At 44.7% G+C, this 288358-nt stretch overlaps 1 protein-coding gene across 1 annotated transcript; it reads right to left on the reverse strand.

Annotated features, from left to right (window-relative positions):
- Positions 1–58612: 58612 nt before the first annotated feature.
- LMAN1 (lectin, mannose binding 1) lies at positions 58613–239584 on the reverse strand. Its single transcript, XM_082275150.1, is given in 15 exon segments — positions 58613–58842; positions 93854–93941; positions 130314–130480; positions 190732–190879; positions 204764–204841; positions 205477–205663; positions 206287–206290; positions 206292–206423; positions 208502–208560; positions 210827–210950; positions 211046–211145; positions 212850–212911; positions 218760–218867; positions 223068–223222; positions 239345–239584. Coding segments are annotated over 15 exon segments (1842 nt in total). The 5' UTR covers positions 239547–239584; the 3' UTR covers positions 58613–58614.
- Positions 239585–288358: the final 48774 nt, after the last annotated feature.

The following is a 288358-nucleotide window of genomic DNA, read 5'->3' on the forward strand; positions in this document are numbered from 1 at the left end:
TATTATATACATATATTATATATATATATATATATATACACACAGCGCCTTGCAAAAGTATTCGGCCCCCTTGAACTTTTCGACCTTTTGCCACATTTCAGGCTTCAAACATAAAGATATAAAACTCTAATTTTTTGTGAAGAATCAACAACAAGTGGGACACAATCATGAAGTGGAACAAAATTTATTAGATATTTCAAACTTTTTTAACAAATAAAAAACTGAAAATTGGGCGTGCAAAATTATTCATCCCCTTTACTTTCAGTGCAGCAAACTCTCTCCAGTTCAGTGAGGATTTCTGAATGATCCAATGTTGACCTAAATGACTAATGATGATAAATAGAATCCACCTGTGTGTAATCAAGTCTCCGTATAAATGCACCTGCACTTTGATAGTCTCAGAGGTCCGTTTAAAGTGCAGAGAGCATCATGAAGAACAAAGAACACACCAGGCAGGTCCGAGATACTGTTGTGGAGAAGTTTAAAGCCGGATTTGGATACAAAATGATTTCCCAAGCTTTAAACATCCCAAGGAGCACTGTGCAAGCGATAATATTGAAATGGAAGGAATATCAGACCACTGCAAATCTATGAAGACCTGGCCGTCCCTCTAAACTTTCAGCTCATACAAGGAGAAGACTGATCAGTAGTGTTGAGCGAACACGGACTGTATTATTCATGTTCGTACCGAATAATTGGATTTTTGTCACCTGAACACGGACCCCGAAAACTTTACTGTATGTTCGGGTTTAAAATCCGTGTTCGGTCATTTTATTTCCGGGTTTGTATGTAATGGCGCGCTTTTAATGGCGGGCTTTCAACAGCCAATCAACAAGCGTTTAACTGGTGTGCCTTAAGCCATCCCAGCCATGCCTACTAATGTATTAGAAGCTGTGATTGGCCATCTGAAGCATGTGACCCAGGTCTTATAAGCTGGACACAGCGCGCTGCGCGTCATTCTGCTGTAGTGTAGGGACAGAGCACACATCATACGTGCTGGCTGCTGATTAGGAACAGACAGTGAAAAATTATATTGTGTCCGAAAAGAATTCAGGGTCAGGTCGGAGTGCAGGCAGGGCGAGTTATTAGGGCATTTTAGGGCGAAGCTGGAGAATAGGCAGGGTCAGTGTTCTACATCGATTTTGCTGTGTGGGGGGTTTGCAGTGCCAGTGACCGATCTTATCGATCATTTTAGGGCGAGGCTGGAGAATAGCCAGGGTCAGTGTTCTACATCGATTTTGCTGTGTGTGGGGTGGTGCTGTGAACACAATCTTTTTGCCTGCTGAGGAGGAGGGAGAAAAGAATATTTTTTATCAGTCAGTTGTGTGCAGCGTTTTTCCTTCAGTGCTGCTGACTGTGATAATACACTGCTGTGTTCACATGTGCTATTATTGAGTGATTTTAAAATTTATACACTTTTTTCTATTCCACTATTTAATATACACCCTTTTGGGTTAAAGAAATTAAATTGCGGCATAGTCTGTACTAATATACTTAAAAATTACAAACTTAACTTTTTCTTTTTTTTTTCCCTTCATAGCCTGCAGCAGAGCTGACTGATATAAGACACTGCTGTGTTCACATGTGCTATTGAAAAATCACCAATTTTATATCATATTATCTATTCCGCTATTCAATCTACACCCTTTGGGGTAAAAAGAATTAAATTGCGGGATAGTCTGTATCGGTACGTGTGAGATACACCTTTCCAATTTTTGGGGCGCATCTCATACCGCCGAGGATTGCAGGGTGCTTCAGTTTGCCTCCTGCCTGTTCCGAACTCCTCCTACTCCTCATCCTGCCTTTGGGGTACAAAAAATAGTAATCGGGGCCTAGTCTGGGTCTGTACGTGTGAGATACATACACCTTTTGATATCATATTTTCTATTCCGTTATTCAATCTACACCCTTGGGGTAAAAATAATTAAATTGCGGGATAGTCTGTATCGGTACGTGTGAGATACACCTTTCCAATTTTTGGGGCGCATCTCATACCGCCGAGGATTGCAGGGTGCTTCAGTTTGCCTCCTGCCTGTTCCGAACTCCTCCTACTCCTCATCCTGCCTTTGGGGTACAAAAAATAGTAATCGGGGCCTAGTCTGGGTCTGTACGTGTGAGATACATACACCTTTTGATATCATATTTTCTATTCCGCTATTCAATCTACACCCTTGGGGTAAAAGAATTAAATTGCGGGATAGTCTGTATCAGTACGTGTGAGATACACCTTTCCAATTTTTGGGGCGCATCTCATACCGCCGAGGATTGCAGGGTGCTTCAGTTTGTCTCCTTACCGTTTCAAACTCCTCCTACTCCTCATCCTGCCTTTGGGGTACAAAAAATAGTAATCGGGGCCTAGTCTGGGTCTGTACGTGTGAGATACATACACCTTTTGATATCATATTTTCTATTCCGCTATTCAATCTACACCCTTGGGGTAAAAACAATTAAATTGCGGGATGGTCTGTATCGGTACGTGTGAGATACACCTTTACAATTTTTGGGGCGCATCTCATACCGCCGAGGATTGCAGGGTGCTTCAGTTTGCCTCCTGCCTGTTCCGAACTCCTCCTACTCCTCATCCTGCCTTTGGGGTACAAAAAATAGTAATCGGGGCCTAGTCTGGGTCTGTACGTGTGAGATACATACACCTTTTGATATCATATTTTCTATTCCGCTATTCAATCTACACCCTTGGGGTAAAAATAATTAAATTGCGGGATAGTCTGTATCGGTACGTGTGAGATTCACCTTTCCAATTTTTGGGGCGCATCTCATACCGCCGAGGATTGCAGGGTGCTTCAGTTATTCTCCTTACCGTTTCGAACTCCTCCTACTCCTCATCCTGCCTTTGGGGTACAAAAAATAGTAATCGGGGCCTAGTCTGGGTCTGTACGTGTGAGATACATACACCTTTTGATATCATATTTTCTATTCCTCTATTCAATCTACACCCTTGAGGTAAAAATAATTAAATTGCGGGATAGTCTGTATCGGTACGTGTGAGATACACCTTTCCAATTTTTGGGGCGCATCTCATACCGCAGAGGATTGCAGGGTGCTTCAGTTTGCCTCCTGCCTGTTTCGAACTCCTCCTACTCATCATCCTGCCTTTGGGGTACAAAAAATAGTAATCAGGGCCTAGTCTGGGTCTGTACGTGTGAGATAGATACACCTTTTGATATCATATTTTCTATTCCGCTATTCAATCTACACCCTTGGGGTAAAAACAATTAAATTGCGGGATAGTCTGTATCGGTACGTGTGAGATACACCTTCCAAATTTTTGGGGCGCATCTTCCACTGCTGAGGATTGCAGGGTGCTTCAGTTTGCCTCCTGTTCGGACCTCCTCCTACTCCTCATCCTCATCCTGCCTTTAGGGTACAAAAAATTGTAATCGGGGCCTAGTCTGTGTTTGTACGTGTGAGATACACCGTTTTGTAAAATTTTTTCTATTCCGCTATTCAATATACACCCTGTTTGAGTGTAAAAAATTAAATTACGGCATAGTCTGTATCGGTACATGTGAAATACACCTTTTTAAATTTGTTTGGCGCATCTCCTTCCACCGCCAAGGATTGCAGGGCGCTTCAGTTTGCCTCCTGTTCCGAACTCCTCCTACTCCTCTTCCTCATCCTCCCTTTAGGGTACAAAAAAATGTAATCGGGGCCTAGTCTGTGTTTGTACGTGTGAGATACACCGTTTTATATCCTTTTTTATATTCCGCTATTCAATATACACCCTTTTGGGGTGAAAAAAATTAAATTTGCGTCATACTTTGCATATTTGACTGTGAGATACACCCGTTGTATTTGTATACTGTTTTTCTATTCCGCTATTTAATAAACACCCTTTTGGGGTAAAACAAAATTAAATTGCGGCATAGTTTGCATATTTGACTGTGAGATACACCCGTGCGATACTGTTGTTGTTTTGTTCCGCTATTCAATAAACACCTTTCTAGGGCAAGATGATAAATTACAGAAATATGAGGAGACCGTCAAATAGGGGCCGTGGCCTGGGTCGTGGTGCTGCTGGTAGAGCTCCTGTTGCAAGGAGAGGACGTGGTCGATCTGTGCCAGCTACACGCATAAGTGAAACACCTTCCTCAAGTGTGAGTAGGCGACAGAACCTGCAGCAGTATTTGGTAGGGCATTATGCGCCTCTAGAAGTGATGAGGCCAGAACAAGTAGAGGCGATAGTAGATTGGTTTGCTGCTGACAGTGCCTCCAGTTCCTTCACATTGTCTCCCACCCAGTCTACTGCAGAAAGGTCAGAGTTGGCACCTGCAGCCAATGTCCAACCGTCTTTCACCTCACCCCCTTGCAAATCAGGCAAGCAGTCTGAGCCCCAAGTCATGCAGCAGTCTCTTCTTCTTTTTGATGACTCTGTCATCAGGGTTTCCCAGGGCCATCCACCTAGCCCTGCCCCAGAAGTTGAAGAGATTGAGTGCAGCGATGCCCAACCACTTATTTCTCAAGATGAGTACATGGAAGGACCATCGCAGCATGTCTCCGATGATGACGAAACGCAGGTGCCAACTGCTGCGGCACTCAGAATTGTGGAGACCGTCAAGGAGGGCAGGGGTGAAGACTGGGTGGAAGATGATGTGAAGGACGATGAGGTCCTCGACCCCACATGGAATGAAGGTCATGCAGGTGACCTGAGTAGTTTGGAGGAAGAGGCGGTGGTCTCACAGAGCCACCAGCACAGCAGAAGAGGGAGCAGGGTGCAGAAGCGGAGCGGCCGTGCCCTAGACACTACGCCTGCTACTGCCCAACGCAGCAAGGGAACGAGCACACCAAAGCCAGCTCAAAGGAGTTCTCTAGCGTGGAAGTTCTTCAGAAAATGTGCTGATGACAGGACATGAGTGGTTTGCACCCTGTGCAATCAGAGCCTGAAGTGAGGCATAAACCTTCTCAACCTGAGCACAACCTGCATGATCAGGCATCTAAGTCCAAAGCACGAGCTGCAGTGGAGTAGACACCTTCAAAACCAAGAAAGGTCTCTGGCTCCTCCTGCTTCCTCTTCTGCTGCAGTCTCGGCCTCTCCATCCACCTCTGTAGTGATACCGGCACCTGCCACCCTGCAAACAGACGATCTATCAGCAACACCACCACCTGGGTCACCAACCATCTCCACAATGTCCCGTGGAAGCGTTCAGCTTTCCATCTCCCAAACACTTGAGAGGAAGAGGAAGTACCCCCCTACCCACCCGCGATCCCTGGCCCTGAATGCCAGCATTTCAAAATTCTTGGCCTTTGAAATGCTGTCATTCCGTCTGGTGGAGACGCACAGTTTTAAAAGCCTTATGTCGGTGGCTGTCCCACAGTACGTCGTGCCCAGCCGCCACTACTTTTCCAGGCAAGCCATCCCTTCCCTGCACAACCAAGTGGGGGAAAAAATCAGGTGTGCACTGCGCAACGCCATCTGTGCCAAGGTCCACCTAACTACCGATACGTGGACCAGTAAGCACGGTCAGGGGCGTTATATCTCCCTAATGGCACACTGGGTAAATGCAGTGGCGGATGGGCCTGAGGCGGATAGCAATTTGGCGCATGTCCTTCCACCACCGAGGATTGCAGGGCGCTTCAGTTTGCCTCCTGTTCCTAACTCCTCCTACTCCTCTTCCTCATCCTCCCTTTAGGGTACAAAAAATTGTAATCGGGGCCTAGTCTGTGTTTGTATGTGTGAGATACACCGTTTTATATCCTTTTTTATATTCCGCTATTCAATATACACCCTTTTGGGGTGAAAAAAATTAAATTTGCGTCATACTTTGCATATTTGACTGTGAGATACACCCGTTGTATTTGTATACTGTTTTTCTATTCCGCTATTTAATAAACACCCTTTTGGGGTAAAAAAAATTAAATTGCGGCATAGTTTGCATATTTGACTGTGAGATACACCCGTGCGATACTGTTGTTGTTTTGTTCCGCTATTCAATAAACACCTTTCTAGGGCAAGATCATACTGTAAATTACAGAAATATGAGGAGACCGTCAAATAGGGGCCGTGGCCTGGGTCGTGGTGCTGCTGGTAGAGCTCCTGTTGCAAGGAGAGGACGTGGTCGATCTGTGCCAGCTACACGCATAAGTGAAACACCTTCCTCAAGTGTGAGTAGGGGACAGAACCTGCAGCAGTCTTTGGTAGGGCATTATGCGCCTCTAGAAGTCATGAGGCCAGAACAAGTAGAGGCGATAGTAGATTGGTTTGCTGCTGACAGTGCCTCCAGTTCCTTCACATTGTCTCCCACCCAGTCTACTGCAGAAAGGTCAGAGTTGGCACCTGCAGCCAATGTCCAACCGTCTTTCACCTCACCCCCTTGCAAATCAGGCAAGCAGTCTGAGCCCCAAGTCATGCAGCAGTCTCTTCTTCTTTTTGATGACTCTGTCATCAGGGTTTCCCAGGGCCATCCACCTAGCCCTGCACCAGAAGTAGAAGAGATTGAGTGCAGCGATGCCCAACCACTTATTTCTCAAGATGAGTACATGGAAGGACCATCGCAGCACGTCTCCGATGATGACGAAACGCAGGTGCCAACTGCTGCGGCACTCAGAATTGTGGAGACCGTCAAGGAGGGCAGGGGTGAAGACTGGGTGGAAGATGATGTGAAGGACGATGAGGTCCTCGACCCCACATGGAATGAAGGTCATGCAGGTGACCTGAGTAGTTTGGAGGAAGAGGCGGTGGTCTCACAGAGCCACCAGCACAGCAGAAGAGGGAGCAGGGTGCAGAAGCGGAGCGGCCGTGCCCTAGACACTACGCCTGCTACTGCCCAACGCAGCAAGGGAACGAGCACACCAAAGCCAGCCCAAAGGAGTTCTCTAGCGTGGAAGTTCTTCAGAAAATGTGCTGATGACAGGACATGAGTGGTTTGCACCCTGTGCAATCAGAGCCTGAAGTGAGGCATAAACCTTCTCAACCTGAGCACAACCTGCATGATCAGGCATCTAAGTCCAAAGCACGAGCTGCAGTGGAGTAGACACCTTCAAAACCAAGAAAGGTCTCTGGCTCCTCCTGCTTCCTCTTCTGCTGCAGTCTCGGCCTCTCCATCCACCTCTGTAGTGATACCGGCACCTGCCACCCTGCAAACAGACGATCTATCAGCAACACCACCACCTGGGTCACCAACCATCTCCACAATGTCCCGTGGAAGCGTTCAGCTTTCCATCTCCCAAACACTTGAGAGGAAGAGGAAGTACCCCCCTACCCACCCGCGATCCCTGGCCCTGAATGCCAGCATTTCAAAATTCTTGGCCTTTGAAATGCTGTCATTCCGTCTGGTGGAGACGCACAGTTTTAAAAGCCTTATGTCGGTGGCTGTCCCACAGTACGTCGTGCCCAGCCGCCACTACTTTTCCAGGCAAGCCATCCCTTCCCTGCACAACCAAGTGGGGGAAAAAATCAGGTGTGCACTGCGCAACGCCATCTGTGCCAAGGTCCACCTAACTACCGATACGTGGACCAGTAAGCACGGTCAGGGGCGTTATATCTCCCTAATGGCACACTGGGTAAATGCAGTGGCGGATGGGCCTGAGGCGGATAGCAATTTGGCGCATGTCCTTCCACCACCGAGGATTGCAGGGCGCTTCAGTTTGCCTCCTGTTCCTAACTCCTCCTACTCCTCTTCCTCATCCTCCCTTTAGGGTACAAAAAATTGTAATCGGGGCCTAGTCTATGTTTGTATGTGTGAGATACACCGTTTTATATCCTTTTTTATATTCCGCTATTCAATATACACCTTTTTGGGGTGAAAAAAATTAAATTTGCGTCATACTTTGCATATTTGACTGTGAGATACACCTGTTGTATTTGTATACTGTTTTTCTATTCCGCTATTTAATAAACACCCTTTTGGGGTAAAAAAAATTAAATTGCGGCATAGTTTGCATATTTGACTGTGAGATACACCCGTGCGATACTGTTGTTGTTTTGTTCCGCTATTCAATAAACACCTTTCTAGGGCAAGATCATACTGTAAATTACAGAAATATGAGGAGACCGTCAAATAGGGGCCGTGGCCTGGGTCGTGGTGCTGCTGGTAGAGCTCCTGTTGCAAGGAGAGGACGTGGTCGATCTGTGCCAGCTACACGCATAAGTGAAACACCTTCCTCAAGTGTGAGTAGGGGACAGAACCTGCAGCAGTATTTGGTAGGGCATTATGCGCCTCTAGAAGTGATGAGGCCAGAACAAGTAGAGGCGATAGTAGATTGGTTTGCTGCTGACAGTGCCTCCAGTTCCCTCACATTGTCTCCCACCCAGTCTACTGCAGAAAGGTCAGAGTTGGCACCTGCAGCCAATGTCCAACCGTCTTTCACCTCACCCCCTTGCAAATCAGGCAAGCAGTCTGAGCCCCAAGTCATGCAGCAGTCTCTTCTTCTTTTTGATGACTCTGTCATCAGGGTTTCCCAGGGCCATCCACCTAGCCCTGCACCAGAAGTGGAAGAGATTGAGTGCAGCGATGCCCAACCACTTATTTCTCAAGATGAGTACATGGAAGGACCATCGCAGCACGTCTCCGATGATGACGAAACGCAGGTGCCAACTGCTGCGGCACTCAGAATTGTGGAGACCGTCAAGGAGGGCAGGGGTGAAGACTGGGTGGAAGATGATGTGGAGGACGATGAGGTCCTCAATTCCACATGGAATTAAGGTCATGCAGGTGACCTGAGTAGTTTGGAGGAAGAGGCGGTGGTCTCACAGAGCCACCAGCACAGCAGAAGAGGGAGCAGGGTGCAGAAGCGGAGCGGCCATGCCCTAGACACTACGCCTGCTACTGCTCAACGCAGCAAGGGAACGAGCGCACCAAAGCCAGCTCAAAGGAGTTCTCTAGCGTGGAAGTTCTTCAGAAAATGTGCTGATGACAGGACACGAGTGGTTTGCACCCTGTGCAATCAGAGCCTGAAGCGAGGCATAAACCTTCTCAACCTGAGCACAATCTGCATGATCAGGCATCTAAGTGCAAAGCACGAGCTGCAGTGGAGTAGACACCTTCAAAACCAAGAAAGGTCTCTGGCTCCTCCTGCTTCCTCTTCTGCTGCAGTCTCGGCCTCTCCATCCACCTCTGTAGTGATACCGGCACCTGCCACCCCGCAAAAAGACGATCTGTCAGCAACACCACCACCTGGGTCACCAACCATCTCCACAATGTCCCGTGGAAGCGTTCAGCTTTCCATCTCCCAAACACTTCAGAGGAAGAGGAAGTACTCCCCTACCCACCCGCGATCCCTGGCCCTGAATGCCAGCATTTCAAAATTCTTGGACCAGTAAGCACGGTCAGGGGCGTTATATCTCCCTAATGGCACACTGGGTAAATGCAGTGGCGGATGGGCCTGAGGCGGATAGCAATTTGGCGCATGTCCTTCCACCACCGAGGATTGCAGGGCGCTTCAGTTTGCCTCCTGTTCCTAACTCCTCCTACTCTGCTTCCTCATCCTCTACCACCTCCTCATCCGGTCAGCGTAACACCTTCACCACCAACTTCAGCACAGGCAGGGGTAAACGACAGCAGGCAGTATTAAAACTTGCCTGTTTGGGGGAAAAACCACACACCGCGCAGGAGTTGTGGAGGAGCATGGAACAGCAGACAAATGAGTGGTTGCTGCCAGCGAGCCTCAAGCCTGACCTGGTGGTGTGCGATAACGGGCGAAATCTCATAGCAGCTCTAAGCATAGCCGGTTTGACGCACATCCCTTGCCTGGCGCATGTGCTGAATTTGGTGGTGCAGAGGTTCCTTAAAATTTACCCCGATATGTCAGAGCTGTTCAGAAAGTGCGGGCCGTCTGTTCGCACTTTCGGTGTTCTCACCCTGCTGCTGCTCGCCTGTCAGCGCTGCAGCGTAACTTCGGCCTTCCCGCTCACCGCCTCATATGTGACGTGTTCACAAGGTGGAACTCCACCTTGCACATGCTGGAAAGACTGTGCGAGCAGCAGCAGGCCATAGTTGAGTTTCAGCTGCAGCACGCACACGTGAGTCCCTCTGCGGAACAGCACCACTTCACCAACAATAACTGGGCCCCCATGCGAGACCTGTGTGCCTTGTTGCGCTGTTTTGAGTACTCCACCAACATGGCCAGTGCCGATGACGCCGTTGTCAGCTTAACTATCCCACTTCTATGCCTCCTTCAAAAAAACGATTCAGGCAATGATGGAAGAGGATGTGGCACAGGATGAGGAGGAGGATGAAGAGGTAACATTTCCAAGGCTTTCAGGGCAGTCATTCGCAAGTGGCTCCGAGGGTGGGTTCCTGCAACCACAAACGCCAGGGACACAATTGTCCAGCAGAGGCACAGTTCTGGAGGATGAGGAAGATGAGGAGGAGGAGATGGAGGAGGAGATGGAACCATGTTCACAGCAGGGTGGCACCCAGGCCAGCTCATGGCCATCACTGGTGCGTGGCTGGGGGGATACAGAGGACACAGACGATACACCTCCCACAGAGGACAGCCTTTCGTTGCCTCTGGGCAGCCTGGCACACATGAGCGATTACATGCTGCAGTGTCTCCACAATGACCGCCGAGTTGCCCACATTCTAACTTGTGCTGATTACTGGGTGGCCACACTGCTGGATCCCCGTTACAAGGACAACGTACCATCCTTAATTCACTCACTGGAGCGCGATCGCAAGATGCGCGAGTACAAGCGCACGCTGGTAGACGCGATGCTGCTGGCATTCCCACCTGACAGAGGGGCCACAGTGGAAGCACAAGGCCAAGGCAGAGGAGGAGGAGGAGGAAGAGGTCGCCAACGCAACCGCCAGCACCTCAGAAGGCAGGGTTAGCATGGCCGAAATGTGGAAAAGCTTTGTCAGCACGCCACAACAAACAGCAGCACCAGCAGCTCATATGGAAGGTCTTAGCAGGAGGCAGCATTTCACCAACATGGTGGAGCAGTATGTGTGCACACGCCTACATGTAGTGAATAACGGGTCTGCCCCCTTCAACTTCTGGGTCTCCAAATTGGGCACATGGCCTGAGCTTTCCCTTTACGCCTTGGAGGTGCTGGCGTGCCCTGCAGCCAGTGTATTATCTGAACGTGTATTTAGCACGGCTGGGGGCGTTATCACAGACAAGCGCAGCCGCCTGTCCAGAGACAATGTGGACAAGCTCACGTTCATTAAAATGAACCAGCATGGATCCCACAGGACTTTTCCGTACCTTGTGCAGAATAGAGATGGATACCGACCTTACCCAGCCATTGTTCTATTTTTGATCTTTCTCACTCTTTTGGGGGTGTACCCTCATTTAAAATGACTGAAAAAAAGCAGTGTTGGCTACCTCGTCCTCCTCCACCACCGCTTCCACCTACACCGCCCATAGGTGTGCGCAGCCTATTGCATTAGGGTGTGCACCCCAAAGTTTAAATACACATGCATGTGTTTGCCTACATGTATATGGCCCCGGTACATTACTCTCCCTGCTAGCAAAGTGAAATAGAAGTGTGTGGCACTTCTCTTATGGCAGAGCAGGTCCGAGGGAGATCTTTCCCATCTCCTCACTGGCAAACAGAGCGATAATGCTAATGTGCCCTAGGTGATTAGGGTGTGCCCAGGCACACCCGGCACACCCTGTGCGCACGCCTATGACACCGCCACATCCACCACCACCTCAACCTCCCTCCTACTCCATATGGGCCTCGTCCTTCACAGATGAAGAACATTGTTTTATTTTTCTGTTTTTTTTTGTTGTTTTAAGTTATTTCCCTATCCACATTTGTTTGCAGAGCACTTGCCATGCTCTTAACTACGTTTTGCTGCCATTTGGAGCACTCTAGCCCTTTTCATTGGTGTTTTAGAGCCATTTTAGTGCCTGAAAGTTCGGGTCCCCATTGACTTCAATGGGGTTCGGTGTCTGGGTAAAGTTCGGAAAAAGTCTGGGACACGGACCCGGACTTTTTTTTCAAGCTCGGCCGAACCCGCCGAACACGGACATCCAGGTGTCCGCTCAACTCTACTGATCAGAGATGCAGCCAAGAGGCCCATGATCACTCTGGATGAACTGCAGAGATCTACAGACGTTGTCTCTTTCATGGAAGACCTTGTATTTTCCAACATGACAATGCCAGACCACATACTGCATCAATTACAACATCATGGCTGCGTAGAAGAAGGATCCGGGTACTGAAATGGCCAGCCTGCAGTCCAGATCTTTCACCCATAGAAACATTTGGCGCATCATAAAGAGGAAGATGCGACAAAGAAGACCTAAGACAGTTGAGCAACTAGAAGCCTGTATTAGACAAGAATGGGACAACATTCCTATTCCTAAACTTGAGCAACTTGTCTCCTCAGTCTCCAGACGTTTGCAGACTGTTATAAAAAGAAGAGGGGACGCCACACAGTGGTAAACATGGCCTTGTCCCAACTTTTTTGGGATGTGTTGATGCCATGAAATTTAAAATCAACTTATTTTTCCCTTAAAATGATACATTTTCTCAGTTTAAACATTTGATATGTCATCTATGCTGTATTCTGAATAAAATATTGAAATTTGAAACTTCCACATCATTGCATTCTGTTTTTATTCACAATTTGTACAGTGTCCCAACTTTTTTGGAATCGGGTTTGTATATATATATATATATATATATATATATATATATATATACATATATATATATATATATATATATATATATATATATATATATATATATATATATATATATATATATATGTGTGTACATAAAAAGTACAGTAAAACTGCAGGAAAGGGCACTGGGGGACAAACTAATGTGAATTTATTTTATTTTGTAATGTATCAGTGTGTTTGGTGTGTTCCCATGCCAGCAGCATATATGTTCACAGGCATAGGTGGACGTGGTCAGTTCTCAGGCAGGGCATCATTTCCTCTGTTTAGTTATGTTGCCCGTGCTATCCAGCCACAGCATGCAGAAAAGGTGGTGGACTGGCTTACTAAATCATTCTCATCCTTTTCACCCTCCATTACCCAAGGAGAGACTAGTGCGCAGATCACTGCAGCTGCCAGAGTGGCTAAATCTGCCTCCTTGTCCACAGCTATTCCTGCCATAGCCCCAGCATCAGGCATGGAGGAATCAGCTGAGTTATTTGAACACAACATCAGCCACTTGCCCCTTGACGATGCACAGTCATTACTTGATTCAGATGTTGGTTCTGAGGTTGAGGAAGGTAGGAACATGACCCTACAGAGAGGGGAGAACACTGGTACACAAACTGGCAGTCATGTTTCCCCCGCTGCAGAGTATTGCCAAGTTGTCTCCAGTGGTAATGAGGATGATGATGAGGTCACTGACGCGACTTGGGTGCCAGATAGAGCAGAGGAGGAAAGTGAGGGTGAGGCACAACCCCAACAAGGCAGCCATCATGGAAGAGTAGAGAGCAGCCACCCTATTCAATCACACTGGGGAGCTGTTATCTTCTGGCAACCTTCCCACAGCTCAGTTGTCTGGGGCTTTTTTACCACATGTGTGCAACCGATCGCACTGTTGCAATTTGCAAACTTTGTCTCAAGCACATCAAGCTTGGAAAAAACACCAACCATTTGGGTACCACATGCTTGACAAGGCATTTAACCTCCCACCACTCAGCCCGTTAGCAAGAGCACCTGAAAGCCACACAAAAGGTATGCAATTCTGTTTCCTTCCTATCACCTCAGTCTACCCCTACTATACCTCATGACCTCTCAGCAGCCTCCACTGACTTCATCTGCCAGTAGCACACCACCAGCGGTAGACTATAGCCGGCAATTTTCTATGCCTCATCTATTACAGTAAAAAAATTAAAGTACAGTCACTGCCACCCACATGTAAGCCTGTCAAATCTGTTGGCTTTACAACTTCAGCCTTTCCGTTTGGTGGATTATGCCCCCTTCTGTGAATTTGCAGAATGTGCTGTACCACAATGGCAGGTTCCCAGTCAGTATTTCTTTGAAAAGGCCATTCCAGCTCTTTATCATCATGTGGCAATGATGTGGCACCGTTGGGCAAGACAGTAAGCCTCAAAAACCATGTTACTGCCGACACGTGGTCCAGCAAGCATGCTCAGGGACACTATATTTCGTTCACAGCACACTGTGTAACTCTGCTTGCATTTTGGAAGGATGCAGGACAGGTCTCAGTGCTGCAGCTTGTTGTGCCGCCATGTCTCCATACAGCTAGTGGTGATAATGTGAGATTTTTCAGCTCCACACCCTCCTCGTCCTCCATGCCCTTCTCTGTGGAATCGTCCTATGAACTACAAGTACCCCCTAATCATTCAAATGGCTATTCAATGAGTCAGGCTAAAAGGTGCCATGAAGTGCTTTAGTTGGTGTGTCTAGGGGACAGGAACCACACCAGAGCAGAGATTCTTGCAGCTCTGCAGGGGCAGGCCCAGAGGTGGTTCATGCCACGCCAGCTGGAGCCAGGAATGGTGGTGTGCGATAATGGCACAAACCTGTCACCCTTAGACAGGTAAAGTTGACACATGTGCCATGCCTGGCACTTGTCCTAAGTTTGGTGGTGCAGCATTTCCTAAATAGGTTCCCAGGGTTGGAAGATCTGCTAAAGCAGGCCAGAAGAGTCTGTAGCCATTTCAGGTGGTCATGCACAGCCTGTGCTCAGTTGGCTGAAATTCAGCAGGAATTCCACCTGCCTTTAAACCACCTGCTTTGTGACATGCCCACATGCAGCAGAGGGCCATCAACGAGTACCTGTGTGAGTATAGCACAACGACAGCCTCAGGCCTTCTCAGTTTTTTTTCCCCACGCTAATTAGCTGCTGATAAAGAATGCATGCACTGTACTGTCACCATTTAAGGAGGCCACAAGGATGGTGAGCCGTGAAAATGCATAGATCAGTGACACAATCCCTGTTGTGTTCCTGCTGGAGCAGACTCTGCGTGGCATTATTGACAAGGCACTCGAGGCAGAGCAGCTGGAAGAAGATGATGACTTCCTTTCCTCTCAAGGCCCACTTTATGCAGACACCATTCTTCCTACACCACAGAACACACAAGAGGAGAGGGAGGAGAAGGAGGATTCTGGCAGTTTTGGAGGCATTAAAGCAGAGGAAGACATACGTCAAGCATCAACAGATGGTTTTCCATCCCCAGAACCCTTGGGAGTAGTACAGGCAGGAGGCAGTTTCATATACTGTATACGCCTCAGTGACCGAGGAGTCTGCTTCTAATGCATTCGCATCCCTCATGCTTCAAAGCCTGCAAAAGGACCCAAGAATAGGTGATATCAAGCAGAACTCATTCCGCCCCCACAGAGGGTGCAGAAGATGAAATCTCTTGAGGACACTTTAAAGAGGAGTTTATCTAATGCTTTTCCTGACTCTGGTAGGTTACAATGTCACGGAAAACGTAGTTTTCAGGCTTCTGTTGGTCAAGAGAGCAGCAGTGGAGAAGTGATGCATTTCACAATTTTTGTAGTGTTTTTATTGTCTGCATCATATGATAGATGATTATCTAAGGGTAAAACAGAGAAGGAGAGCTTTCCAGTTCACGATCCACTGGGTTACTGGGTCATGAAAATATACCACTGCCCAGTTTGCAATTGAGCTGCTGGGCTGCCCTGCATCCAGCGTGCTTTCCGAGTGGGCATTCAGTGCTACTGGAGGTTTTGTTACTGATAATAGAATGTGTCTTTCCACAAACTCCATGGACCAGCTTACATTTATCAAAATGAATCAGTGCTGGATTACCAGCAGCTATGAAGCTTCTGATGCTGATGTCACTGATTAAATGTTTTTGGGATGTGGAATATACTTCTAGGCTGCCCAGTGCTGTGGGTGTTGATTTCATCTGGAAGTGGTGTAGCTTTCATGGGCACAATTAACACCCAAAGACCAATTTTTCTGCACCTGTTTGACAGGTACATTTCATTTCAATTTTTGACAGCAAGGCAATTTTTGCTTTCATCAAAAGTACCTCTATAGAGTTACGGTGTGAAGGCACCTTCGACACCCAAAGACAAATTTTTCCGCACCTGTTTCTTCTATCCAAAGTCTACGGAAGAGACACTAAAATGTTTCCAAAAAAATCTCTAATCTTGTTCCCAGTGCACTACATTCTGGCCATTTTATACAGACTGACTTCCCAAGCCGTTGTTTACAAAATAAAGAAAGCTTGCAGGGAAAATGTAATTTTTTTGGCTTTAAAAATGCAATAATATCTGAAGCTTCTATACACAGTACAGATTTGCCACTTTACAGGTAGAATAAGGGGACCCCCCCCCCCGGCACTATATAGAAAGGAATTTTTCATTTTTATTGTTATTTCTCATTTTGATGATTTAACTTTAAGCATCAGTAACTCACTGCCCATTCAAAAATTACGTTTTTTACAAACTTTTTTTTTTCATTGATACATGTCCCCCAGGGCAGTACCCGAACCCCCCTAACCATTGTATGCCCAGTTACTTGCATATAAGCCTTTATAAGACTTTTAATTTTTCCAGTTCAGGTCCCATAGACTTCAATGGGGTTCGTTATTCGCTTCTGACCCTTCGCATTGTTTAAAAGTTCTGGTGTGAACCGAACAGGTGGTCATTCAGCCCATCCCTAACTGTGAGTCACTGACCAAAGCAAATATGGGACAAGTGTCAAAACTCCTAGACTGCATACTTACTTTGGGCCAGTAAATAGGAACACATATTTGATCAGTGAAACAGACAGGCAACCTAACCTGGTATTTAAAGATGGTGGGTAGAGATAAACAAGATTGAAAGTTTGCATCTCCCCAAATGTTCAACAAAAATCAGAACATTTCTGTAAAACAATGCCCTTTTGGGAAACAGCATTGGAGGCAAACAGATATGTGAAATTGGCATTACTTATAGGGATATTTAAGGATCCATATGCTAAAAATGGCCCATGAGGGTTACACAAGCTCCTTCCAACATTTGTAGACGTGTTCTTGTGCCAAAAAGGCCACTTAATAACCTCATTATTGTATATTTTTTATTTCACAGAAATAAGAGAAAAAAGTGAGAAAAAAATTGGTTGAACTAGATGGATTTGTGTCTTTTTTCAACCAGACTAACTATGTAACTATGTAGTACACCTAAGTAACAAACATATTCACATATCAATATAAAAAAAAACACAAGTAAAAAAATTAAATGCAAAAATGAAATAAATTGTAACCTAAATACACCCAAATCACATACAGCCAATGAAAATCTATAAATTAAAAAAAAAAAGAGAGAAAAAGATGAAGTGGAGGTACTTCTGGGGTTCTCCTGATGCTGAATCTACCTGATCCTGTCTGCTGATCCTCTATGTTTGTCGGTTCTGGTGCTACAGTTGTGTGAATTCGTTGTTTTTATCTTTTGTTTTACCTTTTTTGTGTGTTTGTGTTGAAATTTACCCTTACTTCCAGTTTCCAACACTTTCAGCAAGCTTTTGACTGCAAAAATAACCGTATGGATTGAGACAACCTACCACCAACAGAAAAAATGGAAGCAAATTTGACCTGTTTGGTTACTTGTGCAATTAAAAGCTAGATGAAAGTGGTTGAATTTGCCACAAGTATGAAAGATGAGGCTTCTGTCCTTCAGTGGGAGCTTTTATTGTCTATCTTATAGAAGGAGTGCAAGATCTTCAGTCACTGTGATTATTACTGCAGAGGTGTGCTCTGCCATCAAACTAGCACTGTTCCTGGGTGTCAACCAATAGTCAAACAAGGGCTACCTTTGGTACTAAACGAAAGCTTTTACCGTGACCAAAGTTGTCCTGGAAGATTCTCTTTAATTTTAAAGAGTTGGTCAAACCGAAACTCATATTTTACATTTTGGCAGATGCAGTAGAGAACAACCACCTGATGGTTTTCTCAAAATCTTGGACTGTATTGTTATAATATTTGTGCTGGACTTTCTTGGTCTGTCGTGGCTTTTATGAGAGTGTTGCACTTTCTTCTGTTTTTTCTTTTATTTTTTTCTTTTATGACCACAACACAAGATGATTGAACACACAAAGAGGGAACCCCCCAAGACTCCCCGAAGGACTGGAAAATAATCAAGAATTATAGCAAAGGCTGACTCTGCCCACCAAACTCAATCCATAGATTATATATTTTTGGGTGGACTGACCATTTAAGATCAGAGAACCTTCTAAAGTTAAAGGTCTGTGCAAAAAAATATCACACCACTCTTTTTTTTTTCTTGCATCCATCATCTTTTTGGCTGTTCAAAAAGAAAATTTTGACCTCAGCTTTCCCTTTGCCTGTACAAAACCTCTCCCACATCTATAGGAAGAGGATATAACCTTGAACTGACATGTTTTTGGGCTGTTCGCTCAACATTCTATGGATGTATTCAAAATTTGTGTCATATAATGCACAGAAGAATTTTAATCATTGATCTTTTGTGCATTTCTGTGTCCAAGTTGACAAAAGGAAACTCACCAGGTTTACTGAGTTTCAGGGTCACAGCACAGAAAACAAGCCTCAGAATGAAAATAGCACATATATTTCAACTGACAATTATCATCTATTTTTCCATGTTTCAGAAGATATATATTTAAGGTTTTTTTTACAGAGTGCTGCTTATTGAATTTCCTTGTTGCCCAAAGTATATGAGGCTGCATAAATGGTTTTTGATTATTGTATCGTTTTATTACACTTTTCTGGGTATTAAAAGCAAGTTTATCATTAAACAATGCAGTGACAGCACATACAACATATTTTATGAAATGTCATAATAGATGTCCCTCTCTAAAGCCCACGTTTCTAAGAAAAAGGAATAGCTTTCTCATTGTTGAAGTAAACTTCTATAAATGTATGTAATATCTTAAGAAAAAAAAAAAAAATAAAACTTCTATAAATTTATTTATATTATCTTTGGAAAAAAAATGTTTTTCTTTTAACAAGCTTCACAAATATATTTCAGTCAATTCTGTGGTTTCAATGCGTTTAAATTGTTGTTGAAGTTAAGTAAAAATATGATTCTATTTCTCTCTATTTAGTTCACAGATTGACTTAAAAAAGCTTTGATTGTTGTTTGATTGTAGCTATTTAATTAGACATATGATGAAGATATATTTGCTGTTATAGAAAATGCTGTTTTAGAAAAAAATGTCCTATTTGGACTGCTAGCTATGGTATTTACTGCTGATTACAGAGCACTGTGCTAATTTGTGAGATATTGGTGAATAGGGATAATCTCCTTTTTTTTTTTTCCATTTCAACTGAATAAGCGCACTTGAGTGGGTCCATCCTGCTGAGAATCATTCATAAATTCAGGATTCTCATCAGATTGGAAACATCTAAATTAGTGATCGACCGATATCGGTTTTTCATTGCTGATACCGATACTTTGGTCATCACATATCAGTATCAGCCGATATTGGCCGATATTTTTTATGTTTTTTATTTATTTATTTATTTTTTTGACAGTTACTCTTGAGGAGGGATCTGGGGGTCTAAAAGACCTCAAACCCCTCTTCTGCACTTAAAAGCATTTTAAAACACCAAGTTTGGCTGTGTTGAATGCTGTAATTTTTTTGAATTTAGCGCCGAGTACCCGAAAGTGATGTCATTACATCACTTCCGGGTTTTTACATGGAGACCCGATCAGAGCCGAATGCGGCTTTGATCGGGTCTTCTCTTCAGCAGCCGTGCAGGCTGGATGTTCCCTCCTGCTCCTTGTAATGACAGCTGAGCGGCTTCTCAGCCGCATTGGTTGTCAATACAACACAGCCGACCATCAGCTATGGACGACGGTACCGGGATGATGCCTCTAGCTGCAGTCATCACTTCGGTACCAGGGGCGTACAGTGGGGTTGGCCAGAACTGCGCCCGCCAACCCCACTGTATGCCCCTGTCTCTCCCCCTGTCACCCCCTCTCTCTCTCCCTGTCACCCCCCTCTCTCTCCCCCTGTCACCCCCCTCTATCTCCCCCTGTCAACCTCTCTCTCTCCCTGTCACCCCCTCTCTCTCTCCCTGTCACCCCCCTCTCTCCCTGTCACCCCTCTCTCTCCCTGCCCCCCCTCTCTCTCCCTGTCCCCCCTCTCTCTCCCTGGCCCCCTCTCTCTCTGTGCCACCTCCTCTCTCTCTGTGCCACCCCACTCTCTCTCCCTGTCACCCCCTCTCTCCCTGTCACCCCCTTCTCTCTCCCTGTCACCCCCTCTCTCTCTGTGCCATCCCCCTCTCTCTCTGTCACCCCTCTCTCTCTCTGTGCCACCCCCTCTCTCCCTGTCACCCCTCTCTCTCCCTTTCACCCCCCTCTCTCTCCATGTCACCCCCTTTCTCTCTGTCACCCCCCTCTCTCTCACTCCCTGTCACTCCCTCTCTCTCTCTCCCTGTCATTCCCTCTCTCTCTCCCTGTCACCCCCCTCTCTCTCTCCCCATTACCCCCATCTCTCTCTCCCTGTCACCCCCCCTCTTTCTCTCCCTGTCACCCCTCTCTTTCTCCCTGTCACCCCCTCTCTCTCCCTCTCCCTGTCACCCTCTCTCTCTCCCTCTCCCTGTCACCCTCTCTCTCTCTCCCAATCACCCCCCCCTCTCTCTCCCTGTCACCCCCTCTCTCTCTCCCAGTCACCCCCCTCTCTCTCTCCCTGTCACCCCCTCTCTCTCTCTCCCTGTCAACCCCCTCTCTTTCGTCCTGTCACCCCCTCTCTTTCTCCCTGTCACCCCCCCTCTCTCCCTCTCTCTATCTCTCTCCCTGTCACCCTCTCTCTCTCCCTGTCACCCCTCTCTATCTCTCTCCCTATCACCCCCTCTCTTTCTCCCTGTCAACCCCTCTCTCTCTCCCTGTCACCCTCTCTCTCTCTCTCCCTCCCTGTCACCCCCCTCTCTCTCTCCCTGTCATCCACCTCTCTCTCTCCCTGTCACCCCCCCCTCTCTCTCTCTCTCCCCCTGTCACCCCCCCCTCTCTCTCCCTGCCCCCCCTCTCTCTCCCCATCACCCCCTCTCTCTTTCCCTGTCACCCCCTCTCTCTCTCCCAGTCACCCCCCTCTCTCTCTCCCTGTCACCCCCTCTCTCTCTCTCTCCCTGTCAACCCCCTCTCTTTCGTCCTGTCACCCCCTCTCTTTCTCCCTGTCACCCCCCCTCTCTCCCTCTCTCTCTCTCTCTCTCTCTCTCTCTCCCTGTCACCCTCTCTCTCTCCCTGTCACCCCCCTCTATCTCTCTCCCTATCACCCCCTCTCTTTCTCCCTGTCAACCCCTCTCTCTCTCCCTGTCACCCTCTCTCTCTCTCTCCCTCCCTGTCACCCCCCTCTCTCTCTCTCTGTCATCCACCTCTCTCTCTCCCTGTCACCCCCCCCTCTCTCTCTCTCTCCCCCTGTTACCCCCCTCTCTCTCTCTCCCTGCCCCCCCTCTCTCTCCCCATCACCCCCTCTCTCTTTCCCTGTCACCCCCCTCTCTCTCTCCTTGTCACCACCCCTCTCTCTCCCTGTTTCAGAGAAACCTTCAGCTGCAGACTGGTCATCACATGACACGCACCACATGACTTCCTGGCTGCCTATAAAAGCTGAGCAAGTGCTCAGAGGAATTGCTGGTTTGTTTTTCAGCCTCCTGTACCTGAGTTTCTGTTTCCTGTGTGATCATTTACCTGCTCTGACCCCGATTGACCCTGACCTACTCTGCTCTTCTCCTGGACCCGACCTTGGCTTGTTTTACGGACTTTGCTCTTGCTTACCTGTGTTTGACCTTCTGCCTGTGACCCGGATTCACCTTCAGTCTCCTGTGCCTTGACCTTCTGCTTGTGACCCAGTCTTGCCTCCTATGTCCAGTGCCTTGACCCTCAGCTTGTGACCTGGATTGTCTGCTTACTGGTGTTTGACCCTCAGCCTGCTCCGGACTTTCTACCTACTTCTTCTGCTGGATCCTGATCAGTCTCTGCTCCAGTTCTACAGGACCTCCACGCAAGCTCTACCCTGCCTGCTGGTAGCTTCTGCCTCTTTGTGCCATCCACCCTCTGTATCACCTCCAGAGGGGCGGAGTGCGCTTAGTCGCAACGGTGAACCGCTCTCGGCATCTCGGCCTCGGTGAGTACCTCTATTCTGATAGTACAAACCAGCCATGTCAGAGGCCAACAGAGCGCGTTCTCCTCTTGAGATCCTGTGCCAGCAGGTCACAACTCTCATTGATGTGGTCCAGAAACTGCAGGAAGGCTATGCTCAGATTGACGGTCGTCTACAGCAAATTTCAGGGTCACCTGCATCAACAATCGCAGCCCCTGCGCCCACCAGCGGAGCCTCCTCTTCTCAAGCTGCATCAAACCCCACAGTGATCATGGTTACCCCTGAGCCCAGGGTTCCCACGCCAGAGCATTTTTCAGGCGATCGCAAAAATTTCCGGGCCTTCAAAAATGCCTGCTCCTTGTACTTAGCCCTTCAGCCCAGGACTTTTTCGTCCAAAGTAGTTAAGGTGGGATTTGTCATCTCCCTGTTGACCCAAGAGCCGCAGGCCTGGGCCCACAGCCTGATGGAACAGAGGAGCTCTCTTCTGAATTCTTTGGACCTTTTCTTTGAAAGTATGTCTCAACTATATGATGACCCTCAACGCACTGCTACTGCAGAAGCCGTGCTACACTCCCTGTCTCAAGGAAAGAGACCGGTGGAGGACTACACTGCTGAATTTCGAAAATGGTCAGATGACACAGGGTGGAACGAACCCGCTCTTAAATACCAGTACCGCCAGGGGCTGTCAGAAGCTTTGAAAGATGAGTTGGCCAGGATTGAAACCCCTGCCACTTTGGAGGATTTAATCCAATCCGCTACCAAGCTAGACAGGGGTATGCACGAGCGGCGCACTGAGCGCTTCCAGGGTCCCCGACCTAGCTGGATGCTCCCTAAACCTTCTCCCATTCACTCATCCTTTCCAGTGACTCCTGTCACCTCTGCTCCAGAGGCTGAGCCCATGCAGCTTGGATTGGTCCGTGCTCCTCTGACCCCTGAAGAGAAGCAACGACGGCGACAGGCCAATCTCTCTCTGTACTGTGGGGGGAACTGGACATTTTCTGCGTAGCTACCCCGTGAGACCCAGTAAATCACGCTCGCAGTTTTTCATGAACTTTCAAAACCCTGGTTTATCCCAGACTTATAAAATAATATAAACCCCGCTCCCTAAAAGATATATAAAAAAGAAAAAAATATATGTGATGCAGCTGCTGTTACACTAAGTGAAACTTAGACAATATGTATGAACCCAATTTTAACACAGCGCTAACATAAAAACAAATAATAAATGAAGTGTCTTAAACACTAAAATGAGAAGTGTGCACAATGTGAAAACATCATTAAACCACATAAATTTCAAAAACAATTAAAATAGTTATGTGATAAAAGTCCAATATATAAAATTGATCAATAAAGTGCAAGGTGCTCCAGTGCAGAAAAAATATTGAAGGTGCTCCAGGTGACTGTGACCCCTCCAGGTACCCCACTCACCAGAACAAAGGGTCAAGAAAGCCTGTAACCACTGGGATATGACAATGCACCAGGACTTCTCCTATATGATGCCAAGTTGTTCAGGATGATTCTTTGTCAAAGGTGGTCCAAGATTCCTCCATAGACCCAGTGCCAAAGACAAGAGACCATTGATGGTGAAGTACGTTTTGTTATACCTGAAGGGTTTCACATGTACTGTCACTTTAAGGCTGGCTCCACCCAGGAGTGATGACAAGGGTCAAGGGGCAGAGTGGCCATCTTTAGACACATGTAGAGATGTATTGATATGCAGAGCTGTCCTGTAATGCTGTACAGTGAGTCCTGAATAAACAACCGTTGTTCCAGACCAGAGTCCTGTGTCTCTCACAACACGGAGAATATAACACGTTTTAAATAAATTTATTGATGAAATCAAAAAAACATACTCACAAACATAGAAGCAAAAACTGGCAGTGAAATCTCAACAGGCAGCCGCGAACGCCGCTGCTGGCGTGCGTTCCACGGCCGATCCAGGAAAACTGGATTTCCTGGATCGGCCGTGGAACGCACGCCAGCAGCAACGTTCGGGGCTGCCTGTTGAGATTTCACTGCCAGTTTTTGCTACAATGTTTGTGAGTATGTTTTTTTTATTTCATCAATAAATGTATTTAAAACGTACTTCACCATCTATGGTCTCTTGTCTTTGGCGCTGGGCCTATGGAGGAATCTTGGACCACCTTTGACAAAGAATCATCCTGAACAACTTGGCATGATATAGGAGAAGTCCTGGTGCATTGTCATATCCCAGTGGTTACAGGCTTCCTTGACCCTTTGTTCTGGTGAGTGGGGTTCCTGGAGGGGTCACAGTCACCTGGAGCACCTTCAATATTTTTTCTGCACTGGAGCACCTTGCACTTTATTGATCAATTTTATATATTGGACTTTTATCACATAACTATTTTAATTGTTTTTGAAATTTATATGGTTTAATGATGTTTTCACATTGTGCACAGTTCTCAGTTCTCATTTTAGTGTTTAAGACACTTCATTTATTATTTGTTTTTATGTTAGCGCTGTGTTAAAATTGGGTTCATACATATCCCAGACTTATGTCACCCTCTCTGTCTCCTTACAGCTAATGGAAAAGGAAGTTCATCTACCAACAATTATTGATTCCGGAGCCTGTAGTTGTTTTCTAGACACTTCACTGGCCCAAAAACTACACATTCCACTGCAAACCAAAGAACAAGGCCTCCAAGTCTACCTGGCTGATGGGTCTCTCCCTCGCTCTGGATTTGTCACACAACAGACAAGGCCCATCCTTGTCACCACAGACTCCGGCCACCAGGAGCTTCTAAGCTTTGACATCATCTTCTCCCCCATGTTCCTCATCATTTTGGGGCTCCCCTGGCTACAGGCACATGAACCTGACATCAATTGGAACAAAAAGAAAGTCTCCTTCTCCTCTCCCTACTGTTCCCAGCATTCCTCCAGCTCCAGCCGCCTGTTTAACCGTAGCACCTACACCTGACAATCTCCAGCACGTCCCTCCGGTATATCTTGAATTCAGAGATGTCTTCGATAAACAAAAAGCTGATTGCCTACCACCTCATCGGTCTTATGACTGCCCCATTGAATGGCTACCTGGTTCTGAAATACCCTTTGGACGCATCTTTCCACTGTCAGAGACTGAACTAGCGGCTCTTAAGACTTATATTGATGAGAACTTGGATAAGGGTTTAATTCGTCCATCCTCTTCACCGGCCGGAGCAGGCATCTTCTTTGTGGAAAAGAAAGATGGTTCCCTAAGACCATGCATAGACTATAGAGAACTGAACAAAATAACAATAAAAAATCGCTATCCTCTTCCACTTATCCCAGAGTTGTTTCAGCGTTTCCGGTCTGCCTGAATTTTCTCCAAGTTGGATCTGCGAGGTGCCTATAACCTCATCCGAATCAGGCCTGGAGATGAATGGAAGACTGCCTTCAGGTCAAGGTTTGGACATTATGAATATTTGGTAATGCCCTTTGGGTTGTGTAATGCCCCGGCCACATTTCAGCACCTGGTAAACTACATTTTTCGAGAATATCTGGACAATTTCCTAGTTGTTTACCTGGACAACATTCTTATTTTTTCTGCCACCATTGAGCTACACCGGCTTCATGTAAAGACAGTCCTTGCAATTCTCAGGAGACACAAATTGTACCTGAAAGCAGAGAAATGCGAATTCGAAAAATCTGTTGTGCAATTCATAGGCTTTATCATTTCTACCAACGGGGTCGCAATGGATCCACAGAAGGTCAAGGCAATTCAGGAGTGGCCGGCTCCAGTAGACAAGAAGGGGGTACAGCGGTTTATTGGATTCGCTAATTTTTACCGGAGGTTTATCGTTGGCTTCTCATCCATTGTTGCACCCATCACCCAACTAACCCGCCAACACAGTTGTTTTCAGTGGTCCCAAGATGCCCAGGAAGCTTTTACCAAACTCAAAGCCCTGTTCACCTCTGCACCAATCCTACAGCATCCGTATCCAGCCCTGCCATTTGTGTTGGAGGTAGACGCCTCGGAAACTGCCACTGGAGCCATCCTCTCCCAGTGACAGGGCCCCAAGGCTCTTCTCCATCCCATAGCTTTCGCATCTCGGAAACTAAGTTCCCCGGAAAGGAATTATGATGTGGGAGACCGGGAGCTGTTGGCCATCAAGTTCGCTCTGGAGGAGTGGAGATATCTGTTGGAGGGTGCTTCCCATTCCATCATGATCTTCACCGATCATAAAAACCTAGAATACCTCAGGACAGCCAAACGCTTAAGACCCTGGCAAGCCCAGTGGGCCCTCTTCTTTTCTAGGTTCAACTTTCATATTTCTTATAGACCTGGCCTCAAGAATGGGAAAGCAGACGCACTCTCCCGGATGTTTCCTGAATCTCCCCAGTCAACGGAACCTAGCACCATCTTTTCTCCACAAAACTTCCTTCTGCTCACACACACTGATCTTATGACCACCATCAAGTTGGCATCCAGCCATTGTACTGACCCGGAAATATCCTCTTTGGAGAAACGAGATGACTTGCTCTGGTCCCAAGGAAGAATTTTTGTCCCACCGGAGGCTAGACCCATGACGTTAAAGTTGCTTCATGACCATAAACTGGCTGGTCACTTTGGGACTCAAAAAACTTTAGAATTGGTTGCCCGTTCTTTTTGGTGGCCTGGGTGGAGGCAGGACTGTAAAAAGTATGTTCTCTCTTGTATTTCTTTCCAGCGCAGCAAAGTGGCTAACACCAAATCTTGGGGATTACTTAGACCTTTACCCATTCCAGAACTCCCATGGGCTGAAGTTTCTAAGGACTTCATTGTTGATCTTCCTCCCTCGGAAGGTTTCACCTCCATTCTGGTTGTTGTCGACCGCCTTGCCCATGGTGGGGATCCCCTCTGCTTTGGAGACAGCTAACATTTTTATCAAAGAAATAATAAGGCCACATGGAGTACCCGACAGTGTTGTTTCTGACAGAGGGGTTCAATTCACCTCCAAATTTTGGAAAGAACTCTGTAAAGCACTACAAATAAAGGTCTGTCTCTCCTCCTGCGTATTACCCTCAAAGCAACGGCCAGACAGAGAGAACGAACCAAACTCTGGAGCAGTATCTCCGCTGTTTCTCTTCTGGCTCCCAGGATGACTGGTCCTCTCTACTACCCTACGTGGAGTTCGCGTATAATTCAGTTCATTTAGCCACCAACCAAATGCCCTTCTGGTCTAACTTTGGTTTCACACTTCTTTCCTTCTGAACGCTACCCCTGAATTATCTGTTCCTGCTGTCCAAGATCGAATAGCCTCTATCCAACAGAACTTTCAAAGGATTTAGGAAACAATGCAAAAGGCCCAGGATGACTATAAGAAGTACACCAACAGGAAAAGGAAGGAGAACCCGGTTTTCAAGGTCGGTGAGGAAGTTTGGTTATCTTCAGCTAACCTCAGATTACCTTTTCCCTCACGGAAGTTGGGCCCAAAGTTCATAGGGCTGTTCAAAATCAAGAGGATGGTTAACCCTGTGGCCTTTAAATTGGCCTTACCCAGCTCTTACAGGATTCATTCTGTTTTTTATGCATCCTTACTAAAACCAGTGATTCCTAGCCCCTTCCCGGAAAGAGAGGAGCAGCCTCCTCCACCGGTCCAGGTAAATGGAGAAAATGAATTTGAGGTTGAAGCCATACTGAACTGCAGGAAGAGGGGTAGACTTCTCCAACACCTAATCAAGTGGAAGGGGTACCCACCTGAAAACAACTCTTGGGAACCCTCAAGAAACATACACGCCCCTCGCTTGATCCGAGCTTTTCATGTGGACCACCTGGAGTTGATGTCCAGTTTGGGCGTCCAGAGGCCGCCCCTCAAGGGGGGGGGGTCACTGTCAGAGAAACCTTCAGCTGCAGACTGGTCGTCACATGACACGCACCACATGACTTCCACATGACTTCCTGGCTGCCTGTAAAAGCTGAGCAAGTGCTCAGAGGAATTGCTGGTTTGTCTTTCAGCTTCCTGTACCTGAGTTCCTGTTTTCTGTGTGATCATTTTCCTGCTGTGACCCGGATTGACCCTGACCTACTCTGCTCTTCTCCTGGACTTTGCTCTTGCTTACCTGTGTTTGACCTTCTGCCTGTGACCCGGATTCACCTTCAGTCTCCTGTGCCTTGACCTTCTGCTTGTGACCCAGTCTTGCCTCCTATCTCCAGTGCCTTGACCCTCAGCTTGTGACCTGGATTGTCTGCTTACTGGTGTTTGACCCTCAGCCTGCTCCAGACTTTCTACCTACTTCTTCTGCTGGATCCTGATCAGTCTCTGCTCCAGTTCTACAGGACCTCAACGCAAGCTCTACCCTGCCTGCTGGTAGCTTGTGCCTCTTTGTGCCATCCACCCTCTGTATCACCTCCAGAGGGGCGGAGTGCGATTAGTCGCAACGGCGAACCGCTCTCGGCATCTCGGCCTCGCTGAGTACCTCTATTCTGATACCCTGTCATCCCCCTCTCTCTCCCCCTCCCCCCTCTCTCTCTCCCCCCTCTCTCTCTGTCATCCCTTCTCTCTCTCTCTCTGTCACCCCATCTCTCTCTCTCTGTCAACCCATCTCTCTGTCTCTCCCAATCACCCCATATCTCTGTCTCTCCCTGTCACCCCCCCCCATCTCTCTCCCTGTCATCTCCCCTCTCTCTCTCCCTGTCACCCCCTCTCTCTCTCCCTGTCACACCCCCCCTCTCTCTCTCTCCCTGTCACCCCCCTCTCTCTCTCCCTGTCACCCCCCCTATCTCTCTCCCTGTCACCCCCTCTCTCTCTCTCCCTGTCACCCCCTCCTCTCTCTCTCTCTCATCCCTCTCTCTCTCCCTCCCCTCTCTCTCCCCCTCTCTCTCACCCATCTCTCTGTGTCACCCCTTCTCTCTCTCTGTCACCCCCTCTCTCTCCCTGTCACCCCCTCTCTCTCTCTCTCCCTGTCACCCCCCTTTCTCTCCCTGTCACCCCCTCTCTCTCTCTCCCTGTCATCCCCCTCTCTCTCTCCCTGTCACCCCCCCTCTGTCTCCCTGTCACCCCACCTCTCTCTCTCCCTGTCACCCCCTCTCTCTCCCTGTCACCCCCCATCTCTCTCCCTGTCATCTCCCCTCTCTCTCTCCCTGTCACCCCCTCTCTCTCTCCCTGTCACACCCCGTCTCTCTCTCTCCCTGTAACCCCCCTCTCTCTCCCTGTCACCCCCCATCTCTCTCCCTGTCACCCCCTCTCTCTCTCTCTCCCTGTCACCCCCTCCTCTCTCTCTCTCTCATCCCTCTCTCTCTCCCTCCCCCTCTCTCTCACCCATCTCTCTGTGTCACCCCTTCTCTCTCTCTATCTGTCACCCCTTCTCTCTCTCTGTCACCCCATCTCTCTCTCTCTGTCACCCCATCTCTTTCTCTCTGTCACCCCATCTCTCTGTCTCTCCCAGTCACCCCATCTCTCTGTCTCTCTCTGTCACCCTATCTCTCTGTCTCTCCCAGTCACCCTATCTCTCCGTCTCTCCCTGTCACCCCCTCTCTTTCTCCCTGTCACCCCCTCTCTCTCTCCCTGTCACCCCCTCTCTCTCTCCCTGTCACCCCCCTCTCTCTATCCCTGTCACCCCCTCTCTCTCTCCCTGTCCCCCCTCTCTCTCTCACCCTGTCACCCCCCCTCTCTCTCCTTGTCACCCCCCTCTCTCTCTCTCCCGGTCATCCCTCTCTCTCTTTCTCTCTGTCACCCCGCCTCTCTCTATCTCTCTCCCCCTGTCATCCCCTCTCTCTCTCCCCCTCTCTCTGTCATTTCCCCCCTCTCTCTGTCACCCCATCTCTCTCTCTGTCACCCCATCTCTCTCTCTCTCTGTCACCCCATCTCTCTGTCTCTCCCAGTCACCCCATCTCTCTGTCTCTCTCTGTAACCCCATCTCTCTGTCTCTCACTGTCACCCCATCTCTCTGTCTCTCCCTTTCACCCCCCCTCTCCCTGTCACCCCCTCTCTCTCTACCTCTCTCTCTACCTGTCACCCCCCCTCTCTCTCTCTGTCACCCCCTCTCTCTCTCCCTGTCACCCCCCCTCTCTCCCTGTCATCCCCCCTCTCTCTCTTTCCCTGTCACCCACTCTCTCTCTCCCTGTCACCCCTCTCTCTCTCCCTGTCACCCCTCTCTCTCTCGCTCTCTCTCTCTCCCTGTCACCCCCTCTCTCTTCCTGTCACCCCCTCTCTCTTCCTCCCTGTTACCCCCTCTCTCTCTCCCTGTCATCCCTCTCTCTCTGGTACCCCGCCTCTCTCTCCCCCTGTCATCCCCTCTCTCTCTCTCTCTCTCTCCCCTTTCTCTCTCTGTCACCCCCCTCTCTCTGTCACTCCCTCTCTCTCTTTCCCCCATCTCTCTTTCTGTCACCCCATCTCTCTCTCTGTCACCCCATCTCTCTGTCAAACCCTCCCCCTTTGTCTCTCTTTGTCAAACGCTCTCTCTTTCTTGGGGGGGCGCCGATACAGCTCCTCGCCAAGGGCGCTGGAGACCCTAGTTACGCCTCTGTTCGGTACAAGCACTTTCCTGAAATATCGGCAACCTCAGGGGTCAATTCCGATATATCGGGGAAAGTGCAGATCGGCCACCAATATATCGGCTATGCTGATAATCGGTCGATCCCTAATCTAAATTATCAACATGCAAATTTAACCACTTAAGCCCCGGAAAATTTTACCCCCTTTCTGACCAGGGCCTATTTTGCAATTCGGCACTGCGTGACTTTAACGGACAATTGCGCGGTCGTGCGACGCTGTACCTAAACAAATTTGACGTCCTTTTTTTTCCCACAAACAGAGCTTTCTTTTGGTGGTATTAGATCACCTGTGCGATTTTCTTGATAATGCGCTATAAACAAAAAAAGAGCGTCAATTTTTCAAAAATAACAATATTTTTCAAATTTTTTTATATGAAATCCCCCCCCCAAAAAAATTTAAAAATCAACATTTTTTAACATTTTAGGCCAATTTGTTTTATGCTACACATGTTTGGTAAAAAAAACTGCAAAAAGCATATTTTGACTGGTTTGCGCAAAAGTTATTGCGTTTACTAACTAAGGGAAAGATTTTTGTCATTTTTGTTGTTTTTTTTATTAACGAGTAATGGCGGCAATTTGCAATTTTTTTTGCGGGACTGCGACATTGCGGCGGACAGATCGGACCCTTGACTGACATTTTTGACACTTTTGGGGTTACCAATGACATTACTACAGTAATCAGTGCTATACATATGCACTGTTACTGTAAAAATGACACTGGCAGTGAAGGGGTTAACTTTTTTTTGAGAGGGAGGGGTTAAGTGTGTCCCTAGGGGCGTGCTTCTAACTGTGATTGGATGTGGCTTGAGGTGTAAGAACAGAGATCAACAGTCCTACATAGCAGAATCGTATGATCTCAATTCTTACACAGGGGAGAATGACAGGCGGCTCTGTTTACATTAGCCGCCTGCCTTTCTCCCGGTGTAACAGACAATCGCAACACGCGGGGGGGGGTCTGTGAGCGAGCGGGAGCGGGAGCGCGCCTCCGGCGGTGCACGCTCGCTCCCTAGAGCCTCACAGGCTAGCGACATAGACCTACGTCGCTTTGCCTGTGAGGGGCTGACTGCCGACGTAAATCGCCGTTAGGCAGTCGGCAAGTGGTTAAAGGTAAATCGAAAGTCTGCAATTTGTAGAAAATCCCCCAAATCATAGAATCTGTCAAATTTGAAAATCAGTTTGACAAACAGAATGATAGATAGATAGATAGATAGATAGATAGATAGATAGATAGATAGATAGATAGATAGATAGATAGATAGATAGATAGATAGATAGATAGATAGATAGATAGATAGATAGATAGATAGATAGATAGATAGATAGATAGATAGATAGATAGATAGATAGATAGATAGATAGATAGATAGATAGATAGATAGACAGACAGGTAGATCCATTTTTTAATCATCTCTGATAGTCATGGGGTGACACTATCATCAGGCACCTAGGGCGCAGACCCCATATCTCCTGCCAGGTGCCCTAGGTGCCAAGGCTAAAACACTATTTTCTTTGGGTTTTCCACAACCTGAAAATCTCAGATATCATGGCTGAGAGGCAGAGCCAAAACAGAAGGCTCTCCTAGGCTCCTCTATGGCTTTGATGTGTGAATGGGAAAGTGAATGAGATGGGGGTTCCTCCCACACTGTATCTGAGGTCTGGTAAGTTTAAAGAGAATTTCTGTTGAAAGAGAAAGGGGGAAGCTCTTTGCTGGGGGGCGGGGGGGGGGGGCTGCTAAAAGGAAAGAGAATTTACTTCAGGGTGGGTTTTTGCTTAAGCATTGCTTAAGAAAAGGAGGGTTTGTTTTTGTGGAGGTTTTGTATTTTGTATTTTTGTTGGGGGGGGGGGGTTGCTTGAAGGATAGGGGGTTCCTTGGGGTAGATCTTTGCTGGGATACATTTGTACTTGGCAGTGAGGAGAGATTTATGCTGGGTGGGTGAGGTTCTTCTGAGGGGGGTGGCTTGAGTAATGGAGGGGTTTTCTCTGTGATAGGGGTTTCCTGTAAATTATAAAAGTGGTTCTACAGCCTGAAGGCTTCTACATTCAGCCCCCTCCTTATACTTGCTTGAGCCCGATCTCGTTCCAATAATGTGCATTAGAGCATAAGACACAGTATTGACTCCTGCTGCTGTCAATCACAGTCAGTGAGAAGGGAGCGGGAGGCAGGTCGAGCCGCTCTCTGTATGTCTTATGGATACACAGAGCTGGTACGGGAGCGAGCATGCACAAGCGGCATGCTATGGGGGCACTCAGCAAGGGAGAGGAGCCAGGAACGCCTATAGGGGACCCAAGAAGAGGAGGATCATGGCTGCTCTGTGCAAAAACCAATACACAGAGTAGGTAAGTATAACATATTTGTAAATTTAAAAAAAGAAAAAACTAACTTTTACAATCACTTTTAAGGAGGGTGATTTTTGCTTTTAAGTGGGGATTTTTACTGGGAAGGTTTGCTTTAGGGAGTGGGTTGATATCACGAGCGGTGTTCCTCTAGCTGGGGTTTCTTCCTTTAGTGTCTGTTTACTTATCCTGATCCCTAAGGAAGTGAAAATCAGGGCCATTTGAAGGAATTTGGGGGCCCCAAGCAAAATGGGCATGGCGGCCCCCCCCCCCCCCCCCCGCACACACGCAAAGCCTACAGGAACCACAGCATAGCCATACAGTTTAAGTTCACCCACACTTTATATAAATAAAAAATGAGTACAGTGCAAATACTGCTTGAAAAAATATTTGAAATTTGAACATTTTCAACAATTGAACATTTGCAAAAAACACCACTGTACCATAAAATCAAATATACATTAAAAAGTGCACAATAACAAAATCTAACATACTTACACACACACACACACACACACACACACACACACACACACACACACACTCACATTAACATTTTTCAGTTCTCACAAACATGTGCAAATTATCTAAAACTGTTGTTTGCGAGCCTTGTTTTCTGCAAAGGCAATCACAATGTCCTTCATGTCCAAAGACTGACGAACATCACGCTCAATTGACATAAGTGCCAGTCCTGTGAGCCTTTCTTGGCCCATGGTTGCCCATTTCTCTTCTGGCTTCCTGAAGCATATGTCCGCTTCATGACTGATAATACCAGATTACAGTTGTGTAATATTTCTTCCCAGTCCCCATCTTCCACATCCCCCACATCCTTGTCCAGAGACTCCAGACTCCATCTAGATTTAATTTTCAAGAACGTAGAGAATAATTTCTCAGAGTCCACTTCTAAACTCGTGTCTAAGGTGGGACAGACTGATAAGTGGGGGAGAGACTGTCCATGTTGCTAAATTCTGGCAAATGCAATGTTATGCGACAATGCTAGAAGGACTGACAGATTTGGGGCAGGGAAAGCAGTAATTGAGGTGGGCACTGATAGTAATGGAGGGCTATGAAGGAGGGCAGTAGAAGGCAAGGCAGACTGGTATCCACTAAGATCTCTGATCATCTTATACAGCTTTATATTTTTCATTAAACTTAAGTGACCCCTATACAACAAGTTGCCAGATATTATCGCCCCTCCTGTTCCCCCACCATGTGCTCTAGATGATACCAGGGGGACTTTTTTCTTATGCTATGGGACTATCCAGCTGTCTGTTAACAGGTAGGTATTGTTCCCAATTGGTCCAATTTTTGCACGAAAAAATGGAGTGACAGACTGTCAGTGTGATCATACCTGTCGCTGGCCTGGTTCGGTCCACCACGTGTGTGAGGAGGATGTCATGACTTGTGGTGTGTCTCTCTCTGGCACAGTTTGCGGGCCTGGTGGGGTGGCGCCACTCCCACACGCGCTTTAGGCCACCTAGGCTGGGGCGGGGCTGGTGCGCACTGCGCAGATGCGCACCACCCCCGCGCACTCTCCCCCTAGCGAGCCGTCGCCGCGTGACGTCATGCCGCTCTTCCGCTGTGTGCCTGTCCGCCAGCCTGTCACAGGCCGCCTGTGTGTTGTGAGGCCAGCCTGTGTGTGTGAGGCGCGGCGTTTGTGTTTTGGGTTTTTGGGTTAATGTCAGTCTGTTTCTTGGGTCTTGGGGCCCCAGGCCAGCTCGGGGCCCCAAGCAATTGTTTGTTTTGCCTGCCTTGACGCGATGGGCCTGGTGAAAATACTCCTTTGTATTTTTTTTTATGCTGACTGTTTTACTGATTATGTGAGCATTATGGTTTTTTTTAGCCATCAATATATCAAATGGAGAGCACTTGATGTGGTCTTATTGTTTTGAGGGATATACAGCATATAAATGGCAATTTAACTGATCTTACTATTGTTAATGGATGGGAGTTTTAGCTGCATTCCTTACTACTATTGAGGGTGGAAGTGTGGAGCAATGTTTCTCTCAATATTATTCGGCGCATTCTTGACCTCAATAATCTGGAGGTCAATTCCAAGGTGAGCAGAATTACATACACTATTGTGGAGGTGGTGGATTATTATTATCATAAAATATACAAAGGTGCAGCACTAAAAACTGACAGAAAGTCCTTGACAGGAAATGCAACAGAGAGAGTCCAAAATAGAAAATCTTGTGAGAGATTCTCCACGGACAGATTTACAAACACTGACTCTTACCATCCAGAGTGGACCACTACATTCAGTAGTCGAATGGGCTTGTTACAGAATTCAATCGATTGAACAGCAGCACTCTTCTACTTTTTAGCAAATTACACTTCATATGGCCCTCAGTGGATATAATGTTCCATCCAGAGTGGACCACTACATACATAGGTCGAGTGCACTTGTTACAGAATCCAATCATTTAAACAGGAACACTCTCCCACCCTTAAAGTGATTGTAAAGTCTAGTTTTTCTTTTTTTTAAAAATAACAAACATGTTATACGTACTTACCTCCTCTGTGCAGTTGGTTTTGCACAGGGCAGCTCGGATCCTCCTCTTCTCGGGTCCCTCGTTGCTGCTCCTGGCTGGCTCCTCCCTATCGAGTGCTCCCACAGCATGCAGCTTGGTATGGGGACACCTGAGCCGAGCTGCAGCTCAGTGTGTCCATTCAGGCCCTGCCTCCCTCTCTCCTGATTGGCTCGCTGACTTTGATTGACAACCGCGGGAGCCAATGGGGCCGTGGCTGTATGCCAGCCAATCAGGAGGGAGAATCCCAGGATGGCCGAGGGAGTCGTGGACATCAGGGGAAAGAAATGGGGCACAGGTAAGTATTAGGGGAGCTGGGGGGGCTGCTACACACAGAAGGATTTTTATCTTAATGCATAGATTGCATTAATACATTATAAATACCTATAGTGTCTAGGGGGAGTCCTCCCGGTAGACAATAAATCAACCAAAGGACACCGCCAAACGGGTTCCAGCCCTTGGGGAGACACAGAAATTAGGAACACAAATATGGTCATGCAAAATCAGCATAAATGTGACAAAATGCATCAGTAGAAATTGTAAAAGTAAAAATTTAAATAAAAACTTAAAAGCAGACATAACAACAGAACCCATTACCAACCTGCCTGGCCCAAAACACAACTATTGAGAGCTTTGGCATAAACAGTAACTCACCCTAGCTCCACCGCACTGTGGGAAGATAAAGAGCTAAGTGTTGGTGCTCAGGCTGAACATCCAAACCAAATGTTATGTGAATAAAGCCGGCACACGAAAAGTCTTCTTCCAAGTAAAATACTTTATTCCAACATGGATAGGGGTGACAACATGACAAATGCTCATAGCTATGAGGAAGGCGTAAAGCCGAAACGCGTCAGCATTTGTCATGTTGTCACCGCTATCCATGTTGGAATAAATTATTTTACTTGGAAGAAGACTTTTCGTGTGCCGGCTTTATTCATATAACAATATTGAGAGCTTTAACCCTAAACCAAAAACAATATATTGGGAGAACATGAAGTAGTCAGTTAGATCGGATGTAAGCATCTAATGCCAATAGAAGTGCAAAGAAAAAAAAACCTAGTGGAAACAACAGTGTCCCGTATCCAGACAATGAATATAGTGTCCGAATTGAGAGTCAAAACAGTAACAAAGGTGTAACCACACACTATCAGGGTCCAACCATGGACACTCTGTAGGGAACAGCAGAGTCCACAGAAGTAATAAGGACATTGTGAGGCAGCCCTCAAAAATGGTAAAAGGTGTCAGACAGAATGAAGTCCTGTAGAGTGTCAAAAGAAATCATGACAGATGACTAATTTAGTGTAGCTAACTGTAGGTTCAAGGGGGGATGGGTCTATCGGAGTGTTGTGGAGACATTTGGCCCAAGGTGTCCACCCAGTGCATGATATCTTTAGGATCTGTAAAGAAATGGGTTTTACCCTGGGGGACAACCCACAGCCTAGCTAGATAGAGCATACTATAGATAATGTGTTTATCTCAGAACCGTCGTTTCACTGAGAGGAAGCCAGCATGTTTTTCTTTAGTGTGGCAGCTGAGAAATCTGGAAAGATGGTGATGAAATTACCATTATACAACAGCCGCCCTCACTCTCTGGCCACGCGCAGGACTGTTTCCTTATCCGGAAAGTGCAGCAGCTTGATCAGGATTGGTAGAGGAGGTGCACCTGAAGGCAGTGGGCACAATGGCACCCTGTGGGCACGTTCATTGGCAAACATGGGTGAGACAGTGGCAGTCCCAAAAGTATCAGTGAGACATATTTCCATAAAGGTTTCTAGATGTTTTTCCTTCTGAGCCCTCAGGAAAGCCCAGCAGCCTCAAATTTTAACACCGCAGGCGATCCTCTAGGTCCTAGATACGATAGATAGATAGATAGATAGATAGATAGATAGATAGATAGATAGATAGATAGATAGATAGATAGATAGATAGATAGATAGATAGATAGATAGATAGATAGATAGATAGATAGATAGATAGATAGATAGATAGATAGATAGATAGATAGATAGATAAGAAGATGAATGAGTAGACAGATGGCCATGCCAATAAATAGATGAATAGGATGGTAGGCATAGACTGGATAGATTGAACAATAGATAGATAGATAGATAGATAGATAGATAGATAGATAGATAGATAGATAGATAGATAGATAGATAGATAGATAGATAGATAGATAGATAGATAGATAGATAGATAGATAGATAGATAGATAGATAGATATAAAATTAAACTAGATGATAGGAGGAAGGAATCCTCATAGGAAACCTAAATCTTAGACCCCGTGTCTGGTACCACATCCTTGAAGAGTTATATACAAAAAAAGGAAACCTAACTAGAAAATTGAGGACTTTAACGGTACCACATTTTTATAAGAAAGTCAAAATTTTATTTTACAAATGTTAAGACATATATACCTTTAGAAAAGACAACAATATTACATGTAAACATTGCAAGTACATAGGATTATAATATCTCATTACTCATCATCCCTGCCATACTTAGGCGATGGAATGCTTGCTGTAACTCCAACGCATTTCACTGGTTCATGCCGCTTCATCAGGAAAACAACGACAGTCAAGCTCTACAATGATAGAAGATACATTATTCAGGGTAACAACATAGTGAAACAGCATCCAGTATAGGTTTGTCCTCCTTTGTGGAGAGCAAAAATGTTACATACCTATATTTTGCAGGTATATCATTTATGAGCATAATAATAGACACAACCACCAATTGCAATCTTCTGGAAAAGATAGGTCAGCTCCTCTAAAATTAGTCCACTAATGGTCCAACATAGAGGAGAGGAAACCAGGCTTTTTATCAGGACTAATGTTGTATCCTATTTGGAAGTGCTAGAAATGAAAGGGAAAAGAGCATGGTGGTAGTAATATAAGTGAACAAAAATAGCCACATATTTTTTTTTTTTTAATTAAAAATATAGCACCCTACAGGTAGGTGCTAGGTAAATGTATAGTAGGCCTTGTCTGCCTAACAGCAGGGCGGTGATTTATTTAGTTAGGGTGTCAGGGCTTCCAGATGTTCCTGCTGAGGGGAGAAGTATCCCCATTGGCTCCTGTGAGAGGCTTCTCATAGGTCAGTTATTTAACTTTTTTTTGTCTGAGAATAGATCTATGTTTGCTCCAAGCATTGTAAATCCACCTGTTGACTAACTCGCTACCTCTGCTGGATCTCTATTCCAAGCATTAACTACTGTTTTAGTAAAATAATACAGATAGATAGATAGATAGATAGATAGATAGATAGATAGATAGATAGATAGATAGATAGATAGATAGATAGATAGATAGATAGATAGATAGATAGATAGATAGATAGATAGATAGATAGATAGATAGATAGATAGATAGATAGATAGATAGATAGATAGATAGATAGATAGATAGATAGATAGATAGATAGATAGATAGATAGACAATATAAATAACATAAACATAACTTCCCTTCTGATCAACTTAGACTTGATTTCGATTAAATTTGATCAAACTAATTGATCGTTCAAGGCGGAAAATTATTGATAGTTTTGTATCCATTGGCAGCACAAAGATAATTTTTTAATGAATACGATTGTATTTTAATTGATTAGATCAGAGATGACATGTTGGACGCTGTCAGGCAATGAATGCCTTACAATCATAAGTCAGGACTGGAAATCCACTTCTCCGTTTGCAATATATCAATCGCATGGGTTTATCAATTGTAGATACAACTATTCCAATCAGAAGGGACTGATCGGAAAAGAAATGTATGGCCCCCTTCGTCATATTTTACTGTTAGGACACCCGTGCTCTCCAGGTGATAGGACAGTAGGTTATATATGCACAGATGATGCTCCCATGAACAGTCTATAGGCCCCCATGTCATTGTCTTTTGCCTGGAGGCGCTCAGACTTGGAGCATTGTAAAGATTAATTGCAAATTTCCTCATTCTTAACCCTGCTTTGGCCCGTGTCAATGGTCAGTCATTAGGGCGGACGAATTACAATTGTTACATACGAATACTGTACGTAGTTTTAGTCATTAGACGCATCACTTAATTTGAAAGGGATTAATGGGGTTTAGTTGTTAATCACTGGGAGCTAATCCCCCAGACACCTATTAAACAAGCTCTACCTCTTCACCATTGTTACTAGGCAACACCTGTAGAACAGGTCTGCTGAGCGCGCTGTGATTATCGGACGTATGCAAATGTCATGTGACCCACTACAGCCTGTGAACAGGGAACCAGCACACCCTCCCTGTGTTCTCTGACAGTCCCTGTGGCTTCTACACCACCTGCTGGGATGCTTAGAAAGTCCTTTGCAAAGACTAAAAAGTCACTGTAAGCAAACATAGAATATGTTTATATACTCCCTAATTAGTAAATAAAAATGTATCTAAAGCCACAACTTTGTTTTTTTCTTTTTAGTTTTGGATAAGTTTCGAAAGCTGGTCATAGATAGCCAAGATTCAAATCATGCATGAGCTGGCTGATTGTACCCAAGTTGATTTATTGATCAACTTGGGTACAACCAGCATGCCAGATCTTTGCATACGATTATTACCAGCGGCTATAGCCACTATAATCACTGTGTTCTCCTGGCAGGGACGGCTCCCTGCGCTCCCTCGTTGAGAGCACAAAATAGCTCCATGGGAGGGATTCCCCCCTCAGCACTGACTGTGTTGATGGGGGAATCAAATGATTTTCTTTCCTGCAGTCCATGTTGCAGGATAGAAAATCACATCATCTATGGCTAGCTTTAAGCTGAACTGGGCATTTTTATCCTCTCTACTTGTCCTGGTGACCACTGTCCCCGTGATTTAAAGCAAGGGAAAATCCAACATTTTGACCTTTTACTGGAACAGAAATAGAAGAAAAATCTTCCAACTATCTAACCTTAAGTTCATACCTATGCATTTTTTAGTGCGTTTTGCAGTTTGCAGAAATGCACTACAGTCTATTTGACATGTTTTCCTATGGTAAACGTTCACGTCACAGCTGAATGTAAAAAAAGAATTGCTGGCAAAAAAAAAAAATATGTAAAAAAATGGCGTGGGGTCCCCCCAAAATCCATACCAGGCCCTTAGCCGAGCATGCAGCCAAGCAGGTCAGTAAAGGGAGGGGACAAGCACCCCCCCTTCCTGAACCACATGCCCTTAACATTGGGGGGTGCTTTGAGGCAGAGGGGGCTCTGCTGTCGGTTGATGATGTCACAGGGGGGCGGTGCCACCAAGTAAATTCGCCGGGTGGCCCTGCCCCATAGCTATTCATGAAATGTCACATGGCAAAGCAGGCAGACTGCAGGAGCATGTGTTGCGAGCGGAATTTCTTTTTTTTTCCAGATTATGATAAGCCCCCCCACCATAACCAAAGCCCAGGGTTGTGGGGAAGAGGCCCTTGTCCCCATCAACATGGGGACAAGGTGCTTTGGGGTGGGATGGGGGAAGGGCAGAGCACCCGCCCATGTTGACGGCATGTTACCTGGTATGGTTCGGGGGGAGGGGGACGTTCGCTCCTCCCCTTCCTTTCCTGACCTGCCTGGGCTGCATGCTCAGATAAGGGTCTGGTATGGATTTTTGTGGGGACCCCACACCAATTTCTTTATGATTTTTTTATTTGCTGGAAATTCTTTTTTTTTTTTACATTCAGCTGACAGCTGATGACTCATCTGTTGTTAAGGAAGCGGCAGCCGACTCCTGAGCAGCCAGCTATACACAGTGTGTTAAAGTGAAAAAAAAAATGCATTTAACAACGCAACACTTGCATTAATGGTGAGGATCCATTGAAGTCTGCTACACGCAAAACGCAATCTGCTGCGGGAAAAAAATCTCCGACCCTTTCCAAAAAATGCACCGTCTCAAAAACGCTAGATGGGCATGTGTACCATAGGAAACCAAGTTAAATGGACTGTAGAGCATTTCTGCAAACTGCAAAACACACTAAAAAGCGCTTAGGTATGAACGTAGGGTTAGAGAAGATTTCCTTCACTTTGGAGAAATGTATTTCTACTTCCTTGAAGATCTACTAAAATCCAGCAGGAAAAATGGAAAACCCCTCGTATCGGGCACAGCGGTTGTTCAGACCCGGGAACACAGGGCAGAGGTCTCACCAGGACATAAGCATTCAGGCCTCATTGACATGTACACCCCTCATATTTATGTAAATTTTTTATTATATAATTTCATGTGACAACACTGAAGGAATTACACTTTGCTACAATGTAAAGTAGTGAGTGTACAGCTTGTACAACAGTGTAAATTAGCTGTCCCCTCAAAATAATTCAACACACAGCCATTAATGTCTAAACTCCTGGCAACAAAAGTGAGTACACCCCTAAGTGAAAATGTTCAAATTTGGGCCCAGAGTGTCAATATTTTGTGGGGCCGCCATTATTTTCCAGCACTGCCTTAACCCTCTTGAGCATGGAGTTCACCAAAGCTTCACAGGTTGCCACTGCACAATCCACTCCTCCATAACGACATCATGGAGCTGGTGGATGTTAGAGACCTTGTGCTCCTCCACCTTTTGTTTGAGGATGCCCCACAGATGCTCAATAGGGTTTAGGTCTGGAAACTTGCTTGGCCAGCCCATTCCCTTTTACCCTCAGCTTCTTTAGCAAGGCAGTGGTCATCTTGGAGGTGTGTCTGGGGTTGTTATGTTGGAATACTGCCCTGCCGTCCAGTCTCCGAAGGGAGGGGATCATGCTCTGCTTCAGTATGTCACAGTACATGTTGGCATTCATGGTTCCCTCAATGAACTGTGGCTCCCCAGTGCTGGCAGCCCCACTTGTCTTCATACTCCTCACTTGGTTGCCCCCACTACCACTTGACACCATCTGAACCAAATAAGTTTATCTTGGTCTTATCAGACCACAGGACATGGTTCCAGTCGTCCATGACCTTAGTCTGCTTGTCTTCAGCAAACTGTTTGAAGGCTTTCCTGTGCATCATCTTTAGAAGAGGCTTTCTTCTGGGATGACAGCCATGCAGACCAATTTGATGCGGTGTGCAACGTATGGTCTGAGCACTGACAGGCTGATCCCCCCACTCCTTCAACCTCTACAGCAATGTTGGCGCTGAGCATGTACATTCAACTTCTTTGGTCGACCATGGCGAGGCCTGTTCTGAGAGGGACCTGTCCTGTTAAACTGCTGTATGGTCTTGGCCACTGTGCTGCAGCTCAGTTTCAGGGTCTTGGCAAACTTCCTATAGCCTAGGCCATCTTTATGTAGAGCAACAATCATTTTTTTCAGATCCTCAGAGAGTTATTTGCCATGAGGTGCCATGTTGACCTTCCAGTGACCAGTATGAGAGAGTGAGAGAGATAACACCAAATTTAACACACCTGCTCCCCATTCACACCTGAGACCTTGTAACACTAACGAGTCACATGACACTGGAGAGAGAAAATGGCTAATAGGGCCCAATTTCAAAATTTTTACTTAGGGGGTGTTCTCACTTTTGTTGCCAGCGGTTTATACATTAATGGCTGTGTGTTGAGTTATTTTGAGGGGACAGCAAATTTACACAATTATACAAGCTGTACACTCACTACTTTACATTGTAGTAAAGTGCATACATGAAAAGATATGATAAAATATTTACAAAAATGTGAGGGGTGTGCACACTTTTGTGAGATACTGTAACTGTATCTGAGCACCAGAAACCGAAAATGCTATTTAATTAATTTTTAACAACTTGCCAACTGCGCTATAGCCGAATGACAGCTACAGCACGGTCGTCTAGTTCTAGGACACCGTCATATGACAGTTTGACGTGATCGTGCATACTTTTTACCTGCAAAAAGGTGTGACTTTATTATTATTATTTATTTTATTTTTTTTGACATAAGGTGAACTTATCCTTTAATATCATGCAGTGTAATGCAGTGTAATGCAGTGTAATTGAGACATGAAATATGAATGAAGTATATCCTTCTATAGTGTGTACTTGTCTGAATCCAGAGCATTTCTGTCTGCTGCCCCATTCTCCTGCTATCAGCATGAGTCACTTCTGACAAGTTTTCCTGACACCAAAAGTGACAGGGGAGGGACCTCCAGCAGATTGACAGTTTCAGTCCTGTTCCTGTGTGTTGTGTGAAGGGGGTGTGTTCCTTCCCCCAATCAGCTTTTAGAGCTCTCCTCACTGAGCTCTGCAGAGTGTAACTTCAACTCCCTGTCCCCTTTTTTCTGAACTCTCTGACAAGCTTAAAAATTCAGCAGATTTAGATGTAGGATGCAGAGGGGAGAAGACTGCAGATAGACAGGTACAACATATGTAGGAGGATTTGTTATATCACCTAAGGATGGTCCCTTCACTGGGTATATGTAAGGGTTTACAACCATTTTAATTAGTAATTTAGGTTTTGATTTTAATTACTTTTCTGGCTAGCAAGATTGACATTTGGGACATTTTTGAATTCTTGGCTTGCTGTAAAGAACCCCCTTCTGAGGAATAAAGAGATTGTGAAGCTTCCATTTTCTCGTTGTGCTGTGTTTGTTGCACATAATGTATATGACAGGTTTTCGTCTGCCTTGTGCAAGTCTGGTCCTTGGCTGTGCAGTATATCCTAATGCTGATGTTGTCTAAAATTAGCCACTTGAAATAAAATAAAATAATACAGCACTTGCTATCACATTATAAAATCTTTCACTTCTTCCCGTCCCCGCTATAGCCGAAAGACGGCTACAGCGCGGACCTTAATTGCTGGGAGGGCATCCATGTACGTCCTCCCGTGCATGAGCTGCCTGCGCACCCCCTGCGGAGCGTGGGCGGCTCGCTCTATGATCAGCCAGTCCATGAGACTCGGCTGATCACAGATTGGAGTAAGGGACCGGGTCCCAGCTCCCTTACCATGTGATTAGCTGTCAGCCAATGACAGCTGATCACGTGATGTAAACAGCAGCCAGCAATCAGCTTTTGTTTTTGATCGCTGGCTGCTGTCAGAGGGACATCGGTCCCAAAGAGGTAAAGCATCTGTGCCCACCAGTGCCACCTACTAGTGCCCACCAGTGCCACCATTGCGGCATACCGGAATGCATATGGCGTGGAACGCACGCCATTGCGGCAAACTCGGAAGAGCCTCTAGTATTGTTTTTATGCCTGCAATATTCAGAGATCTTGTAAGTTATTTCTATTTTGCGCAATAAAAATTTTTTCTTTACTGTACTTCACTATGAGTACTATCTATTTAATTGAGTCTGAAGGTCACTAAGCTATCCCAAGATTATCAATTGTTGGAACACGGCTTTATTGTCAAAGCGATCTGGATTCCATCTCACCAGATACAAGCTTGGTTGACCCCCCAGACTGATAAGCTGCGGGTCCATTTTTTCTGGTGAGTGGGGATACAAGAGGGGAGTGCATTTCACTTTACGGCATGTTTGCATGAAGCACTTCAGCACTTTGGTCGTTGGGAATTGAAGCACTTGAGCACTTTATTTTTGAAAGACTTTCTATTGTGTCAGTTTTAAGATTTTTTTGTTGTTATAGGAAGCGCTGTATTATTTTATTTTATTTAATTTTTCTGAGTTTTCCACTTGGTGAACAGCAGCTGCACATATATAATTATTCTAAACAACCAAATCACCCAAGCGCTCACTCCGATGGGGATGACAGGATGTCAACTCCAAACATAAGCACATGAAAGAGAAAAGGAGGCGCAAACACCTAATGCATTACCCGTGGACACCTTTAAAATGTTTATTAAAATGCCAAAGACATACTCACAGACATGAAGAGTAAAAATGGGATATAGAGAGTCCACCACATGTGGAAATGAACATGTCCCTGTACTTGGACCACTGATGCACTTTGGGAGTCACACTCCCTTCCTCAGAGCTCTAGACTTTCTATATGCGATTTTTACTCTTCATGTCTGTGAGTATGTCTTTGGCATTTTAATAAACTTTTTAAAGGTGTCCACGGGTAATGCACTAGTGGTTTGCGCCTCCTTTTCTCTTTCATGGACATATTATATATACTGTACTTCACTATGTACTGTATACATATATATACAGTATATATATATATATATATATACACATATATATATACATATTTTGTATTATTCACATAGCGCGAGGTATTATATGTCTGTTAGATTAGCCACTTGCCAACTGCCTAACTTTAAATATATGTCATTACTTTAACGTTAAATACAAGGGTTATGGCAGCAGCTGCCATAACCCTGGTATCTTTTTTTTTTTTTGTTAGGCAGCCGGCTTTCATATAAAAGTGATCTCAGCGGCGGATTCGCCACAGGATCACTTTTATAGATGGCGGGAGAGGTAACCCCCCCCCCTCCCGCTGCTTCCCAGTTATTTCTGGGTTTACCAGAGCCATCTGTAAACCCAGAAGCGTTCCGGTCCAGCAGGTGGCTGGGCAAGAAGCCAAGTAAGGGCAAGATGGTCCTAACTTGGCTGTATGCCCTCGGAGGACCAGAGCGACCCCTGATGTCACTCACGGTTCTTAGCAATTAATTTTTTTTTTTTTCTTAAAGTTAAAATGTAAAAAGAAAACATTTTTTCTTTTGCTTTTAAAGGTAAACGAGAAATCTGAGGTCTTTTTGACCCCAGATCTCTCAATAGAGAGAACCTGTAATGCTTATTTCTATTACAAGGGATGTTTCCTATTATTAGGAATGTTTACATTCCTTGTAATATTAATAAAAGTGATTATTAAAAAAAATGAATAAATAAAGGGACAGTGTGACAATACAAAAGCAAAATAAATAAGAAATAAAAATGTAAACGCCCCATCCCTACCTGCTCATGCGCAAAAGTGAACACAATCCATAGCGGTGAAGGATCTGGGTGTTCTGGTAGACCATAAGCTTAATAATAGCATGCAATGCCAAGCTGCGGTTTCCAAAGCAAGCAAAGTTCTTTCTTGTATTAACAGAGGCATGGACTCCAGAGAGAGAGATATAATTTTGCCCCTGTACAAATCATTAGTAAGACCTCATCTAGAATATGCAGTTCAGTTTTGGGCACCAGTTCTTAAAAAGGATATCGGGGAACTGGAGAAAGTGCAGAGAAGGGCAACCAAACTGATAAGAGGCATGGAGGAGCTATGAGAAAAGATTAGAGGAACTGAATTTATTCTCTCTTGAGAAGAGGAGAGTAATGGGGGATATGATCAACATGTATAAATACATAAGGGGTCCATATAGCGAACTTGGTGTTGAGTTGTTCACTTTAAGGTCATCCCAGAGGACAAGGGGGCATTCTTTACATCTAGAGGAAAACAGATTTAGTCTCCAAATACGGAAAGGTTTCTTCACTGTAAGAGCTGTGAAAATGTGGAATAGACTCCCTCCAGAGGTGGTTCTGGTCAGCTCACTAGGTTGCTTTAAAAAAGGTCTGGATTCTTTCCTGGGTGTAAATTATATATCTGGGTACTAAATTTTTTTTTTTTTTTTAGGTAAAGTTGATCCAGGGAATATCCGATTGCCTCTCGGGGGATCAGGAAGGAATTTTTTTCCCTGCTGTAGCAAATTGGATCATACTTTGCTGGGGTTTTTCGCCTTCCTCCTTATCAACTGCGGGTATAGGATTGTGTATATGGAATTGTATGGTTGGGTTTTCAATACTGTTTTTTTTTTTCTTTTTATTGGTTGAACCAGATGGACTTTTTTTTTGGTCTTTTTTTGGTCTTTTTTTCAACCTGACTAACTATGTAACATGCGTAAGTCACGCCCTTATTTGTAAACAATGTAAAAACCACACATGTGAGATATTGCCACAATCGTTAAAGTGAGAGCAATATTTCTAGCGCTAGACCTCCTCTATAACTCTAAACAGATAATCTGTAAAAAAATTTAAAGCATCCCCTATTGAGATTTTTAAGTATTGTAGTTTTCTGCCATTCCACGATCGTGCACAATTTCAAAGCATGACATGTTAGGAATCTATTTACTCGGCGTAACATTATCTTTCACAATTTGCAGCGGGGGAAATATGTATTCGATCGTTCCTTCAGAGCGCATGCGCCAGTGATGTCACTGGCTGCATGTACGGTAAATATCTCCTAAACGGTACATGTTTAGGAGATATTTACAGTACCTATAGGTAAGCCTCATCATAGACTTACCTATAGGTACAAGTTGCAGAGGAGGGTTTACTTCCTCTTTAACCGAATGAACTACTGAGAAAAACACAACACAGACTACAGGTGAATTTATTTACCCCTTCAGATCTTTGTCCTTGTAACATGCACTCTCTACCACTCCTTCTGACAGCCGTGTCCTCTATCCTTAAATTCTCTCTCCTTCGCCCCTCTTCTTCCCCCTCACTTCTGTCCTCTCCTTATTACTGCACTCACCAACCATCTCCATAGTTGCCAACATTTGAAAAAAATTTCCAGGGACACTTTTCAGCACAGCTATCAATTACTTACCACACCCACTTCCACAAAGCTCCACCCACCCCGCATAATCTCCGCCTACTTATCAGATTATAGGGTCTACTCAATAAAGAGAGAATTACAGGAATTTAAAAAGGGAATTTTAAACTTAAGGCTGCTATTTGATCCGATCCTGTCCGTGAAATCCGGACAGATGGAAACCCTATTTTCCATCCATCTGGCGGATGGGATCGGATGAGAATGGACATCCAATCTCCCCATAGAGGACAGCAGGGATCTGACAGTTCCATCTGTGCACACAGAGCAGGGATGGAGCTGTCATCCGTCTGCTCAGTGGGGATTGGTGGATTGATCCCACACTGAGCAGAACGGACTCCGTTGGACGGTGCACCGTGTGAGAGGACCCTTACAGAAGTGACTGCTAGAAGAAAAGAGCAGGGTACTGTTTATTAGAGAAGAGTGGGGAACAAAAGACAGATATTGGAGAAAATGAGGGGATGCCTGGGATGCTAAAGGGAGTATAGTCTCAGCAGTGCCATAAAACAAAAATTCTGTCTTGAAGAGAAAGGTAGGGAACAGGGAGAGAATACAGAGACAGCAAAAGACAGGACAAAAAGAGAATAGAGGCAGCCTCTGTATTCTCTCCCTGTTCCCCATCTTTCTCTTCAAGACAGAAATTTTGTTTTATGGCACTGCTGAGACTTTGCTCCCTAGCATCCCAGGCATCTCCTCATTTTTGCAAGTATAATCTTGTTCCCCACTCTTATAAACAGTACTATTAACTCTCTCCTTGTCCCTCCTTTTGGCACACTGTATGATCCATGGTGACATGTAAATTCAATGTAATATCTGCCGGGAAGCAACTCACTGTTAAGGAGGAACGGTTGGCCTGGAGCAGCTGAGCAGCAGGCGGCTGAAAAGTTAGGCTGTGTGCTGAGCGCGCTGGTGAGGGCCTCTGATACACTGTGAGGGCGGGGCCCGGCTCCAAACCGCCACCTACACATGCGCCACCCACGTTACACAATTGGACAGGCACAGAGGGCACCCCCTGCCATGTTCGCCCAATCACAGGATGCCTGCCGGCCATCCTGAGCGTGAAGATCATAGCGGCTGGAGCACAGAGAGAGACATTAGGGCAGGGGTACTCAAATATAAAATCGAAGGTCCACTTACCAATTTTCCATTTATTCCGAGGTCTGGGAAGTTACCGTCTGGCTGCTGAACCTGGGGCCTGGCTGCTGGTCCTGGCTTCTGGGGCTGGGCTGCTGGTCTCTGTGGTGCCGGTGATGCTGGCTCTGTGGTGTCGGTGGTGCTGAGCTCTGTGGTGTTGGGCTCTGTGGTGTGGTGCTGGCTCTGTGGTACTGGGCTTTGTGCTGTGGTGCTGGCTGGTGCTGGGTCTGTGGTGCTGGCTGGTGTTGGCTCTATGGTGCTGGCTGGCGTTGGCTCTGTGGTGCTGGCTGGTGTTGGCTCTGTGGTGCTGGCTGGTGTTGGCTCTGTGGTGTGGTGCTGGCTGGTGCTGGATCTGTGGTGCTGGCTGGTGCTGGCTCTGTGGTGCTGGCTCTGTGGTGCTGGATGGTGTTGGCTCTGTGGTGCTGGCTGGTGCTGGCTCTGTGGTACTGGGCTTTGTGCTGTGGTGCTGGCTGGTTTTGGCTCTGTGGTGCTGGCTGGTTTTGGCTCAGTGGTGCTGGCTGGTTTTGGCTCAGTGGTGCTGGCTGGTGTTGGCTCAGTGGTGCTGGCTGGTGTTGGCATTGTGGTGTGGTGCTGGCTCTGGGGTGTGGTGCTGGCTGGTGCTGGATCTGTCTTGCTGGCTGGTGCTGGATCTGTGGTGCTGGCTCTGTGGTGCTGGATGGTGTTGGCTCTGTGGTGCTGGCTGGTGCTGTGGTGTTGGCTCTGTGGTGCTGGCTCTGTGGTGTTGGCTCTGTGGTGTTGGCTCTGTGGTGCTGGGCTCTGTGGTGCTGGGCTCTGTGGTGCTGGGCTCCTGTGCGATATCCCGGGGGCTGCAGCTGTCACTGTGAAAACGGCACCTCTAATTCCTTCATAGTCCCGGCTCACAGGCGGAGTGATATCAAATGGACTCTGCCTGTGAGAGGAGGAGCTGTACAGAGAAAGCAGACGGCTGCAGTAGAGAGCAAAGCCGCTGCTTCCTCTGAACGGCTCCTCCTCTCACAGGCAGAGTGCATTTGATATCACTCCGCCTGTGAGCTGGAACTACAAAGGATGTAGCGGCTCTGTTCTCTCACTGCAGCGGGCGGGCGTGTGATGTCACTGGTTGCTAGACGCCGGGCGGCCGGTGATCTAGCAAGCAGAGATGAAAGGAATAGTCAGCGAATCGCCGTGGCCCAGATCTAAGGGCGTCCGCCTATTGAGGACCCGGCATTAGGGAATAAAAGGTCAGATGGCCCCTCCTGCCCAGGGCCGGTGCTAGACTATTTTGCACCCTAGGCAAGACCAGCTACTTACGCCCTCCCCCCCCCCCCCCAAAAAAAAAAAAAACGTAATGGCTTTGTGCAGTGTCATAACAACAGCCCAATACACTCTCTGGTCACAGATCCCATTGTGTCATAATCGGTCAGTGTTTTATTTATAATGGCATTTTTTAAAATTATTTCACTGTGTGCCATTATAAAAAATATATTAGTGGCGGAGCCCTGGGGCCCAGGTTCCAAGTGTGACTTTTGGGACCCTGGTAGTGCGGGCTGGATTAAGAGCATCATGGGCCTGGTGCTGAGGATTTTGGTGAGCCTTGGATTATGAAGTCTCTTTCCCAATAAATTCTCTACAGCCCTGCCTTTCTTAACCACCACTTATGCCTAGGCCATCACCACCCACTGCACCTGGGACCCCTTTCCTCATTATCTACTGTGCCTGCAGCCTCTCTTGCCTTACCACCTACTGCACCTGCAGCCCTCTTCTCTCACCACCCACCCTGCCTGGGCCCCCCATCCCTTACTATCTACCATACATGGGCCCCCTTTATTGCAGACATGCTACAGGAGACGGTCAGAGACTGTGGCCATGATACAGGTGACGGTCAGACACTGCGGACATGATACAGGAGACGGTCAGAGACTGCGGACATGATACAGGAGATGGTCAGAGACTGCGGACATGATACAGGAAACGGTCAGAGACTGCGGACATGATACAGGAGACGGTCAGAGACTGCGGACATGATACAGGAGACGGTCAGAGACTGCGGACATGATACAGGAGACGGTCAGAGACTGCGGACATGATACAGGAGATGGTCAGACACTGCGGACATGATACAGGAGATGGTCAGAGACTGCAGGCATTATACAGGTGACGGTCAGAGACTGCGGACAGGCTACAGGTGACGGTCAGAGACTGCGGACATGATACAAGTGTGTCCTAGCAGTGACCAGTGTGGAAATCATTGATCACTGCACTATGTGTAAACAGGAGTTTAGAAGATATTACAAAGTGCCAAAAAAGTGAAAAAACTTTACCAACAGTCAATTGCTCAAGCACAGGAGGACAGTAAATAGTTAATATGTCTGACCAGGTAATTCCTTAAAAAAAGTGTGCTGTGTAAATAAAGCAAAGATGAGAAGTCTGAGGGCAATCAGTGTGAGCATTGCCTATTCAGTACACAGGAGGGGAGAACACACTGATTAATCATTAGTCTTCTGCAGCCGCATTATCAGTGAGTGTGTGACATGCTTCATCTCATACCTTCTATATACTCGGGTATGTAGGATTCTCTGCATCTCACCCCCATCCAGTCCGGCCACTAGCATCTTCTGGTCAAATGTGGTGGCTGGCTAAGCTGATTGGCTAGGAAGGAGTGGGAGGTGGAGCAACTTATCAGAAGCCACACCCTCCCACTCAGAAGAGCAGCGCTATTGGCTGCTTGTTACACTGCTCTGTGCCTGCCTCTCCCTCCAGCATCTGAAAGCCGATGGGAGGGAGAGGGAGGGGGAAAGCCACAACCACCCTGCTCGATATCACCATCTGTGCAGCAGGCGACTCACTGGCGAGTGAACTCATTGCTCCTGCCTACTCCACGCTCTCCCACTCGACGGGACAAGTCCCGGGAGAGTAAATTAGCCGGGACAAAGTCCTATTTGGCAGGACTGTCCCGTCAAAAACGGGACAGTTGGCAGCTATGCATCTCCTGCTATTTCCAAATCCACACAAAATCTCCAGGACACTGGGGCATGTCCCTTCATATAAATCACACTCTCATATTACCTCCCTCACCTTTCTGCTTCTCCTAACCTCTGGAGATATATCCACAAACCTTGAGCCTCCATCATTTACCTTTACTCAACACACCCATTACCCTGCACCCTCTGGCTGCAGCTGCAATCAACACCATTTAGTTCCCATTTCTCTTCTTCCCAAGACCAGACTCTTTCTCTTGCACCCTTTGGAATGCCCACTCTGTCTGTAATAAACTCATCTCTCTCCATGACCTCTTTATCGCTAACTCGTTTAAACTACTCGCCATTACAGAAACCTGGCTTAATAAATCTGACACTGCGTCTTCTGCTGCCCTATCCCAAGGTGGTTCTCTCTAGACTCACTCCCCCAGACCCAGTGGATGCAAGGGAGGGGGTGTTGGGATCCTTCTAGCCCCACATAGCACCTTTCAGGTACTTTACCCACCTCCCTCTCTGTCACTCTCCTCATTTGAGGCACAATGCATTCATCTTTTCCCTCCAGTTTCTCTAAGGACAGCTGTGATCTACCACTCCCCTGGAGCAGTATCGACCTTTCTTGACGACTTCTCTGCCTGGCTACCCTAATTTCTCTCTTCTGAAATCCCCACAATCATTCTCGGCAACTTCAAAATCCCTATTAATACTAACACTCCTGCCACTTCCAAACTTCTCAGTCTATCCTCCTCCTCTCCTCCTTTGACCTGAAGCAATGGATACATGCTTCTACTCACTCTGAAGGCAATATCCTTGACCTTGTTTTCTCCCACCTATGCACTCTGTGCAACCTCTCCAACTTTACTTTCCCTCTCTCTGATCACTACCTTATTAGTTTCACTCTCTCCCTCTCCTCCACCTCCTCTCCCTCCAACTGCCTTACAGTTACCCGTAGAAACCTACGCCATCTCCACCCTTCTCTTCTCTACTACCAACCACCTCTATGACAAAATTTCACCCCTGTCCTGCACCAACCTGGCCACTTCTGTCTACAACGCTTCACTTTTAGCCTCCCTGGACACACCAGCCCCCCTCACCACACATTGAATCAGGCCCGACTCCTTTGACCTTGGCAAAAAGAGAACACTTGAAGTCTGAAAAAGTATAGCAATGCTCTTGAGCGCCTATGGCGTAAGACTAGGTCTTAAAGATTTCAACCAATATAAATCTGTCCTCCAAAAATACAATTCCAGTCTCCACACTGCCAAGCAGACATATTGTATCACTCTCATTAACAACTTATCATCCCATCCCTGGCAACTCTTCTCTACCTTCAACTCTCTACTTCGTCCTACACTGCCTCGACCCACTAAATCACTCATTGCCCAGGAGATCGCCAATCACTTCAAACAGAAGATTTATACTATTTGTGAGGAGATCTCTGCTGTTCAGATACCCTCCATGCTTTACACTTTATGCCCACAGGTACAATCACTACTTCCCTCATTCAACCCCACCACTATAGACAAGGTTGCTAAACTACTTGCTAACGTCCAGCTAACCACCTGCCCTCTGGATCCTGTTCCCTTGCAAATGCTACATTCACCCCTCTGGCTCTATTCTACACTCTCTAACCCACAGCTTCAATCGATCCCTCTCTTCTGGCATCTTCCCCAACTCTCTAAAGCATGCACTAGTCAGCCCCATACTTAAAAAGCCCTCACTGGACCCAACCAACAACCTACACCCTATTTCCTAGCTCCCTTTTTATCCAAACTCCTTGAACATCTGCTCTACAACCAACTGAGGGACCACCTTGCCGTGAATAGCCTTCTTGATCTCCTTCAGTCTGGATTTCGGCCTCAACACTCCACAGAAACTGCTCTCCTCAAACCAACAAATAATCTACTAATGGGCAAAACCAATGGACACTATTCTGTACTCCTACACCTTTCTGTTGCCTTTGATACAGTTGACCACCCCTTCTTCCTCAATAAATTCTACACCTTTGGTCTCCGTGTCTGTACTCTTCACTGGTTCTCTTCCTACCTATCCAACCACACCTTTAGCGTTACTTACAATTCTACTTCCCCCTCCCCTCTTCCTTTCTCTGTTGGGGTTCCCCAAGGTTCTGTTCTTGGACCTCTCCTATTTTCAGTCTACACTTCCTCTCTGGGTCAGCTGATAGCCTCCCATGGTTTCCAATACCATCTCTACGCTGACGATACTCAAATCTATTTATGCATCCCTCAGCTCATTCCCTCAGTCTCCTCACTTATCACTAATTTACTAGCAGATATATCAGTCTGGATGTCAAGCCTCTTCCTCAAATCTATCCAAAACCGAACATGTGCCCCTTCCCCTGATCTGTATGTCAAAATCGTTGGCACAACTATCAGCCCATCCCCACATGCCAAGGTCCTAGGTGTAGTCCTGGACTCTGAACTCTCCTTCAAGCCCCACATCCAATCACTGTCCAAATCTTGCCGCCTCAACCTCCACAACATTTCTAAAATATGCCCCTTTCTAACCAATGACACAACAAAGCACCTAGTTCACTCCCTGGTCATTTCGCGCCTTGATTGCAATTCCCTTCTCATTGGCTTACCTCTACATAGGCTATCCCCCTTCAATCCATCATGAATGCTGCTGGCAGACTCGTCCACCTTACCAATCGCTCAGTGTCTCTCTGTCAATCCCTCCACTGGCTTCCGCTCACCCAACGTATTAAATTCAACATACTAACAACACCTTACAAAGCCATCCACAATTTAGCCCCCAGTTACATCACAAACCTAGTCTCAAAATACCAACCTAATCGCTCTCTTTGTTCCTCTCAAGACCTCCTGCTCTCTAGCTCCCTCGTCACCTCCTCCCATGCTCACCTCCAGGACTTTTCCAGAGCCTCTCCAATCTTATGGAACTCCTTACCCCACTCTGTCCAAATTATCTCCTACTCAATTAGCTTGTAGATAATCCCTGAAAACCCTCCTCTTCAGAGAAGCCTATCCTACCCCCACCTAACAACTGTACTTCCATTTTCTCCATCAGCTCATCCCCCACAGTAATTGCCTTTTGTTTCACTTACCCTTCCTTCTAGTTTGTAAGCTCTAACGAGCAGGGCCCTCTAATTCCCCCTGTATTGAATTGTATTGTAACTGTATTGTCTTCCCTCATCTTGTAAAGTGCTGCGCAAACTGTTGGTGCTATATAAATCCTGTATAATAATAATAATGTTAAATCGCATGTCAAATCGGAGCCAATTGCCGGCAATGGCATAGTCTGAATTGGAACGGCGCTGACTTTGTGGCACCGATTCCTGAAAGCAGTTTCTGTACACTGCTTTTGGTGATTAGGGGGGGGGGGGGGGGGGAAATTTCAATAGACATCTTTGCAGGAACCTAAACAAACCCTCATTCATCTCCCTAGCTATAGGCACAGAGATCACATTTTTGTTTTCTATTACTTTCTATTGCACAAGAATTTTGGCAGCCTGCCAGTTCTCCATTGTAACTACACAGAAGGTAGTTCTAAGTCAATGTAAATAAATAATGTCCAGTCTGGGCACTTAAAGGGCTCATTCACACTAGGGTTGAGGAGCAGCAAAGCCATGTGGATGAGCTGTGCTTTTACCGCCCCTTGACCTCTACCCCCCTCCCCCCATTCTGCCTTTAGCTGTAGAGGCACTGGTCACAGGTGTACACATGCTGCAGGCCCAATGCTTTGCTTTAAAGCCAGAAATATACCCCCTGGGTATAAACATAGAAACATAGAGTGACAGCAGAAAAAGACCTAGTAGTCCATCGAGTCTGCCTATTTTCTTTCTTTGTTTTTTTCTGTAACTTTATTGTCCCAGCATAGATCTATATTTGTCCCAAGCATGTTTGAAGTCATTTACTGGCTACTGTCTCACTACCTCTGCTGGTAGTTTATTCCAAGCATCAACTACCCTTTCAGTAAAATAATACTTTCTAAGATTCGTTTTGAACTTCCCTCCAGTTAGTTTGAGGTCATCATGTCCCCGTGTTCTTGATTTTTGGTTTCATATTGAAAAAACTGACCTCCCTAGTATAATTCCAATACAACACCTCCTTACATACCTGTCAAATGTCTTCAGAGAGCACTGCATGAATGAGCTCTAAGAACAATCTCAGGCAATTTAAATGGCTTCAAAACAACCAAACACAATTTATTCAGGGGCTTATCTATCGCGAGGGCAAACGGGGCGGCATTTTTCAAGGGGCGGTGTCTGCACTGGGATGATGCCTGCAGCTGCAGGCATCACCCCGGCATAATTTTTTAGAGCCAGCGGTCACTCTCTTGCAATAGCAATCGGAGCGGGAGACCTGAGCGAGAAGCCAGCACTTCCGCCGGCTGGATGGACAGCCAATCAAAGCGGGAATCGACTCTGCTCGGCTGTTCATAAAAGTAAACTGGAAACAATGACATCACTTTCAGTTTAATCGGGAGCCATCTGCGCCAGTTTTTAAATATCCAAAGCATTCAGGAACACCTATCTTGGTGTTTTGAATGCTTTTAAGTGGAGACGGGGGATTTGGGGTCTTATAGACCCCAGATCTCTCCATAAAGAATACCTGTCACAAGGATGTTTACATTCCTTGTGAAAGCAATAAAAATGATGAAAACAAAACAAAAAAATAGAAGCAACAGTTTAAAAAAAAGAAAAAATGTTTCCTAATGTGCCCCCATCCTCCCATGCTCGCACGCAAAGGCAAACACGCGTGTTGGTCTTACACGCAAACAGCGATGTGAGATATCACTGCAAACATCAGATCATAGGTAGTCATTCTATCACCAGACCTCCTCTGTAAAGCTAAAGTAATAACCCGCGAAGGCTTTATAAATGTAGCCTATGGTTAGTAACATTTATGTCATTCGTCACGCAATTTTAAAGCAGCTGGGGTGAGACAAATTTAGATGGGGGGGGGGGGGAGCACCCATTTTAATGTAAACTGTTTTAACAAAACCAAAATACACCACTGATTTCAACCTACATTATTCCTTCTCCTCTGAGATGACCACGAGGAGTGCTCATTCTATTGCTGTTGGACTGTGAATTCAAAATTACAGCAAATTCAGCATGGGAGGGTGATGAGAATTTGTAGCTGTCAGAGCAGTTGGGTAGATCTGGAAATTCTGGTTGAATGTCTTACCACTGAAGTCCCTGAGAAATACCGTGTTTCCCCGAAAATAAGACCGGGTCTTATAATAATTTTTGGCTACAAAAAACATACTAGGGCTTATTTTCAGGGGATGTCTTATTTATTTATTTACCCCTCTCTGTGTTCTAAAACACCTGGAATAAAACAATAAAATGTTTTTTAAAAAAGTTCCTGTGTCTTCTCTCCCTCTCTCCCCCTATCAGCTTATGACATTCTGTAATCCCAAAAATAAACAATGGCTAACGTATGCAGTGTCTCTCCTTTTTGTAACTTTATTGTGGCAAATACCTTATTTACCGCATTGCTGGGTGCTCACGTGACCCGCCAAAGCTCTTCTTCCCCGTACTGAAGAGGGAGAGGCAGCTGACCCCAGCCGGGAGGAGAGGAGAAGATCTCCGGCGGGTCACGTGAGTGCCCAGCAGCGCAGTAAATAAGGTATTTGCCACAATAAAGTTACAAAAAGGAGACACACTGCACATTATATAATCTTTTTACAAAATAGATTACATGTTTTTACAACAACTTTAACTAGGGCTTATTTTCGGGTTAGGGCTTTTATTGCAGACATTCCCGAAAATAACGCTAGGTCTTATTTTCGGGGTAGGGCTTATTTTCAGGGGAACAGGGTATGCAAAATCAGCTTTTAGTGAAGTTCACCTTTAACAATATAGAGATAAATCCATTTGACTGTTATGGTCCTTTTATTTAGAAGAGAGCTTAAAAGATGCAAAAGATGCACCCCTGGGCAACAGTTTGGTGGACATGCAGAAGAAGGAAGGCATAATTTTATTGACTTCCATCATTAGCTGCTGTAGGCTTCATATCAACAGAATCCATTACATGCCATACAGAGAAACGGGAGATTTTCAGCTTCATTGCCCTAGAAAATTATATATGCAGCACAGAAGTGTGAGAAATACATTTGAGGCTTCTTACATGGATATTTTGCATGACAAATTCCCTTTAATGACATAGGCACTCAGCATCACATGACTCGGTACCGATAGACACACTGAAGTGTGAAGTATTTAAACAGTTATGTATTATTTTCCATAGTTATCTGAGCAGTCAGGCAGCGGGCAGATATTACCCCTTCAGGTATGTCCATAATCTCTGGCCAATAAGATCCTCTATTGTACTCCCCATTTAAAGTGACAGCAAACTGACCAGGGTCCCACCTCTGACACAATGCACCTATATGGTGCTGGGGCAAGGTGAGGACACTTCACATGTAATGGAAGTATTTATATTCTTGGGCCAAATCTGAAAAGGAAGTACTATCACCCTGGCCATTGTCCTTGGAGAGACTTGTGCCAGTCTTTGCCTAAGCCTACACATCTGAAAATATCTTAGATGAGCCTTCTTGAATATTGACTCTGGTATCTAGTCCAGATCCCATTCATAAAATATGATATTATAAAATTAAACAATACTATATTAGTGAAGAGAGCGCATTACTCCCTTCTTCCAAACAATGTAAATAAACCAAACTTTATATCACGTTTCATTTGAAATAAAATCTCAGAAAGTTTCTTTCCCCTGAGTTCCAATAGCATTGATTCTTTATCATCATGCCTAAAATGCAACATAAAGTTGAAGTCCCCTAGTGCAGACCAAAGAATGATCACATGGTGATGACAAGCTTCTCCATTTAGTGGTACTTGTAATATCGCAGCCTACATCAGCAGACACTTTTCTTCGGCTGCTTGTTTGATCTCAGTGAGTGTGGTCGAGGCTTTTTCTTTTAAGGTGTCCATGTCCATATTCTGGATGTTTTGGATGTGGCCCAAGAAGGAATTCTTCTCCTCTTCTTCAACCTGATCATCAGCCATCATCTTCTGCAGATCCTCAGGTAGCTCCACGTCATCTCCAGCCATCTGTATTTGGTTATCATCTTTTTCACTCTGCGGAAATAAATAAGAGATGATTTACATAGGATTGTTAGGGGCGGCAAGAAAGGGTGTGACATCATTGGTGGGGGTATTGTCATTTCATGAAGGTCACCCTCAACCAGTCCCAATCTATGACCCCCTTTACTCCAGAAATGTACCAAGGCACATAAGCTTTTTCATCTTTCTTTTGTTATACCATGAGGTATGTCAAGAATTTAAAGTTAAAGTAGTGGTTGACCGATATTGTTTTTGCCGATACCGATACTGATATTTTGGTCATCGCATGTCGGTATCGGCCGACATCTGCCGATATTTTCGGACATTTAAAAAATAAATGTTTAACTTTTTTTTAGAGGTACTCTTGTGGAGGGATCTGGGGGTCTAAAAGACCCCAAACCCCTCCTCGGCACTTAAAAGCATTCAAAACGCCAAGTTTGGCTGTTTTGAATGCTGTAATTTGTTTGAATTTGGCACCGAGCACCTGGAAGTGATGTCATGACATCACGTCCGGGTTTTTAAATAGAGACCCCTCCCTATTCTGCCTACTTCTGACCCCCCCCCCCCCGCCCTCCCCCATGTGCCATTATTTTACTGTGCTGCTCCCCTCCTGCAGGCTTCACTTTCATGCCAAAAAAAAAATATTAATTAAACATTGAAATAAATAATTTTAAAAACATTGTAAAATCAGTTGCCCAGTCATATGTTCTTTAGGTATTGGCAAATCGGCCATGCCTTTCGTACACAGTTTGTAGATGCTGCCCCCCCCAGCTGTATTCCATGTTTGTGCTTGAGGTTATCAAAGGAAATTAACCTAAAGGTCTAATTTCCACATTCTATACTACATTATATGTACCTCCCTCTACTACCCTCACTTATGCACTTAAACCCCGCTGGGAGAGAGATGTTGGTGGTGTGGAGGATGAGGAATGGGGAGAGGCGCTGGATAAGTGTAGATTGGTGTCCCCCAGACTTTCGGATCGCCTCCCACAGCTATATATTTTGTATCGTTCATATTTAACCCCCGTCCGGTTGGCAAGGTATAAACCACAACAATCTAGCCACTGTCCAATGTGTGGAGAAAGGCCAGGAACTTTCTCTCATCTAATATGGCACTGCTCTAAAGTTCAGGGTTTCTGGCAGCAGATTTTTACATTCCTTCATGACAACATGGGATCCCCTTTGACCCTACACCCTAAGCCCTGTTTGTTGGGAATACTTCCTGACGACGACATGGATAAATTCACCTTTCTCCATTAAACCCTTTTCATAGCTAGGAAGCTGATTGCTAAACAAGGGATGCGTGCTCACCCACCCTCCATCAAAGGTTGGATATTTGAAATGAATACCACCATACCATATAAGAAGTTTATATATGCCCACAGAGGGTGCCCACTTAAGTTTCATAAGATATGGGATAGATGGCTCCAGACCTTGGTGACTTGTGAATAGTATGCTGGAACTGGGTCTGCACCTCTAGCTCTGCATGTCACTCTTCGGTGACCTTGTCCAGGTGTATGCTGCACTATTATTGTTATCAGGATGCATTATTTAATCTAAAGATACCCTTTGATTGTACTCTTCCCTGAACCCTGTGTAGCACCCTCCTAGGTGGGTGCTAGGAAAAGCATATGGGTGGCCCTGTCTGCTTATCAGCAGTGGCGGCTGGTGCTCAAAATTTTTTTTTTGGGGGGGGGGGGGGGGGACCCAAACAGAAAAATGTAATAGGCATTGCTTTGCGGCAAAAAACGCTGTAAAAATTGCGTGACTTTGAGGTCACAAAAGTGCGGCCTTCAGTAATTAAGGCATAGCGTGCCCCCTTTCAATGCACAGGGACCAGCCTGCCAAGCCCCCCCCCCCCCCAGACCAGTGCACTTCAGTCCCCCGGCGTCTCCTCGAGTCCTCAGTCCTCCAGCCTCCTCCTCGGCTAATGGCATGGGGTTTGCCTTTTCGGCCAATCAGGAAGCGCGTATCGGACCCGCTTCCTGATTGGCCAGGAGGAGGATCCGTGTGACAATAGCAAATTTTCATTCGCTATTTTCACACAATGGGCGGGCTCGGGGCGCACTGCTCTGTCCCCCGGGTTCACCCTTTGCTGAAGCCTATTAGAGCCTCTGGCTCTAATCAGGTGACTAAAAAAAAAAAAAGCCCCATTAAACTCCATGCGTCCGGCGCCCCACATGTAGATTAGGGGGCCGGACGCATGGATAGGGGGGGCGGTGCCCCTGCTCCCCCAACGCACCGGCCGCCACTGGTTCTCAGGTGTGCCTGTTGAGCTTGGGGAGTCTCCCTACTGTGTCCAATAAGGGCTCCTATTGGGCAGTGGAGGAAACCTGACCAATGGCACACCAGGGCTTTTATCTATTCCAGAGGGCAGATTCTGCCGCAATGCATCCTGGGATGGGGTATAAAACTGAGGGGAACACATGACGCAGCGTCTTTGGCGGGAAGCAGAGTCCCAGGAGGAGGGTGACGTCTGGCTCTCCTCCTGTCAGCATGAGGAAAGGTGTCCTTGGCGGTCGGCCTAGAGGACGGAAGGTTAAGCTGAGCTGCAGAGAGGGATCCAGTGTGCTGAGGACCATGCGGAGCTGTTGGGGCCGGAGTTTCCAGGAAAGCAGAGTCCCGAGTACTGTGAACTGCCCCGGGGACCACTCCAGAAGGTCGGAGGGATCCAGGAGCCAGCTAACCAGGAGGTAGCTTAGAAAGGGGGTACCTGAGTCTAAGCCCTGAAGAGAATTCAGTGAGAGAGGGTGCCGGTGTGGGCCCTGAAGTGTTAAGAGTTGCAGCAGTGTTACAAGTAGCTACCTCAGCCAAGAGGGCTAAAGGCAGTGGTGGGATTCAGCCGGTTCGCACCAGTTCCATAGAACCGGTTGCTAACTTTCTGCAAGTTTGCAGAACCGGCTGAATCCCTCTGCGCGTCTAAGGACGCGCAGGACAATTGAATGTCCCGCGCTCGGGCAGACGTGGCGGCCGGGGGGCGGAGCAGTGCGCCCCGACCCGCCCATTCTGTGACAATAGCGAATGAGAATTTGCTATTGTCACACGGATCCTCCTCCTGGCCAATCAGGGAGCGGGTCCTCCCGCTTCCTGATTGGCCGAAAGGCAAACACCGTGCCATTGGACGAGGAGGAGGCGCCGCGGGAGGACTGAGGACTCGGAGACGCAGGGAGCAGACTGCGAGACTGGCACTCTGCAATTGGGGGCAATGCTGTGGCTGGCGCTCTGCAATTGGGGGCAATGCTGGGGCTGGCGCTCTGCAATTGGGGGCAATGCTGGGGCTGGCGCTCTGCAATTGGGGGCAATGCTGGGGCTGGCGCTCTGCAATTGGGGGCAATGCTGTGGCTGGCGCTCTGCAATTGGGGGCAATGCTGTGGCTGGCGCTCTGCAATTGGGGGCAATGCTGGGGCTGGCGCTCTGCAATTGGGGGCAATGCTGTGGCTGGCGCTCTGCAATTGGGGGCAATGCTGTGGCTGGCACTCTGCAATTGGGGGCAATGCTGTGGCTGGCACTCTGCAATTGGGGGCAATGCTGTGGCTGGCACTCTGCAATCATTGGGGGCAATGCTGTGGCTGGCACTCTGGAATCATTGGAGGCAATGCTGTGGCTGGCACTCTGCAATCATTAGGGGCAATGCTGTGGCTGGCACTCTGCAATCATTAGGGGCAATGCTGTGGCTGGCACTCTGCAATCATTAGGGGCAATGCTGTGGCTGGCACTCTGCAATCATTGGGGGCAATGCTGTGGCTGGCACTCTGCAATGATTGGGGGCAATGCTGTGGCTGGCACTCTGCAATCATTGGGGGCAATGCTGTGGCTGGCACTCTGCAATGATTGGGGGCAATGCTGTGGCTGGCACTCTGCAATCATTGGGGGCAATGCTGTGGCTGGCACTCTGCAATGATTGGGGGCAATGCTGTGGTCACTGTGCATTGAAAGGGGGCACGCTGGTCTCTCTGCATTGAAAGGGGGGCACGCTGGTCACTGTGCATTGAAAGGGGGGCACGCATCGCTGGTCACCGTGCATTGAACGGGGGCATGCTGGTCACTGTGCATTGAAAGGGGGCACGCTGGTTTCTCTGCATTGAAAGGGGGCACGCTGGTCACTGTGCATTGAAAGGGGGCACGCTGGTCACTGTGCATTGAAAGGGGGGCACGCCGGTCTCTCTGCATTGAAAGGGGGCACGCTGGTCACTGTGCATTGAAAGGGGGCACGCTGGTCACTGTGCATTGAAAGAGGGCACGCTGGTCACTGTGCATTGAAAGGGGGCACGCTGGTCATTCTGCTGGGAAAGTCGGAACTGGTTACTAAAATTTTTGAATCCCACCACTGGCTAAAGGGAGCTGTGCAAAGGACTTTGTGTCACTGAGGAGTGTCAAGGTCAGTTCAGTGTTAGCAAGTCAGCGTTAACAAGCAACAACCGGCATTCAGCTGGCGTCAAGTCAGCGTCAAGAGGCATTTTTCTCAGTTGTCCCATTACACTGTGTATAGTCGAGCCAGAGGAGTATCCCGCTCATTCCCTTCTCCCATCCAAGTTCCTAAAATAAATACAAGCACCAAAAGACGCTGGACTGTTTCTTGTCTCAGTGCTCACACTTGGAGAACATGCTTAAATGTGCTGTTGTAACTAGCGGTAACCCTGGCGGACTCACATCCAGCACAAAGGCTGGAAATCCTGCTACACTTGCATGATTGCGTGTTATTTTATGCTACTGAATTCATGGGAATGTATCTTTTATTTTGCCTTTGTACCTTTTGGCATTTTACCATATCTGTGTTCATTTGCTATACATTTTTGTCAATTGTAAATACAGTAGTTTTAATAAAAAAAACAATGTTTGAAGTTAAAGAAAATTGTAAAATAAAATAATTGTAAACATTTTTGACATTTTAAAATAAATGATAATTTTTGTAAAAATACAAATACAATATAAAAAAACAATTAAACATGGCTAATTCACACAGGCTCTCTGTTATGCTTGTGTCTGCTAATAATGATTTTAGTGTATTTTTAGTGAAAATATTGTCTTGATATATTCGGGGGGGGGGGGGGGGGGGCTGCCAGGTAGGCTGTATGGGGCCCCATGATTTCTAACGGCAGCCCTGGAAGCAAGCCCTGTTCCAATCACATTGCATCAGTGCAACTCGTGGTCATCATAAGCTTACTGATGGAATGGATAATCATTCACAAACTTGAGCTGTTCCTTCACAACAGTAATAACATAAAAAGAAAAGACAGAGCACACCGGCTCCTAGTGTAACACCGTTTATTGTATAAAATTAAAAGATAAAAAAGTAACACTAAACACTCACATCGTGTTAAGAGAAACAAGCGCGTCTGTGTGAAACTGTAGTGGCTCAAGGATCACTTGTTGTATCTGGATCGAGTTTTCCGGTGATCGGAGGATCCTCGTTGTGAGCGGGCGGCTTGTATGCAGCTTATTGGCGGCTGCACACTGATATAGTGAATGTCAGCTTGCCTTGGATCCAGCCTGAAGCCCTACACATGGGAGAGCCACTACAGCTTCACACAGACCGCGCTTGTTTCTCTCAACACAATGTGAGTGTTTAGTGTTGCTTTGTTATCTTAGAATTTTATACAATAAGTCCCGGTTCACATATATGCGAGGACAGACATTGCATGTGATTTGGAGCGCACTGCTCTGAAAATCACATGTGATGTCTGTGCGATGCAAATTCAGCCATACATATTGTACGGCTGAATTCGCATCGCATTCGGACACAGCTTGCACAGGACCCTTTTATGGGTCCGCACCAGAATCAGATCGCATGGGTGTTCAGACCTATGCGATCCGATTCATGTCCGAACTGACAGTTCGCACTGCGATATGCAAACTGATCTGGGGGTGTCGTTAACTTTGTAATGACACCCCAAGTTTTTCGCACATGGCAGTGTGAACTGCCTGCAAGTGCTATGTTTCCCGCATCGCATATGTGTGAACCGGCACTAAACGGTATTGCACTAGGAGACGGTGCGCTCTGTCTTTTCTATTTATGTTTTTTGCAGTTATCAGATTTGCCGCTGGTGGATGGAGCAGCATGGCACATCACACATCACACCGAGTTAACCCCTTCTTTGGTGAATGTTTTAAAACTTGGTTGAGCACAATTCTGATAGTTGAAGATCAACCTAATTTGTTGTGGTTTCACTTTCCTCTTACAAACTCATTGGACTCTAGCGCTATGTTGGTAATTTTTGTTTAATTCTTTTCCTTCACAACAGTGTTGTAATGTCATGGTTTAAATTCTGTGAATACTGAACTGGGGTTCATCAAGGATGAAAAACACTGATAGTGGAAAACAAAATAAAAAGTATAGCACCACCCATATACAGTCAGGTCCATAAATATTGGGACATCGACACAATTCTAATCTTTTTGGCTCTATACACCACCACAATGGATTTGAAATGAAACAAACAAGATGTGCTTTAACTGCAGACTTTCAGCTTTAATTTGAGGGTATTTACATCCAAATCAGGTGAACGGTGTAGGAATTACAACAGTTTGTATATGTGCCTCCCACTTTTTAAGGGACCAAAAGTAATGGGACAGATTAACAATCATAAATCAAACTTTCACTTTTTAACACTTGGTTGCAAATCCTCTGCAGTCAATTACAGCTTGAAGTCTGGAACACATAGACATCACCAGACGCTGGGTTTCATCCCTGGTGATGCTCTGCCAGGCCTCTACTGCAACTGTCTTTAGTTCCTGCTTGTTCTTGGAACATTTTCCCTTCAGTTTTGTCTTCAGCAAGTGAAATGCATGCTCAATCGGATTCAGGTCAGGTGATTGACTTGGCCATTGCATAACATTACACTTCTTTCTCTTAAAAAACTCTTTGGTTGCTTTCGCAGTATGCTTCGGGTCATTGTCCATCTGCACTGTGAAGCGCCGTCCAATGAATTCGAAAGCATTTGGCTGAATATGAGAAGATAATATTGCCTGAAACACTTCAGAATTCATCCTGCTGCTTTTGTCAGCAGTCACATCATCAATAAATACAAGAGAACCAGTTCCATTGGCAGCCATACATGCCCACGCCATGACATTACCACCACCATGCTTCACTGATGAGGTGGTATGCTTTGGATCATGAGCAGTTCCTTTCCTTCTCCATACTCTTCTCTTCCCATCACTCTGGTACAAGTTGATCTTGGTCTCATCTGTCCATAGGATGTTCCAGAACTGTGAAGGCTTTTTTATATGCTGTTTGGCAAACTCTAATCTGGCCTTCCTGTTTTTGAGGCTCACCAATGGTTTACATCTTGTGGTGAACCCTCTGTATTCACTCTGGTGAAGTCTTCTCTTGAGTGTTGACTTTGACACACATACACCTACCTCCTGGAGAGTGTTCTTGATCTGGCCAACTGTTGTGAAGGGTGTTTTCTTCACCAGGGAAAGAATTCTTCGGTCATCCACCACAGTTTTTTTCAGTGGTCTTCCGGGTCTTTTGGTGTTGCTGAGCTCACCGGTGCGTTCTTTCTTTTTAAGGATGTTCCAAACAGTTGATTTGGCCACCCCTAATGTTTTTGCTATCTCTCTGATGGGTTTGTTTTGTTTTGTTTTTCAGCCTAATGATGGCTTGCTTCACTGATAGTGACAGCTCTTTGGATCTTATATTGAGAGTTGACAGCAACAGATTCCAAATGCAAATAGCACACTTGAAATGAACTCTGGACCTTTTATCTGCTCTTTGTAAATGGGATAATGAGGAAATAATCATCAGTGCCAGCTATCAGTGCTCATCAATGCCCATCAGTGCTGCCTATCAGTGCTCATCAATGCCTATTAGTGCCACCTATCAGTGCTCATCAATGCTTATTAGTGCCGCCTAATGCTGCCTATCAGTGCTCATAAATGCCGCCCATCAGTGCTCATCAATGCTGCCTATCAGTGCCCAATAATGCCATCTTTCAGTGCCCATTAATGCTGCCCATCAGTGCCACTTATCAGTGCTCATCAATGCTGCCTATCAGTGCTACCTATCAGCGATTATGATTGCCGCCTATTAGTGCCCATTAATGCTACCTATGAGTGCTCTTAAATGCCGCCTATCAGTGCCACCAATTAGTGCTTATCAATACCGCCTATCAGTGCTCATCAATGCTGCCTATCAGTGCCCATCAGTGATGCCTATTAGTGCCCATCAGTGATGCCTATCAGTGCAACCTATTAGTTTTTATCAATGCCCATCAGTTCTGCCTATCACTGCTCATCAATGTTGCCTATCAGTGCTCATCAGTATTGTCTATCAGGGCTGCCCATCAGTGCTCATCAATGCCGCCTATTAGTGCCACTTAGTGCTCATCAATGATGCGTATCAGGGCCAATTACTGGAACTGATCCCCTGTATTGCTGTCACTGCAGCAGCTGAAAGCTGACTTTTTCTCCTCTCCCTTCCACCGGCTTTCAGCTGCTGCAGAAAGAGCCATACAGGGGATCAGTTCCAGTAATTGCCCCCCCCCCCCCGTGCACCATACCTTTCCCCCCTGCTGCCCAGCCCCCCCCTGTGTGCCCCCTACCCCGGCAGTGCTTCCAGCTTTTCTCCTCTCCTTCCTGCCAGCACCTCAAGCATACAATAGAATCCTTCATGAATGAGAGTGGAGGAAGGGTCCAGGAACTATGTCATTTTTACAGCTCCTTCCTTTCCTTAATGATCACACAACGAGTGATCACTGATGATCACTCACTGTGTTTATTCATAACATAAGCTTGGTAAAATGTGTTTATTTCTGGGGGGGGGGGGGGGGGGCTGTCAGGTTGGCTGTATGGGGCCCTGTGGTTTCTAAGAGCAACCCTGTGTCCGGAGATTTTAAATAAAATACTGCACTATTGGCTATATTTATCTGGCTCCTGGTGAGCTTTTATTGCCAGAGTTGGGACCGGAGTTGGGTGCCATTAAATAGAGGAGACATGAGGCTGGTTGCATTTCACAAGAAGGTGGTGGCTGGTGTTTGGAAGCTCTTTGTCACGCATGGTATCAGGGCCGGCACTACCTATAGGCAAGGTAGGCGCCGGTCTAGAGCGCACATTAGTCGGGGGAGTTGCATGTCCAGGCCGCACAGTGGGAGGTTCCACCATGCGGCCATATCTGTGTCTCTTCTCCTGGCTCTTCCGCCACACCAGTCAGGGGTGGATTGGGCAGGGGGACAATTGCTGTACAGTTTCCTGGTGTCAGGAAGGCTGTGGCACTCAGACATTACCATAGAGAGAAGGAAGGAGGACGAGGCCAGAGATCGCTGGATTTGGAGAGACCATTTGGAGTGGTTGGCGGAGAGGACAGAGGAGAGGAGCTCGCTGGAGGGTGAGTTTGGCCGGCTGGTGTTACAGTAAGATCTGTATGGCATGGCAACTCCCGGCACTCAGCATTGTAACACTGAGACAGCCTTGTGTTTGTGTGTGACTCAGCCAGCCTGAGAGGAGGTGGAGGGAAGATCAGTGATAATTCCTCCTGCTCTGCTGTATGCAGGATCGGGGACCGCCCACCCCTCTACATCCTGAACAAAGTTGGCAGGATGCTGGGGTGCAAGCTGGACTAAGGGATGGCAGGGTGCTGGGATCGGGGATTGTAGGGTGCTGGGAGCAGGGATGACAGGGTACTAGTGTGGCAGGAATGGTAGGGTGCTGGGAGCTGGGATTGCAGGAATTTCTGGTACCAGGAATTGCAGGGTAATGAAGCAAGGGTGGCAGGGTTCTGGTGTGGCAGGAATGGTAGGGTGCTGGGAACGGGATTGCAGGAAGCTGAGAGTGGGGATTGCTGGTAGCAGGAATTGCAGGGTGCTAGGAGAAGGGATGACAGGATGCTGGAGTGGCAGGAATGGCAGGGTGCTGGGAGCTGGGATTGCAGGGTGCTGTTGTGGCAGGGATTGCAGGGTGCTGGTGTGGCAGGAATGGCAGGGTGCTGGGAGCGGGGATTGCAGGGTGCAGGTATTGCAGGGTGCAGGTGTGGCTGGAATGGCAGGGTGCTGGGAGCGGGGATTGCAGGGTGCTGGTGTGGCTGGAATGGCAGGGTGCTGGGAGCGGGGATTGCAGGGTGCTGGTGTGGCTGGAATGGCAGGGTGCTGGGAGCGGGGATTGCAGGGTGCTGGTGTGGCTGGAATGGCAGGGTGCTGGAAGCAGGGATTGCAGGATGTTGGGAGCAGGGATTACAGGGTACAGGAGAAGTTTGGTTTGTGGGAATAGTAGCAACTTTGAAAGTGTTTTTATTTTAGGTTTTTGAGCAGTCATTATAAAGTTGGGGCATTTTGTTGGAATACTTATTAAGCCTATGTTTCCATATGCAATCCATGTATGCCTAACATTCTTGAAGTCATTGGGAATGCAATGAATAATTTGTTATACTTTTGAAACTTTAATGAGAAAAAAAAAGGCAGGCATTAATGGGCAGGGCAAAAGGGGTGGAGTTAGGGGCAGAGCCAAGGGGGGGGGGGGGGGCGGCAAAATAAGGTTTTGCCTAAGGTGTCAATAATTCTTGCACCGGCCCTGCATGGTATTGATGCTGTAGTTACCTGCATCATATGTGTTTGGGGAGTTTGTATTTCACTGGAAGGTGGTGGCTCGTGTCTTCTTTTGGCACATGGAAGATAAAAGCAATTTAAAAGTTGGTCCCAGCCCCATGATAAATATTTTCACTATTGCACAGGAAGAGCTTATGAGACTTTTTGATTGAATCTATTGATCATTTTATGCATTTGTTAATATATTTATTTATTCATTCATCTGTGGTGGACATTTAGTTTTTGATATTGTACTGAATGTTTTGATTCATGTGATTGATTATATGGGTGACGCCACACTTTGTATTTTGTTTTCAGTTTCATGCAGGTTTTTTTATACCAAACTTTAGTGTTAGCAACCCTATATTTACAGATTTACAGGGTGTGGATTAATACAAGGAACAAAATTATAAACGCAACACTTTTTTTTTTGCCCCCATTCTTCATGAGCTGAACTCAAAGATCTAAGACTTTTTCTATGTACACAAAAGGCCTATTTCTCTCACATATTGTTCAAAAATCTGTCTAAATCTGTGTTAAGGCCCGTACACATGATAAGAAAATCTGAATGGAAAATTCGTCCGATGACCGATCTGCCGATTTTCAGATTGTTAGTATGGTGCTTTCGACAGCCAACTCCGACTTTTCGGCTGACAAAATCCTGATGTGCAGGCTATAAAATTTTTGTCGTCCGTAGTACAACGTCCGATTTTCGTCTCATTAGTACAGATTTCGACGGAAAAAAAATCTTAAGAGCAAGACTAGGCATGCTCAGAGACGAAAGAACACATACAAAGCAATCCAACACATGACATCACTTCTGAAGTAGAATTCTGTCATACGGGAAAATTCGTATGAAAATAAACTCTTCACTTTCCACATCAGACTAGCATGCCACAAAAAACGGATGACAGATCGTTCGATAATCTGATCGTGTGTACGGGGTTTTAGTGAGCACTTCTCCTTTGCCGAGATAATCCATCCACCTCACAGGTGTGGCATATCAAGATGCCGATTAGACAGCATGATTATTGCACAGGTGTGCCTTAAGCTGGATACACACTATCCAACTTTTGTGGTTAGATTTCCTTCAGATTTACCTTTTCTATGTAGTGCAAGGTCCTGCCAGAGTGCATACAAATTGAAAGTGTTTAGGTTTGACCTCATATTATATGGTTTTGGAAAGTCTAAAGGAAAAAGTCTTCAGAAAATATTATAGCGTGTATAGCCCATTAGGCTGGTCACAATAAAAGGCCACTCTAAAATGTGCAGTTTTATCACACAGCACAATGCCACAGATGTCGCAGGTTTTGAGGGAGCGTGCAATTGGCATGCTGACTGCAGGAATGTCCACCAGAGCTGTTGCCTGTGAATTGAATGTTCATTTCTCTACCATAAGCCGTCTCCAAAGGCGTTTCAGAGAATTTGGCAGTACATCCAACTGGACTCACAACCGCAGACCACGTGTAATCACACCAGTCCAGGACCTCCACATCCAGCATCTTCACCTCCAAGATCGTCTGAGACCAGCCACCCGGACAGCTGCTGCAACTATCAGTTTGCATAACCAAAGAATTTCTGCACAAACTGTCAGAAACCATCTCAGGGAGGCTCATCTGCATGCTCGTCGTCCTCATCGGGGTCTCCACCTGACTGCAGTTTGTCGTCGTAACCGACTTGAGTGGGCAAATGCTCCATTCAATGACGTCTGGTACTTTGGAGAGGTGTTCTCTTCACAGGTGAATCCTGGATTTCTTAGATCTTTGAGTTCAGCTCATAAAAAAATGGGGGCAAAAACAAGTGTTGAGTTTATAATTTTGTTCAGTATATTTGTAACGCTGATAGCTGGCAAACGTAACTACAATCATAGCCTTTAAAGCAGCCCTCAAATCAGAATAGAAATGCATTTCAATAAAGCTTTCTGTCTGGTAGGTGAATAGGACATCTGGGGTCCTTTGTAACCTTACACAACACATAGGTCTGAGAGGATTCCTTTAGAGATGAACATATCGAGACAGTTCTGAAGTGTGTGCTTATTGTACACAGCAGCAATCAACTATTTGGCCCTTCTGCTGATGTTACTGGTCAGCTATGTAATAGTTTTATAGATTTCACCACCATTGGCTTGCTGTAAACTGCTCGCAACCTTGGAGTTCTGATAACTTGAATTCTTGTTGCATTCTAATCTTCATCTGTTTACTTACATGTTCTCATTCATTCAACTCTTCATTTGTATACATTTGAAGGAAATTGAACTAGGCCTACAGTTATTTAAAGCATCTCATCATCTTTTAGCAAATACCACAAAACACATAACAATACAATATTACAAAGTATGTTTTTCTGAAGTGTCTTTGTGTTGCTCTAAAGGTATCTATAGACGTTAGATGATCTGTTGGGCACCAGAAAAATGTTTCAGATTTTCCTTCCAGCTTAGCAAGTGTTCTTCTAACCTCCTAAGGCCTAAACATGCATACTTGGGTGATGCAATCAAGTTATTTTTGTGACAAAACAACGAAAAAAATTAATTCAAGTACCAAGTCAGTCGTTTTTGAAAAAGGAGAGTGTGCATTCAGCACCAGTAGTTGTAGTGTCCAGTGAGGTAAGTGTGGGTTATGGGCCATACACACTATAAGATTTTCTGAAGACTTTTTCCTTCAGATTTACCAAAACCATATAATATGAGGTCAAACCTAAACACTTTCAATTTGTCTGCAATCTGGCAGGCCCTTGCACTACATAGAAAAGGTAAATCTGAAGGAAAAGGTCTTCAGAAAAACTTATAGTGTGTATGGCCCTTTAGTTTGGCGACTAGGTTAAGGAAAAGGTTATGGTTTGGTTTAATGGTTGGCATTAACCACTTCTGGACTGGAAGGTTTTACCCCCCTTAATGACCAGGCCATCTTTTGCGATACGGCACTGCCTTACTTTAACCACTTGCCGACCCGTGCAGGGAAAGTGACGTATGGGTACGTCACTCGCCTGCGAGCCAATAGGGGGCGAGTGCGCGCCGCTGGAGGCGCGCTCCCGCCCCCGCTCATTCACTGTGATCCCCGCGCGTGTGAACGGCGGACCCGATGTCCGCCGGTCACTCGCGATCGTCCGGTACAGAGGGAGAAAGGCAGGCGGCTAATGTAAACAAAGCCGCCTGTCATTCTCCCCTGTGTAAGTGCAGAGATCATACGGTCCTGCTATGTAGGATCGTATATCTCTGTAGTTACACAAACAGCCACATCCCATAACAGTTAGAAACACGCCCCTAGGGACACATTTAACCCCTGCATCTCCAATAAAGTTAACCCCTTCCCTGCCAGTGTAATTTTTACAGTAACAGTGCATATGTATAGCACTGATTACTGCAGTAATGTCACTGGTACCCCCAAAAGTGTCAAAAATGTCAGTCAAGGGTCCGATCTGTCCCGCAAAAAAAAAAAAAAATCACAGATCGCCGCCATTACTCGTTAAAAAAAAAACCAATAAAAATGACAAAAATCTTTCCCTTAGTTAGTAAACGCAATAACTTTTGCGCAAACCAATCAAAATACGCTTATTGCGATTTTTTTTACCAAACATGTGTAGCAGAAAACAAATTGGCCTAAAAGGTTAACAAAATTTTGATTTTTACATTTTTTTGGGGAATTTCAGATAAAAAAATGTTAAAAATATTGTTATTTTTGCTCTTTTTTTGTTTATAGCGCACGATCAAAAAATCGCACAGGTGATCAAATACCACCAAAAGAAAGCTCTGTTTATGGGAAAAAAGGACGTCAAATTCGTTTAGGTACAGCGTCGCACGACCGCACAATTGTCCATTAAAGTCACGCAGTGCCGAATTGCAAAATAGGGCCTGGTCAGGAAGGGGGTAAAATCTTCTTTTTTTTCCTCTTCTTTTTTTTTTTTTGCGCTATAAACAAAAAAAGAGCGACAATTTTGGAAAAAAAAAAACCAACAATATTTTTTACTTTCTGCTATAAAACACAGCCAATAAAAAAAAATTAAAAAATCTATTTTTTTTCATCAATTTAAGGCCAATATGTATGCTGCTACATATTTTTGGTTAAAAAAAAAAATCCCAATAGGTGTGTATTACTTGGTTTGTGCAAAAGTTATAGCATCTACAAATGATGCAATATTTTTATAAAAAATGCACTGTCACTGCACTAATGATACTGGCGGGAAAGGGGTTAACATCAGGGGCGATCAAAGGGTTACGTTTGTCCCCAGGGGGTGCTTGCTACAGAGATCTATAGTAACTAAGTAGAACTACTTCACTACTGTACTTAAGTACCGAAAGGCGGTATCTTTCCTGGAGTATAATTTTTTTCTCCTACTTCCACTTTTACTTCACTACATTTTTTCCATGATTTCAATACTTCTACTCCGATATTTTTTTTTTGTGCTGCATAGTTACTCGTTACAATTATAAAAATGACCACTGCCAGAACAGTAGATGGCAGGTTTCATGAAGCTCAAAACATGTGTATTATCAGCTCATACGAAAATAAATGCTACTGTATGTATAAATAAAAGCTGCATTTGAAATAATAAAAAACAATATGATGTTCAAACTTTTGACTTTTCTTTAATAACTACATAACACAGTACTTGTACTTTTACTTTCAGTAATTGAGTAGCAAAATTTAAAAAAAAAAAACTACTTGCAATACTTAAGTACAAAAAATGTTGAATACTTTAGTACTTCTACTCAAGTCACTTTTTGATCGAGCACTTCCACTTCTACTCAAGTCACTTTTTGGTCGAGCACTTGTACTTTTACTCAAGTATGGGTTTCGAGCACTTTATACAACTCTGGCTTGCTAACCCTGGGGGGGGGGCTACTCTGACTAGAGGAAGACAGGTATCCAGGAACACAAGATCTCTGTCTTCCTCCCTGTCAGAACGGATATCTGTCTTGTTTACATGGGTAGATTGCCGTTCTGCCTCTCCCGGGGATGATCGCGGGTGTCACATCGGGCCTGCCCGACCCACTGATAGACATCCCTGCTATCCAATCAACCAACCTAGCACGTAGATGTGATCTGCACGCGCTCACTGGCTGGGCTGGGGGGACCACTGGATCTAGATTCTCCAGCTCGTCACCCAGCCCAGCAGTTGATTGTAGATCTCCCAAGAAAAAATGCAAAAAAAATAATGGGCCAAGAGATCCTAGCAGGGAGCCTAGGGCCTTACTCCAGACTAGACAGATGGGGGAATATATACCAGTTGAGGACGGCCCATGGGCGTAGCCAAGTGTTTTTTGTTCTCCTAGTCCTACTCCTGGAGGAGGCAATATAACCCAGTAGTTATGATTTATGGAGCGCTGTGTCCATCGATGAACAAAAGAGAAATAACAATTATTAAGGCAGCAGGAGGGGAAGGGACGGGCACTGTCAAGAGCAGACAGGCAAGGCGGGGGGGGGGGGGGGGGGAGGGAGCAGAGAGGAGAGCTGCAAATGTCAGAGGCACGTAAACTGTGGAAAAGCAAAAATTTGCAGCGCTGTTAGATTGTGTTATAAAGTGCAATGGTGCTAATGCATATAAATATATGCTACCCCAAAAAATAAAGTGCATAAACTATGTGCAAAATCACGTAATTACAATGCTGAAATGTGCAACTTATAAAGTATCTGAATACTTCAATACATAAAGTGCAAAATTGCATAAGAACCACAAAATTACTGCAGTACTAGGCAATAAAGTGCAAAATTAAATATGGACCACAAAATCATAAAACATATATACAAAAAATATATAAGAGTGCATGAAGTGATAAAGTGGCTGATGCTGTTAATGTGAAATGCTCATCATAGCATAAAGTCCACAAATTCCACCATAGATGTGCAACTGATAAGTCTTCTATTGTGAATTCAGGTGCTTGAGCACCACCAATGGGACAACTGTAATGAAGGCTTACCAGATGTAGTGGACCCAATAAAGTATACACCTTTTTGGGTCATTCAGGCTTCTATGAAATAGATGGGCTTTATACCAGTAATATATCCAAAGATCAATGGTTCAGTTCTTCAATGTCATCCTCTAATATGGAATATTATAGCCAATAGCAGTAAGAGCAGCAAGAAAATCCTCTTCCGGGCGCTCAAAAAATAAAAAAACGCTTTTAACTCAAAACACCTGTAAAGATTTCCCGAGCTTTTAAATGGTTTTCCAGTCTGGTTCAGTAGGTTACACAATCATGGGGAAGACTGCTGGCTAGACAGTCATTGACACCCTCCACAAGGAGGGTACGTCACAAAAGGTCATTGCTAAAGCTAGCTGTTCACAGAGTGCTGTATCCAAGCATATTAATGGCAAGTTAAGTGGAAGGAAAAAGTGTGGTAGAATAAGGTACACGAGCAACAGGGATAACCGCAGCCTTGAGAGGATTTTAAAGCAAAGACCATTCAAGAATTTGGAGGAGATTCACAAGGAGTGGACTACAGCAAGGCATAAAGAGCCATCACACACAGACGTATCCAGGATATGGGCTACAACTGTCACATTCCTTGTGTCAAGACACTTCTGAACCAGAGAAAACGTCAGAAGCGTCTTACCTGGGCTAAGAAGATAAAGGACTGGACTGTTGCTCAGTGGTCCAAAGTCCTCTTTCAGGTGAAAGTAAATTTTGCATTTAATTTGGAAATCAAGTTCCCAGAGTCTGAAGGAAGAGTGGAGGGGCACAGAATCCAAGTTGCATGAGGTCCAGTGTGAAGTTTCCCCAGTCCGTGATGATTTGGGGAGCCATGCCATCTGCTGGTGTTGGTCCACTGTGTTTTATCAGGTCCAAAGTCAGTGCAGCCCTCTACCAGGAAATTCTAGAGCACTTCATGCTTCCCTCTGCTGAACAGCTTTATGGAGATGCTGATTTCATTTTCCAGAAGGACTTGGCACCTGTCCACACTGCCAAAAGTACCAATACCTGGTTACTGATCATGTTATCACTGTGCTTGATTGGCCAGCAAACTCGCCTGAGCTAAACCCCAAAGAGAATCTGTGGGGTATTGTCAGAAGCAAAATGAGAGACACCAGACCCAACAATGCAAATGAGCTGAAAGCCGCTATCAAAGCAAATCGGGCTTCCATAACACCTCAGCAGTGCCACAGGCTGATCACCTCCATGCCATGCCACATTGATGCAGTAATTCATGCAAAAGGAGCGCCAACCAAGTATTGAGTGCATACTATACTGTACATGGACATACTTTTCAGTAAGCCAACATTTCTGTATTAAAAATCCAAAATGCATTAAACGTACCACAGCGGACCATCCTAAGGATAAGAATATTTTTTAACATTATTTCAAAAACACGTTATACATTAACCACTTTACATCTGCTTACATTGACCCTACTGCGGCAGTGTGGCACGATCCCGTCTGACGACGTAGGCCTACGTCGGGCGCGATCTGGGCTCCCAGAGCGCGCTCCCGCGCGCCGCGGGTCCCGATTCCGAACGGATTCGGTAGGGAACCGATCAATCATCAGATACTGACCAATGATTTTTGGTCAGTGTCTGGCGATCGGTCCCAACCAATGGCAATCTGTCCCCTGTCTGTGTAATGTAAACACAGGCAGGGGAAGTGATGTCACTGTCCCTCCTGGAGTCCTTTCGGTTCCAGGAGAAGACAGAGACACAGCAAAAACGTGAGTTTCCACCAACACTACACTGACACACCTCACATCACCTCTGATCACCCCCAAACCCCTCACAGTGAACACTATATACAGTGGTATACAGATATTTTACTGATCACTGTATAAGTGTCACTTGTGAGCCTAGTTTACGCCTGCGTTTGGCCCAAATAGGGTTAGGGCACCCGCCACCTATCCCCTAATAAAGTTTTAACCCCTTGATCAGCCCCAGTTAACCCCTTTACACCCTATTACTCTGTGCACTAAATACAGTATATAGGTAAATACTGATCACTGTATTTAGTGTCACTAGTGACCCTAATTTGCGCTTGCGCTAAGCCCACATAAGGTTAGGGCACCCGCCACCTATCCCCTAATAAACTTTTAACCCCTTGATCTCCCCCAGTTAACCCCTTCACTGCCTATAACACAGTGCACTAATATATACAGTAAATCAGATAACTACTGATCACTGTATTTAGTGTCACTTGTGACCCTAATTTGCGCTTGCGCTAAGCCCAAATAGGTTTAGGCCACCCGCCATCTATCCCCCTATAAAGGTTTAACCCCTTGATCTTCCCCAGTTAACCCCTTCACTGCCCTGTCACAGTGTTCACTATATACAGTGATTACTGATCACTGTATTAGCATCACGGGTGACACAACTTAGGCTAGCTAGTTAGCATCAGGGTCCCACTACACTAACACACACACACCTCCATTACTAGTATAGTGTTTGCACAGATCAATATCTGATCTGATCAGAACTATACTAGCGTCCCCATAATTTAGTGTTCCAAAAACGCAGTGTTTGCACAATCAGCACTGATTCCTGCTAGCACCTGCGTTTAGCCCCCTTGCCCAGACCACCTTACCCAGGCAAGTGTAGTAATCAATAGATTACTGACACTTCCAAAAAACACAAATCACACAAAACCGCTGCGTTAGCAGAGTCAAGCCTGATCTCTGTTAGCACTAGCAGTTTTTTTTTTTGTAGCGACCAAATAGTCCTCGACAACCAGGTGCTTTTATTACCTAGTAGTCGCACTACTGTACCGGTAAATTTAGTTACTAAAATGAAAAACGTTGGTACAGTGGTGAAGAGGTTTACAGTATAATGGCCATGTCAGGTGAGAGCGATGGGGAAGCCTCACTGGCAGAATCAGGGTCAATATACGAACCAGATGACAGCAGCGGCTACCTGACAGATAGCTCCGACGACAGAGGGGTCCCTGCTAGGGTCAGGCGTACCCGACCCCATTCTGGAGTTGCTGACTTGCAAGAACCGGGAGTTTCTCGTATGCAGCAGAGTGCCAATACTAGTGCCGCTCACATTTCTCGTGATCTGGCAAGCACGAGCGGCCTAGTACATCCTGGACCTTCAACCAGCACTGCAGTATCACCTGGTGACGTGGCGAGTCACCTAAGTGTAGTTGAAGCTGGTGCGGTGGCTAGCACGAGTAGTGGCCCGCAGCCACCGTGTATCTGAAGACAGGCCCGTAGAGCCCATAGAGTCCTCCCTGAAGCGCTGGCATATCCTAATTGGCAGCCCACAGATTCCACAGCGCCAGTACTTCCCCCATTCACTGCCCAACCCGGAATCCAAGTGGAAACAGCTGGTTTTAATCCCATAAACTTTTTTGAGCTGTTTTTCACTGAAGATCTTTTCAGATCTATTGTGGACCAATCAAATTTGTACGCTCAACAATTCATCGCCGCCAACCCAAATTCACCCCTTGCCAGACCATTCGCCTGGAATCCTATTACGATTCCCGAGTTTCAAATTTTTCTGGGCCTTTCCTTCAACACGGGCATTACAGAAAAGAATGAATTGCGGTTATATTGGTCCACTGACCCAATTCATCAAATGTACGTGTTCTCTGCTGCTATGTCCAGGATTTGATACGAACAAATATTTTGTTTCATGCATTTCAACGACAATGAACTCTGTCGTCCTCGGGGAGACCCTGCATATGATCGGCTCCACAAAATTCGGCCCCTCGTAGACCACTTCAATCAGCGGTTCGCAGCCTTGTTTACCCCCCAACAAGATGTCTGCGTTGACGAGTCCCTGATTAAGTTTACTGGTCGCCTTGCTATCAAACAGTACCTCCCTAGCAAGCGTGCCAGATACGGGGTCAAGTTGTATAAGCTGTGTGACAGGGCCACAGGCTATACAGTTAAGTTCCGTGTCTACGAGGGAAAAGATAGCACTGTGGAGCCCCCCGACTGCCCAGGCTACATAGGGAGCAGCGACAAGATAGTTTGGGACTTGGTGTCACCCTTATTCGGAAAGGGGTACCACTTGTACGTGGACAACTTCTATACAAGCGTGCCACTTTTTAGACAACTCTTTCAATTTCAAATTGGCGCTTGTGGCACCGTGCGATCTAATCGCCGGGGCTTCCCCGAACGGCTAGTAAATGCCCCACTGAGCTCGGGGGAGAGAGCCTGCTTGAGGTGCGAGGAATTGCTTGCAGTGAAGTGGAGGGACAAACGGAACGTTTTCGTTCTGTCCTCCATTCACCCAGACACGGCAGTCCAAATTACTACGGTCACCGGTGTTGTTGTTGAGAAGCCCCTCTGTGTCCACGACTATAACCGTAAAATGGGAGGGGTGGACTTCAACGACCAGATGATGGGACCGTACTTAATTGCCCGTAAGGCCAGACGCTGGTACAAAAAAGTGTCTGTATACCTATTTCAATTGGCTGTTTACAACGCTTTTGTCTTATACAAAGCGTCTGCCGGAACATTATCCTTCTTTCAATTCCAAGAAGAGATAATCAGAGCCCTTCTGTATCCAGCTGGTGCTCCTGCCCCAATTCCCCAACCAGATGCAGTGAGCCGGCTGCATGAGAGGCATTTTCCGAAATTCCTCCCGAGTACCCCTACCCAACGATACCCACAAAAAAGATGCCGTGTCTGTAGCAAGCGCGGATTTAGGCGTGACACCTGGAATTATTGTCCCGACTGTCCTGACCGACCTGGTCTTTGCCACGGTGACTGTTTCCGTCGCTACCACACACTAGTGGATTATTAGCATAGGGTACAGCACGGCACAGTTTAGGGCACATTTACACAGGGTCTCAAAAGATGTTCGATGGCTATCGTCATTTTGAGAGACCCGAACCTGGAACCTGGAACTCGACGTTTGAAGGAAAAAAAAAAAAATACATAAAAGCCAAAAATAGTTGTCGTCTCAGTCATTATTTATGTTCTTCTACACTTCCTATGTACTTTTAATGTACTTTGTTTGTTTTTTCATTCTTTTGTGACCTGTTTCTCCTGCAGGTACTCGTCGGCTGCCACGACATTGATTTTATATATTCTGACACAAACAGCGTTTGCGCTCAGCATATATGGATACCTTTGCTGATAGCAGCTGTGGTGATTTCCTGATTTCAGCACTGCAGTTAAAATCCTATTTTGGTATACGTGGATAGTGCCGTGTATACCCATCATTAAATTCAGTGGGTGGTTGTTTGGGCGGTTAATGATGAGTAATACTACGCATTATTCCTGTGCTGATTTCTGATAGGTTCTCTTTTTTTCCGTTCAGCCCACAGGCTGCATGAAAAAAAAAAAAAACCTATATGCCAAACAAGGACCAGCAATGTACTGGTACGTTGCTGGACTTTGAGTGGTTATACCAGGATGATGCCTGCAGATTTAGGCATAATCTTGGTATTGTTTTTTACAGCCAGCGGTCGGCTTACATGTAAAAGCAATCCTAGCAGGTAATTGGCCGCTAGACTGCTTTTACATACAGTGGGAGGGGACATAAAGCCGCCTTACGCAGCCTTCCGTGGTTTTTCTCAGGCTCTCCTGTCCCACCGGTTAACCCGAGAGTGCAGCCAGTGGTTCAATTATCTAACCATAGAGCTGATTGGAGATGAGAATGGCTCCAATCATCTCTATGGCCTAAGATGCCGGAGGCTACGAGCAAGTCATGACTTCTGTTTCGCCAGAAATAAACAGCGCCATTGGGAGATTGGGAAAGTATTTTATCACACCAATTTTGGTGTGGTCAGATGCGTTAAGGTCAGAGGAGAGATCTAGAGTCTAAAAGACCCCAATTTTTTTTAAAAAGAGTACCTGTCACTACAGATTGCTATCATAGGGGAAATTTAAATTCACCGTGATAACAATAAAAATTATAAAAAAAAAAAAATGAAAGAAAAGGTGTCAAAATAACATAGAAAAGCAAATAAAAAAAAAAATCAAGCCCCCCTGTCCCCATGTGCTTGCGCGCAAATGCGCACACAAGCGTTGGTCTAGTGTCATATGTAAACTGCAATTGCACCATGCATGTGAGGTATCGCCGCGAACGCCAGGTCAAGGGCAATAATTCTTGCAGTAGACCTCCTCTGTAAGTCCAAAGTGGTAGCCTGTAAAGACTTTTAAAGGCTTTTAAAACCGTACGTAGTTTGTTGCCGCGGCACGGGCGTGCGCAATTTTTAAAGCATGTCATGTTAGGTGTCTATGTACTCGGCATAAGATCATCTTTTAAATTTTACCAAACAATTTGGAATTATATAGTGTATTTCTGCATTAAATATAAAAAAAGTGTTTTTTTTTACGCAAAAATTGCGTTTGGAAAATGTGTGCGCAAATACCGTGTGAAAAAAAAAATTGCAACATCCACCATTTTGTTCTGTAGGGCCTCTGCTTTAAAAAAATATATAATGTTTGGGGGTTCAAAGTAATTTTCTTGTAAAAAAAAAATATTTTTTCATGTAAACAAAAAGTCACAGAAAAGGCTTTGGTTTTCAAGTGGTTAGAAGAGTGGGTGATGTGTTGCTAAAATTGAGCATAAAATGCCAGGACTGTTCAAACACCCCCCAAATGACCCCTTTTTGGAAAGTAGACACCCAAAGCTATTTGCTGAGAGGCATATTGAGTCCATGGAGTATTTTACATTTTGCCCTAAGTTTCAGGAAAATGACAATTTGTTTTTTTTTTTTTTTTTTTTTTACACAAAGTTGTCAGTAAATGATATAATACTCACACCTTACTACCTATCACACGTTTGAAGGCCATGAAATGCCAAGATAGCACAAAACCCCCCCAAATGACCCCATTTTGCAAAGTAGACACTCCAAGCTATTAGCTGAGAGGCATGATGAGTCCATGGAATAGTTTATATTTTGCCACAAGTTTCGGGAAAATTATAATTTTTTTTTTTTTTTTGTTTTTTTACACAAAGTTGTCAGTAAATGATATAATGCTCACACATGCCATGGGTATATGTGAAATGACACCCCAAAATACATTCTGCTGCTTCTCCTGAGTACAGGGATACCCCATGTGTGAGACTTTTTGGCAGTCTAGCCGCGTACAGGACCCGGAAAACCACTCCCCACCTTCAGGCTTTCTAAGGGCGTAAATTGTTGATCTCACTCCTTACTACCTATCACACGTTTGAAGGCCATGAAATGCCAAGATAGCACAAAACCCCCCCCAAATGACCCCATTTTGCAAAGTAGACACTCCAAGCTATTAGCTGAGAGGCATGATGAGTCCATGGAATAGTTTATATTTTGCCACAAGTTTCGGGAAAATTATAATTTTTTTTTTTTTTTTGTTTTTTTACACAAAGTTGTCAGTAAATGATATAATGCTCACACATGCCATGGGTATATGTGAAATGACACCCCAAAATACATTCTGCCGCTTCTCCTGAGTACAGGGATACCCCATGTGTGAGACTTTTTGGCAGTCTATCCGCGTACAGGACCCCGAAAAACCAATAACCACCTTCAGGCTTTCTAAGGGCGTAAATTGTTGATCTCACTCCTTACTACCTATCACACTTTTGAAGGCCATGAAATGCCAAGATGGCACAAAACCCCCCCAAATGACCCCATTTTGCAAAGTAGACACTCCAATCTATTTGCTAAGAGGCATGGTGAGTATTTTGCATCTCTCATTGTTTTTGGAAAATTAAGAAAAAACAGGAAAATGCTTTTTTTTTTCCTCTTTTTTCAATTTCCAAAACTTTGTGACAAAAAGTGAGATCTGCAAAACACCCAACATGCCTCTCTACAAATAGCTTAGGGTGTCTACTTTCCGAAAAGGGGTCATTTGGGGGGGGGGGGGGGGGGGGTTGTGCTGTCTTGGCATTTCATGGCCTCCGAAACTGTGACAGGTAGTCAGGAGTGAAATCAACAATTTACGCCCTTGGAAAGCCTGAAAGTGGTGATTGATTTTCGGGGGCCTGTACTCGGCTAGACTGCAAAAAAGTCTCACACATGGGGTATCCCTGTACTCAGGAGAAGCAGCAGAATGTATTTTGGGGTGTCATTTCACATATACCCATGGCATGTGTGAGAAATATATCATTTAGTGACAACTTTGTGTAAAAAAATAAAAATAAAAATAATATATTTCCCGGAACTTGTGGCAAAATATAAAATATTCCATGGACTCACCATGCCTCTCAGCAAATAGCTTGGGGTGTCTACTTTGCAAAATGGGGTCATTTGGGGGGTTTTTGTGCTATCTTGGAAATTTCAGGGCCTCTGAAACTGTGATGGGTAGTGAGGAGTAAAATAAAAAATTTACGCCATTAGAAAACCTAAAGATGGGGATTGATTATCAGGGTCCCGTACACAGCTAGGCTCCCAAAAAGTCTCACACATGGGGTATCCCCATACTCAGGAGAAGTGGCAGAATGTATTTTGGGGTGTCATTCCACATATACCCATGTCATGTGTGAGAAATGTATCTTTTAGTGACAACTTTGTGTTAAAAAAATAAATAAATAAAATAAATTGGAATTTTCCCAAAACTTGTGGCAAAATATAAAATATTCCATGGACTCTTTGGAAAAAAAATAAAATAAAATATTCCATGGACTCACCATGCCTCTCAGCAAACAGCTTGGGGTGTCTACTTTCCAAAATGGGGTCATTTGGGGGGGTTTTGTGGTATCTTGACATTTCAGGGCCTCCTAAACCGTTATAGGTAGTGAGAAAATGCAATGAAAAATGTACGCCCTTTGAAATTCTGATGGTGGTGATTTGTTTTCGAGGTCCCGTACACAGCTAGGCTCCCAAAAAGTCTCACATATGTGGTATCCCTGTACTCAGGAGAAGCAGCAGAATATATTTTGGGGTGTAATTACACATATACCCATGGCATGTGTGAGCAATATATAATTTCAATGACAACTTTGTGTAAAAAAAAAAATTTTTTTTTTTAGTTATTTTTCAAACACCTGTGACAAAAAAATGAAATATTCAATGAGCTCAACATGCCTCTCACAACATTCCTTAGGATGTCTACTTTCCAAAAAGTGGTAATTTAGGGGGGTCTTGTACTGCCCTGCCATTTTAGCACTTCATGAAATGAGCTAGGCAGTCAGAAATTAAAGCTGTGTAAATTTCAGTATTTACACCATAGTTTGTAGATACTATAACCTTTGCGCAAACCAATAAAAATACGCTCATTGAATTTTTTTTTGTCAAAGACATGTAGCTTAATATATTTTGGCCAAAAAAAAATGACATAAATTGAGTATATTGGATATTTTTTAAAAGACAAAGTTGAAAATGTCATTTTTTTGCAAAATTTTCGCTCTTTTTTTTATTAATATCGCAAAAAATAAAAAGCGCAGAGGTGACCAAATACCACCAAAAGAAAGCTCTGTTTGTGGGAAAAAAAGGACGTAAATTTCGTTTGGGTACCACATTGCATGACCACACCATTGTCAGTTAAATTCGCACAGTGCCGAAGCACAAAAAGTGGCCTGGACGTAAGACAGCAAAATGCTCTAGTGGTAAAGTGGTTAAATGAACGAAATAAGGCACTCTGCCATAGGTGTGCGCAGCCTTTTGCATTAGGGTGTGCACCCCAAAGTTTCAATATACATGCATGTGTTTGCCTACATGTATATGGCCCCGGTACATTACTCTCCCTGCAGGCACAGTGAAATAGAAGTGCGTAGGCACTTCTCTTATGGCCAGGGCCGGTTTTAGATAAAGTGTGGCCCTGGGCAAACCTAAAAGTGGGGCCCCAAATTTTTTTATATTCTACCAAAAATATAGGCGCATTTAATCATTTAGCCAAATAAAACATGCAACTACATGAAAATATGCTTTAATTAAATAACATTAAATAGAATAAATAAGAAATCAAGTGAGCTTTGCACACCTTCACAAATCAGATCACCCTAATTCCTGCACTATCACACCTCAGACCACCCCAATTTCTGCACCTTCACACCTCAGACCACCCCAATTTCTGCACCTTCACACCTCAGATCACCCCAATTTCTGCACCTTCACACCTCAGACCACCCCAATTTCTGCACCTTCACACCTCAGGCCACCCCAATTTCTGCACCTTCACACCTCAGGCCACCCCAATTTCTGCACCTTCACACCTCAGACCACCCCAATTTCTGCACCTTCACACCTCAGACCACCCCAATTTCTGCACCTTCACACCTCAGACCACCCCAATTTCTGCACCTTCACACCTCAGACCACCCCAATTTCTGCACCTTCACACCTCAGGCCACCCCAATTCCTGCACCTTCACACCTCAGACCACCCCAATTTCTGCACCTTCACACCTCAGACCACCCCAATTCCTGCACCTTCACACCTCAGACCACCCCAATTTCTGCACCTTCACACCTCAGACCACCCCAATTCCTGCACCTTCACACCTCAGGTCACCCCAATTCCTGCACCTTCACACCTCAAAACAGCCCCTGGTAGGCTGGCACTGGCAGCAACAATTTTATTCAAATCAGGATTTCTTCTGCAAATAGGCTGGCATCAGAGTCAGACAATTACCAAAACCAATGTCATCATGACACATGATCAAAAAAATGAGGAAAAATAAGGATTTCTTCTGCAAATAGCCTGGCAGTGACATCATCAGATCAGACAAGGCACTGGCAGGCATTGTACTAGACTAGTACTATGCCTGGCTGCCAGTGCCAGGCCAGCCTATTTGCAAAAGAAATCCTGATTTGAATTAAATTGTTGCTGCCAGTGCCAGTATATTTGCAGAAGAAATCCTGATTTCTTTGAATAAAATTGTTGCTGCCAGTGCCAGCCCAGCCTATTTGCAAAATAAATCCCTAAGTAGAAGTCACTCCTCTCTCCAGTCCTCCACTTACCTTGGGTGTGCTGTGCGGTGTGGCTGCAGAGTGTTCCCGCTGGACATAGTACAGGAGATGGTCAGAGACTGCAAACATGATACAAGAGATGGTCAGAGACTACGGACCTGATACAAGAGATGGTCAGAGACTGAGGACATGATACAGGAGATGGTCAGAGACTGAGGACATGATACAGGAGATGGTCAGAGACTGAGGACATGATACAGGAGATGGTCAGAGACTGAGGACATGATACAGGAGATGGTCAGAGACTGAGGACATGATACAGGAGATGGTCAGAGACTGAAGACATGATACAGGAGATGGTCAGAGACTGAAGACATGATACAGGAGATGGTCAGAGACTGAGGACATGATACAGGAGATGGTCAGAGACTGAGGACATGATACAGGAGATGGTCAGAGACTGAGGACATGATACAGGAGATGGTCAGAGACTGAGGGCATGATACAGGAGATGGTCAGAGACTGAGGGCATGATACAGGAGATGGTCAGAGACCGAGGGCATGATACAGGAGATGGTCAGAGACCGAGGGCATGATACAGGAGATGGTCAGAGACTGAGGGCATGATACAGGAGATGGTCAGAGACTGAGGGCATGATACAGGAGATGGTCAGAGACCGAGGGCATGATACAGGAGATGGTCAGAGACCGAGGGCATGATACAGGAGATGGTCAGAGACCGAGGGCATGATACAGGAGATGGTCAGAGACCGAGGGCATGATACAGGAGATGGTCAGAGACCGAGGGCATGATACAGGAGATGGTCAGAGACCGAGGGCATGATACAGGAGATGGTCAGAGACCGAGGGCATGATACAGGAGATGGTCAGAGACTGAGGGCATGATACAGGAGATGGCCAGAGACTGAGGGCATGATACAGGAGAAGGCCAGAGACTGAGGGCATGATACAGGAGATGGTCAGAGACTGAGGGCATGATACAGGAGATGGTCAGAGACTGAGGGCATGATACAGGAGATGGTCAGAGACTGAGGGCATGATACAGGAGATGGTCAGAGACTGAGGGCATGATACAGGAGATGGTCAGAGACTGAGGGCATGATACAGGAGATGGTCAGAGACTGAGGGCATGATACAGGAGATGGTCAGAGACTGAGGGCATGATACAGGAGATGGTCAGAGACTGAGGGCATGATACAGGAGATGGTCAGAGACTGAGGGCATGATACAGGAGATGGTCAGAGACTGAGGGCATGATACAGGAGATGGTCAGAGACTGAGGACACGATACAGGAGATGGTCAGAGACTGAGGGCACGATACAGGAGATGGTCAGAGACTGAGGGCACGATACAGTAGATGGTCAGAGAGTGCAGACGTGATACAAGAGATGGTCAGAGACTGCAGACGTGATACAGTAGATGGTCAGAGAGTGCAGACGTGATACAGTAGATGGTCAGAGAGTGCAGACGTGATACAGTAGATGGTCAGAGACTGCAGACGTGATACAAGAACTGGTCAGAGACTGCAGACATAGTACAGGAGATGGTCAGAGACTGAGGGCATGATACAGGAGATGGTCAGAGACTGAGGGCATGATACAGGAGATGGTCAGAGACTGAGGGCATGATACAGGAGATGGTCAGAGACTGAGGACACGATACAGGAGATGGTCAGAGACTGAGGGCACGATACAGGAGATGGTCAGAGACTGAGGGCACGATACAGTAGATGGTCAGAGAGTGCAGACGTGATACAAGAGATGGTCAGAGACTGCAGACGTGATACAGTAGATGGTCAGAGAGTGCAGACGTGATACAGTAGATGGTCAGAGACTGCAGACGTGATACAAGAACTGGTCAGAGACTGCAGACATAGTACAGGAGATGGTCCAGAGACTGCGGATGTGATACAAGAGAAGGTCAGAGACTGCAGACATGATAGAATATAGAAGGACACTAGGGGGGCTGGAGAGCACAGGGAAAGCAGATAGCACTGGAGGAGCTGAAGGGCAAGGGGGGGGGGGAACTGGAGAGAATTAAGGGGGGGTTTGGAAAGCATTGCAGGGGGGTTGGAAGGCGCAGGGTGTGGATAGCACTGGGGGGGGGGGTTGGTGGGCAGGGAAAACCAGGGGGATGGAAAGCATGGGGGGGGGGGCTGGAAATCACTTAGGGGGGAGCCAGGGAGCACAGGGGGGTGGAGAGCACTGGGGGAGCCAGAGAGCATAGGGGGAGATGAAAAGCACTGTGGGGACTTGAAGAGCACGGGGGGGCTAAAGAGTACAGGGGGTTTAAGAGCACTGGGGAGGGGGGCTACGATCACTTGGGACGGGGGCTACGATCACTGGGGAGGGGGGCTACGATCACTGGGGACGGGGGCTACGATCACTGGGGAGGGGGGCTACGATCACTGGGGAGGGGGGCTACGATCACTGGGGACGGGGGCTACGATCACTGGGGACGGGGGCTACGATCACTGGGGAGGGGGGCTACGATCACTGGGGACGGGGGCTACGATCACTGGGGACGGGGGCTACGATCACTGGGGACGGGGGCTACGATCACTGGGGACGGGGGCTACGATCACTGGGGAGGGGGGCTACGATCACTGGGGAGGGGGGCTACGATCACTGGGGAGGGGGGCTACGATCACAACACTGGGGGGGGGCTAAGAACACGGGGGGGGCTAAGATCACTGTGGGGGGCAGTAAAAGAAGTTGAATAGGAGGGGGACGGGACAGCTCAGCTGCATATAGAGAAATTGATATTTCCATATCTCTCCTGCAGCCGCAGAATGCCTGCAGAAGGGAGGAGAAGAATCCATCCATCCAGCGGCATAAGGAGACATCAAATCCTCTCTATATGCAGCCGAGCCGCCCCACCCCCCTCCTATTCAGCACAGGCTGCAGTGGCAGTCACTTACCTTCTCTCCCCGCAGCCGCCCCCCCGCGAGCAGCCCGAAGTCGGGCTGAAGGAGCTCCCATCTACGGCGGCTTCAGTGATCATCGGCGGCCGCGCGGGAAGGAACACACAGACACACACTGACTACTTGACTTCCGGACCGGCTCCGCGGCCAATCAGCCTTCTGCTCAGGGGGGGGTGTGACCCACACCCCCCCTGAACAGAAGGCTGATTGGCCGCGGAGTCGGTGTAGCTGGCAAGTACACCGGGAATGTCTTCTAGTGTCTGTGAGTGAATCTGATGACTCTGAGCGCTGTCATCAGATTCTGCCCGGTCCGGCCCTGGCTGACAGTGACACGGGGCCCCTGGACATTCGGGGGCCCTGGGCATTTGCCCAGTTTGCCCCCCCCTAACGCCGGCCCTGCTTATGGCAGAGCAAGTCAGAGGGAGATCTTTCCCATCTCCTCACTGGCAAACAGAGCGATAATGCTAATGTGCCCTAGGTGATTAGGGTGTGCCCAGGCACACCCAGCACACCCTGTGCGCACGCCTATGCACTCTGGTCCTGGTGAACAAAAAGAAAAATCATGACAGCCAAAAAAAATGTAGTTTGTAACCATCAATATGCAGTAAATGAATAAAATATGACTGCAAATATTCACAATGATAAAGTGCAGCATTGTCATACTCAATTTGGAGCAATGTCCAGAAATGCAATGTTAATATATAGCAGTAAGAATTAAGGGTAATAAAGAATTTGTGGAACCGGATGTGCATGGGTCTTAAAGTGCAGGAGCACTTTATCTGGAGCAGCCTCCCAAACCTTTTTGTCATGGCTGACTTTCAGGCAGTTTTGAAACGTTACTGATGGCACCAATTCTTGCCCATCATGCCCTGTCTCCTGCACAATACTATTGGCTAGTGAAGCGGTCTATCATAATGATGGGCCAGTAGGAATACAAGCTCAGATTCTGCTTTATAGAAACACTTGCACAGTTAAGTATGTTTCTTGTCCTTCATACCTGCAGCAGTTTTCCCCAATTCCCCCAGTGAGTCTCTGTAATGTAATGCAATAATAAAGAAAAAAAAGAAATACATTTATGAAAAAAATCAAACCCTAAGTTGATCCTTTGAAAATTGGCCCACGGCGGATCACTTTTTACAGAGTGGAGAAAGTGCGTCTGATAGGCATTCAGGAGGCAACACCGTAAATTTTGTAATTTTTTTTTTTTGACAGCCGAACAAGCTTTTAGAATGGGAATACTGTGCCACAGCGGTGAGCCCATTGTTTGGTCCGCAGTTGTGGTGTTGGCCCCATTTAATTGAATGTGTTATATTTGTCAGCGGTACTGCCCATAAAATGCGACAAGGAGATCATTTTAAATGCAAAGGAAAGCATCGGAACCGTGGAATGCGTACACCCCCATTTGACTGCTTTACTGTGTAAGGGGGGGAATGGATGGGTGGGCAGTAAAAATATGCCTCAGCCTCCTATTTTTACCATCCCGCAGCTGAAAATGTAAACTAACTTCTACTTTGTACTTTAATGTTGCTTGGGCTGCTTTAGGGACAAATCAGTCTGTCCTCTGAGCTGCCAACTGCAGAAAGGACAGCTGCTTTCTGTGTAAGAGCAATGATCTCTCTGTACAGTAAACAGCGGTCCTCTGAAGCTGACTGTACAGGCAACAGGCTGATTTATTCCTAAAGTATGTTCATTTATGTTGAGACTTCAGTTGGGATTTAACCTCCCTGGCGGTCTGATTATGTCCAGATTTCTGTGCTAAAAGCGTTACATTGTTTTGCATTGAAATCGGTTGTTTTACATTTTAACCACTTTACCCCCAGCCCTATTTCGGACACTTTTTGTTCACAAGTTAAAACCAGTATTTTTTCCTAGAAAACTACTTAGAACCCCCAAACATTATATATATTTTTTTAGCAAAGACTCTGGAGAATAAAATGTCGGTCATTGCAAAATTTTTTGTCACGCGGTATTTGCGCAGCGGTCTTTAAAACGCCATTTTTTTGGAAAAAATTTGAAAAATCACATTTCACTAATTTAAAAAAATACTAAACAGTAAAGTTAGCCCATTTTTTTGTATATTGTGAAAGAACATGTCACGCCGAGTAAATAGATACCAAACATGTTACGGTTTAAAATTGCGCCCCCCCGTGGGATGGCGACAAACTACGGTCAATAGAGATCTCAATCTGCGACGCTTTAAATTTATTTAACGGTTACCAGTTTTGAGTTAGAGTGTAGCTCTTTTTTTTAAATTATTGCCCACGCTCTGGCGATTGCGGCGATACCTCACATGTGTGGTTTGAACAGCGATTTCATTTGCGGCTCGACTTGCGTATACGTTTTTTTTTGTGCGCGAGCTAACGGTGACGGGGGCGGCTAAATTTTTTTTTTGTTTTTTTTCCTATTTATTTTTTCTTTTTTTTTAACTTTATTACAGGTTTTTTTAAAAAAAAAAAATCTGATCACTTTTATTGCTGTCACAAGCAATGTAAACATCCCTTGTGACAGCAATATGTGTGACAGGTACACTTTATGGAGGGATCGAGGGTCTAAAAGACCCTAGACCCCTCCACTACACTTCCCTGTATGCAAAACGCCAAAAACGGCATTTTTGCATACAGCCGTTTTTTAAATCTGCCGCCTTTTGCGGCACGGTAACCCGGATGTGACGTCATGGACGCCGCCTCCGGGTTACGTCATCGGAGACCCGATCGATGCCGTTTCCGGCATTCATCGGGACTCCATCCAGCCGGCGGACGTGCCGGCTGGGTGCTCGGGGCTCCCGGTGGGACGGGAGCCCCGAGCAAAGCCGCGGAAGGCGGCGGGAGGGGGGGGGGACGTCCCCTCCCGCCCCCCCGGGTAACGATCGAGCGGCTCCCGAGCCGCATCGATCGTTACCGACGGAAAGCCGACCGCCGGCTTCAAACAACGGTACCGGGATGATGCCTCTAGCTAGAGGCATCATCCCGGTATAACCACTCAAAGTCAGCCGACGTAGATCTACGTGGCTGGTCGTTAAGTGGTTAAAACTCACCTTCCCCTGTGATCCCCCGCTGTCCTCCCCCGCCGTCCTCCCGCCGTCCTCCCGCCGTCCTTCCGCTGTGTGCTCGGCCAATGCCGGCACCTGTCTTCCGGTTCCCTTCCCTGTGAGCGTTGTGACGCAGGGGGGAGGAACCGGCGGCAAATTCAAAATTGTAAATACACTAAATGAGATGATACAAAGCTGTGATCCTAACAGATTACACTGTATCATGCCATCTCACCACAGGATTTCACCTGGTGACTTTTCCAGTGCCCTGCCTGTGCTTTTCCAGTGCTTTGTGCCTGGAAAATAGAACGGCCACGGTGTCCAAAAAGCGTTCCTTTTGCGCAAAAGCAATTTTAGAAAAACTGGAAAACAGCGACAGCAAAACGGAGTTACTTGGTGAACTGAGCGATAGCGATTTGTGGGAAAATTCATCCCCAGGTACGGAAAGTGACGTCAGCGATGATTCTGATGCTTTTCTGGCACATCGCTCCATTGGAAATTCTGAAGAATCATTTGATATCCTTCCCAAATTCCACAAGCGATGTGCCAGAAAGAGACATCAGAATCGTCGCTGTCGTCACTTTCTGTACCGGATGACAAATTTTCCCACAAATCGCTATCGGCAGTGCACAGAGCAGGGAGAGAGTGTGAGGACGCCAGGGAGGATGGCCGGGGAATCGCAGGGAAGGTGAGTAACATTCTAGGGTAATCCCGAGTGTGGCTTGGGGTTACCGCTTTTGGTACTGAAAGTTAACCCCGAGCCACACTCGGGAATACCGTCAGGAACGTTAAAAATAGAACTAAAGACAAAACTTTTTTTTTTATTTTGGCTAAAGTAAGGGGGGATAATAACCCCTGTCAGGTTTTGTTTGTCACCTGTGTCCCCATTGGGAAGATTTCCCTTCACTTCCTTTCCTATAGCCAAACAGGAACTGAGAGTAAATCCCTGAAAAGTGAGGAAATCCCTGGTTGTCACCAGAACTGGAAGATTTCCCCTCCATTACTGTTCTGGGGACAACCCAAAATTTGGGATTTTCTTTAACTCTCTGTGATAGCGGGGGCACAGACAGCAATAAAAACCTGACAGGTCTTCTAATCCCTCTCCAATGAATCCAAAAGTAAAAAAAAAAAAGTTTTCCTTTAGTTATACTTAAAGCGGAGTTCCGGCCTCGGGGGTGAAATTTAGATAAAAATACCCCTGGGACAGTCAGGGCTAGTACATTTCATAATGGATAGCCTCTGAACTGTCCCGGGTTGCACTTACCTGTAAGAAGAAATACTTACCTTGAAAAGTTCTTCTCCAGCGCTGCCATCTCAGGTGTGGGCAGCTGAAGCCAGCGCGTCCTCTTCTGCGTCCTCTTCTCCCAGAATGCCCTGCACCGGCCCCGCTCGTCACTTACGGTGCGGGCGCGTCATCCCTGCACAGCTTCTGGGCATGCCCAGAAGCTGTTTAGCAGGGAATGCCGCGCCTGCCCCAGAAGTGACGAGCGGGGCAGGTGCAGGCGCATTGATTCCTGGGAGCGATGACGTTCAGCTCTCAGGAATCAATGCAAGCAGGAAGCGGCCGCCGAGGGAGGAAGTGGAAGAAAGGGGAGTATATTTTTCTTCAATAACAAGGTAAGAAAACAAAAAAAAAAATCGTGATTAATCATTTCATTTTCTGGTGACACTCAGCAAGTGGATTTTGAGGCCGGAACTCCGCTTTAAATGTGTCCACTATACAGCTGGAGTCCAGAACGGTCTTGTAAGCCACAACAAGTACATATAGTAAAGAGAAGAACATTTCCCAATGCTGTACAGTGAAGCTTTATATTTCTTACTTGTGGCAGTCTGTACTTCTCTCTCAGGTGTACACGCAGGGTGGCCCTTTCTGCTTTCTTCTGGATAAACGTGGCATCTCTTTCCATCCTGCCAATCAAAATAAAGTATGACCCATTAGTCAACATAACCAAAATCTTTGTTCACACTAGCAACTTGATCCGATTTTCTGTGCGATTTTGTAGTGCATTTTTGATGTGTTTTTCATGCTTCATGTGTTTTTTTTTTTTTTTTAAAGGAGACTGGATTTTATACACAAAACTGCACTAAATACACATGCATATGCATTTTCGGTGCGCTTCCTTTAAAGTCTATAGTCTATGGGGCCAAAATCGTGCTGCAACTGCACAAAGTAGCACGTCTGGGCTATGCTGCATTGATATTAACAGGCACCATTGAAATGAATGTGATTTCCATTATTGTGCAATTCTGTGCAATTGAATTCACATCTGAAATCTCATTAGCGTGAACCAGGCCTCAAAGTGTTACTACTGTGTATTATGTGATCTATCACTAGCATTACAACAGTAGTTTTTGTTTTTCTGAGTCTCCCCTGTAAGTTTTGTTACCTGTTGATCCTGCCAGTACATTATTTTTCCACTTTTACAGAAAAAGTTGAGATTTGCATGCTACCTCTTTAGAAAAAAAAAAAAAAGATACATTTTTGATATAGAAACTGCAATACATTTTAAACATAATAAATTCCTTAAAAATGAAACATAGAATGTGTCGGCAGATAAGAACCATTTGGCCCATCTAGTCTGCCCAATATATCTGAATCCTATGAATAGTCCCTGGCCCTATCTTATATGAAGGATAGCCTTATGCCTATCCCATGCATGCTTAAACTCCTTCACTGTATTTGCAGCTACCACTTCTGCAGGAAGGTTATTCCATGCATCCACTACTCTCTCAGTAAAGTAATACTTCCTCATATTACTTTTAAACCTTTGCCCCTCTAATTTAAAACTGTGTCCTCTTGTGGTAGTTTTTCTTCTTTTAAATATGCTCTCCTCCTTTACCGAGTTGATTCCCTTTATGTATTTAAAAGTTTCTATCATATCCCCTCTGACTCTTCTTTCTTCCAAGCTATACATGTTAAGGTCCTTTAACCTTTCCTGGTAAGTTTTTTCCTGCAATCCATGTACTAGTTTAGTAGCTCTTCTCTGAACTCTCTCTAGAGTATCTATATCCTTCTGGAGATATGGCCTCCAGTACTGCGCACAATACTCCAAGTGAGGTCTCACCAGTGTTCTGTACAGCGGCATAAGCACTTCTCTCTTTCTACTGCTTATACCTCTCCCTATGCATCCAAGCATTCTGCTGGCATTTCGTGCTGCTCTATTACATTGTCTGCCCACCTTTAAGTCTTCTGAAATAATTACTCCTAAATCCCTTTCCTCAGATACTGAGGTTAGGACTGTGTCAAATATTCTATATTCTGCCCTTGGGTTTTTAAGCCCCAGGTGCATTATCTTGCACTTATCCACATTAAATTTCAGTTGCCAGAGTTCTGACCATTCTTCTAGTTTTCCTAAATCCTTTTCCATTTGGCGTTTCCCTCCAGGAACATCAACCCTGTTACATATCTTTGTGTCATCAGCAAAAAGACAAACCTTACCATCGAGGCCTTTTGCAATATCACTTATGAAGATATTAAACAAAATTGGTCCCAGTACAGATCCCTGAGGTACCCCACTGGTAACATGACCTTGTTCTGAATGTTCTCCATTGACTACAACCCTCTGTTGTCTGTCACTCAGCCACTGCCTAATCCACTCAACAATATGGGAGTCCATGCTCAATGACTGCAGTTTATTGATAAGTCTTCTATGTGGGACAGTGTCAAAGGCCTTACTAAAATCTAGATATGCAATGTCTACTGCTCCTCCACCGTCTATTATTTTAGTCACCCAGTCAAAAAAATCTATAAGATTTGTTTGACATGATCTCCCTGAAGTAAATCCATGTTGTTTTTCATCTTGCAATCCATGGGATTTAAGATGTTCCACAATCCTATCCTTTAATAGGGGTTCCATTAATTTGCCTACTATTGATGTCAGACTCACTGGTCTATAGTTGCTCGATTCCTCCCTACTACCTTTCTTGTGAATGGGCACGACATTTGCCAATTTCCAATCTTCCGGGATGACTCCTGTTACTAATGATTGGTTAAATAAATCTGTTAATGGTTTTGCCAGCTCACCACTAAGCTCTTTTAATAATTTTGGGTGTATCTCATGAGGACCCTGTGACTTATTTGTCTTCACTTTAGACAGCAATCTTAGAACGTCTTCCTCTGTAAAGACACATGCATCAAACGATTCATTAGTCATCCTTTCAAGTGGAGGTCCTTCTCCTTCTTTTTCTTCTGTAAAAACTGAACAGAAGTATTCATTAAGGCAGTCGGCTAGCCCTTTATTCTCTTCTACATACCTTCCGTCCTTTGTTTTTAATTTAGTTATTCCTTGTTTTAATTTCCTTTTTTCATTTATATATCTGAAGAATGTCTTATCCCCCTTTTTCATAGACTGAGCTAGGTTTTCTTCTGCCTGCGCTTTAGAAGTTCTTATAACTTGCTTGGCCTTTTTCTGCCTAATCTTGTAGATTTCCTTATCTTCATTGCTCTGGGTTTTTTTATAATTACAAAATGCTAGCTTTTTATTTTTAATGATTTGGGCCACTTCTGCTGAGTACCACAGTGGTCTCTTCCTTTTTTTGCTTTTACTGACAAGTCTAATGCAATGAATTTATGAAAAGTTATAGATAAAATACAATAAAAGTTATAAATAAGCTTGCTTACTGTACCAGTATATCCTTAACTTAAAGATAACCCCTGATGATTTACCTAAAGGAACCATAAATGTATTACTATAATCAGGGTTTTTTTTTTCTCAGAGAATAGGTGCAGGAAATCCTCCCTTCCGAGTCACTCTTATTCTCCGCCCCCTACCACTGTTCCTTGGTTCCACCCTTTACCCGCTTCCCATTACCACCCCTTTTAGAGAATACAGAACCATGTATCATTTTGTGGTGCTAAGTAATTTGTAGGGAATTTGTTATTGAAAACTAACAAGAAAAACATTAAAATAGATCTAGCAACAATGGACTCCCCAGTGACAGTAGATCCACCCCTGCAACAACAGACTCCCAGCAGCCAGCATCAATAGACCCTCCAGCAGCCAGCATCAATAGACCCCTTCATCAACAGTAGATTCCCCCAAGCAACAAAGGATCCACCCCAAGCAACAACAGATTCCCAGCAGCCAGCTTTAATAGACCCTCTAAGAGCCAGGAACATTAGACCCATTCTTTAACAGTAGATCCCCCAGCAACAAAGGATCCAACACCAGCAACAACAGACTTCCCCAGCAACAATAGACCCTGCTGAAAAAAATAGATCCCCTCCAGCAACAATAGACCCTCCAGCAGCCAGCAACAATAGACCCCTTCCTCAACAGTACATCGCTCCTAGCAACAATTGACACTCCAGTAACAATACTGCAGAACCCCCACAAGCAACAGAAGACCTCCTCCGCAACAATAGAACCCCCCTTCTAAAAAAAAGATCCCCTCCAGCAACAATAGATTTCCCAGCAGCTAGCATCAATAGACTCTCCAGCACACCTCAGCACCCCTTGCCATTACATACATTAAGTTCTAGAGGTGCCAGAACTGCATTCCCCCCACGTTCCTGTTGAAAAAAAGCTCTGACTAATTATACCCAACCTTTATCTTAGACCAGCCTTTTTTTTCCAAACTTTTTAACATGGGGGAGCCTTTGAAAAAACTTTCCGTATTCAGGGAATTCCTGCTAATAATTACTATATCTGCAGCTCACAGTACACTGGTGTGATGGTTACTAGGGAGAATGCTTCCTTTTGGGGTCATTGAGAAGAATCCACCCTTACAGAAAGCTATAAAGATAATCGCTCGAGGAACCCCTAGAAACCCGTGGAGGAACCCGGGCTGAGAATGACTGTCCTAAACCCTAAATCCAATATACACTATATTGTCAAAAGTATTGGGACGCCTGCCTTTACACACATGAACATTAATGGCATCCCATTCTTAGTCCGTTGGGTTCAATATTGGGTTGGTCCACCCTTTGCAGCTATAACAGCTTTAACTCTTCTGGGAAGGCTGTCCACAAGGTTTAGCAGTGTGTCTATGGAAATGTTTGACCATTCTTACAGAAGCACCTTTTGTGAGGTCAGGCACTGATTTTGGACGAGAAGTCCTGGCTCGCAGTCTCCAATCTAATTCATCTCAAAGGTGTTCTATCGGGTTGAGGCCAGGACTGTGCAGGCCAGTCAAGTTCCTCCACCCCAAACTCGCTTATTCTTTATGGACCTTGCTTTGTTCACTGGTGTGCAGTCATGTTGGAACGGGAAGAGGCCATCCCCAAACTGTTCCCACAAAGTTGGGAGCATAAAATTGTCCAAAAAGTCTTGGTATGCTGACGCCTTAAATGTTCCCTTCACTGGAACTAAGGGGCCAAGCCCAACCCATGAAAACAATCCCACACCATAATACCCCCTAAACCAAATGATTTGGACCAGTGCACAAAGCAAGGTCATGCAAAATACAATAGTAAGCATCAAGTGAGTAAAGGGGGGGGGGGGGGGATGAACCAAATAGACATGTGCAGAATGGAAAAATTTGTTTTGTTTCAGATAGATTTGTTATTACTAACTTTGTTTCCTTGATTCGTTTTGGAATTCGATTTGTTTAGTTTTGTTTAATTTCATTTTGTTTACTCATTTTCTAATGAATTCCAAATCTTTGGATCGATTCAAATTCAAAACGGGTGAAGAATCATCAAATTCAAATTCTGTGTGAAAAATAGCTGGTTGTTAAGGAGCAGGCTGGCCACCACGTCCTTAAAAACTGATTACTCATCAGCTGTCAGCGGGCTTCCCCACTGACAGCTGAAATAAACAAAAGAATGCCGGCAATGAAAAATAAAAAAAAAAAAAAAAAATGGTGCTCGTATCCCACCAAAATCCATACCAGATCCATATATGAGCATGCAGCCTAGCAGGCCAGGAAAGGGCCTCCTCATAAACCATACCAGACCACATGCCCTCAACATGGGGGGGGGGGGGGGCGCAAAACACCTTGTCACCCTGGCCGGTGGTTTTAGGGGTCTGCAGGTGACGGCTTATCAGAATCTGGAAGCCTCCTTTAACACGGGGGCCGCCAGATCCCGCCCCCCCCCATGTGAATGACTACCCCTACCCATTCACCAAAAAAGTGTAAAAAGTGTATAAAGACACAAGTTTTTGACAATTCCTTTATTAAAAAATAAAAAACGATTTCCCCCAATGTAGATGATTCTTCAATCACGGCACCTGCCGCACCACCGGACCCAAATTTTTTAAAAAAATCCGGCCTCATCGAAGGCTCCTGCCGACTGCCTGCTCTGTCGTCTGACATTTCTTAAATACCTAAGGGGCGGATTCATCCAATGACGTCAGCGGATGACCCCTTAGCTATTTAGCAAATGTCTAACGGAGGAGCAGGCAGACGCCATGAGCCTTCAATAAGGCCAGAGGCGTGTCGGGCGTCGTGATTGCGGATGGACCTTCAGCAGAAAACATTGATTTTTATTTATTTAATACAGGTATTGTCAAAAACATGTGTTGTGTCTTTATTCCCTTTTTACACTTTTTTAGTGAATGGGGGAATTTTAGTGAATCTGGGGACCCCCTTGTTAAAGTATCTGGATCTCCTAATGAAATAGTAGCAAATTTCATTGAAATTAGTTTAATTTAGTTTCGTTTTCTAACAAATTCCAAATTTTCAAAACTATTCGAATTTGGATCAGTCTAAAATTCTGTGTGAAGAATAGCTAATTGTTAAGGCGCGGGCCAGGAAGCCGGCCACCGCGTACTTAACAACCGATGACTCATCAGCTGTCAGCAGGCTTCCCCGCTGACAGCTTAAATGTAAACAAAAGAATGCCGGCAATAGAAAATCCAGAAAAAAACTGTGTTTCCTCCCCAATCTATACCAAGCCCTTCGGGTCTGTTATAGATTTTAAGGGGAACCCACGCCAAAATTTAAAGTAAAAAAATGGCATGGGGTTCACCCTCAAAATCCATACCAGACCCTTATCCAAGCATGGCAGGCCAGGAAAGGGGGGAGGAGCAAGCGCCTCCTCCATACCAGGCCGCATGTCCTCAACATAGGGGGGATACTTTGGGGCAGCAGCATCTCTCCTCTGGCCTCCAATGCAGCCGAACAGACACAGATTGGCATGATCAGCTGCTTTCCTGTCCGCTAAGAAAGAGGCAGGACCGGAAGTGATGTCATACTCATCGCTTCCTGTTTCGGAACATCAATTCCTCTCTCTCCCTGTTCCGTGTAGCCGATACTGCTCCATTGCTCCCCGGCTCTGTGATCGGACAATAGAGCCCGGGAGAGGAGGCGGGGGTGGGACCCCTTCCACCACCCGCAGAAGTCATGAAGTGGCTTTTTAGTCACTGGAATCACTTCTGCTACAAAGTGAATCGCTGGTGGAAAAAAATTCAATACCTGGTTGATGCCTGTAGGTGCAGGCACCGTCCTGGTATAAATTACTGCAACCCGAGGACCTCCATGAATGTCCTATGGGCGGCAAGTAGTTAAAATAACGGGAGGAGATCACAATGGGTAAAGCTTGAAAAAGGTAGAACAATTTCGTTAGGATGCTCATTTTTATGATATTGCAACATCCGAACCTAGAATGTCTCCAGTAAGGTACGCGTTTTACTCAGAAGTGGAGGAAAGTTACATTTAAAAGCACTGGATAGTTGGGAGGGGACATATAGTATGTGCCGAGATATTTCAGATCCGAGTTCGTCCATTTGAACCTGAAAACAAGTTGCAAAGTTTGAAGAAGGGGTTGTGGTACCATCACTCCTATCGCCTCTAAGTTGCAAAAATTGATCTTATGATTAGACAGTGCCCCATAAATGTCGAATCCATGGAGGAGGTTAGAAAGAGACACCGAGGGGTCGGTCAAGGAGAAGAGCATGTCCTCGGGGTACGCCTATACTTTATGCTGAGCTGCCCCAATGCTAAGACCTGTGATGTCGGGGTTCAAGTGAATCTTGCATAAGAAAAGTTTAAGTGTATGGGAAAAAAGGAGGGGAGACAAGTGGCACCCCTGCCTTGTCCATTGGTAATGGGGAAAGGTTCGGAGAGAACCCCGTTGCCTTGACCTGTGCTGTCAGCATGGAGTATACCTTGGATATCCAATTAAGCATGGTATCACCGAGTCCAATATAACGTAGAACCGAGAATATAAACTGCCAGTCTGGTTGGCCACACAGATCAGGTTCAGGACCTTAACAGTATTATCTCATGCTTCGCGGGTCAGGATCAATCCGACTTGATCTAAATGGATCAATTGTGGTAAGTGCTGTTGGAGGCAGGAGTCTAATATTTTGGCAAACAGCTTAAAGTTATTGTAAAGTCTTGTTTTTTTTTTTTTCTATTAAAATAGCAAACATGTTATAATTACCCCCTCTGTGCAGTGGATTTGCACAGAGCAGCCCAGAGCCTCCACTTCTAGGGTCCCTCTTCGGTGCTCCTGGCCCCTCCCTCCTGTTAAGTGCCCCCATAGCAAGCCGCTTGCTGTGGGGGCACTTAACAGAAGGGCGGGGCCAGGAGCACCAAAGAGGGACCCGAGCCAAGCCACAGCTCCCTGTGTCCATTTAGACATGGAGCCGTGGTTCAGCCCCACCCCCTCTCTCTCCTAAATGGGTAACTGACTTAGATTAAAAGCAGTGGCAGTCAATGGCACTGCTGCTGTGTCTCAGCCAATCAGGAGGGAGAGTCCCAGGCGGTCAAGGAACTCGTTGACATCACTGGATTGAGATGGGGCTCAGGTAAGTATTAGGGGGGCTACTGCACACCAAAAGTTTTTTTTATTTTAATGCATAGAATGCATTAAAAAGACAAGAACTTACTGCTCAAGGTGGTGTGATTGCCTGATGACTCACACTGGTGCGTGCCCCGACACGCCTCCGTGAAAACTTTGATAAAAGAAAAGGAATTGGCAGCACTCCAGGTTGAGTCAAAATCCAGATTTATTGACTGGACATCATTACCAAATGATGAATAATGATTAACCACACAGTCAGTGTGTGAAACGCGTCTACCTTGTCACGATTGTCATATTTGGATGTCCAGTCAATAAATCTAGAATGCATTAAGATAAAAAAACCTTCTGACTTTACAACTCCTTTAACCACTTCCCGCCCACCCTATAGGCGATTGATTGCGGGAAAGTGGTTGCATTATCCTGACCGGATGTCATATGACGGCGGCAGGATAATGCGCGTAGATCGGCGATCGATGATGCGGCTTGTCACTCTGACACACCGCATCTCCGATCTCGATAAAGAGCCTACTGACGTAGGCTCTTTACCATGTGACCAGCTGTGTCCAATCACAGCTGGTCACATAGTACACAGGAATAGCTGATGATCAGATTTCCTTAGTTCGTGCCTGACAGGCACGAGTAGAGGAGAGCCAATCTGCAGCTCTCCTGACGGGGTGGGGGGTCTGCACTGGTAATCAGATCATTGATTACCAGTGCAGACCCTCGGGGGGGGGAGGGGTTGCCACTAGAACCACCAGGGATGCCCACCCATGACCCCAGGGATGCCCACCATGGCCACCAGGGATGGCAATCAGGGCTCAGGGAGCCTGCCAGTGCCCTCCCCATCAGTGATGCCCACCAGTGCCCATCATTGCCATCTATCAGTGCCTCCCACCAGTGCCCATTATTGCCCACCCGTGCCGCCTATCAGTGCCCATCAGTGCCGCCCTTCAGTGCCGATCAGTGCCGCCTATCAGTGCCACCTATCAGTGCCGCCTATCATTACCCAGCAGTGCTGCCTATCAGTGCCCACCAATGCTGCATATCAGTGCTACCTATCAGTGCCACATATCAGTGCCCATCAGTGCTGCCTATCAGTGCCGCATATTAGTGCCACCCCATCAGTGCCTTCTAATCAGTGCCTGTCAGTGTAACCTCATCAGTGCTCATCGGTGCAGGAAAAAACTTATCTATTTACAAAATTGTATAACATACACAAAAAACATTTTTTTTTCAAACTTTTCGGTCTTTTTTTTATTTGTTTAGCAAAAAAGAAAAAACCTTGTGGTGATCAAATACCACCAAAATAAAGCTCTATTTGTGGGGAACAAAATGACATAAATTTGGTTTAGGTACAGTGTTGCATGACCGCGTAATTATCATTCAAAATGCAACAGCGCTGAAAGCTGAAAATTGGCCTGGGGGTGAAAGTGCCCGGTATTGAAGTGGTTAAGATCAATATTTAACAGGGAGATTGGCCTGTAAATACCACAAGATGTTAAGCCCCGGTTCACACTAGGGCGACCTGTGAGGCGACCTGGTCGCCTCACAGGTCGCCTCCCATAGGGAAGCTGCGGACCCGTTCTAATAGGAGCGACACAAGTCGCTCCGACCTAGAAAAAGGGTCCGGAGCTTCTTTGGGGCGACCAGGAGGCGACCGCCATAGACTTCAATGTTATGAAGTCCGTGGCGGCCGCTCCGAGGTCGCGGCGCGCTGCTCGTACCGCAATCTCGGAGGTCGCCCCGGGAAGTAGCGTCGCGGTAGTGTGAACCGGCGCTAAATCTTTGCCTTCTTTAGGGATGAATGAAATATGAGTTTTTAAGGTTTCTGGGAGAAGGGATGCCTCTGACATCAGTGTATTAAACATTTTACCCATATAAGGATCGGGGGAGGGCAGGAGAAGATATTAGTATTGTAATGTAAAGCAGTTAGATGCGGGGAATTTGCCCATTTTAGTTATACTCACTGCCTGTTGGAGTTCCTCCAGCGAAATGGGGCTTTCCAGGTCTTCCCGTAAAGTAGAGAGACATAATTTAGGTAAATGGGAGGAAGCGAGGTATTCATTCATAAATATCCCCTAGTTTGTAGACGCAATAACTTTTGCACAAACCAATCAATATACACTTATTGGGATTTTTTTTTACCAAAAATATGTAGCAAAATACATATTGGCCTAAATTTATAAAGAAATTTGATTTATTAGTTTTTTTTTTTTGGCTACGTTTTATAGCAGAATGTAAAAAATATATATATATATATATATATATATATATATATATATTTTTTTTTTTTTTTCAAAAAATTATTTTTTGTTAATAGCGCAAAAAAAAAAAAAAACAGTGGGGATCAAATACCACCAAAAGAAAGCTCTATTTGTGGGAAAAAAAAGACAAATTTTATTTATGTACACGTTGCATGACTGCAATTGTCAGTTAAAATAACGCAGTGCCGAATAGCAAAAAATGGCCTAGTCGTAAAGGGGGGTAAATCTTCCAGAGGTCAAGTAGATATTCTGCAAAAAAACTGGTTGATCCTGCTGTTCTTTGTCTCCCCCTCCTGTCCATGTCCACACTGCAGTTAAGAATTTTGCAGAGCAGTGTTGGCAGCTCTGCATATGCTCAGTTTTCAGTGTATTTCTATGCTGAGCATTTCCTCCGTATGACATCTGAGCAGCCCATGTGACTAAAGAGTCACATGTGTGGGCATATACACAGTAGTAAATTACAGCCCACTCCCTCACTCCTCCCTAATGCTCACTAACCAGCTAAACACAATGGGGGTGGGATATTACTTCTTGATTGATGGAAGCTTCACCTCCCTCTTATTATAAGACACAGACTGTTGGGCCTGTGACTGGCAGAAATCCGCCTACACCATGTTATTGGCAAAAAAAGACACATTTTCAAATATATATCTGTATGACAATTTAAAACAGTTCATCGATATTAAATATTTTTATTTTTATTTTATTTTTACTCTTTATTCCAAAAGGACCAGCAGCAGAGGGCTAGAAGCTCCTCTTGCTGTTTCACTACAGACAGGGTGGGAATAGTGCCATCATCTACATACAGAAAGAGAAGGGATAATGTAAATGAAACAGTTAGTATCACTTTAAATTTAAAGTGGCTCTGTCAGGAAAAACTATTTGGTAAATCAGCTGCTATGTGTAAAGCAGTAAATACTCTCCTTTTCCAGTGCTCACAGAAACAAACACTGCTCTGAGTTCTCGTCCCCTGAAATCTGCTGGGAAAATGTTACTTGTGGGAGTTTCAATCTCCTGGAGCACTCACTGCTTCCTCCCTCTGATCTCAAATTGCTGCAGGAGACATAGAAGATGTGAGGTCAGAGGGAGGAACCAGCGAGAGCTGCAGAGGACCCAGGAGTGAAGTGTTGCTTTTCCCAGCAGACTTCTAAGGACCCAGAACTTGTGAAAGGGGTAGCGATCGATGGTGCTGGTGCCAGGGAAAGGTGATTATATACAGCCCGCTTTTACAGGTAGCAGCAATAATTTTTGCGACAGGGTGATTTTAAAGCTCTGCTCCATGTTTAACCTCCTCTTAAATTGCAGTCCTTGGAGATCACGGTGTTTACATTTTGGATCATGGTTCTGAAAGGCTTTAGGCATTTCTCTAAATGTGTATTCTACTTTCCAGAATTGGTTGTCTGATATCACATGTAATGGGAAAATTGCTATGTCTTAGTGTACATTTTTTTGCAGAAACTCCTTTTAGCAGTTTGTGATCTCCAGTGGTTACATGAGTGCACTGCAACATAAAAGTCCTCTTTCAAAAGTGCAGTTATCCTTTATCCTTAACCCTTAAAGCGGTTGTAAACCACTGCACTTTTTTTTTCTTACCTGCAAGGCAAATGCCTAATGTGCTGGTATGCTTTGTATACTAGCACATTATGTTAAACTTACCTGAAAACTAAGCGTTCCAGCGATGCAAAGCCATTGCTAAAGGCAGCGTCCATCTCTACCCAGTCTTCCTGCCGGGTAGACGTCACTGCCTTGCGCCGCAAGTCACAGCACACTGCTCTGAAGGAACGGCACTGGTGGCCATTCCTTCAGAGGGCATGCCCCAGTAACGTAACTAGCTGCTAGCTCAGTAAATATCTCCTAAACGGTGCAAGTTTAGGAGATAGTTACACTACCTATAGGTAAGCCTATATTATGGCTTACCTATAGGTAAAACTTAAATATGGAAGTTTACTTCCTCTTTAACCACTTGCCAACTTCTCCACGCAGATTTACTGCGGCAGGGCGGCTCGGCTGCGCATAGTCACATAGATCTACGTGATTATGTGCATGTGGTCTTGGCAGCGCATGAGCAACGCTGAAGCCGTGCTCCCGCTGTAATTAGACACAGCGGGAGCCAGACCGCGGGAGGAGTGGGCGCGATCGCCGCCGGCCTCCCGCAATCTTCAGGGAAACTGACAGGAGAGCCGCCCGCCTTGTTTACATCTGCATTAAGATAAAAAACCTTCTGACTTTACAACCCCTTAAAGTAGTGGATGTGTATGGATTATTTTTTGGAGAATAAGGCCACTGTTTAGTGACACTTTAACTTTCTCTTCCCCCCGAAGACTTTTTCGAATTCAAGTTCAGAGTTTTTGACAACCCCATATAAAAATGAACTTGGTGCTTTGATTTCAGTGTCGTTAGGAATAGTTTGAGGGCAGTGTCAGAACATTTTACTCAATTAAGAACAATAATTTACTAAAAAAAAGTTTTTATGCTGTTTCTCGAAAAGATCACACCACTAACTTTTCTTTTAATAAAATGCTAGCTTTCCACCCAGAAATGGCTAAAGCATATTATAGCATGAATCAAAGTAATGTCTTAGGGAAATTTAGCTTAGCTGAAATTTTTCTAATAATAATTTCAACTCCCCAGCAGCTTCAATCGTAATGGTCGATTTATATTAGGCAGGTAGGCAGGACGTGATTTACCATTAGGCCAATGCAGGCATGGTGCAAGAAAGAAGAGGAAAAAATTACTTCAAGCTATAAACACGCCCATACCGTATGACTTTTATTTTTTTCCTTTACTAATTCACTGTGGGTAGAGGTAGCAAATTACTGGGACTGGTACATTGCATACAGTGCCTTGCAAAATTATTCGGCCCCCTTGAACTTTTTGACCTTTTGCCACATTTCAGGCTTCAAACATAAAGATATAAAACTAATTTTTTGTGAAGAATCAACAAGTGGGACACAATCATGAAGTGGAATGAAATTTGTTGGATATTTCAAACTTTTTTAACAAATAAAAAACTGAAAAATTGGGCGTGCAAAATTATTCAGCCCCCTTAAGTTAATACTTTGTAGCGCCACCTTTTGCTGCGATTACAGCTGTAAGTCGCTTGGGGTATGTCTCTATCAGTTTTGCACATCGAGAGACTGAAATTTTTGCCCATTCCTCCTTGCAAAACAGCTCGAGCTCAGTGAGGTTGGATGGAGAGTGTTTGTGAACAGCAGTTTTCAGTTCTTTCCACAGATTCTCGATTGGATTCAGGTCTGGACTTTGACTTGGCCATTCTAACACCTGGATATGTTTATTTGTGAACCATTCCATGGTAGATTTTGCTTTATGTTTTGGATCATTGTCTTGTTGGAAGACAAATCTCCGTCCCAGTCTCAGGTCTTTTGCAGACTCCATCAGGTTTTCTTCCAGAATGGTCCTGTATTTGGCTCCATCCATCTTCCCATTAATTTTAACCATCTTCCCTGTCACTGCTGAAGAAAAGCAGGCCCAAACCATGATGCTGCCACCACCATGTTTGACAGTGGTGATGGTGTGTTCAGGGTGATGAGCTGTGTTGCTTTTACGCCAAACATAACGTTTTGCATTGTTGCCAAAAATTTCGATTTTGGTTTCATCTGACCAGAGCACCTTCTTCCACATGTTTGGTGTGTCTCCCAGGTGGCTTGTGGCAAACTTTAAACAACACTTTTTATGGATATCTTTAAGAAATGGCTTTCCTCTTGCCACTCTTCCATAAAGGCCAGATTTGTGCAGTATACCACTGATTGTTGTCCTATGGACAGAGTCTCCCACCTCAGCTGTAGATATCTGCAGTTCATCCAGAGTGATCATGGGCCTCTTGGCTGCATCTCTGATCAGTCTTCTCCTTGTATGAGCTGAAAGTTTAGATTGACGGCCAGGTCTTCGTAGATTTGCAGTGGTCTGATAATCCTTCCATTTCAATATTATCGCTTGCACAGTGCTCCTTGGGATGTTTAAAGCTTGGGAAATCTTTTTGTATCCAAATCCGGCTTTAAACTTCTCCACAACAGTATCTCGGACCTGCCTGGTGTGTTCCTTGTTCTTCATGATGCTCTCTGCACTGAAACGGACCTCACAGTGCAGGTGCATTTATACGGAGACTTGATTACACACAGGTGGATTCTATTTATCATCATTAGTCATTTAGGTCAACATTGGATCATTCAGAGATCCTCACTGAACTTCTGGAGAGAGTTTGCTGCACTGAAAGTAAAGGGGCTGAATAATTTTGCACGCCCAATTTTTCAGTTTTTTATTTGTTAAAAAAGTTTGAAATATCCAATAAATTTTGTTCCACTTCATGATTGTGTCCCACTTGCTGTTGATTCTTCACAAACAATTACAGTTTTATATCTTTATGTTTGAAGCCTGAAATGTGTCAAAAGGTCGAAAAGTTCAAGGGGGCCGAATACTTTGGCAAGGCACTGTATATAGCCATCTACTCTACATACACTACATTTATTGAACCAGTTCTTCAGTAGAACCCAAGGCCCAACACTATTGGCATTGGTGCCTGACGGGAGGGGCACATGTGGCTGATGCTTAATGATGCTGAATGATAGATGGGCTCAAGCTGGCATCAGCATAGGTGCCACATCTTTGTAACCCTCTTGTTATGGGCATGACAGCCCGTATTTCTGCTAAATAAGCCTGCTATCCACTGGGTGGGGACTAGGGGGGGGGGGGGGTTTACAAAACAATTTATTTACATCTAATAATGTGAGACTTGCTCGAATGTATTCAGCCAAAGTTGTCCCTGAAGCTAAGGCTTCTTTGCTGTACTTTTTACTTAAATAAGACAAATTGAACACTATTATGTGTGTGGCATTGATGTAGATATATTGATGATACACTGATGTTGCATAAGTAAATAAATACATAAATAATGTCCGCTACATATGAATGTATGGGAAAAAGAATGTTAAAGTAATTCTAAAGCCTCAAGGTTTTTCACCTTAATGCATTCTGTGCATTAAGGTGAAAAACCTTCTGTGCTGCAGCTACCTCCCCACCCCTCCCCCCAGAACTCCTCTTTTTCTTACCTGAGCCCGATATGATCCAGCGATGTGCACGAGGCCAGTAGCTCCAGTCACTGTCTCTCTCCTCATTGGGCAGATTGATAGAAGCAAGAGCCATTGGCTCCCACTGCTGCCAATCAAATCCTCAAATCCTGTGACATGGGAGCAGGGGGGCTGGATGCAGCAGCGGGACTCGGAAGCTCGCTCGCATGGGTGCCCCCAGAGAAAGTGGCTTTTCGTGGGGGGCACCTGATGAAGAGGAGGAGCCTGGAGCTCCAGCGGGGGACCCCAGAAGAAGAGGATCGGGGCTGCTCTGTGCAAAACGATTGCACAGAGCCGGTAAGTATAGGCATGTTTGTTATTTTTATTACAAAAAAAAATCAAAGGTTTGCCACTTACTTTAACCACTTGCCCACTGTGCTGCTGCTGCGGCAAAGTGGCTCGTTAAGGTCTGGCGACGTAGACCTACGTCACCAGACTCTCCCCTCTCTCGGCGGCGCGTGCGCACCCCCGGAGGCTCGCTCCCACTGTATTCAGACACAGCGGGAGTCGGGCCAGGGGAGGAGAGGCGGTGATCACCGCCGCTCTTCCTCGATCGTCTGGGATTGAGTGAGGAAATCCGCCCGCTTGTGTAAACAAAGCAAGCGGACCTCCTATGGGACAGACAGCGACAGATTACAGAATTCAGCATAGCTGAACCTGCGATCTGTGTCACACAATCCCCTCCCCCCACACACGTCGGTAAGCATGAGGTATACATTTAACCCCTTGATCACCAACAGTGTTAACCCCTCCCCTGCCAATGTCATTATTACAGTAACAGTGCATATGTATAGCACTGATTATTGTAGTAATGTCACTGGTACCCCCAAAAGTGTCAAAAATGTCAGTCAGGGGTCCGATCTGTCCGCTGAAATGTCGCAGCCCCGAAAAAAAAAAAAAATCGCAGATCGCCGCCATTACTAGTAAAAAAATAAACAAAAAAAATGACAAATCTTTCCTGTAGTTAGTAAACGCAATAACTTTTGCGCAAACCAATCAAAATACGCTTATTGTGATTTTTTTGACCTAAAATATGTAGCAGAAAACAAATTGGCCTAAAATGTTAAAAAATTTTGATTTATACATTTTTTTGGGGAATGTTGTATATCAGAATGTAAAAAATATTGTTTTTTTTTTTTTTCAAAAACTAAAAATCGCACAGGTGATCAAATACCACCAAAAGAAAGCTCTATTTGTGGGGAAAAAAGAACATAAATTTAATTTGGGTACAGCGTCGCACAACCGCGCAATTGTCCGTTAAAGTAACGCAGTGCGGAATCGCAAAATATAGCCTGGAATGGGGTAAAATCTTCCGGTCTTAAAGTGGTTAAAAATACGCTCATTGAGGATTTTTTTGTCAAAGACATGTAGCTAAATACATTTGGCCTAAATATATGACAAAATGTAATATATTGGATATTTTTTAACTGCAAAAGTAGAAATTTATTTCGCAAAATTTTCGCTCTTTTTTTATTAATATTGCAAAAAATGAAAAGCGCAGAGGTGATCAAATAACACCAAAAGAAAGCTCTGTTTGTGGGGAAAAAAGGACGTAAATTTAGTCTGGGTACAGGGTTGCATGACCGCGCAATTGTTAGTTAAAGTCGCGCAATGCCAAGCTGCAAAAAGTGGCCTGGACGTTAAGCAGGAAAATCCTCCGGTGGTAAATTGGTTAAAGTATGTCAAAAGCCAAAAACTTTATTTCAGTTTTGGATACAGCAGGAAAAGAATAGAACCCCCATCAAGATTTTACTGCTATCTGTAGCTCCCTGACTTTCTGTCCAGATAACAACCGTTTTACCAGAAAAGTAGGGAGGCAAAAAAAAAATCTGCAACAAAGGTACATATATATATCTGTCAAAGGTTCTTATCTTCTCAAAAAAAGAAAAAAAGAATTGTCTTTGTTTGAAAAGACTTTAAAAAGTCTTTGTTACTGTTAGAGAGTTTCCCTCACTTAGTATCTGTAATAAAAGTTATACTGAGGTTCTAACCCTTGCCCACTCTATCCAAAATCATGAAAAAAAGTTTTGGCTGGACATACACTTAAAGCATATGATCAGAAGAATATATATGGAATAAAGTTATAGGCCTAACAATTCTCACACATTTCCTTCTGGTCTCAATGAAGGTATCTTGAATTAAATACCATGGGGTAACTCCTAAGCATTATGTGAAGGAGTCATTTTTTTTATAATAGGTGTTTTTTTTTGTTAAGGTGATATTTATGTGGTCATGTTCCTATGTTCTAATTAATGATGAGCAGAGTGATTTCGGCAAATTGTATTTTACCAAAGAATTTTGCCGACGTTGAAACTCCTAATTTCACCCACTGAGTTGCTTCAGTGAAAATGATCTACTTTTTTTGTCCCTATGAGGAAGGCGTAAAGCCGAAACGCGTCAGAATTTGTCATGTTGTCACCGCTATCCATGTTGGAATAAAGCATTTTACTTGGAAGAAGACTTTTCGTGTGCTGGCTTTATTCATATAACTAGTTTTGTCCCCCTTTTTTCTAGAATGTGGGTTTTTGGGATGCATTTGGGGTACTTTCAGTAATTTGGGCACAAGTGACATCATCATGGATCAAACTCCCACTTGAATGTACTCCAGCTATGTGCAGAAATACATTCTTATGGTATTTTGAGAACTGGGCTCTGCTGCGGGCATGTAATGTCACCTGCCCTTCCCGGAAGTGTCAAAGGTGGGCCTGATTTTTTTTTTTTTTTTTTTTTTACATTTTGGAGGAAACGGTCTCTTGATTCCTTGTTTTTTAAAGCCATTTGTGTTTGGAGAACAGGGGGCTGTTAAAAAAACAGATGTTTTATTTTCCATAGAAGGTCTGCTTTAACCAGACAGTCCACCTGAACCTATTTCAGCTTTTGATGGATGTGAGAGAGTTAAACCATCTGCAGATTCCTTCTATGTCTCAACTGTAAATTTGGAGAAATGGAAACTCAACATTTTGCTCATCCCTAGTTCTAGTGTCCATCCAGAATACAAAACTGTATTTGCATAGGACATAGAAAGGAGAAGGAAGGCATTGGATTAGGAAAATGGGCAAGTGAGCATCAAAAAAACGATATGGAATACTTATATCAGTGGCAGGATCCAGTTGAACCAATGATACAGCATAAACAGATTAGCCAAGACTTAATTTAAATGTATATCTAAAAGAAAACAAAAAAAAAGAAAAACTAGATTTTACTGGTACTAGGGAAGACACAGTTAAATAAAATATCTTTCAATTGTATTAAATGCTTAAAAAATGCAGAAAATAAAATCATGCAAAGGAACAAGTCCCATACATAAGGTTGCATTGCTCATTATAATATTCATACAAATATACAATTCACATGGTAGTACAAAAGTTCAAATGTTTTCCAAAGTTTTGAAGACTACCAAAGGTCAACGCATTTCACAAAAATCAGGAGACAGCAACCTGATCATTGGCTGCTACTTACTGCCACCTCCATTATTTGCTCTGAAGTGGTATGCATGTATGCACAGACATTTAATTGTTATTATGCTAAATGAATTATGGTTGTAATTTATGCACTTAATATATAATCTCTCAGATCGGTTGCTTGCTCCTGATTCCAAGAAATGGCCCTATGGAAGCATTCTTGTGAACGTATTGACCTTTTGGGGATATGTACTACTATGTGAATTGTATATTTGTATGAATATAATCATGAGAGATATATAACCTTACAATATGTGTGGTTCTTTTGCATGATTTTATTTTTTTGCATTTTTTAATCATGGAATAAAATTTAAATACATGTTATACAACTGTGTTTTCCCTAGAACCAGTAAAGTCGAGTTTTTCTTTTTTCTTTTCTTTTTGATATGCTATGAGGATGTGGTACTTAAAATGGCAGCAATAATCTATTAAATACTATCATTTAAATGTAATTTTAAATAGAAACTGGGTTTTTCAACAACAAAATAATAGAAAAACTCTACTGTCCAAGAAAGAAAAAAACAACCCTCGCTAGGCCAGTTGTATACAAGTACTCTAATTTCAATGTAGATCCTTATCTCTACCCATTCTGGAGCTAATGTGAGAGGTCCTAAGTGATATTTGTTGGGGTGTTCTGTACACAAATAGCACACTAAGCCCTGGTTCATGCTAATGCGATGCCGGAAACACACAAGATTTGCTGCGTTTCTCCACATTGCATTGCATTTGCATGGCATCCATGCAATCTCCTACAAGTGTCAATGTTAGATTAACAAAACCCCTACAGGGGCCCACTTTTTTTTGTGTGGTTTACTACCACTTTATTTACTGAAGTTTAAGCATGACAATTATTACATAGTTACATTGGATGAGCTTGGACCAATGTAATAATGTATGTTCCATACCTGTGGGAACCTCCTGGAAGCTGGAAATCACTGTAGTGGGCATCACTGCTACTGCAATCTACAATAGCTTCTGGGCCTGTAGCAAGCAGCTACCTTGCTGCATTGTGAACACAGAAGGTCTCAACAAGTGCATGATTGGACAAAGGCAGAGAAGCGGGTCAGCAAAGTCCAATCAGTAAACACTTTGCATTCATTGAGGAAATGCAAAGTGTTCTCTGAATAGCACTCGTACCGAGTGGGCTGCTTCTTGTATTAACAAAGCATCAGGGAAGCCACGGATGCCCAGAAGCCAGCAGTGATCACTGTAGTATAGGTGCATATTATCTGACTTCCAGGTTCCAGAGGGATCCCAAAGGTATGGCACATACATGCTTACATTGGTCCAAGCTGGACCAATATGCCTATGTAAAAATTTACATACCGAAGCTTCATTTTTATTACAGAGTTGCATTCATGTATGCCATTTAGAGCATGGGTGCTCAATCTGTGGCCCTCCAGCTGTTGTGGAAGTGCCATCGTGCCTCTGCCTTTGGGAGTCATGTTTTTAACTGTCAGCCTTGCAATGCCTTATGGGACGTGTAGTTCCGCAACAGCTGGAGGGCCACAGGTTGAGCACCCCATGATTTAGAGAGTTAAAAGCCATTGGGTCTAGTACAAAGGCACATTTACCTCCATCCCTATATACTACCAGAAAATCAGAACAAATTGCCCATGGGATTTTTGTGGAGGTAATCAAACACAGAAATATAAATTTAAAAAAGTTATCAACTCTTTTAGAAGGTATAAAAAATGAATGAAAAACAAAAAAATGCAACAGGTTCCCCAACCATCCATTTTGCTTTGTTGGCAGACGCTTTTTTGCATCTATGAACTAGTAAATTCACTTTTTTGTGTCAGTGCCATACCAGTCCATCTGCCTCCACATCCTGAGGTGCCCTCTGGTTTCCTTTCCCCTGTCTTCACAACCCCTGGGACAAACTTCCCACCTGTGGCTATCATCTGGCATCAAAAGAATGTTCTTGAATGAACCCTGCTTGTCAAGTTGAGCTACATCCTGTCAGTAACATCAAACTCCTGAGGAAGTCAACTATGTTTCAGGAAACCCGTTGAGATTTTCATCTACTCTTCTTGTTGGCACATTTATTGACGGGTTATTCGTATGGAGCACTTTTCAGTCATGTTTTGAGGTGTTGAAAATTGTAAAAATGGGTCTTGTAGCATTTTTCTGTTTTTAATTCATTGCATTTTTATATGTTCTAATAAGCTTTGTAACTTTTTTATCTTATATTTCTGTGTTTGATTACCTCCAAAAAAGTCCCATGGGCAATTTGAATTGACTTTTCCTGCCTTTTTAGATAACCCCTCTCTACCTGGGCTTCACCTCTAAGGGCTCTTTCACACTATCCGCTCCGTCGGCGGACTCCATTTATCTCAGCGGGGGATCGATCCGCCAATCCCCCGCTGAGCAGGAGAATGACAGCTGTTCTCCGCACTGTGTGTGGAGACACAGCTGTCAGAGCCCCATACATCTCTATGTGGGAATCGGATGGGAACAGACCGTTATTTCGTTCTTATCCGATTCCCATCTGATCCGTTCCACTGGACGGATGGAAAATAGGGTTTCCATCCGTCCAGATTTGACAGATCGGATGTCAGTGGACATGTCTCCGCTGACATCCGATGCCCCATAGGGATGCATGGGGGGGACCGTTCAGATCCGCCAAAAAAACTGACAGGCGGATCTGAACGGTCCGCCTGTGTGAAAGGGGCCTAAATAGCCTTTTAGATATCTCCTCTCTACCTGGGCTTCACCTTTAAATAACAAATTGTTTGTGTAGTAACTATTTATTTTTTATCAATTAATTAAGTTACAACTGCAAGTTTTATTGACACCATTGTAGAGATTAGAAAAGACTTTCAACACCTGGACAGAAAATGAAAAGTTAACCTCCCCAGAGGGGACACAGACCAAGTAGAACCTGACAGATGTTCTAACCTTTCGCTGCTTTATCTGCAAACAAAATAAAAGGTGCTGGCTGTAGATGGGCTTTAATAAAGGCAGAGCTTTCCTTGAAAAGCAGCTTCTTTGTCCGTTCATAGATCTCTCCTCTCCTATATACTGTATGTGCTCAAGTAGACTGGTTTGACATTGTCGACTAGCAATGAAGAAGTGCACTTCATTACTTAAAGCACCTGAATGTACACTATAGAAATGGATTGTGCTAGTGTGTGGCACGCCAAGTCAACAGCATGCCGTCACAATGAATGGTCAACTGTAAAAGTCCATTCAAGGGCAGCCTTGAAAATGGCTCAGGGAGGATTTTTTATGTTCATCGAGGTCATGAAATAATCACTATGGTGCTATTGTTGTAAGAAAGCATCAAACTCATTTGAAAGGAACTCAGTAGAGGCAATGTTATTCCTTCTGTACTTATGTTAACAATGGGAGTTAATGTCTGCCCTTACAGGTACTAGTAAGTAGAGATGGCCTTGCGGTTCGCGGCGACTTTGCTTGTTCGCTACCTGCCAAATTTTCGGACACAAAAGTCCTTCTCAGGGCTGGTATTTCGGTATAGGTCTAGTATCTTTTGAGCTTAGGGAGAGGTATCCTGTGGTTGCTGTAGGGGCAGGTAGAGATCGGCTGCAGTTGCACAGAAATCGCTTTGTCAACGTCCACAAAAGTCATTTAAAATGCTCCAATGTCGTTGTAGGGTCTATCACAGTCTCTTTAACATGAGGGCCAGGTATCCTGTGGTTGCTTTAGGGACAGTTAGATATCAGCTGCAGTCGCACAGAAATCGCTTGGTCAATGTCCACAAAAGTCATTTAAAATGCTCCAATGTCGTTTTAGGGTCTATTACAGTCTCTTTAACATGAGGGCCAGGTATCCTGTGGTTGCTTTAGGGACAGTTAGATATCGGCTGCAGTCGCACAGAAATCGCTTGGTCAATGTCCACAAAAGTCATTTAAAATGCTCCAATGTCGTGTTAGGGTCTATTACAGTCTCTTTAACATGAGGGCCAGGTATCCTGTGGTTGCTTTAGGGACAGTTAGATATCGTCTGCAGTCGCACAGAAATTGCTTGGTCAATGTCCACAAAAGTCATTTAAAATGCTCCAATGTCGTTTTAGGGTCTATTACAGCCTCTTTAACATGAGGGCCAGGTATCTTGTGGTTGCTTTAGGGACAGTTAGATATCGGCTGCAGTCACACAGAAGTCGCTTTGTCAATCTCCACAAAAGTCATGTAAAGGGCTGCAAATTTTTTGGTATAGACCAATTCCCCCCCCCCCCCCAATGCCACATATTGAAGTGGGGTGTTATTTAACCACTTTAGCCCCGCTTACATTGAGGCTACTGCGGCAAAGTGCCGCGATCCCGTCCAGCGACGTAGACCTACGTCGCTGGACTCCGCCCCTTGTGGGCGGCGCTCGCGCGCCGCCGGAGGCTCGCTCCCGCTGTGTTCATTCACAGCGGGAGTCGGGCCAGCGGAGGAGCAGCGGCGATTGCCGCTGCTCTGCCCCGATCATCGGGGATCGAGTCTGGAGATCCGCCCGCTGTGTGTAAACACAGTGGGCGGATCTCCATAGTGACAGGGACTGACAGATCGGAGTGTTCAGCATAGCTGGACATCCGATCTGTCCTTCTGTCACACAGTCACCTCCCCCCCCACACGTCAGTAAGCACCAGGCATACATTAACCCCTCCCTCTCCAATAAAATTAACCCCTTCCCTGCCAGTGTCATTTTTACAGTAACAGTGCATATATATAGCACTGATTACTGTAGAAATGTCACTGGTACCCCCAAAAGTGTCAAAAATGTCAGTCAAGGGTCCGATCTGTCCGCCGCAATGTCGCAGTCCCGCAAAAAAAATCGCAGATCACCGCCATTACGTGTTAAAAAAAAAAAACACCAAAAATGACAGAAATCTTTCCCTTAGTTAGTAAACGCAATAACTTTTGCACAAACTAATCAAAATACGCTTATTGTGATTTTTTTTACTAAACATAGGTAGCATAAAACAAATTGGCCAAAAATTTAAAAAAAATTTGATTTTTACATTTTTTTTGGGGGGAATTTCATATAAAAAAATGTGAAAAATATTGTTATTTTTTCAAAATAAACGCTATTTTTTTGTTTATAGCGCAAAAAGTAAAAATCGCACAGGTGATCAAATACCACCAAAAGAAAGCTCTGTTTGTGGGAAAAAAAGGACGTAAATTTCGTTTGGGTACGGCGTCGCACGACCGCGCAATTGTCAGTTAAAGTCGCACAGCGCCGAATCGCAAAAAGTGGCCTGGACGGAAGACAGCAAAATCCTCCGGTGGTAAAGTGGTTAACAGTATAATTTTCTAAGAGTGTATTTTAGTCCTGCAAACATTTGGCCTCTTTTGCTGTGTTAACTCTGCTACACACAGTGACAACAGATACTGGCCAATTATTTGTAGAACTGTTGTAATAAACCTATGCCCCCCCCCCCCCCCAATGCCACATATTGAAGTAGGGTGTTCTCTGAGTAAAATTTTTCAAGTGTATTTGTGTCATGCAACAATATTGCCTAGTTTGCTGAGTGAAGTCTGGTACACACATCACCTAACTCACTGGCCAATCTTTTGAACTGGTGTGCTACATCAATGCTCCCCCCCAATGCCACATATTGAAGTGGGGTGTTCTCTGAGTAAACTTTTTCAAGTGTATTTGTGTCATGCAACAATATTGCCTAGTTTGCTGAGTGAAGTCTGGTACACACAGCGCCAAACTCACTGGCCAATTTTTTGAACTGGTGTGCTACACCAATGCTCCCCCCCTCAATGCCACATATTGAAGTGGGGTGTTCTCTGAGTATACTTTTACAAGTGTATTTGTGTCCTGCAACAATATTGCCTCTTCTGCTGAGTTAAGTCTGATACACACAGTGCCAAACTCACTGGCCAATTTTTTGAACAACTGGTGTGATAAACCAGTGGCCCCCCAATAGCACATATTGGAGCGGGGTGTTATTTAACAGTATACTTTTCTAAGATTGTATTTTAGTCCTGCAAAAATTTGACCTCTTTTGCTGTGTTAACTGTGCTACACACATTGACATCAGATACTGGCCAATTATTTGTAGAACTGGTGTGATAAACCTGTGGCCCCCCGATACCACAGATTGAAGCGGGGTGTTATCTACACAGACACATGGTCTAGCAAACACGGGCAGGGAAGGTATATCACTTTTACTGCCCACTGGGTGAACCTTCTGACGGGCGTTAAGCATGCAACCCGCGGTCCCCGTGTAGATTTAGTTGTACCGCCACGGATTGCAAGCAGGCCTGCCTCTTCTTCTCCTCCTCCTCCATTCTCCCTCTCCTTCTCGGCTGACTCCTCCTCCTCCACTTCTACTGTCTCTTCTCCTGCGCCGCCCAAGATCCCCAGAACCTATTCCACATGCCAGGTGAGACGTTGCTTGCCATGCTGTGCTGTGTCTGTTGTGCCTGGAAGCCAAGAGCCACTGTGGTCCTGCACTCCTTTCAGCTTTGCGTTCACAGGCAGATCAGTGGCTGACACCGCTGAATTTGTCAGTTGGTAAAGTGGTGTGCGACAACGGTGCCAATCTGCTGAGCGCGCTGAAACAGGGCAAAATAACACACGTGCCACGCATGGCACATGTCCTGAACTTGGTGGTGCAGCGATTCTTTGCCAAATATCCTGGGGTCCAGGACGTCTTGCGGCAGGCCAGGAAAATCTCGGGCCATTTCGGAAGATCTTACACAGCCATGGCTCGCCTTGCTGAGTTTCAACCTGCTCCTCAGGCGTCTTATTTGTGACTGCCCGACGCGATGGAACTCAACGTTGCATATGCTCGATAGGCTGCTCCAGCAGAAACGTGCAGTTAATGACTACCTGTTCGAACTCGGAGGTAGGACAGGTTCTGGGGAGCTTGGGTTTTTTTCACCTTGCCAATGGCTGCTCAGACTTCTGCGGCCATTCGATGAGATCACCAAACTGATTAGTCACGGCCAGTGCGCCATAAGTGACATCATACCTTACGCCTTCTTTCTGGAGCATGCATTGCGTTGTGTCATTGATCAAGCCGTCGAGGAGCAGGAGCAGGAAGATCAGGAAGTCGCAATGTTGAATGAATTCCCAGGGGGTGCTACTCCATCTGAGACAAATCAACAGCAGGAGTCTGAAGAGGAGTCATAGGAGGAGGAGGATGGTGCTGGGGGGGGATGAGGAGGAGCAAGAAGAGCATGCTTTAAACCTTTCTGGGATCCCTGGTGTTATCCGTGGATGGGGGGGAGGAGAACGAGGACGACATTATCCTGGATGATGAGCTGGAAGCAGGCCACTATACCGCTTCCAGTTTAATGGGAATGGGGGCCTACATGCTGCAGTGTTTTAAGGGGGACCCCCTGTATAAAACGCAGTAGTGGGTGGCAACGTACTTAGACCCCAGGTACAAACACAAAATGGCAGAAATGTTACCACAATCACAGAGGGCGGTCAGAATGCAGCACTTCCAGGCCTTGCTGCGGGAAATGCTGCATTCTGCTTTTCCGTGCGCTGGCAGAGGAATTTCCAGTCACAGAGAGACAGTTGCGGGTAGCAATCCAACAGCACCTGCAGGAAGAGGGCAGTTGGAAGATGTCTTGGTCACTTCAGATATGAGATCCTTCTTTCAGCCGAACCATCGACAGCTGTACTCCCGATCCAGCATGACTAAACACCTAGACCAACAGGTGTCCGACTACATCGGGTTAACGGCCGATGTGGACGCTCTGAGGAGTGATGAACCCCTGGACTACTGGGTGGGCAGGCTTGACCTCTGGCCAGAGTTTGCACAATTTGCAATGGAAATGTTGGCTTGCCCCCCCATCCAGTGTCCTGTCCGAAAGGACGTTCAGCGCAGCAGGGGGGATCGTGATCGATAAACGCACTCGCCTAGCTCATGACAGTGTAGACAACCTCACATTTATAAAAATGAATGAGGCATGGATCTCTGAGGAATTCAACACATGTGACCAGTAGACCAGGTTTCATCGAAATTCCTCCACCCACAACAATTCCTGGTCCTTGGCTTCGCTACATACAGCGGCATAAAAGGCATTTCATGTCCATTGAATGGCAAATTTTTAGGGCCTTTCAGAGACGACAATTATTTTTTCTGTGAATGCCTAATGTACCTCCAGCCACCAAATACTAAGTTTTTTGCTGTCACTTCAAACCATGGGAGCTAATTTTTGGAGCCTATACAGGCCGACACTTACGGTTCTGTGTACTGTGAATGCCTACCGTACCTCTAGCCATCAAAAACTACGTTTTTTGCTGTCAGTTCAAACCATGTGAGCTAATTTTTGCAGCCTACACAGGCCGACACTTACTTCTGTATACTGTGTGAATGCCTAATGTACCTTCAGCCAAAGAATACTACGTACTTAGCTGTCAGGTAAACCCATGTGGGCTAATGTTTGGGGCCTGGAATGGGCGACACTTACTTCTGTATCCTGTAAATGCCTAATGTACCTTCAGCCACAGAATACTACATTCTTAGCTGTCAGGTAAACCCATGTGGGTTAATTTTTGGGGCCTGGAATGGCCGACACTTACTTCTTTATCCTGTGAATGCCTAATTTTTCAGACTGGAAATGAAAAACAATGGGTCTGTAAAGGTTCCGCCACATTGTGGAATGGATGCGGACCCATTTTACAGATTTGTGAATGGACCCTATATGTATTAGACAATGTATTTACCGGCTGCTGTCAGTTCTGGCTGATTTATGAAAAAAATATGTATATTTTTTGATGTAAAAAAAAAAACAAAAACATTTAGGGCAACTTTTTCAATTGCAATATTTCTGTTATGACATTGTCCATGTGCTGGGACTATTTGTGCACAGCTAGTAAGTCTTTTGTGGCTGCAAATATGACCTAAAGGTTTTTAAAGTTTGCCTGCCATTAAAGTCAATGGGGCCCGCCGCGAACTCGCGGTTCGCGGACTTTTGAGAAAATTTGCGGCTGGCGTTCGCGAACCTCCCCGGCCGATGTTCGTCCATCACTACTAGTCACTACTAGTAAGGATGAGTGAAATTGAGCGTGTTAATTTCCATAAAAACTCTGCAAAAATGGGGGAGTTCAGTAAAGTTCTGCTGTTATACTAAAATGCATTGACATCCATTGGAAAAGCAAATTTTTAAACTGGAAGTAAACTCCCATGTATGATTTTTACCTATAGGTATGTCTGTAATAATTTTTTTCTATAGGTACTGTAAATATATTTACTGTACAGGCAGCCGGTGACATCAATGGCACATGCACTCTAAAGGATTGACCACCCAGGCCGTTCCTTCAGAGTCCTTTGCCGTAAACGGCGGCTCCCGCGTGGGAGTGACGTCATCACAGCTTTGGCCACTCACACAGCCGGAGTTTGCGAACCCCGAAAAAAGACAGGGTGAAGATGGAAGCGACTTCAGAGGTGACAGCAAGCCGCTGGTAGGCATGCATATTAGCACATTATAACTATGCCTTTCAGGTTTAAAAAACAAAAACAAAATTGGCTTTAAATGGCTCCTGGGAGTGACAGAAGCTCCTGGTACCTACACTGGACTTGTTCTGGTGACAAAATGTACTCCTCATGTGACAATTTTTTTTACAAAAAGAAAAAAAAAACAGGAAAAAATAAAATAAATAAAATAACTAATCAAATACTCACTAGGAGGGGGAACCGCTGGTGAATCTAAGATGGAAAACGAACTGGGGGTCCTAGTGGACAACAGGCTTGGCAGTGGCATGCAATGCCAAGCTGCTTCAAGCAAAGCCAACAGAATACTGGCATGTATAAAAAGGGGATTCACTCCAGAAATAAAGAGATTATTCTCCCACTCTACAAGACTCTGGTCCGGCCACATCTGGAGTATGCTGTCCAGTTCTGGGCACCGGTCCTCAGGAAGGATGTGCTGGAACTGGAGAGAGTCCAGAGAAGGGCAACAAAAATAATTAGGGGAATGGAAGACATCAGCTATGAGGAAAGACTACAAGCATTGAACTTATTCTCTCTGGAGAAGAGACGCTTAAGATGGGATATGATATCAATGTACAAATACTGTACTGGTGACCCTAGCATAGGGAACAAACTTTTCAGAGAAAGGGAATACAATAAGACATGTGGCCACTCATGTCTTACTAAACTAAAACTAGAAGAAAAGCGGTTTAACCTTTAACTACATAAGGGGTTCTTCACTGTCAGAGTGGTAAGGATGTGGAATTCTCTCCCACAAGCAGTGGTATCAGCAGGGAACATCATTAGTTTAAAAAAAACTATTAGATAAGCACCTTAAAGACCACAAAAAAAGGAGTATACAATGTACGGTTGACAGCAAACACACACACACACACTGTTGGTTGAACTGGATTGTCTTGTTTTCTTTTTTCTACCTCACTATGTGACTATATATGACTATGAAATACACAAAAAGAAAAAGACACAAATATTAAGAACATTAAATTAAATAACCTAAACTAGCTTAGATACACCAAAAAACACAAAAAATATAGTAGATCATTTTAAATCTCAAGCAAATGTTGCATAAGCAGCTCAGTGAGCAAAACTGAATGTCTGCTGAGGTAACATTTCACTGATGGTAGTTCTGTAAGCAAAGTCGATTTCACTAAAAACACTCCTCTTATCCCTAACAGTGTGAACTTTTTATTTTGAAGCAAACTGAAGGTATGTAAAGACTGTGATGGGTTTCCGTCCAAAGTGGGTGCCATTATCATAATTGGGAGAAACTCAGAGACATTGCTATGGTGATTAGGAAATGGGAGAAATGGTGATTAAATAAGATTCAAAATTTGTGACTGAGTGCCATAATTTTGGACAGAGTGGAGGTTATAACTAGTGTTAATTTGGCATCAAATTTTAATTTTGTTTTAGTTATATTCTTTTAACTAAAATGGCATTTTAGTTTTAATCCCATTTTAGTCATCTGCAATTGTTTTAGTCACATTTTAGTCGACTGAAATAATTTTAGTCAACTAAAATCTAATGTGTTTAGTTAAATTGTAATGCCTTATTTAAGAATTTATATAGAATTTCCAAACTCATATACTCCTGGAGTAAAAAAATTGAATGTGTTATTATTTATAGTATTAAGGTCTGAACAAACTCACAGATACAGATTTGGCTACTCTGAATGGTCTGAGGAGGCCTGTAATGCTGCACAGGGCTCTGCACAGTGGTGTGAGGAAGCCTGTAATGCACACAGTGCTCTGGACATGGATAGTCAGAAGAGGAGGCCTGTAATCTTGCACAGAGGGGGCCTGTAATGCTGCACAGTGCTGGATGGTGGTCTCAGGTCTGATGGATGGCCTGTAATGCACAGTGCTCTGGATGCCGGTGGTGGTCGCTGGTCAGAGGAGGCCTGTAATGTTTCACAGTGCCGGATGGTGGTCTCAGGTCTGAGGGATGACCTGTAATGCACAGTGCCAGGGCCGCCCTACCATGGGTCCCGCTGGGTCCATTGGACCCAGGCAGAACTCGGAGAGGGGCGGAAAATTGACTCCCAAGATTTTTTTTCAAGCAGTTTTGTGTCATCAGTTTGCAGGCACGTTACGGGTGGCATTTCCCCATCTCATACGGCCGCCTGTAGTGCAAACTGATAAGTATGAGACGTCTCCTCTGGGGAACATCCTTCACATGATTGTGGTGTGCGCAATGACGTCAGACATCAGTGCACTCTATCTCACGCAGGGCAGGTTGGATCTTCTAGGGCAGTGGGCGCGGCAGACACAGAGTGACATGAGAACTAAGGACATACAGTCTGTGTTTGGTGGACTGGTCCGGTGGTGGGTTATGGAAGAAGATAACAGTATATATCATATTTTCAAAATGTTATATTTACATAAAATAATGGATGTGAAGGCCTTTTGGTGGGTGTGATTTTTTGGGGGGGGGGGGGGGGGGTTGGGGGGGGCAGCATTTCATTCTTGGAGCCAGGCAGCACAACGTCTTGGGCCAGCCCTGCACAGTGCCCTTGAATGCCGGTGGTCAGAGGAGGCCTGCAATGCACACACGGTGCTCTGGCAGATGGTGGTCTGAGGGGAGGCCTCAGGCCTGTAATTGTAATGTACACACTCACAGTGGGTGCTCTCTGCTCTGGACAGTCATAGTTGTGACTCTTGAGTCAGGAGTGGGACTCACGTCGGGACTCGGAGTCCTGTAATACTGGCTACACAGTCGCTTGCTTGCTGTTAGTGGAAGCAGGCTGACCTCTGTGGAAACCGGAAGTTAGTCCACGAGTGTAAACGCCCCTGCCTCACATTTTTGTTTCATTTGTTAACGGAAACGGAATGGTTTTCGTCATTGTTTTTGTCACTGGGCAAAAATGTTGTGCACTTTTTGTCACTGTAAAAATGCCGCTGATGAAAATTTTGACAAAAACATTTTTGTTGAGTAAATTAACACTGGTTATAAGCCCTATATTTTTTTGTTTCATTTTTGCTGTGTCCCATTGGGAGACTTTCCTTCTCTTCCTGTGCCATAGCCAAAACAGGAAGTGAGAAGAAATCCCTCCAAAGTGAGGGAACCCCTGGTGGTCACCAAAACTAGTGCCTGCATTGGAAGATTTTCCCTCTATTCTATTGAGAATCCAAAAATTGGAATTTCCCTTCACTTTCACTCCCAGTGATAATGGTCACCAGGACAGGAAGGTGAATCCCCCTAACAGGGGCACAGACAGCAATAAAAACCTGACAGATGTTCTAACCCCTTTCCACTCTATCCAAAACTAAAAAAAAAAAAAAAGTTTTAGCTGTATTTAAACTCTAAAACTTCCATTGACAACAATGGGAGGCCTTTACACTTCCACGCCCACCTCTACACAGGATAACCGCAAACATTTAGCCAAGTCCGTTATTAGTATTTAAAGACCCACTGGGAAACACAGATACCTAAGGGCAGTCATTTGATTTTCCTGCCCCTCCAACCTTCTAGCAATTATGAGCACCTGGATCTGAAGTGCTAGAGGGACTTGCTTTATTGGGTATGCACAGTACATGGGCATTTTTTAAATATAAGTTAACAAATTTATAGATTCTTACTGTAATTAAAGCAAACCGCTGGTCAAACATGTATTCCAACAAAAGTATATTATATGATAGCGACTGCCTATATTTTTGGTTTTACTGATTATTTTGACATGTTTTCACAGATGTGTCTGCTGCATACTTTACTTTTTACTTTACGCTATTTTACGCTACTTTACGCAGCACAGTGGCTAAGTGGTTAGCACTGGGGTGGCTGGTTCGAATCCCAACCATGGCACTACATGCCTTGGTTTCCTCCCACACTCCAGAGACATGCTGGTAGGTTAATTGGCTACTGTCTAATGTGGGCCTAGTACATATATGTAACTTTGATACCATAGATTGTAAGCTCCTTGAAGGCAGGGACTGGTGTGAATGTGCAATATACAGTATATATAATTACATTATTACAGGTACTTCTATAGCGAAAAGTTTACTCAAGGGGCGTACAATCTAAGGTCCCTAACCTAAACATACTAGAGCCAGTTAAGACAGGAGAAATGAACCTATCAGCATGCCTTATATGCTAAGTTTAGGTTGCTCAACTTTTGACAGGTAAGTAGGTAAGCTATGGGTACAACTAAGCCTGGAATCTGCGGAGCCCCTTTAAAGCAAACAGAAAATCAACACACACTGGGCATTTGCCAAGCTTCATTTCAACTTCATAAAAGCATCACAGAAGCATCAAAAACACACAAAAAAGCACATTGAAGCTGTAGGCGCTTTATTGTGCGTTAAAGTGTAAATGAGCCCAAAGTCATAGACTCAGAACAAGCATGCACCAGCAACAGACTGATACTGGAGCTCTTGTTTTGGCATGCTTGTTGCAGGTCAGCGACTCAGAAATCAGTGATGGATTGTTGAGGGTCCACGTGACAAGCCAGACCACCAGCATTTTCAAACACAAGTTTAGGAATGAAAGCTTACTTAGTTCCCTTTAGGGTGGCAGTGTATGTACCTAGGTAGCCACTAGAGGTCCCCAGAGTAGTGAGTGTGGTGTACCATAAATAGTACAGAGGTGTCAGCCCTGCCGCTGCCAGTTTGGGGCATCTTTGGTAAGCAGGATCTGTATATATAGTCTGGTAGGAGTCCACCTGGGGAGTTGATCATGGAAAGCAGCACAAGGACCAAGGCATGCAAGATCTAATCTTTGAGGCTTTTAGGGGGGATGTAAGTAAGGCGAGGTGCAGAACTAAATGGGACGAGACACTTGTCATGAGCAGAAGGACTCTAGCAGAACCTCTGATGGAACGCCAACAGCGATAACAACTGGACACCAGTTCTATACAATGTTAAAAAAATTAATAAATAAATCAGCCCAGGTTCCTGCTAAGAATCATAAATAGCAGTTTGCTCAGTGCGGTATAAAAAGGGAGATTTCAGCACTTTTCTTGTCTTCCATCTTGCACCTGATGTACTCTGCAATCAGCGGTGGCCTGGTCACCGCCACTTCAAGAAACACGGGAGCCAGTAACGCATCACCGTTACCCCTGTGGGAGGCGAATTACTCACTGTTACCGTTTTAGACCCAAGGTACTAATATGCCGCACTGATGAGCACTGATAGGCGGCACTGATGAGCACTGATAGGCGGCACTGCTGGGCACTGAGAGGCGGCACTGCTGGGCACTGAGAGGCGGCACTGCTGGGCACTGAGAGGTGGCACTGCTGGGCACTGAGAGGCGGCACTGACGGGCGGCACTGATGGGCACTGACGGGCGGCACTGATGGGCACTGACGGGTGGCACTGATGAGCACTGATGGGTGGCACTGATGAGCACTGATGGGCAGCACCATCAGTGCCCACACTCAGTGCCCATAGTGCTGCCAGTCAGTGCTCATCAGTGCCTAGATGAGCAGGCACTGATGGGCACTGACTGGCAGCACTATGGGCACTGATTGTGGGCACTGATGGGGGGCACTGATGGCGGGCACTGTGGGCATTGATGGTGGGCAGTTAGTGTGTTTAGTGTACCTTGTGTAATCAGGGCACTGGTGATCAGTGCCCTGATTACATTTTTCTTTGTCCCCGACGGCTGATCGGCTCCCCCTCCTTCCTCACACTGCAGTCTCTGTGTGAGGAAGGAGCGCAGGCGATGAGAGATGATCTCATATGTTTACATATGAGATCATCTCTCATTGGACGGTCCGATCACGTGGTGAATGGCCGCTGTGATTGGCCATTCACCACGATCTGTGATCGGCTGTGTCCAAGGGGCACGGCCGACACAGATTTTCCCCCGATGCGTGCTCGCGGGGAGCCTGTGTCTGGGAGGCCGTTTAAAGACGGCCTCCCAAAAATGTGAGTCCGCGCTGCAGCCGTACTTCGGCTATAGCGCGGATGGGAGGTAGTTAAAGTCTCACACTTTTTTTTTTTTTATCTCTTCACAGCCCTGTACCCCATTAGAGGCTGCTTCCTGCTCTCCCTCCAGTGCCCCGTGTCCCCACACAGACTTGTATTGCAGAGAAAGAGAGGGGGTGTCTGACCAGTTCTGGTTCCTGAGTGCTGATTACTGAGTGCACTGGACTAACTCTGGTGCTAACTAGACACCCTGCACAACTGCTGTAACAGTGGAGAAATAAAAATTGCTAGTAAAATGTCTATTTGCATATCCAAAATATAAACTGGTCTGATAGTTATTCATGCTATCTCTGGAATACCTAAGACCACTAAAGGCAGTCTTGGAATACCACTGGACATAGCAAAATTGGTTGAATAAAACATTTTCAGCCACTCCTTGTATTGCCTCTGTTGATGAGGTACGTTGCAACACCAGTGTTGGCATATAATGCACATCTTCCTAAGGTTTTACCCTAATTGGAATCTATTTAACCTCTTTGCCCCAGCCACATGCAAATATGCGGTCTGTTTGTGGGTGGGCCTTGGCACCAAGCAGCTGCATATTTGCATGCATTAGTGCAAATACAGCTGTGCCAAGTGCGCGCGCTCTGCGTGCTCCTGACAAAATTACCGATGGCTAACGTAATTTCCAATCATGTCCATCGGACAATTCCAGCGGTCACATGATCACAAACCCCGCCCCCACCTCCTGGCATCCTAAACCTCTTAAAGCGCCGGGAGGCACCGGCTCGAAGGTGTTAAAATGCTAAATTTGCATATTTTTAAATGAACCTGGATTTAAACTGACCTTAGTAATCTGGTTCCTAACTGAAACAGGCATCTCCACAGTTAGATGACTACATCGGTACTTTGGCCTGCCCTCTTTTACTTGACACAATGTCAATAATTGGCACCTAATTGGAACTAATAAGGAAGCCTTAGAAGTTTTGGCAGGCAGGACAATGCCCCAGCTTCCTAGTTAAAGTCAGAATTTGCATTGCAAGCTTTCGAGATTCAGCTTTGTTCCGGGGTCCAGTTATCTTAAGGCACTAAAAAAGAGCCAATTCAATCATGTAATTTTTGCTACAGGTATATTTTACAGTATCATACGAGGAGTGTTCAAACAGAACAAGTCAACTTGAATGGTTTAGCAGGCTGTATTTATTTTTGCCTATTTTGTAAAAGGTTAACAAATAAATCAATTAAGTTTTTTTTGGTTAAGGGCTTTATGCTACCATAAATGTCATTGTGCTGTTATACACTTAAGCCCCGTACACACGTACCGATGGTCGGCATACAAATGTTCCTCTTTTCTCCCCGGGATGTCGGTGTCTGCTGAAAAGTGCAAAGACAGCACAAGGACAGCACAAGAATTTTGTCCGCCGACTGCAGAAGTGATGTCATGTAATGGTTAACTTTCCCTGTGTTTTCTATTTTCTGAGCATGCCCAGTCTTGCAAATCTGCGGTCTGTCGGCCGAATTGTGTACTGACAGGCGAACAATTGTCCGTTCTGGTGTCGGCATACAAATATTTTCATGTTTGCAAGAAAGACTTTTGTCCGCGGATTGTGCGCAGACATCTGTCGGAGGCACCATACTAACACGCGTACAATCGGCAGATCCTTCGTCCACCGACGTTTGTATGCCGACGATCGGTACGTGTGTACGGGCCTTTAAAGAACACTTTTCTTAGCTATCCCTAGAAAAGAACTGTGGGCTGAAATGCTTTCTTTTATTGGCTGAGTGGATTAAGGCTGGTCTTACATTATACCATTTTCTTGTAAAATTTTCCTTTAGATTTACCAAAACCATATATTCTGAGGTCAAACCTAAACACTTTTAATTTGTATGCAATCAGGCAGGCTCTTGCACTACATTGTTATCCAGGTGAAGTATTAGACAAGAGCAGACTGGAAGCCTGCAGCTTAAACCTATACAGCCAGTACGTGGAGTCTATTAATGGCCAACATGGCACTACACTCTTTTCAAACTGATGCAATACTTTATAAAAGGCCATATCATAGCTGCTAATAGTTTAAAATGAATTCCAAGGACATTTTGCTTGACAGCTGGTATGTGAAGAAACATCATTTGCACAATGCTGTAACAGATGATCACAAATCTTTATTTAGGTGTTCAGCATAAAGCCAATTAATGTTAACTAAATTGTGAAAGCCTTTTTTTGCAACATACTGTAGATGTTCTTCTTCGGTGCGTTACAAACTTCAAAAAGCCAAGGAATCATTAGCAGATAAAGCTTTTCAACATTCAGATAGCAAGGAATTTTATGATATGGGATTTGTTTTGCAAATCAGGGACATTTCCAGAGATCTGTATTGAAAAACATGGGCTGTCTCTGGAAGTTAGGGGCCGAGTATTATGAATGTACTCTTTTCCTGACGCCCACTTCGGGAAAAGAGGACATTCTTGGCTCTGACAAGAAAAGGTAAAAAGAGTTTTATACTCACTTCTCCTCTACCAGCTGTCTCTGGTACTCCTCATACTCCTCGCGGGTCATTCCTGCCGCTGCCGCCGGGTCGGAAGCATCGCCCCCTTCTTTCTTCTCTTCACCAGCATCCCCCAGTCCAAAACTCTTCAGTTGATTGCTAACCATTCCCTTCAAGAGGAAGGCCATGTTGCTGTCTATCCAAACATACAAAGAGCAGAGCAAAGCGAAGTGGGGAGCAGGACCTAGGCTGGGAAGTCAAGCAGGAGAAAAAGTCTGCAGCAGTTTGAGCCTGTCAAGGACACACTGTTACTAGGAACTATATGCCAAAAATGGTTTGTCAGCCATAATCTGGATTAGCGGGTGAACTGTTTCGTCCACGGAGGCAGATGGTTCAGATTACTTCAAAAATCATTAGATGCAGCTGCCTACTTTCCATAATAATACCTTAAGCTAATTTCCTATCAGTCTGCACATGATGTAATGAGAGTTTATTTATATGATACAAATTTTAAGTACAGGATGGTTTGTTGACCACAGGAAGGGGATTTTAGGTAACAAATAAATAAAAGCTTTGAGAGACGTATTAAGGCTTCCATTGCTGACCTTTGTTTCTAACAAGGGAAGATGCCTAGCTGTCATGTGGATCCAAATGCTACAATTCTGCATGCATCACTCACCCCTTACCTGTGAAGCCAGGCAGGGCCGGCGCTACCATTAGGCAAAACAGGCAGCCGCCTAGGGCGCACTTCCGCCAAGGGCGCAGCCACAGCTACTATTGGTGTTCAACAAAAATCGGCGCATTGTAATGGATCGATGCAGAGCCCAGCTTAATTGCGATGGCGCGCCCTGCCTCTCCTGACATCCTGCTGTCCCCCTCCTTCACATACGTCACCCCCCTCTCCCTTGTTTCTTGTTCTGTCCAGATGCAGGACGAATGAGGAACTCTGAAGGGCAGAGCTGAATGACGTCGTGGAGGAGGCGGGGTTGGACGGTCCAGAGTCAGGAAGAGGGAGGAGTCTATGATCGGTAATAGAGTTGAGTGGAATCGGTGTCTGGTGATGTGAGGAGCCAGGATGGGGCTCTGTGCACATAACACTGATAGTCCCCTGCCTAACGATGAGTCACCTCTCCACACAGCCTGACTGCCTCGTGTGTGTGAGAGGACCTACTGCCAGGGGGACACCGATCTCCCTACCAGCTGCATACTGCCCCAACCTGTATACTGCACATCCCACCGCCCCCACCTGTATACTGCACACTCCCCGCGCCCCCTACCTGTATACTGCACACTCCTTGCGCCCCCTACCTGTATACTGCACACCCCCCAGCCCCCACCTGTATACTGCACACCCCCCCCGTCCCCACCTGTATACTGCACACCCCTGCCCCCCTACCTGAATACTGTATACCTCCACCCCCTACCTGTATACTGTACACCCCAGTGCCAGTGTTGCCCGCCCCACCTGTATACTGTACACCCCAGTGCCAGTGTTGCCCGCCCCCACCTGTATGCTGTACACACACAAAAATGCATGTGCTTTAGCGCCTATGATTGGCCTATACATGGTTTGTATCATAGCGCACACCGGAGTGAGAGAAATAATTCTAGTATCAGAACTCCTGCCTGACGCTAAACTGATGATCTGCACAGGGCTTTTAAAGCATTGCCTAAGAAAAAATATACGGAACAGAAGTTTTTCGTTGTTTCATGGGCGCACATACGCAAAGCCCCTACAGGTCATCAGTTTAGTGTTAGGCAGGAGTTTTAGCGCTAGAATTGAGTTAATTAATTTTTTTTTTTGGGGGGGGGGGTGTGCAAGTAGCTGGTCTTGCCTAGGGCGCAAAATAGTCTTGCACCGGCCCTGTAGCCAGGTGCTTAGTTGGCCAGAGCAACTATAAAGACACTGTGCTGCAGCTGCTTTGTGTGCCTATACAAGACACTTATGCTGGCTTTCAATCCAGTTCAACATCCATCCAGCAGAGGGAGCTGGTGGACATAAGGGACTTGAAAGACTTTGATGCAGGCAGCACTGAACTAAGGGAAATGTAGTCTGGGAAGAAGATCTTGCATGAGAGTAAATGGAGTGATGGAATACAACTCCCAGATAATACTCTTAACGGGAGTGGTAAGAAGCAGTTTTTCCAAGGCTGTAGAGGACAGAACTTCCTCTTTCTGGAGGGAACTGCAGAGTGTACATCTCTGTTGCGGTGTGTACTTGTCATCTGTAGCCTAAAGTGCTGAGAATCGGAGTGCACAGCCAGAAGGATTGCTGACAGCCGAGTGTCCAGATCACAGTTCGATGTGCCTGGAACTGATGATCGGCCCCCTGTGTTTGATTTTACTGCTGCTTGCAGACTGAATATGAAAGGTACCGACCATCTATCTAGTAGCCTTAAATCACTGTATACAGAGCTTTAAAAGGGTCTGTACTTACACCACCTCAAAGACTGGTCCTCAGTGATTAGCCAGCTGAACAAGTTGTTGTACCAAATAGTGCCTTATGAAAGGAATAGAGACTGCAGGTGTAGATTAAGTCAGAATGAAGCAGATCCAAGAGGTACTCTGTGTTCTGACCCAGTCCTGATCCAGGTGAAGACCTGAGGAAAGGGGACATCACTGAGGGATCCCAAACGTATTAAGGTAGTGAGATAAGAGGAAACTGAGGCCAAGAGAGTCATGGCCAGCCCAATGATGGGGTTGTTAGTTGTAGTTGGGTCGGTGAATACAGTATGAGTCAATTTGAATATAGCATCTGTAGTATGGTAAGCAATGGGTTAAGTTGCTGTCTGCAAAATGTTACAATTATGTATATGTCTGGGAGCTGGGTGTGGCTGAGGTTAGTTGCATGCTGATGTGCAGTGAATAAAGAAGCAACCTGAACAGCCTGTCTGTGTTAATACACTACATTTTGGCGACGAGGATGGCTAGCTTTCTGGATTTACCGGCTATCGGACCGTTTGATGTGTCTGGAGACCACACTAGTCTCTCACAGCGCTGGGACAAGTGGAAGAAGGGATTTCAGCTCTATGTTATAGCCACAGGAGTGACTGCACCTGCTCAGAAGAGAGCCATGCTGCTGCATCTAGCTGGACCTCAAGTTCAGGACATTTTTGAAACCCTGGGAGCAACAGGGGAAGATTCAGACTATGAGACAGCCATGAATAGACTGAGTGAGTACTTTGAGCCAAAGAAAAATATTCCCTATGAAAGATATAAGTTTAGACAGGCTGTGCAAGAACTGGGAGAAACCACAGACAATTATGTGACTAGGCTGAAATGTCTGGCAAAGTCTTGTGATTTTGGGACTGTAACTGAGGAGATAATCAGAGATCAGGTCATAGAGAAATGCACATCTGTGCACCTCAGGAGGAGATTATTGAGAGAACCTAGTCTCACACTTACTAGTCTGCAGGAGATTGCAAGAGCCATTGAACTGTCTGAGCTCCAGGCTCTGCATATTGAAACCAAGAACACTGCATCTGTCAATACAGTCTCCAAACCTACCTATAATAATAGGAATATCTGGAGTAGGAAAGAGAGTTTTCCAAAGAGGACTTTACATATCACCTGCAATAAATGTGGCAGAGCGGGACACACAAGTCAGGACTGCACTGTGGTACAGAATAAAATGTGCTTTGCTTGTGGAAAGACAGGTCATTTTGCAGCTGTGTGTAGAAGTACAACCAGAGATAACAAAACCAAAGGACAATCTGCACAAGTAAATGTTATAGCTGAGGATAAAGAGAGTGCTCCTGACTGTGAATTTATATTCTCCCTGTGTTCTCTGCAAGCCGGGACATTAACCATTAAGATTGGAAATACAGATGTGTCAGTGTTGATTGACTCTGGAGCTACATGCAATGTTATGGACTTGGCTTCTTGGCACAGTCTTAATGGCAGAGAAAATCACCTTAAATTGTGTAACACCACTAAACAGATTTATGCTTATGGCTCCAGTACACCACTGCAACTTAAAGGCAAATTTTATACCTCTGTTCAAACACATGAGACTGGTCCTCCATTGCAGACCGAATTCTATGTTGTAGATGGCACAGGGTCGCCTCTGCTTGGTCGTCAAACCGCAATGGCACTAGGGGTGTTACAGATTGGCCGTGATGTAGGCAGCGCAAGAGTAAATATGCTGTCTCCTGCTATTTCTGCATTGAAAGAGGAATTTAAAGATTGCTTCTCTGGGTTTGGAAAATTAAAGGATTTTCAGTTGGAGCTTCACATTGATCCACATGTAAAGCCTATTGCACAGCCAGTACGCAGACTTCCTTATAGCCTGAGATCACCTGTTGAGCACAAACTGGCAGAGCTGCTAGACCTTGACATTATTGAACCTGTGGAAGGGCCCAGTCCGTGGGTATCGCCGTTAGTTGTTGTACCAAAGGGCACAGATATTCGGATTTGTGTGGACATGAGATGTGCTAACCAAGCTGTGCAGAGAGAGAGACATCCAATTCCCACTATTGAAGATGTTCTACATGCAATGAATGGGGCAAGTGTCTTCAGTAAACTGGATTTGAAATGGGGTTATCATCAGATTGAATTGACCCCAGCATCTAGAGTCATCACTACATTTGCAAGCCATAAAGGTCTTTTTAGATACAAGAGGTTGATGTTTGGCGTATCGTCCGCACCGGAGGCCTATCAACATGTGATTCAGCAAGTGCTACATGGTTGTGAAGGCACGCATAACATTTCTGATGATATAATTGTGTGGGGAACAAACACACAGGAGCACGATGAACGTCTCCGTGCAGTGCTAAATCGCTTGAAGGAGAAAGGGTTAACATTAAATGAGAAGAAATGCACATTTCAAATGAATAAAATGATTTTTATGGGCCATGTGCTATCTGACAGGGGCATTGGTCCGGAGGACTGTAAAATTAAAGCTGTGTCTGATGCCAGAAATCCTGAAAACCCTGCAGAAGTACGCAGTTTTCTTGGGCTAGTGAATTACTGTGCCAAGTTTATTCCAGATATGGCGACTGTCAGTGAACCCTTGAGAGTGTTGACTCGCAAAGCAGTCCCTTGGAAGTGGGGCTTTTTGGAACAAGGTGCATTTGATGAACTTAAGAGACGGCTGACTTGCGCCACAACTTTGGCTTATTTCAATCCTACTGCACGCACCCAAGTTATTGTCGATGCTAGCCCTGTGGGGTTAGGCGCCATCTTGGTTCAGAGACAATGCACAGGCGATTACAGGCCTATTTAGTATGCAAGCAGATCCCTCACTGATGTAGAGAGACGTTATTCTCAGACCGAGAAAGAAGCTTTGGCTGTTGTTTGGGGATGTGAAAGGTTTCACACCTATCTTTACGGCCTTGATTTTGAAATCATCACAGACCACAAGCCTCTGGAAGTGATATATTCGCCACGCTCAAAACCATCCGCCAGAATTGAGAGATGGGTTCTCAGATTGTTACCATATCGCTTTACAGTGCGGTACAGACCTGGACCGACTAATGCGGCAGATGCACTTTCCAGATTGCCTCAGTCTTCTGCACCTGTTCATAACCTGGCAGAAGAGTACATTCGTTTTGTGGCTACTAACGCCATGCCTCAGGCATTGACACCGCGGGAGGTTGAAGAATTGTCATCTGTGGATCCGGAAATTGCTCGGTTGAGAAAATGTGTAAGACAAGGGGTTTGGGTGGATTGTGACCCAAGCTATCACAGAATCAAACAAGAGCTGAGTATTGCAGGACAACTAGTTCTACGTGGCAATCGTATTGTGATGCCTAAAGATTTACGGAAACGTACATTACATTTAGCCCATGAGGGCCATCAAGGCATTGTACGCACCAAACAAAGATTACGTGAGAAAGTCTGGTGGCCAGGAATTGACAAGGATGTGGAACGTTTGGTTTCTTCATGTCGAGCATGTCAGTTGGTGGGCAGCAAACCTAAACCAGAACCAGTAACTCACACTGTTCTACCTGAGGGACCATGGGAAGATTTAGCCATTGATCTGTGCGACATTCCATCTGGACACCATCTTTTAGTTGTTGTGGACTATTATTCAAGGTGGCAAGAGGTGGTAGTTCTCACTAAAGCTACATCATCAACTGTAATTGAGGGGTTGGAGAGCATTTTTGCATCTCATGGGTTGCCTAAACGGATTGTGAGTGATAATGGTGCCCAATTTACTTCTCAGGAATTTCAGGATTATCTGAAATCAAATGCTATTGAACATCATCGTACAACTCCATACTGGCCACAGGCTAACGGGGAAGTGGAACGCCAGAATCGAACCTTGCTGAAAGCTTTGCGGATTGCTCATTTAGAGAGAAGAGACTGGAAAAAGGAACTGTGGCGTTTTCTTTTGGCTTATCGCACAACTCCGCATACTGTCACTGGCGTTAGTCCTGCGGAACTTCTTTGTGGTCGTAAATTCAGGACAAAATTGCCAGACATTGGGGGTCCTCCTACAAGTCAGAAACCTTTTCGGCATATTGATGAGGAAAGGAAGATCCGGGCTGAACAGTATGCAAACCACCGCCGCCATTGTCAACCTAGTGGCCTTCAACAGGGTGATAAGGTGTTGCTTCAAAGTGATCGGTTTAACAAACTGGCTCCGTCCTTTGAACCTGAGCCTTATGTTGTAAAGGAGAAAGAGGTACTCAAGTGGTTTTAGAGGATTTAGATGGTCACACAAAAGTGCGTAATTCCTCATTTGTGAAGAAATTTATTGAGTCAGAAGGTCAAGTATCGGAAGATGGCGAACAGGCAAAGAGTAGTGATGATACTGCCAGTGATCCAGACTTCAATCCACAACCATCCACATCGGAATGGCCAAGAGAAAAACGAGCAACAAATCCACCGGCCTACCTTAAGGACTATGTGTATAGTCAGGAGTTTATAGTTTAAATTTTTAGTTGTTCATCCATGCATTTTGTTAATCTTATTAATACGTTGTGCATGTTATGTTTTATTCAAAGAGAGGAGGGAATGTAGTATGTAAGCAACGGGTTAAGTTGCTGTCTGCAAAATGTTACAATTATGTATATGTCTGGGAGCTGGGTGTGGCTGAGGTTAGTTGCATGCTGATGTGCAGTGAATAAAGAAGCAACCTGAACATCCTGTCTGTGTTAATACACTACAGCATCCCTGAAGTCACAGATGTCAAACATGATGGAAATGATGACTAGCAGCCAAAAACACATATGTGTCTAGCAAGAGTGCCCAGCACCAAATTCAATTTCTGGAAGACAAGCAATTACAGGAGGGGGCTCAATGGGTTCTATTGACTGAATTGGAATATCTTCATGAACAGCTGGCAGTTGAAGAGAACAAGCATCTTTCAAGAGTCATGGACCCATTACGCCTCTCAAAGTGTTGGTGTGAAACAAGAATGGTTCCTTAGAATGTGCATTGAATACTGCATGTCCACCTGGAGAACTATCCCTGACTAGTACATCACCTCACTGAGAAAATATGCCCTACCATGCCTATCAGGGGCAAGGTAGTTCAGTGTGCTGGACCTAAAGAGTGGGTACTACCAGATTCCCCATACAACCAGAAGATAGAAAAAGAAAGGCCTTTATTTGTCTATCTGTCCACTGAAGTTCTACAAATTTGATAATGCCCCAAGGTCTATAAGGAACTCCAGCAAGTTTCCAATGAAAGATAGAACAAATTGGTAGGAGACATGAATCTCACTGAAGTGTTGGTGTACCTAGATTACATCATTGTATTTGGCAGAACCCTTGAAGAGCATGAGAATTGCCTAGAAAAAGCTCAGAGAAGACTTACTGATGAGGGGCTGAAGCTGTCTCTGGAGAAGTGCCAGTTCTACCAGCCTTCTGTCACTTATCTGGGGCATGTGGTTTTCTGAGGGAGTGGCACTGACCCCAAGAAGCTAGAAGTGGTCACTTCATGGCCTAGACCAAACAATTTAGACTGAACGGAGGCCATTTCTGGGATTTTTCTCAAAAATAAATGAAGATTTGTAGAAGGGTCACTAAGATAGATCGGCTTCTTAATGAGTTGCTGAAGAGTGAAGATGAGGAAGATAATACAGAATCACTGAAGCCAGCCAGGCAAACTAGAAGGCCCAAGAAGCCTCAAGAATCAATTCAAGACCAGTGTACGATTAGTGTGAACAGGCCTTACATAAGTTGAGGAGGATCTTAACCAATGCCCCTGGCTTGGTCTTTGCTGAACCAACCAAACCTAATGTACTGCATGTTGTTGACAGCCAGGATAGGCTGGGTGGGGTGTTGTATCAAGAGCACAACAGACACCTATGAACTGCTGCCTATTTGAGCCAAAGCCTCACCCCTGTTGAGAAGAACTATCCCACCCACAAGCTGGAGTGCTTTGCCTTGAAGTAGGCTGTAGTGGATAAGTTGAAAGATTACCTGTATGGTGCAGACATTGTGGTTAATCTATTCACATATACAAATACATTGTCAGAAACAAAGATACTGTTGCTCTGCCCTAATGATCCTGAAACTCCCTCAGAAGAGTGGATCCGACTAACATCAGAAGAGATCCAAGCTTTGTGCCGAGGAGTGGAACATCCAGTTAAGATAGCGACAGGGGCTGAAGCTATTGAGGTTTCTGCTGCAGATGTTCTCAAGCTCTACTGTGACCTCACTCAAGTAAGAGATATAGGCCTACCTAAGCTTTCTAAGAAAGACTTGAGAAGAGAGAGACCAGATGGAAGAACTTCTCTGTAGTCTGACTCTAAAAGCTCTGGAAAGTGGACATCCAGATCTGCTGTTGGTGAACTCTCCAAAAGGAAGCATGCCTGAACCATAAAGAATGGGACCAATCACAGCTACATAACAGGGTTGGTCTATCAAAGGGACCCCTCTGAAGATTCCGAAGACAAGTGGCAAGTGTTCCCGTCAGACAAGCACCGAGAAACTGTGTTGGCTGTCTTGCATGAAGACCACGGTCATCATTTAGGTTCCATTCACACCTGAGCGTATCATTTTACTGGAGTTTTTGCAGGCGTTTTCTCAAGCTTTTTTTTTTGCAGCTTTTTTTTAAAGCATTTTAGAAGTGTGTGAAGTAAAATGAATACAGCGCTAGCATTTCATATAAATGTGTAAAAACAATATTGCTGGTGAATATATAAATATATAAAAATATATAAAAACAACCATGTATTGCGAACAATAAATAATGCAATTCTTATTTGTGATGTATCCAATAAGGCTCGGTTTCCACTAGTGCGACTTGCGGTGCGACTTGACACATGTCAAGTCGCACAGCAAGTCAAAACCCATTGTTTTCAATGGGGCACGTTTCCACTGCCGCGGCTTCAGTTGCCGCGACCTCAAAAGTAAATCGTGTACTACTTTTGAGCGTGACTTCCCTCTATATATGAGGGACAAGTCTAACTGAAGCCGTGGTTTACTTTTGCTACGAAGTCGTGCTAGAAGTAGCACGACTTCGTAGCCGCACTAGTGGAAACCTAGCCTAAAGTGCAAAGTGATTAATATAAATATAAAAATAGGAAACCAAGATATATTGCAACAAATGAATAAAACAGTCCTTAGATATTATTGTGTCCAAATAAAGTGCTCAGGTGCAGAAACCGATCATTCAAACGGTGCTCAAGTGAGTGGCCAGACCCTCTAGGTTCCCTACTCACCACAGATATTAGTTTCAAACGTTTGATCAGATCACAGATGGCTTTGGCAACCCAGCTCTTAGTAAGGATATTCCAGGATTAAAGATGCCTTGTATGGGATCGCTCCGACTGATGCCTCCGTTTTTCCCAGATGAAAGACAAAAAAGGGGGACCAATAGTGTAGTAGGTTTTGACTAGTTTATTCCCCCAAAGCATAAAAACATACTTACAATATTAAATAGAAAGAAACCGCATGATAAACAGATCTAACAATCGTGGTTTTTAGAAGTGTATTACAAGCATTTTTCAGCTTCTGGCATTTTTGTTTAGCCAATAGAAAGCATTGGGGGGAGGGGGAGAGGGAGAGGAAATTAGGGATGGAGAGCTGCTATTTGAGCGTTTTATGAGCGCTTTTCTGCTCAAGTCAGGCATTTTTATTGAAGTCTATGGGGCCAAAAACACTTGTAATCTGCCAAAAAGAAGCTCATGTACTTTTTTGAGTTTAAGGGTTTTTGTTTCAGGTGACAGAATGCTCATATTTGAACAGGGGTCATTGAAATGAATAGAAATTTTGCTTATTGGGGCATTTTGAAGCTTTAGAGCTGAGCGTTTTACAAGCTAAAAATTGCTTAGGTGTGAACGGTGCCTCAGGGCCCAAAAGAACTTTTAAATTAACAAGACTGATTCTACTGGCTTTGTATGCGGCATTGAAAGTTGAAAGCTACTGCCACTGCTGCATAAAAAGACTTTACCCATCAGAGCTGCCCCAATGGGCCACCTCCAAAACCAAGGGTCTATGGAGTTGATGTGCATTAACTTGCTTAGAGCCCGTTATTTAAAGTGGCTCCTCTGGGGGTAAGGGCTACACCTGTATGCAGATCAAGAGTTCTAACTTGGATGATTGGACTGTTGAGAGTAACCAGGAAAACTGACATGTGAAAAAAGTTGGCCATGCCCAAAAAATACACAAGACAAATTCTGTTTGGATGGGCAAGGCCACAGATTTATAGGTTAGAACAACATTGCATTTAAGTATCAAGTAAACCAACAAGTGCATTTAATAACACTGTTCAAGTTTCAAGTAGAATGTGAGCACCCCATTATTGTAACATCATCTGACTAATCAATACTCCTTATAAGCCAGAAGTACTGGCAAGATCATCACCACCAATTAAGCTATCAAAAACCCAAAACAAGAAGGGCAGGTGGAGACTCTCCTGGTGCTGGACAGCTTCAGGGTCAGTGATCCTACCTTTCACACAATCCCAAATACCTCTTTCCACACCACCAACAAAACCACACAGCCAATTATAATATTGTAAGTAGCATAATTATTCAAAACCAAAGGGGGTAGGGGAGAGGAGATCTTGCATCTACTCCTGTCCCTGTGCCTCTAAGGCTCTAAGGAGTAGTGGACTCTCTCTAGGCATACCTGCCCTCAATCTATCCATTACAATATATTGTCATAAGTATTGGGACACCTGCCTTTACACGCACATGAACTTTAATGGCATCCCTGTTTTAGTCTGTAGGGTTCAGTATTGAGTTGGCCCACCCTTTGCAGCTATAACAGCTTCAACTCTTCTGGGAAGGCTGTCCACAAGGTTTAGGAGTGTGTCTATGGGAATGTTTGACCATTCTTCCAGAAGCGCATTAATGAGGTCAGACATAACGTCAATGGCATGGCCTGCAAATAGTCCGGACCTCGAACCTGAAAATCTATAATGGAAATTAAAGAAAATGGTCCATGACAAGTACAATAATGCTATGATAAGAATATACATGGTCCATTGAATTAAATGGTTCCATACTTTTTTCCTCTGCTTGATCTGCAAAAACAATTGCAATTGACTACAGTTTTCTTTCTTTTCTTTTTTTTTAAGTTTTTCTTAAAGCCAGAAGGTTGGAATTGTAAATTAAAATAGGTTTCAGGCATGTCTGTGATTCGTTCTTTTTCCACACAAACAATTGAATGAACATTTTCCAAGAGTGGCGATTCCATACTTTTTGCCAGGTGTTGTGATACTGGGGTGCCGTGATGTGGCCTCTGCAGCTTACGCATGGATTTGCAAATGTGTGCAAACTAAACCCCTGTTTTTAACATGAACTGTTATGCCCCATACACACGTGCAGATTATCTGCAGACTTTTGTCTGCAGACTTACCAAAACCATATAATATGAGGTCAAACCTAAACACTTTCAATTTGTATGCAATCCGGCAGGCCCTTGCACTACATAGAAAAGGTAAGTCTGCAGACAAAAGTCTGCAGATAATCTGCACGTGTGTACGGGGCATCAGGCCGGACAATTGAGTTTGTTGCAGGCTGGCTGGTAAGTTGAGCTAGCAACTTTTCTTTGTTGTTGTTTGACATGCATCACCCTTTCATGTGCTCCTTGCTGTTAAAGCAATTTAAAGGTTGGGGCATTTGCTGTTTGTTTGTACTGTATGGTCAGAAGGACTTTTCAATACCCAATGCGAGTGCATGCTTGGTGGCAGACATTGAATGTGATAAGCCAATGTATTTGGATATTAAAAAACGACTGCTCAAAAAAATTAAAAGGAACACTTTGAAAACACATCAGATCTCAAAGGGGAAAGTTATCATGCTGGATATCAATACTGATATGGACTGGGTACGGTGTTGGGAGCGAAAGAATGCCACATTGTTTGATGGAAATGAAAATTATCAACCTACAGAGGGCTAAATTCAAAGACACCCCGAAAATCAAAGTGAAAAAATAATGCAACAGGCTAGTCCATTTTGTTGAAATTTCATTGCAGCAACTCAAAATGGTGCTCAATAGTTTGTATGAGCCCCACGTGCTTGTATACATGATTGACAACATCAGCTCATGCTCCTAATGGGACAACTGATGGTGTCCTGGGGTATTTCCTTCCAGATCTGAGCCAGAGCATCACTGAGCTCCTGAACCTGGCGGCGTCAGATTGACCGAAACATAATGACCTAGAGGTGTTCTATTAGATTTAGGTCAGGTGAGCATGGGGGCCATTCAATGGTATTGATTTCTTCATCCTCCAGGAACTGGCTGCATACTCTTGCCACATGAGGCCGGCCGTTGTCGTGCACCAGGAGGAACCCAGGACCCACTGCACCAGCGTAGGGTCTGACAATGGGTCCAAAGATTTCATCCCAATACCTAATGTCAGGGTGAAATAGTCTAGCCTGTAGAGGTTTGTGCGTCCCTCCATGGAAATGCCTCCCCCGGCCATCACTGACCCACCAACAAACCAGTCATGCTGAATGACGTTACAGGCAGCATAACATTCTCCACGGTTTCTCCAGACCCTTTCACAATGGTCATGTGCTCAGGATGAACCTGCTCTCATCTGTGAAAAACACATGGCGCCAGTGGTGGAGCGGTTAATTCTGGTGTTCAATGGCAAATGCCAATTGAGTGCCACGGTGCTGGGCAGTGAGCACAGGGCCCACTAGAGAACGTCGGGCCATCAAGCCACCCTTATAAAGGCTGTTTCTGATTGTTTGGTCAGAGACATTCACACCAGTGGCCTGCTGGAGGTCATTTTGTAGGACCCTGGCAGTGCTCATCCTGTTCCTCCTTGCACAAAAGAGCAGATACCGGTCCTGCTAATGAGTAAGTACCTTCTACAGCCCTGTCCAGCGCTCCTAGAGTAAAAGCCTGTCTCCTGGAATCTGCTCCATGCTTTTGAGGCTGTGCTGGGAGACACAGCAAACCTTCTGGCAATGGCACCAATTGATGTGCCATCCTGGAGGAGTTGGTCTCCCTGTGCAACCTCTATAGTGTTCAGGTATCGCCTCATGCTACCAGTAGTGACACTGACCCTAGCCAAATGCAAAACTAGTGAAAAACCATCAGAAAAGATGAGTAGAGAAAAAATTGTCAGTGGCCTCCACCTTTTAAAACCATTCCTGTTTTAGGGGTTGTCTTATTGTTGCCCATTTATTGCACCTATTAATTTCATTAACACCAGAGCAGCCGAAACTGATTAACGACCCCCTCTGCTACTTAACTGACCAGATCAACATCCTAGGGGTCTAATTGACATGATCCTATACTCGGATTAAAAAGCTTTCCTTTAATCTTTTTGAGCAGTGTATTTCTGACTGAAAACTATGCTACTCAACCTTGAAGTAGTATGAATTTTTGAAACTGAAATAATGAGTTTTTAAACGTTTTAGTTTTGGATACAGTGGTAAAAGGTTAGAACTTTTGTCAGGTTTTTATTGCTGTCTATGTTTCTATTAGAGTGATTAATTCTCTCTTTGTGTCCTAGTGACCATGTCCCAGAGATTAAGGTAAGAGAAAAAAAACTAAACTTAAAATTGCCACCATAATTAAAAAATATTTTGGAACGGTTATGGTGCAGCTTTTGTGTAGCTTCAGCAGGCTTTGAAAACCTAGGCACCTTTAGGTTTGATCTTAATAAAATTGAATACTAAAAAAAAACACAGGGAAATAACTTCTTTTTCTGCAGATTCACCTCAGAGTCAGTCAGGAACACGACATGTGCTGCAGCACCAATGCAATCAGCTTAATAACAGATTTCGAGAAACTCTGCTCTATTTTTAGAACCGTCAGAGTAGGAGGAGGAGTTTCAAGGGGTTAATTCCTTCATTTGCATTAGTTGCTTTCTAATTAAATTAGTCTCCGTTCCCAGAAAGTTGCGGATATTCTATAATCCAAGCTTACCATCGATCATTTCAAGGAAATTAATTTTGCTCATACAAAAAATAAAAGCCCACAAGCTGAGGCAAAATAAACAATGGAAGCTCTGTGTCAGTTAATATGTATTGTTATTATTTTATCTCTAACTTGTAACATGAATTTCAAATTGTGTTCCTGATCATGTGATGATCACTAGGATTGGACAATCATGGCAGTCACAGAGGAAATATGCTACTTTGATACAGTAAAATTAAAAAAATATATATATATTTCCGTTCTACAGCATATTCTTTGCAAAGACCAACATGGCAGCTAAACAGTGTACAATATTCTCAAAAAAAATATAACAAATACCGTATTTTCCGGCGTATAAGAAGACTGGGCGTATAAGACGACCCCCCTAATTTTCAAGTTAAAACATAGGTTTTGGACTATACTCGCCGTTTAAGACTACCCCCCTTCCAAAGCAAGGCAACACCATTGAAAAACATCAGATTTCTCATAGATCTCCAAGGTACCCTAGTACTGTAATACATGTAATCTCTCATAATATCTCCAAGGTACCCTAAGTATTACCAGTAGATGTAATCTCAAGACGCTGGCTGTGCGGGAATCCTGTACCGATATACCGTATGTACCGTAGCTTCGGCTACATACAGTATGCTGCGCTGAGCCAATCACAGTGAGCGATGTATTCTATTATTGAATGCAAAGCCTGCTCGGATTGGCAGAGTCAGAGAGGCGGGCTGATGTTACTCCGCCAATCTGAGCAGGCTTTGCATTCAATAAAAGAATACATCGCTCTCCCTGATTGGCTCAGCGTGGTACACTGTATGTAGCCGAAGCTACGGTACATACGGTATACCGGTACAGGATTCCCACACAGCCAGCGTCTTGAGAGATCACATCTACTGGTAATACTTATACTTAGGTTACCTTGGAGATATTATACTCGGCGTATAAGACGACCCCCCATTTTTGGGGGATTTTTTTGAGGTTCAAAAGTAGTCTTATACACCAGAAAATACAGTATATAAGAAAAATTGTGTACTCATTCTCCATCTCTGTTAGGGTGCAGTTATCTTATTGAGGATGGACACTAAATCCTCTTCTGATCCCGAAGCCAGCTACTATTGTACTTTTAGGTTGGCTGACATACACCATTCAGTCATAACTTAATGACAACCCACCTAATATTGAGTAAGTCCCTCTTTTGCCCTTTTGCAAAACAGCCCTGACCCATCGAGGCTTTAGGGCCAATAGACCTCTGAAGGTATGCTGTGGTATATGACAGCCATCAGTAGCAGATCCTTTAAGTTCTGTGAGGTGGGGTCTCCATGGATCTCACTTGGTTTTCCAACACATCCCACAGATGCTCGACAGAATGAGATCTGGAGAATTTGGAGGTCAAACCAACACCTTGAACTTGTTTCTCAAACTATTTTTGCTGTGTGGCAGAGTCCATTATCCTGCTGAAAGAGGCCACTGCCATCGCGGAATGTTTCCATGAAGGGGTGTACTTGGTCAGCAACTTTCTTCACCACCTTGCCTTCTTCCCATACTGCATCCTGGTGCCATCTCTTCCCCAGGTAAACAATGAACAAGCACCCGTGGTTCATCAGACCAGTCCACCTTCTTCCACTACTCTGTTGTCCAGTTCTGATGCTCTGCACGTTTGGCTGTAGACACCTGTTGTGGACAGCATGAGCACCCTGACCAGCCCCATAAACAAGCTACAATGCCCATTTTTCTGCTTTCAACACATCAACTTCATGGACATGTTTACTTTCTGACCAATACATTCCACTGAATTTCTGATGTCATTGTAACAAGATAATAAATGCTATTCACTTAACCAGGCAGTAGTCAAAGTTATGGCTAATCGGTGTATGTATGGCATTCAACATGCTTTTTGGGGAAGTTCACACCATGATTCGCAGAGGAAAGATGTGCGTTCCTGTGCGATTCACTTGTAATCTGGGTGCAGTGCGATTTCAGCCTATTCATTTGAATGGACTGAAATTGCACTGAACACACCATAAGTGGTGTATGTACTACATTATAAATTGCACAGAAATTGTGTCTCACACTGTCAGGATGTTGAACTACAACAGTCTTTACTGAAACTGTGTATATAGGACTGCCTTGAAGGGGGTTACCATCCACCTTTATTTAGAACGAATGGAGGGGCATTCCAGGGAACAACTCCTACACCTTGGGACTGAAAGGTTCAAAGCTTTTCCTGGGGCAGAAAAACTCATGACCGAGCTTTGTTCAGCACAGATATTCTAGTTGGTACGATGGCTCCAGGGTTGACTTCTTGGGAACCCAGCCAAAATCATACATGACTTGTACCATCTGCTGCACACTGGCTCTGAGACCTTCTCTCAATTGCTTTAGAAGGAGTATACCATCCAGATACCCTGGAATGGGGATCCCCCTGGCTCACAGAAGAGCTAAAACTGGGGACAGCAGCTCCATAAACACTCGCAGTGCCATAAGCTAGACCAATAAACAGAGCCACAAGCTGAAAATGCACAGATAGGGATGATGAAGTAGAAATAAGGGTGTGGACATAGACCTCGTTGATCTCCCCCAAGGCCACAAAATACCCCAGATGGAGGGAAGCAATGTCCCTTACAGATTCCATATGGAAATTTTGAATGTGTAAGAGCTTGTTCAAGCACTTCAGGTCCCATGTGGCTTGGGTACCATGACCAGGTTGGAATAGTAAGTAAACCTTTCCGTTTCTGGAACAGGGGCAATGAACCCCTGACAGCACAAGTGGTCTGATGCAGCAAACAAGGCTGTACTTTTTGTTGGGTGTGTCTCCCCCACACGTACAACAGTATGGAGGAGACAAGATGTGAAACTCCAGTTTGTAGCCTCTGGACCATACAGCTCCAAAGGCTGCCAAGTGAACTTCTCAGTTGCAGAAATGGGGGTACCTCTTCACTGGGAAGGTTTGCTGCTCATCTTGGTGGGCTTGGGTCTCCAGGATTTAACAAAAAAAAAAAAGCTTTCAGTTTCTGACAAAAACAAAAGGAACTCTTCTTGGAACCAGACTAAGACAGCTTTTGCCACTTCTTTAGAGGTAAGAGTGCACTTTCCTTCCATATCTTGAGAATTGTATACAGAGCATTACCAAAGAGGCGTTCACTCCCCCTCTCTGCTATAGATACACAGTTTACAGATTACAATTCCACAGAGGGGTGGGTGCTGTGTCCGTCAATGAACATCAGAGAAATGGATTTTACGGTAAGTCAAAAATCCCTTTTTCTCTAATCGATAATTGACGGACACAGCTCCAGATTTTCTTAACCATTGGGACGTGCCAAAGCAGTGTTAAACATGAGTGGAAACAGCGAAAAAAAAAACGCCCAAGGCTAACTATAGCCAACCAGGTAAACAGGAGCTCAACCAAAACAACTCAAGCTCACCTGAACAAAACAATACACCCTTAAAGAGGACCAGGTCCCCTAAACAGCAGCCTGCAAAACCTTATGGCCAAAGGAAGCATCTGCAGATGCCAACACATCCACCTTATAAAACTTTGTGAAAGTGTGCACGGACGACCAGGTGGTCGCCTTGCAAACCTGCATCACTGACGCCTGAGGACGCAAGGCCCAAGAGACACTATGCGCCTGAGTAGAGTGTGCCTTAACAGAGAAAGGAGGAACCTGACCCTTAAGTGAATAGGCCTGAATCACTGTCTGATCTATCTGGAAATGGTCGCAGCAGAAGCAGCTAATCCTTTTCTAGGTCCATCCGTAAAGCACAAATAGTGAGTCTGAGTTCCTAAAAGACTCTGTAGCTGCCAGGTACACCCTGATAGCCCGAACCACATCCAGGGAATGCAAGGCAATTCCCTTATGATGTTTAGGCCTGGGACATGGGGAAGGCAGCACAATGTCTTCATTCAAATGGAAATCAGAGATGACCTTCTGAAGGAATGACGGACAGGGATGAAGAACCACCTCATCTCTGTGAACCACCAGGTAAGGCGAACTACAAGATAACGCCGCCAGCTCCAACACCTTGCGCGCAGAAGTAATAGTCACCAAAAAAGACACCTTCTGGGACATCGTAAGCAGGGGAACCTCCCGAAGACTTTAGAAAGGAGGTTTCTGAAGAACTGACAGCACCAAATTGAGGTTCCTCTCAGCAGCAATGGAGACTGCACTGGAGGAACCAAGTGTCGAATTCCCTATATAAAAGGTATGCCCCAAGGAATGTGTGGCCAATGGGCATTGAAAGAAAACCACTAAGACAGAGACCTGGCCCTTGATGGTACTCAAATCCAGGTGCGTACCAAGACCAGGGAGCCCTGTCTGGAGCCACAAGAATGCCCGGAATCCCTTCTGCCTTGCTCCTGCACAGGATTCTTAGCCGAAGTTTGAGAGGAGGGAAGGCGTAAATCAGACGATACTAGCCACTAAGACATCTGTGGCATCAGCCAGAGACCGTGCCACAAACCTCTGTACCTTCCTGTTGAGGCGAGAGACCAACAGGTCCACCTCAGGAGTACCCCACCGGAGACACAACTGATGAAACACCTCCGGATGAAGCGACCATTCCCCCTGGTCTGTTGACTAAGTTAATCCGCTTGCCCACATTAGAATACCAGCTACTTCCCAAGCGGTGATTGACATAGGCCACGGCCGTGGCATTGTCCGACTGAATGCATACCGGACACCTCTGAAGAAGAATTGTCCAATGATCCAAAGTCTGATTGCTCGGAGTTCCAGTACATTGATCGGCGGTTCGGACTCTTCCCACCTGGACAGGCTGGCATCCGTGGTGACAACTGTCCAGTACAAGGGGAGAAAGGATCTTCCCAGTTGATGTGCAAGAACGAAGAGAATGACAAGAGAATGATGAGAATACGACGAGAGGATGACGAGAGAACGACGAGAATGAAGCCACCATATCAGGGACCCTCTCATACCCCGGCTCAGCAGGATCAGATTGTCTAGAGACTGAGAATTATTGTCCCATTTCACCAGGAGCTTTTTTTGCAGAGATCTCGTGTGGAACTGTGCAAACAGAACCACCTCGAAGGTAGACATCAGGCCCAGCACCCGCATGCAAGCCCAGATCGATGACCGTCTGCTGGACAGCAGATGCTGGATTGCCTCCTGCAATTTCTGGAGTTTTTCCAGAGTCAGACCCAGATAGTCCACTCTTGTGGACGGAACCAGAGCAGACTTCTAAAGGTTCCGAGTCCAACCGAACTCCCTCAGAGTTCGTAGAGTAATCACCAAATTGTCCATCAGAGCAGTCAGAGACTCCGCTCGCAGAAGATCGTCCAAGTACCCCCAGCACTGCAATCCCCCACTGACGCAGCAATGCTAGTACCTGGGGCCAACACTTTTGTGAAGACCCGAGGAGTGGAGGCGAGACCAAAAGGTAACACCACAAACTGATAATACTCCTCACCCAGGGCAAAGCAGAGGAAGCGCTGATGACTGACACATATTGGAATGTGAAGGTAGGCCTCCTTGATGTCGATAGAAGCGAGAAAATCCCCCTGATGGAGGGACGCCACTATCATGCGAATGGACTCCATTCCGGACTTCTGTACCCGCACAAAGCAGTTTAGTGCCTTGAGGTCCAGAATTTGACGTTCCTTGCCTTCCTTCCTGGGAACTGTGAACAGGTTTGAGAAAAAGACCAGGTCTGCTTAGAAGCTTTGCTGGATGCCCTAAAGGGCTTAGAACCCTTGTCTTGAGACCCTGAGGGACGAAAAAGCCTGTTACGATGGGGCTCCTTGCCCTTGGAAGCCTGTGGAAGAAGAGTATCCTTCCCACCTGTGAGGCCCTTAATAATGTCATCCAAGGAAACTCCAAACAGGCGATCAGATAAGGCCTTCTCAGAAGTCTGGTCCGAAGACCAGCATTTCAGCCAGATAATACGCAGAAGGACCACTGCTGCGAAAGACAGTCTAGAAATCAACGGAGCCGCATCCTCACAGACAAACTGTAGCCCCTGGACCAACTGATCCACCAGCTCCGCTAAGGCAGGGGGAAGCGGTTCCCCCTCCAGGTCCGGCCGTAAAAGTTTAGCCCACTCAGTCAGAGTTTGCGACACCAGGGCAATAGTAAATATCAGCCTAAAAGTCGAACCAGCCACAACAAACATATGGCGGGCCAGAGCCTCCAACCTCCTATCAGTCAGATCCTTAAAGGCCGGGGACTCCTCAACCGGAATTAAGGAGTCCACTACAGGTTGGGACTGTCCACTTTAAGCAGGGAATCCTCATAAGGATACTGAATCGCAAAATCCTTAGGGATTGCAAAAGTGTGTTTTGGACAACCCCGCTTTTTAGTGACAATATTATCAAAGTAAGCGAGAAAGGGGAACACCCTCGCCACCTTGAAGGGCTTGGGAGTGCCAAAAGGGACCTGCAACTCCCGACACAGCATCAGCCGCATCCTCCAACTTTAAAGTTTCACGCACTGACAATCAGCGCATCCCACCAGCACCATTTAATGCGCGGCTAGAGGAGCAGAGGAATCATCCTCACTATCTGAGCACGCAGGGTGCGTGGACACAGACTCAGTAGGGCGACTCGCCTCAACAGTGGCCGAAACAGATTCAGGATCTGATGAGACAGATGAAGCAGGTGAAGGCGGCGGATGCTTTTTTTCTAAGCCATTTTCCCAGGACCAAATCCACCTGGGACACCAAGGATTCCAGGACCGCCATTAGTGCACTCAGGGATTGTGGGGACCCGGAGGGCCCGGCAGCCTCTGAGAGGGGAACAGGTGGGGAAATGTGCTCCAGGGATTCCATTAGTGAAAAGGGAGACCCACACAAAAAAAGTGTATAACACTGCTAGGGACACCCCCACCATACTGGCGGTACCACTAGGCCCAGCACAGATCACGACTGCTGCTATAGCAGGGAGAGGGAGAGAGATCCCCACAAAAAGACTCACCACCACTGATTAGGCACTTACAGCACCCGGCAAACTGCACACCATGCGGCTATCTGGAAGAGAAAGATCCAGGACTCAGCACTAGGGGATGAGCAGGGGTTCCCCTCCTTCCCATGCAGCGCCCCCTCCGTTCTCGGGGTCCTCTGTGGACTGTTACCCCCCCCATCTGCCCACATCCCCCCTCCCATGGGGCGGTCAGTGGCCATACCTTTTAGGTTTAAAAAGAAAAAAACTGTCAAGACCAGAGATCCCAGCAAGAAACTAGGTCCTTACTCCTGATTAGGCAGAAAAAAAATGTAATGCCTTTAGCTGAGAGTGGGAGTATACCCCCCCCAGAACTGCCCCATAGGCATAGTCAAGTTGTTTCCTGCTTAGTGTCCTACTCTTGTAGGGGCAGTATAACACAACGGTCAAGAAGATAAGGAGCTGTGTCTGTCAATGTACGAAAGAGAAACTTTTTTCACTTTTGGATAGGGAGGGTTATAAACTCTGTCAGTTTTGCCATTCATGTTCCATTAGGGAGATTGCACATCACTTTTTTAGCACTAATAGGTAAAGCGGCAAAACTAGGATCAGTCATCATATTGGGGGACTTCAATTATCCCGACATTGACTGGGAAGAGGGGACTGCACACTCGCATAAGGCCCGGCTATTCACGGAAACCTTACAGGATAACTACATGTCGCAGTTGGTGGATTCCCCTACTAGAGAGAATGCTATCCTGGATCTATTGATCACTAATGACCCAGACATAATCTCGGAGGTAGGAGTCCAGGACAACCTGGGCTCTAGCGATCACAGGATGATCACATTTAGTATAAATAACAATATAAAAAGGCAAGTGGGGAACATAAGAACCCTAAACTTCAGAAGGGCAGACTTTCCAAAATTGTACTCATTGATGGAAAGGGTAAACTGGGACCAAACCCTGGGATCACTGACCACAGAGGAAAAATGGGAATGCTTTAGAACAATATTAAGCAAAGGCATCTTGCAGTGCATTCCCATGGGGAATAAATTTAGAAGAGACAAAGCCAAACCTGGCTGGCTAAACCGTAGCGTTAAAAAACTTATTAGGGGAAAAAAATTGGCCTTCAAGAAATATAAATCAGAGGGCACCGTATCGGCCTTCAAGCAATACAAGGAGGAAAATAAGAAGTGTAAACACGAAATCAAGATGGCTAAAATCAACTTTGAGAGACAAATAGCGGAGGATAGTAAAAAAAACCCAAAGAAATTCTTTAAATATATCAACAGCAAAAAAACTAGGGCAGAGCATATTGCACACATAATTAGCGATGATGGGAGGATGGTTACAGAGGACACTGAAAAAGCAACCGTGCTGAATTCTTTTTTCTCGTCAGTCTTTACGCAGGAAAAGGAAGGGTACACTGACCATGACTGTATGGTTAGTAGTAATACACAGGACTTGCCACTATGGCTAACAGAGGGGGAAATCAGGGAAAGACTGGATAAACTTAACACAAACAAATCACCAGGCCCGGATGGCGTACATCCGAGAGTGCTCAAGGAACTCAGTATGGTTATATCTAGACCACTGTTCCTGATCTTTGCTGACAGTATTAGGACAGGAGATGTACCAGGGGATTGGAGGAAGGCTAACGTGATTCCGATATTCAAAAAGGGCCAGAGACATATCCCGGGAAATTATAGGCCTGTCAGTCTGACATCAATAATATGTAAACTTTTGGAGGGGATGATAAGGGACTATATCGTAGAGTATGCTAAAGACAACAACATCATCAGTAGTAACCAGCACGGGTTTACAAATGGGCGATCTTGTCAAACCAATCTCTTAGCATTCTACGAGGAAGTGAGCTGTGAGCTAGATAGGGGGAGACCAGTGGATGTGGTGTACTTGGATTTCACTAAGGCGTTTGATACAGTTCCCCACAAGCGCTTAATTTATAAAATAAGGTCTGCAGGTATCGACAGCAGGGTTTGCTCTTGGATACGGAATTGGCTAAAAGGCCGTGTCCAAAGGGTAGTAATAAACAGCGCATACTCAGACTGGTCTGAGGTAGTAAGCGGGGTGCCCCAGGGCTCAGTCCTGGGACCAACCTTGTTCAATTTATTCATAAACAGCATTGAGGAAGGGATCAGTAGTTCGTTATCAGTTTTTGCAGATGACACAAAATTGGCCAGGGCAATAACTGCACAGCATGAAGCAGATATCCTACAGAATGACCTGGACAAAATTACGGAGTGGGCAACGACATGGCAAATGAGGTTTAATGTGGAGAAGTGTAAGGTTTTGCACTTGGGGACCAAAAACATAAAAACACAATACACGTTAGGAGGGGAACCCTTGGGGGAATCAAAAATGGAGAAAGATCTGGGAGTCTTAGTTGATGATAGATTAGGCAACAGCATGCATTGCCAAGCGGCAGCTTCCAAAGCCAACAGAATATTAGCATGCATAAAGAAAGGGATGTATTCCAGAGATAAGACTATAATCCTTCCACTTTATAAAACTCTGGTCCGACCGCATCTGGAGTATTCTGTCCAGTTCTGGTCGCCAGTCCTCAGGAGGGATGTGTTGGAGCTGGAGAAAGTCCAGAGAAGGGCAACTAAACTGATTAGGGGGTTGGAGGACCTTACCTATGAAGAGCGGCTGCAATCGCTCGATTTATTTTCCCTGGAGAAAAGACGTCTGAGAGGGGACATGATAGCAATTTATAAATATCTTAATGGGGATCTCAGCTTAGAAGAAAAGCTGTTCATTCGAAGGAATTGCATGAGGACTCGAGGACATACAATGCGATTAGAGGAGAAGCGTTTTAACCTCAGGCAACGTGGGGGGTTCTTTACTGTTAGGGCTACAAGATTGTGGAATTGTCTACCACAAGAGGTGGTTTCTGCGGGTAGTATGGTGACTTTCAAAAGACTCTTAGACTTACATCTCAAGGATCAGGAGATTGAGGGCTATGTTAGATGATTACAGTCACACACACCTACACAGGTTGAACTGGATGGACTATTGTCTTTATTCAACCTCACCTACTATGTAACTATATGTAACTATGTAACTTCCTGTCCCATAGACAAAACAGGATGTGAGAGAAAATACCGCCAAAGTGAGGGAATCCCAGCGTGTCACCAGAGTCAAAAGAAACTAGTGTCCCCATTGGAAGATTTCCACTTTATTACTTTTTTGATGTCAACCCAAAATTTGGGATTTTCTTTTACTTTTACTCTCCAGGATAACAGTAAACAGGACAAAGAGTGAATCTCCATAGTGGGGGGGGGGGGGGCAGAAAACAATAAAACCCAACAAGGGTTCTAATCCCTCTCCGTGCTATCCAAAACTAAAAACAAAAAGTTTTGCCTTTAGTGACACTTTAGGCAACAGCAGTTTCCCAAGAGAATCTCCTAAGCCTCCCACACAGAAGAGCTCAAAGTGTTCTCTGGTCAATGAACCAGATCGGAAGGGTACGGGTTCTTTTACCATACTCTTTGCCCATAACAGAAAAGCCTGGCATACCCCCATGAATGCAATGGTGGGTTACATGGACATAGTAGCCTATTAAAAGGGCACCATAAAAAAGGGCTCAATTTTAAATTTTCTCTGCAAGGTCTTAAACCACCATCGCATTGTCCACTGGTATAGTAAGGGTCTTTTTAAAAAAAAAAAGACACAGCAGGGCCCACCCCCTTTCTGCTTAAACTTCTATTAGGTAATGTGTGAAACGCTTAGGAGGTGCAAATAACTTGTCCAGATGGGCCCAGTCCTTGTACAGGTCTTTCAGTATGAGGATGCAACCAAACCACAAGAGCTTGAGGGTTCTGTTAAAACATTAGGGGCCTGGGTATCTTGTTCTGAGGATTCATCTACTTTAAAGAATTATGCTTCCTCAAACCCTGCCATCTCCACTTCATCCTCATCCAACTGGTGGATGGGAAGTAGGGAAAATTCACAAAGGTAGCACCTAGAGCTCTTCAAGTTTGTTCACACATTTTGATCCTTGAAGAGTGATGCAAGTTCTGGTGGCTTTTCAGATAGCATTTGACAGATAGTGAGGAAGCATTGTATCAACCTCCTCACTGCCTGCATTAACCCCTTGAATCCTGCATTAGCGCTCCACAACCACGTGAGATGCAGAGCAGTCACATTTACTTGAATGGGTCGGTCTCGGCAGGTGCTACGATAGTATAAAGCGTCAGGGACATAATTCTAAATGTGCCGCAAAGCATCACAAAAAATGCATGTGTACAGCTCCACCCACTGCCACTGCAGCTAAAGGGGGAGTGGTTGGAGAGTGTTAAAACACAGCTTAACCACAGAGTTTTAGCACCCCTCAATCTCTAGTGTGAATGAGCCCTCACAGTGATCTCTCTGAAAATCCATACAGCTAATTGCCAGCTAGTCTAACACAGTGGAGAATGTAGCCACAAATTCCTCCTTAAACATGTCTCCTAGAGAGGTTAGTGATAGGATATTGCCTGAAAGCAAAAGTAAGTCTGTGGCCCAGTAAGCAAATTTGTGGAAAGAAAACTGAAAGGAGGACAAGACTCCTTGGTCCAAATCACCCTATTGTCAGAACTGCCATGCTTGCTAGGTCCAAAAAGGGGCAATACTCACAATCTAATGCTAGCACCAAGGTGGTGTGTTGTGGGTAGCCTGGCAGTGTCCCACCACATGGAGGTTTCAGGGTGCCTGGTCACTCCACATGTTCTGTGGAGGAGCTTCAGCAACATGTGTCCTATTTAGCTGGTGTCTCAAAGGAAAAAAAGAGACTGATTCCAAGATGGCACAGATCCCTGTGCAGTAGCACAGGTCGGCAGGTCGCACTTGCGCAGTGGTGCCGTGGCCATGTAGTAGCACAGGAAATCCACATTTGTGTACTGGAGCCACTGTGCCTCGTCTGTGCAGGACACAAACCCAGAGAAGGAATTAGTGTGTCCTAATGTACACCCACATCACCTTCCAGTTTCACCAGAGCCTAAAGACAAGGTGAAAGCATTAGTGGATTTAGAATAAAATGTCCAACAAGTTCATGTAGATGTGGTGGTTGGGTGTCTACATGGTATGCACCTTCATACCAGCCTACAGTCGCTTCAAAAACCATACATGCAAATTTAAAATCATATATCTTATCCTTACAGATGTCCACAGAAAGCATGTTTTGTGTACATAAAATGGTCTTTGGCTGTAGTTTTTGAAATCTGGATGCAACTGAAAGTAAGAACATTTTGTTAGTGCCTAATTTTGTTTATCTATCATAGGCACTAGGGCTACAGCGGCTAAAAGTGTGGTAGAGCAAGATCCGTTGTGGTGCGGTCAGCTGCATACCTTCATAGGCCTGAGCAGCACATGTTCACCTAGAAGAATTGTTGCAGGCTAAAGCGCAAGTCTTATGGGCCATACACACTATAAGATTTTCTGAAGACTTTTTCCTTTAGATTTACCAAAACCATATAATATCAGGTCAAACCTAAACACTCTTTTGTATGCAATCTGGCAGGCCCTTGCACTACATAGAAAAGGTAAATCTGAAGGAAAAAGTCTTCAGAAAATCTTATAGTGTGTATGGCCCTTTAGGCCCCTTTCACACAAGTGGACCGTTTAGATGCGCCTGTCAGTTTTTCATGCATCTCTATGGGGCATCGGATGTCAGCGGAGACAGGTCCACTGACATCCGATCTGACACGTCAAATCTGGACGGATGGAAACCCTATTTTCCAGCAGTCGATCGGATAGGATGAGAACGGACAGGCAGTCCGTTCTCATCCGATTTCCCAAAAGAGAACAGCAGGGACCTGACAGCTCTGTCTCCGCACACAGCGCAGAGACATAGCTGCCATCTGCCTGTTCAGCAGGGGATTGGCAAATCGATCCCCCGCTGAGAAAAACAACAACGGACTCCCATGTGTGAAAGGGGCCTCATCATCCAGCTCTGCAGCCTTAGAAGGCCCCCATTAATGGAAATTTCTACTTTTTCTGTTTGTTTCACTCCTCTATTATCCTCTGGACATTTATGTCAAAATTCAGGAAGAAAAATGCAGGGGGATGAAGGGAGTAATCAGGTTAAGTTTCAAAACATGAAACAGTGAGGTTGAACTGGATGGACTGGTGTCTTTTTTCAACCTCACCAACTAATTAACTATGTAACAGACTCATTACATGACCAAAAGTATCGCCTTTTGAGTCTTAAGTTGGTCCTCCCTTTCCTGCTACAACAGCCTCTTCTCTTCTGTGAACACTTTCCCTAAGTGTATTAGGGAGGTTAGTATGCATGTTGGACAGTCAAGTCTGGATCATGATTCTCTTGAAACTCTTATGAATCCCATAGGAGGTTCAGCTACGTTAGCAGAACTACACTAAATTTGAGCCTCTCCATTAGGATTGAGCGAACACGGACTGTATTATTCGTGTTCGTACCGAATAATTGGATTTTTGTTACCCGAACACGGACACGAACACTTTACTGTATATTCGGGTAAAAATCCGCGTTTGGTCGTTTTATTTCCGGGTTTTGCATGCTTTGGCGCCCTTTTCATGGCGGGCTTTCAACAGCCAATCAACAAGCGTTTAACTGGTGTGCCTAAGCCATCCCAGCCATGCCTACAAATGTATCAGTAGCTGTGATTGGCCGTCTGAAGCATGTGACCAAGTCTTTATAAGTTCGAGGCAGCGCCGCTACGGCGTCATTCTGCTGTTTAGTTCAGGGAGAGAGCACACATCAACGTGCTGGCTGCTGATTAGGGACAGACAGGAAAAAAAAAACATTTGTGTCCGGATAGAATTGAGGGACAGGTCGGAGTGTGTTAGGCAGGGCGAGTTGTAGGCATTTTAGGGAGAGAGTCTGCTGATTTTTAGGGAAAGTGTGTTCTACAAACTACAATCAACATTGCTGTGTGGGGTGGGGTTTGCAGTCACCCGATCTACGATCTCTTATCAATCCTGTTAGGGAGAGAGTCTGCTGATTTTTAGGGAAAGTGTGTTCTACAAACTACAATCGATATTGCTGTGTGGGGTGGGATAGGAGATAGGCAGGTGTCAGTGATCCACATCCATTTTGCTGTGTGTGGGCTGCAGTGAACACAATCTTTTTTGGGTGCAGTGAACACAATCTTTTTGGGGTACAGTGAACACAATCTTTTTGGGGTGCAGTGAACACAATCTTTGTGGGGTGCAGTGAACACAATCTTTGTGGGGTGCAGTGAACAAAATCCTTTTGGGCAGTGAACACAATCTTTGTGGGGTGCAGTGAACACAATCTTTTTGGGGTACAGTGAACACAATCTTTGTGGGGTGCAGTGAACACAGTCTTTTTGGGGTGCAGTGAACACAATCTTTGTGGGGTACAGTGAACACAATCTTTGTGGGGTGCAGTGAACACAATCTTTGTGAGGTACAGTGAACACAATCTTTTTGGGGTGCAGTGAACACAATCTTTGTGGGGTACAGTGAACACAATCTCATACTTCTGAAGATTTGAGGGTGCTGCCTGTTCCATACTCCTCCTACTCCTCATCCAGCCTTTTAGGGGTACAAACAATTGTACTTGGGGCCTATTGTGGTTGTGTACGTGTGATATACATACACTTTTTTTGATCATATTTTCTATTCCGCTATTTAATCAAAAACCTTTGGGGATCAGTTAAATTGGGGGATAGTCTGTGTTGGTACGTGTGAGATCCACCTTTCCAAGTTTTTGGGGTTCATCTCATACTTCTGAAGATTTGAGGGTGCTGCCTGTTCCATACTCCCCCTACTCCTCATCCAGCCTTTTAGGGGTACAAACAATAGTAATTGGGGCCTAGTGTGCTTCTGTATGTGTGAGATACATACACTTTTTTTGATCATATTTTCTATTCCGCTATTTAATCAAAAACCTTTGGGGATCAGTTAAATTGGGGGATAGTCTGTGTTGGTACGTGTGAGATCCACCTTTCCAAGTTTTTGGGGTTCATCTCATACTTCTGAAGATTTGAGGGTGCTGCCTGTTACATACTCCCCCTACTCCTCATCCAGCCTTTTAGGGGTACAAACAATAGTAATTGGGGCCTAGTGTGGTTGTGTGCGTGTGATATACATACACTTTTTTGATCATATTTTCTATTCCGCTATTTAATCAAAAACCTTTGGGGATCAGTTAAATTGGGGGATAGTCTGTGTTGGTACGTGTGAGATCCACCTTTTCAAGTTTTTGGGGTTCATCTCATACTTCTGAAGATTTGAGGGTGCTGCCTGTTCCATACTTCCCCTACTCCTCATCCAGCCTTTTAGGGGTACAAACAATAGTACTTGGGGCCTAGTGTGGTTGTGTACGTGTGATATACATACACTTTTTTTGATCATATTTTCTATTCCGCTATTTAATCAAAAAACTTTGGGGATCAGTTAAATTGGGGGATAGTCTGTGTTGGTACGTGTGAGATCCACCTTTTCAAGTTTTTGGGGTTCATCTCATACTTCTGAAGATTTGAGGGTGCTGCCTGTTCCATACTCCCCCTACTCCTCATCCAGCCTTTTAGGGGTACAAACAATAGTAATTGGGGCCTAGCGTGCTTATGTACGTGTGAGATACATACACTTTTTTTGATCATATTTCCTATTCCGCTATTCAATAAAAACCTTTGGGGATCAGTTAAATTGCGGGATAGTCTGTGTTGGTACGTGTGAGATCCACCTTTCCAAGTTTTTGGGGTTCATCTCATACTTCTGAAGATTTGAGGGTGCTGCCTGTTCCATACTCCCCCTACTCCTCATCCAGCCTTTTAGGGGTACAAACAATAGTAATTGGGGCCTAGTGTGGTTGTGTACGTGTGATATACATACACTTTTTTCGATCATATTTTCTATTCCGCAATTTAATTAAAAACCTTTGGGGATCAGTTAAATTGGGGGATAGTCTGTGTTGGTATGTGTGAGATCCACCTTTCCAAGTTTTTGGGGTTCATCTCATACTTCTGAAGATTTGAGGGTGCTGCCTGTTCCATACTCCCCCTACTCCTCATCCAGCCTTTTAGGGGTACAAACAATAGTAATTGGGGCCTAGTGTGGTTGTGTGCGTGTGATATACATACACTTTTTTTGATCATATTTTCTATTCTGCTATTTAATCAAAAACCTTTGGGGATCAGTTAAATTGCGGGATAGTCTGTGTCGGTATGTGTGAAATCCACCTTTCCAAGTTTTTGGGGTTCATCTCATACTTCTGAAGATTTGAGGGTGCTGCCTGTTCCATACTCCTCCTACTCCTCATCCTGCCTTTAGGGGTACAAACAATAGTAATTGGGGCCTAGTGTGCTTCTGTACGTGTGAGATACATACACTTTTTTTGATCATATTTCCTATTCCGCTATTCAATAAAAACCTTTGGGGCTCAATTAAATTGCGGGATAGTCTGTGTTGGTACGTGTGAGATCCACCTTTCCAAGTTTTTGGGGTTCATATCATACTTCTGAAGATTTGAGGGTGCTGCCTGTTCCATACTCCTCCTACTCCTCATCCAGCCTTTTAGGGGTACAAACAATAGTACTTGGGGCCTAGTGTGGTTGTGTACGTGTGATATACATACACTTTTTTTTGATCATATTTTCTATTCCGCTATTTAATCAAAAACCTTTGGGGATCAGTTAAATTGCGGGATAGTCTGTGTTGGTACGTGTGAGATCCACCTTTCCAAGTTTTTGGGGTTCATCTCATACTTCTGAAGATTTGAGGGTGCTGCCTGTTCCATACTCCTCCTACTCCTCATCCAGCCTTTTAGGGGTACAAACAATAGTACTTGGGGCCTAGTGTGGTTGTGTACGTGTGATATACATACACTTTTTTTGATCATATTTTCTATTCCGCTATTTAATCAAAAACCTTTGGGGATCAGTTAAATTGCGGGATAGTCTGTGTCGGTACGTGTGAGATCCACCTTTCCAAGTTTTTGGGGTTCATCTCATACTTCTGAAGATTTGAGGGTGCTGCCTGTTCCATACTCCCCCTACTCCTCATCCAGCCTTTTAGGGGTACAAACAATAGTAATTGGGGCCTAGTGTGGTTGTGTACGTGTGATATACATACACTTTTTTTGATCATATTTCCTATTCCGCTATTCAATAAAAACCTTTGGGGATCAATTAAATTGCGGGATAGTCTGTGTCGGTACGTGTGAGATACACCTTTCCAATTTTTGGGGCGCATCTCATACTGCCGAGGATTTGAGGGTGCTTCAGTCTGCCTCCTGCCTGTTCCCAACTCCTCCTACTCCTCATCCTGCCTTTAGGGTACAAAAAATTGTAATCGGGGCCTAGTTTGTGTTTGTACGTGTGAGATACACCATTTTGTAAAATTTGTCCTATTCCGCTATTCAATATACACCCTGTTTGAGTGTAAAAAATTAAATTGCGGGATAGTCTGTACCGGTACATGTGAGATACACCTTTTTAAATTTGTTTGGCGCATCTCCTTCTACCGCCGAGGATTGCAGGGCGCTTCAGTTTGCCTCCTATTCCCAACTCCTCCTACTCCTCTTCCTCATCCTGCCTTTAGGGTACAAAAAATTGTAATCGGGGCCTAGTTGGTGTTTGTACGTGTGAGATACACCGTTTTGTAAAATTTGTCCTATTCCGCTATTCAATATACACCCTGTTTGAGTGTAAAAAATTAAATTGCGGGATAGTCTGTATCGGTACATGTGAGATACACCTTTTTAAATTTGTTTGTTGCATCTCCTTCTACCGCCGAGGATTGCAGGGCGCTTCAGTTTGCCTCCTGTTCCCAACTCCTCCTACTCCTCTTCCTCATCCTGCCTTTAGAGTACAAAAAATTGTAATCGGGGCCTAGTCTGTGTTTGTACGTGTGAGATACACCGTATTATAACATTTTTTCTATTCCGCTATTCAATATACACCCTTTTGGAGTGTAAGAAAATTAAATTACGGCATAGTCTGTATCGGTACGTGTGAGATACACCTTTTAAATTTGTTTGGCGCATCTCCTTCCACCGCCAAGGATTGCAGGGCGCTTCAGTTTGCCTCCTGTTCCCAACTCCTCCTACTCCTCTTCCTCATCCTCCCTTTAGGGTACAAAAAATTTTAATCGGGGCCTAGTCTGTGTTTGTACGTGTGAGATACACCGTTTCTTTATCCTTTTTCCTATTCCGCTATTCAATATACACCCTTTTGGGGTAAAAAACATTAAATTGCAGCATAGTTTGCATATTTGACTGTGAGATACACCCGTGCGATACTGTTGTTGTTTTGTTCCGCTATTCAATAAACACCTTTCTAGGGCAAGATCATAAATTACAGAAATATGAGGAGACCGTCAAATAGGGGCCGTGGCCTGGGTCGTGGTGCTGCTGGTAGAGCTCCTGTTGCAAGGAGAGGACGTGGTCGATCTGTGCCAGCTACACGCACAAGTGAAACACCTTCCACAAGTGTGAGTAGGCGACAGAACCTGCATCAGTATTTGGTAGGGCATAATGCGCCTCTAGACGTGATGAGGCCTGAAGAAGTACAGGCGATAGTAGATTGGGTTGCTGACAGTGCCTCCAGTTCCTTCACATTGTCTCCCACCCAGTCTACTGCAGAAAGGTCAGAGTTGGCACCTGCAGCCAATGTCCAACCGTCTTTCACCACACCCCCTTGGAAATCAGGCAAGCAGTCTGAGCCCCAATCCATACAGCAGTCTCTTCTTCTTTTTGAGGACTCTGTCAGCAGGGTTTCCCAGGGCCATCCACCTAGCCCTGCCCCAGAAGTTGAAGAGATTGAGTGCAGCGATGCCCAACCACTTATTTCTCAAGATGAGTACATGCAAGGACCATCGCAGCAAGTCTCCGATGATGACGAAACGCAGGTGCCAACTGCTGTGGCGTTCAGCATTGTGGAGACCGACAAGGAGGGCAGGGGTGAAGACTGGGTGGAAGATGATGTGGAGGACGATGAGGTCCTCGACCCCACATGGAATGAACGTCATGCAGGTGACCTGAATAGTTTGGAGGAAGAGGCGGTGGTCGCACAGAGCCACCAGCACAGCAGAAGAGGGAGCAGGGTGCAGAAGCGGAGCGGCTGTGCCCTAGACACTACGCCCGCTACTGCCCAATGCAGCAAGGGAACGAGCGCACCAAAGTCAGCTCAAAGGAGTTCTCTAGCGTGGAAGTTCTTTAGAAAATGTGCTGATGACAGGACACGAGTGGTTTGCACCCTGTGCAATCAGAGCCTGAAGCGAGGCATAAACCTTCTCAGGAGGATGGCCAAAAAGTTAGAGGGGCTTTTAAACTAGGGAATGGGGGGGAGGGTACAGATGTAGAATTAGCCAGTGGAAAGCAAGTTTCAGAGGGCAGAAATGGGGGCATTAGCGGTAGGGTGTTCGGAGCTCCTATACCCAGGGTGGGTATGGGGAAAATTCAAGAGAGCAGCCTAAAAACATCAAATGAGGATATTTGTAACCGATCAAAATTAAGAGGTTTGTATACCAATGCCAGAAGCCTGGCCAACAAGATGGGAGAGCTGGAGCTGCTGATGTTTGAGGAGGACTTAGATTTTGTGGGGATAACTGAGACTTGGTTTGACAGCTCTCATGACTGGATGGCGACCATTCAGGGGTATTCCCTTTATCGCAGAGATAGAGAAGGTAAAAAAGGGGGAGGGGTATGTCTGTATATTAAGAACAGCATACAGGTAAATATGAGGGATGATATTAATAATGGAGCTAAGGACGAGGCAGAATCCCTATGGGTAGAGCTTCAAAGGGATGGCACGGCGGGGAAGGTAATATTGGGCGTATGCTATAGGCCCCCCAACCAGAGGGAGGAGGGTGAGGCGGACCTCCTTTTACAGATAGGATTGGCAGCAAGGATGGGAAATGTCATTATAATGGGGGACTTTAATTATCCAGATATAGACTGGGCAGAAGGAACCGCGCACTCAGCCAAGGCTAGGCAGTTCCTAAATGTTTTGCAGGACAATTTCATGGGTCAGATGGTGAATGCACCGACAAGAAACAATGCGGTACTTGACCTACTGATTACCAACGATACAGACCTGATCACGGATATAGAAATACGGGACAACTTGGGAAACAGTGACCATAGGTCAATAAGTTTCAGTATTAATTACAGTAATAGGAAGCAGAGGGGTAATATAAGGACACTGAATTTCAAAAGAGCCAATTTCCCTAAACTGCGCTCACTGCTAGAAAATATCAATTGGGATAGAACCCTGGGAACAAAGTACACGGAGGAAAAATGGGAGTGCTTCAAGAGTATACTAAACAGGGGGATTGACCAGTGCATTCCAAAGGGAAATAAATTTAAAAGAGCAAAAATAAACCCTGGATGGCTAAACTCCAACATAAAAATGCATATTAGTGCTAAGGAAAAGGCCTTCAAAAAATACAAGACTGAGGGCTCATTGGCAGCATTTAAGCACTACAAAGAGTGTAATAAGAAATGTAAAGACGAAATCAGGGCGGCTAAAATAGAACACGAGAGACATATAGCGGAGGAGAGCAAAAAGAACCCCAAGAAGTTTTTTAAGTATATAAACAGTAAGAAAGCGAGACCAGAACACATTGGCCCCATAAAAGATGATAAAGGAAATATGGCCACTGAGGACAGAGAAAAGGCAGAAGTGTTAAATCATTTCTTCTCTTCAGTCTTCACAAAAGAATCGGGGGGCTACACAAACCCAGCTTGTAAGGCCGAACTAAATAATACACCTCAGGAAGTGCCACCATGGCTAACAGAAGATAGACTTAGAGCCAAACTAGAGAAACTTAACATAAATAAATCCCCGGGACCGGATGGCTTGCACCCGAGGGTTCTTAATGAGCTCAGCCAGGTGATCGCCAGACCATTATTCTTGATCTTTAAGGATAGTTTACAGACGGGTATGGTGCCAGCTGATTGGAAAAAAGCCAACGTGGTACCAATATTTAAGAAGGGGCCGAGATATATCCCGGGTAACTATAGGCCGGTCAGCCTAACATCTGTAGTCTGCAAAATTTTGGAGGGGATGTTAAGGGACCACATACAAGACTTTAGTAATGAAAACGGTATTATAAGTAGTAATCAGCATGGATTCATGAAAAATCGTTCGTGCCAAACCAATCTATTAACCTTCTACGATGAAGTGAGCAGCCACCTAGATAAAGGTAAGCCTGTGGATGTGGTGTATCTGGACTTTGCAAAAGCCTTTGACACCGTTCCCCACAAACGATTACTGTACAAACTAAGGAAGGTAGGTATGGATCAGAAGGTGAGTAACTGGATAGAGAACTGGCTCCAGGGGAGAGTACAGAGGGTGGTGATTAATGGGGAGTACTCGGATTGGGCGGGTGTGGAAAGTGGGGTCCCCCAGGGTTCTGTCCTGGGACCAATCCTGTTTAATTTGTTCATAAATGATCTAGAGGAGGGGATATCTAGCACAATCTCAGTATTTGCAGATGATACTAAACTAGGCATGCCAATATCTTCTATGCAGGATGTGGAAACCTTGCAAGCAGACCTGAACAAAATAACGGGGTGGGCAACTACATGGCAGATGAGGTTTAATGTTGATAAACGTAAAGTAATGCACTTGGGGGCCAGAAACCAGAAAGCAAGCTACTCACTAGGGGGGGAACCTCTGGGTGAGTCTAGGATGGAAAAGGACTTGGGGGTACTGGTAGACAACAAGCTTGGCAGTGGCATGCAATGCCAAGCCGCCGCAAGCAAAGCCAACAGAATACTGGGATGTATAAAAAAGGGGATTCACTCCAGAAATAAAGAGATTATTCTCCCACTCTACAAGACTCTGGTCCGGCCACATCTGGAGTATGCTGTCCAGTTCTGGGCACCGGTCCTCAGGAAGGATGTGCTGGAACTGGAGAAAGTCCAGAGAAGGGCAACAAAAATAATTAGGGGAATGGAGGACATCAGCTATGAGGAAAGACTACAAGCCCTGAACCTTTTCTCTCTGGAGAAAAGACGATTGAGGGGGGATATGATATCAATGTACAAATACTGTACTGGTGACCCGAGCATAAGGAACAAACTATTCAGAGAAAGGAGATACAATAAGACACGTGGCCACTCACTAAAACTAGAGGAAAGGCGGTTTAACCTTAAAGTGCGTAAGGGGTTCTTCACTGTAAGAACGGTAAGGATGTGGAATTCTCTTCCACAAGCAGTCATATCAGCAGGGAGCATTGATAGTTTCAAAAAACTATTAGATGGACACCTTAAAGACCACAACATACAGGGGTATACAATGTACGGTTAAAAGCAAACACACACACGCATCATAGGTTGAACTGGATGGACTGATGTCTTTTTTCAACCTCACTAACTATGTAACTATGTAACTATGTAACCTGAGCACAACCTGCATGATCAGGCATCTAAGTGCAAAGCACGAGCTGCAGTGGAGTAGACACCTTCAAAACCAAGAAACATCTCTGGCTCATCCTGCTTCCTCTTCTGCTGCAGTCTCGGCCGCTCCAGCCACATCTGTAGTGATACCGGCACCTGCCACCCCGCAAACAGAGGATCTGTCAGCAACACCACCACCTGGGTCACCAACCATCTCCACAATGTCCAGTGGAAGCGTTCAGCTTTCCATCTCCCAAACACTTGAGAGGAAGAGGAAGTACCCCCCTACCCACCCGCGATCCCTGGCCCTGAATGCCAGCATTTCAAAATTATTGGCCTTTGAAATGCTGTCATTCCGTCTGGTGGAGACGCACAGTTTTAAAAACCTTATGTCGGTGGCTGTCCCACAGTACGTCGTGCCCAGCCGCCACTACTTTTCCAGGCAAGCCATCCCTTCCCTGCACAACCAAGTGGGGGAAAAAAATCAGGTGTGCACTGCGCAACGCCATCTCTGGCAAGGTCCACCTAACTACCGATACGTGGACCAGTAAGCACGGTCAGGGGCGTTATATCTCCCTAACGGCACACTGGGTAAATGCAGTGGCGGATGGGCCTGAGGCGGATAGCAATTTGGCGCATGTCCTTCCACCACCGAGGATTGCAGGGCGCTTCAGTTTTCCTCCTGTTCCTAACTCCTCCTACTCCGCTTCCTCATCCTCTACCGCCTCCTCATCCGGACAGCGTAACACCTTCACCACCAACTTCAGCACGGCCAGGGGTAAACGACAGCAGGCAGTTTTACAACTTGCCTGTTTTGGGGACAAACCACACACCGCGCAGGAGTTGTGGAGGAGCATGGAACAGCAGACAAATGAGTGGTTGCTGCCAGCGAGCCTCAAGCCCGGCCTGGTGGTGTGCGATAACGGGTGAAATCTCATAGCAGCTCTGGGCCTAGCCGGTTTGACGCACATCCCTTGCCTGGTGCATGTGCTGAATTTGGTGGTGCAGAGGTTCCTTAAAAACTACCCCGATATGTCAGAGCTGCTGCAGAAAGTGCGGGCCGTCTGTGCGCACTTTCGGCGTTCTCACCCTGCTGCTGCTCGCCTGTCAGCGCTGCAGCGTAACTTCGGCCTTCCTGCTCACCGCCTCATATGTGACGTGCCCACAAGGTGGAACTCCACCTTGCACATGCTGGAAAGACTGTGCGAGCAGCAGCAGGCCATAGTGGATTTTCAGCCGCAGCACGCATGCGTGAGTCGCTCTGCGGAACAGCACCACTTCACCACCAATAACTGGGCCTCCATGCGAGACCTGTGTGCCTTGTTGCGCTGTTTTGAGTACTCCACCAACATGGCCAGTGCCGATGACGCCGTTCTCAGCTTAACTATCCCACCTTCTATGCCTCCCTGAAAAAACAATTCGGGCGATGATGGAAGAGGATGTGGCACAGGATGAGGAGGAGGATGAGGAGGTAACATTTCCAAGGCTTTCAGGGCAGTCATTCGCAAGGGGCTCCGAGGGTGGGTTCCTGCACACACAAACGCCAGGGACACAATTGTCCAGCAGGGGCACAGTTCTGGAGGATGAGGAGGATGAGGAGGAGCTGGAGGAGGAGATGGAACCATGTTCACAGCAGGGTGGCACCCAGGCCAGCTCATGGCCATCACTGGTGCGTGGCTGGGGGGATACAGAGGACACGGACGATACACCTCCCACAGAGGACAGCCTTTCGTTGCCTCTGAGCAGCCTGGCACACATGAGCGATTACATGCTGCAGTGTCTCCACAATGACCGCCGAGTTGCCCACATTCTAACTTGTGCTGATTACTGGGTGGCCACGCTGCTGGATCCCCGTTACAAGGACAACGTACCGTCCTTAATTCACTCACTGGAGCGCGATCGCAAGATGCGCGAGTACAAGCGCACGCTGGTAGACGCGATGCTGCTGGCATTCCCACCTGACAGCGGGGAAACAGTAGCACAAGGCAGAGGAGGAGGAGGAGGAAGAGGTCGCCAACGCAACCAGGGCACCGCCAGCACCTCAGAAGGCAGGGTTAGCATGGCCGAAATGTGGAAAAGCTTTTTCAGCACGCCACAACAAACAGCAGCACCAGCAGCTCATATGGAACGTCTTAGCAGGAGGCTGCATTTCACCAACATGGTGGAGCAGTATGTGTGCACACGCCTAGACGTACTGAATGAGGGGTCTGCCCCCTTCAACTTCTGGGTCTCCAAGTTGGGCACATGGCCTGAGCTTGCCCTTTACGCCTTGGAGGTGCTGGCGTGCCCTGCAGCCAGTGTATTATCTGAACGGGTATTTAGCACGGCTGGGGGCGTTATCACAGACAAGCGCAGCCGCCTGTCCAGAGACAATGTGGACAAGCTCACGTTCATTAAAATTAACCAGGCATGGATCCCACGGGACTTTTCCGTACCTTGTGCATAATAGCGATGGATACTGACCTTACCCAGCCATTGTTCCATTTTTGCTCTCACTCTTTTGGGGTGTACTCTCATTTAAAATTTGTGAAAAGAAGCAGTGTTGGCTACCTCGTCCTCCTCCTCAGGGCCAGATTAACGTAGGGGCTATTGGAGCTGCAGCTCCAGGCCCCGGGTTGGCCATATTCACTGTTACCGCTCTTCGGTCACTTGTAAACACAGAAGTCTGGCTTCTATGCTCGCTTCCCCAGGCAGCTCCCTCAGAACCTCCCCACACAGCACGAAGGCCGGACAAGGAGGGACAGTTGCAGATGCATGGATGTGTTTATGGGCTTCAGAGACAGCATCCCATGTGGAATTAGGCATGCATGGCTGCACCCTTCCTCCTCTGGGTGCATGCCAAGGCACGGCCCTTAAGGCCCTTCAAAATCCTCAGCACCAAGCCCATGATGCTCTTAATCCGGCCCTGGTCCTCCTCCACCGCCGCTTCCACCTACACCACCCATAGGTGTGCGCAGCCTATTGCATTATATTATATTAAATACACATGCATGTGTTTGCCTACATGTACATGGCCCCGATACATTACTCTCCCTGCTGGCAAAGAGAAATAGAGCAGAGCAGGTCCGAGGGAGATCTTTCCCATCTACTCACTGGCAAACAGAGTGATAATGCTATGTGCCCTAGGTGATTAGGGTGTGCCCAGGTACACCCGGCACACCCTGTGCACACGCCTATGACACCACCACATCCACCACCACCTCAACCTCCCTCCTACTCCATATGGGCCTCGTCCTTCAGAGATGAAGAACATTGTTTTATTTTTCTGTTTTTTTTTTGTCGTTTTAAGTTATTTCCCTATCCACATTTGTTTGCAGAGCACTTGCCATGCTCTTAACTACGTTTTGCTGCCATTTGCAGCAGTCTAGCCCTTTCCATTGGTGTTTTAGAGCCATTTTAGTGCCTGAAAGTTCGGGTCCCCATTGACTTCAATGGGGTTCGGTGTCCAGGAAAAGTTCGGCAAAAGTCCGGGACACGGACCCGGACTTTTTTTTAAAGTTCGGCCGAACCCGGCGAACACGGACATCCAGGTGTCCGCTCAACTCTACTCTCCATGCCTTATTTTGATGGGAGCAACCCCCGAATTTCTGGCTGTGGTCATCCTGAATAAGGGCAGATGATTCATGTAGCATTTACATCCTAGGGTCTATTGCCCTTTGCTAAGGCATGCAGGCAGGAGGGTGTGCTTAGCTGACGAAAACCCTCCTCCCGAAGTCTCCTAGGATGCTTGACATTTGTCTAAGGAAAGAAGGGAGGATGATGAGTGCTATAGGGAAAACTAGCCTGATAAGTGGAAAAGAAAAAAAAAAGGGGGGGGGGAGACAATAGTTCTAAACAAAAGTCAGTGAGAATGTTAGGAATAGAAATAAGGTTCAATGCAGTTGGAAAATAAAAAAGCATGGGGTAGATGATGCTGGTGCCAAATCGCACTGGTGCAGAGAGAGAGGGTGTCAAGTCAGCTTGCAGAGTATGAAGCAGCTCTGTGTGAAATAGAGAGGGGGGAAGAGAGTGGAGCCAATCTCAGTGCAGTAAGTTTAAAATTACATTTTATTGTAATAAGACACTCACATATGGTACTGTAATATATGCATATATTACAATAAAATGTATTTTAAACTTACTGCACTGAGACTGGCGCTGCTCTATAGTTTTGTCTCTGGAATACATCCCCTTTCTTATGCATGCTAAGATTCTGCCGGCTTTGGCAGCCGCAGCTTGACATTGCATACTATTGCCAAGTCTATCTGCTATTAGAACTCCAAGATCTTTCTCCATTTTTGATAGCCCCAGGGGTTCCCCCCCCCTAGCGTGTATTTTGCCAATGCGTTATTAGTCCCTAAGTGCAATACCTTGCACTTATCCACATTAAACCTCATTTGCCATGAAGTTGCACACTCTGTTATTTTGTTCAGGTCATTCTGCAAGATTTCTGCCTCCCAATGTGAAGTTATTGTCCTGCTCAATTTTGTGTCATCTGCAAACACTGAGATCGAGCTACTGACCCCGTCCTCAATGCTGTTTATGAATAAATTGAACAAAATTGGACCCATACTGAGCCTTGTGGGACCCCACTTACCACCTCAGACCAGCCCGAGTATGCATTATTTACTACCACCCTTTGGACACGCCCAGTTCTGTATCCAAGGGCAAACCTTGTGGTCGATGCCTGTGGACCTTAATTTATAAATCAGCCGTTAGCAAAATCCAGGTACACCACATCCACTGGTCTCCCACTGTCTAGCTCACAGCTAACCTCCTTGTAGAATGTTAACAGATTGGTCTAACAGGAACGCCCCTTTGTAAACCCATGCTGATTACTGCTGATGATATTATCGATTTTAGCAAACTCCTCGATATAGTCCCTTATCATCCCCTCCAGAAGTTTACATACTATTGATGTCAGGCTGACTGGCCTATAATTCCCTGGGCTATGCCTCTGCCCTTTTTTGAATATTGGTATCACGTTAGCTTTTCTCCAGTCACCCGGTACAGTTCCTGACTACTGTCAGCAAAGATCAGGAACAGTGGTCTAGATATAACCTTACTGAGTTCATTGAGTACTCTCGGATGTACTCCATCCGGGCCTGGTGATTTATTTGTGCTAATTTTATCCAGCCTTTCTCTGATTTCCCCCTCTGTTAGCCATAGCGGCAAGTCCTGTGAATTACTGTTAACCATACAGTCGTGGTCAGCGTACCCATCCTTTTCCTGTGTAAAGACTGAGGAGAAGAAAGCATTAAGCACAGTTGCCTTTTCCTTGTCAGCGTTAATGATGTGTGCAACATGCTCTGACCTCGTTTTTTTGCTGTTGATATATTTAAAGAATTTCTTAGGGTTCTTTTCTCTGTCGCTCATTGACAGACGTAGTCTTCTTGATTCACAAGAACTGGGTTATGTTGTCTCCGCAGGAGTAGGACTAGGCAGAAAAGAAAAAACGTTCTGGCTCCACCCTAGGGGCAGTCCCAGAGGGTATATCCTCCCTCTCTCTGCTACAAGGCATCAGTTTTTTTCTGTCTAGTCAGGAGTAAGGACCTAAGTTCCTTGCTGGGATCTCTGGTCCTGGCAAGATTTTTTTTTTTAGAAAAAATATTTTTTAGGTAGTTTTTCTCCAGTGTTTTTTCCTGTGAGATCTTCAAGCAAATACGCCGGACTGGGCGACACTAGTGGTCACCCCAGCCGGCCTACGAGCGCGCGCAGACCATTGCATTGCGCTTGGTCGGCCGCGACACATTCAAGTAAGTATGCGGGGCCGGGCGACGGGCTGGATGTTGAGATCCAGTGGTCACCCTGGTTTCTGCCTACGAGCGCGTGCAGACCAGAGCTCCGCGCTGGGTCGGCCGCGACGGAGTCCCATTGGAGGGACTGACCTTGCGAGTTAAAAGTCTCGCTTGGACGCCAGGAACCAGAGAGTCGAGGCGTCCGGAGTGGTCCACAACCCCCCGCCCCGGTGGAGAGGGTATTGTGAAGAGAGGGTGCCTGTCGGTTCGGTATGGTGAGTAAACGTTCCCTTTTTTCCTCGTTAAGAGGCAGTATGAATTATGGGCCCCTCCATACATGGTCAGTATCTGTCTGACACTAAAAGTCCCCCTTGTAAATATAGCATGTGTTTGGTGGGAAGTGGACTTGGTTTGAGAGCTAACACTCTACCCAGCAGACTGTAGTATTACAGCAGACATAGGAGGTATAATCCTACCTTAATTGTAGTGTACCTCCTGCAGATCGATAAACCGCCATTTAGCAGAGATGCAGGTGGATGTGCTGGGAAAAACGATTTCGGCAGTCCGCCGCCATTTTGCCGTAGACCGGGTGCATGTATGTCCTCAGGTCACGCCGGCCGCCATGTTTTTGGAGTCTATTGTCTCCTGTATGGGGGCGGCCATGTTTGATGAGCCCAGCTACCTCGTGGAGAGCTGGGAACGCCGGAAGGCGTACACAGGGGGCGGAGCTACGTCCTTCTACCCGGGAAAACTAACACAGCCCTTTCCAGTCTGTAAAAGACAGACGCTGACTGCAGTTGGTTGGAAACTTCTCTGCATCGGGTGGTGAGCCTTGAGGGTCCCTCTCTCTCTCTGTGGGGATCGAGAAGCAGGTACTCTGAGGGGCGCTATTGCGCTAGGGGGATACACATAAAAAAAAAAAAAAAGGAGGTATTTTTTAATTAAAAAAAAAAAAAAAAGTTTTTGTTTTTTCTGGCAGAGGTGTCCTGAATTAACATGGACCCTGCCACTCATGTATCTCCACCGGATCCCCTCGAGGTGTCTGCAGGATCCTCCAGCACCCCACTGACGGTTGAATCATTGTCAGCTATTATGGAAACTTTTGTGTCCCGGGTGGAAGTGGCTTGTCAGGGACAGGGCGCAAGAAAGCGACCCCCGCCTAACCCCTTATTATCTGAAACTTCGGATTCAGAATCTGAGCCCATTTCTGCAGTTGCAGGTACTTCATCTGGGATTGGTGTCTCGGGTACTGTCTCTTCAGACAGTGAGGAGGATGTTTCGGCATCAGCCATAGCCCGAGAGGAAGCGTTGGTAAACGCACTCATTGTATCTGTTCAAAAAACCTTAAGATTACAGGGTATTCCGTCGGATATAGCTGAAACTGAAATCCCCTTTGGGACTAAAAAACGCATCAAAGTAGCGAAGGTTTTTCCATTGCCCAAATGTTTTGGCAATCCAATCAAAGAAGAATGGAGTCTGCCAAAACGCACTTCTGCTATTTCTAAACGCATTAACAGGCGTTATCCGTTTGAGGAAACCCTCATTAAGAAATGGACAGAACCACCTGTGGTGGATTCACCAATTGCTAGATTGAATAAAGCCACGGTTATTCCTTTAGAAGACGCTCCGTCTTTTAAAGATCCAGTGGATCGCAAGATAGAAGCTATGTCTCGCACCATGTTTTCCTTGATTGGATCAGCTTTCAGACCAATAATTGCTATTGGACTGGTTTCGCAGACTGTAACTGAATGGACCAAGTGGTTGCGCCGGGACTTAGAAGAAGTCCCTCAGGCGGTATCAGATTTGTTGGAACAAATGATACAGGGGTTACAGTTTGTGTGTGATGTGGCATTAGACGCCACTCCATTATTGGCGCGAGCATCAGTTTCAGCAGTGGTTCTCAGGCGTACACTGTGGCTAAAAGGTTGGTTAGCCGACCAAGGTTCCAAAAAAGCATTGGCTAATATCCCCTTTTTAGGAGAGCGTCTATTTGGAGCCAACTTAAATGAGATCATTAAGGATCTCAAGGGAGGAAAGAGCACCTTTTTACCGCAAAATGTTAAAGGTAAAGGACCTCGTCAAAGACGAGGGCCTTCTTTCTCTGCTCACAAAAAGTTTTTTCGTCCCGCTGGTGAAAAAATTAAGTCCTCCAAAGCTCCTTCAGGAGGCTTCAGGGGACGTTGGTCGGGCAAGCAAAAGCCCGCCCCCTCCAGACCTGAAGATAAATCGTCCAAAGCCTGAAGGTGCGCCCCCACCCATAACTGGGGTGGGGGGACGTCTTCGCCGGTTCCCGGATCCATGGCTTTCCAGAATCCCGGACAAGTGGGTTTGCGAAGTCATAAGGTCAGGGTACAAGATCGAGTTTCGATCTCTCCCACCGGCGCGATTCTTCCCTTCCAATATCCGACTATCCCCGGATCGTCTAGAAGATCTGCGGAGAGCAGTCACGGATTTACTACAACAAGGAGTGGTAGTCCACGTTCCTTGAACAGAACGTTTTCAGGGGTTTTATTCAAACCTATTTACAATACCCAGGAAAGAGGGCAAAGTGCGTCCAATTCTGGACTTAAGGGCACTCAATTCCTTTCTCAACATAAGAAAATTCAAGATGGAATCCATTCGCACAGTAGCAGCCTTCCTGCATCCAGGGGATGTCCTAGCGTCCATAGACATCAAGGACGCCTATCTTCACATTCCCATTTTCGCAGGACATCAGTGGTTTCTACACTTTTCCGTAGAAGAGAACCACTATCAGTTTGTGGCGTTACCTTTCGGTCTCGCCACGGCTCCTCGGGTCTTCACGAAGGTGTTGGCCCCAATGTTGGCACTACTGCGCCAAGGAGGCATATCGATTCTAGGTTACCTAGACGATCTCCTGCTTCATGCAGAGTCTCCTCAGACCCTGCTACAAAACATAGAAATTACTATAATTTCTTTACAGGAATTCGGGTGGCTGGTGAACCAGCAAAAGTCATTTCTGGTTCCCATCCAGAGGCTCGAATATCTGGGTCTAATTCTAGACACAGTCAGGACAAGAGTTTTCCTTCCGGTAGGGAAACTCCGGAAGATTCAATCAGCAGTCCAGTTGTTACTATCCAACAGCTGGTCTTCTCTTCAAACTTGCATGAGGGTTCTAGGGTTGATGGTGGCTTCCTTCGAAGCAGTCCCATTTGCCCAGTCCCATACCCGAATTCTTCAGCAAGAGATTCTTCTCAGATGGAATCCGGAATCCCTGGACAATCGGATCCGATTGAGCAAACAGACCAGAGAGTCTCTGGTCTGGTGGCTTCGGTCTCCGATGCTCAGCCAGGGAAAGTCATTTCTGCCTATATATTGGACGATAGTGACCACGGATGCCAGCCTATCCGGATGGGGAGGAATTCTCGGTCAGTTATCTGTCCAGGGACTTTGGTCCCCGGAAGAATCCAGGTTGCCGATAAATGTATTGGAACTGAGAGCGATCAGACTTTGTCTGATTCACTGGACCGAGCAGCTCCAGGGCAGCCCGGTTCTGATCCAGTCGGACAACGCCACGGCCGTGGCTTATGTCAATCACCAGGGGGGCACCAAGAGTGTCCGAGCGGCCAAGGAAGTGGCTTGCATTCTTCGCTGGGCGGAACGATTTGTTCCAGCGATCTCTGCAGTGTTCATTCCGGGGGTGGAAAATTGGCAGGCAGATTATCTCAGCCGTCAGACTCTGGATCAGGGGGAATGGTCCCTCCATCCAGAAGTTTTCCACCAGTTGTGCCTACGTTGGGGCACCCCGGATGTGGATCTGTTGGCATCACGATTCAACAGGAAAGTACAGAGATTCGTGGCTCGCTCCCGCGATCCTCTAGCAGAGACCGCAGACGCACTGATCGCCCCGTGGGGGCAATACCAGCTAATGTATGCCTTCCCTCCTCTCGGGTTACTGCCAAGACTTCTTCGCAGGATAGAGGAGGAAGGAATTCCAGTAATCCTGGTAGCTCCGGACTGGCCTCGCTGAGCGTGGTACGCCGACTTGGTCAGACTGGTGGCGGACGTCCCGTGGAGACTTCCTCTCAGGGAGGACCTACTGTCTCAGGGACCGATCTTCCATCCTGCTTTACGATCGCTGGCTTTAACGGCCTGGCTATTGAGACCCAGGTGCTGAAGGACAAGGGATTGTCAGCTTCAGTTATTCCTACTCTAGTTAAAGCAAGGAAAGCGACTTCCAGAAAGATTTATCATCGCACATGGAAGTCCTACATTGCATGGTGTGAACCTCTGGGGTTCCGTCCACGGTCTTATTCGGTTAGTCGAATATTAGCTTTTCTGCAACAAGGGGTTGAGCAGAAACTGGCCTTGAGTACTATCAAGGGTCAGGTCTCAGCCTTAGCTATCTTCTTTCAGAAGCCTTTGGCTACTCATTCCTTGGTGCGGAATTTCATCCAGGGGGTGCGACATCTGGCTCCGCCAGTGCGCGCGCCGTTACCACCCTGGGATCTTAATTTAGTATTGTCGGTTCTTCAGAAACCTCCCTTTGAAGATATTAGGGAGATTCCTCTACCTACGTTGTTCCAGAAGGTGGCCTTCTTGGTGGCTATCACTTCTGCACGCAGGGTGTCAGAACTGGCCGCATTATCTTGTCGTTCCCCATATCTGGTGGTTCATAGAGATAAGGTGGTTCTTCGTCCGAATCCATCCTTCCTACCAAAAGTGGTTTCAGAATTTCATCTGAATGAAGAAATTGTATTACCTTCCCTGTGTCCTAAGCCCAGTCATCCTCGGGAGTTTGCTTTGCACTCCTTGGATGTGGTCCGGGCGATCAGGGTATACTTGAAAACGACAGACTCGTTTCGCAAGACGGATTCACTTTTTGTGATCCCGGATGGACCCAAAAAGGGGTTGCCTGCATCTGCCGCGACTATTTCCAAATGGATCAGACAGACGGTGGTACAGGCTTATTCTATTAAGGGTCGGGAGCCCCCGTTCCCTGTTAAGGCGCACTCCACTCGGGCACTTAGTGCGTCATGGGCCTTTTCGCCATCAGGCGTCAGTGGTCCAGGTGTGCAAGGCGGCTACCTGGTCGTCGGTGCATACCTTTACAAAACATTATAAAGTTGATGTAATGGCATCGTCTGATGCCTCGTTTGGCCGCAAGGTTTTGCAGGCCGCCATTTGAGGAGACCAGTGGTCTACCTCGAGGGTTTTTTTCCGTTGGAATTTTTATTTGAGTCTCATTCTTTGTTTATAATGAGCCTTTAAAACTTCTAGTTTGGCACCGGTTGGGCCTTCTAGATTGGATTTTGATTTCGGTCAATCCCACCCCTCATTTGTGGCACTGCTTCTGGATGTCCCAGTTCTTGTGAATCAAGAAGACTACGTCTGTCAATGAGCGACAGAGAAAATCGGATTTTTGTAAGATCTTACCGTAAAATCCTTTTCTCTTAGCTCATTGACAGACGTAGTACCCGCCCCTCTATCATTGAGTTGGGTTGGGTTAAATTCTCTGTTGCTGCTTTGTGACAGAACTGATGCCTTGTAGCAGAGAGAGGGAGGATATACCCTCTGGGACTGCCCCTAGGGTGGAGCCAGAACGTTTTTTCTTTTCTGCCTAGTCCTACTCCTGCGGAGACAACATAACCCAGTTCTTGTGAATCAAGAAGACTACGTCTGTCAATGAGCTAAGAGAAAAGGATTTTACGGTAAGATCTTACAAAAATCCGTTTTTTACTATCCTCCGCTATTTGTCTCTCAAAGTTAATTTTTGCCATTTTGATTTCGTATTTACATTTCTTATTTAATTCCTTGTATTGTTTGAAAGCCGATAACGTCCCCTCCGATTTATATTTCTTGAAGGCCATAATTTTTTCTCGAATAAGTTTCTTTACATTACGGCTAAGCCAGCCAGGTTTGGCTCTTTTAAATTTATTTCCCATAGGAATGCATTGCGATATGTAATTGTTTAATATATTCTTAAAACAATCCCATTTTTCCTCTGTGTTCAGTGATCCTAGAGTTTTGTCCCAGTTTATTTCCTCCATCATTGAGCACAGTTTGGGAAAGTTTGCCATTCTGAAGTTTAGTGTTCTTATGTTGCCCTCCTGCCTTGCTATGTAGTGATTTATGCTGAATGTGATTGACCTGTGATCGCTAGAACCCAAGTTGTCCCGGACTCCTACATTGGAGATTAGATCTAGGTCATTAGTAATTAATAGATCCAACACTGCATTTATTCTAGTAGGAGAAAATGTAGTTGTCCTGTAAGGTTTCCATGAAGAAACAGGCCTTATGCGACTGTGCAATCCCCTCTTTCCAGTTAATGGCAGGATAATTGAAGTCCCCTAATATGATGACTGGCCCCAGCTTTGCCACTTTACCCAACAGTGCCATAAATTCCAACTCTACCTCCTCCCTTTGGTTTGGTGGTCTGTAGCAAACCCCCACAATTACTTTCGCCTTTAATTCTTCCCTATGGAGTTCTACCCACACAGATTCTAACTCCGTACTTAACCCTTCCATAATATCACTCCTCTCCACCACCCTTACATTATTCTTGACATAGAGACATACCCCCCCCTCTCTTTCCTTCCCTGTCCTCCGATACACAGAATACCCTTGGATATTGGCCAACCAGTCGTGTGAGGAGTCAAACCAAGTTTCTGTTATTCCCACAAGGTCTATGTCCTCCTCATGTACTAACATTTCCAGCTCTTCCATTTTATTAGCTAGGCTCCTGGCATTTGCATATATCCCTCTTAGTTTAGTTGAAGTCGATATTGCATAGTGCTTAATTTTATTTCTGTATAGTCTGTGTTTTGTCCGAACAGCCCCCCTCCTCCTAGTTTCAAAGCCCCTCCAACTTTGTGGCCATCTTCCTCCTCAAAAGAGCTGTACCGTCCCCATTAAGGTGCAGCCCGTCCTTACTAAAGAGCCGGTAACAGACTGAGAAGTCAGCCCAGTTCTCCAGGAACCCGAACCCCTCCTTCCTACACCAGTTCCTCAGCCACTTGTTAAGTTCCCTAATCTCCTTCTGCCTCTCTAGTGTGGCTTGAGGGACAGGCAGTATTTCAGAGAAAACCACCTTGGAGGTCCTATTTCTCAATCTATTCCCTAAGTCCCTGAAATCATTCTTTAGGATCCTCCACCTTCCTCTTACTTGGTCGTTGGTGCCCACATGTACCATGACCGCTGGGTCCTCCCCAGACCCGCCCAATACGCGATGTGCTAAACTCGAGTGCCTGGTAAACATACTGTTCGGCTACCGCGATCGTTTTGACAGATAGCCCTATCTGTCCTCTTGATAATTGAGTCACCCACTACCACAACCTCTCTAACCTTTCCTGAGTCACGCCCCCCCTCCTTCCTGGAGCCGCCGCTCCCCTGGCAGCTGGGGGAGGGCGCCTGCTCCAGCACTGCCACCCCTGAGCTGATATCCCCAGCGTCATGCAACTTGGCATATTTGTTGGGGTGTTCCAACTCAGGACTGGCCTCCCTAGCACTCTTCCCTCTACCCCTCCTTCTGTCACCCAGCTGCCTACCTTTGGTGCCTGCGTCTCCACCCTCCTCTATGCTGGCCCCCGCCAGCACCTGATGGGTAATGTAAATATTGACCATAATCTGCCCCAACAATAGTAGCGCTAAAATTCATACATCCAACAGGATGTAAGGCTGAACCATAAATAATTCACTCAGAAGACCACCATGTGATCAAATAATAGTGATGAGGCAATAACACCGCTATGTTGTCTGGAGGCTGTGCAAGCTGTTATAGTGAGTGACTTTCACCACACCGCGTGACTTCCTTTCCCCATCGGCAAACACACTCACCAGATAGTGATATATATGAGCCTTGAGTAGAAATCATAGATTCCACTTCTCCACCTCCAACACTTGATCAATGCTCATATAAAAAAAATATATAAAAACAACACTTAGCGTAATCCTGTTTTCAGAATTTATAAATCCACAGCACACTTGAAATACAACTCACATGGTAAACAATAAAATCGCATATGTAAAATCACATCAGGATCGTCGGTCATTCGGTATCTCTTACCAACTCTTGAGACCTTGAGCCGAGTGATACCAAACAATCGGACATCAGCTTACTGAGGTTTCATGATCATGCCCCGGACGCATTTCTTCATTCCGTTCAGCGGGCATGGCCACCCAACCTCTCCCATTTATACAGGAACACCCTAAGTGCTACCTACTTCCACCCACAAGTCCTTACGGTGTGCTGCTTGAATAAAAATTGCCTATAGAGCAATCTAGATATCTTCTATGAAATAGGAGCTCATTTCTATTTTGGCTATTAAATTTAATACTTGAGATTAATAGATGGGACCTGTAACGATGAACTGGTATTTTAGCATGTAATTAACCTTGTATGGTCTTAGATCTTGGTGGTGGCAGGTTTTAAACTCTAATGGGTTTTATCATTTTAATATTTAATTTATATAGTTTTTATTCAAATTTACTTTTAGTGTGGATCACTATGTATCATATATATGGATTGTTTAACATTTCGTTTTTTTATGTGAACATGATTTTGGCGCTGAGCTGCTTGATATACAAAGTATTTTCATATGATTTACTATACACCATAAGCAATGGTTTCATTACATGCCACTGTTAAATCAGAATGCAGCTTTCGCTGGTGGATTGCAACATCTACCGGCTCTCCAATATGGGAGATTACTGTATAGGAAATTTGATTCAGGCAGCACACCGTAGGGACTTGTGGGCGGAAGTAGGTAGCACTTCAGCCCGTTACTGTATAAATGCGAGAGGTCGAGTTGCGTGGCCACACCCACTAAAGAAGACAAAATGACGAAATGCGTCCGGAGCATGACCACGGGACTTCAGTAAGCGGATGTCGGATTGTTTAATATCACCCGGGAATCACTCGGCTCAAGGTCTCGAGAGTTGGTAAGAGATACCAAATGACAGACGATCCTGATGTGATTTTACATATGCGATTTTATTGTTTACCATGTGAGTTGTATTTCAAGTGTGCTGTGGACTAATACATTCTGAAAACAGGATTAAGCTATGTGTTGCTTTATATTTTTTTTAAATGAGCATTGATCAAGTGTTGGAGGTGGAGAAGTGGAATCCGCGATTTCTACTCAAGGCTCATATTTATCACTATCTGTTGAGTGCATTTGCCGATGGGGAGAGGAAGTCACGTGGTGTGGTGAAAGTCACTCATCTATAACAGCTTGCAAAGCCTCCAGACAATAAAGCGGTGTTATTGACTCATCACTATTATTTGATCACGTGGTGGACTTCTGAGTAAATCATTTATGATTTCATCCTTACATCCTGTTGGGTGCATGAATTTTAGCGCTACTATTGTTGGGGCAGATTATGGTCAATATTTACTATTGATTATATTTTTTCACTAACATGTTGGTTTTAATTGATATTTTGTGATAGTGGCAGCTATTGGTCTTACACAAATAGAGTTAGCAGTGGCGCTGGGTGTGATTTTATATTTACTGTATTATCAGTAATTTTTATTGTTAGAATTGCTTCGCTTCAAAAGTGAAGCCTCAGTAGTTTGAAAGGAGTTGAAGCACTTAAACTCCTTCCATTCAAGTCTATGGTAATGCGCAGCAAACCCGCCGGCAACGTGCATCAGGCGCTTGGGGGAGCTTTTTTAATGCTCAATAAATGCTTATCAACCGCACCTATTAACGCATATTAACGCTATAGGCGCGTTTAATTAGTATCAGTATTTTGTGTGAACAAGCCATTACTGTTTCAAGGTACAAAGATAAAACTGCAACACAATTAACTATTTTAACTTCTTTATTTTTTCCAAAGTTAAAATAAAAAATGCCCAATTTACAGAAATAAATTTGAAATGTATACAGCTAATTAGCTGCATGACTGCTTTAATACTGTTTTTGTGGACAACAAAACATTTCAAATAATTTGCAAGGGAAAAAAAAAAAAAACAACATTTCCAAATTAATAATTTTGGCTAAACAAATACATTGTATTTATGAATGGAAATACTGATGGCATATTTTTTATCTGTTAGGTTCAAATGGCATTTCTGTACACACAACAGATTATTGGGCATACAGACATTTTTGTATATTACTATATAGACAGTGTTCTCTGACAAGTTCCCCTTTGGCTGTTTCTTGTTATTATCGTCAGAATATATCCCACTAGCTATGCAAACTTCATGTGATCATATTCAGGTCAAACCAAGACTTTTCTGTGATGATGAACCCTGTTGGACCTCTCTAAAGGGCTATGACCAGAGCCTTTCACCATCAGAATAACCAATATCATATAAAGAGATCTCCCAAGTTCGTTGGATTATATCTGATGCATTTTGTTTCTAGGGCACTAACTGTAAATAGGCTCTACAAAACTGACGGAGGAGAAAAGCCAAAAGCTAACCATGCCCCAAACCTTATACTTTAACCGAAAATTAACTATGCTGAGGTAGACTGGGGAGCCTTAATTACTGGCAGGGCTATCTGTGGCAACCCCACCAACTAGTCCATCTAACAATGATTGCCGAGAAGGTCTCAAACATTTCAAAGCCTTTCGCACAAACACAAAAGATATTGAGCTGAAGTAATTCACTCATCGGTAAATGTTTGGAAAGGGCTGAACTCCTAAGGCTTCCATACAGGACTTAATTTTCTCTAAAGCGATTCCCCTGCCAGTGCTCCCAAAAACCACCCAATTTCAGCCTGTTTCAAACGGACTTCAGCTTGTATAAGAGCAGTGTGAACAGCAAGCTTTTATTTGCAGAGCTTTACACAATATTTGTTAAAGATTTTAAAATACAATTCAGCTCCAGTTTGTAAATGTTAAACAAAGATTCTAAAGACATTGCCGATTGTCACTTTAAACAAGCTGCTAGTAGGCTTCCGCACTTGAGGCTTGAGGTTGCTTAAAGTGGCAACCAACACTCTCATTGGGATCAATGTTCAACTTACAAACTGAACCTAATTAGTTCTTTTGAAGCTTCAAGAACGTTTGCTGAAAGCTCTGCAAATGCTTTGTCAAAGCTTGCTGTTCACACTGCTCTTATAGAAGCTGAAGCACATGGAAGACAGGCCTTATCCTGCTGGCTCTTGTATTCAAGCAGTCACGGCATCCATAGCTGCTTACATACAATGGCGATGCCAAAAAAGTGACTTCATCCGATATGATTATTCATCCAGCCCAGCACATTTTTAAACTGACTTTTGTTGAGTTGGATAATGCTTGTGGGGCAAACCCAACAGCTCACATTTCAGCTGATTTAGCAGGAATTGGGTAAACCTGATCAGTCTATGAGTGGCTTTTCCTTAAAAACCTCCTTGAAACAGTCTGCAGAAGATTGCCTTAGATGGCACAATTAACTAATGCAAAATTTGCCCTTTGACACTAAAAATCTTTGTATGCTCGTCTAAGGGATGCTTAAGAAAACAATTACAAAACCGTCACATTTTTTGAATTAAAAAAACAAAACAAAAATAAAACACCCTTCAGTTGTCTCTTAAGGCTTTGCAAATGGCCGGAATGTTGATCTGTCTATGCCAAGGATATACAACTTTTTTTTATTAATTTTTTTTGATGGGTGGGGTATGAAAGAGGATGAAAATTGTTGCAATATTCCAGTAACCAATTTTTACACATCAATTCTTACAGCATACAGACTTAGCTTTGGAGATGAACACAGATTAAGGCAGCATATTTGATTTACGAAGGTAGGACAGTTGTGCCCACACATGGTATGCCTACCGGCAACAAACTGAACCGACTTCTACATTAAGAGAAAACACAAACACATCACACCTACAATCAGTAGCAGCAAAAGGCAAGTCTAATGCACATCATTTTACAATTAACTATTGTAGGCTTTAAGTTAGCTAACTTATAAAAGTGGAGATGAGCAAAGCCAAAACTAAAAAATTCCAGGCAAATGGAAAAGTGGGACATGGTTTCAATATAAAGAGCTATGGAAACCACTAAATACACATATTTATGACTAAAATGCATTTCCTTACAATGGGGAACAACAGTATAGAACCAAACCGCCTAAGAAGCTCATTTCCAGCCCCTCCACTATACGATGCCGACAATAGAACTTGCACAGGGTCAAATGAGGGCAAGTTCTAATGGCACTATGGGGACCATGCAGTTCTTGGATCACACTTGGTCAACAGGACACATAAAAATAAGGATGCAAACTTCTACATGTATAGACAGCAGTTTTTTTCAGACAAAGGATCACAGTTTTTCACAAATTGTATTAAGGTTACAGAACGGCCAGGTTAAATGTCAATAGTACTTACGTCCTTCACAATTTGCTATCTTATAGTCAAGATATCAATTGTGCATGAACAATACCTGAACAATTTACAATTTGTCTTGATCGAGTCCTGAAAAACAGCAATGTAGGTCTTATACCTTGAGCCTTTTAGATGTTATTTAGAGAGGGAGTTTACCTAGGGCACCGATCGAGTCAGCAATGCCTTAGGCCCCTTTCACACGGGTGATCCGATCCGCCTGTCAGTTTTTCAGGCGGGCCTGATCGGATGCTCCATGCATCCCTATGGGGCAGCAGGTGTCAGCGGAGACATCTCCGCTGACACCCGCTGCTATCCGATCCTGTCTGTGAAATCCGGACGGATGGAAACCCTATTTTCCATACGTCTGGAGGATCGGATGAGAACGGACAGGCGGTCCATTCTCATCCAATCTCCACATAGAGGACAGCAGGGATCTGACAGCTCCTTCTCTGCACACAGAGCGGAGATGGAGCTGTCAGCCACCTGCTAAGCGGGTATCGATCCCCCACTGAGCAGAACAGACTCCATCAGGCGATGCGCCCGTGTGAAAGGGGCCTTAGAAGCAATTGGTCACTGAAGTGAGATTTAGTGGTTTCACTACTGTGCTGCTCATGGTTCTCCTTGCTGGAGAGGAAGCTGTACCTGAGGACCTGCAGTGCAATGATCTACCTGATCCTGCTTCATTCATTCTGTGGATGTCTGTTCAGTGCACTTCTTCTGCTTTTTGAATATTTTCCCACCAATTGTTAGATCAACAGTCATCAGACACAGATGTGAAAGCAAAGCCCTGTGATGGTCATCTCCATATAGAGACAAGGCATGTACAATCAGTAATGGGAAAACTACAGGAAATACTGGTAACTAGAATGTGACCACCGCGCCCCCACCAAATGTGGTTGCCTTTTTGCACAGAAAATATTTGGCTTGACTTTTGGTTGTCAGGCCCACAGTGTCCACTATGGGACATTACCCCTGTTTACTCACTCAGCCTCTACACTCCTCCCCTGCCTTATACTTCAGTATTGAACTGCACTAAAGGGGAAGGTATTTTGTAGAATACTAAAATGGACACAGTAGGGCACACACTTAAGTGTTTACCATGAAAGACTATTTGGCAAGTAATTTAAACTAAGAATAGTAGTTAAAATATGTCAGGTTGAAAAAAAATATGTCAGTTTATACTTTCTAAACTGCACATAAAAAATGGAATCCGAATGGCTAATACAGGTAACAGTAGTTTTGATTGTTAGGTGTGCACAATCCAGCTGAACATTTCTAGATGCTAGAATTCAAAAGCAGCAGTGACATATTCACAGTCGCAACCGGCCACAAACCAATGTATAGTATATAGGGCCAAGAAACAGTATGTGATTATGTGTTAACGTATTGCAGCTTAGGATGACAGCTGAAGAAGCATCTTGCAAGGGAAGGGATTAACAGCTGTGTTGTATTTGCATTATAGATACAATCATGTCCTATCTGAATTAAGCAGAGAATCCTTGAAGGCAATGCATTACTTACAGATTCTTTCATTCATTCATTGGTATGCAAGATTAACACAAACTGTAAACTACCATTAGTTGTTGCTGGTTAGCCAGATACTTCTCAAACCCCAATATGATTGGTCACTAGCAGGGCTTTCAATTTTTGTAATGACATGATTTCTATCTCAAAATGACCAGTGGGGTTGGGTCTGGTCCCTCACAGGCTTGTTAATGCTTACAAACTCCAAGGATGAGAATAGTCTTCTAGAACGACTAGCTTTTACATGTCTACTATGAAGACTGCAATGCATGTTTTCATCCCCAAGTATCCTGGAATGCATGCCAAGAACCTCAAATTGACCTTTGACTGTATATGGGTCCTACGTTTCCTGCCCCATAAGAAAAAAAATTCATTAAACTGGGAGATGAAGTTATCCCTAGAAAAACTCCCACTGGACAGAAAAACAGTCAGAAATGGTGTTGGAGAACGATTTTTTTTCCCCCCTATCGGGCACCAGCTACTAGTAAAATATTACTTTGGGTGGTCTGACCCCCTTCATCTTCCTTTGCAAACACCTAAAGCTTTTTGAGTGATATGGGAGCTTGCAACACTGGACCTGAACTCAGGCCCCCCATATCCTCCAAAAAAACACCCCTCTAAGTTACAAAATGCTTACTCATCCACTGAAGGAGGCATGCCAAAGCACTGGCTTTTGAGCTGCAAGCTAAGCTTCCCTGTGCTTTAGGGATCCAAGAGTGCTCTGGAAGAGGTACAATCAACCATTTCCTAACTTGTCAGTTTCGCTAACTAATCTTGATATACATTCAACAGGTGCCCCACCAGCTGCTAATATTTACCTTTACTTTGCTCCTCATGGCTCTGTTTGACCACAAGGAGAGAAGAATACCTGGTAGATCCAGGTATAAGGAGCAGGTGACTCGCTCTCCTTTCTACCACATTCCAGTGCTCGTACTTGGTGACTGCCCACTCATCCAACTAGTGTGGTCACATGAGGGCAAGGCATGATCTGCATAAGCCCCAGATCATGCCTTGCTTACAAAAGGCTTCCTCTGTAACTAAACAGACCCGCAGAAGGGCAAATAAAACCAGCTAAGTGATAATTATTAAAGTAACCGGTTTTGCTCTGCATGGACAAGGTACAGATTCAATTCAGAAAAAGGATACGCTAAATTGGACACAAAAATGGCTCAGAATTGACAAGCAGACTTCAGTCCCACACAGCAAAATGTTCTATACTGATACAGAAGGGCTTTAAAGCTAGGGAAAACCAAGTGGAGGGGCCTTTCTCACCTCTTAGGATATGTGCGGTTTATAACTTGTATACTGAATTGTCCCCACTCAATAAAAAACACAGTATATAAAACACAGTATATAGATGTAATTTCTGGTTCTAATAGTACCTTTCGGCATGCTCAATGTTACAGAGGAGTCAGTTTAGGTGTACACACACACTTAGGATTCATTGCAGCTTTTGATGCCCATGACTAGTGCTTCCTAAAACTTCATCAGTATTTTTGATATAAGAATACACACATGCAACATCCAAATCGTATCTAAAATTATTTCTGGGTAGCCAGCACATTTACAATCAAGCAAAACCCCTCAACAATGCACTTTACAATATGCATTAGTGGAAATTGAATTGCGTACTTGGATCAAAAATGTCTTCATTCTCTCTATAGTCAACCATGTGACTAAACTGCATACCAATTGCAAGTCAGAGTGTTTTAATGTGTTTACAGGCTTTCAAAACACAACTGTGTGTGTGTACCCCTAAAATTAAAGTGGAAAACCCTTTTATTAAAAAGGTGCAAGTGGGTGACTGTAGGAGGTTAAAGAGTAAAATACTTTTAGGGAATAGCATATACCTTGAAGTGGTTTTCTACCAAAATGTTTACAGTATTGCCGAATTAATAGTAGTTTGAAATATTCTCACGCATTAAAGTGAACCAGTCACATTTCCCACCTCCTCTGCAACTAATACTTAACACTTTCCTGCACCTCCACACCACCGTGTTCTCTTGCAGCAGCCCCTAATAGAAAATTTGGTGTAGGCTCTGAGTAAGCACTTACACAGGGCTAAAGACCTTCCCCTCACCCCCATGTGACGGTGCCAGACCTGGCAATAGTGCACTGCATAGGGGAAGGAAGAGGAGAAGGTCACATGGTCTCATACCCAGAGTACTGTGTATTTCTAAGAGTTTTAGCTAGCTAAAAATATAAGTATTCATAGCAAAAGGGGTGGGCTATAAAGAGAACCTGTCACTTTGCCCTGAAGGGCAAAACAACAGGTTTACTTTAAGGTTAACAAAACAAAAGCATGACTATTGCTAAAGAAAGGAGAAAAAAAAAAAAAACAGCCCTGAGTGTAGCTGGGTCTTTCCGTTATCAATCACACACTAGAGGTTATTGCAATAAAATGAAATCACACAGTTCTCGTGGACATAGTTTAAAAAATAGATAAAAATATTTTTTTTTTCCTCAGGATCCCCTTCTTGTATTCATAGCCATCTTTTTATAAACCAGAAATTCCTTGCCGCGTTTTCTTTTTTTCAAAAATTCAATAATTTAAACTAGTCGAGCAGTCCTTCACAAAAAGGCCTACACCGGGTGTACTGTGGCGCAAGTAGACATGCGGTACAATGGCTCATCAAAAGAACTTTTTAGCTGCTGCTTCTTGCTGATTTCTGGGGGGGAAAAAAAAACACAGGTAATTAAAGGCAAACAAAAGACTTGTCTTCCTCCAAATAATAGAAAAAAATTGTAATATATAGCAGCACTTGATTTGTATTACACTTCCAAGCTTATTAGGGAAGGCAAATGGTAACCTACCTAATGTTCATATTGTTTGGTTTGCAAAGCTCTTTAACTAACCGTCTGTTCTCGGTTTCTGAAATTGGCAGGGTTGCCAACATCTACAACAGGCACTTCAAACTCAGATGACACAGTGGGCAGAACTGAGGATCAAGTCTTCAAGTGGGGGGGTGTCACATTATGTCTACCTGGGCGACACCTACTTAATTCCAAAACAAGATTTTGCCACTTCAAGAACTATAGTCCCCTATTAAAAAAAAATATTTGATGTTGCACTTAATTATAAAAGTGCATCTGCAACATCAGTTTTTTCACAAGTCTGAAAAATACATGTCCTGCCAGTAATGAAAAAAAAAAGTTGCAGGGGTGGGGCTTTAGACATTGTTGATTTACAGTCCTGTAGCTTGTGAATCACTTGCTGAAACCCTCCTACTGTGATCTGCAGTGTCTGGGAGGGGGAGACACAAATGGAGGATTTGGCTTTATCAGAAAAGGTAAAAGAAATATTTTGTTTACCTTACGAGACGTATGCATCACATAGTAACTGGATTTGTTTAGACTGTCACACAGAAGCCTTCGGGTGTATGCGAACATTATAAAAAATGCCACTTACCATATTAAATCACAGAGAAAGGAGCCAAAAAGCATTTTCTGCAATACTAAAAAATTATGCAAGAACGTGTACCTTATCAACGCAAGAACAGCTAAGGGTGCATTCTTTTTTTTAAGATCTAAACCTAAGATCACTGGGGCCCGCATCTAGCCCATATTGAAATGCCTGTTCTATTTCAATTAATCTCCTAAACTTGACAACATGAGTTATCTGCCCCTTCTCTCCTGACTCTCCATGATCATGCCCCATCGCTGCATCATTTTAGACAAAAAATATGAGCCGGTAAGGAAGTGTTGATCTGAAGACTTTAAGAGCGCCAAAAAGAACAAAACAAATGGTACAACCACCTGTCCTAGAAAAAGTGCCATACCCAGGAAATGTAATGAAAGAGGGTTTTAAACCCCCTTTACAGCCAATGAATGAGTCACCTGATCTCAAGTACACAGCTAAAGATGTCCACTGACAGATGTTAGCAGAGGTTTTACTCACCTGTACATAAAGTAACCAACTAATAATACACTTTGAACTGCTACAAACACAAAGAAGTGTGTCGTGGAAAGACATGAAGGGATGGGAATTTCTGGACACTTTTGTTGTTTTTCATGTGGCTGAAAAGAAGAAGAAAAAAAACAATTAGTATGAAATTAAATACATTCATGTCAAGGAAACAAACATAATGAAAATATGTAATTTAGTTTTAATATTTATTAACAGTTTGTAGATGTGAAGATTGATAAATGAAGGTCTACCTCTCATATGGTTCCCCTCTAGGAGTAAAGGTCAGAGGGCACTGTCAAATAAAAAAACTGGTATGCAAGTGGCATGGTGGCTACCATCGCGGATGTCTCCCCCTGTAATTGCTGGCTACCACTCTGACGGTTTGCTGTATCGCATTGCTAGTACAGCAATTTCTTCATATGTTTTTTTTCTGTTCAGCCCGCTGGGGCTGGGTGTACCAGGCTTTACAGGAAAAAAAAAAATCTCCTTACCAAGTTTTTCTGCACTAGATGTTCGATGTCCCTCTTCACCACATGGAGGTGCTCCTTGAGGTCATTGAAGTGTTGTGTGGTCTCATAGCCTGCAGCGCCTAAATTCTGGTTTCCAGACACCAGTTTTAATGTTTCTCCCACAGAATTTCTAGGCATTAAGAGAAACAGCAAGTATATAGTGATATAGAAATGATCAACGAGCCCGTTTGTCTTGCAAATTTACCAACTATATCCTAGAGATAGTCAATCAGAAAATATCCCTGAAGTGAACCTATTACTTCTACAAGCCAAACAACATGACATACAGTATGTGCAAAAGTTAACACTTCTATTTCTGAAAGTTTTTATAATTTACAGTATTTATCATACCTGCTAGTATACTTTTTATAAATTAATAAAATTGAAAGTAAATGAACAGAAGAGAAATCTAAATTAAATCATAATTTGGTGTAACCACCCTAAAAACAGCATCAAATCTTCTGGGTACACTTGCACACTGTTTTTGAAGGAACTCAGCAGGTAGGTTGTTCCGAACATCATGGAGAACTAAGCACAGATCTTCTGTGGATGTAGGCTGCCTCAAATCCTTTTGTTTCTTCATGCAAACCTAGACCAGCGGTTCTCAACTCCTGTCCTCAGGACCCACTAACAGGCCAGGTTTTCAAAATAACTGAAATACATCACAGGTGATATAATTTGCCGCTCAGTGATTGCAGTACTCTAGTCTGCATCTCCCCAAGGTAATACTTAAAATCTGACCTGTTAGTGGGTCCTGAGGACCGGAGTTGAGAACCACTGACCTAGACAAACCCGACGATGAGATCAGGGCTCTTTGGGGGCAAAATTATCACTTCCAGGACACCTTGCACTTCTTCACACTAAAGATAGTTCTTAAGGACATTGGCTGTATGTTTGGGGTCTTTGTCCTGCTGCAGAACAAATTTCGGGCCATTCGCATGCCTCCCTGATGGCATGGCACGACAGATAAATATCTGCCTGTATTTCTCTGACCAAATCTTCAACTCCATTTACAGACATGCAGCCCCAAATTTGCAAGGAACCTCCCCCATGCTTCACTGTTGCCTGCAAACACTATTATATATACAGGTCCCTCTCAAAAAATTAGCATATTGTGATAAAGTTCATTATTTTCTGTAATGTACTGATAAACATTAGACTTTCATATATTTTAGATTCATTACACACTACTGAAGTAGTGCAAGCCTTTTATTGTTTTAATATTGATGATTTTGGCATACAGCTTATGAAAACCCAAAATTCCTATCGCAAAAAAATTAGCATATCATGAAAAGGTTCTCTAAACGAGCTATTAACCTAATCATCTGAATCAACGAATTAACTCTAAACACCTGCAAAAGATTCCTGAGGCTTTTAAAAACTCCCAGCCTGGTTCATTACTCAAAACCGCAATCATGGGTAAGACTGCCGACCTGACTGCTGTCCAGAAGGCCATCATTGACACCCTCAAGCAAGAGGGTAAGACACAGAAAGAAATTTCTGAACGAATAGGCTGTTCCCAGAGTGCTGTATCAAGGCACCTCAGTAGGAAGTCTGTGGGAAGGAAAAAGTGTGGCAGAAAACGCTGCACAATGAGAAGAGGTGACCGGACCCTGAGGAAGACTGGGGAGAGGGAAATGCCAAAATGCCTGAAGTCCAGTGTCAAGTACCCACAGTCAGTGATGGTCTGGGGTGCCATGTCAGCTGCTGGTGTTGGTCCACTGTGTTTTATCAAGGGCAGGGTCAATGCAGCTAGCTATCAGGAGATTTTGGAGCACTTCATGCTTCCATCTGCTGAAAAGCTTTATGGAGATGAAGATTTCATTTTTCAGCACGACCTGGCACCTGCTCACAGTGCCAAAACCACTGGTAAATGGTTTACTGACCATGGTATTACTGTGCTCAATTGGCCTGCCAACTCTCCTGACCTGAAGCCCATAGAGAATCTGTGGGATGTTGTGAAGAGAAAGTTGAGAGACACAAGACCCAACACTCTGGATGAGCTCAAGGCCGATATGGAAGCATCCTGGGCCCCCATAACACCTCAGCAGTGCCACAAGCTGACTGCCTCCATGCCACGCCGCATTGAAGCAGTCATTTCTGCAAAAGGATTCCCGACCAAGTATTGAGTGCATAACTGAACATATTTGAAGGTTGACTTTTTTTGTATTAAAAACACTTTTTTTTTTATTGGTCGGATGAAATATGCGAATTGTTTGAGATAGGAATTTTGGTTTTTCATGAGCTGTATGCCAAAATCATCAATATTAAAACAATAAAAGGCTTGCACTACTTCAGTTGTGTGTAATGAATCTAAAATATATGAAAGTCTAATGTTTATCAGTACATTACAGAAAATAATGAACTTTATCACAATATGCTAATTTTTTGAGAGGGACCTATATATATATATATATATATATATATATATATATATATATATATATATATATATATATATATATATATATATCATTAAAGTACTGATCTACAGCCCTTCTTGAACAAACTTCCCCCTGGTAAAGTCAAATATTTTACATTTTGACTCATCAGTACAGAGCATCTCCTGCCATTTTTCTGCACCCCAGTTTCTATGGTTTCATGCATAGGACATGGAAACAAGGCAAGGAAACTCAACTATGGACAAAAACATAGGAACTAGGCAAAAAAGAATAGCAGCATTTTTTGTTTTCTTTCAGTTCAGAGACTCGTAGTGAAGGAACCAGAGAAAACCAAGCAATTAACATTTTAGGTAGAAAGTCAGCAGTGCCAGCTAACATATTTTTCTCAGTACAGGTTCACTTTAAATAATCCATTCAAGAAAAAAAAATACAGAAATAAAAAACACAACTTTCACCTCCTCTGGTGCTCCACATGAGGAGAACTAGTTTTTCTTTGTACAGTAAGAATTGTGTACGATCGAGAAATGCAAAGCTTTCCAAAAGAAATTAATGCAGTTGTGCAAGAAATGAAGAGGCTTAAGGATAAGAAAAGATTTAGAGCTAACGTCCAAGATTACTATCAACATAAGAGAAACTCATTTCCCATATGTGCTCGGCTGGTGCTGGAATATTTCAAGCTCAAGGGTTTTCCTCCCTGCTTCCACTGTAACGCCACAAAAATCAAATTAAAGGCCAGACAGTGTTTAGGTAGCAGGCCGTTTACACAGATCTGTAACGTGATCGGATAAGCACACATAGACATGCTGCTTAATCAATATGCTTGTATCACTCAGCTGTGCTGTTATGTTACTTTTTTTTCCTTGCAAAGGAGATTAAGGTCTGTAACGGCAATATTTATCATCATGGGGATTTTAATCCCTTTTCTACTTCTGGCAAAAAAGACACAAAGGAAAAAAAACTAACCCCAGTAACGGAATTTAGTTCTTAGAAGCTTATTCTGTGTGATAAAAAATGTTGAAGAAATCACAATTGCAGATGCTTCATGTTTTTATGTGCAGAGATGAAAACAAAAACAGCTAAAACATGTATGTGACCTTCTTGTTGTCAGGGGGAAGAGGTGGAAAGTCTAAGCCCAGCTAGATGAAAATTGCATATTCAACGCATAAACCCCTACATTCAAAAGATAAATAAAAGAAAATTAAAAAAATAAAAAAAAATAGATTTTGCTTGACCAGTTTTTTCTACCTACATTTTTAATTTTATTCTTGTATTTGTTTAGTTTGGTTCCCTCAGGTACCACCATCAGGGTGCATTTTTCAGGGTGCATTTTTCAGTGAAATCAGAGTATTTTATTTTAAAGTGCATCTCTAGCCAAAATATTTTTTTTTACTTTTTGCATACAGTAAAGTAAAGTTAAAATGTCCAAGTTTTACTTGTCTGCATCCCCATTGGGGGGCTTCACCCCCTTATTTGTATTGATGATCCCACATATACATAACCCAACAGTGGTTTTAATCCTTGCCAACTGTAAACAGAAAAAAATATTTTTTTCTAGTTTCGGATATTTATTTCTATTTATTCCCCTTTAAAGATTAAATTCACTTTTTTTTTTTTTTTTTTTTAATTCCAGCTCCGCTATGTACCAGTATAGCATTAATGTACTTCTTTTACAAAAATAAAACAGCTTACCTTAAAATTCCACACACTCTCTTCATAGCCGTTAAACACACTGCTCGATTACTTCTGCCTTACTTCCTGGTCAGACATTAGGTCATGACACAGGAAGGAGTTGACCAGCTGATATCATTAGCACACACCCTGCATCATCTACCCTCAGCTGGTCAACTTCTTCCTGTGTCATGACCTAAAGTCTGACCAGTAAGTAAGGCAGAAGTAATCGAGCAGTGTTTTTAAGCAGCTATGAAGAGAGTTAGGTAAGCCAGTGTAGAAATAATGGAAAGCAGTTTTATTTTTGCAACATAAGTACATAAATGCTATACTGGTACATAGGGAAGCTGGAATTTAGGGGTAAAAAAAAAGGTGAACAAAAAGGTGAACTTGGCCTCAAGTCCCAGTTCACATATATGCGATGTGGGAACCCTGCAAATCCACTGCGGGTTCCTGCATCACATTCAACTCGCAGGCAGTTCACACTGCTATGTGTAAATACAAAGTTAAAGACACCCCCAGATCAGTTCACATATCGCAGTAAAGCAGGAAAGGGCTTGTTTTAGGTTGGCGACTTAGGCCTCCAGTTACCAAGGCCATTCTAATATAATAGAGTAAAAAAAAAAAAGAAAACAAATAAAAAGGAAGGCATATTTATCATATTTAAAAAAAAAAAAAACCTGTGTGATTACAAGAAAAAAAAAAGAAAATCCGGTTACCAATCCGAAAAGAATACATTTGTGAAACAATGGTCTAATAGAATTATAAGGGATTAAAAGCATCAACAAACGTGTCCTGGGACCTAACCCAACCCCACTGAAGGCTGCTTGCAGAGCCTTATTTATCAACTACCAAACACCTTCCTGTAATCTCTTTAATCATTCTTTACACGGCCTGACAAGCTGGAGCTGTCCTGAAGGCAACCTTGTAAAACAGACATCAGATCGGTTTATTGACTACCACAGATGGCCCTCCCACTGCCCCAACACAGATAAAAATTGCAAATTTCATTTTTACATTTTGTCTCTATATGTTGAAAGGAATCAGAAAACTACCCTCTCCCTTTTCATTCCAGAAATCAGATCCGATACCTAACCAAAACTATGCACACGCAATTCCACGTATCGAAGCATAATGCATGTGATCAAAACTGTCCAAACTAAAAAAAATCCAATAAATTTGCAATATGAATGATAAAGCAAACAATGCTAAGCTGAATAAATTGAATCAATTTAATAAATCCCTGATATAAAACAAGGCTCTGTGCATTTTGCCTATGATTTGAACTGTCCAATGACCGCACAATCACCGGCATTGTGCACGTAACATGGCATGCGCACAAATACATTCTTAATCAGTCAATACCCTATTGGGCAGTTAGGCCATATGTCATTTAAAATGTATGTCCCAGTATGATTAATGCAGTACACCTCTGCCATACATGTTCATTTCCCCATGTCTAATCAATTTTAACGGTTTGTAACCCTAAATTATGCCTTGCTGCCAACCCCCCCCCCCTTTTTAAGCTCCCATCCTTTACTGTATAAGTGTTTGTAAGAAACAAAGCCTCTAAATAACTTGTGAAGTATCTTCAGGCAGGTCACGTGACTCCCGACTGCTACTTCTATCTAGGGCTACAGCAGAAGGAGCCATGCTCTCCCTGTGATGTCGCTGTAGCCCTGGATTGTAGTATTACATTGGCCAGGAGTCATGTGACCGGCCTGAAGCTTCTTCCCAAAAAAAAAGGTATTTAGAGGCTTTGTTTCTTACAAACACTTATACATGGATGGGAGCTTAAAAGAGAAGGGCTGGCAGTGACATTTTACTTTTTTATTAACAGCGGGGGGGGGGGGGGGGGGGCCGAGACACAGACTCCCGAGCTGACAGGCAGGGAGGGGAGGGAGAAGAGAGGAGACACAGCAGATGACGGAGGCACGCAAGTTGACCACGGTAGTCAGGGCTCAGCAGCCATGATTATCGTGGTCAGCACACAGAGGGGGACACAGGAAGTGGCAGGATCAGCCAGGTTTTTTTTAGTTTCCAGAGGGGCAGGTTAGACAGCACAAGCACTGTGCTGTTTAACCTGCTTTAAGGAAACAGGATCTCCATTTTGTTTTTTGGGGTAACAAACACTTTAAAACCACTGCAAGTACACAGAAATCTGTTAAACCTGCCGAAATCCACCCAACTTCCTGTTTGAGAGGACAACACAGTACCTCCTGCTGCACTAAAGTCCCAAGCAGAGTTGCCAGCCCTGCCTTTGTTCTCCTCTGCTGGACTACGAAACACCTTTCTTATCTCCATAAGGGGAGGTGTTCTGAAGTTCAGCAGGTGAGAATTCTGATAGGATAGAGAACACTGCCCTAGAATTTCAGGGCAGTGTACAGGAAATTAGAAGCTCGCTGATTTTCTGGCAAGATTAACAGGTATTTTTTGTACTTACAGTATTTATACATGGGGAAATCTGCATGAGATATAATTTAAAATGTTGTCCAGAATTACACTTAAAGTAATAATAAACCACAGGTGGTTAAAAAAAAAAAAGAAAAAAAAAATCCTGCAAGGCAATGTATACTAGCACATTATGAGAAACTTACCATCGAACAAAGCCCTCCTCCAGCGCTGCGCTGTCACTGTTGAGAGGGCCGACATTTTCCCCCGGTCTTCCTTAAGGTTCACGGACTCCGACTACATTAGTGTCTGGGGGCACTATGATGTCACTACAGCGCACGGGCTCTGAAGTCCTGGCACTGCAAGTCAGACCTTCAGCCCATGGGCCAGTGACGTCACCGGCTGCATGCACTCTGAAGATCTCCTAAACTGTACAAGTTTAAGAGATATTCACAGTACCTACAGGTAAGCCATATTATTATAGGTCATGTGACTATTTTATGCATCAAAAATGTAACATGGGTGCGTATTCAATGCATGTTAATGCGGAGGTGCATTTTAGGTGCGTTTTTTTAACTGACCAAAAATGCAGCAAGCAGGATTTTTAACACCATAACGGAAGCGCAAAAAACTAGTGTGAAGACATACATAGAATTAAAAGGGATGCATTTTTCTTGGAGCTTTTCTTGCACTAAAGGTGCCAACAAGTGGCTGACAAATGCATATTTATTTAAATTAATGATATTCATTAAAAAGTCAAATCTAATACAATTCTATATAAAAATACAAATATTTTTTAAACATATATATATTTGATGCACCTCTAATTTTAAGTTGCTTCAAGTTCAGGGTTTTCCTGTGTCACCAATGACCCTGGGATAAGGTTGGTTGGGGTACCTGTGGGTGCATGCATTGCATTTAGGCTGCTACCTTGCAATACTTTAGGTTAAAAAAAAAAAAAGTTCAGTGCAAAGTCACTACTTTAGGGGGGGGTTAAAAAAAATCAAGCCCAGTTTTTTAAACACAGTGCATATTGTCCTTTATTAGAAAATAAATGAAATCAATAAACACAAAAGGCTTAGAGGTGATTTGCTTGCTGAAATTGGCAATAGGCTTCATGCCAGGATTAAAATCATAAAACACAAATCCCTCAGAGAAACATATTAGATATTAACCGCTTTTATTAAATCTTAAGCAAGGCATCAACACAGGCAGAGCTCCCAATGAGACGATTTGGGGAAAAAATCCACAAATCTGCACAAGGAAAATACTTAATTCTCTACAGGAAGATTGAATATGAGCAGCAACAAGGAAGAAAGAGGCTGTTCATTTTTCTAAGAATAACCATAAACAGGAGTTTAATCTGGGCTAGGGATATTAAGAAGAGTTTAAGTAAATATTAAATAAGGCCAGGGGGCTTGAGACTTTTACTGGTAAATCTAATTTGCTCACTTGGAAAAAAAAGATTCACAAAAGAATATTAAAGCAAAAGCTAAAGCAGAAAACAAAAACTATGATAATCTTTACAGCACAGATGACCTACATAGATACAGCACTGCCCAATGAGAATGGACAGGTCTGTTCACAGCACACCAGTATAGAGTAGAGCTGCACAATTTTAAATAAAAAATAGAATCACAATTTTTATTGCTTAGAATAAAGATCATTATCTTTCACATTTTACCAAAAAAAAAAAAAAATCAGGCTGTTTCGTTATTTTTTTAAAATTTATTAAAAAGTGTATTTTTTGGGGAAAAATTGTGTTTGAAAGACTCCTGCGCAATTACAAATACAGTGTGGCATAATATATTGCAACGACCATTTTATTCTCCAGGGCCTCTGCTAAATAAATAAATTATATATAGTTTGGGGGGTTCTAAGTAATTAATATTCTAGAAAAAAATACTGATTTTACCTTGTAAGAGAAAGGCTTAGTCTTTAAAGAAGTTGTAAAGGCAGAAGGTTTTTTTTTTTTTTTTTATCTGAAAGCGAAGTTCCACCCATTTTTGTGTTTATTAAAAGTCAGCAGCTACAAAAAGTGTGTCTGCTGACATTTAACACACACACACACACATCTTTCCCAGGATCCAGCGATGCGGCCGGCGGGAGCCTCGGTTCTCTCCCTCTTCTCCCCGCAGCACCGGCATCACTAGTGTGGGCACCCGGCTGTGACAGCCTGCGGTTTCACAGCCAGGTGCGCACTGCGCATGCGCGAGTCGCACTGCATGCCCTGAGTGGACGGGCAATCTTTTAGACCTGTGATGTGTCACTGAAGATTGCAAGGAGGGAGGGGCCTGAGCGGAAGTGGGACCAGTTACCTGTCAAATCTAGGTACCCACTCCCCCTCCAAAAAAAAAAATCACATGCCAAATGTGGCATGTCAGAGGGTTAGGAGGCCTTAAAGCGAAGTTCCACTTATGGGTGGAACTCCGCTTTAATGCATTCTATGCATGAAGATAAAAATGCCTTCTGTGTGTAGCAGCCTCCCCAGCACCCCCTAATCCTTACCTGTGCCCCCTCTCTTTCCAGTGATGTTCACGAGTCCCTCCCTGATTGTCTGACACTCTCCCTCCTAATTGGCTGAGATACCGCTACTGCTCCATTGGCTCCGGCGGCTGTCAAAGTCAGCGAGCCAATCAGGAGAGGGGGAGAGTCCAAACAGCAGCTCCGTATCTGTAAGGACATACAGAGCTGCAGCTCGGCTCAGGGGCCCCCATAGCAAGCTGCTTTCTGTGGTGGCACTCTAAAAGGAGGGAGGGGCCAAGAGCAGCAACGAGGGACCCGAAAACCGGAGGATCTGGGCTGCCCTGTGCAAAACCCACTGCACAGAGGAAGTAAATATAACATGTTTGGTATTTTTTTTTTTTTTAAACGAGACTTTACAACCTAACGAACCTTTCACACGATCAGACCGATCAGGTCCACCTGTCCGTTTTGTCAGGCAGACCTGATCGGGCCCTGTAAATAGAAAACAAAGAAAGGGGCGCACCAGCCTAGCGCATTATCCTAGAGCTTTATTGATAAAAAAAGTTAAAATCAGCTACTCACAAACATGCGTAAAAGTCAAGCATTTCAATTCCATAAAGCAGCATCTTTATAGGAGTCCAATATCTCGTAAAGACGGAGGGCTGATGCGTTTCGAGGCCGTGCCTCTTCCTCAGAGCCCTATCGGGCCACCTATTCTACTCTATGGAGAGGCGGATGTCACCGGAGAAGTGTCCGCTGACACCCGTTTGTCATCCAATCTGACAAGATCTGCTTAAAACAGACGGATGGCTATAGGTTCGCCATCCATCGGGTCGGCATGAATAACTGAAGAATGCATGGCGCCCGTTTACGCGTCTGTGTGCATAGTCACTTTCCAATAAATGGGCTTTATTTTAGCTCAGTAGGAAAAGAAAAGCTGTACTGAGCTTTTTCAAGCAGCAGTGTGCAAGAGGCCTTAAGATCGTGAGGGGGGGGGTGTGAATCGAGATTTTTTTTTTTTAATGCTTAATCGTGCAGCTCTAGTATATAGTAAAATATATAACAAACACAAAAAAGAGAGATGCATTATCTTTGTAACACAGAAAGAGTACAGCATTTCACCTAAGGCTACATTATTCACACCAGCGAATAGGGCAGGTGTGAATTGCAGCGGCAGTTCCTGATGCAATTCTCAGCAGCTAAGTGCATCCAGCAGCAATCCCCGCAGGTAATCACTGGCTGTGCAGAGAGTGACAAATAGCTGCGGCCACCATAGTGAACAGGGCCGGCGGGTACACCTAGCTGCATCAGGGATCACAGAATACTGTTGCTACTATTCACACTAGCCCTAAATCCCTGGTGTGAATGTAGCCTTAGAGACAATAAGGTAGGCTTGATAGCTTTGTCCCCAATTTTAAAGCGGAATTTTCTTAATTTGCAGGGATTTCCTCTCACTTCCTGTTTGGCTATGGGACAAGAAGTGAAGGTAAATCTCTCCAATGGGACAGAGATGGCAAAAATTTACCTTACAGGGGTTATTCTATTCAAATTGAAAGAAAAAAAGTTTTACTACAGTTCTACTTTAACCACTTGCCGACCGCCGCACGACTATCTACGTGGGCGGTCAGCCCCTCACAGGCAAAGTGACGTAGGTCTACGTCGCTCGCCTGTGAGGGTTTAGGGAGCGAGCGCGCGCCGCCGGAGGCGCGCTCCCGCTCCCGCGTGGTCACGGACCCCCCCGCGCGCGTGACCGGCGGACCCGATCGCCGCCGGCCACTCTGCGATCGGCGGGGGAGAGGGAGATAGTCAGGCAGCTTGTGTAAACAAGCTGCCTGTCATTCTCCTCTCTGTATGAGAGCTGATCACATGGATCTACTATGTAGATCCATTGATCACTCTGCATACAGTTGAAGCCACAGCCAATCACAGTTAGAATCACGCCCCTAGGGACACACACAGCCCCTCCCTCTCAAATAAAGTTAACCCCTTCACTACCAGTGCATTTTTACAGTAACAGTGCATATGTATAGCACTGATTACTGTAGAAATGTCACTGGTAACCCCAAAAGTGTCAAAAATGTCAGTCAAGGGTCCGATCTGTCCGCCGCAATGTCGCAGTACCGCAAAAAAAAAAATCGCAGATCGCCGCCATTACGCGTTAAAAAAAAAAACAACAAAAATGACAAAAATCTTTCCCTTTGTTAGTAAACGCAATAACTTTTGCGCAAACCAATCAAAATACGCTTTTTGCGATTTTTTTTACCAAACATAGGTAGCATAAAACAAATTGGCCGAAAATATTAAAAAATTTTGATTTTTACATTTTTTTTTGGGGGAATTTCATATAAAAAAAAGGGAAAAATATTGCTATTTTTGCAAAATTTACGCTCTTTTTTTGTTTATAGCGCGTGATCAAAAAATCGCACAGGTGATCAAATACCACCAAAAGAAAGCTCTGTTTGTGGGAAAAAAAGGACGCCAAATTTGTTTCGGTACAGCGTCGCACGACCGCGCAATTGTCCGTTAAAATCACGCAGTGCCGAATCGCAAAATGCCCTCTGGTCGTTTAGCAGCCAAATCCTCCGGGGCTTAAGTGGTTAAGGTAAAAAAGTCCTGACCAACTGTTCCCCCTATCCCCCCAAACACTTACCTGAGCCTATCAGCGATCCAGTGCTGTGCCCATTCAATCCCTGCACTGCTCCTCACAGGACACAGAGCAGTGGAAGCCATTGCCACTTTCAGTCAACTGAGGGGAGTGGCAGAGCCACACTGTGTGTGTCTGTGAAATGGGAAAATACTGCGCTACCCTTGTGCAATATATACGCCGAGTCCCCACTTCCGGGCACGGCGCAGCTAGCGGTGAGAACCAGCGTCCTGTTACACGAGCCGCGAGGCTACACAGGAGCTCAATAGCGGTGGAATACTTTACCTTTTTGACTTATACACGGTTTGATCTCTGCTGTGATACCCACGTATTTTTAGTTTGGAGTGATGGAAGTTTTAATGCTGCAGTGATTTTATGGACTTTTAATGGATGCTTTTATATGAAGATTGCGGTTTTATTGTGTTCGTGTGAATTGCACAAATAAAGGTCGTTACCTTTTTACACTATGAGGAGCCTCTCTTTTCTTCTATTCTGAGCATACCAGCATCTCACGGAGTTCGTCCAGTTGCAAAGAGGAACAACATAACAAGCGCATATAGATTATTTTTGGCGTACGCCATAAGAATCCACAACTTCTGGTAAGTGAGCTACCTTACCTTCGGGCACAGAGTGGTGGAACGGAGGGTCACTGAAGTATATCACCCATTGTATACCTCACTCAAGAGACTTCATCCAGCACTTTTGCACCTTTTCTTCACTAATTTATGGACAGTCACCAATTATAATTGTATTTATTGCCATTTACTATATATTTATTCTTTATTTATTACGATATATAGCAGTATATATTGTCACATATATACACGTATGCACGTGCACTTTTGTATTTTGAATTGTGTTTTTTTAGCATTTGATATATGTCACAAATCATCGTATATCGGAATATTGTTTTATATATTGCACAAGGGTAGCGCAGTATTTTCCCATTTCACATGCATAGATCACTATATATATATATATAGTGCACTTGATTACTTGCTGCTTCCCAGACACACTATTGCATCTTAGGCGCGAGTACTTACCAGTTTCACTGTGTGTGTCTATAGAAAGTAGGAGCAGACAACAGCGGGGAACTCCAAAAAATGAGGTAAGGGGCCACTCTGTTGAATACTATTGCATAGAGAAGTATAGCATCTTTTTTATTTTATTAAAAATGAAAACAATATTTACAACCACTTTGAGATAGCTGCAAGAAGGAGTTATACAGCTGTGTGGATTTAAAAGTTATATACTCTTTGAATGAATAAACTTCTCAGCGCTTTTGTCATTTGTGCACATTTAGGCACACTTGTGGCTCCTGGATATCCTCATAAGGACAAGTGGCATAACGATCTTAACCACTTGCCGGCTGACTAACGACGATTTACGTCGGCAGTCAGCCCCTCACAGGCAAAGCGACGTAGGTCTACGTCGCTAGCCTGTGAGGGTCTAGGGAGCGAGCGTGCGCAGCTGGAGGCGCGCTCCCACTCGGTCACAGACCCCCCCGCACGAGTGACCGGCGGACCCGATGTCCGCCGCTCACTCGCGATCGTCGGTTACAGAGGTAGAAAGGCAGGCGGCTAATGTAAACAAAGCCACCTGTCAGTCTCCCCAGTGTAACAGCACAGATCACTCGGTCCTGCTATGTAGGACCGTTGATCTGTGCTGTTACACCACTAGCCACAGCCAATCACAGTAAGAAACACGCCCCTAGGGACACACATAACCCCTCCCTCTCAAATAAAGTTAACCCCTTCACTGCCAGTGTCATTTTTACAGTAACAGTGCATATGTATAGCACTGATTACTGTAGAAATGTCACTGGTAACCCCAAAAGTGTCAAAAATGTCAGTCAAGGGTCCGATCTGTCCGCCACAATGTCGCAGTCTTGCAAAAAAAAAAAAAAAAAAATCGCAGATACTCAAAAAAAAAAAAAAAAAAAAGACAAAAATCTTTCCGTTAGTAAACGCAATAACTTTTGCGCAAACCAATCAAAATACGCTTTTTGCGATTTTTTTTACCAAACATATGTAGCAGAAAACAAATTGGCCTAAAATGTTAAAAAATTGAGTTTTACATTTTTTTGGGGGGGAATTTCATATAAAAAAAAGTGAAAAATATTGTTATTTTTGCAAAATTGTCGCTTTTTTTTGTTTATAGCACATGATCAAAAAATCGCACAGGTGATCAAATACCCCCAAAAGAAAGCTCTGTTTGTGGGGAAAAAAAGACGTCAATTTCATTTAGGTACAGCGTCGCACGACCGCGCAATTGTCCGTTAAAGTCACGCAGTGCGAATTGCAAAATAGGCCCTGGTCTGGAAGGGGGTAAAATCTTCCGGGGCTTAAGTGGTTAATATATGTGCTTTAATCAAATAGTAAAATTAGAGGTGAGCGCTAGCTATGTACATTTTAGGTGACCATTTTATTGTAATGTCTCTTACCTCATGTCACTGACATGCTTTAATACCTCTCTCTGTCCATTGAGTAGAATATCCAGTTCTTGCTGAGAGGCCTGAGAAAAGAAAATATTAAATATTAAGAGACATTTTTAAAAAATTCAGTAACAAATTAACTAAATACATTTTGGCCTGTTTTGTTTAAGTGATCCTAAACTGGCCCCAAAAAAAAAAAAAAAAAAAAAAAAAAAAGTGCCTTAAATAACCATGCTTTAGTGCAGCAACCCTACAGTGCATTCAAGGACTTGTCAGAAATCAGTCCCTATGTAGCCCCTTGGATCCTAGATTCTGGATGTACATAAAGCCTTTGCTTCTCCCCAAGAGGAAATTAAGAAGCACCCATTCCTGACAGTAAGACCCATTACCTGTTATGCACCCATTGTGTGTCAAAGCCTCTACTTTCCACTAAGATGCTGGTATTTAAAAGGGGGAAGACAAAGAAAAATGAAGGGGCAAAAAACAAAAAAAACAAGGGTTGGAGAACGCCCTAGAACTAAGAACCATGAGGCTACACAGGTATTGATTCAGAGACTCTCAGGTATTTTCAGGCACCACACGATGCTGCTCTTTGAACTGTTGCTGACACTTTTTAGGCCAAGGTTAATTTTAATAAGTGAAAAGTCAGATGACTTAATGGCAATATCTGTATATGAACAGTCCAGGACTTCAGAATCCAAAGAACAGAATTCTAACTGTACCTGTTGTGCCTCTTTCCTCCTCCTGTCTTAGTCATGGATTCACTCACTGCATTCACATATCTCCGCTGTTCATCCAGGATCATGTCCAGCTGCCGGTTCAGCTGCTTAATCTCAAGGTGAATACGGTTCTGGCCTTCAAAGATCTGCCTGAGTTCTCTTTCATTGACCGACTCGAACATATCGTCCACTAAAGACAGTTAACAGAGTTAAGAATGATCTCAGTAACACCCAAGGTACTGTACTTTTAGAGGTTCTCTTTGAAGCTGATCTCTAGGAACTGGACAAAATAAATAAATACCGTTGCATTGGGGCTCCTCCCACACTGCAAAGGTTAAATTGTTCTTTTTTTTTTTTACTTTTTATGCCTCGCTCTATTGGTAACCTGTGCTTCCTTTTTTCTTTGATGCTCTGAGTTGTGGGACGGAGCTTAACATCCTCACTTATATTGCAGGACTTGTTGGCCCTTCATTGTAAACATCGATGTCACAGCTGTATTCTCCAGCCAGAGCACCAAAAACAAGCAGCTTTCCAGTTTCATGGAAAGAGAAGCCTGGATGGCAAGGGACAATGTCAGTAAAAAATGCATTAAACTGGTATCCTAATAAAAAAAAAAAAAAAAAAAATGATTTAACCCTTGCAGTGCAGGAGAGAGTATAATGGTGACAATAGTGAGGTCAACCAATGCATGGCTCTAGCCCAAAACGCATAACGGACTACTAAAGCTTACAGAATATAATTTTACATTGAATACATGCAGTAAATGGTTCTCAGGAATAGTAAAGTGCTGGTAAATCTGCAGTGTGAGAATACATGCCTGGATGCTCCTGGAGCTCTGGGTGGTCCTTCTGGAACTCATCTTTCCTCTTATCAAGTTCTTGCTGGAAGTTGTCAAACTCCTCTTGATACTTGTCCTTTTCGGCCTTCGTGATATCCCCGTCAGCTGGAGGCTGAACAACAACATCCATGTCAGGTTCCCATAAAACAATGCACGGTCCACATGTCAAGCAGAATTCTGCCCATCCACATACACAGAAACAGTGACTGGCAGCACTGAAAGTCACTAAATTACTACTCTGTACATTATTAGAAGGAGAACCCCAGGAATGATCTCCAGAAAGAACAGAGGACAGTATGGGTATTGTGTTAATTACCCTTTCCTCCATGCTGTCCTAAGCTTGAAAGCCGATTCACATTTGTGCGATGCGGGAATGCTGGGAATATACAGCGTGTTTCCGCATCGCATCCGCACAACAGGCAGTTCACACTGCCATATGAGATAAGCTGGGGGTGTCAATTCAAAGTTAACAACACCCTCAGATCAGATCGCATACCGCAGTGCGATCTGAAAGTTCGCACAGAATCGGATCGCACTGGTGTGAACCACCATGTGATCCGATTCTGCTGCAGACCAAAAAAAAAGGTCCTGTGCGTGTTTCAGTGCGATTGCGGTGTGAATACAAACTGTATGGATGAATTTGCACCGCACAGAGATAGCATGTAATTTTAGGAGCAGTGCGCTCCAAATTACAGATCGCACAAATGTGAACCGGCACTGAAACTTCTCTCACAAAACTGTGAACACAGAAATATTGTTAGGCTGCTTCCGGTACATATTTTTTTGTGGAATTGGTGGTTTTTTAGTATTTAACTATGATGGCTAATTCTATCTAAAATAATAATAGGGACTAAAAACAGAATGTGCAGGGACCAGAAACAGTGAGAAAAAAGTATTGCTGTGCTCTGCTGTGTTTTCAGAGAGCTGCATCTCACAAAGGACAGCATCAACGTCATCTGTAAGGAGGGTCATGGATGATATGATTTCCTGAAATCACTCGACTCTTCTATCCCTCCTGAAGCGCTTGGCAGGGGGGGGCGCTGGGAGTCCTCCCGACTGGGAGAACACAATGATTACTGCAAGCCACTGGATGCAATCTCATGCCACAAATCTGACAGGCTAGTTGTTCTGAAGTTGAACGATTGACTTCAGTACAACCAACCTGCTTATACTCAAATCTCGGCCAGTCCTTAGGGTTAATCAGCAGAAATTTGATCCATCTATGGCTGGCTTACACATTACCCCCCCCCCCCCCACCTCCTTTATGAAGATAATTGCTAAAGGTATGTTCCTAAGGCACAAACCCACGGTTTTTTTTTTTGTTTTTTTTTTAGATGGAGTGGGAAGGGTTTTTTAATGTTATTCTGGACTTAAAACTCCAACAGCAACACAGACAGAAACTTTTTTAGGAAATGACAGCCTCCTATTAACTACTAAACATGCAGATGGAAGGCCATTATTTCATATAGGTTCAGCTTGAGCGACATGTCAGCCAAGTTTTCCCAGTTCATAGCCTGGTCACAGCATTAAAGTAAAGTCAGTTTTTACTTCTGCTATGACTAGGGGCAGAAGGGGCACATTTATTATTAGTAAAGTATATGTAAAAAGCCAAATACTAAAATCTCAAAACAGACTTAGGCCCCCTTTCACACTTGGGCGATCCGACTTCCCGGGGAGACCTCACAGGTCGCGGCGCGCTGCTCGCACCGCAACCTCGGAGCGGCCGGCACGGACTTCATAACATTGAAGTCAATGCAGGTCGCCCCAAAGAAGCTCCGGACCCTTTTTCTAAGTCGGAGCGACTTGTGTCGCTCCTATTAGAACGGGTCCACAGCTTCTCTATGCCAGGCGACCTACGGCGACCTGTCAGGCGACCAGGTCGCCTGACAGTTTGCCCCCGTGTGAACGGGGGCTAAAACATTTTATTGTAATTTCAAAACATTTTCAAGCTTTTAAAACACCACCTGATGATAAAGGTCCACTTAAAGACACGGGGTGACAACACAGTCCTCATCTCTCAACTGCTCCTTTGGATTGTCACCCTTCACATGCTCTTCCAGAAGACATGCCAACAAACAGTACACACCAGTTGACACCATCAGAAAACCCTTCCAGATAAATATAATGCACAAATATCTAGTTTTCTGGAAAAATAAGCCATACCAACATTTTTGCTAAAAAAATACTCACTGCATCTTTGCTAGGTTCTGTTAACTGGAAAGTTAGAAAAGACAGCACATCGTGATCATCTAAAAGAAAAAGGAAAAAAAAATATGTTACATAAGTTGCATAATACAAACATCAAAACAACAATGCTAACCTGAATTTGTCAGTGCTACCATAAACAAGTTCAATTAGAAATGCTTTTCCCACTGGGAGGGCATCCAAGAGAACAGAAGGAGGGTGATTTACTAAAGGCAAATATACTGTGCACAGCAAATGCACTTGCTTCAGAGCAAAAGCTTCACTGTCCAAAGAACACTCAATCACATGCAAGGAAAATAAAAACAGCATTTTTGCTTTTACATGATTAGATGATAGAAATCAACAGAGCTAGATTGGTATCTAGGTCTTCTTATTTCTTGCATAGAATAAGGGCTAGGGACGCTCCCTGGTGCAATAACTGCAGCTTCCACGAGGGAGATCTTCTGTGCCTATTGTGGAGATGTCCAAAACTGGTTAGATACTCAGATAAAGTGATAAGCTGTTGGGAAGTGGCAGTTGTTTAACCACTTAAAGCGGAGTTCTACCCAAAAGTGAAACTTCCGCTTTAGGTAGTGCTAACCCCCTGACATGCCACATTTGGCATGTCATTTTGGGGGGGTGATCCTTTTTGAAATAAAGCTTTAGGACTGCTTTTGCAAGATCCATGGTGTGCTGGTGAATATGTATGTTCTTGTGATAGATCCAGTGTCCAGCTGGTGATCGCTTTAGCACCCAATATATGAGTGCCTATATCCAGGAAGGTGTGCGATGGGAATATGAACTTTACTTTAATGCTTCAAAACTGCACACGCTCGTGCAATGGCAAGGACGTTGGTACTTAGAAATCTTCATAAGCGACGCTTTAAAACATTTTACAGGTTACCAGTTTAGAGTTGCAGAGGAGGTCTTGGGCTAGAATTTTTGCTCTCGCTCTAACAATTGCGGCGATACCTCACATGTGGTTTGAACACCGTTTACATAAGTAGGTACGACTTGTGTATGCGTTTGCTTCTGCGCACAAGCTCAGAGGGACAGGGCGCTTTAAATTTTTTTTTTCCTATTTATTTTATTACTTTTTATTGTTAACACTGTCCTTTTTGTTAAAAAAAAAATTTTTGATTACTTTTCTTCCTATTACAAGGAACGTAAACATCCCTTGTAATAGAAATAAGCAGGACAGGTCCTCTTTAATGCGAGATCTGGGGTCAAAAAGACCACAGATCTCACATTTACACTTAAAAGCAATAAAAAAAAAATAAAAAAATGATGATGTCCCATTGGATGAAACCCATTAGGTGGGTAAGGTTAGACACAGCGTCTTTGTGTATAGCAGTACATCTGCTGTTGGAACTTCGTGCCTTTTGGATCCTGGTTGTTGCCTGCTTTTTTCCTTCTCCTGGTAAGGAGATTGGAGTGTCACTGTGGTGTATTTCCTACTCGCACTGAAGCTGGTGCGGGGTCTCATCTTTATTCCCCTTTTTCCTCCATTTTCAATAAGGACTGCCATTAATCTTTTTAGTGCTGCATACAGACTTTTACATGTATTATATTTGTTAACAAATTCATGCTGGCTGATTTTAATTTGTGCAATTTTTAAATAATCTGATCGCACAGATAGATATACATACACACACACACACACACACATACATACATATGACCAACCTGCGAGTCCTCCAGTAGCTGCAGATATCCCTAGTTTTGACAGGTACCCGCTCCCACTTCCGCTCTGAGCACCGCGGCTCCCTGAGTGGAAGTTATCCTCTCCCCCTCCCTCCCTGCAATCTTCTGGGACATGTCAGAGGTCCCAGAAGATTGCCGGCCAATCACGACGCGTATCGCAACTCGCGCATGCGCAGTGCGTACCCGGCTGTGAAGCCGCAAACTGTCACAGCCGGGTGCCCACACCAGTGATGCTGGCGCCGGAGAGCAGAGAGGGAGAAGAGCGAGGCTTTCAGGCGGCCGCATTGCTGGACCGTTGGACAGGTGAGTGTGTTAGGCTGGAACTCCGCTTTAAGGACCAGGCCTATTTCTGACACTTGTTGTTTACAAGTTAAAATCAGTATTTTTTGCTAGAAAATTACTTAGAACCCCAAACATTATATATTTTTTTTAGCAGAGACCATAGAGAATAAAATGGAGATTGTTGCAATACTTTATGTCACAACGTATTTGCGCAGCAGTCTTAAATGTTTTTGGGAAAAAATACACTTTTTTGAATAAGGAATAAGAAAACAGTAACGTTAGCCCAATTTCTTTCTATAATGTGAAAGATAATGTTATGCACATACACACAGACATATGACCAACCTGCGAGTCCTCCAGTAGCTGCAGATATCCCGAAGAAGCCTTGCTGGGGCAGAACCATATTGTCCACTTTGGCACAAAACTCATAGTCATCCTTGTCAGGTGTAAAGCCGTTGTTAATCATTACCTACATGAACAGTATGGAAAGAAAGTGTTCAAGGAAAAGATAAAGGTGTTTTATTTTTACTATAAGCCACGTATACCATGAGTGGGGATACTCACTGTTAAAGTCTTCTTGTAGTAGGTGATCTTTGCTCGAACTGGATAAGGTTTGTTTCGGAAATCTCTCTGACAAGAGGACAGTGCTTGAGAAGCCCCGTCGCTGCAAATACACACAAGAACTGTTATTGCCATCTCTGTTAGGCCAAGTTTACATGTGCAGCATAACCTTGCTGCCCCTCTGAAAAGTGATCCGTGATGGATTGTTTTTCAGTGGAGTTTGACAGGCTTCAAGGACAAGATATGTCGCCTCCTAAGCACTTGTTTTAACCCCATAAGGCCTGCACAATCTTAAATAGGTGGCGCTCAGTGGCAGTACTGCCATCTGAACACGATGGGGTATTTTGCCTGGTCTGTGAAGCAAACCATTCATTTAATGGGCTACTGTACCTGCAAGAAATGTGCAGAAAAGTCTCTGACCCTTTATTAAGAGAAAAGTATGTAGGAAAAAAAAAAAAAGTAAAATGTTACTTGCTGGTCTTTGGCAGGTAAAAATGTATTTATGTGTTCAAGTTGCCCATTTGGCTGCTGTTCTCCGTCGGCTCTTTAGGCCCCGTTTACACAGGGTGATTAACTCTAGACCCTCTTTTACCAGCTCAAGGATTTACGGGTGGTGTGTGCATCCCCGTTGCTGCATCCCATTTTCATCTATTGGGACACTTATTGGGCTGTTTCTCTATATGACATGCGAGTGCGGTTCCCCGAATGCACACAGGGCGAGTTGCATCACAGTGCGGGTTAACCACTTGCCGACTGCCGCACGACTATTTAGGTCGGCAGTCAGCCCCTCACAGGCAGAGTAACGTAGGGCTACGTCGCTAGCCTGTGAGGGTTTTGGGAGCGAGCGCGCACCGCCGGAGGCGCGCTCCCGCTCAGTCCCGGCCCCCCCTCCCCCCCAGCGCGTGTGCTCGGCGGACCCGATGTCCGCCGGGCACTCGCGATCGTCCGTGACAGCGGGAGAAAGGCAGGCGGCTAGAGTAAACAAAGCCGCCTGTCATTCTTTCCTGTGTAAGAATGATGATCAAACGGTGTAGGACCGTTGATCACTGTTCCTACACATCAAGCCACAGCCAATCACAGTTAGAAGCACGCCCCTAGGACACACTTAGAACCCCTCCCTCTCCAATACAGTTAAGCTCCTTCACTGCCAGTGTCATTTTTACAGTAACAGTGCATATATATAGCACTGATTAGTGTAGTAATGTCACTGGTAACCCCAAGAGTGTCAAAAAAACAACAAAAATGACAAAAATCTTTCCCTTTGTTAGTAAACGCAATAACTTTTGCGCAAACCAATCAAAATACGCTTTTTGCAATTTTTTTTTACCAAACATATGGTAAAAAAAAGAATTGGACTAAAATGTTAAAAAATTTAGATTTTTACATTTTTATGGGAATTTCATATAAAAAAATATGAAAAATATTGTTATTTTTGCAAAATTGACGCTCTTTTCTTGTTTATAGCGCATGATCAAAAAAAAAAAATCGCACAGGTGATCAAATACCACCAAAAGAAAGCTCTGTTTGTGGGAAAAAAAGGACGCCAAATTCGTTTAGGTACAGCTTCGCACGACCGCGCAATTGTCCGTTAAATTCACGCAGTGCTGAATCGCAAAATAGGCCCTGGTCAGGAAGGGGGTAAAATCTTCCGGGGCTTAAGTGGTTAAAGACAACCATGCAGGGGGCACAGAATGAATTGCCCTATATGAAGGGGTCCTTACATTTTGCTACAAAAGCATCACTTCAAGCAAAAAAATAAACAGCAATGACGAGAGAAAAAAAAATAAGCACAACCAGACAAACTTACTTCTGATGGTCATAAACGAGCTTTCCATTATTTCCCACAATCAAAATCATCGGATTGTTTTTCTACAATAAAAAAATAAGTACAGAAAATACTTGATATTTTCTTGGATGTTGTATCTAGTAATACACAAGCAGGTACTTAAAGCAAATTGCATGTAATCTTTTTACTACAATGTAAATAAATCTAGTTTTAAATGAAAAGGCTTTAATGCAAAAATCAGTTACTGTAAATTTACCAGATACATTCCATATTAAAGTGGAACTAAACCCTCCCCCAAATCATCATGGCCTGTGGAAAAGTTTGCATTTCCTTTGGAAATCAAGGTCCCAGAGTGTGGAGGAAGAGTGAAGAGGCACAGAATCCAAATTGTATGAGGTCCAGTGTGAAGTTTCCACAGCCAGTGATGATTTGGCGAGCCATGTCATCTGCTGGTGAACTTTAATGGCAGCCCAGTCTTAGTCCGTAGGGTTCAATATTTAGTTGGCCCACCCTTTGCAGCTATAACAGCTTCAAATCTTCTGGGAAGGATGCCCACAAGGTTTAGGAGGGTCTATGGGAATGTTTGACCATTCTTCCAGAAGTGCATTTGTGAGGTCAGGCACTGATGTAGACAAGAAAGCCTGGCTCGCAGTCTCCGCTCTAATTCATCCCAAAGGTGTTCTATCAGGTTGAAGTCTGGACTCTGTGCAGGACAGTCAAGTTCCTTCACCCCAAACTCGCTCATCCATATCTTTATGGACCTTGCTTTGTGCACTGGTGCGCAGTCATGTTGGAACGGGAAGAGGCCATCCCCAAACTGTTCCCACAAAGTTGGAAGCATGAAATTGTCCAAAATGTCTTGGTATGCTGACACCATAAGAGTTCCATTCACTGGAACTAAAGGGCCAAGCCCAACCCCTGAAAAACATTCCCACACCATAATCCCCCTCCACCAAATGATTTGGATCAGTGCACAAAGCAAGGTCCATAAAAGACATGGATGAGCGAGTATGTGGTGGAGGAACCTGACTGTCCTGACCTCAACCCGATAGAACATCTCTGAGATGAAAGTGGAGACTGAGCCAGGCCTTATCATCCATATCAATGCCTGACCTCACAAATGTGCTTCTGGAAGAATGGTCAAACATTCCCATAGACACACTCCTAAATCTTGTGGACAGTCTTCCTAGAAGAGTTGAAGCTGTTATAGTTGCAAAGGGTGGGCCAACTCAATATTGGACCCTACCGACTAAGAATGGGATGCCATTAAAGTTCATGTGTGTGTGTAGAGGCAGGCGTCCCAATACTTCTAGTAATATAGTGTGTCTTTATAAACATATATTATATATATATACACACACACACACACACACATATATATTTGTCTCACTTCTGTTTCCAAGTAATAACAATGTTATGGTGTAATTAATAGGACTACAGCTGAAAAGTAAAACTAGCTTTGATTGTAAATTGTTAACAGCATAACTGAGCTACTAAAAATAACCCATCAAGCGAAGAGCTTATTGGCGTTCCTCTTTAGGGGTCGATTACGATTATTTAAAGGACTTTATTGGGCTGTGTATGAAGAAAAGTTCCCAGACTAGTTTAAACCTCTGTATGATTTCGGTGGTTTCATGCAGAGGAACCAGTTTTAATTACAGGTTTTAAAATTTTAAGGCTGTTTCAACCTGCACCTCTGATGGTTTCCTGGCCTCCATTCAGCACGGAATGAAGGAATATGTTTTACAGCATTGTGAGCAGCACAGAGGGATTACCAGAACGCTTCCACCTCACAAGGAGAATGATCTAAATACCAGTTTGTGTGTTTTTCATCTTTTAGTTTCTCACTAGCAGGCCTATTAAAAAGGAACCTGTTGGAATTAGAGAACAAAACAGTTCCTGACTTGGTTTTAAACAGGCAAGTTACAGTAGTGTCATCTTGAGGTTGGCTTAAAGCAAGTAGTCAGTGAAGTCTGACACTGTCAGTGTCACAATTAGAGCCCCTCTATCTTTCAAAGCCAAGTCTGCAATGTTAGGGCCAAATTGCTATCCTTACAGGATACGGGGAAACTGACGTGGTTCTGTAACCTTCCGACCACATCTCTACTTATACGGTTCCTTAGAGAAGCACCCCCAGGTAGAGACCCCCCTTATACGTCCCTCCTCTTCACTCCCTCCCGCCGCTCTTTTTATTCTTCCTTTCTCTAATCGCTTTCCTCTAGGGTCAGTTAGCACCTCTCTTTCGGATTTATCTTCTTATGCATGTTAAAATGTCTGTTTTGGACCCAGTTGGATTTCATTTCTGTACAATTTTTGGTTCCCCGGTGGTCCCATGGGTCCAGCTTCTTGATAGTTTTTTAAGTTTTGATCAAACTGATACTCATGCTGCGCTCTTTATAAAACTGAATATCTTTGCACTAACCCTATTATCTTCCAGGTGAATAGAAATAACTACGTTGGCATTTTAGCAATTCTAACTTTTCAAGCCTGTCATGGCTTTTGAAGATTGTATCAGACGTTCTTGCATACCTGATTTTCATGCAAGTGCTTAATAATTGCATTGTGTGAGAGGTTTTCTCTAAAGAATTAAAAAAAAAAAAAAAAAAAAAAAAAAGGAAAAAAGTGTTCTATACAACACTGCACTTATGAAAATGTTATTGCAGATCCTTAACAGCCTCTGCTCTGGATTCAAACCAACTTAGTAAGATGGTGTGCCTTGACCAGTCTCAGTGAATAAAAAAGTCCTCAGTATTGCATTAGGCATGAATGGGCAGAAAATAACGAATTCTGTAGGACAAGAATGGCGCGATCAAAAATCAGATTTGGGAAGGCCAAGACCGAAAAAAGCCCATGGTGTATGTGCCCCTGTGTATGGGTGCCTTAATCTCACAGGTGGGGGAGCTCATCTTGAGTATTTCGGCACTTTGGTCACTGCACTACACGCTTTTTTCGCACCTGCCTCTTGGCCAGGACCAGAGGAATTTTTTATTCCTGGCCGGAAGGCCTGCCATGGTTTTTTACTATGGCACTCCGCACTTTCCCCACTTTGTTGTTGGTGTGTTGTTTTCTTTGTTGTGTGTCACTTCACTATCACCTTTTTTTTCCCACATGATTAGTAGGGTGTGGGTCCTCGCAAAAAAAAAAAAAAAACAGATTTGGATTCTCTAAGCAGAATTTTCAATCCTCAGCATCAGTCATAACCGGGGAGAAAAGACGTTTAACACAGATTGAAGTTCCAGGGGTTGGTGAGGGAATTTCTGCCCATTGCATGATCTCTGCTTTGAAAGAGATGAATTGCTCCATCACAACATCGTTCTGCGAGACAAACAGGCCTATTTGCAAAGAGCGAAATTCTTTGGATCAAGTTTACCCCCTGTAACTGTTGACAACATCTCAAAAAAAAAATCTGCCAAACAACTATGGGGATCTTTCAAATGGGTTGCAAGAGAAGGAACAAAAATTCTGTTCTGCCCAACAAAACATTACTTGTGCTACTGAGTTCAGAGAAGGACTTCTCATGCCCCCCACCTGCTGATATAAGCCACCACTGTGACATTGTCTGATAGAACCAATAGGTAATGACCTGTGAATTCTTCCTAAAATTAGGTCAGGGCTTTCCACACTGCAGTCAACTCCTTCCAATTTGACAACTGCCTGGTCTTTTCCAGGGTCCAATGACCTTCTGCCATTAAGTTTACATCTGTGCTTGTAAACACTCACATCCATGGTTATCCTTTAAGACATTGGAAAGGTCTAAAGGAGGCCTACTGGTAAGTGTGAATGGATTCTCCACCAGAGACTGTGCTGGACACATTAGGGTAGTCTTTCCACACAGTCTAGAGAATCTCTGAGATTGTAAGCTCTAACAAGCAAGGCCCTCTGATCCCTCCTGTATTGAATTGTATTGTAGATGTACTGTCTGCCTTCACGTTGTAAAGCACTGCGCAAACTGTTGGCACTAAATCATGAATACTACTAATATTAATATTTCCCATGTCCTAAGAGAAAGGCTTGAAGGGGTCCCTGATGAAAATATTCTGATGTGTCCTGGCGGTTCAGGACACATCTTGTGGTCCTCCCAGTGCAGACATTATCATTCTGATCGGAACTGGTTGATTTTGAATTACATCTCCTGGTAGTGGAAGAATCAGTGCTCAGAAATCCTTCAAGGCTGGTTCACACCACAAAAACGCACTCCAGATCCGTTCTCGATGCGTTTCTGAATGTGTGTTTTTCGTGCGTTTTACCGCGTTCCGGTACAGTCCTGTGCAGGAAAAATGCAGCATGTTTTACTTTTTTAGGAACTGGAACATCCTGGAACTGACGGCACTGGTGTGAAGTAGGCCATTGGAACCATATAACCTACTTTCCATGCGTTTTTGATGCAGAAAAAAAGGGAACCTACGCTTAAGGGTATTTGAGAAGAACAGCTTCCCTTAGGGGGTCTGCATATTCTCTTGAAATATAATCATTTAAGTCTCCCTGCCATCTGAGCACAATAGCACAGTGGGTCAGATTCCCCCCATCCACCTTGAATGTGCAAAAGTGGAAATTGGATATTTTTTTTTTTTTTTTTCATTTCAATAGTTTTTATTAGAAATTTTCTAAACATACAACAAGCAAATCCGTCAGTACATACAAAGTTCAGAACATACAAACATAGCGAATAATAGCATATACCTTAAATTGAACAGAGAACTTCAAGTCTTCAGGAGAACGAGAAGAGGGACCCCAAAGATAAACCAAGATCCTACGACTATTAGAAATTTGACGAATGAGTGGAAGATAGGATTTGGGTATATGTAAATGAGCGTGGAATGGCATAGCGGGGACATTGTAATGAAGGGAGGAGGAATTCGTACGAGGCAAACGTGAGTTCCTTAGAAATATTTGGGATCCCAGAGACCGTCCTCAAGGACTCCCATCCAGCTACCGTAGCTTGAATGGACGGGATCTCAGGAATGTGGAGATCCCAACCAGTCTGAGCCGCCAACAGCAAGGAGGGAAGATATTTTTTTTTTTCAATTCAACCCGCTGGTTTGCTGCCCCAGTGGGTGGAAGCCTCTGCCTCTCATATGTTGTCCATGAAGACAACTAGGGGAAAAAAAAAAAGTTGTACATAACAGCAGTGTGTCTGTCAAAGCTTCATTTTACACATTCTGAACAATCTAATTCCAATATAATAAATACAGCCTATGTGCTTTGAACGCAGAAACTGTGCAAGTGGAAGTATGCAGGGCTATTCAAAGCTCTTGATGTCTAATAAAGGAGTTGTAAAGTCAGGAAGGTTTTTTATTTGAATGCATTCTATGCAATTAAAACAAAAAGCCTTCTGTGTGTGGCATCCCCCCCAGAACCCCCTAATACTTACATGTACCCCCTCTCTGTCCAGCGATGTCCAAAAGTCCCTCGGCTGTCCTGGGACTTTCTCTCCTTATTGGCTGAGATACAGCCGCGGCTGTTAAAGTCAATGAGCCAATCAGGAGAGAGGGGCAGGGCCAAACGGCAGCTCAGTGTCTGAATAGATACACGGAGCTGCAGCTCGCCTCAGGTGCCCCCATTGCAAGCTGCTTGCTGTGGGGGCACTGGATAGGAGGGAGGAGCCAGGAGCAGCAATGAGGGACCTGAGAAGAGGAGGATTTGGGCTGTTCTGTGCAAAACCAACTGCACACAGAGGAGGGAAGTATAACATGTTTGGTATTTTTTTTTTTTTTTAAACCAGAATTTACAATCATTTTAATTTCGATCTGTGAGCCTGTATAAAAGATGTTCCTATGCCATACCAGAACTATCTGATTTCATACAACCCTTCATGTAGGGATAAGGCATAAAAATTGGTTTAATGCAATTTTCAGCGGTTAAGTAAACAACCTTTGGTATATTTATACTGTGCTACATATTACACAAAGAGCAACAGTAAAGCAAACAAACCTTTCCATCATTGTCAAAGGAATCAAAGAAAATCCCCACACCGTTCCACGAGTCAGCGGACCCGTATACGTTGCCATCCAGACCCTGCTCCGCTGTGAACCATATAGCCTGCGCGTACACAAAAAAAGAAATAAATGAAAACCACACAAAACAACAGATTAGAGGAAGAACACTGCATATAGCAAGGATTCATAAACATTTCATCAGCTGGAGGGCCAAACTCATTGCAAAATGATTCACTGGGCGGGATCACTGCTGTATAATATGGGTGAGTAGTATTGTTTGAGAGAATGTTCTCCTGTCTGACAGTATGGCAAGTGTGACAAATCAAATTACCGAAAAAAGTAGGGGTTAAAGAGGACAATTGCCTAGTCAGAGGATGGAGAGGCTGATTCCAGATTAAACTGAGAATCGTCCCATAGATCCCAGACCTTTGAAAATTGGGGTAGAGAATCATGTACAATTGCCGTTAGGTGTTCCATTCTATATATTTGGGCTATGGTTTGTAACAATTGGGAGCATGTTGGAGGGTTGGGAGACAACCAGCAAAGAGGTATTAATCTTGGCAGCTAGTAAGATAAATGCAAAAAATCTTTTGGCGTATTTGGAGATACCGGAGACAGGTAGACCCAATAAAAAGTGGACGGGGTCTAAATGGAAATCAGTCCTAAACTAGGGTCTGCACCGAGACCCAAAAAGGGTGGATTGCAGGACAATGCCAAAAAATGTGATTTGTGCGCCTCTGTCTCCATGGCACCTCCAACAAATCCGAGAGTTCTAAGAGTCGTAGCTGTGAAGGATTTCTGGGGTTCTGTACCAAAAGAGAAGAATTTTGTAGCCTGTATGTCTCTCTCTGCTTCACACATCTCCATACCTTAGAGACCGAGTCCCATATTTTCTGCCCCTGTGTAAGGGGGATAGGTCTTTGGGCCCATTTCTGCATATAGGTATGACATATTTCAATAAGTGGCGTAGCTTCAAGAAGAATTTTATAAATGGATGAAATAAGGCCAGGTTGGTATGGACCTTGGGCGCATCAAAATTCAAATGCGGTAGGTTTTTCCAAAGTCAGGGATGGGGATTTGGAAAGGAAAAAAATGTTCAATTTGAAGAAAGGAAAATAAAAGTTGTTTAGGGACCTGGTATTTATTTCGGAGTTCGGTAAACGATAACAATTTGCGGGTTAGAGAATGTAAAATATGTAAATACCCGCTTGTGACCAGGGGAGCATCCAGCTATAAGATAGACTATCTGAAATATCAGGATTGAATAGCACGTTCAGGAGAGGTGGGCATGGAGAAGAGAGAGAACCTTTGAGAACATTTATTCCCATACAGAGAGGGTAAATATTGGGCCTAGGCATAAGCTAAGTTGTGCCATAGATGTACCCAAATCTGACCAAAGCTAAGCACAAGGATGTACAGGGCAGGTAATACTCAATTCTATCTCTGACCATCTGCTAGAGGCAAAACGAGATGACCAAAAGGTACCTGCTCAGAGGTATTACTACTTTTTATACAGGACTGTTTGATAATATAACCAGGTTAAAGTGAGTGGATTAAAGCAGCATGTTCACTCTTGGGAGTCTATTGTTGTTGCTTTGTGTCCTAACACATGGTTAAAAATGATTGCTGTATGAGCTTTGCCAGTTATTTTGATTGGCACTCCAACACACATACATAGCCAAAACACAACTGCCCCTTAAGTGTACTGGAACACATGCAATACAAAAAACACACGTGCCTTGTGGTGCGCTGGAAAAAATATGCTGGTATGGCTATTACTAGGGTTGCACCAATACCAGATTTTTATTTGTGAGTACAAGTACCGATGCTTTCTGTTAGGTACTCGCCAATACCTAGTACCGATACCTTTGCGGTGCGATTTGAGCCCATACAAAATGAATGGGCTCAAATTGCACTGCAAAGAATCAAAATGTGCTTTGAACAGGAATGCAGTGAGATTCCTGTCCAGATAGCATGCGGTTTCCCCACAGCTCCTGTGTAAAGCCAGGCTGAAATTACTATGACAAGCCTGGGTTCAAACCTCATGCAATTTGGAGAGGAACCGCACCGCATTCCTGTTCAAATTGCATGCGATTTTTGCAGTGCGATTTGAGCATGTTCATTTTGTATGGGCTCAAATCGCACTGCAAAGGTATCGTTTTTGGGTATTGAAGCATACTTGTGAAAATACTCAGTATCCGTGCAACCCTATTTGTTGCCTATTAAAGGCTGAATGAAAATGAATGGGCACATTTAAAGCAACACACTGCAAAAAAAAATGTATTAAAAACAAGTTCACGTGTAAAAGGGAACTAAAATGCCCCCCCCCCCCCCCCACTAAAATACTGTAAAATACAAGAACCCTTCTTAAAGGATAATTTTACTTGTAGAGAAAGTACAGTCATGCTTTTTGCCTATCATACCTCCCCCCAGATGCATACCTGCCTAAATGGGGCAGACACAGCCTGAATCTTCAGAGCTTCCAGACAAATCTTTCCTTTCCCCTGGTCATTGGTACCCAGTCACTCTCCATAGACGTCTATGGCATGGGCTCACTGTCTTTAGTGAAACTATGTTGGCAGACTGCCTCCATAGAAGTCTTTGAGGGAATCCCCTGCACAGAGACTCTGCCAGGTAATAAGCTTTTGTCCGGAGGCTCTGAAGATTTAGATGGGCTGCCATCTGATTTAGGTAAGTATACATTGGGAGAGTTACTTTGGGCACTTTGGGGCAGGCAAAAATATACCCGTACTTGCTCTAAAAGTACAGTTATTTAAGGTTTTACCACCCTCATGACTAGGCCATTTTTTTTTTCTGTTCAGCACTGCGCTAATTTAACTGCCATTCACGCAGTCATGGAATATTGTACCAAAATGAAATGTATCTTTTTTATTGTTCTTTTGGTGGTATGGTATAACACCACTGTGTTTTTTATTATATAAATGAAAAAAAAAAAAAAAAAGACCAAAAAAACCCCCCCCCCCCACATATTCTACGGTTCTGCTAACTGACACGGACATCACTAGTGAAACTAATACAGTGATCAGTGATAATACTGTACACTGACACTGCACTAGAGACACTGGCTGGGAAGGGGTTAACATCAAGGGCTTAACTGTGTGCCTAACAAGTGTAATGTGTGCTGCTTTTACTTAGGCCCCGTTCACACTGGGGCGACGCTACTTTGCCGGGCGACCTCGGAGCGGCCGGCACGAACTTCATAACATTGAAGTCTATGCAGGTCGCTCCGGGTCGCCCCAAAGAAGCTCCGGACCCTTTTTCTAAGTCGGAGCGACTTGTGTCGCTCCTATTAGAACGGGTCCACAGCTTCTCTATGGAAGGCGACCTACGGCGACCTGTGAGGCGACGGGGGCTGAATTTACTGATCTGGCTGTTTTTTTCTTCCTGCTTTTCAAGGAGAAGAATCAGCCAGATCGCTGTTCTCTGTACACCGAGTTCTGTGTGTTTGTAAACACAGTAATCCATGCTGTGATTGGATACAGCCGATCACAGCACCTGTCAGCAAGGGGGGCGCACCAGGAAGTACACGCGCCTGAAAATTTTGCGAAAACCAATATCCATTAAAATCACTTATTGCTTTCGCACTGGGGCGGTGAAAAAACTCCTGCAAGCAGAATCTTTGGAGCACGTTTTCAGCACAAAAAAAAAAGCACCTCAAAAGCGCCCCTCTCCATTAAGATGAATGGGAAGAAGCACTCAAAAAGCGCCGTAAAATGGTTCTTTAGAGATACGTGGCCTTCAAAAAAGCGCACTGCTAAGAGCCCTTTGATACTAATGTGCTTGAAAACTGCCCACTTTGCGGCGCTTTTCATGCATTAGTGGTGCACTTTTTATTTTAAGGACACATTACTTAAAAACTGCTTTAAGAACCATTTTGAGGCACTTCTGAAGCGTTTTTCAGGCGCTTATCATTCATTTCAACGGAGAGGGGTGTTTTTGAGGTGCTTCTTTTAGCGCTCCAAACGTGCTCCAAAGATGCTGCTTGCAGGATATTTTGCAGGATATTTTTCACCGACCCGCCAGCGCACCCCCCAGTGTGAAAGCGTTTATTGATTTTAATGGGAATTAAAAGTGCTTAAAAAGTGCATCAGTGTGAAAGGGCTCCAATGCTGCAAAAGCACATCAAAAGCAGTTTTTAAGCGCTTCGGTGCGAAAGCAGCAAAAAAATTCATAAAAAAAAAAAACAAACAAAAAACTTTACTTGCATTTTCCAACACGGTTGATAGAAAAAAACAATAATAGTTTTAATTTTCAGAGACCCAGGAAAAAAGCAGAAACCTACCAGCCCATCAGCGCCTATTCTTCCACGTCCTGTTACCCGGAAGGTCACTTCCACCTCCCAGTTCTCAAAGTTTGACACAGTTTTCGACCAGACAGATCCTTTTTGGCTCTTTAGAGATGGGGTAATTCTGATCTGATCAGCGCTGGGAATGGCATCTAGAATGAAAATAGAAGGCTTGGTTACCATTGTACAGAAATATGACCTATGCCCAGCCAGACACAATGCGCTAAAAACACAGGAAAGAGTCTTTTGGTGCTGATTCCTTAAAGGAGAAGTACAGGGACAGCTTGTGCAAGATCAATGAAGTCGGTATCCACCCACACGCCTGTACCGGCACCCGGCTCAGCCTCTCAGAGAGCCACTGAGAGCCTGAGCCTGCCGCTCCCTCCCCGCCTCCTCCACAGCCCAGGGCGGGGGGTGGGGGTTGGGGGGATGAGCAGAGTGGTGGTGGTGTTCAATCACTCGGTTCTCAGTGTTAGAGATGCCATGGGACCAATGCTGCATTCACCTAGGTAGGTATGATTCTTAAAAAAAATACCCATACATCTCTTTTAAAGGCACACAACAGGAAATGAGAAAAAAAGTGACCAATTAGAATAATTTTTTATATTTCCAATAAAATTAAAGGCAATACCCAAAGGTTACTTTCAGCAACAACCCTCTGACTTTATCTTCTTTGTGCTAGTTTCCATGAATCCACCCCAGCTTCAGGATAGGAAAAATCCAGATTTCTGGTCCCCCGCAGTGCTCTGTGGTTGTCCCTACTGACCACTATGTCATCAATGGACTGAATCACTGAGCACAATGGTGGACCAGGAAGTGATGTCACAAGGTCCCTCCGGTCCTCCAAAGCCATAGAGGTGATCAAAGAAGATCTACTTTTTGATCGCCTATGGGAGCAGCTGGCCGCACTGTCAGATCGTCTCTCTGACGAACTGGTGGAAACGGTAAGCCCGAGAAACACTGGTGGGTAGCAGGCGGGGGGAGGAGGGGGGGAGGGATGCCCCTCTCGTCGGCTTTGGCAAGCGTAAGAGAAATGAGGAAGCCACCTGCAAAAAAAAGGATACTGGGGTTACGGCTGATATCTTCAGCCACAATCCCAGCAAACCACTTCCTGACCTCAGTATGTATTTATATGCAGCCGTTTGCAAGTGGTTAAACACAATAATCCTGACAAAAAAAAAAAAAATTTAAATTATAATTAAAGTGCCCTTTCTTTTAAGCTTTCCTGAGCACCCTTGTAGTTATAGAATTAGGGACAGTTCATGAAGAAAAAAAAAAGTGCTCCTCTTTTGGTGCCATCTCTCCATGTCAGTTCTACTACCAGCCAGGTCTCCTTTAAGGCTGTCCTCTCTGCCAAGCACACAAATGATGCAATGATGTCTTCGGCATAAATAAACAATGATTTAATGAATCCTTATTAACCTCTTATATTTAAATTTGTATACATAATGAATGCTAACCAGACTGGCAATACAGGTAATGTCTTGGTTTACTCTGCAAAGCACACAGAGCCATTTAATAATGTTGTGCAAAGACAAACAACACAACTGTGTACAAAGTGCAGCAACCCAATATCACTGCTGTCCTTCCACTGAAAGAGGAATTACTTGGTATAAATTATTGCACTTCTCTTGCTGAGATATTAAACTCAAATGTGCAAAACCTGTTCTAGATGATAAAGCAGTGAATTTAAAGTGTTGTTGCCCATTTATAATCACTAGATACAAACAATACCCCCTAAGGAGTGGGACTATGTGGGTGACCAAACATCCAAAAGATACTCCAATAGTAAGTTTAAAGATAAAAACAATTTTATAGTATACAGACAATATAAAAATGTATATAGAGACCAGGCGTCTCTGTATGATGAGAGAAGGATGATAAAACCAATAATTGATGAATACACAGCTTGCAAAAGAGGGTCATACAAACAGATGGTGACTAGCGGGGGGCATGTGTTCTAAAGAGACCCAACACGTTTCAGGTGTGCGGGGCTTCATCAGACCCCTGAAGAAGGGCACACCCGAAATGTGTCGGGTCTCTTTGGAACACGGGTCCCCCCGCTAGTCACCATCTGTTTGTATGACCCTCTTTTGCAAGCTGTGTATTCATCAATTATTGGTTTTATCATCCTTCTCTCAGCATACAGAGATGCTTGGTCTTTATATGCATTTTGTATTGTCTGTATACAATAAAATTATTTTTATCTTTAAACTTTCTATTGGAGTATATTTTGGATGTTTGGTCACCCACATAGTCCCACTCCTTAGGGGGTATTGTTTGTATCTATTGATTTTGGGATGATGGCTGCCTACATCTAGGTTTTGCATGATGTGGTAATACCCTCCCATTTATAACCACTTGACCTCCAGAAGATTTACCCCCCTTCATGAACAGGCCATTTTTTTTTTTTTTTTTTTTTGCTATACGGCACTATTACGTTTGACACAACTGGCTGACAAATGCGTGGTAATACAACACTGCGCCCAAATAAAATTTGTCATTTTTTTCCCCTCAAATTGAGTTTTCTTTTGGTGGTATTTGATCACCTCTGCATTTATTTTTTGCACTATAAACAAAAAAAAAAAAGACAGACAATTCTGGGGGGAAAAAAAAAAACATTTTTACTTTCTGCTCTAAAACAAACAATAAAAAAAAAAAATTATTTAAAAATCGAATTTTTTTATAAATTTAGGCCAATATGTATTCTGCTACATATTTTTGGTAAAAAAATCCCAATAAGCATATATTGATTGGTATGCGCAAAAGTTATAGCATCTGTAAACTATGTATATATACTGTATACAGGAATTGTATTCTATTATGCTAGTGATGGCGGCAATCAACGACTTATAGCAGGACTGCAATATTGCAATACACTTTGTGGGAACCAGTGACTAATACAGTCATCAATGCAAAAAATATGCACTATAACTGTACTAATGACACTGGCTGGGAAGGGGTAAACATCTAGGATGATCAAATAGGTTAAATGTGTGCCTAACCAGTGTTTTTGTGTACACAGTGTGCTGCCGTCACTAAGGCTACGTTCACATGTGGGCGTAGTGGATCGTGGGCTGAATCACCGCGATTCTGCCCGCGATCCAGAAATCATCGCAGGACGCCTGTGCGATGCCCGTGCTTTGCAATGGCACCCCAAACGCTGTGCGAGGTTGCTGTGATTTTCGCCTGCCGAATCGCGGTAACATCGCGCAAACAGAATCGCAGGACGCATGACGCACAAAAGAAGCTCTTGTACCTTTTTTGGGCGTCATGCAATTCTGTTTGCGCGACGTTACTGCGATTCGGCAGGCGGAAATCGCAGCAACATCGCACAGCGTTTGGGGTGCCATTGCAAATCACGGGCATCGCACAGGCTTCCCGCGATTTGCAATTATTTCCGGATCGCAGGCAGAATCGCAGTGATTCTGCCCGCGATCCACTACACCTACATGTGAACGTAGCCTTAGGGATGTGTTGGAGTTTATTCCCAGCTTTGCAGGGAAACAAAATCCAGTACATCCCTGCTGACAGGGCAGAGCCATGCATTGTTTACATAGGCAGAGCTCCATCCAGCGTGTCTCCTCACTGATCAGCGGGTGCCAGCGGTCATCCATTGGCAGGCACACGCTGATCGGCTTCTGCTGTGACTAATTACAGCAGAAGCGGCACGCTCCCTACCCGGAAGTGCAGAATCTTGTAAATATGTGATTCTGCACAGTTCGGCTGCCCTGCAGCAGTAAACTGAATACATTTTCAGCCATCTTTTTTTTTTTTTTCCTGGAGAATGCGGTGTAGAAATTTTCACAAACTAAATTCTAACAGTGAATGTGGTTTTCATTTACTGAATGTTAAAAGCAAACACAATTTTGAAGTACATTGAGATTTGCTCAGTGTATGATCAGCTTAACCCTTCCCCACCCCACCTAAAAAAAAATAAATACACTTTAAGTTTGAAAACTGGCCATCTTTCTTTTCACGCCATTAAATAAAAAGAGGTTTGAAATAAAAGACACAACTACAAGCTGTTCACAATACACCGTGTAAATACAATCACTCTGCAAGTTTCGAATTGTTTTCTAAGTCAGAGTCCACAAGCTCACTCAGTACAAATATTAGTACACCGATAGTGCCGCATGGCACATAGGGACACATCAGCATTAGCAGTATATCAGATACGAGGGGAAATGAAACTACTACGTGTCAATCAGTGGTGCATAGCCAACACCAGAGATAAGAGGAATACTGGGGGAGAAAAGAGATACAATTTACACAGAATGTGTTCTGTTAAAAGACACCTTGTTATTTAATAAGAATTGATCTCACAGAAAGCCAGTGACTGGAGACAAAGTCACAACATTTTCTCTATACTTCTGTACCAGTTGTTGGCTGGGACTTAGACTCCATGGGGAGATTTACTAAAACCAAATCTGGTGCAGCTGTGCATAGTAACCAACTAGGTTCTATGTTTTAGCCCAGGTTCACACCGAGGCGGGTGTGAAATCATGCGAGGTCAGCTGAACTCACAAGATTTTAAACTGGCATTTTCAGTCTGACTTCGGGTGCAATTTCACAGACATCTGTGTGGGTTCCCATTCTATTGAAATCGCCCCAAAAGTAGTGCAGAAACAAGTTTTGGGAATCAGTGTGGCGCCCCAAAGTCGGACGGTGCCATTGCCAGCAACTGGCTCAGATTGGACATGTCAAATTGGACCAATGAGAATGTGGGCTTAGCGTCAAAGAGGTAATTGAACAAGCTGAAGTTGACTGGTTACTTTGCACAGCTGTGCCCGATTCTGTGTGCTCCAGTTTTAGGGTCCTTTCACACGAGCGATCTGATCCGCCTGTCAAATTTTTTTAGGCGGATCTGATCGGATCCTCCATGCATTCCTATGGGGCAGTGGATGTCAGCGGAGACATCTCCGCTGACACCCGCATCCGATCCGGTCCATGAAATCTGGATGGATGGAAACCCTATTTTCCATCCGTCCCGGGGATGGGATCGGATGAGATCGGACAGGCGCTCTCATCCGATTCCCCCATAGAGATGCATGGGGCTCTGACACCTCCCTCTCCGCACACCGAGCAGAGAGGGATCTGTCACCTGTGATCCCCCGCTGAGCAGCACGGAGACCACCTACGGAGGTGGACCGTGTGAAAGAAGCCTTAGTAAATCTCGCCCAGTATATTTTTTACAGTACCCCCTCATATATATATATATATATATATATATATATATATATATATATATATATATATATACACACACACACACACACACACACACAAGCCAGTTTGTGTAAAAATGTATAATGAAGGGACACACTGGCCGCTATAAAAGGTTTGTGCCTTTTTCTAGGGAGAAAAAAAAAAAGGGAACTGGCCATAAATTTACTGACTTATTGCAGAGCACTGTGAACCTGTGCTATCAAGAAATAATTAAAACACAACTCCAGGCTGCGGTAAAATGTAACCATGCAGTGGACCCACTTCTCCCTGCATTGCATAGGTTAAAGGATAAGTTCACCATTGGGAACATGTAACATTCCCAATGCTGCAGCCGCTGCCCGATCCCCTCCAACCTGTGACGGCAGTATAGGGAGAAGTTCCCCGTACTAGCTGTCGCTTTTTGAAAACAGCGCGGCCATCTGGGGCTCCACCCACATGTAGCATCATCCATTCACAGAGCTGTGTGTGTTAATGAACTACAAACCCTGACATTCTTTGCGCTGTCTGCTTGTAGTTCTCAATGAACAACCATGGTGCTGTGGAGCGCTGTAGTAATTCATTGATTTTTCCTCTTGTATCTACTCGCCCAAATTGGGTGTAAGGCACACAGATACACTGATAGATCTGTAGGAGACCTGCATGGCCCCAGCGATCTGGAGCTTTAATGAAGTTTCAACATTAAGCAACTCACATGGTTGATGAATAAAACAGGCACAGCTATAAGTATGCAGGCATCCGCGGTAAAGCTGTCCACATAGACCATCCTCTGCACTGCCCAGCTCTCACCACCGTCAGTCTGCAATTGTGACCGGGAAGACCACCCTGCAGTAGAGTGATCTGAAAGTGGGGCTTGAAGCGCACGTGGAGTGCAGTGTGGAAGGAATTACGTCAATGGCGGTGGACAGCTTTACCCCGGATGCCTGCATACTTAGATGTGCCTCTTTTAATCATCAACCATGTGCATACCTCCCAATTTTTTGAGATGGGAACAAGGGGCACCTATTAGAAAAAGTATATAGTAGGGCTGGACAAATTTCCTTGAAATCTAGGAGCCAGCTAAAAAAGTTAGGAGCCGTTTTTTTTTCACGCATGCCGATAGGCTGGCTTCTGTTGGACCGGCTGCCATACACTCGGGCCCAATGGCGGCCAGGTTTTAATGAACCGGCTGATGTTGCCCGGCATTCAACCCGTGTGTACTTGGTTTACTTCTTCTGAGAGATATTAAAGGAACACTCCAACCACCATGACCACTTCAGTGATTTGAAGTGGTCATGGCGGTAGGAGTCAGAAACACTGCACATGCTGGCACATGTGACGTACTGCTGGTGGGTACTGCTGGCTGGTACTGCAGTGGGTAGGAGTCAGAAACACTGATTATGTGCTGGGGGCTAGTTGCACCCCTAGCACATGTGACTTACTGCTGGCTGGAAATGCTGGTGAAGAGTGTGAAGAGCAGCGCTGGAAGAAAGCGTGCAGAGCTGATGCTTCCTGTATCTCTTGGTCTCCTCACTGGCGGAATGCATTTGATATAATTTCGCATGTGACAGGATGGAGCCGGAACTATACAGGAAGCATCGGCTCCATTCTGTCACAGCTGACACAGACAGCCGGGGCATCGCGCGGGCACTTGTGGATGTGCGGGAGACCTGGGATGTCTGGCGACAAAACACCTGCTGCAGTGTAGCCCAGGTGCCAGACCGCTAATTCTAGTCGCCAATGCAACCTTGCGCCTGGGGTTTGTCGAGCAATGGTATATAGGCATAGGATACACCCCCCTGCCACGCCCCCTTAAAGGAGAATTACACAAAAAAAAAAAAAAAAAAAAAAAAGATTGGTTAGACCCACAAGTGCTTTTTCTTTTTTTTTTTTTAACCACTACTATTCCTTTATACTGGCTTTTGACATTTACAAATGCAGCAATTTAGAAATCGGATGAAAGGTTTAGCACTGAGAAACACTTTTTGAAAGATAAATAGTGCATTTTATATACAATAATATAGCTCAGACCAAAGTGAGGGACAAATAAGGAGGAAAGAGGGACATTGTTCCAAAACAGGGACAGTTGGGAGCTATGCATGTGAGCTGCAAAATACTTTTATTAAATGTAACCAAATTGCTACACTTAGAGGCTCATCTCTTTTAGGCTCCGTTCACATCGGGGCGACGCTACTTCGCACCGCGACCTCCGAGGTCGCGGTGCGAGCAGCGCGCCGCGAACTCGGAGCGGCCGCCACGGACTTCATAACATTGAAGTCTATGGCGGTCGCCTCCTGGTCGCCCCAAATAAGCTCCGGACCCTTTTTCTAAGCCGGAGCGACTTGTGTCGCTCCTATTAGAATGGGTCCGCAGCTTCCCTATGGGAGGCGACCTACGGCGACCTGTGAGGCGACCAGGTCGCCTCACAGGTCGCCTCAGTGTGAACCGGGGCTTATATTCACTCAGTTGTGACGTGGCACTACTTCTATATCAAGACATTGCTTATGAAGTCAAAATAAAAAAAAAAAAAAAAAAAAAAAAAAGTTTGCTTGTCTTGCAAAAGACTCTAAAACCAAGTTACTCTCAAATCCAAAGTTTTACTTAACTTGCCTTCTTTCTTGCTGGTTTCCTCTGTGCTGCATGACTGATCCTATAAAGCTTCTCCACCAGTTGCAGCTCTCTAACGTCACATACAATGCAGGACCAGCAAAGAAGCCGAGAGCCCGCCCACTTTCAAAATAAGATGGCTTCCAAGGATTATGATAAGTATTTGTACTAATTGCTTATCTCTTGGATAAAATCGGCATGCATGATTACAATTTACATCAGCCCAGAGTTGTGCTTTAACGGCCAGGGTCACCTTTAAAGAAAAGAAAACATGCACTCTTTGCAGGTAAAAAATAAGCATTTATATATTTTTTTTCTTAGGAGCCTCTAAAGCAGGGGTCTTCAAACTTTAGCCCTCCAGTTGTTCGGGAACTACAATCAGTGCCGGGACAAGGGGTGGGCAGGAGGGATGGTTGCCCTGGGTGCAATGGTTTCCTAAAGGAAGGAGGGGTGCAGTTTGGCATCCTTGCCCGGGGCACTGAATGACCTTGTCCCAGCACTGACTACAATTCCCATCATGTTTAGTCATGTCTGTGAATGTCAGAGTTTTACAATGCCTCATGGGATGTGTAGTTCCACAACAGCTGGAGGGCCGTAGTTTGAGGATCCCTGCTCTAAATTATTGCTGATCGCAGGTGCAATGTCAGGCTCCTGCAGACGGTCAGTATAGCCGTCTGCCTGTACCTCTGATTTGAGCAGGAATTTACTGAAGTCCAGGAAGATCAATGAACAATAAGGCTCCATTCATACCTCAGTGCATCGATTTACTGGGGTTTTTCAGAAGTTTTTTAAGCTTTTTTCTGCAGCTTTATACAAAGCTCTTTTAAAGAGTATTAGAAGTATATTACAAGCGTTTTATAGCTTCAGGCCTTTTGTTTAGCCAATAGAAAGCACAAAGGTGAGAAGAGGGAGAGAAAATTAGGGGTGGAGAGCTGCTATTTCAGCATTTACTGCTCAAGTCAGGTGTTTCTATTGAAGTCTGTAGGGCCAAAAATACTTGTAATTTGCCAAAAATGAAGCCCATGTACTTTAAACCACTTAAGGCCCGGAAGATTTTACCCCCTTCCCGACCAGGGCCTATTTTGCGATTCGGCACTGTGTGACTTTAACGGACAATTGCGCGGTCGTGCAATGCTGTACCTAAACGAATTTGACGTCCTTTTTTTCCCACAAACAGAGCTTTCTTTTGGTGGTATTTGATCACCTGTGCGATTTTTTGATCATGCGCTATAAACAAAAAAATAGCATCAATTTTGCAAAAATAACAATATTTTTCACATTTTTTTTATATGAAATTCCCCAAAAAAAAAAAAAAGTAAAAATCAAAATTTTTTAACATTTTCGGCCAATTTGTTTTATGCTACATATGTTTGGTAAAAAAAAAAAAAAAAAAAAATCGCAAAAAGCATATTTTGATTGGTTTACGCAAAAGATATTGCGTTTACTAACAAAGGGAAAGATTTGTCATTTTTGGGGTTACCAGTGACATTACTACAGTATTCAGTGCTATAAATATGCACTGTTACTGTAAAATTACACTGGCAGTGAAGGGGTTAACTTTTTTGAGAGGGAGGGGTTATGTGTGTCCCTAGGGGTGTGATTCTAACTGTGATTGGCTGTGGCTTGAGGTGTATGAACAGTGATCAATGGTCCTACATAGTAGAACCGTATGATCACCATTCATACACAGGGAAGAATGACAGGCGGCTTGTTTACATTAGCCACCTGCCTTTCTCCCTCTCCACCGATGATCGCGAATGACCGGCGGACGATCGGGTCCGCCGGTCACACGTGCGGGGGGGGGGGGGGCCGTGACCGAGCGGGAGCGCGCTCGCTCCTGAGACCCTCATAGGCTAGCAACGTAGTACTACGTCGCTTTGCCTGTGAGGGGCTGACTGCCGCAGTAAATAGTCGTGCGGCGGTCAGCAAGCGGTTAAGCTTCAAGCGTTTTGCTTCAGGCGACAGAACGCTCAGATGTGAATGGAGGCCTTTGAAATGAATGGGATTTTGCTTGTTGGCGGTTTTAGAGCTTTAGAGCTGAGCGCTTTACAAGCTGAAAATCGCTCAGGTGTGAACAGGGCCTAAAGCTGGATACACACTATACAACTTTTGTTGGCAGATTTCCTTTAGATTTAACTTCAACTCTGTAGTGCAAGGGCTGGCCTGATTGCATACAAATTAAAAGTGTTTAGGTCTGACTTCATATTACATGTTTTTGGTAAATCTAAAGGAAAAAAATCGAAAGAAAGTTGTATAGTGTGTATCCAGCTTAAGAGCAGTCATGAGTGCCACCATAAGTAATTGAGAACTACATGCTGTCAGCCGCAATGGTTGTAGTTCATTCACAGAACTCAGAATGATGCAGCCCTGTGGGCGGAGCTCCAAACTACCACAATCTTTTTAATTGTGACAGCGGGTGTAGAGAGTGGATACCCTGCCCACTGTCACAATGGAGTGTCGGGTCAGATTGGCGGCAGGTGATTTAATGACTTTACACCCTAAATACAGTATGAGTGCAACATGTTCATGAAGCCTTGTACACGCAACGATTGTTGGCCGATCGATCGGCCGTCTTTTTTGTCCAGTGTAGTTGTGTTGGTTGAAATGTGCTCTAGACTGCACACAAATTTTGTCGGCCAACAACAACCAACTTCAGAAGTGATGTCATGTTCTGGTTTACTTTCCGTGTGTTTTTTCTTCTCTGAGCATGCCCAGTCTTGCTCATCTGATTTTTGTCTGCCGAAATCTGTACTGACAGACGGAAAATCGGCCGTTCTGGTGATGGCCAAAAAAATTTTTATAGCATGCACACCAGATTTTGTTCGGCCGAACTAAAGTCGCAGTCGGTTTTCGGAAGCATCATACTAACAAGCCGACAATCGGCCGATCGGACGTTGGCCGAAAATTCACGGCCAACAATCGTTGCGTGTGTACGAGGCATAAAGGTGAACTTATCCGTCATATGAACAGCATGGCAGCGGACCTTTTTGGTTCTCTACAAAAAATTGTTAGTTGCCTGGCTGTGTGTCTACAGTGCTTTTGACTTACAGACCTGAATGAAGCACCATATAAATGAGCGTCACACATTTCCTATCTTTGCTTCTGTCAGTCACTAGCACTGAAGAGAGCCAGGGAGCTGACACTCTAAGGTTGAATTTACACAAATGCTTTTTTTCATGCTTTTTACAGAAATGCATTTCCTTTTTTTAACATGGCTTCCTATGGAACATCTTCACATCAATGCGTTTTTGTGCCTCTGCGTTTTTGGAAAGGGTCGAGGACTTTTTTCCTGCAAAATTCAGCGTTTTGCATGTAATAGTTTTCAATGGATCTCAATCCAAAACGCAAGTATTGCGTTTTTACCGCGATTTGGCATTTTTAAATCTACCCAAGAACAAATTTTCCAAGAAAAAAAAAAAAAAAAAACACGCAAAACTCAAATCGCTGTAAAATCGTGGTTAAAAAACATAGAAATCACAGCAAAAAGCATTACAGAAATGCTCAAAAGCAACATACATAGGTGTGAATTGAGCCTAAAACTAGAGTTCAGCAATGGCAGACCCCCACACTCATCTCATACCTAACTGCTGATTTCCAGAGTGATAGAACTGAGACCAGGAGCTGCACATCCGTCCTCACCATCCATTCTCAGAGCCTCACATCAGATCATCAGCATATACATACTGAAGGATCCAAACCAGACATTTATCTGCTTACAATGTATCTAAACCCAAGAAAAAAAAAAAAAAATATATATATATATATATATATATATATAGCAGCCTACTAGCCATTAGATGTGGCGTCTGCATTGGTTTTCTTTTCTCTTGCCAAGTACAGGTAAAAATAGCTGTTGATCTTGCCAGAAATTGTGTCATTGTAACTTGTGAACTGACCGGAATCCTCCAACAACATTAGCAGCTTTCTCAGCTATCTACTCTGAACTACAGAACATCTTCCCCTATGTAATAGAGAAGAGGAGAGGGGGGGGGGGAGGTGTTTGCAGTCCCGACCAGGAAAGCAGCATTGAATGACAAACGCGGCTCCTCCATAGAAACAGTACAGTGAGCGAGCGTTGTCACTCTAGGACAGAAAGGGGTTAATTTACTAAGCCCCGTTCACAATGGGGCGACTTTGAAATCGTGCTTCTTCAGCAAAGCCGCACATCAGTGCGATTTGTACACCCGACTTCACTGCGGCTTGCAACTTCATTTAACAGAAGTCAATGCAAGTCACAGTGAAATCGCAAAAGAAAGGACTGCAGGGACCTTTTTCAGTAACCGCGACATAATCATGGTTATCTGAACAGTTCCATTGCCAGCAATGAGGTGCGACTTGTCATGCGATTTGGAACAGTCAAATTGCATGAAAAGTCGTACCCCATTTGCGGCAATAGAACCATTCAAATCGCAGCAACTTTAAAAAAGGTTCCTGCATTATTTCAGTGTGACTTGCATTGACATCTGTTAAATGAAGTTGCACAAATTTCAGCAAGCCGCACTTGAAATCGCACTGATAGCCGACTTTGACGTTGCGCTGATGTAGTGCGACTTCAAAGCCGCACTGGTGTGAACCCCGGCTAAAACTGGAGAGTGTAAAACTTTGTGCCGCTGTGCACGGTAACCAATCAGCTTCTAACTTCAGCTTGTCAGGCTTGGAAGCGGATTGGTTTCTATGCAGAGCTGCACCAGATTTTTCACTCTCCAATTTTAGTAAATCAACCCCAAAGTGAGTTACTGGCAGGATCACCAGGTGAAACTAAAGGGTCAAAACGCGATAAAGAAAAACAAAGGCAGCCACCACATCTATTGACTGGCGAGATGCAATATGTTACAGTTTTCTGCTTTGGTTTAGATACATTACAAAGGGTTAGTTATCCTTTGCAGAACCCCAGGGGGGGGGATGGGGGGAGGGTGTACAGTGTTAGTTAACCTTTTCATTTTTTTCTGAAAAGGGGAACTTACACTTCTATTACCTTCAAAAAAGACACCTGTGCCTTCAACTATATCAAAGTCCAGTATTTTTGTCCCATTCTCTTCCTTTTCCTGGAGACACATCAGAAACTGCAGGGAAATTCTCTCCATCCCCTCTCATAAAGTCATCACAGGTGTTTCTTTTGGTAGATTTCCCTTAACTTCCTATTCTGGTAACTAGAACATTTTGGATTTTCCCATCCTATTCTTTGCCAATGATCACCCAGATAACAGATAGCAAAGCAATAAAACCTGACAGAGGTTCTAACTCAGTCACACTCATATATATATATATATATATATATATATATATATATATATACACACATATATACACTTTGATTACACTTGAGGCTCCACAATGAAAATAGGTGGACAGGCAGGATTTGTAATGCAGGGAACACATGTATGGTCTCTTCTGCAATAAAGCAATTTACCTGCCGGTCCTGTGGACAAATTTGGCAATGCTGGATCTGACAGAACTTCCACACATGCGGGGGAGTGGAGTCATCTCAGCCCGGTCACTGACAATGTCTGGAGATTGAGACCCGAAAGCCAGACACCCGTAGATGTCAGCAGCCGGCGCTGAGTTGCGGGGACGGCACATCCCTGGATTCAGGGTAATATAGATCCACTTTGAATGTCAAACATTGATTGTAAGGACTGTCCTCCTCAGCAATACACCCAAATAATGAAAATGACAGCTGGGATGTTTGTAGTTCTGCAGACATTGGTGGTCAGAGCTCAGCATATCTTCATCTCACCTTAGTGGCTGCTGGCTGAGAGACATGAGAAGGAAAGGTATGCATACCAGGGGTGTGAAAGTAACGTCTGCATTCATCAGCCATACAGGAGACGTCTGCTCCCAACAATGACATACAGAGGAATGTCTGCTCACAGGTCAAGGCTGGTAGGCTGTGCTCCCAGCAGAGGTAGATCAGGAATGTCTGCCCTCAGGACACGGATATTATAAATGTCTACTCACATGATGGATAAATAGAAAACTTCAGTGTTTAGGAGGGGAATCTATAGGAGTGTCAGGCCCCTGGTAGAGTATATTGGGGCTGCCGGGTCTCAGGAGGGGGCACATATGGGACTGACATCCCCATATATACTCCTGAGGACTGTATATATGGGGGTGTCAGTCCTCAGGAGGGGTATATACGGGGGTGTCAGTCCTCAGGAGGGGTATATATATATATATATATATATATATATATATATATATATGGGGTGTCAGTCCCAGGAGGGGTATATATGGGGGTGTCAGTCCCAGGAGGGGTATACATATGGGGTGTCAGTCCTCAGGAGGGGTATATATGGGGGTGTCAGTCCCAGGAGGGGTATATATATATGGGGGTGTCAGTCCCAGGAGGGGTATATATGGGGGTGTCAGTCCTCAGGAGGGGTATATATGGGGGTGTCAGTCCTCAGGAGGGGTATATATGAGGTGTCAGTCCTCAGGAGGGGTATATATGAGGTGTCAGTCCTCAGGAGGGGTATATATGAGGTGTCAGTCCTCAGGAGGGGTATATATGAGGTGTCAGTCCTCAGGAGGGGTATATATGAGGTGTCAGTCCTCAGGAGGGGTATATATGAGGTGTCAGTCCTCAGGAGGGGTATATATGAGGTGTCAGTCCTCAGGAGGGGTATATATGAGGTGTCAGTCCTCAGGAGGGGTATATATGAGGTGTCAGTCCTCAGGAGGGGTATATATGAGGTGTCAGTCCTCAGGAGGGGTATATATGAGGTGTCAGTCCTCAGGAGGGGTATATATGAGGTGTCAGTCCTCAGGAGGGGTATATATGAGGTGTCAGTCCTCAGGAGGGGTATATATGAGGTGTCAGTCCTCAGGAGGGGTATATATGAGGTGTCAGTCCTCAGGAGGGGTATATATGAGGTGTCAGTCCTCAGGAGGGGTATATATGAGGTGTCAGTCCTCAGGAGGGGTATATATGAGGTGTCAGTCCTCAGGAGGGGTATATATGAGGTGTCAGTCCTCAGGAGGGGTATATATGAGGTGTCAGTCCTCAGGAGGGTATATATGAGGTGTCAGTCCTCAGGAGGGGTATATATGAGGTGTCAGTCCTCAGGAGGGGTATATATGAGGTGTCAGTCCTCAGGAGGGGTATATATGAGGTGTCAGTCCTCAGGAGGGGTATATATGAGGTGTCAGTCCTCAGGAGGGGTATATATGAGGTGTCAGTCCTCAGGAGGGGTATATATGAGGTGTCAGTCCTCAGGAGGGGTATATATGAGGTGTCAGTCCTCAGGAGGGGTATATATGAGGTGTCAGTCCTCAGGAGGGGTATATATGAGGTGTCAGTCCTCAGGAGGGGTATATATGAGGTGTCAGTCCCAGGAGGGGTATATATGGGGGTGTCAGTCTCAGGAGGGGTATATATGGGGGTGTCAGTCCTCAGGAGGGGTATATATGGGGTGTCAGTCCCAGGAGGGGTATATATGGGGGTGTCAGTCCTCAGGAGGGGTATATATGGGGGTGTCAGTCTCAGGAGGGGTATATATGGGGGTGTCAGTCCCAGGAGGGGTATATATGGGGGTGTCAGTCCCAGGAGGGGTATAAATGGGGTGTCAGTCCCAGGAGGGGTATATATGGGGGTGTCAGTCCCAGGAGGGGTATATATGGGGGTGTCAGTCCCAGGAGGGGTATATATGGGGTGTCAGTCCCAGGAGGGGTATATATGGGGGTGTCAGTCCCAGGAGGGGTATATATGGGGGTGTCAGTCCCAGGAGGGGTATATATGGGGGTGTCAGTCCCAGGAGGGGTATATATGGTGGTGTCAGTCCCAGGAGGGGTATATATGGTGGTGTCAGTCCCAGGAGGGGTATATATGGGGGTGTCAGTCCCAGGAGGGGTATATATGGGGGTGTCAGTCCCAGGAGGGGTATATATGGGGGTGTCAGTCCCAGGAGGGGGTCTATATGGGGTGTCAGTCCCAGGAGGGGTATATATGGGGGTGTCAGTCCCAGGAGGGGTATATATGGGGGTGTCAGTCCCAGGAGGGGTATATATGGGGGTGTCAGTCTCAGGAGGGGTATATATGGGGGTGTCAGTCCTCAGGAGGGGTATATATGAGGTGTCAGTCCTCAGGAGGGGTATATATGAGGTGTCAGTCCCAGGAGGGGGTCTATATGGGGTGTCAGTCCCAGGAGGGGTATATATGGGGGTGTCAGTCCCAGGAGGGGTATATATGGGGGTGTCAGTCTCAGGAGGGGTATATATGGGGGTGTCAGTCCTCAGGAGGGGTATATATGGGGTGTCAGTCCTCAGGAGGGGTATATATGGGGTGTCAGTCCCAGGAGGGGTATATATGGGGTGTCAGTCCCAGGAGGGGTATATATGGGGGTGTCAGTCCCAGGAGGGGTATATATGGGGGTGTCCTCCTTCTGGTGGAGTATATATGGGGTGTCTTCCCCCTAGTGGGGTATATATGAGGTGTACACAGTCCCCCCTTCTCCAGCACTTACTTCCAGTGTGGGTCCAGAAGGGGACGGAGCCGTCAGATTGCACCAGGTAGGGCCCCTTGAAGCTGTATTTATACTCGAACCTGCGGTGAGGCGGCTTCTCCTCCTCCTCCGCCCGGGCACAGCTCAGGCTCCAGAATAGAACCAGCACCGAGCACAGCCCGGCCACTGAACGCTGCTGCCACCGCTCTATGGACCTCGCCATCTTGGACAGTGCTGACGTAGTGTGACCGGGGAAACCATGCTCAGCCAACAGGGCGCTCGCTGATTGGTCTGCCAGCGGCCGGTGGGCGGGACGACACGCGTTGCCTTGCCGATGGCTGGTTCGTGGCAGGCTGTGCACTCCTCCGGCCGCAGGGGTCGCTGTAGGTGATGACGTGCCCCCCCCCCCCCCCTCTTTAGCTTTACCTTACCCTACATGGGGTCACATAGAAAGGACTGGGGGAGGGGTGTGAGGAGTTTTTTCAACACACCTTGGAGTTTGTAAAGTTGTTGTTCACAAAGAAAGTGTTATTTAATTTGTACCCTAAATGTTATAAATAAACTGTGGGCTAGAAATAAAGTGAAAACAATGATATTCACAATGTTACCTGCTAAAAATATTTGAAAAAACAAATAGCAAATAATGACAACAAAAAGTTGTCATTATGTTCAACCAATCTTTTATTTTATTTTAAGTATAAGGAAAACTAAAGACTTTTTAGTTCTGGGTAGAATAGTATTAAATCCTCTGGTGTACGAAGTGTTCTTTTTTTGTGTATGTGTTCCTTTAAGGGGAGATTTTCCTTCACTTCCTGTCTCCAGATAAAACAGGAAGTAAAAGTAAGTCTCTCAAAAGGAAAGCAGATCAGTCCTAAAGCGCCTCCTCACGTGACTTATTCCTTAATACCCCTTTGAATGGTGATCTGCGGTGGACTGCTTTTCCGAGAGCATTTGCGAGGAAGCAATAGGCGCCTCCTCAACGCCTGTTTCAGCTTTGAAAATGGCTACCCACCGTACCCAAAGTGTGTGCATTGTAGGGAGGCTGCGACAAAGCCCCCGTACACTTGAGTGGGTCACATTTGGCATTACAGCTGTGTCATGCTTAAAGCCCTAAGCGGTCGCATACCCGTGATTAGGTAGGGGCAGTTAGGGATGGAGGAGCAATAATATCACAGCTCCAGGAGAAGACTGACAACCCATGGGGCCCCCAGGCAATAGGAGCCCCCCTGTGTCCATGTCCACATTCAAACCACACCCACACAAAACACCACCTACTTTTTGCACTGCCCACATTACATACATTCGTCCCTATCCCCCTTTAATTGCAGTGGCAGCAGCTGAGGATGTGCACATGCTGCGGCAGGAATTAAGCCCCCTGTTGCTTTCGGTGGGTGAGCGCGGCCCATTCAGGTGAATGGGGCCCACTCTGCAAACACCCTGCAACCATGTGAAATGCACACAGTTGCAGCATGCTAGTGTGTGATCCAAGGAGTTGAAGCAGGTGATGAGGCAGTACAACGCCTCCTCGTTGCCTGCTTTAACCCTTTTTTTCCACTGTACAGCACAAGGTTGCACAGCCTTTGAGGAGCAGCCCCATTCACTTGAATGGGTTACGCTTGGCAGGCACGACACATGCCAAGCGTGACAGGGCATATAATTCCTAATGCCGCTGCAACATGTGGTGTCTTGAGTGCCCACGTTAGTGTGCCTCTGTTAGGCCAGTTACCTGGAGCTCAGTGCTGGAACTTGTTCCGGCACTGGGCTCTGGGATCATCACAGATTCCTTGGGAGGGAGGTACCAGGAGCCTCTCATGGGGCCCCCTACTGGCTCCGGGCCCTTGGCATTGCCCGAGTGCCCTTATGGTCAGTCTGCCCCTGCGCAGCTCAACCATCCTCTTATACAACCTACTGGCCACACACTTCAGCGAGCATTTAGACCACAGAGCACAGGGGTCAGGAGAGCCTAATGTACAGAGCACAGGGGTCCAGGGTACATAATGCACAGAATACAGGGTCAGGAGTATGTCATGCACAGAATACAGGATCAGGAGGACATAAATAAAGAGTGCAGGTATCTGGAGCATGTAACTCACAAAGCACAGAGGTCAGGAGTACATAACACACAGAGCACAGGGGTCAGGACTAGTACATAGCACACAGTGCACAGGGGCAGGAGTACATAACACACAGTGCACAGGGGCAGGAGTACATAACACACAGAGCACAGGGGTCAGGAGTACATAACACACAGAGCACAGGTGGCAGGAGAGCATAATGCACAGAGCACAGGGGTCAGTAGAGCATAATTCACAGAGCACAGGGGTCCAGAGTACATAATGCACAGAGCATAGGTTCAGGAGTACATAATGCACAGAGCACAGGAGTCAGGGGTACACAATGCACAGAGCACAGGGGTCAGGAGTACACAATGCATAGAGCACAGGGGCCAGGAGTACATAATGCACAGAGCACAGGGGTCAGGAGAGCATGATGCACAGAGCACAGATTTCAGGAGAGCATAATGCACAGAGCACAGAGGTCAGGAGAGCATAATGCACAGATCATAGGTTCAGGAGTACATAATGCACAGATCATAGGTTCAGAAGTACATAATGCACAGAGCATAGGTTCAGGAGTACATAATGCACAGAGCACAGGGGTCAGGAGAACAAAACACACAGCACAGGGGTTAGGAGAGCATAATGCACAGAGCACAGGGGTCAGGAGTACGTAATGCACAGAGCACAGAGGTCAGGAGTACATAATGCACAGAGCATAGGTTCAGAAGTACATAATGCACAGAGCATAGGTTCAGAAGTACATAATGCACAGAACACAAGGTCAGGAGTGCGTAATTCACAGAGCATAGGTTCAGAAGTACATAATGCACAGAGCATAGGTTCAGAAGTACATAATGCACAGAGTCAGGAGTACATATTACACAGAACACAAGGTCAGGAGTACGTAATTCATAGACTTCAGGGGTCAGGATTACAAAACTCACAAAATGCAAGAGTCAGGAGCACATAAAATACAGAGTGCAGGAGTCAAGAGTACTGACAGCTTTCTCTATAGACTACAGAACTCCCACTTCTATATTATGAAGTAGAGGAGAGGAAGAGGTGTTCTATAGCCCTAACACATTTCCTGTCCCATTCCTTTAATATTATTTATGCAACTTACTAATTACGCTAATGTGGCATGACTCATGCATTTATAAAACATTTTAGCAGGGGTTCCCTGAGACTTGAAAATGAGTTCTGCCATTGTAAAGAGATTGAGAAAGACTGCTCTAGGTACTGCTATCCCAAGGGCAAGAAGGGGGCATCGCTGGAGGTTAATTACATCAGGGACGGGGAGGGATGGTAAGAGTGTACAGTGTTTGTTCAGCTTTGTATAGCACCTTCCTAATTAGGCGCTAGGCTGTCAGGCAAATTTAGTTCTTTTTTTTGTGCTCCTATGTAATCAGTGGAGCAGTGCTGATTGCTTTGGACTGATCAGGTTCTCACAGGCTGCACACTAGATTGCTTCTCCCTGCTTTCTGGAAAGCTCCAGAACATAGGAGTGAGCAATCTGAATATTTATGAGGTCCAATCCCTGGTGAGGTGTACATAGTGGGTGTGGCTTGGTAGAATATAAATACTGTAGTCTGCGGCAGTAAAGGTTTCTGTTCCTGGAGGAGGGGCACCCAGCCTGGAGGGCTATTGCCCGTCCAGGCAACTTAGCTAACACCTACCAAGAAGCTTAATGAGGTTCCAGCAGACTCAAAACTGGGGGGGCTATGCACATAAAGAAATATCTGAGGCTGAAGAATAAAGGGGAGTTTTACCCAGGGATCAGTCTGGAGAGACCACTTTGCAAATGTCTGCCTAAGGCTCGATTCACACTAATGCGTTTTTTCATGCTTTTTGCAAATAAAAATTTAATTTTCTTAACACGGGTTCCTTTGGAACACGTTCACATCAATGCATTTTTGTGCCTCTGCATTTTCAGAAAGGGTCGGGGACTTTTTTTTTCCTGTAAAATGCAGCATTTTGCATGTAATAGACTTCAATGGATCTGCATCCAAAGCGCAGGTACTACGTTTTTACTGTGATTGTGCTGCGATTTGGGTTTTGCGTTTTTCTGCCCAACAACAAATTTTCCAAAAAAAACTCAAAACGCAAATCGTGGTAAAATCGCAGAAAAATCGCAGAAAAAAAAAGTGGGAAGCACAGCAAAAAGCACTACAGAAATGTTTAAAAGCAACATGCATAGGTGTGAATCAAGCCTGATGGAGTAGAAAAGCATCCAGCTTGTGAGTACACACATAGAAACAGAAAAACAAGGCAGAAAAAAGGCAGTGATTCGTCAAGTCTGCCTGTTTTTTTTTTTTTTGTTTTTTTTTTTTTTTTATACATGTTTTGCATTTTTTTTTTCTTAACTTTTTTTATAGTTAAATCTGTGCTTGTCCCAAGCATGTTTGACATTTACTGTTGACTGGCTCACTACCTTTGCTGGAAGTTCATTCCAGACATCAACTACTCTTTTAGGAAAATAATGAGGTTGTGCCCCCATGTTCTTTTGGTTTCATATTGAAAACACTGCCCTCCTGAACCTTATTCACCCACTTGATGTATTAAAATGTTTTCCCCCATGACTGTAAATATTAAAGTGGAACTTTAGTCAGAAAACGAAGTCCTGCTAGATCACTTCAGGCTGCATACATTTTGTAGGTATAGCTATGTAAAACATTAAAAATAGGCCTCTATACTGTGTAAAATCCAGTAATTTACTGTCTCACCCTGCTCTGCACATGCTCAGTTGCTCTCCCATTTTAGGCATTTTTGCCACTTTTAGACTGGAAGGATTTGCCCCCTAATGACCAGGCCCTATTTTGCAATTTGGCACTGCGTTACTTTAACCACTTTCAGACCGGACGATTTTGCTGCTTAAAGACCAGGCCCTATTTTGCGATTCGGCACTGCGTGATTTTAACGGACAATTGCACGGTCGTGCGACGCTGTACCCAAATAAATTTGACAGGTTTTTTTTCCCACAAATAGAGCTTTCTTTTAATGGTATTTGATCACCTGTGCGATTTTAATTTTTTGCGCTAGAAACAAAAAAATAGCGACAATTTTGAAAAAAAAAAAAAAAATAATACATTTTCACATTCTGCTACATGACCGTTCTCAAAAAAAAAAAAAAATGTTAAATAAAAATTTTTTAACAATTTAGGCTAATTTGTTTTCTGCTACATATTTTTGGCTTGCGCAAACATTATCACGTCTACTAACTATGGGAAAGATTTATGTCATGTTTATTGTTTTTATTTTTTTACTAGTAATGGCGGGGATCTGTGATTTTTAGCGGGACTGCGACATTGCGGCGGACAGATCGGACCCCTAACTGACATTTTTGACACTTTTGGGGCGACCAGTGACATTACTACAGTAATTAATGCTAAAAATATGCACTGTTACTGTAATAATGACACTGGCAGGGAAGGGGTAAACCATGTGGGTGATCAAGGGGTTAAATGTGAGCCTAGGGGAGTGATTCTAACTGGGGGGGGCGTGGCTTTTGAGATGACCATAGAGACATGTGATCCTATATAGCAGGATTACATGAGCTCTGTGATCATCCCAGGGAGAAGGCTGGTCAGCTGTGTTTACAACCGCCGACCGTCCTCTCTCAGCGGGGAGCGATTGCGGGTTTCAGGCGGCAATTGGAGCCGCGTGACACACGCATCGGCTTTTCCGCTGATGAGCGGGAGCGCGCCGCCGGAGGTGCGCGGTCGCCCCCCTAGCTGCCACCTATACGTTGTTGTACCTGCCGCCGTATATATATATATATATATATATATATATATATATACAGTGGCGTACCTAGAGCATTTGGCACCCGGGGCGGATCCTATATTTGGCACCCCCCCAACTTTAAAATGTAAAAACACCCACAGAAATTTGTAATGTTTTCAAGAATATTTATTGCACAAATTTCACAGCCCCCATCACAGTGCCCCTTGCCGTCTGCCCCCTCCCCCGTCTCTCTAATAACAGTTCCTCCTTTTGCACTCTCTGCCTCCCCTGCACAGTCCTACCTTCAGCATAAATAGATAGCTAATATTATTAGCAATGTGTTTAAGTTTGAGTAAGAGATTGGAGACTTGCTAAAGGAGATGGTCAGAGACTGCAGTCATAGTACAGGAGATGGTCAGAGACTGCAGACATGATACAGGAGATGGTCAGAGACTGCGGACATAGTACAGGAGATGGTCAGAGACTGCAGACATGATACAGGAGATGGTCAGAGACTGCAGACATGGTACAGGAGATGGTCAGAGACTACAGACTTGATACAGGAGATGGTCAGAGACTGCAGACATGATACAGGAGATGGTCAGAGACTGCAGACATGATACAGTAGATGGTCAGAGACTGCAGACATGATACAGTAGATGGTCAGAGACTGAGGACATGATACAGGAGATGGTCAGAGACTGAGGACATGATACAGAAGATGGTCAGAGACTGCAGACATGATACAGGAGATGGTCAGAGACTGCAGACATGGTACAGGAGATGGTCAGAGACTACAGACTTGATACAGGAGATGGTCAGAGACTGCAGACATGATACAGGAGATGGTCAGAGACTGCAGACATGATACAGGAGATGCTCAGTCAGAGACTGCAGACATGATACAGTAGATGGTCAGAGACTGAGGACATGATACAGGAGATGGTCAGAGACTGAGGACATGATACAGGAGATAGTCAAAGACTGAGGACATGATACAGAAGATGCTCAGAGACTGCAGACATGATACAGGAGATGCTCAGAGACTGCAGTCATGAAACAGGAGATGGTCAGAGACTGCAGACATGATACAGGAGATGGTCAGAGACTGAGGACATGATAGAAGATAGAAGAGCACTAGGGGGGCCGGAGAGCACAGGCGAAGCAGAGAGCCCTGGAGGAGCTGAAGGGCACCGTGGGGGGGGGGGGGGGGCTGGAGAGAATTAAGAGGGGGTTTGGAAAGCATTGCAGGGTTGGTTGGAAGGCGCAGGGGGTGGAGAGCACTGGGGGGACAGGGAGCACTTGGGGGCGGCCAGGGAAAACCAGGGGGGTGGAGAGCACTAGGGGGGACAGGTAGCACTTGGGGGGCGGGCAGGGAAAACCAGGGGTGTGGAGAGCACTGAAGGGGACAGGGAGCACTTGGGGGGCGGGCAGGGAAAACCAGGGGGGTGGAGAGCACTGGGGGGGGGACAGGGAGCACTTGGGGGGCGGGCAGGGAAAACCAGGGGGGTGGAGAGCACTGGGGGGGCAGGGAGCACTTGGGGGGTGGGCAGGGAAATCCAGGGGGGTGGAGAGCACTGGGGGGGGGACAGGTAACACTTGGGGGGGGTGGGCAGGGAAAACCAGGGGGGTTGAGAGCACTGGGGGGGGACAGGTAGCACTTGGGGGTGGGCAGGGAAAAGCAGGGGGGTGGAGAGCACTGGGGGGGGGGCAGGTAGCACTTGGGAGGTGGGCAGGGAAAACCAGGGGGGTGGAGAGCACTTGGGGGGGGGCAGGTAGCACTTGGGGGTTGGGCAGGGAAAACCAGGGGGTGGAGAGCACTGGGGGGGGGACAGGTAGCACTTGGGGGGTGGGCAGGGAAAACCAGGGGGGTGGAGAGCACTGGGGGGGCAGGTAGCACTTGGGGGGTGGGCAGGGAAAACCAGGGGGGTGGAGAGCACTGGGGGGGACAGGTAGCACTTGGGGGGTGGGCAGGGAAAACCAGGGGGTATAGAGCCCTGGGGGGGGACAGGTAGCACTTGGGGGGTGGGCAGGGAAAACCAGGGGGTGGAGAGCACTGGGGGGGACAGGTAGCACTTGGGGGCGGGCAAAGAAAACCAGGGGGGTGGAGAGCACTGAAGGGGACAGGGAGCTAGGGAAAGATGAATTCCTCATATGCAGCTGCCCCATCCCCCTCCTATCCAGCACACACACTTCGGCACTCACCTTCTTCCTGCCGAGGCTCCGCCCCTTCTTCCCACCGAGGCCCCGCCCCCTTCCCCCGCCGAGGCTCCGCCCCTTATTCCCGCCGCCGCTCCGCCCACCCGCAGCGCTGACTGAAGGAGCTGCCTTCACACTGCGATACGGAACACGCCGGGCAGCTGACACCCCCCAGTGCGTGGCACCCGGGGCGGGCCGCCCCCCCTTGGTACACCACGGTATACATATATATATATATATATATATATATATATATATATATATACATACAGTGCCTTGCGAAAGTATTTGGCCCCCTTGAACTTTGCGACCTTTTGCCACATTTCAGGCTTCAAACATAAAGATATAAAACTGTAATTTTTTGTGAAGAATCAACAACAAGTGGGACACAATCATGAAGTGGAACAAAATTTATTGGATATTTCAAACTTTTTTAACAAATAGAAAACTGAAAAATGGGGCGTGCAAAATTATTCAGCCCCCTTAAGTTAATACTTTGTAGCGCCACCTTTTGCTGCGATTACAGCTGTAAGTCGCTTGGGGTATGTCTCTATCAGTTTTGCACATCGAGAGACTGAAATTTTTGCCCTTTCCTCCTTGCAAAACAGCTCGAGCTCAGTGAGGTTGGATGGAGAGCGTTTGTGAACAGCAGTTTTCAGTTCTTTCCACAGATTCTCGATTGGATTCAGGTCTGGACTTTGACTTGGCCATTCTAACACCTGGATATGTTTATTTGTGAACCATTCCATTGTAGATTTTGCTTTATGTTTTGGATCATTGTCTTGTTGGAAGACAAATCTCCGTCCCAGTTTCAGGTCTTTTGCAGACTCCATCAGGTTTTCTTCCAGAATGGTCCTTTTGGCTCCATCCATCTTCCCATCAATTTTAACCATCTTCCCTGTCCCTGCTGAAGAAAAGCAGGCCCAAACCATAATGCTGCCACCACCATGTTTGACAGTGGGGATGGTGTGTTCAGGGTGATGAGCTGTGTTGCTTTTACACCAAACATAACGTTTTGCATTGTTGCCAAAAAGTTAAATTTTGGTTTCATCTGACCAGAGCACCTTCTTCCACATGTTTGGTGTCTCCCAGGTGCCTTGTGGCAAACTTTAAACAACACTTTTTTATGGATATCTTTAAGAAATGGCTTTCTTCTTGCCACTCTTCCATAAAGACCAGATTTGTGCAGTATACGACTGATTGTTGTCCTATGGACAGAGTCTCCCACCTCAGCTGTAGATCTCTGCAGTTCATCCAGAGTGATCATGGGCCTCTTGGCTGCATCTCTGATCAGTCTTCTCCTTGTAAGAGCTGAAAGTTTAGAGGGACGACCAGGTCTTTGTAGATTTGCAGTGGTCTGATAATCCTTCCATTTCAATATTATCGCTTGCACAGTGCTCCTTGGGATGTTTAAAGCTTGGGAAATCTTTTGTATCCAAATCCGGCTTTAAACTTCTCCACAACAGTATCTCGGACCTGCCTGGTGTGTTCCTTGTTCTTCATGATGCTCTCTGCGCTTTAAACGGACCTCTGAGACTATCACAGTGCAGGTGCATTTGTACGGAGACTTGATTACACACAGGTGGATTCTATTTATCATCATTAGTCATTTAGGTCAACATTGGATCATTCAGAAATCCTCACTGAACTTCTGGAGAGAGTTTGCTGCAAGTAAAGGGGCTGAATAATTTTGCACGCCCAATTTTTCAGTTTTTTATTTGTTAAAAAAGTTTGAAATATCCAATTAATTTCGTTCCACTTCATGATTGCGTCCCACTTGTTGTTGATTCTTCACAAAAAATTACAGTTTTATATCTTTATGTTTGAAGCCTGAAATGTGGCAAAAGGTCGCAAAGTTCAAGGGGTCCGAATACTTTCGCAAGGCACTGTATGTATATATATAGCAAGTGGTTAAGGCACTGCTGAATCTGTAGAGGCCGATCTGCTGACAGCCTTAAGCCCCGGTTCACACTTGTGCGTGTGCGGGGTTCGCATGTAGTGTCGGAGCGCACTGCTCCGACATTACATGCGATCGGCTGTGCGGTGCGAGTTTAGCCATACAAACTGTATGGCTAAATTCGCATCGCACCCGCAGCAAACACGCACATGAGGCATTTTTGCAGCCGCATCAGGATCGGATCGCACAGCAGTTCACACTTGTGCGATCCGATCCTGTGCGAACTGCACGATCGCACTGCGATATGCGATCAAACTGGGGGTGTCGTTAAGATTACATTGACACCCCCAGTGGATCGCATATGGCAGTGTGAACTGCCGGGGGTGCGTGTGCGATGCGGGAACAGGCTGCGAGTTCGCAGCCTTCCCTCATCGCATCAGTGTGAACCGGACCTAAAGCAGAATAAAACCCTCCTATCCTTTACAACTAATGAAGCTGCTTCTGTTTAAACTGCAACAGCCATGATGCTGCACATGTGATCAGTTATGACACCAGTCATTTGATATTTTGACAGTTTGGTTGACACAAGCAAATGTGACAGTTAGCTATCCTGGCATTCCAGGAATGTAACTGTTTTTTTGTAAACTATGAAATCAAAGGGTTTAGTTCCAATTTATGATTTAGTGCCGGTTCACATTTGTGCGATCACAGAAATCGCATGTGTTTCGGAGCGCACTGCTCCTAAAATGACATGCGATGTCTGTGTGGTGGAAATACAGTTTGTATGGCTGAATTTGCACCGCAATCGCACTAAAACACGCACAGGACCCTTTTTATGGTCCGCAGCAGAATCGGATCGCATGGTGGTTCACACTAGTGCGATCCGATTCTGTGCGAACTTTCAGATCGCACTACGATATGCGATCTGATCTGGGGGCATCGTTAACCTTTAATTGACACTCCCAGCGTATCGCATATGGCAGTGTGAACTGCCAGGGGTGCGGATGCGATGCTGGAACACGCTGTATATTTGCAGCATTCCCGCATCGCAGAAATGTGAACCGGCACTTACTGCTGTTTGGGGGCTCTGGGCTTCAGCAAAATGGCAGCCTCCAGCAAGAAGCAAGTTGTTATGGGTAAAGTTCCGCTTTAAGTTCTCTTCAGGCTCACTAGCCCCTTTGTAACTCTTTACAACAAATACAACACATTCTTCAGGCTTGCTAGCCCCTTTGTAAACTTCCAGCTGAAACAAGAACTTGGCACACCTCAGTAGTAGTGATCAGGATGAGGTATGCAGACGATCTTTCCTTCAGGATTCCGGATACTAATGGCCCAGGCTTGACCTTTTTCATCTGGGCGGTGGACCTCCACTAATGTAGATGGACGGTCCCAGATTTCAATTGGCCTTGATTGATAGGAAGGTGTCCTATAATTGAGGCTTGGACTGGTTCCTATGTGGCTTAGGGACATACATGGAGTCCCAGACAGCTTCTTCCCACCAGGTCCCTCTCATGCACTAAATCTCCTCTATTATCTCCCAGGGAGCGTATGGATAATCATATCCATACTCAATGGCCACCTTCCTGTGGAAAAGGTGTTGAAAACCTGAGAACCTGGAGAGTTTTTATCCTGTCTCCTCTCCCAGGTGGGGTGTAAAGGGTCTCAGCTTTCTGGATCAGATTTGAGTAGGCGTCATTCTGTGCCCTTGCATAGGTGCAAGGTGGGGATAGATCTGGGACCCTAGTGGCATAGGCCTCACAGAACCCCAAGTTCCTTGCGCACTGCATTTGAACAACTGCTGCCTCTGTCTCTTCACTGAGTGAACCGAAACTAGCAGAGCTTTTTCTTCCTTCAGTTCCCCAGTCCCACTCAGCCTCTATTTCTGATCCCCAGTCAACAATTCCTTCTTCCAGGGAACCATAGCGATACTGGAAACTGGGTGACCCAACATCAATGGCCCCTAACTTCCCTTCACTGGACGAAATGGAGGACTTCCATCTCTGGGCCAACCGACACCCCTCTGCCTCTTTAAGACCCGGACTACTCGCTGTGGTAACTGCTACCAATGCACCTTGCGACCGCTGCTCAGCTCTGACAACTTATGTGCATTGCACCTCTGAGATGTGGGTCTCTCTGGTTTGGCAGATGGTGCAGGTACTCATCACTGGTCCTGGCCCCAGCGGTACTCTCGGCACTCCCTGTCCTCTCCCAAAAAGAAATAGCCACTATGGGTTAGAGCTGTACAATTCTGGATAAAATGAGAATCACGATTTGTTTGCTTAGAATAAAGATCAAGATTCTCTCACGATTCTTGGCGTAACATCATCTTTTACATTATAGAAAAAAATTGGACTAACTTTACTCTTAAGTTTTTTTAAAATTCACTAAAGTGTATTTTTTCCCCAAAAACTGTGTTTGAAAGACTTCTGCGCAATTACAGTGGAACAGTAAAGATTGCAATGATCGCCATTTTGTTCTCTAGGGTCTCTGCTAAATATATATATATATATATATATATATACTGTACAGTATATATATACACAGTATATATAATGTTTGGGGGTTGAAGTCGTTTTCTAGCAAAAAATACAGATTTTATGCTAGAAAAAAATCTGTAAGTAGTTAGCAGCAAGTGTCAGAAAAATGCTGGGTCTTTAAGAGGTTAAACTGCCCTCACGTACAGATGGAAGTTCATTCCTTTGATCTAAAACATGAGTGTCCAACCTTTTGGCTTCTCTGGGCCACATTGAGTGTAGAGAAATTTTCAAATATATACTATAGTTAAGGTATATAAGTAATAAAACGCAGCCGCGCCCTTCCAGCGCTGCCCCCCCCCCCCCCCAGCACTAATTTAACACAACTAGAGGATGATCCCTTCTGAGGCAGCCTCTGCCTACAGTTAGTTGGAAGCCGCTGCAGCCGTGCCCCCGATCCAACTTCCTTCTTCCCCTTTAAAAAAAATAATAAAATTGTCAGGGGGCAGTGGGCCGCATTGCCTGGGGCTCGCGCAGGTTGGACGTGCCTGATCTAAAAGAAGGAAATGATACATTGTAAAGCATTGTGTTTATAGTTATCTAGCAGCCTTAACAATGTTGATAAACATTCGCTGGAGGCTCTTTTTTTTTTTTGACAGCTGCGAATGAGCAGAGAACAGCTCTGCTCTCTATGAATCCAGGAAATGCCTTTTAACCACTTTACCCCCAGCCCTATTTCGGACACTTTTTGTTTACAAGTTAAAACCAGTATTTTTTCCTAGAACCCCCAAACATTATATATATTTTTTTAGCAAAGACTCTGGAGAATAAAATGTCGGTCATTGCAAAATTTTTTGTCACGCGGTATTTGCGCAGCGGTCTTTAAAACGCCATTTTTTTGGAAAAAATTTGAAAAATCACATTTCACTGCATTTAAAAAATACTAGTAAAGTTAGCCCATTTTTTTTCTATATTGTGAAAGATGATGTCACGCTGAGTAAATAGATACCCAACATGTTACGGTTTAAAATTGCGCCCCCCCGTGGGACAGCGACAAACTACGGTCAATAGAGAACTCAATCTGCGACGCTTTAAATTTATTTAAGGCTCCGTTCACATCTAGGCGTTTTGGGGCGTTTTTGGCGGCGTTTTTCTGCTCTAGGATCAGCTCTCAAAACGCCCAACAAGACAAATCCTATTCATTTCAATGGCCCCTGTTCACATCTGAGCGTTTTGACGCTGTATACAAAACGCCCAACGCTCAAAAAAGTACATGAGCTTCTTTTTGGGCAGATTACAGGCATTTTCCATTGATCTCTATTCAATCTAAAAACGCCTGCACAAAAATCGCGGTAAAAATCGCGGTAAAAAACGCCGCAAAAATCGCGGTAAAATCGCGGTAAAAAACGCGCGAAAAACGCTATGCTCAGGTGTGAATGTAGCCTAACGGTTACCAGTTTAGAGGTAGAGTGTAGCTCTTTTTTTTAAATTATTGCCCACGCTCTGGCGATCGCGGCGATACCTCACATGTGGGGTTTGAACAGCGATTTCATTCGCGGCTCGACTTGCGTATACGTTTTTTTTTTGTGCGCGAGCTAACAGTGACGGGGGCTGCTAAATTTTTTTTTTTTTTTTTTTCCTATTTATTTTTTATTTTTTTTCAACTTTATTACAGGTTTTTTTTTAAAAAAAATCTGATCACTTTTATTGCTGTCACAAGCAATGTAAACATCCCTTGTGACACCAATATGTGTGACAGGTACAGTTTATGGAGGGATCGAGGGTCTAAAAGAAACTAGACCCCTCCACTACACTTCCCTGTATGCAAAACGCCGAAAACGGCATTTTTGCATACAGCCGTTTTTTAAAACTGCCGCCTTTTGCAGCACAGTAACCCGGAAGTGACGTCATGGACGCCGCCTCCGGGTTACATCATCGGAGACCCGATCGATGCAGTTTCCGGCATTCATCGGGACTCCATCCAGCCGGCGGACGTGCCGGCTGGTTGCTCGGGGCTCCCGGTGGGACGGGAGCCCCGAGCAAAGCCACGGAAGGCGGCGGGAGGGGGGGGGCGTCCCCTCCCGCCCCCCCGGGTAACGATCGAGCGGCTCCCGAGCCGCATGGGTCGTTACCGACGGAAAGCCGACCGTCGGCTTCAAACCACGGTACCGGGATGATGTCTCTAGCTAGAGGCATCATCCCGGTATAAGCCCGCAAAGTTTACCGACGTAGCCCTACGTCGATATGCGGTAAGTGGTTAAAGATCATTAGGGGGGGGGTAAATCAAGATCGCAATTTTTTAGCGATGAATCATGCAGTTCTACTATGGGTGTCAGCAGTTCTGAAGTGGTTCTGACTTCCCAGTTCACATACAATCTTCTGGGCTGGCAATCACTCCTCTCTAGCTTCAGCAGCATGTCACCGCAGTGCCCACACTGACCCCGCGCTCGCAGCCACACGGACACATTCAGGCGTCTGCTACATACCAGTTCAAGATGCTCCGTGTCCCCTCTGCTGCACAAGGCCAGACTTCTCTTGGGCATCAATCGGACCCCTGTGCCCAACAGGGTCGGATCCTGCGATTCAGTCCACTCTGCAGGCTCTCCACCAACACAAGGGATAGCCCCTGTGCTCCCGCTCACTCCGGCATCCGGCATCTTGCTCCTCCACACACGTGTCTGCTCCTCAGCTACACCTGATAGTGGAAGTGACGTCTCCGCTCCCTTCCCCAACTCGGATTGGTGGCCCGCGGTCGGCGACTCCACCCACATCTGTTTTGTATATACTGTACATAAGTTACATAGCTGTATACATCAAAATGCAATGCTCCCACATCTGTTAGTCACCAATTTAACAAGTGTCGTGACACAGAACACCCAAGACGTTTCAAAATATAATTTACTTTTCTTCACCAGGGGTGTATCACATGTAGGAATATAAATTCGATAATAGAAAAAAATCATTAGATACATGTCAGCAATATTGGTTTCAAATACACGATATTACCAAAAGTATTGGGACACCTGCCTTTACACGCACATGATTTTTAATCGTATCCCAGTCTTTGTCCGTAGGGTTCAATATTGAGTTGGCCCACCCTTTGCAGCTATAACAGCTTCAACTCTTCTGGGAAGGCTGTCCAAAAGGTTTAGGAGTGTGTCTATGGGAATGTTTGACCATTCTTCCAGAGGCACATTTGTGAGGTCAGGCACTGATGTTGGACGAGAAGGCCTGGCTCGCAGTCTCTACTCTAATTCATCCCAAAGGTGTTCTATCGGGTTGAGGTCAGGACTCTGTGCAGGCCAGTCAAGTTCTTCCACCCCAAACTCGCTTAAGCCCCGTACACACGCACAGATCGTCGTCATACAAACGTCGGCGGACGAAAGATCTGCCGATTGTACGCTTGTTAGTATGGTGCCTCCGACAGCTGTCTGTGCACAATCCGCGGACAAGAGTCTTTCTTGCAAACATGAAAATTTTTGTCTGCGGACACCAGAACGGACGATTGTTCGCCTGTCAGTACAGAAATCAGCCGACAGACCGCAGATTTGCAAGACTGGGCATGCTCAGAAAATAAAAAACACAGGGAAAGTTAACCATTACATGACATCACTTCTGCAGTCAGCTGAAGTCTGCGGACAAAATTCTTGTGCTGTCCTTGTGCTGTCTTTTCACTTTTCAACAGACACCGACATCCCGGGGAGAAAAGACGAACATTTGTATGACGACGATCTGTGCGTGTGTACGGGGCTTTATCCATGTCTTTATGGACCTTGCTTTGTGCACTGGTGCGCAGTCATGTTGGAACAAGAAGGGGCAATCCCCAAACTGTTCCCACAAAGTTGGAAGCATGACTTTGTCCAAAATGTCTTGGTATGCTGACACCTTAAGAGTTCCCTTCACTGGAACTAAGGGGCCAATCCCAACGCTGGAAAAACAACCCCGCACCATAATCCCCCCCTCCACCAATTAGAGCAGTGTATAAGGCAAGGTCCAAAATAGGTTGAGGAGTGAGTTTGGGGTGGAGGAACTTGACTGGCCTGCACAGAGTCCTGACCTCAACCAGATAGAACATTTTTGGGATGAATTACAGTGCAGGCTGCAAGCTAGGCTTTCTCATCCAACATCAGTGCCTGACCTCACAAATGCGCTTCTGGAAGAATGGTCAAACATTCCCAAAGACACACTCCTAAACCTTGTGGACAACATTCCCAAAAGAGTTGAAGCTGTTATAGCTGCAAGGGGTGGGCCAACTGTAAAAGCGCCCGATACTTTTGGTAATATAGTGTATGTCTTCATTTATAAATGTATTGTTGTATGGAATAATACCCATCCACAATGTAATGTGAAAGCTCCATAGACAACCATTATTAAAAACAATGTAAAATTCAATATGTTATTACTTGTCCTCAGTTGAATTGATGACAACCGGTAAGCTCACTACTAGAATGGCTAGACTATTTACTGAACCAGGGGAGTGAAGGTTGTTGTGTGCTTGGCTGCCATTGGTGGGAAATAGAACCTGGGACACAACCCAGCAGCCCTTGCAGGGGTAGAGCTAAATTTGCATTTTTTTTTTTTTTAAGTGAACTAACACCAGGGGAGGACTGGGAAGGGGGGCAGGGTGGCAATGGCCCCCCGGGCCGCTCTAAAGCTTGGTAAAAAGGCCGCACTCAAAGCTGGAATAATGTAGTGGCCAGACACTATATACAACTACCAGTCGCTGCTACACAATATTATATTTGCAGAGCTGCAGTGGAGCAGTATGAGTATGCTCCTGCACCCCGCCGGCACAATACTAACACAGTCACTTCCCTGTCAGGCAGAGTGATCTCTGCCTGACAGGAGCTTCCTAGGCTCCGCCAGGCGTGATGTCATGTTAAACCTCCTTTGTTGCTATTAACAATAAATCATGTTACCACATTGCATCATGTTTCTCTTGCTTCATAACATCAATATCCGTTATAAAACCAGGTGGGCATGGATGGGGAGCTGATTCGATGGTTCAATGGGCCCACTTGACTGGACTTGCCCCCCCCGGCCTAAGGCTGCCAGCCCTCCCCTGACTAACACTATTTCAATAGGCACTGGGAATCCACCCATATCCCACCCAATAGTCTGTACTGGCATTGCTCCAACAGACAATAACTGCCAAAGTGCATCCTCCCTTGCAGGTTCACAATTTGTCCATTTGCACTGTCCAAGGGATGTAAACAAATGTAAATTACTGCGCTACTAACGTAAAAAACAGCTGCAAACACTACAACACAACTATGTTGTAAAGGATTGAAAATAATAAACAAAGGTGTTGCGCTAATATACAACTATTCCTAATGTAATGGGGTGTTGCATAAAATCAAATACAATCATGTATATACAAATAACAATATCTAGAAAGGGCATACAAATGTGCAAAATATCCGCTGGTATACAACTACTCCTAAATACATGAGGTGTTGCATAAAGACAAATACAATTATGTATATCCAAATAGCAATATCCAAAAACTGTATACAAATGTGCAAAATATGCAAAATAAGAGTGAACAAGGAACTGAAACAACAGTGAGCAATGGATATGCAGTGTAATAACAATGAATAAAGTCCTTAGACAAAAATTCACTGCGTGGAACTGAGTGAATAAAATCCTCAATAATGAAAAAAAGAGCTATAAACAATAAAAATAAATAGAGTCCATATCCAAATAGGAGAAAGATTTCACGTGTTCAAAGGCAAAGGGTAATTACCCTAAGGCTCCGTTCACGTGTCAGCGTATGGATCGCGGCGTGATTCCGCCCGCGATCCGGAGATTATTGCAAATCGCGGGACGCCTGTGCGTTGCCCGTGGTTTGCAATAGCCCCCCAAACGCTGAGCGATGTTGCCGCGATTTCCGCCTGCCGAATCGCGGTAACATCGCGCAAAAAAAAATCGCGGGGCGCATTACGCTCAAAAAAGTACAAGAGCTTATTTGGAGCGTATTGCGTCCCGCGATTTTTTTCGTGCGATGTTACCGCGATTCGGCAGGCGGAAATCGCGACAACATCGCTCAGCGTTTGGGGGGCTATTGCAAATCACAGGCAACGCACAGGCGTCCCGCGATTTGCAATAATCTCCGGATCGCGGGCGGGATCGCGGGCGGGATCGCGGCGATTCTGCCCGCGATCCAAGCGCTGACATGTGAATGCAGCCTAAGGCTACATTCACACCTGAGCGTAGCGTTTTCGCGCGTTTTTTACCGCGATTTTTACCGCGATTTAGAGGCGTTTTTACAGGCGTTTTTTGTGCAGGCATTTTTAGATTGAATAGAGACCAATGGAAAACGCCTGTAATCTGCCCAAAAAGAAGCTCATGTACTTTTTTGAGCGTTGGGCGTTTTGCTCACAGCGTCAAAACTCTCAGATGTGAACAGGGGCCATTGAAATGAATAGGATTTGTCTTGTTGGGCGTTTTGAGAGTTGATCCTAGAGCAGAAAAACTCCCCAAAAACGCCCCAAAACGCCTACATGTGAACGGAGCCTCAATGTGACCAACACCAGAACAGGGAGTCAGGAGCGCTTACCAAAATATGTGGACTCTAAGTAAAGAGTAAATCGAGCAGAAATAAGTAAAGAGTAAATCGAGCAGAAAGTGGTGTCACTGACACTGCAATGGTCTCACAGTGGTTGTCACCTCCACAGCCATAATGAAACTCAGGTACCCAAGAAAATAAAAAGCATCTTCATAGTGTAAAACCATCACTATTAAAAAGTAGAAAACGTACATTCTCTTAGTATTTAATAGGCGGTATAGATACAAGATAGTGTGATCACACAGGAATCCAAATGGCGCAATGTCATGGAGCAAACTCAATTGACCCGACGCATTTCGTCCTCCTAGACTTCAACTGAGTTGATGAGCTCCCAGTTTGGTCTGAGCTTTGCTTGTTCGGGCATTCATCTGAACGTTTAGCTGTTCGTTTCTTCAGCAGGAGCCGAACATCATACATTAAATAGAAGTCTTTTTTCTACTTCTACTACATATGACAGCTTCCTTCCTTCACTGGCAATAGTTGTTAGAGAAGCAGCGGGTATAGGCAACCACCGCATCCTAATAATGGCTGACACATTGATCATGGTGTGGCCACCTATCACCACACAGAAGTCAATTATTTCATTGATTTCTGTCAAAGGGACATGTCGGAATTGCTATAATGATTAGTGGCTGCAGCCAATCGGCTGCAGCTGTAAATCAGTGTATTTTGTCAGCGGCCATTGCCACTGTCGGTAAACGATGTCCCGGCAGAGGCAGGGGATTTCGCTATCCGCCTTCTTTGGGTCAGGTGATGTCACACAGCCTTATTTATTTGCTGGCTGTGAATTCCTGGCCATGTAAGCAATAGGACAGGGTGAGCGGGTGACACAATTGCCCAAATATGACCACACGGCCAATTGAGTCAATGGGTATATGCTGCTCCTTTGTTTACATTCCAGGTGATAGATTGGGGAGGGACATGATACCCCCCTCCCTGTGTTGAGGGCATGTGGCCTGGTATAGTTTGGGGGTGGGGTGCACACATGTCCACAACCTTTCCTTGCCTACCAGTCTGCATTCTCAGATAGGAGTCTGGTATAGATTTTGAATGATACGCAATATTCCCATCGTTCCTGGAGTAGTCAAGAGGTATGCAACTACCAGCTGGAGACTGGTAATATCATAAGTCTAAGCATACAGTATATCACCAACATATCATGGAATTTCAAGATAATATCCAAACATTTAATAAGGTGATCACATCACAGTGGTAAGGTGCAACCTTTCGGGGCTATGCAGGACCCCTTTACATGCCTGACGAAAGGAGACCTTAATAAACGTTTAGACGTTATCATGAAGATTCATGGTGTGCTAGCGATTTATGCTTTTGAGTTATGATATTACTGGCCCCCTTATTATTACTGGTAGTCGCTACAGCTCCCACTTGCCTACTCTCGAAACTTACTTACACTATGGGAATATTGTGTATTGTTTAAAATCCATATCAGATATGCTTTTGTATGGATCTTGGGTGGGACCCCACACTTTTTTCCCCCTGTTTTTATCCTTTAGGTTCCCCTTTAAAATTCCTACCAGAATATGGCATGTGGGTAGGACCCCATGGCTTTTTTTTTTTTTGCATAGGCCCCCCCTTGACATACATACCAGATCCCCATAAAACATAAGGGTCTAGTATGTATTTTTCAAAATCCAGACCAGATATCCTTCGGTATCGATTTTTGTTGGGATCCCACATATTTACAGTAGTTCTCATTTTTTTCCTTTCGAAATTCATACCAAAATATGGAATGTAGGGGGAACCCCATTTTCTTCTTTGCATGGCGCCCCCCTTGACGTCCATAGGAGATCCTCATCAAGCTAGAGGTTCTGGTATGTATTTTTAGGGGAACCTAACACCAATTTTTTGTTTTTTTGTTTTGCATGGGGCACCCTTTGACATACCTCCCAACTTTTTGGAGATAGAAACGAGGGACACCTATTAGCAAAAGTCTGTAGCCATAAGATACGCCCCCTTAAAGGAGAAATATACAAAAAAGAAGATTAGGTAAGTGCTATTTTTTACCACTACTATCCCTTTACACTGGCTTTTGAAATTTACAAATGCAGCAATCTAGAAATTGGATGAAAGGTTTAGCATTGGGAAACACTTTTTGAAAGCTGAAAAGTGCATTTTACATATGTAGCACTGCTCCCTTGGGAGCTGCTGAGTGTGGATTCCCCTAGGTTACCCATAGCAACAGTCCAACTTGAACTATGCGCAATCGTTGTGGACACTATTTATCAAGAGTGCGGCAAGGCCGCTGCTTCACCTTGCCACTGAAGTGAAGTAGAATACAGGTTCCTGACTGGATTTCTCTTCAGGGTCCTGACTTGGCACCTCCTTTCTCACTTTCCGTGCATGCTAGCCCCTTGTCCACTGGCTCTCCACCAGAGTTGTCCCCTTCCTGGGCAGACCCCTGGCAATCTTCCCGGTACTCACGGACGCTGTTTTTCCCTGGGTTGCTCTGCCTTCAGCTCCACTCGTCAGTATCCTGGACCTCCTGGATCAGCATCACACACTTGGTCCACTAAGCTGACTTCCTGTGACCACCTTCCTTGCTGACAGGAGGAGAGACAGCTGTTACCCTCCTTCTGGGACCTGGCTTCCCGCCCAAAGACACATGTGCCCTTGGCTTTTATAACCTATCCCAGGATGCTCCACTCACTGTGCCAACCCACTGGGACAGGTACAAAGCCTGTGTGTCACTGGCTGGGTTTCCTCCAATGTCCAACAGGCTCCCCTATTGAATACAGTGGGGACACTCCCTCAGACAAAGTGAATCACACATGGACACGTGTAACAGGCAAAACTACTGATCAGGCTCCCCTGATAAGCAGATGGAGCAAAACAATGCCTTTACCTAGCACCTACCTAGGAGGGTGCTACACAGTGGCGGCCGGTGCGTTGGGGGCGCAGGGGCGCCGCCCCCCCCATCCATGCGTCCGGCCCCCTAATCTACATGCGGGGCGCCGGACGCATGGAGATTAATGGGGCTTTTTTTTTTGTCACCTGATTAGAGCCAGAGGCTCTAATAGGCTTCAGCAAAGGGTGGACCCGGGGCGCAGTGCAGTGCTCCCCAAGACCACCCATTGTGTGACAATAGCTAATGAAAATTCGCTATTGTCACACGGATCCTCCTCCTGCCCAATCAGGAAGCGTATCCAAAACACACTTCCTGATTGGCCGAAAGGCAAACCCCATGCCATTGGAGGAGGAGGCGGGAGGACTGAGGACTCGAGGAGACGCCGGGGGACTGAAGAGAAGCCGCCGCTACAGGTAAGTGCACTGGTCTGGGGGGGGGGGGGCTTGGCATGCTGTTCACTCTGCATTGAAAGGGGGCACGCTGGCATCTCTGCATTGAAAGGGGGCACAATGGCATCTCTGTATTGAAAGGGGGCACGATGGCATCTCTGCATTGAAAGAGGGCACAATCAATGGCATCTCTGCATTGAAAGAGGGCACAATGGCATCTCTGCATTGAAAGGGGGCACGCTGGCCTCTCTGCATTGAAAGGGGGCACGCTGGCATCTCTGCATTTAATGGGGGCACGGTGATCTCTGCATTGAAAGTGGGCATGCTGGCATCTCTGCATTGAATGGGGGCACGCTGGTATCTCTGCATTGAAAGGGGGCATGCTGGCATCTCTGCATTGAAAGGGGGCACGCTGGTATTTCTGCATTGAAAGGGGGCACGCTGGCATCTCTGCATTGAAAGGGGGCACTCTGGTATCTCTGCATTGAATGGGGACACGCTGGTCTCTGTGCATTGAAAGGGGGCACGCTGGTCTCTGTGCATTGAAAGGGGGCACGCTGGTCTCTGCGCATTGAAAGGGGGCACCCTGGCATCTCTGCATTGAAAGGGGGCACGATGACATCTCTGCATTGAAGTGGGCACGCTGATCTCTGCATTGAAGGGGGCACGCTGGTATGTCTGCATTGAAAGGGGGCACGCTGGCATCTCTGCATTGAATGGGGGCACGGTGATCTCTGCATTGAAAGGGGGCACACTGGCATCTCTGCATTGAATGGGGGCACGGTGATCTCTGCATTGAAAGGGGGCACACTGGCATCTCTGCATTGAAAGGGGGCACGCTGATCTCTGAGCATTGAAAGGGGGCACGCTGGTCACTGCATTGAAAGGGGGCACGCTGATCTCTGTGCATTGAAAGGGGGCACACTGGTCTCTGTGCATTGAAAGGGGGTACGCAGGTCCCTGTGCATTGAAAGGGGGCAAGCAGGTCCCTGTGCATTGAAAGGGGGCAAGCAGGTCCCTGTGCAATTATAGGGGGCACGCTGGTCCCTGTGCATTGAAAGGGGTCACGCTGGTCTCTGTGCACTGAAAGGGGGCACGCTATGCCTTAATTACTGAAGGCCCCTTTCACACTTTTGTGACCTCAAAGTCACGCAATTTTTTACAGCGTTTTTTGCCGCAAAGCAATGCCTATTACATTTTTCTGTTTGCTCCCCCCAAAAAATGTTGAGCACCAGCCGCCACTGGTGCTACATCTACAACTAAACAGATTAGACCAAAATGAGGGACAAATAAGGAGGGAAGAGGGGCTGAGGGAATTTGTTCCAAATCAGTACAAGTCCCTCAAAATCAGGGACAGTTGGGAGCTATGCCTTTGGTATCCATAAGAGATCCTCATCAAGCTAAAGTTGCAGCATTTATAATACACTTTTGTTTACCCCATCAGTTCTGACTAGCTCTTCATTATCGGCTAAGTCCACTTACAAGAGCAAACAGAGTAGATGAGATTAGGTAATAGTTGGATAATGACCCCAGGAAGGTAGTGACAGACTCTTTACAAGGGGCACACTGGCTCCTACTGGCATAGTCTGCCCTTGTCCTGAAAAGAGACGCCTTCAGGGATCATGAAGTTTGAATTCCCTGCAAACTCAGTGTCATCTTAGCTTGACCAGATTTGGAAGAACACATTAACCTCCTCTTGTGATTTTCAGAAAACCATTCTAATTTAGCAAGTAATTAAGGGTCACATGCGGGATAAAGACCGGGATAATCTTGGATTACGCACAGGAAGCTTTGTTTCCAAGACAACCCTGGCTGAGGGGGTGTTAATGCCGAGGTCAATCAGTTAATGAACTGGGAATGGTCAGTGACTCCAAAACCTGCTGGAACTAAAGAAATGGAAAGTGGAGGAAATGTTTATTATGGCAGCAACTAATGACTCAAGCACAGGGGGGAGAAGAAAAAAAAGTTGGTCAAATAGGACAATCGTTACAACAAAACAAAGTTAAAAGCCGCTGGCTTTATAAATTAACAATTACGAGTTCATTAGTAATTGTAAATGGGAAGGGGAATAAAGTTTTTCAATACGAAAGAGTTTACAATAATAATAATACCCAGTCTGTGATTGTGTTTTCCTTCCTCCTGAATACAATCATGGCTGGTTTGGTCGAACATTTGGTAAAGTGAACCTTTTAAAAACTTTTCAAGTCAGGAGAGACAAATTCCTGATATGTTGATATATACAGTAACAGTGTATTTTTTTTAACCACTTCAGCTCCGGAAGGCTTACCCCCCCCCCCTTCCTAACCAGGCCGCTTTTTGCGATATTGCACTGTGTTTCTTCAACTGACAATTGCGCATTCGTGTGACACTGTATCAAAATTAAAGCGGAGTTCCGGCCACAGAATCTTTTTTCTTTTTTTAACCACTTTACCACCGGAGGATTTTGCTGTCTTACGTCCAGGCCACTTTTTGCGATTCGGCGCTGTGTGAATTTAACGGACAATTGCGCGGTCGTGCGACGCCATACCCAAACGAAATTTACGTCCTTTTTTTCCCACAAACAGAGCTTTCTTTTGGTGGTATTTGATCACCTGTGTGATTTTTACTTTTTGCGCTATAAACAAAAAAAGAGCGTAAATTTTGAAAAAATAACAATATTTTTCACATTTTTTTTATATGAAATTCCCCCCCAAAAAAATGTAAAAATTAAATTTTTTTTTAATTTTTGGCCAATTTGTTTTCTGCTACCTATATTTGGTTAAAAAAAAATCACAATAAGCGTATTTTGATTAGTTTGCGCAAAATTTATTTCGTTTACTAAGGGAAAGATTTCTGTCATTTTTGGGGGTTTTTTTTAACGAGTAATGGCGGCGATCTGCGATTTTTTTTGCGGGACTGCGACATTGCGGCAGACAGATCAGACCCTTGACTGACATTTCTGACACTTTTGGGGGTACCAGTGACATTACTGCAGTAATCAGTGCTATATATATGCACTGTTACTGTAAAAATGACACTGGCAGGGAAGGGGTTAATTTTATTGGAGAGGGAGGGGTTAATGTATGCCTGGTGCTTACTGACATGTGTGGGGGGAGGTGACTGAGTGACACAAGGACAGATCGCAGGTTCAGCTATGCTGAACCCTGCAATCTGACCCTGCCTGTCACTTAGGAGATCCGCCCGCTTGTGTTTACACAAGCAGGCGGATCTCCACACTCGATTCCCCGACAATCGGGGAAGAGCGGCGGCGATCGCCGCCGCTCCTCCCCTGGCCCGACTCCCACTGTTACTGAATACAGCGGGAGCGAGCCTCCGGCGGCGCGCGCGCGCCACCGAGAAAGGGGAGTGTCTGGCGACGTAGGTCTACGTCGCCAGACGATAACGAAACCACTTTGCCGCAGTAGAGCTCTAGTGAGCAGACGGCAAGTGGTTAATGTCCCCCAAACAGTGACCCTCCGACCTCTATATATCAGCTAATCCTGTTTTATACATTGGAATAATAGTTTTGCAAGCATAAAATCTTAGTTTATAAAATTTCTGCTGAGCGCCGCCATCTTTGTGCTGGTTCGCCGAGTCCGCTGTGGGGAAATGTCTGCCCTGCTTCCTGATTGTAGTGGGCGGAGGCCGGTGAATCCAGCGCGATATCTCGTGCATGCGCAGTACTATGCGATCGGCATAGTATTTGTTTCCATAGGGATGGCAGCGTGGAGGAAGTTGCCGCCCCTATAAAGCCTATTTAATAGTAGACCTATTTAAATATGGCGCCGTCCGCACTGTGCTCCGCCTAACATTGCATCATTTCCTGTTTGGAAATAACGCGATGAGAGGAGCGGCCAGCCGCCTACGTCACTGCCAATTGCATCCTGGGAGTGACGAGTAAGAGCTCCCAGGACGTATTGCGGGACAGGAAGTGACGGCATGGGCCACGCGGCCGAGGAAGGAGGAAGTGGATGTCAAGGAGAGTATATTATTCTCTGTAAAAAGGTAAGTAAAAAAAAAAAACGCCGGGAATATCCAATTCTTGCTCATGGAAGGATAAGGAAGCGGATGCCATAAAATGTAAAGGCATGGTTTTCTGCCCGGAACTCCGCTTTAAGTTTATGTCCTTTCTGTCCCACAAAATGAGCTTTCCTTTGGTGGTTTTTGATTTTATTTTTTTCTCTATAAATGAAAAATGGGCGACAATTTTGTAAAAAAAAAAAAAAAAAAACAATATTTTTTACATTCTGCTTTAAAACACATTCAATAAAAAAATGTAAAAAATCACATTTGTTCTTCAATTTAGGCCAATATGTATTCTGCTACATGTTTTTGGTAACAAAACAAAACCCAATAAGTGTATATTGATTGGTTTGCGCAAAAGTTATAGTGTCTACAAACTATAGGATAGATTTATGGACTTTTTATTTATTTTTATTTTTTACTAGTAATGGCAGTGATCAGCGATTTTTAGAGGGACTGCGACATTGCGGAGGACAAAACTGACACTTTTTAGGGACCAGTGACACCAATACAGTGATCAGTGCTAAAACAAATGCACTGTCACTGTACTGACACTGGCAGGAAAGTGGTTAACATCAGGGGCGATCAAATGTGTTCCTTGGAAATGCTTTCTTACTGTGTGGGGAGTGGTTCAACTGAAGGAAGGGAGAGATCTGTGTTCCTGCTTAGCAAAAACACAAGATCTCTGTCTTCCTTACTAGCAGACTGCCGTTCTGCCTCTCTCGGAACAATCACTGCGTTTCCGGTGGATATCGGGTCCGCCGTACCTACTGATTGGCTCTCGCTTTGTCCAATCATAGCGGGAGAGGGGCTCAGGCAGCACGTGCATGCGCCCCAGAGCCTAAAAAAAAAAAATCACGTACAGGTACGTGATTTCACGCTTAAAGCATAACTCCACCTTTGTGTGGTGTAAAATCGCAGCGCTACATTCATAAAAGGCAAATAACAATAATATGACAAAACGGTGTGATCCTTAATTAAATAAGCAGCTGACACAAAAAGATAGTAAACTGTATCCTCAAAGTAATAGCGAAAAGTGGTGTCGCGCTAATTAATATATAAATCAAAACTGGCAATAAGGAGCAAGCAAGTCCCAAGTGCAAAAAGTCCAATCCACATAAATCCCAGATGAAAGAAAAGGGGGTGCAAGCAGGAGAGTCCGCCACCAATCAAGATGTTAAGGTACTCTTACCAACTTTAGAGACCCCAAAGGGTCAAACACGCTCTGAACGAGGATTAGCAGGAAGCACAGGGAAACCAATCACATCGGTACATCTCAATCAAAAGCGACCTGATGGGACTTCCAAACCGTTCCTTCAAATGCTCAGGGGACATAAAAGAATGCTCCTCATAGTGTAGTATCATCAGCAAATTTATTTAATAATAAGAAAGCAGCTTACATTAGCCAAGATCGTATCCAGCGTGTAGTATGTAAATACAAGTGGGTATCCCACCGACAAGATGGCTGCCGCGTCCCTCGTCTGCGCATGCGCCAAGGTTTCTGCCAATCCCGACACGTTTCGTCATACAGTGACACCCCTGACGACGTCCCTGTATGACGAAACGCATCGGGATTGGTTCGGTACGGCTCACTTAAACAGTACCACCTTGGTTGGGGTTCCAAGCAGGCCGTACCGATACCATATCCCACAATCCTTTGCATGCAGCATTGATTGTTTGTCACTACTAGCCACTGATTGGTCAGAGCATCGTTGTAATCCCACCCACTTACTACTAAGTACTACAACAGTGGAAAAGCAAACCGAACCGAGTAGAGCCTATACAGTGCTGAAAGGTGTCGACTCGTACCACGCAGTGGAAAAGCAAACTGAGCCGAGCTGGGCCAAGCAATGCCGAGTGGAGCCGAGCCGGTACTTGCAGTGGAAAAGTGCCATTAATGGTCACGGAGGTCACATGGTACCGGCAAGGAACCGGTACTCTGATTGGTCACGCCATGGACGCAGCCAGTTACAAATTGCGCCACTGTGCGCGATTGGCGCATCCTGACAGGACATCATATGATGCCCAGTCAGGATAACTGAACCCCCGCCTGGCCAATAGCAGATTGGTGGTAAAGTGATTGTAAAGCTTTCATTCTTTTTTTTTCATTTCTTTAAATAACAAACATGTCATACTTAACTGCTCTGTGTAATGGTTTTGCACAGAGCAGCCCGGGTTCTCCTCTTCTGGGATCCCCCTGGCTTCTCCTCCCCACCAGCGGTTTCTACTCATGTGGGCTCGCTTCCAAACTGCCCTGCATCTATTGATACAGACAGCAGGGCTCCCCCCCCCCCCATCACAGAATCTGCCCTGTGAGGAGAGAGAGCAAGGAGCCGCTGCTCTCTTGCACAGTGCTGGATTGAGAATGGACTCATGTAATTATAAGAGGGGATTCTGGGTCTTAAGGTTTTTGACCTTAAAGGGGTCTTCAAAGCAGAAGGTTTTTATCTTAATACTTTCTATGCATTAAGATAAAAAGCCTTATGTATGAAGCAGTCCCCTTCAGCCCCCCTAATACTAACCTGAGCCCCCTCTCTGTCCAGCGGTGTCCACGGTTCCCTCGGCCGTCTGGGACTCTACCCTCCTGATTGGCTTAGACACAGCCATGGAGCCATTGGCTCCCATGGCTGTCAATCAAAGTCTGAATGGATACAGAGCTGCAGCCCGGCTCGGGTGCCCCCATACCAAGCTGGTTGCTGTGGGGGCACTTGATAGGAGGGAGGGGTCAGGAACAGCAACGAGGGACCCAAGAAGAGGAGGATTGTGGCTGCTCTGTGCAAAACCAACTGCACAGAGGAGGTAAGTATAACATGTTTGTTATTTTTTATTTAAAAAAAAAAAATTTACAAACACTTTAACCGCTTGCTGACTGCCGCAAGTACATATACTGCGGTGGTCAGCCCTGTGCAGGCAAAGTGACGTATGGGTACGTCACTCGCATGCGAGCCAATAGGGGGCGAGCGCCGCCAAAGGTGCGCTCCCCCCCGCTCGCTCACTGTTATGCCCTCGCGATCGTCGTTACAGAGGGAGAAAGGCAGGCTGCTAATGTAAACAAAGCCACCTGTCATTCTCCCTTGTGTAAGTGCAGAGATCATACGGTTCTGCTATGCAGGATCGTATATCTCTGTAGTTACACAAACAGCCAAATCCCATAACAGTTAGAAGCACGCCCCTAGGGACACACTTAACCCCTCCTTCTCCAATAAAGTTAACCCCTTCCCTGCCAGTGTCATTTTTACAGTAACAGTGCATATGTATAGCACTGATCACTGTAGTAATGTCACTGGTACCCCCAAAAGTGTCAAAAATGTCAGTCAAGGGTCCGATCTGTCCGCCGCAATGTCGAAGTCCCGCAAACAAAATCGCAGATCACCACCATTACTCGTTAAAAAAAAAAAACAATAAAAATGACAAAAATCTTTCCCTTAGTTAGTAAACGCAATAACTTTTGCGCAAACCAATCAAAATACGCTTATTGCGATTTTTTTTACCAAACCTATGTAGCAGAAAACAAATTGGCCTAAAATGTTAAAAAATTAGATTTTTAAATTTTTTGGGGGGAATTTCATATAAAAAAAATGTGAAAAATATTGTTATTTTTGCAAAATTGTCGCTATTTTTTTGTTTATAGCGCATGATCAAAAAATCGCACAGGTGATCAAATACTACAAAAAGAAAGCTCTGTTTGTGGGAAAAAAAGGACATCAATTTCATTTGGGTACAGCGTCGCATGTCCGCGCAATTGTCCATTAAAGTCACGCAATGTTGAATCGCAAAATACCCCCTTGTCAGGAAGGGGGTAAAATCTTCCGAGGCTTAAGTGGTTAACCTGTTGAAAGAAGCACTCTCTAAAATCAACAGAATAAAGATTGCATTTAGTGTCACTTTAAGGGGTATGTAAACGTCAATAGTGTGTAATCAGCGGCGTCAGTGGCTTTGCATTGTTAATATTTACATGTATGCATGTTAATGTTAGCACAAGCGTTTACATGCTTTTGTGGCAGGGAGAGGCCATGCCACTGAGTAAAATGGCAGTCTAGGCCAAGATTTGCAGAGAACAGGAACATTAAAAGAGATATAAAGTCAAAGGCTCCTTTCACACGGCCCCTCCGTGTGAAAGGTCCGCTGCGGGACTTTTTTTTTTTTTTTTTCACGGAGCGGATGACATTTCTGTCATCCGCTCCGTGTGCCCGCATATCATCCCATCCGTTTGCGGATGATATGCGGACATAATGTATGTCTATGGCACTGCGGATGTCAGCGGATGACACCGCTGACATCCGATTTTCCTTCCTTTCCGTTTTTTACACGGAAGGAAAAATAGGGTTCTGTTCCGTTCATAAAAACGGAACAGAACTGACAGGAGGAAAATCGGGTGTCAGCGGATGGTATTCCGCTGACACCCGCAGTGCCATTCACTTACATTGATGTCCGCAAATCATCCGCAAAAAAATAGGATGATTTGCGGACACACGGAAAGCAGCGGAGCGGCCGTGTGAAAGGACCCAAAAGGTTTTTTTTTATCTTAATGCATTCTTTGCATTAGGATAAAAAGCCTTCTGTGTGAAGCAGCCTCCTTAATACTTACCTTATCCCCATTTTAAAAACTTTAAAAATCTAACTTTTTCAAAAAATTTAGGCCAAAATGTATTCTGCTACGTGTCTGGTAAAAAAAATCCCAATAAGAGTATATTGATTGGTTTTCATGAAAGTTATAGCATCTACAAATGATGATATATATACTGGAATTTTCATTATTGTTACCAGCTTGTATATTAGAGCAGCCTTGCAGTGGTCAGCATTCTGTTGGTCTTGACTAGTACTAATCCTCAGGTGCCATGTACTGCCCCCATTCATTTGACCATGTGCAATGTCAGTACACTTTTTATCCCTTCTGTTGGATGGCGCCAGGATGGCAGATTTGTAACAGAAACTTTTTTAAACCTTCAGATAGAAACGAATAGATACTCTAAAAAGGAAGTGAGGGCAAAATTAAAAATCACAGTGGTGGAGTGATCACATAGGGAAGGAGGAAGTGTTCAATTTATGACAATTGCCACCATGTTTGGTGGGGACTGTTCTATGGACTTTGGGATTAGTTTTTTTTTATTTATAGAAATAATCTATTTTTTCTGGTCACAAATGATATATGTTTTTCGCTGAATTAATTTATTTGTATAGATATTTTATTTAGTTTGTGTAGCACCCTCTTAGGTAGGTGCTAGAGAGAGAGAGTATAGTTTTGGATACTTTCTGCTTACCAGAAGGATTGCCAGGTAACTCTATATTGTTCTCTGCCTACCAGAGAGCAGGATCTGCTGGTGAGGACTGCTCAAACTCAGTTTGTCTGAAGTGTTTCACACTGGTCCAATAGGGAGGCATATTGGACAGTGGGAAAAAACCTGACAAATGAGTGCACAGGCATTTAGTACAGCCCTGGTCATTGGCAGAGGAAAGTGCCTCGGTGCATGCTGGGATACTGTATAAATGCCAAAGGCATATGTGCTCAGGGTTTTTCAGCTGGAGAGCAGAGTCCTGGAGGGAGAGGGCGGCTGCCTCCTCCTCTGTAGAAGTTGCCATGCGGCCTCAGGTAGTCAACCTGGATGCCTAAAGAGCTAGAAGGGAACTAAATCCAGAGGTTCTGTAAAGCTGACTGGAAGGGAGTCACTGGAAGGATCTGATTCTGCATACAGTGAGTACAGATCTGTGTCAAGGGGTCTGACCTGAGGGGGCCATCCCTGCAGCTAGAAGAGTCAGTGGATGGGTTTCAGTAAAGGGGATGTTAGAGTGTATCCTGAAGATAATGTAGTTCACCATCACCAAGTCTATTGCTGGAGAAAGAGCAAGAAAACTTAGTCCTTTCCATACACATGACAGTATGGTCAAGCAGCGGGACAGCTTCCACAAACAACCTGGTGAGGCCAAGTTGTCCTTATCAACTGTATATAGTTCCAGTTGGAGTTTCCCACTATGCCCTTCTCCCATCCAAGTTCCACAACAAATACCAAAAACCAAAACCCCTGGACTGTTTATTGAGAAACGAGCCATTGGGAGTAAGGATGAATGTGTGAACAGTACTGCTGGTAATCACAGGAGGCTCAACAAGTCATCATACAGCAAGCCCTATAGGGGCAGATCTACATTTGGGGGCGTCGTCCGGGATTTCCTCTAAATTACAGCAGTGGTTGCTGCCGGCAAGGGCTGAGTATTCACCCAAGTAACGATATGTCTTCTCAAGTAAAGTGCTGGAGTGTCAGTGGAGAAAGTAATGTCTGCTCTACAGTGATCAGTGCAAGTGTGCTTCGAAGTCATGGTCACAGCAGTGGTTGCTATCAGCAACGACCAGACATTTAACTAGAAAACACTATGTCTTCTCAAGTAAAGTGCTGGAGTGTCAGTGGAAAAAGGATGTGCTGTATTGTTGGAGAAAATTGTGTCTGCTTTAAAGTAACCGGTGCAAGTGTGCTATCAAGTAATGGTCAAGAAAGCAGTGACCCGGGACGCAGGGATTGGCGCGTCAGGGGTTGTGTCAGTACATGTGCTGTGAAAAAAAATGTCTGCCGTGCAGGGCAATTTCTAACAGCAGTGAGGGAGATCGGTTGGCTTGTGAATGGAGAAGTGCAACTGAAGCTCAAGTACAGACAGAAGAGGCAGATGTATATGTATCTGTGGCAGTGAACACAATCTGCATTTCAGTACCATTCGTGCAGGCTGGGCAGCATTATGGCAGCGGTGAAGGGGTTACTGCACCGCGCGGGAGAGAGCGCGCCAAAGAGATCTGCCTTGCAGGAGGAGCCACCGCCGGAGTGTCAGCTAGTCTGGGGCCATGGGTGGAGTCGCCATCCGTGGGCCTCCAATCTGAGTGGGGAAAGGGAGCTGACCATGTTCTGTGGTCTGATGAGACCAAGATAAACTTATTTGGTTCAGATGGTGTCAAGCGTGTGTGGCTGCAACCAGGTGAGGAGTACAAAGACAAGGGTATCTTGCCTGCAGTCAAGCATGGTGGTGGGATTGTCATGGTCTGGGGCTGCATGAGTGCTACCGGCACTGGGGAGCTACAGTTCATTGAGGGAACCATGAATGCCAACATGTACTGTGACATACTGAAGCAGAGCATGATCCCCTCCCTCCGGAGGGCAGTATTCCAACATGATAACAACCCCAAACACACCTCCAAGATGACCACTGCCTTGCTAAAGAAGCTGAGGGTAAAAGAGGTGGACTGGCCAAGGTGGAGCAGCGCAAGGTCCCTATCATCCACCAGCTCTGCAATGTCGTCATGGAGGAGTGGAAGAGGACTCCAGTGGCAAACTGTAAAGCTCTGGTGAACTCCATGCCCAAGAGGGTTAAGGCAGTGCTGGAAAATAATGGTGGCCACACAAAATATTGACACTTTCGGGCCCAATTTGGACATTTTCACTTAGGGGTGTACTCACTTTTGTTACCAGCGGTTTAGACATTGATGGCTGTTTGTTGAGTTATTTTAACCAATTGCCTACAGTGCATTTTCACCCTCTTCCTGCCCAGGCCAATTTTCAGCTTTCAGCGCTGTCACACTTTGAATGACAATTGCGCGGACATGCTACACTGTACCCATATTACATTTTTATCATTTTTTTTTTCACACAAATAGAGCTTTCTTTTGGGTGTATTTAATCACCTCTGGGTTTTTTATTTCTTACAAAAATAAAAGAAAAAAAGACAGAAAATTTTGAAAAAAAAAAAAGTTTTTCTAATTTTCTGTGAGTCAATTGTGAAAATAAATAAATTTGTCTCCTTCACTGATGTGCTCTAATGAGGCGGCACTGATGGGCACTTATAGGCTGCACTGATGGGCACTGATGAGCTGGCACTTATGGGCACTGATGAGGTGGCACTTATGGGCACTGATGAGGTGGCACTGATGAGGAGGTACTAATATGCCACACTGATGGGCACTGATAGGTGGCACTGATAGGCGGCACTGATAGGTGGCACTGATAGGTGGCACTGATAGGTGGCACTGAGAGGTGGCATTGATGGGTGGCACTGATAGGCACTGACGGGTGGCACTGATGAGCACCGATGGGCGGCACTAATGGACACTGATGGGCAGCACCATCAGTGCCCCCAATCAGTGCCCATAGTGCTGCCATTCAGTTCCCATCAGTGCCTAAACAGGCGCTGATGGGCACTGACTGGCAGCACTATGAGCACTAATTGTGGGCACTGATGGTGGGCACTGTGGGCACTGATGGTAGGCAGTAATTGGCACTTTATTTACATTTTGTGTAATCAGGGCACTGATGATCAGTGCCCTGATTACTTGTACTTGTCTCCCCCTGTGAGGAGGAGCTGCTGACAGTGTGAGGCGGGGAGAGCCGAATAATGGCACTTCCTCATTTACATGTGACCGGCTGTGATTGGACACAGCCAATCACATGGGTAAAGAGTCATGTCATTGACTCTTTACCGAGATCGGGGTCACGGCGTGTCCTAGCAACACGACGTGGTCACGATCGCCGCTCCGAGAGAGGCTGTTCTGGTGCGCCGTCATATGACGGCGTCCCAGGATAATAGCTACACCGCTCCGCCTGTCATTTGATGGCAGGCGGGTAGCAAGTGGTTAAGGGGGCAGCAAATTTACACTGTTATACAAGCTGTACACTCACTACTTTACATTGTAGAAAAGTGTCATTTCTTCAGTGTTGTCACATGAAAAAAGATATAATAAAAAATGTACAAAAATGTGAGGGGTGTACTTACTTTTGTGAGATACTGTAAAGTGGGGAATGAGTATTTTAAATCTTTTCTTTTCTTTACAGATGTGGATTTTGTTATGTAGAATGCTGAACTTGTGTTTTTAAAACGGGTTCAGCATGTGCAATGTAATTTTTTTATGTTTTTTTCTTTTTAACTGTAAAAACTAAATTAAAAAGTGAGAAGGAAACCCCAAGTGTTTTCCCTCTCCCCGAACCAGCTCAAGAAGGAGGGCATGCAATATATTTCTTCATCAAGGGAGCTACGAGCATGCAGCCCCTTTTGCTATACTTATACCATACCACATGCACTTACCATACATTTATGGGAGCATGGGTCCCGCCTTTTTACTGCTCAAACAGTGTTTGAGTACTGATGAAGTTCCTGTCACTGGTAAAGTTTTAAAAGATGGGCCCAACACATTCAAGCAGTGTTCAAAGATGTCCTGTGCCATCCCCTCCAATGGTTGGTTAGAGTTAGGGGAAACATGGATACATTTGAATACGTTTCCGCCACTGGCACAGTTTTAAATGCTAAGGGAACTCTGACATCATTGCCATATCTGGACTAATTCAAAATGTGGGCAGTAATGTCATGAGGAGTTCACTGTGATCTCATGGGCCATATTTGGAATTAGGTCAAGTCCAGTCATGGTCAATGTCATCATAAGGAAGCCATTCCCAGAATTGCCGGGCCACATGATACCATGGCCAGTGTGGGAAATCTGAAAGTGCTAAAACAGAAGTGTTCAGAGTTCAGGTTTCTTGCACTATTGTGAACTGTACGGATCTGGAATGTGGAAATGAGGATGCTGCTTGACATGTTGTCTCACAGTAGACATGCTAAAAGGCTACTCATGTAGACATTCATTTTTTGTGAAAGTGGGCCCCAGGCCAGGGGAATGTGAGTACAATAAGATAGAGTCTCTCTCCCTACAGGTGTATGCATAGCCTTGTGGTTAGGTGCAGCATGATTGCGTGGGCAGATGGAGTCAGTAACATTAATATATTATAACAGAAGTCCGACAGTGCACAACAGGCCCATCGGGAAGCCAATGCATCCAGGGAACACTCATAAGAAGTAACAGCCATGGGACAGTAGACTGAAGACTCAGAGATGCTTACAGCCTCTACCACAAGGAGCGGAATACGGCCTGGCTAGTCCATACCCAAATGGGAAGCTTTCCAGAGGTTTGGAGTGGTTCCTGCCCTTTTCCTACTCCTCTGGAACCTTTCCCTGGCTCTATGTACTGTCCCTGTCAGACAGATGACTCTAGCCATGCGCAAAATGCATGCCAAACTTGGGAGCCATGGTCTTAAATAGACTCTGCCTGACCCAATATGCCCACAAGAGTTACAAGGGGTGCCAGCATTAAATCAGATAGTTGCCTCTCTGTGACCAAGGAAACCATAGAGGAACTAGGTTTAACTTTCTCCCCCATTTTCATTGCCCCTGTGGATGAGCACCACCTGCAGTGGAGAAAATAGACTGCACCTGCCTACACCTTTTTTTCAAGTGGCAAATCAGGGCTGCTTACAGGTGTACCTGTGGAGTAGCCAGTCCTAGGACACCAAATTGGGGCATGCTATGATGAAATAGCTAACATAGAAAGTGATTAGAGCTCATGATCATTCTTTGGTGAGCTCTTTCGTTCTTTATTGTCAGAAAAGAGTGATGGGTGGTCTCATTGACGCAAAGAAAGGTGTATGTGGCAGGTCATTGAATAATCAAGAGAGCTCAAATGACTATTCATATAATAGATACCTATGGGTTTTGACATTGTAGGGCACTCTAGTACTTAGCTAGGCCTCCTTTATTATCCTGTGGCTGGTGTGCTATGTTTATAAAACCCACAGGTTAGCATAAAAATGGCATTAGGTCTAAAAAAAGTTCCTATTTATCCAGGTCGTGATATACAGTATGTCTGGATTATCAAACTACAGTCCTCCAGCTGTTGTAGAACTACACATCCCATGCGGCATTGTAAAACTCTGACATTCACAGACATGACTAAGCATGATGGGGATTGTAGTTCGTGAGCAACTTGAGGGCCAAAGTTTGGAGACCCCTGATATATGTAGTAGATATGTAGAGAAATGATAGTAGCGCTGGAACAATCTAAAAAGGTCCCTAAGACTATGAATGTCCGCCACACTGTTAGTGCGGTTAATAACAGTCCTCACAGTCTTTAATCAAATAGTCCCATAGGTCTAATAGTGGATAAAAATACACATCAATCTCCTTTTCCCCAATCTTCAGTCACCATGAAGTACTCATATATGGATAACGACAGTTCTTAAGTATATGATAGGGATACACCAAAACTTCGTGTTATCTGATAGGGTCACCACAGGTCCACCACCAAGTGCAAGGGGAAGTAAGAAGTGGCCACTCACCGGATGCACATGCTCACTTATTCTCATAAATGAGCTCACTTCGCATGTTAATAACAAATCCCAATGTAGCCATAGGACAGGTCAGAAGTAAGCAAACGGTCTTTACACTCCAATGCAGTGGCACTCTTTTCACTGTTTCTCCCAAGTGTTATGGAAAACAAAAGAGATAACTTCCCTAGTGCAATATGTCTGATAACCTTTATTAAACAAAATACTCATACATTGCACTCACTTGTAGTGTAGTAAAAACACGCTCATCACATAGTGTAAAGCAGTATCAGGGCCTCCATTTCCACTTCAACATGACTCCACGTCAAATCAGGTAGTCCCGGAAGTCCTTCAACTGTTGTAATCCACAATAGGGTTCGTCGTCTGGCCACGCCCCGACGCGTTTCGTCACTTCCTGACTTCAACTGGGGGCGCGGCCAGAACAGCGAACCCTTCCTCTTTATGCTCCGCATTGACAGCGTCGGAGCCAATAGCACAACGAACGGGTCAACCGGAAGGACCTTATGCCGACTTCCGCCGGAAGGTAAACACAGTTTGGCAAGTTCACCCGGAAACTGGTCTCCCACCACCTCTGCTGACACCCAATCGTGAGGGAGCTCCTCCCGTTAATCGCAGCAAACAGACTTATCCCATCCAAGCGTGTAGTCTGAGCGGGTGACCCGTTAGCCGTGCACGAACGAACTCTGCTGATGCTAATTACTGCAAGTCATTGGCTCGATCGGCAGTGTTACATGTATCTACACACTGACTTATCGCCTATGCTAGACCGAGCCCTCCTGATAATGATTAGTGACTCGATCTGCACTATGCCATACATCAGCAGAGCAAATCTCTCCGGTAACACATCAATATGCAAAGTAAACCTGTGCAAGCCGGCACAATAACAAGAACCACATAAAATGAGACATATTAAAATATGACATATTAAAATGTAAAATACATTTAAAATCATATACTCACATGGTTAAAAATATGGTTAAAAATATTATATATTCAAACCACAAATTTAAAAAATATCTAGGTATATATACTAAAAAATTAAAATATAAAAATAGATATGTATACCACAAACTTAAAATAGCAGCTAATACTGCAAATAACTGAAGCCGGAAATAGGGGTAAAAATAGTCTAAACGCAGGGTAGATGGTTAAAACTAGGTGTCACTGATGAAACAGTTGATGTCTAATTCAATGTTTAAACCCACAGGCGCAAGGGATTGGGTCAGAAAGATCCATTTCGTCTCACATTTTGAGAGCTCTCTGACCCAATTAGCCCCTCGCCAAGATGGAGTGACTCGTTCGATACCCCAGAACATTAGTTCACTTGGATCTCTCTGGTGGTGTTGTCTAAAGTGAGCTGACACATTGTGTTCCCGTTTCCCATTGATAATATTGGTAATGTGCTCCCCAACACGAATCTTCAAGGTTCGATTGGTTCTCCCTATGTAAACTAATTTACATGGGCACATAAGGCCATATACAACGTGAGTAGTGTCACACGTGATAAGGGATTTGATCTTAAATGTCTTCTCAATGGCAGGGACATAAAACGAATCACGTCTTCTCAAGTTGGACGGGGCTAAAGAACAAGCCCTACACCTCCCACATGTAAAGGACCCTTTCAGGTCAGGGAAAAAGGTGATTTTAGGTGGGTCAATCACTTTTTTAACCACCCGATCCCCAAAGTTAGGGGCTCTACGATAGATAAATGATGGATTATTGGGTAAGGCTGGGCCAAGGGTTTTGTCCATCAGCAGAATCGGCCAGTGCTGTTTGAAGATACCCTCTACCTTCTTGTAGTCATTGGAATAGTCTGAAAGGAAACTCCACTGTTTGCGATCATTCTCTGGATCTCTGTCTCTAATTCTAGGATTCAGAGGTCTCGGTGCTTCTAAAATGTTAGTGATTTCCTAATCATTATCAGGAGGGCTCGGTCTAGCATAGGCGATAAGTCAGTGTGTAGATACATGTAACACTGCCGATCGAGCCAATGACTTGCAGTAATTAGCATCAGCAGAGTTCGTTCGTGCACGGCTAACGGGTCACCCGCTCAGACTACACGCTTGGATGGGATAAGTCTGTTTGCTGCGATTAACGGGAGGAGCTCCCTCACGATTGGGTGTCAGCAGAGGTGGTGGGAGACCAGTTTCCGGGTGAACTTGCCAAACTGTGTTTACCTTCCGGCGGAAGTCGGCATAAGGTCCTTCCGGTTGACCCGTTCGTTGTGCTATTGGCTCCGACGCTGTCAATGCGGAGCATAAAGAGGAAGGGTTCGCTGTTCTGGCCGCGCCCCCAGTTGAAGTCAGGAAGTGACGAAACGCGTCGGGGCGTGGCCAGACGACGAACCCTATTGTGGATTACAACAGTTGAAGGACTTCCGGGACTACCTGATTTGACGTGGAGTCATGTTGAAGTGGAAATGGAGGCCCTGATACTGCTTTACACTATGTGATGAGCGTGTTTTTACTACACTACAAGTGAGTGCAATGTATGAGTATTTTGTTTAATAAAGGTTATCAGACATATTGCACTAGGGAAGTTATCTCTTTTGTTTTCCATAACACTTGGGAGAAACAGTGAAAAGAGTGCCACTGCATTGGAGTGTAAAGACCGTTTGCTTACTTCTGACCTGTCCTATGGCTACATTGGGATTTGTTATTAACATGCGAAGTGAGCTCATTTATGAGAATAAGTGAGCATGTGCATCCGGTGAGTGGCCACTTCTTACTTCCCCTTGCACTTGGTGGTGGACCTGTGGTGACCCTATCAGATAACACGAAGTTTTGGTGTATCCCTATCATATACTTAAGAACTGTCGTTATCCATATATGAGTACTTCATGGTGACTGAAGATTGGGGAAAAGGAGATTGATGTGTATTTTTATCCACTATTAGACCTATGGGACTATTTGATTAAAGACTGTGAGGACTGTTATTAACCGCACTAACAGTGTGGCGGACATTCATAGTGTTAGGGACCTTTTTAGATTGTTCCAGCGCTACTATCATTTCTCTACATTGTTATCAAATATTTCCATATTTGTTTTAAGTAGCAGCTTTAATATTATTTTTTACCAGTTGGGTGCTGGTGTATCCTAGAGCGCAGAGTTAATCACACAGTTTGGGCGGGAGACTGAGGATTAATATATCTTTCCATATGTAGTAGATAGTCACATTCAACTGGACTTGTTAAATAATATTGAAGATGTTTCATTGCTCGTCCAGACCACTTATTTAGTTCTAAATTAGGAAAAAAGGGAGCTATCAAAAATGTGCCATAATACAAAATATTTGAAAAATTGAAGCAGCAGATGTACAGTGACATCTGTAACTAGGATGGACTTCATAGGCACATCATGAGACAGGTGATACACACAAGAATTAAAATAATACATTTATTGGTGCCATATTAAAAGCCAAGAGATAAAATAATGGAGATGATCCTAATAAGATACAGCTAAACCATGAAAGAGCATACATAGGAGGATATTACACTTAGTAAAGGTCATGTACATAAAGGCATTGAGTAGAATACATATTGCAATCGCATAAGTAAAGAAATTTGTCTGATCCAGGTCGACGCGTTTCGTGCAAAGCTTCATCAAGACCATACAGATGTACAGACAAATATAAAATATATATTATTTTTTTAATTATTTTTTTATTATTAATAATAAGCTTGTTTTTGATGCACTATGACATGTATATCTATAGGTATAGTATATTTAGTTATGAAGCACTAATACCCATCTTTTTACTTTAAGAGTATATTTGTCTGTACATCTGTATAGTCCTGATGAAGCTTTGAGCGAAATGCGTCGACCTGAAACAGAAGAATTGCTTTAATTATGCGATTCCAATATGTATTCTACTCAATGCCTTTATGTACATGACCTTTACTAAGTGTAATATCCTCCTATGTATGTTCTTTCACGGTTAAGCTGTATCTTATTAGGATCAGCTTCGTTATTTTATCCCTAGGCTTTTAATATGGCACCAATAAATGTATTATTTTAATTCTTGTGGGTATTACCTGTCTCATGATGTGCCTTTAAAATCCATCCTAGTTACAGATGTGACTGTACATCTGCTGCTTCAATTAGTTCTAAATGAATTAGAACTGAGGAAGTGGCTTGGAGAAGTTACAAAACATCTTTGAAATTTAAAGAACAAGTCCAGTTGAATGGTACTAACTACTACTTAACCACTTGCCAACTGCCGCACGACTATTTACATCGGCAGTCAGCCCCTCACAGGCAGAGCGACGTAGTACTACGTCGCTAGCCTGTGAGGGTCTAGGGAGCGAGCGCGCGCTCCCGTGCGGTCACAGACCCCCCCGCGCGTGTGACCAGCGGACCCGATGTCCGCCGGTCACTCGGCGATTGTCGGTGCAGAGGGAGAAAGGCAGGTGGCTGATGTAAACAAGCCGCCTGTCATTCTCCCCTGTGTAGAAACAGTGATCATACGGTTCTACTATGTAGGACCGTTGATCACTGTTCCTACACCTCAAGCCACAGCCAATCACAGTTAGAATCACGCCCCTAGGGACACACATAACCCCTCCCTCTCAAAAAAAGTTAACCCCTTCACTGCCAGTGTAATTTTACCGTAACAGTGCATATGTATAGCACTGATTACTGTAGAAATGTCACTGTCAATGTCACTGGTACCCCCAAAAGTGTAAAAAATGGCAGTCAAGGGTCCGATCTGTCTGCCGCAATGTCGCAGTACCGCAAAAAAAAAATCGCAGATCGCCACCATTACGCGTTAAAAAAAAAAAACAACAAAAATGACAAAATCTTTCCCTTTGTTAGTAAACGCGATAACTTTTGCACAAACCAATCAAAATACGCTTTTTGCGATTTTTTTTTACCAAACATATGTAGCATAAAACAATTTGGCCGAAAATGTTAAAAAATTTTGATTTTTACATTTTTTTGGGGGGAATTTCATATAAAAAAATTTGAAAAATATTGTTATTTTTGCAAAATTGACTTTTTTGTTTATAGCGCATGATCAAAAAATAGCACAGGTGATCAAATACCACCAAAAGAAAGCTCTGTTTGTGGGAAAAAATGGACGTCAATTTTGTTTGGGTACAGCATCGCACGACCGCGCAATTGTCCGTTAAAGTCGCACAGTGCCGAATCGCAAAAAGTGGCTTGGACGTAAGACTGCAAAATCCTCCGGTGGTAAAGTGGTTAAAAAAAAAAAAAAAAAATCAGATTCAATGTATTTGGCATTTCTTTCATTAGCGCACATCAGTGAAGGAGACAAATTTATTTATTTTCACAATTGACTCACAGAAAATTAGAAAAACTTTTTTTTTTTTCAAAATTTTCTGTCTTTTTTTTCTTTTATTTTTGTAAGAAATAAAAAACCCAGAGGTGATTAAATACACCCAAAAGAAAGCTCTATTTGTGTGAAAAAAAAATGATAAAAATGTAATATGGGTACAGTGTAGCATGTCCGCGCAATTGTCATTCAAAGTGTGACAGCGCTGAAAGCTGAAAATTGGCCTGGGCAGGAAGAGGGTGAAAATGCACTGTAGGCAATTGGTTAAAATAACTCAACAAACAGCCATCAATGTCTAAACCGCTGGTAACAAAAGTGAGTACACCCCTAAGTGAAAATGTCCAAATTGGGCCCGAAAGTGTCAATATTTTGTGTGGCCACCATTATTTTCCAGCACTGCCTTAACCCTCTTGGGCATGGAGTTCACCAGAGCTTTACAGTTTGCCACTGGAGTCCTCTTCCACTCCTCCATGACGACATTGCAGAGCTGGTGGATGATAGGGACCTTGCGCTGCTCCACCTTCTGTTTGAGGATGCCTCACAGATGCTCAATAGGGTTTAGGTCTGGAGACATGCTTGGCCAGTCCACCACTTTTACCCTCAGCTTCTTTAGCAAGGCAGTGGTCATCTTGGAGGTGTGTTTGGGGTTGTTATCATGTTGGAATACTGCCCTCCGGAGGGAGGGGATCATGCTCTGCTTCGGTATGTCACAGTACATGTTGGCATTCATGGTTCCCTCAATGAACTGTAGCTCCCCAGTGCCGGTAGCACTCATGCAGCCCCAGACCATGACAATCCCACCACCATGCTTGACTGCAGGCAAGATACCCTTGTCTTTGTACTCCTCACCTGGTTGCAGCCACACACGCTTGACACCATCTGAACCAAATAAGTTTATCTTGGTCTCATCAGACCACAGAACATGGTCAGCTCCCTTTCCCCACTCAGATTGGAGGCCCACGGATGGCGACTCCACCCATGGCCCCAGACTAGCTGACACTCCGGCGGTGGCTCCTCCTGCAAGGCAGATCTCTTTGGCGCGCTCTCTCCCGCGCGGTGCAGTAACCCCTTCACCGCTGCCATAATGCTGCCCAGCCTGCACGAATGGTACTGAAATGCAGATTGTGTTCACTGCCACAGATACATATACATCTGCCTCTTCTGTCTGTACTTGAGCTTCAGTTGCACTTCTCCATTCACAAGCTAACCGATCTCCCTCACTGCTGTTAGAAATTGCCCTGCACGGCAGACATTTTTTTTCACAGCACATGTACTGACACAACCCCTGACGCGCCGATCCCTGCGTCCCGGGTCACTGCTTTCTTGACCATTACTTGATAGCACACTTGCACCGGTTACTTTAAAGCAGACACAATTTTCTCCAACAATACAGCACATCCTTCATCAAGACCATACAGATGTACAGACAAATATAAAATATATATTATTTTTTAATTATTTTTTTATTATTAATAATAAGCTTGTTTTTGATGCACTATGACATGTATATCTATAGGTATAGTATATTTAGTTATGAAGCACTAATACCCATCTTTTTACTTTAAGAGTATATTTGTCTGTACATCTGTATAGTCCTGATGAAGCTTTGAGCGAAATGCGTCGACCTGAAACAGAAGAATTGCTTTAATTATGCGATTCCAATATGTATTCTACTCAATGCCTTTATGTACATGACCTTTACTAAGTGTAATATCCTCCTATGTATGTTCTTTCACGGTTAAGCTGTATCTTATTAGGATCAGCTTCGTTATTTTATCCCTAGGCTTTTAATATGGCACCAATAAATGTATTATTTTAATTCTTGTGGGTATTACCTGTCTCATGATGTGCCTTTAAAATCCATCCTAGTTACAGATGTGACTGTACATCTGCTGCTTCAATTAGTTCTAAATGAATTAGAACTGAGGAAGTGGCTTGGAGAAGTTACAAAACATCTTTGAAATTTAAAGAACAAGTCCAGTTGAATGGTACTAACTACTACTTAACCACTTGCCAACTGCCGCACGACTATTTACGTCGGCAGTCAGCCCCTCACAGGCAGAGCGACGTAGTACTACGTCGCTAGCCTGTGAGGGTCTAGGGAGCGAGCGCGCGCTCCCGTGCGGTCACAGACCCCCCACGCGTGTGACCGGCGGACCCGATGTCCGCCGGTCACTCGGCGATTGTCGGTGCAGAGGGAGAAAGGCAGGTGGCTGATGTAAACAAGCCGCCTGTCATTCTCCCCTGTGTAGAAACAGTGATCATACGGTTCTACTATGTAGGACCGTTGATCACTGTTCCTACACCTCAAGCCACAGCCAATCACAGTTAGAATCACGCCCCTAGGGACACACATAACCCCTCCCTCTCAAAAAAGTTAACCCCTTCATTGCCAGTGTAATTTTACCGTAACAGTGCATATGTATAGCACTGATTACTGTAGAAATGTCACTGTCAATGTCACTGGTACCCCCAAAAGTGTAAAAAATGGCAGTCAAGGGTCCGATCTGTCTGCCGCAATGTCGCAGTACCGCAAAAAAAAAAATCGCAGATCGCCACCATTACGCGTTAAAAAAAAAAAACAACAAAAATGACAAAATCTTTCCCTTTGTTAGTAAACGCGATAACTTTTGCACAAACCAATCAAAATACGCTTTTTGCGATTTTTTTTTTTTACCAAACATATGTAGCATAAAACAAATTGGCCGAAAATGTTAAAAAAATTTGATTTTTACATTTTTTGGGGGGGAATTTCATATAAAAAAATTAGAAAAATATTGTTATTTTTGCAAAATTGACTTTTTTGTTTATAGCGCATGATCAAAAAATAGCACAGGTGATCAAATACCACCAAAAGAAAGCTCTGTTTGTGGGAAAAAATGGACGTCAATTTTGTTTGGGTACAGCGTCGCACGACCGCGCAATTATCCGTTAAAGTCGCACAGTGCCGAATCGCAAAAAGTGGCCTGGACGTAAGACTGCAAAATCCTCCGGTGGTAAAGTGGTTAAAAAAAAAAAAAAATCAGATTCAATGTATTTGGCATTTCTTTCAAGACACCTATGTAAAGATTCCGACCGGCAAACACCAAAAAAAAAAAAAAAAATGAACTGAATTCTGCTACATTGTATGACTGCCGGGGTTATATGAGAAGCGATTTACTGCCCTTTGTAGATTTTGTTTTAAGGGTGTACAGTATATCAATCTGTAGTATTTGTTCAGATATTGTAAATATTCTTCAGAGAGACTGTTTTCTTCTTAAGCCTTCAGAAATACAGTACTTCCTCTGTATTAAAAAAAAAGTTTCATATGTGTTATTTAATCTATTTTCGGCAGCTTTGAACAATTCTTTTGCTGAATGCAAAGATTTAATTTGTAGTAATTATTTGAAAATGAATCCTGGAGTCTCTACTGTACCTGCCAATTTTCAGTGCACTTCAAGGTGTAAGTGTTTGATGGAGACTTTGTAGATAAAACTGGATATTACCAGCCCTACAGAATACAAGTACGGCTTAACACGACATCATACGTATGATGTCCTAATATGTGAAAAGGCCACTGTTCCTCCGTATGGACTTTCCAATGTCAGATTTCCTTTAGTGCTTAGTGTACCAAAAATAATAAGAAAATAATGAGCTTTGCATTCAAATAAATACTCTGGCGCAAAGTTATCACACCAACGGAATATACTGATTTGGTAAATTTAGGCAAATAAAAAAAAAAAAAAATCGCACAGACATTTTCTGAATGTTTTTTATTAAAATGGAAAAATTAGAAGGCAGAATTTGCCAAAAATTGCTAATGTAACTGTTATGCGCTTGCCGACCGCCTAACGTACATTTACTGCAGCAAGTCGACTATCCTGCGTGAAACCATGTACCTATACGTCATTTCGTCCAGGAGCTCTAGGGGGCGCAATCACGCTAATTGGCCACATCGATCATTCCCGAGACAGGCAGAGCGGTGATCTGCCTATGTAAACATCTCAGATCGTCGCTCTGACGGGGGGGAGAAGATAGAGATCTTGTGTTTCTGCTAAGCAGGAACACCAACCTCTTTCTTCCCCCAGTCAGAGCAACCGCCACACAGTTAGCAAGCACATTTAACCCTTTGATCGCCCCGGATGTTAACCCCTTCCCTGCCAGTGTCATTAGTACAGTAACAGTGCATATTTTTAGCACTGATTACTGTAATAATGCCACTATTCCCCAAAAAAGTGTCACTGGATGACTCATTTGTCTGCCGCAATGTCGCAGTCCCACTAAAAATTGCTGATCGCCACCAATACTAGTAAAAAAAAAAAAAAAAAAATGCCATAAAAATATCCCACAGTTTGTAGACTCTAAAACTTCTGCCCAAACTAATGAATATGCGCTTATTGGGATTTTTTTTTTACCAAGAATATGTAGCAGAATACATATTGGCCTGAAATTTTTTCTATTGGATATATTTTATTTTTTATTGGATTTATTTTATAGCAGAAAGTAAAAAATACTGCTTTTCTTTCAAAAATGTCGGTCTTTTTTTGTTTATAGCGCAAAAAAATAAAAAAATCGCACAGGTGATCAAATACCACCAAAAAAAAGTTCTATTTGTGGGAAATAAAGGACATCAATTTTTTTTGGGTACAGCGTCGCACGACCGTGCAATTGTTAGTTAAAGTAACACAGTGCTGTCTTGCAAAAAATTGCCTGGTCATTAAGGGGGGTAAAACCTTCCGGAGCTGAAGTGGTTAAAGAGTACTAGTAAAGAGTAAGGGGCTAGATAAATGTAAAGGGGATGTCAAGGTCTCCTGAGTGTGGACAAATAGTGGTCAAGTCTGAAAAGGCAAGTGCAGGAATCCTTTTTTTTTTTTTTTTAGCTGCTATCTAGGGAAGGGATTTGGGATCAGCACTGAAGCTTAGACACATGCAAAAGCGTTACTGTTTGGGAGGAAGTGCATCGATCGTTCTGTGTAGGATGGGTAGGACATCCTGTTGAAGTACACCTGAACCCCACAGCTCTAAAGAACTCATGGCAAAGTGGAAGATAGCACTAATAATTTTTATGTGTCGTTTTTAGCATTTTTACTATACGTCACTGTGTCACTTTAACTGACAATTGCGCAGTCATGCAAGGCTGTACATAAATGAAAGTGATGTCAATTTTCCCACAAATAGAACTTTCTTTTGGTGGTATTTGATCACCGCTGAGTTTTTATTTTTTGCACTATAAACAAAAAAAGACCGACAAGTTTGAAAAAATAATAAATATATTTTTTAAATTCTGCTATAAAACATATTCAATAAAAAAAATGTAAAAAATAAAATTTCTCCATAAATTTAGGCCAGTATGTATTCTACTACATGTAGCCATGCTGAAATTACTGTGTCATAGTACTGAGTTGCGGTTTAGGTCATGTCTGGCTGTTTCTTTAACCACTTTAAGACCGGAAGGATTTACCCCCTTAATGACCAGGTCATATTTTGAAATTCGGCACTGAGTTATTTTAACGGACAATTTTGCGGTAGTGCCATGCTAACCCTAAATAAAATTGATGACCTTTTTTCCCCCACAAATAGAGCTTTCTTTTGGTGGTATTTGATCACCTGTGCGATTTTTATTTTTTGCGTTATAAACAAAAAAAGAGCGACAATATTTATAACATTCCCAAAAAAAAAAAAAAAAAAAAAATCAAAATTTTTTAACATTTTAGGCCAATTTGTTTTCTGCTACATATTTTTGGTAAAAAAAAAAAATCGCAATGAGCGTATTTTGATTGGTTTGCGCAAAAGTTAATGCGTCTACTAACTACGGGAAAGATTTTTGTCATTTTTATTGTTTTTTTTTACTATTAATGGCAGCGAGTTGCAAATTTTTGCGGGACTGAGACATTGCGGCGGACAGATCGGACCCCTAACTGACATTTTTGACACTGTGTCACTGGGGGTACCAGTGACATTATTACAGTAATCAGTGCTAAAAATATGCACTGTTACTGTAATTTTGACACTGGCAGGGAAGGGGTTAACCCTGTGGGTGATCAAGGGGTTAAATGTGAGCCTAAGGGAGTGATTCTAACTGTGTGTGGGGGGGCGTGGCTTCTGAAATGACCATAGAGACATGTGATCCTATATAGCAGGATCACATGCGCTATATGATCATAACAGGGAGAAGGACGGCCGGCTATGTTTACAACAATGATCGTGGGTGTCAGGCGGCAATCGGAAGCCACCGCTGCATCGGCTTTCCCGCTGACGAGCGGGGGCAGGAGAGCGCTGCTGGTGGCGCGCGCTTGCACCCTAGCCTCCTGCTCGCGACCGATGTATAGCTATGTCAGTTTACCCAGGAGCAGCTGCGGCAGGCGGTCGTAAAGTGGTTAAGAACTCTGTAAGGAAGATGGGTTTCTCCCATGGAGTGGTGAACTGGACAGTGTTGCCA

Source organism: Pelophylax lessonae, assembly GCF_965119305.1.
Source record: "Pelophylax lessonae genome assembly, chromosome: 1".
Taxonomy (NCBI): Eukaryota; Metazoa; Chordata; class Amphibia; order Anura; family Ranidae; genus Pelophylax; species Pelophylax lessonae.